The following is a 215655-nucleotide window of genomic DNA, read 5'->3' as shown; positions in this document are numbered from 1 at the left end:
TATAATATCAGACCCAGAAACGCAGATACAGATCAGGGGATGAGGTCCCAGGTGACATTTGGTACCAGTGGATGTAGCTGAACTGTGACCTCCAGTTACTTTGCACATAAATCTGACAGTGTCTTCTGGGAGTGATTGGGCTGTGTGATGGAGGCTGCTCCTGAGCAGGTAAAGGGCCTAGAGCACACCTGGAGTGAGAGCAGGGAGAATGTACCAGGGATGAGATTGAGATTGCATTAAGAAATCCTCAGTCCTGGTTTCATGGGGACATCCTCAAATCACAGGGACCCATCCATGAGGAAGAGTGCCTGAGCTTTACTTCCTGCTTCTTCTGGTAAAGGCACAGAGTGCTGCACAATGTGAGGAGGAAGAGAAATGCAAAACCTTTTCTCCACTTTGTGGGTTATATTGCACACATTTCTCAACGATCACATAGGGTAATCAAGATATTTTCCATAAGTTCTGTGCCAAGCATCATTTGAGTTTGGGACTTGGGTAATAGGACATTGCAGATATTAAAATGCACGAGTGGGCCAGGGGACAAATGGAAGTGTGATATAAAACCAAAAAGAAATATACTCTGACATCATTAAAATTGACTAATAAATACAAGGCAAGAGACAAGCTTTGAAGGTTTTCAAGATGTCTATAATTTTTTCTAGTTCTCCTGTGGTTCTTCAGTAAAGGAAATTCAGAGGTGCTGGGATCAGGATCTCAGGGTTCAACCCTAACGACACAAAAAACTCCCAAACATATACCTTGCCCCTAAAAAAGCAAATGAATTGGTGAAGAGACAAGTGATTTACCATGGCGGCTTAATTTCTTGTTAAAAAAGAGGAAGAGAGGAGTGTGTTGATGTCAAAACTTGGTGATGCCATTCACAAGTGCTGCTTGTACCTGGAAGACTCCAACCAGACCATGCCACTGTGCTCTTGTCCTGCCCATCAGGCACCTTCATCTTTCTCTGCTTTGGATAATCACAGGCAAGTGACTGAGGGACAGGTTTTTGAGAGCTGGGGAGTACCAACGCAGGTCTCTCTGGGAAGAGATGTGCTCTATTCTCTTGTATCCAGCCATCAAACCTTCCCAAACCAAACCCAGCTACACGCATCTTTGTACGAGCACCATCCTCCTCCCTGTCCTCCAGCCTTTGTCTGTTGTGCTGCCTGAGACTGATTGCTCAGACATACAGACAGCTAGCCTAGGCATTTATTAACATACTTAACACACTTGCAGATCACTCTGATACCAAGTGTGACAACATAACAGCAATAAGACATTCTCTGTATCACAATTTGAGTAGAAGAACATAAAAATAGGAACTACGTCCTTATACCAAGTGAGAAATGTTTTGTGCCCAGGATCTTCTCTTTTTCCACAATACCATTTCACCTCTTCCTGTGAAGATACTGCCTTATCATGGGCAGGGAGGACACAGCTCCAGGTGGCTAATATTCCTCCCATCTTATCAAATAAATCATAGCACAATAAGCAGGCATGGCTTCCCCCAACCCAAGTAAAACTCCTGGACGACCCAGTGTCTGGGACATCAACAGTGAAGACATAAGTGGTGTTTTATTGAGCAGTAAAACAGCTTTAACAGATCGGGGGGTGGGTGGGTGGGTGGGTGTATTTTTACAGTAAAAAAAAGGGGGGAAAGATTCACACACACTGTGTAATTGAGGTCTCCATGTGTTGTGTAGGAATGGTTCTCCAGACAACTTTCTCCTCCCAAGGAATGGCTCCATGTTCTGGCTGCTTCCTCCCTGCTAGCACAGGCATGTCTGTGAACAGCCTGGTGAAAGAGCGCTGCTGGAGCCTGACCTCAGACCCCTCTCCCCATGCCTAGTCTTAGGCTAGTTGCTGAAGCTTGGACTTGCTGTGGTGGAGAACGCCCAGTGAGCTCAGCCAGCATGTAAATGCTTGATGATACCCAGCCAGAAACCACTCTGTGTTGAAGTGCCTGACTTGAAAAAAAAGAGTAATTCTTCACCCTTTCCCTAGTTTTCATCTGTTTCACTTACTGACTGGGAGCATAACTCCCCAGTGATATTGTTTCACAGAGATGACTTCTGAAGCATCTAACACAGCCATGGGTAACTCACAAAGAGACATAAACATGACAGCAATCACAATAAATGAATTAATTTCTTGCTAAATGTTCATTTTACTAATATGTGGGATATTGATCAAGAGAGTGGTCCTGTGTTTTGTTTGGAGAGCAATGTGGTTCCTGCCTGGAGTACTGCTAATCAGATTGTATCTAACAGGCTACTGAGAAAGGGTCAGATTGAACATAAAGAAAATCTTGTGTTCATTGATTGAAAAAAAATGTTTAGTAAAGCAAAGTTTGGACGTTTTTAGGACTAAAGCAAAATATCTGATCAGTGCATGTGCTACTTACTCCCTCTGATATAGGAAAAATTTCATTACACCTTAAAGCATGTAAAAGGGTGTAACAAAAGCTTATGCACATATTTCCAGTCACATTCAGGGAAAAGACAGTAGCATCCTGCGCTAATCTGGGTTCATGAACAGTCATGAGCAATCATGACTATAACATCACTGCCAGCTTCTCCATCAGCACTGAAAGCAAAGATATTTAACTCTGCCCTCTTCAAACCTCTGCAGCCTTCAAGCATTCAAACTGGATGAAAGGAAACAATGATTTTGGAAATCTGTCATGTTAATAAAAACTACCACAGCATTCCATAAGGTGCCCCCTCCACCTGAATCTACCTCCATTTGGTGGTCACTTGGTAATGGACTCAAAGCAACTGACCACACAAATAAAACTTTCAGTACTTTGAAAGGGCATGAGGGTTTGCTGAAAAGGTAATTTCTAAAGAGTAAAATATTTGATTGAATAGCCAAAGAAATGTTATGTAAAACAGATGTTGTTTTTATCTGCTCATTCATGATGTGAACATAACTAGATTAAACTTCACTCATTCCCCTTTCTTTCTTTATTAGGTTGAGTTTGAAATCTGTCAAAAAATAGTACCAAGTTGCAAACCTGCTAAGTTCTGCCAAGAGTGTCTAACCCAGAAACCAAGTTACTTTATCAGACTGTCCTTTCCTGTGCTGATAAAACTTGCTGCCCACTGTCTACCAGTGTTCTCAGGCTGATGCAGAACAAAGAGGACTGATGCCAGGCCCCATCTAAGAGCCTGACACTCCTAAGGGGAGCCAGTTGGAAATGTTTTTACTATTCCATCTTCCAGTCTCTGCACCACTGCTTTTCCTAGCCTGCAGAGGCCAGGATGGCTGTCAGGACAGAAGCACTGATCTCTCCCTTTGGCCCCACCACAGAGAGCTAGGAGAAAAGGGAGCTGTGGAGCTGCCACAAGAAGGCTAAGGGAGATGATAGGCTTTGCTGAGCAGAAGGAGACTTGCACAGGTGGCCAGAGAGGCATCCCTTTGGGAACCGGCCCGAAGGATATGTTTGGGGGGGGTCTCTGATGTGTCTCTGATGTGTCCATGGTTGCTTTTTCTGTCTTTTGTATAAAATGCAGAGCAATGCAGGCATTGGGTACTTTAGCATATTTAAATATTTGCAGGATCTTTTGCAGGGGCAGGGCATATTACAGAATCTTGAAGGATAATTGTTTTATTTGCTGTTTTAAAATATTTTCCCACAGTTAATAATTTAGCTATTTACTTAACCACAGGTAGACTATAAAATTATTTCAAGCAGAAGTAGCATATAAAATTAGTTTTTCCTCAAACCAACACTGTCACTTCAAACTGAATGAGCTGAATAACTTATTATTTGGTGCAGATTTACCATGTTTAGTATACAGCATGAGTTTTAACATGTATGAGATGCAAGGATATGTTGATGTAATAGTTTACAATGCAGCTTGACAATATAGTTTTCTGTCTCTGTTTGCCTGCAGGTTGAAGTAGCCAGTTACAAATTGCTTTTGCTTCTGTTATTGCACTGAATTTTCTCTGTGTGTCTGCAGGTATGAGACAAGTTCAGATAATGAGAGATATTAGTGAAACAAACTCATAGCTGAGGATGGATCCAAATGACAGTTAATTTGGCAAATGCAAATTTTAGCATCTACCACCATCTGCTGGGTATAAAGGAGTAAACCCCTCAGAAGCTCTTTCTGAGCAGCCATGTGATCTGTATAGCATCCATAGGCATGGATGGATGCTAAGAATTCCTACAATATTCTGAAATTTTTAAGCAAAACAGTTGAACATGGGTCATTTTAATTTTCATGAGTTGTTTTTAGGTGGACAGTAGTGTGATATTCTTTCTTGGGCTGGGAGATACACCAAGATCCTCAGCATTTACACCGCCTCTCCTGTGAAACATATTATAGGCTTAAAATGAAGGGTTCTAAATCTCTACCAATGACTATGGACAATTTCCACTTTCATGTGTATGTCTAAGACACCTTGGGAATCACAGCACCATGCTAGGTATGGAGTCTTTCAGATTTCAGCCACTCAGAGAATTCTGCGTGACCCTGTCAGTTGGCAATTGTGTGTTAATCTGTAAAGCTTATTCTCAAGATTACGTTTGTTTTTTGTTTTTTTTTTCATTCACTGACACACAGCTAGATTCTTTCTTCTATTCCAACTCAATGTCTTTAAATTTAAATACTTTAATATAGAGATTTTGGCTTTCCTATGAATTAAACAAAATATAGGAAATCTGGAGTACATTCACTTTCTCCATTATAGCATGTACCTTGGAAATGTAATAATTTAAGTACATAACTACTCACCTTTCTGGTGCTTTGATGTTCTTGGTCCAATTACACCTTGTACTATAAGCAGTCTGTCTAGGAAAATATAGAGACACTATGATCTGGGGTTAGCCTGGCTCTGATAGCACCAAAAGAAACCCCCGCCTCTTTTTTCCTCTGAAACCGGGTTGAGGACATAGAGGACTTTGCACTTGTTGACTCTCTTCAGCAGATGTGGTCTCACTGACTCCTGAAGACTCAAGTTTTGATGGCTACACTGTAGTCCTCTGGACTTTGTAGTCCTCTGCATTGCATTTAGTGACTGTGACTGGACAGAAATCCAGTGGTATTTTTACTACTGTCTGGGTATTTTCTTTCACTAAAGTTTTCTTTAACTGCTGTTAAGCATCTGAATATGGAGCACAATTCTCTTTGGGATAATTTCAGCTTTTCCAATTGATGCTAATTACATGTTTCTGCTGGTTACAGGAGATATCATTCGGAAAATGCTGTAGTTTTCCCCATATGATGCTTCTGTGCTGATTAAACAGGTCAGAGTGAAAGAAAAACACAGATGTAATCAAAACACTGGCAGAGACATGGTGCACAAAGATAGCATTAGAGTTGAAACCATATAGATGAACACTTTTGGGAGTAAAGGGTTAAAAGTAGAAGAATGATGAGGAGGATGGTAGATTCACTCAAGTGACCTTGCAGCTAGGAATGCCAAGGCCTGGAGAGTAACAGTATGGAAAATCAAACATATTATGCCTACTGCTGCTTGTCTTTTGCCTGAGAAGTAGAATACCTGTGTAGAGATAACACAGGTGTTTTGAGAGACCTGGAGACACTCTCACAGACATGCTTGAGCTCTATGAGAATAGAGAGAGAAGATCAAAGTTCAGAGATCATAAAAAGCACAGAGGAGATCAGAGCATGGTGGTAAAATATGCATGCATGAGCCCTTGATTAATTGGTGCAAACAGCAGGCTCACCACCTGCTAGGATGGACTGAGCCTGACGGTGTCTGAGTTCCCACTTTTGTGTCTCTGTCTGGGTCTTGCTTTGGGATCCTTTGGTTAGCAAGGTAATGAAATAAATTTACTCTGCATTTCAGCTGAGGTTTTGTGGTTGTGGCTGCCTGCCTGTGTCAACTCACACAAACAACTAAGGAAGGAATCTTTGAAAAGTGACTATCTATTACAGATCTATACATCTACATATTTAGTGAGATGCCGTGTCCAAAACCATAGTCCACTTCATATTCTCCAATTCTGAACCTAGACAGAGAATGTGCCATTTCCTAAAATTCTTCTTCCCAATTAAACAGGACTTCTTTACTTCAAAAACGACTGGGGTTTAAAGCAGAAGCAAAGGGGCTGCCATGTCGTTTCACAGGCTTGCTTGCACCAAGTCCATTGTAGTTCTCTTATCTGCAACAAATGTCTTGCCTCCAGAAAATACAGAACTCACAGTAACACTGCTTGTTACAGCCAGCTGCAAAAACACCTTCATGCTCTTTTGCACTGCTTTCCCAAATGTGATCTTGCTTAATTAATTGAACTACACTCTGCACTCGAGGATTGGCTTATCAGGTGGTGTTTCATCAACTGTCATCTTCGTGCCTTAGCTTCCTAAGTACAAAAAGATAGATCTTTTAAATCTGTTGGAAAAACTAACAAAAAACCCCTGATTTTGTACTTCAAGATGCAAACTGGTGTTTTTGAGCTACTGTGGTACTTATGGCTGCTACAGCTTCAATACTTGTTCATGCTCTGCCTGCACAGGGGTGTGCAAGAGGGGACAGCCTTCTAAAGGGTCCTACAGCAAGTGGCTGCTCTTTCCCAACGCCATCCATCCAACCTACCCAGCACAGGGTAGGTGTTGGGTAGGTTGATGCTTTTTTCCTTGAGACAGTAAGACACTAAGTAGTTTTCATTAAGCGTGACCTTAATGAGACTTTGATTTATTTCAATCAGAGCATCCTGGAATCAAATGCCATGCCATCTGAGTAGGACTGTACTCCCCAGTCTCCCTTTCCTCTTCTTGTGGCAGGGACAATTGCACCTAGTAGAAGAGATGAAGCGAGGTAGGGAGGAGAGGAGGAGGTGGAGGACGAGGTGAGAAGGGACAGAAGTGTCGTTCAGCTTATGCATTTTTCATTATTGACGTGAGGTTGTAAACCAGACAGATGAGCTGCAAATACACAATTTATTTGTTCACTCACATGAGATGTTCCTCCATCTTGAGTTATTTTGTCTTTCTTTCAAGGCCACACCATGCATAATCAGTCTGCTGGATCAGGAGATTGGATCCCTAAATCTTTCGAGGGTGTATTTTATGTAGAATTAGAAATTACACCTGCTCTACAAGGTTAGTACTATGTGCTCTCTTAGGCATAAATAAATCTTTAGAGAAACAAAAAGATACAATGAACTATTGTTTCACAATCATTCCAAAAGCAAAAAATTCAGTAATTTGCAAAGTCCAATATAGTGTATTAATCAAAAAATCCAAGAAAAGGGAGAAATAATTCTGGGCTAATATAATTTCAGAGGGAAAGGGTATCACTGGTATGTAACAGCAGTACATACTAGAAAGTATTTCCCTTGTTTGTCGTAGATTAAAGTTCTATAGATCACAGAGAAATACACTTACTGTGTTCATCTCAGGAGATGCAGACATAAAAGTGTCTGAGAGATAAGTCTGACTACCTAACAAAATTAGAGTAAGAAAAAAATTTTATACAAGAAAAAGATGTCAATCCAAAATGAGAAATACATTTCTATTCATGAGCTCCTTCTGCTAGAAGGGAAAATTAGGAAAATTAACATTCATGGCTAACTTATCAATGCCCTTCCTTTGACATCTATCATCTTAGTATATGGAATTTTGCAAAGAATTTTAAAGATACAACATTAATAATTTTCCTTATCCTTTCTGCAAGACACTTGTTTTGTGGCTCGGGGTGCATGTGTGAGATGTGAAAACACACTCGATGTCAGATGTATGGTATGCCATACACACAGTCACCTGCAGCACTTAAATGACACAGACATCATGGGCAATAGCATGGCTTTTGGGACATTATCAGTGTGTCCTGTTGCCAACAAATAATGACAGTCCTTGCAGTAAGATGTGGACATTTCGTAGTTCTTGAATTTATGTTTTTCTTTATACAGAGGTGGAAATAAAAAATGGAGAGTCAAGAGATATTTCTGAAAAGCATGGCAGAAGAAACCATGAAAGGTCTTTGCTGTAGACCAGAGACCTTTCCTGTCTATGTAAAATCTCAAGTGTGCTGCAAACACCTCTGTGGATTTGGCCCACTGTGCTGTATCAAGAACATTAGAAGAATCAAGGCCAAGGGTGTTGTCTTTGATGTGGATACTTCTAAAACATAATAATGTTAACTGCACACAATTGACACTGGTTAAAGGAATGCTTTAGTTTGATCATAGTGTCCTTAGGGTTAGGACTGCCACACATGATGGTCTCACTTGACTGTAGGTCCCTTTCAAAGAAGTGGTGACATGGTGTCCACAGGGAAACTGAGGTTCCATTGCCCAGTGTTGGTCTCTTGCACTGATCTGAAGAGCACTCATTACTGAAATGCAAGTGTTGAGATGCAGTTAAACAGGAAACTGACCTGAAGGTCATCAGAGTATCACTGTAAACCAGGTGAAATAGGTTGTTATTATAACCACCTCAAAATGGTGCACTGGAGTCAGGAATTGTAACACGATAGCCAAAGCAAGTTGTGTCTCTGTAGAGATTCTTGGCCCTAAATCAAACCTGTTGAAGGCATCAACAGAAAATCAGAGAGCTTTCCTGTAATCTCCTTAGACTCATGGTGACATTTCAAAGCCAAAATCTCAGCTATCACAGTTGAGCCATTCAGCTTTTTCACAAAACACAGCTATCATTAGACTTGCTTTTGAAAGCTATTGTATCCTGAGAAATGGAGAAAAATCAACTTCCTCCTCTTCGAGAGACACAACCCCTCATTTCTTCAAGTGAAATCTAACAGATGGAGTTGGAGTGGAAACAGATATTGTTTGCATACAAACCAAGCACCCAACGAAAATATAATGAAAAATAACTAAATTCCAAGGAAAATATAGAAGTTCCTAAATATTTGCAGCTTCCATTCCTCAGCAAACACAACAGAACAGATTCCAGATTCATGGAGAACTTACTTTCCACATAAAATAAATGGAAAAGTGAAAAAACTAAGAGGTAGAGATCTTCAGCTGAGTGATGGTCAAGCATGGACAAACTCCCTTCCTTTGTGGACAGATATTAGTTGGCGGTCAGAGTCTGGAACAGGAGCAGCAGCAGCTTTTGGAATTCTGGCCACAACTAGGGTTGAGAGCAGGAATTTAGATAGTGCACCTGTTATGCTGTATTTCTTTGGAAAAAGAAGTATTAAATTAAGATTAGATCATATAATACAATGTATAAACAATATGGACTTCAGTGTTAAAAAACTTCGAAAGCACCACAGATGAAACAGGTTCTTTGGACCAAAGGTTTATTTTTAATGACACAGCACTGGAAAACATAAGTTACAGATGACTTTTTGATACAGGATACATTATATATCTTACTTTAAAAGGTAAGCTGCATAAATACATATAATGAAAATATATTGTGTTTATTTCTTCTCAGAGATTAGTTCTGTTTCTTTTTTTAAAATGTATTCAGCCAATTAAATAAAAAAGTATCGATTAGCATCATAAGAGCTCCTCCTCCAGATTTATCTCATTGTAACTACTGCAGTGAAAGAGGAGACTGAGCCATGCCTTCTCAAAGGTTAGCAGCTTTGAACATGATGTTATTCATTATCTAAGAATGAAAATTTCACATTAGAAACACAGATACTGTAATATGTTTTGGCAATGGAGCAGCTAGTTATGCTTTGAAACAAAACCTTTTCCTGTTATGCCAGACAGTGAAAGAGCAATGCATGTACTGGATGATACTACACAGCCAAAGAACTACCATGAAGTTGTGCAAATGCATATATAGCCATATGCACTTATATATACACACATAAGTTCTTGTGTATATATACTATGTATGTCCAAAAATAACACTGAAAAATGTTGCAGTAGTTAATTATTTTTTTTAAACACATGAAATTTATAATAGTTTGACCTCATAACTACAGGATAATTAATTAAATCTTCTGCAGTGCAACTCAATACAATACACTTAGTGCAGAGAAGTTAAGGTTTTGGTATTCAGGAAGCTAATTTCAGATTTCATGGAAAAGGACCAAATACAGGATCACCATAGCTCTGACAAAGCACAAACAAACCTGTCGTCACATACTTATTAACAAATAAGGACATTTTTATTTGATTTTTTTCCCATGTACTGCTTCAGAAATTGCTAGCTTAACTGTTTGCATTCATGCTCATTTCAATATGTTCCAACAAGCTTTGTCTGACACCAGTCTGTAAACCATTAATAGCTTAAACTACAAAAAGACGGGCTCCTGTGTTTCAAAGAGGTTAAAAACCTACTGACTGAGCTTCATATCACGTTCATCTGCCTGGGAGAATTATTCCAGATGGCGTGTGAAGTTCTCTGGGAAAAGTCCTTTATAACTATTTGCATCTCTGTACTGAAGCCACTCAGATTCCTTAATGCCAGTCAACCAGCCAGCCTCCTGCAAAGAAAAAGACAGTCTTAAATTTCATGTCAACCCCATTCCTCACTACGAGTTTCAGACTTGAAGATGTTTCAGAGTGACACAGCTAAAAGATTTGGTGCTTATAATCGTTAGCACATGGCATGGCCTTTAGCCCCACCTAACGCCTACCTGAACTCAGTATCATAGATGGTGGAAAAATAGTTTTGAATTTTAATTTTTTCCTCCCAGATTTTTTTTTCTCTTACTCGTGTATTAGCAGTCAGAAGAAATAACAGCTCTTGCAAACTCTGGAGTTACTATCTCTAGAAAATATGTAATAATTTTTCCAAAAACTCCTGGAAACCCAAACCAGAAGTTGACAAGCAAAATTGTAAACAAATCACCAGCAGTCCAAGCAACCAAAACAGAGATTTTTTATTGGAAAGTACTGGGTTCTCTTAAGTGTGATAAATTCTACCTGGAATAAAATCAATTTGGTATTTTTAAAAATGATCAGCCTAACTCAGTAACTCTGTATCTTTTTCCTTTTAAGAACAGGAGCCAGAGCAAAGCTGTGACAAACAGAACTTGTAATGCAGCCATATTATTATTGCACAAACTGTACATCTGGACACAGAGTAGCTTGAACAGATCATCACATACACCATCAAGTCATTATTGCTTAGTGGCTGCATGTGCTGCAGTATACTGGCTGTCTGCCCCCAGATAAGCAGATCATTAAAGCAGATCCAGCTTTATATATGGCACTGGCTGGATACAATTAACTGGGGACATGTTTTTGAAGCACATGAAATATCTGAGAGATAGAGGAACTGCAGCTCTCTAGAATAGGCAGCATAGGTTGCATGAAGGAATATACAGTTTTACTGGATAATAACTTCAACTAAAGACTAGTGGAAAAAGCCACTGGATGGGACTGGCTTCCTTTAAATGGAGAACACAGGCCGATGTTACCAGCTGTATTAGAATTATGGCTTTAGATAGGTCAGTTTGGAAGAATAAAGACTAACAAAGAATAACAAAGATAAAACCCCTCTATATAGATCAACAATTTGTACCAGTACCTGGTAAAAGACAAAAATATTAAGTTTTATGGTGATGTTAAACATGAAGGGCAAAGATGTACTAAGTAATAAAGATATGAACAGAATGGTTTCAGAAACATGAATACATACAGGTTTATTTTCTCCATCATTGCACACAATTTACTTCAATTAATTCTATTGGAATTATGATGCACACCAGAAGAAGAAAATACTTCATAGACTCACCAAGTGAAGATAAAGCATATTTAACACCTAATATCCTATGAAAAACAGTCTGAAGACAGAGAGCGTATTTTGCTATCCTAAGAGCAGTTTCCTATTCTGCGAATACTGATAATGAAATCAAGTAAACTACTGATGAGGCAACACATAGCATAATTTGAGTAAGGATAATAGACTGTATCCCTATAAAAAGAGCTAAGTACCTGCTGAATTAAAAGTATTTTGTTCTGAAATAAGAAAAAAAACCCCACCCACAAAAAACAATTAGTTGTCTCTTGAATTAAAAGAATGCTCATCTGAGATTATGAACATTGATTACTCTCTACCTTTGGACAGCATCAATAGCAAAACAATTTCAAACACAGTTCCCAGCACTCATATGTGCTTAGGGCATTAGTATTTAGGCCTATTTTAAGAAATATTCTTCATTCAGAGCAGTGCTATTAGCTACCTGATTAGGCAGAATCCAGTCCTCCACCTCTCAAACCCCAAATCAATGGAAAAATTTTCGCCAACACCACAGGCATTAACTGATGCCCATGGGGTTGCTGGTGCTAATAGTGTGCAGTACAGTATTCTCTTTTAAAGTAGTGGCCAAAATCAAGACACTTCACTGGAATTCAGTTTAACATATGGAATGCAACTGTTTAAATGTTCACCTGAAATGCATTGTTAAAACAAAATTAGATGCCTTAAATGATATCAAAGTGTTGTTTAATTCAGGTTCAGGCTTCCAGAGGGCAAAGTTATCTTTATCAGAGGCATAGCAGCATCACTATACCTTAAGGCTATAGGACAGCACAATCTGTGTATGTTCTCAGTGCTCTCTGTGGGTGAATTTGTATTATTTCTCCAAATCCACACATAAAAACTCTGAACATCTAGGGAGCATGTAATCAGTTCTACTGCAATGTTAGGACAAAATTATATAGAACAACATTATGCACAATTTGTAAGTCATCCTCTGCATTTGAGTACCTCCGTCTGTATAAAATCAATTACAATGTAGCATAAAAAAAGCCCTAGAAAATAAGCTGAGGTCACATCCTGCTAATAGCATATATCTGGGACTTCAAGTGTAGTCAACTTTGCCATTTAGTGTCAAATGACACCAAGTAAAAAGCCAAAATTAAAATCCTTGTGTTTTCTTACAGTAATGACATTTTGAATATGCAATCTTATTAACTATAATCTGTGAGAAAATAAAGTTGAGACAAAGAAAAATGTCAACAAAAGCAGGAACCACATGTTTTTACCTGATCAGCTGTGGTCTCAGAAGGAATTACTAGTACAATATCTCCTCGTTTTAAATTGAGTTCATCACTGTTAGCTGCCTCGAAATCATGTAGAACTTCAACCTGAAGAAAATAACACCAAACATATAGATGTGATCTAAGGGAGATATATTTTCTCAACAAAATTACCTGTTAGATCTTGACCAAAAATAAAAAAGAAGCCACCTTTATGCAAACATATGGCTATAGACAGGTACGTTCAAATTATCACAGAATCACAGAATGTTAAGGGGTTGGAATGGACCTTAATGATCCTCTAGTCCCAACCTCCCTGCCACAGGCAGGGGCACCTCCCACTAGACCAGGTTGCTCAAGGCCTTATCCAACCTGGTCTTGAACACTGCCAAGACTTGGGCATCCACTACCTCCCTGAGCAATCTGTTCCTGTGTCTCACCACCCTTACAGTAAAAAATTTCTTCCTAATATCCAATCTAAATTTCCCCTCTTTCAATTTGTACCCATTACTCCTCATCCTATCACTACAATTCCTGACAAAGAGTCCCTCTCCATCTTCCCTGCAGGCCACCTTCAGATACTGGAAGGTTGCTATGAGGTCTCCACACAACCTCCTCTTCTCCAGGCCTAACAGCCCCAACTCTCTCAGCCTGCCTTTGTAGGGCGGGTGCTCCAGTCCTCTTATCACCTTTGTGGCCATCTTCTAAGTTGCTCCAACAGTTTCACATCCTTCTTAAGTTGGGGACATCAGAACTGTACACAGTACTTCAGGTGGAGTCTCATGAGAGCAGAGTAGAGTAGAATCATCTGCTTTGACCTGGCATAAATTGTTCATGTTGTCATTAATTTATATCACAGTTTTCTATGCATTTCCTTGGAAGCAGGGACAGCTTAAGTCTTCCTAAGACCATCCAAGGAAAATTAAGGTCCTTTCCCAAGGTTACACGATCTCAAGGCCAGATGATACTGCAATATCTCACAAGTCCTGCCACTTGGACTAGTCCTGCCACCATCATTCCTCCTGTGTAAGGAATTTCCTTTCATTCCCCACTATCATTACGATATCTGAGAGAGAAATTTTGGCAGGATTTTGCAAATAAAATTCAGAAAGACTCCCAGGAACTAATGACTTCAGATTCTCTCACTGTCTTTTTGTGGTCACTGATTTTATTCTTCTTGTGAACATCTACGGAAATTTGAGTTGGTTGTACGGCACAGGTCATCAAAAAGGTGGGTAACAGGAACCCTACTTAATGCTTGATCTGGAAGGAGCTCCCACATACTGGTACATGGGTATGCCAAAAATATCTGCCTTTCAAAGGGGTGATCATTAAAACATTGGCATGATCAGCATGTCATTGTGAACAGACCATTTTAAGTAAATGCTATTGCTCCTTGAGAGAGAGCTAGTCTAATTTTCTCAAAGCACAGACAGTTCCATGTGAAATGAAAGAAAGTGGCATTGTGAACCAGATGACAAGCATATATTCAGCTTCTCCTTATTTACATCTGACCCAAGAGAGTGTGATGAAAAACAAAAGATGAACTATGTCAGCATGTCTGTCAGAGTTACATGATAATGTTCACCCTCACCTTAACATTATTCTCAAAAAAATACCTGAGCAATGAGAATAGACCAAGAAGAATGGCATACTTATGGAGTGCTATGGGACTAATTAGTCTGAACTATGCAAATTATAATAGGAAGTATGTAAAGTTCATCCATCCTCAAGGAGCTTTTCTGCTGCTCAGTGATTCTGAAGTGAGAAGAATTATCCAAGAACCTTGTGAACCAGGAAACCCTGGGGGTCTTGCCAGCCAAGGAAAGAATTTCTCTAATGCCTCATTAAATTTTTCTGTTTGATTATAATATTACTAAAGTTACAGAATGATATTTTGCCGTCATTACCATGAATTGTAAGTCCCATGGGTTTCAGTAGAACAGTACTTCCACTATAGATTTTCAGGCCAGAAAAATGCCATTTTTTAATGTTTATAGATTCATAGAATGGTTTGAGTTTGGAAGAGACCTTAGAGATCAAATATATTGTTAGCATATCAAATATATAATTAGCATATATCAACAATATTCCTGACTAACTCCGTGGTAGAGCAGCTTTTTTCAATATATTAATTTACAGCAGTTGATTGGTGAGATTAATGGTTTCTTGTACTTTGTGAGTCAAGGATATGCACAGCAACAACAGTGTGCAGAAAATGTATCTTCTCAGACTTCATTTATGAAGCAACATGTGCATGTGTCTTGTTGATAAATTAAGTATCCTTTGACCTCAAGAAATCACCACACTACCTCTGCAGACAGACATATCCACAGAAGTTAGATCTAAAGGGATATCTAAAAGAAGAATGAAGAAGCAGACCTTATAGAGAAAGCCAGGTGGCATCACAGAACCTGCATCTTCTTCTGGAACAGGCTGATCTTTAGGCAGTACAGATTGGATTTCTTCAGTAGGTTTCTGATCACTTCCAACTTGGGAAATTTCACTGGGAGAAGTGTCAGTGTCCTGAGTGCCCATCTCTGCTGTGGCATCTTTGGACTCATTCATGATGACTTCATGTTCTTCTCCCTCCCCTTCGTTGTTTGATGCTGGCTCTATTACTACTGAAGGGATGTTGCTGACCTTTTCCTGGGGAAAAACAAACAAACAAATGACCCACTCCCCCCGCAAAGAAATGCAAGACTATTTAGTACTTTATTTCAAGCAGGAAATCACTATTGTTGGTATATTGCATGTGGCACATATTGGGATGGGAATTTCTTTTTTCTCCACAGTGGATTCTTAAGACAGAAAACAGTATTTGTGCAAGAACGTAAAGGAGTAATCCCTTCCCCGTTTTCACTGTTCCCCTTAGTTCTCTTAAGTCTACTTTCTATTACCAAAAATTATTGCAATAAATAATAAAAGTGCTCTGCGGGTAGTTTGGGTTTCATTTTCAGTGTGCCTGGAAATTAACAGACCTTTCTCCTCCACTGTGCTCTTAATTTTGGGCAGGTTTGGGTAAAGGCACTAGTTCCAGTAGTCACTGTCCTGTATTTCTCTGGATATTCAAGTCAGCAGGATAATAGTGATATAAAGGTGATGAAAGGAGGAAACATGACCTATTTCTTTGACTGATTGAGGGGATTTCTCCTGATTTACAGCCATGTAACTGGGAGCAGAGAAAGCAAAAAGGCTAAATAGGTAGCATCTCACCAGTAATGAAACCTAGTACAAAAAGCATTTAATAAGTGTTATTGGAGCATCCAACCTGAAAAAAACATGTTCACTGATCCCCTGCCAGACCATCTTATTCTGGAGCACAGAAGAAATACAACATGCAATGACAAAAGGTGGCAGCTGGTGCCCAGCTGTAGGGTCTGCTCTAGTAGATGTTCACCAGCTCCTCAGAGACTGCAGAACAAAAGGCAGCAGGGCAGATACAGATGGATGGCTTGACCACCACGACTTACATAAAACAAAGTAATGCTATTAATATGACATGGTGCCAGGACACAAGAAAAATCCAATCCTTTTTCTGTCTATTTCTCACAAAAGCCCTGTTATGTTATGTGATAAATCTCATCTCCACAGAGGGGCACAGAGAGACAACAGCAGGAGGGGGAGCTCAAACAATACACTGTCCATACTGCTCCTGTGCCTCACACAGGAGCCATCAGCCCATCAAGTCCCATCTCCACAAGCCCAGGGAAACACAGGGGTACAAAGGCAGGTACAACCCAAATTAAGGACTCAGAAGAAGGGATACCCTGTGTGGGCCCCCCCCAGGGCTATCCCAGGAGAACATCAGCCTTGCCACTGGTCAGACCTGGGGGCACAGACATTCAGGAGCCTTGCCTCCCTAAGGCTGCTGACTCTGTCCCAATTGCCCTAACACTCTCTTCCATGCACTGACATGAGTTACCTGAGACACATTAGATTCCTTTTCTTCTCCCTGAGGTTTGTCACCTTCAGCAACATTCTCCCGCTCAGTGGCAGCAGTGCCATCACCAGCTCCTGCTGCCATGGCCACACTGTTTTCTGATGCCGCAGCCCCCTCAGGTACCACCTACAAAGAACAGGAGGGAGGGACTTTTCAGGATATGAGTTACAATGTTTGCTGGAGAGACCATGGACCAGTCTCTGCTCCGTGACCTCCCTGGGTGATGCTGACCTATGGTCTTCACTGGTGTTCCTCCTGATTTATATCAGTGCTGGGGGCAAGTTTGTGCAGAGAAGCCGAGTAACAGGCAGGAGAAAGAAATTTATGAAACCTCACTAGGCAACACTTAAAAGAGTCCCCAGGTGGACTAGTTACTAGTGGAGTAACTGTTTGCCAAGGTTGTAGTATTTTTTCCTTCTCTTGTCATCCAGCTGTATTGTGGAAGAAATTTACCACTGGTTTCTGCTGAGGAGGAGGAGCTTGCAAGCTGTCCAAGGGGTCCATAGGACCCTGCTAATGGAAATGTGTTTTTGGTAAGAGGTTCCAAGCCTTCTCCGCTAGTCAGCTACCTCTGGATCTGGGTTGGCTTCAAAAATCTTGTAATATTAATTACACACTCCTTTCTAACAGAGAGGCTAATAAATCAGGCTATGTCAGGAAAAGTAAATATATTCCGCAGCTGGATAAAGATCAGGAAAAATGTAACTGCAAAGATCTATTGTTATGTCAGTATAAAAAGATACAAAAAAGCCCATTCAGTCTGGATATGACTGAACCATTTCTGATCAATCCATGTTGAAAAGATCATGCATGATTTCTTCCAGTTCTTGAAAGATGGATGGAAAAATACCTGCCTATTACTAGATCTATGTTGAATCCTTCATCCAGCAGAAATTGTTACTATAATTTATGTATCACCCTAACATTTGTATTGCTATATACTGCTTACAGTAGCATATTGGGTATATACTTACAATGGATTGGTCTTAAGGTTCAAAGGGTGGGAAGTAAATGAAAAACTTGTTCTTTTAATCTAATTAATTTCTAGATGGAATTTTTAACTTACAGTACATAGTTTCAGGAAAAACACTCAAGGAAAACCGTTTTAGAGGTACCGATGTCAAGCCACAGTTAGCTTGATCTCTTTGATCTCCAGTTAACAGTCTGATGCTCTTTGTTTCCTCAGTTTGATCTCTCCCCATGGATGACACTAACTCTGCTACCTGAACTCAGCAACTGTTCATGGGCACTCTTCAGGCATTGTTTTTTAGCAACATTTAATATTCAGCACTACTCCTATTCACTGTTATTAATTGATGTGATAAAGAAATTCTCCTAGAGTCCTTGAAGGCAGAAAATACTATACGGATTTGTAGAAATTACTGGGGAACTTTAATTTAAATTGAAAATGCTGCTGCTGAAGGATGCTCTGTTCTAAAAAGAAGTAACATCAAAAGACATGGGCAGATGTTGACATCTTCTCCTATAAGGCATGCAAGTCTGACACTTACAGTATTAACAATTTTAGTGGCCTTGACTCAAGAAGATATACAAATAAATGATGAGTGTAAAAATCCTGGAAGAGGCTAGTAGGAAAGGGTGGGAATAGAGTGTACATCAGATTGATTTTATACTATGCATCTCTAACAGCGTGCTGCAAAAATTGATCTTGCTATCTGTTGTGATTAGGATCAACCATTTCTTTTCTTTTTCTAATTATTAGATTTGTATAGCCCATTTTATTTCATGAAGGAGGAGAATACTAATTTACATGAATCAGCTCACAAATGTCCTGCAGTAATGCTCTCACAGTGTGTAGCTGTGAGTCACTAAATGCATACCACAGCTTACAATTGCATAATCATTTGTTCTTGTGTCTTAGAGTGCAAAACCAATGCAAGCTAGAAGACTAAACACATCTTTTACAAAAAGGCATGTGAGATAGCACAGGATGAACCTTACATCCAGCCTCAAATATATTTGATTAGTACAGAGGAGAAAAGAAAAAAAAAGAAGGAGGTTGAATTCATTTCCAGCTATGCTGAACCACATACGTGCAGATACAAGTATATTACCTTACTTCGTACTGAAAATCAGTCCTACAAATGCCTTTTATATAGGTCATAAATAAAATTAGACATTCTAAGATTATTCCAAATCAGCTACCTCTAGCAGTATTACTGAAAGTTGGACAGTTGTCTCATTATATCAACCACAGAGGGGCAAAGAACAGATTATCCAGGATAACGAGGGTTATGATAGAACCACTTGACTATTTAATTGCACAGATGTGAATTCTTCTTTAGACAGGATGCAATCAATTCGCACTGTTGTACTCCCATTAACATTGCTCAGTACAATGCCACAGATTCAGCAGCAGCAAGAACAAGCCTAGGGTGAGGAGAAGGAGGGGTACCAAACCTGCCACTGGGGTCTACCAGAGGAGCTTCCTGAGCTATGCTGGTCTTCCAGAGCTGAAGTTCTTGCCCCAAGGCTGCATTTAGAACAGGAACAGGTAATTTTTATGACAGTTGGTTATAATCACAGCTAAGCTAGCTAACGTCAAGAGGAACCAATCATCACGCTTTAGGGAATGCATCAATTACAAAGTCTTGGAAGATTCTGGGGTAGTACCGCAGAATTTGTAGGCAACTTAGAGTACCAAAGGGACCACCCTCCACTGGCAGTCAGATATCAGCTTAGCAAATAGCTTGATTGCTTATGCCAGCTCTTCTGCATACAGTAATACAGTTTTAAACAGCTATTTTAAACAGAACACAGGGTCAAATTCACTCTCAGATAAGAGACCTCAACTTTATAAGAACAAGTAGTATTAGAATAAAGGAAAAAGATTTCAAAGACTTAGCCATGCTGCTCACAGAACAGTGAGGCATTTCTTGCATGTTTCTTCTTGGACCAGACTTCTTGGGAGTGGCAAGCCAATGCTAGAAGAGCAACACAACACTCTATTGCACTGAGTCAACACAAAGTTGGGCTTGATCTACCACCCTGGACTTTCTTGCTATGCAATTCCACTGTTTTCCACATGGATGTGACAGCGCTGCTGAGGAGCATGGCACCACTGAGTCCCAAATTCACTTCCCAGTGACACTGGCATACTCTAGAGCCACAGATACATCCTCGACTCTAGGAGAGTTAGTGCTATTTTACAGCAGGATAACAAACCCAAGCTTGGACAGCTGAATTTAGTATGTTCTAAAACCAGTGAACAGAGACCAGTTCATGATCTTTTTGTATATACCGTGGCACCAAAACAAATAACAACAAAAATAGGAGGCTGCCAGCACCTTGCCATACAAATCCCGAATGATTAGTAACTAGGAGTTATAATCTTTTTCCCAGTCCTTACTTCTACTGTTTACTATGTTTAATATCCCGTGCACATTTGAACACATCATAGTTTCACTTTAGTATACGAAGATTCAGGGTAAGTACTTTTATCACTCCTGAAGAAATATAAGCAAAATGCAATCATTCAAGTCCACACATGCACAGCTTAAAGTATGTCACTGAGCTTTTCATTTGCTTTGTAATTTGATTTTAACTGTATCTAATGATGCCAGATTGCGCTTTAGCAAACCAACTCATAACATGATTATTTTAAAGTATCTGTTTTAGCTTAGGGCATATTGTGGTAGGAAAAAGAAACGATTAATCAAAGGGTTTTTTACTTTTTATAAAGAAGTTTTCAGGAAGGCGAGGCAAAAAAATTTATGGAAACTGCAAAAGCTACTAGGAATCTATGCAGTGTATTTCCAAATGTCAAGAGAAACAATTCCTTCTGCCATGGAACTGCTTTGTTTGCTGCCCTGAAATATTCATCACTCTATACTGCTGCAACAGGCAAATCCTGCACTGAATGAGAAGTGATCTCTTAGAACATATGCCATGGATATAGATATATATGTGCAGTGCTAGACCAGATACCACAGCTAGGTCGCAGTTGTATTGTACTGGCCTGCCTATTGATGACATGCAAATGACAAATCAATTTTTTTGACATGATTCTCTTGAAGACATTAAAGCACAATCACAGTCTTGAGACTATTCATATGTACCTCATTTTCTTTCTCAGCAACTCCTGTAGTCTCTTTATTCCCCGCCTCGACACTCTCCTGCACAGAGGAAATATGGTCATCACTTTGGTCATGCTGAGGCAATGGCTGCAGAGGAATTGGTATTAATCAAGCTAATGGAAGCATGCTAGGTATGGGATGCAATGAAATGATCTAAATAGGGTAGTATATAGCAAGCAGGAAGATTCTTTCTCTCACATATAATCTGAAATAGAAGTAGTTACATGCTAAACAAATAAAACCTTTAAGTATGTCGTCATCATCATCACACTCCAAGAGCTAAGGACAATTTTATTTTCTTTTATTACAGGTATTTTCATAATAGCACCAGCTTTGAAGAAATGTTTATTAAACAACCTTGCAGTTTCCATCAAGCTCAAATTTTTCCCACCATGACTCAATCTGTTTCCATTATGACCTGCTGCTGCTCTTGCAACTCACCAGAGCTTCAACGTAAACTTTGTAAAACACTTACTTCTTCTATTGATGGTGCACTGCAACTCATGTAAAGGGGCTGTTCAAAACAGGTAGGTCACAAAGTTCAGAATTTTTTTTGCCCAGTCACCTTTCTTTAGGCCCTTATTCAGCAGTATATGCAGCTGGTGCCTGACATTAAAAAAATTAGACACCTAGTGGTTTTCCAAAACTGACACCCATTTAGGTGTTCAAAAGATTGAATGCACTGAATGCTAACAAACAGTACTTGTTACTACACAGATGCCATCCAGCACTAGGTCCTTTTCTATAGAAGGTCAACAGTCAAAATCACTAAAATTAAGGCTTTGTTTGGAAAAGCTGGAAGTGTTTTTTTTGCTGTTCAGGTTTGACTCTCTGCAGACACAGGCTATTTCTAAAGATGCACTGCTAAGCGAAAACAAGTCAAAGATATGTTATGGAAACCCACTTTGCTAATAAATTTTGAAGTTGCTTTGCAAACATAGCTAGGTCAGATTTTTCTAAAGAGCTGTAAGGGTGAAAAGAAGTTATGCAAACATATGTGAGGGGCATGGTAGACTGGACCACCTGCTTTAGCAATCAGAAATTAGGAGATCTCAAATACTAAGGCTCCAGTCACCTGCCTTCACACCCCCACACCTGTCACTCCAAAATTTCTTAAAGTTTCAGCTGAAATGGTTGCATGTCTCTTTTTTAATAAAAGAATGCTGAGTTCTATGCAAACTTCATATCACTCATTTTTTTTCTACTCTAATCTTCTAGTATTACTTGTGGTCACCTCATAAGCCCCAAACACGCCTGGATGCCAGGGAAAGGCAGCTGCTGACAGTGGTGTTGCCATAGAAACCTCTTACAGCCTTATCACCATTAAAATTGGAGTGTTATATAACTTTCTTTTAAAAGTTTTAATTCCAATTGTTTTGAAGATGCCAAGCCTCTGCCATGGGGTCTTCAATTTTATAGTAAGTTTGAGGAGACTGTAGAGAGTCTTAAATAGAACAAAACAAATATCAACAAAAGCAATATAAATATTTCATACTCTGTAGTGATGTATGCATGCACACAGCCATCCAGAGAAACTTTTTTCTTTTGTACATGTATGCATGCACACAGCCATCCAGAGAAACTTTTTTCTTTTGTACAGCAGAAATATACTGTTGCCCATAAAGGCTTTATATCCAACTGCAAGTCAGTAGACAGATGCCTTCCCTACTTATACCATTAAAAAGTGCTGAATTTCTGCCATCAGCTGTATTTACAATTTACATTCAGAAATTATCATAATCTTACACTTTAAAGTCAGGAATTTTGACATTTTCTTAAAAATTCCCTGGCAATATTCTCTAGTAAGAATCCTATCAGTCCAGCTTTGGGTATCTTTGCAGAAGAATCTAATATATACACATACATATTTTGACTAGTCAAATTAGTAGCATTTTGTTTTTCTGATTAGCTGGAAGTTGGGATTCTGTGGATAGTGAAGTTTGAGAAGAGAGGCATGGTAGCATAAACTGTATAATTTTTAGAGCATGAAAGCCTACTAAAATGGATGACTAAATAACGTTAGTAAACTAACACCCTGGTTCCAGAGAGAAATATCTTCTTCTGCTGACTTCAACAGAATGCTATATCAGTTCTCTCCTGTATACAAGAGCTATATATTTTTAATAGCCTTATGCTGCAGTTATGCACCTGCACTTAGTTTCACCCCCAGAATCTGGACACAGTTGACTGCTCTTCTGTATCTAACCATTATACTGCACTCTGAAACAATACATGCTCCACTATTTGGGCACTGTGAATTGCACCTACAGTGGGATTCAACTGTAATTAGATACTCTTGAAGTTGCAGGCTGTTTCCTGGCCTCTGTTGTACTTGCTCAGTGTCTGCAAAGAGCTTATCAGAAGGTATGCTTATACACAGCTTTGGCAGTATTTAGCTGTGTGTCTGACTGCTTTAATGGGAGAACTTCAGAGTCCAGGCAGGTATCAGACCCAAAGTACTAAGAGGCCCTTTCCAAACTAATGGAAGTAATGGAAGTAGAAAAGTTGATCTCTAAACAGTGCTCTGAACTCCAAGCACTATGTCTCATGTGTAGTTGAAGAAGAACGGGAAATAACATGTCATAAGTTTTCACTTTATTATGATGTCCTCACATCATCTTCACTTGAATGTGAAAAACTGATGTGTTGAGAGGGGTAGTATTATTTGAAAAAGCAATAAATCAGTGGTTAATGCATTATATCCTTTAGACTATCCTTTGGATGTTACAGCTGCCTTTGGGGATGCTATGGGAACAAGGAAACAACTGTTTCTGTGTGTAGAATTCCATGTACGAATGTTTTACCATGGTCAACTTTTTTCTGTCGACACACACGGTCATCCTGTGCCTTTAATTACCAAACATTTTATCCCCTCCCCAAAAAAGATCAACTGCTGACAGATACTAATAAAAACTTTATTTGTTCTATGGCATTTGAGACCTGAAGAATCAAGACAAAAATATACAATGAGATCACAGGCAGTAGTTCTGACAAGCTCTTCTAATGGCATTTTGACAACCTTGATCAGGCAGACTATGAAACAGCACGTAACTGAATTCAAAATACCCTGACAGGCAAGTGGTACTCTATCCCCTGGACCATTTTCTCCATAACTTAAATGAACATCCTACCAGAAAATTTACCGTGAAGTTCCTACAATGAAGAATATATGTCATAAATTTCCTGGATTAATAGGATGTGACAGGAAACTTACCATAGAAAAGTGAAACTGAGTAGCGGCTGTCACTCCAAACTGGAAGTAACTAAACTTGATAAAAGATTCCCCATGAGGCAGCATCTATCAGTATTTTACAACTTCCCTTTTAAAGTAAATTGTCATTCATAAAGCAAACAAACACAGAACATTGAGAGATTATGTTTTAATCTTTTGCAACTCAGTGTACTTTTCCTTAGCTTTGATCATATTTGTCATTAATCCTAATCTTCAAAATTCTTCTTCGCAAGTCCTGGAAAGCCCTTCCTGAAATAACAACCTTTCAGAGCCAAATGCAGAATGACTCAATTTTAGGCATTTTTAAAATCAGCACTTCTAGCTTATTTTCCTAAATTAGCAAGGACAACTTTACTTTTAATAAGCAACAAAAAACCAAGAACAAACCTAATCAAAACTCTTTAACTTCTATTTAATGCCTATGTTATTTCTTCTGGGTTGCTCTTAAATTGCCTGTCTCTTGCACTGTGTTTCTTTCTGCCTCTCTCATAACAGCTCTGCAGTCCTGCAACTCAGCCAGAGCAGGTGATGACAGACCATGGACCCAGAACTCCTCAGCAGCAAAATGGATCACCTGAAAAGGTCATGCCAATCAAAGAGCAAATGCATAGTGCTGCAGTCACAGTCTGTTTAATTAGTGCTTAAGATGTGCAACAGGCTTCAGAGCATTGCTTTGTCTTTACTGTAAGACAAAAAGGAGCTGCTTTCCTCTTAGAAAAATGGGGAACTTCTTTTACATTTTTTTCCTCCTTAAATCCTTAGAATAATAAAAATAAAACCACCTTTTCACCTTCATTAATATCTGTTCTTCCACATTATTCCCTGACATTCACTCACAGGAAGAGAAGAAATCAGTGACTGATCTCCTATTCCTTCCCTCTCCACCTTCCCTCCCTCTTTCTTTATTCCAAACTATCAAATTTACATGGGGCACTCTGCACAACAGTTTGACAAAAACAATGTGCTTCACATAGAAAATTTCATTCTTTGCCTTACTACGGAGTTAACAAGCTACTATCGTGATTTATATCAAGTAAAAAGGAAACACACAGGAGGCGAGAGCCTGGTCTCCATAGACCACTAAGTTATGCTACTAGAAGGGGATGATCCTGAAGTAATTTGCTCCAGCGTGTACCATGGAATCAAGCAAAAGTGAATTAAAAATATGAAACAAATACTCAAAGTTCATGCAAATGTAATCAGAATTAAACCCTAAACATAGTTTTAGGGAACATACTGGGACTGCTTCCCTCCATACCTGCATTGTTGCTAGGTGTCCACAGAGAAAGGGTAGGGTTGGACAGAGACAGGTATTATCTGCCTTTTCCCCCAAAGTCCTGCAGAACAGCACACGTAGCACTGCCCACCTTTCCTCACACAATAAATTATTTTTCCTCCATTAGAAAGATAGGACCAAGGGAAGAATGAATTAGGCAGGTGCAACAGCTAAAGTTTTACCTCTCTCTTTGTATCATTTGTGCTGGATACCATTTTTTAATCCTGTGATACAGATAGTTGAAACCACTCAGGCAAACTCATCAATTCATCTTTAAGAAAGTCTTTAATAAACTACTTCTGCACTCCACAGCCTTGCAACCAATGCTAGTACCTAATTCCTTCTGCTGAAGACTGTGGTAGTAAATCTGCAGTATACGAGAAACTCTGGTTTAAACATGCTTCAAAATGGCCTTTTGTAGTCTCTTTGCTGGCTCGTGCTTTCTTCTTCCCAAGACCCCCCACGGTAGTGTTATCTCAGGAGTGTCCTGAGAAGATGTCCTGAGGTGTTCTCATTGGCCTTTGTTAACCCCTTCCTATTGGTTGTTAACCCCTTCCTGCGACCTGTAATTGGTTACCCTGTGAATCCTCCTAACCCTATAAATGTAACCCCCCAACAACAAATTCTCTCTCTCGCCTCCTCTCCAAGTCCCATGTGCTGTCTCTCTGGCTGCCAGGGAGCCACGTGGGTGGGGGGAGGGGAGAGCACCTCTCCCCTCCAGACTCAGGACCTGAAGAAACCCCTGGTGCTGGAGTCTCCCCTCCCTATCCACATTCAGCCGTCGGAAATGGTTCCTCAGATGGAAATGGAACTAGAACTGGGCCGCCCCACACCATGTGGGGAAAGGGATCCAGAGAAAACATTTTCCATAATACCACCTGTGGCTTTTGTGCAGGTCTAACGCTGCCAGCAGACAGCCAGCCTGTCCTTAGCAGGTAGAGCTAGTGGGCTTAATGCTATCCTCCTAAGTCAACAACACTACCCAACCTGAAGTCATCAATAAATGTCACCATAAGCCTCGTGGTGTTGAAGCCATTGCCATTAATAAAAATGAGCTCCAGAGATGTTCCAAGAAATGCTACAGTAGCTTCATATCTGATAAGTGGATATCTATCCATGCTCTCTGCTGCCACATCTGTATGTGCATCTATAGTTACTTCCACTTTCTTCAGCTAATTTGCATCTACATTAGCTTAATATTGCTTTCCATGAGGCAATGTATCAAGGGCTTACTGAAAACCACCTAATTTTACGGTGAATTGGGTATCATCATCCCTGCTTCACAGTTGAAGACACATACAGACTTTCTCAAGGCCAAGTGCAGCTGAGCAAGCTTAAACCTTGTTCTTCTGAGAACACTTACGGCACCAAACTGTGCTCAATAGTCAAAAAAGCACAGCTATTCATCTTCCACCAGCTTCTGTAGCAGAAGAACTCACAAAACCCAATCTCTTTTTTTCATCCAGTAATCTGCATATTCTACCAGCAGCAAGCACTCATTAGAGCCTTTGAACATGTTATTGTCTTGAGGAAAGCATGAAAGCTGTCAGACTACAAAAACAGATGCATTTTTCCTCCAGGGTTTCTTAGCCTGTGGGTATATCCACCAAGACCTTCTGACAACAGTATGTAGAAGAGGAACCTCAGACAAAAAGGACATTCACTGAGATACCTGTATAAAAAGGGATGGTAGTTAGCAGTAAAACCCCATGCCTACTGCCTCAGACCACCTCTTAATTTGTAGTGATATTGTGTGACCTGCTTCGTTCTTCATGCAGACCTGTAATTTCTTCTCCTCTCATCATTTCCTGAATGCTGGCATGTAAAAAATCTCCAAATTGGTGTTTGGAGTTCCCTCTTTGATTCACAACTGGTTTCTAAAACCATGAGTCTTGTAGACATTTATATTACAATCACTTTTTTCTCTGGAATTTTCATGCTCTAGTAAGGACCATACAAGACATACATTGGCTTAGAGCTTGAAATGAAATGAGAAAACTGTTAATAAGGTAGTTTAAAAATGGCATCAGTTCTTTCCCCTTCTGAAGTTCATCTAGAATCAAACAACCTGTGAAACTAAATCACTCAGCTGAACTTCAGTCTAAAATGCGAAACATAAGAGGAATGACATTTTAGGGCTGAAAGGAGGATGAGTGCTGGAGAGGCATGCTGTGACACAATCAGGCACTGGGGAAACCAGCCAAGGAGGGTGACAATGGAAAGGATGGCTAAAATGCAGCAGGCACATTCACCATGATGAAAGGTGTCTCAGATGAGGGCCGAGAGGTGGCATCAGGAGAGATTACTCACCACAGCCTGCTCTGCTGGTTCGGCAAGCTCACCAGGGACAGCCTCCTTTTCCATAACAGCAGCAGGAGCAGGGGTTTCCTCGACCTTAAGTTCCCCAGGTGGTGCTTCTTCAGCCTCGGCCTTTTGTTATTGATTTTTAAGCAGACAGTGGAAAAATTGTTGAGGAGCACATGATAGTGGGAATGGAGGAGGGGAAAGGGAACTGTGCCTGGCACAATACTGCTTCAGGCTCAATCTTACCGAGCTTTGCCCCTGGCAAAGGCCAGCATCTAAAGGACATTTTCATTCTCCATGTTCTATACGTAAAATGTGCCAGTTTTACATCCCTCCCTCACAACTAAAGAAAGCATAGCTTTCTGAGCTAAAGTAAGAGGTCGTGGAAGGGGGGGAAGGCACCCAGAGTTTGCTCCAAAATGCTCCAGAAACTGACAGCAAGGCCAGAAGTTGAAATTGGCACCCATGTGTACCAACCCTGGTTTTCAAATATGAGTTTTCAAAATTATCTTCTACTCCCTAGTTCTGTCTGCTCTTGGAAAATACAGTCCCTCCTCCAGTGAAGGTAAGAAGCAATTAGCAGACACTCAAACAGTTTTTATATGCACAAGGGCAAACACTAACTGACTAAATTCTAGCAGTGTGAAAATCATCCCTGGTTTTTTATTAAAATGCATTTTCTCTTGAACTCTCAATCGCCTAGAAGGCATGCATTTATCAACCCACTATTGGGATTTCAACCCTTTTAGATTCTGGCCTCAGCTTGTTTTTGAGCAAGAGGATCTATCAAATATCACCAGCCCTGAAACAAGTTCAGTTTTGTGGCAAAATAGCTCACAGCAGAAGTGCAATGTCCAATGGAAACATCACCTTGCGAAACATCACATGCACATACACAAGGAGAGCTCCAAGCAGTGCTCAGCATATTCCATTTATAAAGATGGCTGACTCAACCAGATAAAATAACCTCAATAGATTAATTTGCCATGAACAAATTGCTCAGCATAATATGGAGCTCAAAAGCAATTGCTTCGCAGTTGATAACAGGCAGCTGGCTAGAATGTGATGTCTCCTGTGAGACATGAAGGGATAGCTTTCATGAAATTCTTTAAAATACTAAAATCTCTTGCTGATATTTTTCAGAAAAAACCCATAACATCTCAATTCTTTACTCACATATACCTTAAGCAGACTAATTTTTAATGAGGTACAGAGAAGTTTGCCTATGCAAGACCTTCAGGATTTGGCGTAGCATAAAGAAGCATTCACTATATTGCGTCAAGCTGTGCAAAAATCCCTCTGTGCAGTGTATAATTACAGCTCTAGAAAATTTCACAAAGAAGAAACAGGACTGAAATAAGAAACACAAAGTAGATTTATCCCAAGTAAGGTGACTAATGAGTTTCCTGAGATTTAATGTTGGAAGATTCTTTCAGGCTTAAAATCACAGGTAATGTTATAAAGCAGATTGCATTGATGTACTTCAAGTCATTTGTTGACAAGCAGACTTCAGACGAAGTACCACATTTCAGCTACAAGTAAAAATACTCTCACCATATTTAGTAACCATCATGAACACAAACACCACCAGAGGCATTATACAAAAGCCACATTAAATAATATTGAATATCACTCTGCTGCTATTAAGTAACTATAGCACTCACCCAGCAATGCTGCTATTCACATCCTTACTTCAGGCTAACCAAAGATTGTAACAGGAGCTAAGAAACAGCCCAGGTGTGATGACTTTCAAAAAGACTGTCCAGTCCTTAGAAGTAAATAATTTCTACTATTTATATGTGGTGAGTGGGTAAAACTACAGCAATATTGTAGATATTTAAACAGTCATCACGCACTATCACCTGCTTGCTCTACACTGGACCACAGTATTTATTCTAGTAATTTCTCAGATGCAATAAATGAACAAACGGTTTAATTACATCTTTTTAAAGTAAATATATCTTAGAATATTCTGGTTTTCTTTTCTTTTGCTCTGTGCTATCCTTGTAAAAGATTGGTTCAGTCAGTATGGATTTACAAACTACAATCATATCACTCACCAGCTCTTTCAGGTAGAAGAGTTGTATAAGCTTTTGTGATTTAAAGGATGGAAAGCACACAAAACCAAGAAAATCTCTTTGCCCAAAGGAAGAATAAAAAATGCCTTTTCTTACAAGGCATTTAAAAAGTAACCAAAAGACACCACTTACCAAAGGTTCTGTCACATTCTCACTTGATTGCACTGTAAATACAGACACATCCTAGATATGGAAATGAAAAACAAATGAAAAAAGTATTTGAGACAGGATATTTGCAGATGTCTATCAAAGTACATTCACACAGAATAAGATGATAAATACAACCTAACTAATAATTATTTTTAATACTTACTTAGATTATCTAAGTGCTATTAATATTAAAGACATTCTCTTTTCAATTATATTCAATTATATTCAAACCTTCTAAACCAAGAAGTTTTTCACCTCACTAGAGGCAGTGAAAAACCTTTCATTAAATATATGTGATTTGCAAGGACTTCGTTTCAGGTACAATGCAATTCCCAGTTGTGAAACTTTTTGCAGACAACACATGGCTATGCTTGGAGATTACACTAGCTCTAAGCTACTTTCCTATGTTCTTGATCCTGGGCTTTTATTTGAATAATAACTAGAGTAATTACAGATACAAAATTTTACCTGCATTAAGGAAGTAGAAATATAGAGGTGTTTTCCAACACCTCGCTCATTCAGAACCAATTAATTTGCAAAGTATTGCTGGGCCAAATTATTTTCCTACTGCAGTGGGGGCAGCAGATATTTATTTCCTCCAGACCAACATTTTGCCTTAATTACTAGAGGTTGTGCTTCGTGGTTTCCCCCTTCCTTCCAGATCCTTTACTAAACTAAATGTCCTGGAGCAGACTGTTAAGCACTGTAAGACTCATTTCTGTCCTTGTATAAGCTGAGTCTTTTTGGGTGCTTTTAAAATGTGGTGTACAGTGTGTGCTGTGGATGAGCCGGTCTCTGAAGGGATGCTGGAAAACAATGAGGTCCCAGGTTATCCACCTGAAATTTGGGATCTTGACACAGCCCTGAAATTTGAAAGCATAAACATGGTGTCTTCATGTGCTGTATCTCTGTGATGGGTAACACAGTCTCACTATCAGCACAGCAGCAAACAAATACTTTACATTTAACTTTGAGAGTAAAATATATCCTAACTGAAAGTAAAGATGGAGGAAAAAACCCCCTCATCATATATATACATACAGAATCACTGAAACTATGTGAAACTGGGGAAACCGTTCTTTACAGGATTTGGGGATTGTGAGAAAAATTCAAAAAAGAGCACAATAAAAACACTAAATCAGTCCTTTTAGGAGGAAAAAAATCCATCCCAGAAAGGTAGTCAGATTTTTTGCTATTAAATTCAGTGAGTCCAAGAGTCCTAAGAGTATTAGAATCATTCTAGTAACACCTAAGTAGAATTTCCGAGAACAGACAAAGTCTGGATTTGAGACAGTATAACACTGCTATGCAGCTTGTCTGTAGAACAGACTTCCTGAAACTGTATAGCCAGTTCTAATCCCCTCCTAATAGCACGGAAAAAAAATTATATTAACACCTTTTTATTTCTTACCTGTGCAAATCCATTAAATGCTGTGGTGGATGCCTAAGTAGAAGCGAAGATCGGAACAAATTATCGTTTGTTTATTAGATCAGAACATGAGTCAAAACATTTTTATTTGCAAAATAAAAATGTAGGCCAAACATAAAAAGAAAAAAAGGGTATAGCAGCAAGAAATTTGTCAACCGTGCTATTTTACACCAGGCATCACAGGTTTAAATAAAACAACAAAAATAAAGAGAAAAAGCAGAGTAACTTAAGCATTTTTACAAAACAATAATAAAAAAAGACTAGGTGCATTTAAAGATATACAGATAAAACAGAAAAGCTGCGAGACACAATGTGCCTTCACAGTTCAAAGCTTCATTCACCATTTTGAAATGCATTTTTGTCAGCCTGCTTCATTACATGGCTGAAGGGTACCACACTATGAACAGCTGCATGGCAATTTTTCAAAAAAAGAATAGCACAGGCTTAGGAAGGGCAGTGGGAAACACACAAATGGAATGTTTTTAAACGACACGGTTATGCATGGCCTAAGGAACTCTTTGTCTAGACTAGGCTACACACTGGGGTAGGTACCTCTTCTTTATCAGCCTCAATTTCCTGGTACAACAATCCATATCTCCGGTTAGCAATTTCATCTTCAGATAAATCTGAGTTGTTGGTCTCATTGTCTTTAGGACTAGTTGAACTCTCGGTGCTAGCATTTCTGGAATTTCCCATTTGAAACAGAGCCAAGGGTCTAGCTATCTCCTTGCTCAGTCCAGGATTGTTAATGCCTGCCTGCTCCCCAGGATGACCTTGTTTTACTGGTGTCTCCTGAATTTTATTGCCTGTGCTTGCACCTATTTCTCCCCAGCTGTTATCAATACCTCCTAAGTCTTGTGTAGACCATTTATTACTAATGCCCAACCAAATATTTTCCATTTTACCTTCCTCTGAGTCTTGCTGTTTGGGGAAAAAGGGCCAATTATCCAGTCCATTGGCTTGGCTATCTGACAGATCAGGAAAACCCCAGGAATCATTAGTAACTGTTGGATCCCAGTTTGCCTGCCAGGGATCTGTTTCCAAGGCTTCAGGAACACCACTGCTACTAGGATGCTCTTCAGTGACTGCTGCTGCTGCCCTACCTGTCACTTGGTCTTCTGCATTATCTAGGTAAGGATTACCACAGCCTGTGCTAGCAGCGTCGGCTGTCTTGGGCTGCAGTGCCCAAGACATTTGGGCATGTTCAGCATCAGCTTGACCTTCAGTACCAGTACTACCATTTGGGAGGTGGATGATGCTATCGTCTTCAGTTCCTTTACCAGACTCTTCTGCATTGAATAATTCAGCATGACACAGATTGGTCACAGTATCTGTAGAGTACTTTCCTGTGTCCTCAGTTATCTGTAGGTCAACACATGTCCTCATGTTTATACACTCTATGGATGTATTCTCTCCAGCACCACTGTCAGTTGGGTCTAAGGCATCCTCAGGTGTTCTTTCATGGTCCTGATCCCAGATACCAAGGATTCTCTCAGGTTCAGTGCCAGTGCTTTCTATAGTTTTACAGTTGTACACTACTATTTTGTCCCCGCTTTCCAGCCCTGTGCTCAACAATGGTATTTCTCCATCTGCCTCCTCAGTGACATTGACCTGTTTGAATTTGTCTTCTCTAGGGTTTTCTAGGTTAGCACCACTAGCTCTCCCAGTATCCCCGTCATTATCTTCAAGCGCATGTAAATTTTCTACCTCTGCGCTGACTAAAATTTCAAGATCTGATTTTGCTAAACCCTTATAAAGTTCTGCCTCCCTGTTTCCTTTGGTTTCACAACCCTGCTCTTCCAGTTCCTCTGTACCTTCTACCTCCTTGTAGTTAGCTCCGGTCTCTACCTTTTCACTTGGCTTGACACCTGCCCACTCGTCTTCCTCATGCTCTTCCTCTGCCTTTTGCACATCACATGGGAGGGGTTCATCCAACAAGCTATCAGTTCCCAGGACGGGTGTCTCAAAACTGGTTATGTTCTCTAAAGGCTGATTGGTCACCACATCTTCCCACAGGACATTTTTGGCATCCAACTGGTCCTCCAGTGAAGTCCTCTGGTTTTCGTTTACAGAAGCTGACCCTGGTGCAGCATCCTCCTGCTCACCTACTGCAGGCCAAACACTAGCAGGCAGAGTACCCATGGATTCGCTTGAGGTTTGCTCTGCCTCACGGAAAAGCAAAGAACCGCCTGCAGTAATTTCCTGGCTGACACTGGGTGTGCTAACATCTAGGCCCCAGCTGAGTGAACCTAGATTAGTTTGAGATCTGTTAATATCTTCTGACGACCCACTGTTTGGGATTTCCTCCATGACCAGGTTACACAGGGAAAGACTTTTTGAAGAGTCAGGCTTTAAGCAGACAGAAAAGCAAAGAAAAAACACAAGATGAAAAAGATAAAGGCGGACTTGATGAGAAAACACAAAATTTATATTTTACATGAGCAAATTTAATTTAAAGAATGAAGTGACTAAATTAAGCCATTTAAGGAAAAGCTATGCGGTTTGCAACATTTAGAGGTAATAGTTTATAATGCAAAAGAGCGGCACTGATAGACAAAACCAGAAAACTATATATTACACCACACTGATTAAGCATGTCTCTAGAGTGGTTGCAGTTTTGGGGGGAGGTTTGCTTACCGGCTGCACCAATTCACTGCTTGTCTGTATAGAATAAAGTCATACAAATAAAGTCATGAATATAAAGATATACATATAAATATATACATATACAGAAAAGAAGACCATAATGTACTTTGTTACAGCAGCAGTTCATTAATTAGCAGTTCCCTAACCAGGAGCTACCGGTGTGGAGAAGGAGCAACAGGTTCTTTTCTGCCACTCCACAAAAGACTAATCCCAGGCCCTTGAATTTTAACCCTCTGCATTACACTATTAAAAAAGTCACATCTTGCTTTCCTCTGTGAGCCACTGACATTTTTATTGCAGGAATCCTATTACATCTCTATTGAAAAGAGAAGTTGCTCTGTGAGACAGTGACAAGAAAGGAAGAAATGCAAGTAGTAGTGGGGCTTGTATTTACACTCAGGTATCACTGTATCACTCAGGCAATAGAGACCACCCTGAGCATGCAGCTCTGATTCTCCATTATCTTGTAGAGGCACTTATGTCCACACAGAGTAAGGCATTGAGTCACAAACCTGCTATCTACATTGCCACTTTTGAACAGATACAAATGTTCCCAGGAAGTTCAACAACTACTATGCACTCAACTTATTAAGAGAAACTTTGTAATGAGTATCCTTAATTTCAAACATTTAGCTGTGAAGTCCACTACTTTTTTTTTCAGGTTTTATTTAACCTGACTAGATAGAAAGAGACGAACATTTAATATACATCGCATATGGTATTTGTTCACAAAACAGTGCTGCAAATCTTAATATATGACAAGCATTCACAGATTTCTGTGTTGACTGAAGCTACAAAAGGTCAAAAATGAATGTAGCAGGCTCCATGTCAAGTCAACCCAGCTAACTCCATGACATAAAGTCAAAAGAAAGCTCACAAAAATGAGTTGTTTCCTTCCTGCAGATCATTGTATCTGATTTGGCATGAGGAGGAAGAAGGAAGGATTCATACAATTTTCTACAGCAGTAGGTTTTTTTGTGAATAAGTCCAGTTCACTGTATGCCCACAAACAAAATTCTCACTTCCTTCATGAATTTTGAGAAAATGGTTGTCCATTGGGTTAAAGTCCTGAGGAACTACACCTTCAGGTAATAAAAACAAGTGATTAACATTCATTATTACACTCTAATACCTCTAATTAAGGCATAGTAAAAGCAACACAGTTATAATGATTGAGAATTTTATTAGCCTAGATTACTGACATCACTTAGGTTTTGTAGGCCAAGCAACAGTGGCTTCATAGACTTGAAAGTATCATCCTCCATAAATTCTTTATCTTGTCTTTTGGTAAAAGCATTGTAAATCTGACTTCAGGTTGTTACAAAATCTGAGGCACAGAAATATATACGTCAGGCTTACCGTCCATAGATCCCATGGCAATGTCTGAAAAAAGGAGTGGATAAAAGAGGCTGTGAGAAAAATATCATTCATACACTGTATATCCAAACACTGTGCATTAACTAAGAAGATAATACTTATTTATATGCATATTTACAATACATACATATTTTACATATTAGCACATGCGTGCACATGTGTGTGCATGTATCTGCATAATACTCCTCTTGGTTATACAGGATGAGCAGTATGCAATGCATTGTGTTATTTCCTATTTCAAAGTAGTTGTTGCTTTCCAGCAAATTCACATTATCACGTGCACGAGTAATGGTCAGATTCTGAGCCGGTGACTGAATGACTTTCAACATGTACAGGAGCATCTGCAAGGTGTCAGCTTTAACAAGCTTACATAGGTCAGGTTTTCTACCCAGTAAAAAAATTATTCAACTATCCACTGGTGTTTTTTCTCACTACTCTGGCACCAGAAAGGAAAACAGTATACTTTTGGGGAAAGAAAACAAGAAAGTTAACCAATATTTTCTTTTTGTCCAGGAGGTTAATTAATGTTAGTGACCTTTTAACAGAAGAGCTAAATAGACAGATGAAAGAAAAGCAGCAGACTTCATGCCAAGTATTTATATCCCACGGCATAAGAAGGAGCTCTGCTGGTTGGCCCCAAAAGCTGCCTGAGATGCTTCAAATTGTATCTACTATATTCACACATAGGTTAAAGCCCACAAAACCTCTAAACCTAAAGATATTCATAAAGTAAAATGTGAAACTGAAACATTTTCAAATGTTGAATGTGACATCTAACATTTGCGTGAGAGAAAGGATTGGTGCATTTAGCTTCTTTTCTCACCTGCTTCATATTTTATAAGGACAGAATGGTTCTCTGAACAACTTCTGCTTTGATGAGCAAAAGGCACAGTAATAATTCACTACTCAGATTTACAGCATATTAACATCAAGAGCCATTTCACATTCATTTTAAATTGGTTTAAGTCCAGGTATGTGCTGCTTCTGCAGATGTAATTCAAAAGTGCGTGTTCTTACTTTGCTGTAACATTATTAGCTGAGCATTCCAGCTTTAAGGAAAAATGACAGGTCTGTTCTTAAAGTGCTAAATGGTACAAATCCTAAATGTCTAACTAACTTTTATGAAAAGAGAGATTGCTCATTTTCCATTTTTTCATTTTCCTTTCAACTTTGAGCACGAGGGGGAAGCAATACACTGAGAAAAGGTGAGACAGAGCACAGCTAGAAAACAGAGAAGAGGGCCAGGCAGGTTTAGAAAGGTCACTTCTGAAGCAGCCATAGAAACAGAAAAGCAAACGAGGAAGGGCATGCCAGGGCTCAGTTACTGTGGTTTGATCACCCTGGCAGAGCAGTGGAGGGAGGTAATTAATTAAATTATTAATAGAGAAGTCACACCAGGCCTCCCAAGGCATCATGCACAAATGACTACTTGTGTCTTCACATCACTTCTTCAGCAGTTTGCTGAATGGAAAATATCCATGACTGAGGCAAAAGCTACACACACACAAAATATATACACACCACTTAATCTCTTCTTAATCTCTCTACAAGCACAGGCTCTCCAAAGTCTGCAAACACAGGTTTCATTCTGTCTATGCTGCCACAGTGCTGACCCTGTCAAATACAGTGAGACCAACACCCAGACACAGGGTCCCTTCTAAAAACATGGTGCTCTGACTCATTCATATGCTCTTGTGGATGCAGACCATCCTTTCTCATATACATACGTTATGGGAAAAGGTGAAAGAAGAGGAGAGACTGAAGGGGCTCAGTGAATGCTTCTTATGTACCTAGATGAAAACTTACAATGTACTTTTCTATACAGAATTATATGGTACAGTTGAATCTAAAATAACTGTTTTTCACTAAACCAATAAACTCTTCTACAATCTGTACAATATGATGTCAGAACAAATGTGTTCTGTCACAAAAGTTAAATATCTTTCGTTTAACAATCCCACTGCTCAAATAAGTGTTATTACAAAACATGTTGAAAGGGTAGTTAGCAAAGCTACACCTAAAGTTTTTTTGTCACCAGTAAATGCCAAGGAATTGCATTCTCCTTCCCCATACTCTTCCCTGTTTAGAGGGAGAAAAAAAAATCAAGTAAAATGCACAAAGCTTCTGCTAGAATGAAACACTTCTAGCAAATCTCAGTGAGAAATTTCAGATAGCATTTGGAATGCTGAAAATGCATCATTTTTCTGATAGTGCATATCCCATGAGAGATCACTACAGACCTCATTATATAACTAGCACTGCATGCCAAGTAAGAAATTAATTAACTGAGGAAGAGATCAGCAGAGAATCAGGACTATCTCAACACTAAACCTGCTTGTCTTCTCACTCCTTTCCCAATGCTGCACTCCTGAACATCTGATTAGTCCTCTCACATCTCACAGAACAAGCCTTAGTGATAGCCACAGGGATAATGGGTCTTGCTAATGATGTATTAATATTGTTTCTTTGAGTACAAGACAGGGATACAGAGATGCCGGCCAGGAGATCTTCCCCACTTTACTATCTGCCCTCTGGGCAGTGAGGGTGAATTCTGGACTTTAAAACAGCAGGTCCTGTAGGGTAAGCCAATGAATACCAGCAACTTAATATATCAGCCTTTTTTATTAATTTTCATCTTTTTTTCTTTTTTTTTTTTTTAATATTGCTGCAAGAAACTACCATGGCAAATATTACTACTAAATGCAGAATTTCTATAACACAACATTCTACAAGGAAACACTCTATTCCATACCCTCAATTTCCTTGAGGTTAGGTCTAAAATAGATTTATAGTAAAACCACTCAGATCATTCCACTGCCTGGTACAGAAACTCCATCACAGCAAAGCAATTGCGTGCTGACTCCACAAGACCTAGGTCCCCCGAGGCATCTCTTCAGACATGAAGAATCAAGGCCAGGTCAGAGAAGTTGTCAGAAAAACAAGCACTGGAGAATTATAATGTTTGCACTAAGAGTTATTCTATAGATGGAAAATAACAGCATGCCAAAGTCCAGGCCAAGGTACCAGCAACCATTCTCATCAGCAGACATCTCATTTTACCACCTGACAATTTACTCTCATTCCAGTACATCATCAAGTACAAGGTTACTGAGGGGGAAATATAGATGGTTGAATAGAGCCTCTCAGGAAGATAAAGTTTTTCAGACACTGCAGATACACTGTTAATACACAAGGCAAATCTTTGCTACCAAACACAGCATGTTGCATTCATGTGCTTTGCCTACCTCCAGGCAAAGAGATACCTGAGACATGGGTGAATGACTAACTCCTGTTGGTACAACTTCTGGCTTGAAAGGGTCAAAGTCCAAATCTAGCAAAGATTCCTCTTTCTTAGCTTCAGGTACTTCGTTCTGTTAGAAGAGAAACATAATTCTTGAAAAACTTATCTTTCAAAAGCTTCCCTGGGCAGTAAAATATTAAGAGGCACAAGAAGAAAATAATTATATCACAGACTTACTAGCTGTTGTGCATGGCAGGAGGGGAGGAGCTCTGAAGATTATCCTGAGCTTTAGTATAAGTTTTAATTTTAGGAGATTCACTCTTATGATGCCTTTGATTTCTCTGCAGTACATCTTTGCCTTTCCAGCCTAAACAATCACAATCCTTTCAAAAAAGTGCTGAGTGTACACTATCTGACTGTGCTTTTAAAGTGCTTTGAGACAGACACCAAAACTAAAGACTACATAAATGGCACGCAGTGTTCGTATATTCTAATAAGTGAATCTCCCCCCAAACACAAACATTTATAAAAAGCCAATACAGAAGGACATAAATGCCTTTGAATTAAATTTCAATTCTGAACATGAACACCTACTTACATTTAATGTTGCCCTTAGCTCTAAACTTTAGGAAATATTTCTTTAGGACAGTGAGGCACTGGAACAATGTTGCCCAAAGAAGTGTGGGTGACCCATCCCTGGAAGTGTTCAAGGCCAGGTTGGATGCGGCTCTGAGCAACCTGGATAAGTGAAAGGTGTCCTTGCCCACAGCAGTGGGTTGAAACTAGAGGATTTTTAAGGTCCTTTCCAATCCCTTCCAACCCAAACCATTCTATGATTCTATGATATGTTCTCACTAAACTGGATTACATGGTAGAGTCTTTTTTGTTAGCAATTAATAAATTAGCCAAGGCCTCTGAGGTCAACAGAAATATATATATTTTGTTTCAATGGGATACAGGTCTTTCCTGTAAAGTAACCTGAACAAACAATTAGTGTGCTTCGACGTAAAATATTAATTAGCTTGAAACTGTAGCTGAGACACAATAATCACTAATTAAAAATATTCTAGGTAAGCAGTTTGGTCTTGGTAAGGAGGCTGGTACTGCCTACTGCTAGTTGTTCAGTGTTCATTAAATAGTGAGAGAAGCTTGTACAACAGGGCAAGTCTGCAACAACAGGGCAGTAAACCAGTAAAATTAGGAGATAATAATAATGATGATGATGACAATGATAGTAAAATAAATGAACAAAGCCTTTCTATTATTAAAATACTTAAGAATATAAACTTTCTAAATTAGTTTTACTATTGGTAAATAGATGTTCAAAGTTAGGTGGCTTCCATTATGTCACAAAACACCCAATCTCTCTGTGTCACCTACAAACATGGTCAAAATAGCTCCTCAGCCCCCATGTTAGGAAAGACAGAGTAACATGGAACTCTTCAGTCTGGAAGAGGTGTGCTAGGGATGATATGAGCAGGGTCTATACAAGCGTGAGAGGTACAGAGGTTTGGCTGCTCCCTGATTCTTCCAAAGCAGGAAGGTTGATGGCAGCAAAGTTGATGGGGACAGATGCAGAATAAAGAAAAGGTGGTGGTGCTTTGTGTGGCACAGAGTTCAGCTGGGGATCTCCTTGTCTTCAGGCAGTGTGAATGCGAAAAATGTACACATGCTGAAAGACTGAATAAATTTGTGGCAAAGTAGTCTGTTGAGGCTTACTAAATACGTAAAAATCATGTTGAAGAAGCCCCTGAATTGCAAATGACCAGAGGCTGGGAGAATACAGTAGAAGGGCGGGTCAATAGTACCAACTTTGCTTGCTTTTTTTTATCTTCTTCCCTCGGCCTCTGCTTTTGGCCACAAGTGATGAGGGATAACTGCTCTGACAAACTGAAGCCAGTGTGATAGTGTAGCACTTCAAAAAGTCAAACCCACCATTCCCACCAGTAACCCTCATTATATTCATTCTGACACGCCTTCCATCCAGTGCATTTAGACTTCATCACATACGCCCTTGGGGCACTAACGCTCATATGATCATACACTCTGATGAAACAACACAGCATTTGCTGACATATAGTCAGAAATGGATGGAGACAGAAATGTTAATTATCTTTCAATGAGGTCTGAGAAAGAAGTTGCTACTTTTGAGGACTGAATCCGATGAATAGGAGTCTTACTTAGGCCATGTGTGATGACAGGTAAGATATCTGTAGTGACAGGGTACTGACTGCAAAAATTATCATCACCCATAACCCTCAGAACAAAATGAAGAAAACACTTCTCTTAACTTTAGTGACAAAGGCCCAAATAAACATATAGAGTACCTAAGATATCACATTACATGGAGATGTAGGAGAAACAGGAACCTTGAGAAATTCCTCAATAAGGGAAAAAGCTGTGTCAGGGAGGTCTGTGAAACATCCTGTATTTATTCCACCATAGCATGACAAAGTATGAATAAATGAAACATTTGAAAGAGGTGGCTGTGGCAGAAGCAAAGTTGTACACCTGAGAGGTATGTGCAAGGAATGGAGAAGGCACAAGAAACCTGCAGGAAGTACCAGAACTGCTACCCCCTCTCTGCACACAGTCTGTAAAAGCTTTAAAATAGCCTTAGCAGTTCCCTTCAGAGGTATCTGACACACTCAGACATGTTAAGTAGGGCATATAGAGGCCTACAGTGTCCAAGCTAGTAACTGGACACTACGGAGAAATGTGAAGAAAATGAAAGAAAAACAAGGAACACTCATTTCCAAATGACTCTTTCATCCAGTCAACCAGATAGCTCATCTTCTCACCTCTTTCTTTTATTTAGCAGTAATTAAATCCATTCTTGACAATGAATAACCTGGACATGTGAGTTTCTTTGTTGAATCAGTGCAAAAATATTCAACAGCATCAAGCAGAACTGTCTTTCAGCATCTTGCACAACAGTGAATGCATTAGTACTGCTTGGTAAAGAAGGAGGAACAACAACAATTACAGAATATTTATGTTCCAGAGAAGAAAAGTGTTCTGCCTGTTTGTAATCTGCTCTGAAACATTGGATTAAAGCAGTAAAGCTCTATTCTTCAGCCTGTTGGGTTTGTGTCTCTGCATGAGCAGTGTCTGGGACACCAATAGTGGTCCTTTGGGAAGTCCTGCACCATTAGCGGGCTCTGCAGGCTTAAGTGCTTCTTCCATACTGCCCAACAAGGGCTTTGGGAGTATAGGAGAAGCCATAAGCACCAAGAGGAATCAGTCCATGTTTCCTGTGGATTTCATGCTATATATTTTCAATAACTGGTTCTCTTACAGAAGGATACAAAATCTATACATCATTTTATTTGGGTATGTCTGTACATACTCAGGGACCTCAGATACACTAAGGATGCTTTAGTGACGGAGGTGGGTTCTGTGGGGAAAGATATGCAGATGATTCACGAGAAGGTGGCCAGGGAATGAATAGCTTAGGTCATTCCCAAGTCATGGACTGCAGAGCAGGGAAGGACATAAATTACTCACTGAAGGGAGATCCATTTTTCCTTGAGAGACAAGGAAAAGATTTCAGTTCTCAGAAGCATGCCCCACCTTTACCATCCCATTCCATTTTTATGCCAATCTCTTATAGAAAGGATGTAAATATTCTGGAAATGTGACTTACACTCATTTAAAGCCCTGTTCCAGTGTCATCTCTTAATGGAAAAGAAAACCAGTTCCATTTCTGCTTCCCCAGCTGGCCTGACATATGAATGCTAGTTGGATACAGTATTTAATGCAGGGAGACACATTTAGCACAGGTTACACCAACTCTTTACCACTGATGTCTAGGCTCATGTGAACAGAGTAGTTAACTCAGGGTACAATGACGCAACAGAGCTGCCATCTCCCTTCAGAAGGAATGCCTAGCAGCAGCTGCATTCTGGGAGCTGCCTTTAATTCTTTAATTGCATGGGGACTTCACTATAAATAACTTTTTTCTCTTCCAAATAGATCCCTACAGACAGCAATGCCTGTTTCTCCCCTCCACAAGAAAATAAAACAGCATATAGTCAATTTGTATAAAATAACTTGTTCATTGCTGTGCCTACATTCTCCTGTGTTGTCAAACAAATTTGTACAAAACCAATTATTCACATGAGAACAAAAATTCATAAACATTCTGAATAAGCTTCAGATCTACATATTTCTCCACAGTCTATCAGACACAGGTTCAGATTTCAGAGTTGCAATTACCATAACAGAAAGGGTCCATTATTGAACAACCAGCAATTAACCATAACTATGTAAAAGCTGAACAGCTGAAAACAAATTTTACAGACTTATTTGACACAACTCTGGCTTTTCTGTTTGTTATACGCAACTTTTACAAATTTCGGAATAATGAGATAAAACTAATTTTGATTACTTCTCGTCTGTGTAATGTTTCAATGAGCAAAACTAAGTGAATGAATAAGCCAGCTGAAGCAGCCTTTTATACCTGTAAAAACCAGCCAAGTTCCATTTTTAAAAAAACACTCAAAAGAAAAAAGGAATACTTTTAATGATTTTGATGAAGGAAACAGAAATAAAGAAGGATCACTGTAAAATTCCATTGAGATGCTTAGGATTAGAAAAAAGCATTTTAGATAAACTCTCAGCTTATAATGCAACCTGGATGTATTTAAATCTCAAACACAACTGGTTTTCAGTATTTTTAGTCAAGTCTCTCAGGAGATGTCTCATTTTTTTCAGTATGCTAGCAGTGTTAGCCCTTTTGAGTGATAATGTGTGACTTGTTCAAAGATAAAACACCATATGGTAAAACACCCTTTCAAGAATACAGAAAATGATAATTATGCCTCTGCCTTCTACTTGCACCCTCGTCCTCTCTTCTCCTGAAGATCAGCCCCAAGGGCACTACCTTGGAGAACTTAGGGTGATTACAAGGTTGGACCTGTAAACCATTCACTGAAGCTTACCTGTGATGGGGTTGTAACATTGATTTCTGGGACAAAATTGTCATCAAATAAATTAATGATGTTCTCCTGCTGCATCTCCTTTGTGGGTGTGAGCTTAGGCAGTGGTGGGACTGGCGGACCTTTCCTCAGCTAGGCAGACAGTAAAAATGTCACAGATTAGTTCAGGGATAAAAGCTGTAAGATAGGCCTAAACAAAGTTTTTTAGGTTTTTATCTCCACTGCTTCACCCTAAATAAGCCATGGGAATAAGCCATATGTTGAAAGGAACTGTTTAGTTGTTCACCACCAAGTGAAATAAACATTGAAATAAACATTGTGGAAAGAGCAAAACAACTCTATATTTCAAACCCCTTCAGACTCAAAGTATCAGAGTTCATATAAAAGCAATTCTTGGCTTTTTTTTCTGCTGCAATAGGGCACACAGTGCAAGACACTTGCTCTCCTATGTAGCCCACAGTTGGAAGGACGATACTGCACAGAACCAAGCCTCTGCAGCTTTTCAGCTTCTTAAGTTCATTTGTGTTTAGCTTTGGTATTTTGTCCCTGCCCACCTGTTGCTACCTTTAAAGCACACTTAATGCTAAGACCATATAATTTCTGGGAACCAAAGGTGCTTAATTTACTAATTCTCCCTGTTCTCCAGAGATTCGCATAACTGTGACAAACTAATTGCTTGGAATAATACCAAATAGTATTGGATAATTTTTAAATCTATCAAAATATCAAGAAAATAAATCCACGAAATAATCCTCAGGTGGTATGGTGATATAACACCACTGGCACCAATGAGACTGAGTCCTACCAGATGAATATTCAGTCAGTCTCTTTTGGGAGACCAGAGAAAATAAGCATGCTCACTGAATGCAACATTAAAGTTCTTCTGATGTGTGCCCAGCATAGAAATAGCACTCATCACAGAAGCTATCCCAATTCCAAAAACATCTGTAACAACAAAACAAGTCTTTGATACGCTCACGAAGTATCACATTTACACTAGAGATGAAACTGATGCATGAAACTGATTATTCTTTTACCAGTACTGGTGAGAACAGTGATTCCAACAGTGTCAAACTTCTCAATCCAGTTAATAACAACAAGTATGACTTTAATTATCAGTAATTAGCACAGTAGTATTTAAGCTAGCTTTATTATTTACTGTTTTAGAGGCTGGCCAGACCAGTGATATCACTGGCTAATTTTTCACAGGGTAAGCATAAATTTGAAGATGAGTGAAGAGTAGAAATATATAATGGACAGAAATTCACAAGGAGGTTTTAGAAACAGGCTTTTCCAACTGTCACTGCTGGGATATTGGTCCTTAGAGACAATGCAACTTTTAATGAAGTATTTTGCTTTGTCACCGCAAGTCCCACCAATTCACCAGGCACCTTAAAAATTCTTCATTCCCCCTTACATAAAAACCATTTTCCATTCATGTCATGACACAGGCATGAACAACTAATGAACAGAACAGACTGCAACAGAACCAGTGGCCTCCCTGTCATTACTCAGTCACAGTCTAGATAAAAAATCCACCATCTCAGCTATCTTTCACTGCACAACAGGCCAGCTTCTCCCGCTAGGTATTCGCTTACCTGTGTGGGTGACTTAGGTCGGGCTGGGGCCGGAGATGCTGGTGCCAGCATATGATTAGGACTAGCAGTAGGGCTAGGCAGGGGAGAGACCTCCTCTGGCGGTGACGGTGTTTTTGCAAAGCGGAGTGGACCTGAATCACTAGACAGAAGCAAAGTAATATATATCTTGCTGATTTATCCTTGACAATTTGATGCAACAGTTGAACTGCATCCCTGATGTAATGCCAGTGACCACAAGAGGCACTGGAGATGAACTAAGTAATTTTATAATGATCAAAACTAAAATTGCAATTAAATGCAATTAAAAATCAGTTATCTACAGTGTCAAAGGAAGCTTTAATTTTGAATCATCTTGATTTTTGGAACATCTGTTTACTTGATCATTATAACTTGAAGGAAAAAGCATACCTGCATTTTTTCAGATTCCGTACTTGAAATACCATTTCATTTATAAGTTTATAACTATCATAAAATGTGAGATAGATTTATTGTCTTCATTTCACACGGTTCTCAGAATAAAAGACTCTAAAGATAAAAAAGCCCATAGGAAGGCATAACAATAAATAATGCAAATAATTTTAAAAGCTCAGCAACTTCAGAAAGGTTTCAATAAAACACAGTCAAGATTATTATAAACATATCACAATTTAGAAGGACAACTCACCACAACTATAAACAAGCAGCAGTCAAGTGACTTCAACAGAGCTCTGCTGATACTAAGAAAAGATCTGATGAAGTCCTAAGAACACATCTGCTCCTTCTAATGAAAGAACCTGGTGCAAACACTGAGATAATGTTGAGCTACTTAGAAATGCTGAAAGCTTATACTCAGGGAGGCTATAAACTACAGCACTCAATGTGTACTTGGTAAGAGCAACTCCTACACATCTTCAGGGGAAGCAGAAGCACTTCCTGACTGAGACCACAGCATAAGCATTATCCTAAATCTAACACAAAAAATTTATTCTTTGAAAGGACAAGTTTAGCTCACACTCACCACCTCTTTCTGTGGAAATATTAAAAGAGAAAAAATAATCAGTCATTAAGAAATTTCTTTCCCAGATACAATATTTACCTTCAGGACATTCAGTAGCATACAAGTTTTTAGGATCTTTCTTTTTATACAGTTCTTTAAAGGAACTATTAGATATTGTACTTGTCTAGTATCCAATTCTCATGCATCTAAAAAGGAAAGCTGTTTTATCTTATGAAGACCCACTCCATAATAGTCTTTTAGAGCGTCATCACTAATAATGGAAGTCAAAATCTATCCAGAGTTTCACATAAGGCTCTGTGAATGGTACAGCAAAAGAGAGTAACATAGATACTGAAAAAATAATGCATTTTTAAAAAGCATTTTTAAAGTAAGTTGAGATAACACTGTATTAATGTATGGCTAGTCATTTGCAGCAAAAATTATCTTCACATCAATGGAATGAGTAATTCAGTGGGAACAAGCATGTGCATGTTGGACGTGGTCTAGGAGACAGGTGGACAAAATATCTGTTTTTTTACAAAAACTGCTTGAAATCTCTCAACACTACATTATTTTACATCTCACAAAAGCATTTTACAAATCCTTTATGGAAACATAGTCCAGTTTGTGAATCCATCCTAAAGGGGCTGGAAGTGTTGATGCATGAGCTAACAGCTCTGGACGCACTATGTAAACACATATTATCATGGATTACCACTGAAATAATCCAAAACACAATTTTTTGTCATGTGCTTATAAAGCAGTTCTAAATTTTGCATTAGGGAGGAAGGTTCAATATTGCATTCTTTGTTCTTCTAAAGTGAGATTAAAACAAATGTAGGAATAACTGCCATATGTTTGAGGCAGATGTTATGTTGTTTGGTCAGTCTTAATTGTTGCTAATTTAAGTCCAGTTTGAGAGCAAATTAGCAGTAGCTATAACACTGTTCTGGTTGCTTCTGATTAGCTGGGATTGAATGGAAATTCAGGCCCTATGTATTAACTCCAAATACCATTGCGTCTTCGTAAGTCTCACTGTTTTACAATTTTAACCTTTTCTGCATATCACTATTAGAGTACTGCAAGATCAAATTATGGCAGAAAGGCTATTTGTCAAAAGCAAAAAATCAAAATAGTGTACTGGCATCCACTGACGTCAAGAAAGCACCATCTTATTTTAAACTCTTTTTGGTCATGTGCTTTAAGATAAGATTTCTCTTGAAAGCCTTTAAAAATATGGTATTTTGTGACATTCTCTTTACTTCAGCTTTTCTGCACCCTCAGATCTTGACTTTCCCCATGAGCAGAAGAGATAAAAGCTGACTTTCAAAGTTGGGATTCTCATCTAATAATAGGAGCTATAAACACATCTTAATATTTCAAGGTTTTAAAAAACTGTAAGAGTTAGCAACATTGCTGTAAACCAAGTATCTGAGAATAAATAAACTGCACACTTGGTTGCTGCAAATTGGTGTAACAGTCTACAATGAATTAGGCTAAATTGAAACAGCTTTCATTCTTTTTTTTTTTTGGTGAAAGGACTTTTTCGAAAAAAAGTTGGTGAGAAAGTGTGCTTTGCATTTTTACTCCTGTTGATAAGAACTTCATCCAAGGTACCTTCATCTATCATCCTGAACAAACAACACTCATCACCACATTGTGCAGCAATCGCTACACATGGTGTAGGTGATTGCTACCTATGCTGAAACCCACAAAGCCTACTGCAATGTAATTCATTAAAAAAAAGCAGTAAATTCACCTTGGTGCCCCTTGAATGGTGAAGGCCTTGTCTGCATGCTGATCCCCCAGCTTTGTCATCACTTCATATAGTTTGTGACATAGCTGTGAAAACAAAACACTTGCCTGAGTTTATGTGAATGACTACAGTCATGATTAAAAACACAGGTGATAAATCTGGTCTGATAACTCATAACCTGGTAATATATAATCTGATGGTTTTACACTACAGTATAAATCCTTTCAAAAATTCTCAGTGCCATGCACAGCAAAAGCCTAAATGGAAACCTAGCAAAATCCATAGAATCAAAGATAATAGCAGTTCTTCAAAAACATAAGCTGTTTTTCAGCAAACAAGTTCATAAGTGTGACTGACTGCTATGTGAAGTCTGATGAAGGAGGTCACTCGAAATTTAGAGCAACATGGGTAGCCAAGAAGATTCACGTTTTCCGCTCAAAAACCTAATCCCAATTTACACAGGACTTCAGTAAAGCCAGTTTTCAAAAAAAATTTTTGTTCCAATTAGTAGGTTACTATAGATAATACACTGCCACTTAGCCAGGCTCATTCAAAAGATCCTCACTGAAACCACCTGATTTGCCTAACAGTCACAGATATAATGCTGCATTGCTGACAATATATATAGCAGACTTGAAGGGAATGCTTGACATGTTTTTCTTGTACTGATTAAAGCAAAGAGGTGATTAGAAATTGGACATGGTAAAAATACTGAAGGCAACAATAAATTAGCAAAGTAGAAAGTGAATTTAGTGCTACAAGTGATAATGCACTGTAATCCAAAATTGTAGGGGCTGCTCTTCCCTTAAGGAGAGAACAAATATGGCACATAGAAATTAATACAATGGTTATACTACAAATCTGTACTTACGGCAAATTCGCACGGGTGCCTCTGCTAGATTTTTACTACAAGACATCTGTTTGCTGTCATGCATATCTATCATAATCCATTATACATGAGATAGTAATTTTTACTCACTAAAGCTATTTCCTTGTGAAACTTGGCTTCAAGGCTGGATACATTTTTGAAGGTGTTCACATAGAAGCCAATTCGTCTATAAAGGATAGCACAAAGAAAGGAAAAAGAGAATAAAAGATATGGGTGGGAGGCCCACAAAGGTAAATTAATTAATTGTTGTCCAGATTACAAGCAACATTCTTGACTGTTACTCTCAGCAAAGTAAATAACTGGATGAAATGTCAAAATTTCAGACTAGTTTGTTCATGATTATTTCTGTTCATGGTGAGAAACATCATATTTCACACCAAACAGTAAACCAAGTTGATACTACTCCAGACTGGGGGGTCTTCAGCGTGTTTTAGAGAAGGGAAGAGTGGAAAAGGATGGTCACAAGTGCAGTACGAGCACATGTGAGGCAAGGTGCTCTGGGCAGTCCATCTCCCACCAGACAGCACACTAGATGCTATTGCAGCACCAAGGTGATGCAGTTGCTTCTGGGGTCAGCTTTAATGTATACAGCTCAGTATAGCCCAGGGCTGGGTGTCCCATGCTCAGTCCTCCTTAAAGAAATCAGCCCTGAAACACATGCACATGTGTGAAAGAGAAAATACTTTAATACAGACTAGACATTTTTGCACATATAGTCAAAAATCTTCTACCTTTCAGAAGCAGAAGGTGTTTTCTTAGGTTTTGTATTATTCTTTTTCCTATTTGAAACTTTCATGTGTGATTTCCCCCAACTTTTATTAAAAAAGTAATCTTTGGAACAAAAATAAGCCTGAAAAATGTCAACTCGATTTTCTTCCTGAAGAATTGTAATAACGAAAATAAAGGACTCCGAAAGCAACTGGTTTCTAAATTATGCCTAATGCTCAAATTAAATTGTACCTTTCCCTGAGACTAGTTAGTGGGCAACACATATTGAAATAAAAGGGTCCTTACTCTAAATCATTCATATGCAGTTTTACTTTTAGTAGGTCTATAAAACAAATATCTTGAAGTGTTAAGAAGATTTTCAACTGAAATAGGCAGCAACACAGCAGGAAAACACTCTATTGATCTGAAATTTAACAGGATTTCATTTAGAAGGCATAAAAGACAAAGTATACTTCGGTGACTCACAACACATTTCCATTCCAGATTGTCAACTGTTAAAGAACACAGGACACTAATGAGATGCTTCTTTTTCTACCAATTTTGTTCTCCCATTCATATTGTCTGCACTTTCTGAATAAACACAATTCATGACTAAACATCTTAAACAAATGATCTATGCCATCAAATCCTTTTACATCACAGACATAATCAGTGCAAAAGTATGACGTGTATTCTGATGTAGTTATAACAAAAAGTGACCTGTAAGTAGACTCAAATCACCATAGACTACTCTGTGCTCTATCATAGTTATTTACTCATAAAACATAGACCTTTTTGCACCTCAGAATTAAGATACGGTAATGAATGTGAAGTGATGATGAATCTGGAATGTGAATTCAGTGATACACTGAAAAAAATCAGCACTTACAGTAAGGATATTTTGGAGCACTTGCATACAGTTTTCCTTTTATTATTTCAAAAAGACAATGGATGCAATCTTTAAGAATCCAGCAATGCATTTTCTATCAGCTCATTAAAATCCCCCCATTCCCTTTCCTTAGTCCCCGTTTAGGCCTTGCAGACAATATCTGTCTAGGCTTACCGTGACCACAGAGATGGTAACTCTTCTTGTAAGTCAGTGTTAAAGTCTTCAAACACTTTCTGTGCTTTTTGAAATTCTTCTTCTGCCTAAACCAAAATGAAAAGTGTTACTTCTGCAATCACAAAAACATAGCAAAACCTGCCAAAATTATTTTTGTCTGTTTTTTTTGGTGGGTCTTTTAAAATTTTTATTAAAAAAGGATGTGATTCAGTCTCATGCCATAGAGGTCAACACAGGATTTGCTGTGCCCTCAGTCTCATCAAGAGAGAAAGTTAAGGCTCAAACAGGACTCATTTGTAGAAGACGCTGAGTGTGTCCACAACATGCACTGAAGTATTCAATATACATTTACGCTTCAAGATATCATTATTTCCATTTCTAAGAGAGCAAATTGTTCTGTCTCTGCACAGACAAAAAAAGCCACCGAAGTTCCCTAAGTCTTTTGCCAGCATGTTTCTGTTTGTGCTACCTTGGTAATTCTGCCTTCGTCTTTTCTTTTTGAGCTCTGTAGGGCTTCTAGATGATGCCTTGCACTGTCATAGTCCACTAGTTTTCTGCTTCGTTTTGCAATGCGAGTCTGTACAGGGATAGAAATGAAAGTAAGGATGAAGCGCACTTTTTTAAAAGCTATTTTACTTACGTTGTCAATTAAATTTTAGACTTACTTTTATTCTCCCTTATCTGCTGTTCACATCAGAATTATTATCACAGAATATGCCCAGTTGGAAGGGACCACAAGGATCATTGAGCCCAACTCTTACCCCACAGAGGACCATCCCCAAAGTCACACCAATGCTTCCTGAACTCTGTCAGGTTTGGTGCTGTGACCACTTTCCTGGAGAGCCTGTTCCAGCACCCAGTCACCCTCTGAGTGAAGAACCATTTTCTAATATCCAACCTAAACCTCCCCCGACACAACTTCAGGCCATTCCCTCAGGTCCTGTCACTGGTCACCAGAGAAGAGATCAGTTCCTGCCCCTCTGTTACCCTCATGAAGAAGTTGTAGACTGTGATGAAGTCTCCCCTCAGTCTCCTTTCTCCAGGCTGAACGGATCAAGTGACCTCAGCCACTCCTCATAAAGCTTTCCCTCAAGGCCCTTCACCATTCCTTGCCCTCCTTTGGACACTCTCAAACAGCTTAATATCTTTCCTATATTGAGGTGCCCCAACTGCACACAATATTCAAGGTGAGGCCACACCAGAGCAGAGTAGGACAATCCTGTCCCTGGACCAGCTGGTGATGCTTTGTCTGATGGCCCCAGGACATAGTTGGCCCTCCTGACTGCCAGGGCACTGCTGACTCATATTCAACTGGTCACTGACCAGGACCCCTAGGTCCCTTTCTGTGGCACTGCTTTCCAGCATCTCATTCCCCAGTCTGTATGGACATCTAAGATTGCCCCATCCCAGGTGCAGAATCCAGCACTTTCCCTTGTTGAACTTCATATGGTTGGTGATTGTCCAGTCCTCTCATCTGTCAAGGTGTCACTGTGGGGCATCCCTGCCTTCAAGGGAGCCAACAGCTCCTCCCAGTTTTGTGTCATCCGCAAACTTGCTCAGTATCCCTTCCAGTCCTGCATCCAAGTCATTTATGAAGATGTTGAGGAGCACAGGACTCAAGATGGAGCTCTGTGGAACCTCACTAGTGACCGGTCACCAGTCTGATGTCACCCCATTCACTATCACCATCTGTGCTTGACCCGTGAGCCAACTGCTCACCCACCACATGATGTGTTTATCCAGCTGTGTACTGGACATTTTGTCCAGAAGGATACTGTGAGAGACAGTATCAAAAGCTTTACTGAAATATAAAAAGATGACATCAACTGGCTTCCCTTGTTCATCTAGGTGGGTTACCTTGTCATAGAAGGAAATAAGGTTCCTTTCATGAAGCCATGCTGGCTGTAACCAATGACTGCATTGTCCCCCAGGTGTTTTTTCAATACCTCCCAGAATAATCTTCTCCATAACTTTACCAGGCACTGAAGTGAGACTGACAGGCCTGTAGTTTCCAGAGTCCTGCTTCTTGCCCCTCTTGAAAATTGGGACAACATTTGCCAGCTTCTACACAAGCTGGGACCTCTCTATATTGCCAAAACTGCTCAAAGGTCATCAATAGAGGTTTTGTGATGACATCAGGTAGCTCTTTTAGGATTCTTGGATGAATCCCATCAGGGCCCAAAGGGGTCCAGCAGGAGCAGGAGATCCTGCACAATTTTAACATCGATCGTTCTTGCAGTCATGGTGCTCCAGCTCAGGGCACTGAGACCCTGTTGGTCTGTCACCCACGTTGAAGACAAAACGTTAAACACCTCTGCCTTGTCTTTGTCCCGGTTTGTGAGGTGACCATCTTCATCCTGTAATGGGCCAATGATATTTCTGTACTGCCTATTGACATTAATATATTTGAAAAAACTCTTTTTAGTGTCACCAACATTTCTGTCCAGCTTCAACTCCAGTTGAGCTTTGGCCACATGAACTTTCTTCCCATGTCACTTGACTTTGCTACCTTTTTGCCTTATTTCCAGGAGAAGATTCCTGTTCAGCCAAGCCGGCCTTCTGCCACACCTGCCTGGCTTTCAACATTTGGGAATTGCCTGCTCCTGTGCCCTTAGGAGGCGATGTTTGAAAAGAGCCAGCGCTGATGAACCTCAGCATCTGCAAAAACATTTTCCAGGGGACCTTACTAATTTCCTGAGCAGTCTGAATCATGGAGGAACATGGAAACAGTAAAAGAGACAAACTAATCACCTTATTTTAAATAATCAATTTATAGACAGTTTGGAATGGGGGTTTTGTGGGTGTAGGGCTTATAGGCCTTAGAACTAAGATTCCAATGTTATGTAAGACTTTTCATTCTCCAGAATAAGTGAACCTGGTAAACTCATGGTAATACAATCTTTTTCCCTTATATATAGTGTAAAAAATTAGTAATTAATGCATTTTTTCTAGAGTTGGAAAAATGCTAAAATATTATCCCAGAATATTCTGAATTGGAAGAGATCCACAAGGATCATCAAGTCCAACTTCTGAGTGAATGACTCATACAGGGATTGAACCCACAACCCTGGCATTATTAGCACCATGCTCTAACCAACTGAGCTAATCTCAGGGTATACTTCTAACTTTAGTTGTTTTGACACATAACTAAGACAACTGGAGTTTATTGTATATATATACTTTGATATAGACTTTACAAAGCTATATATTATATGCAAATTTCACATGCTGAGAGGGCATAAGCACAGTTGGATTTTAAAGTGAGTTTAGGACTGTACATCAGTAATATTAGTATTTTTTAATTAATTAATTTTTTATTAGTCTCTGATGTACAAGACAAAGGGGATGACTGTGTGATACCTACTCAATCACAAACCATCGTAAAAAATTTCCAGATATGTCCATACAGTCATATTCAAATATAAAAGTATCTAACTGTCACCTGTAATGATTCTTTATCCCCACACATTTAATTTACAAGTCATTTAGCTGGACTGTACGCCAGACAGGCATCTGGGAGAGGCTAGAATCTGCATAACATTCTCTACTGATGTGTATTACAAAATCTTTTGATCACTAATTAGAAGAGAGAAACCATGGCTTAGATACGTGAAAGATACTCGCAGGTGCATCTAGCCAATAACAAAAAGCCTGTTTGCCATATAATTTGTCTGGCATTTTAACAGCTGAACAGCTTAATGTGTCCCTATTGAAGTCAGTAAAAATTATCTCACACCAAAGAAACAGGAGCAGGAAAAAACATAAAAGTTTCCTCTACAAAGGTTAATTTACTTCCAGGTACTAATGCATGAAAAATATTTTTGTTCACTTGAAAAATCAGCATGGCCTAATATCAGAGATTTACTTACAGAACAACATCTTGTACATTACAGGAGAGAATGATTTTCATCTTCCCCCCTTTCTCATTTTTCTTTTCTTGTAATCTCATTTTCTATTTATTTTGCAACTCAACAGTAATTTTAGAAATTGCCTTTATAGAAAATCATTACTCTACTTTGATATCAGGAAATTGTCCTAGATATGTATCCAAGGTTAACAGCGACCCATCCACCAGTTTTTGATGGAAGTCTTCCCAAAGTTCATCGCATTTCTGAAAAGGCAGAAAAGAGAAAAATGTACTTAGTAGTTTAATGTCACTTTAATCCCGGGAGAAATAAAAAACGTAATTGGCAAAGATAAATATTTCTGAAGTTTTAGAATCTTCTTTATGGCAATAAATCAGAGCACACTCATAAGATGAATGAAAAGGAATACCTTGACATTGAAAATGTAATGCACAACAAAGTAAGATTTAGCTTAATAATTAGTTCGTGTTTTCATTACTTCAAATAGTAACTGCTATGTGAAAATAAGGATATCATGGGTTCAAGGTGTTCCTCAGGGTTTCCTGAGGATTCCTGAGGGTCAGCGGCGCAGAATCTGAACCTGCCATAGTTCTTGCATCTAAGTATATTTGCTGATCGTGAACCTTCCTTACAGAGAAAGGAAGTACAACTAAAAATAGAAGAGTAAATAAAATAAAGGGAAAGGTCTTTCCAGTTCTTACTTTCTTGGCCATTATGGTTCATATGATGAAATGGCTGATGCATAGACAAGAACTCTACTTCGCACTACTGGAGAACTGGGATGACAGATATGAAATATCCCAACATCAGCAGGCAAAAGAAACAAAATCCACACCCTGCCCAGCACTCTCCACATCCCTGCCTCCCCCAGGCCCTGAAGGTATTGCTCTTTTCCCCAGTCCCCAGCCCCCTTTGGAGCTCTGGGGTAGTCACCAAGAGAAATCCCTTGTAGTTTTCTAGTTTTTAAGAGCATGTTAATGCAGCTCATGCAACAAGGACTCATTCCTTACTAGAAGCAAATTCTGTTACATGGACATAGTGCTTGGGTTCTCAGTTGAACAAGTCATTAGCACACATGAAACATCCTGATTCCCCCTTTCTTTGCACATTTCTGAAATCACTCAACATCCTCCTTTGATGGGAGGAAGGCTAAAGGGTGTGAGCACTGCTCTGCAGGGCTGTTATCCTCACTGAGGAGTCTAGGAAGCTATTCCCTAGTGTTCATTTTATCATAAGTTACTATAGGGCATATTTTAAATACTGTGTGATGCCAGTCTTCAGTTCATTTATCTCCTACTCTAAAGGAGTCCCTAATGAATTATTACAATCTATTAAACATGCTTAAAAGAAATACCTAATTTATTAACACAATATTTAATCAAAGTGGTCTACAGAGCAGCACAGCATTAGATTATAGCAAGCAACTGCCAGTTTTGAGCACTTGCCTTTGTACCTTGCTGATACATATTTTGGACAAATTAAAGAAATGAAGGTTTTCTGAAAGCTAATGGACTCAAACAACATTGCTGAAGGGTCCTTTAAGTCATCATCTTTCTTACCATACAGAATAAGGTCAATTATGTGGATCCCTTTTGGAATGATCATTTATATCCTAGACTGAACAGATACATAATTCTTTTGTACTCTAGGTTGAAGGATGCATAAATTTGCATTTGTGATTATGTAGGTAAAAAAATCAGGAGATTTTGTAATATTGCTCATGAGTTTCTTATTAAGAAGACATATCTAACATTTATCTTTACATCTAATAGAGCTTAAGATCCAAATTATGGTCCTTTCACACACAGCTACAAATTTCTCAGTGCAAAATCTCATAGTCTCCAGTCACAGGATGAGGTGCTACAGCAAGATGCAGCATGAAATTTTCCAGCTGTTTAATCTAAAAAAATATAAATGGTATGGGATCTAAAATTATACAGTTTAGAAGTTGTGTGCTTTTCAAATCAAAAACACATCATGCCTTCAGCAGCAGGGAAAGGTAGGAGATGGCAGCCATAGAGAAGCAAAGCTTACAGATAAGCAGATTTGGTAAGACTGTAAGTTCTGTATTGCAGTTTCTTGTTAACTATATTATCAAGGAGGCCTTGCAAACTGAATGCCAGTTGGCTAAAAGCTTCACTGACAACCGTTTCAACTTCCTTGTCACCACCAGCACATTTGCTGACAGGTTTCCTCCAGAATTAAGGCTGTTTAAGCAAGCAATTCAGAGCACCTCAAGTCAAATTCCTGCAGTGTTGTCTAGAAAAGCCTCTCCTTCTCTAATCACTGGAGGAAGTTACAAAGGTGAAAATGAATAGTGTCCTGCAGCCCAATTTACTCTTTAATTCCATAGTCTTTTCAGAGACAAGTGAGTGTCTCATCAGATATCCTGTTTAGTGCCACTAGCTCAAAAGTTGTTACACAGCACACAAGGATAAGCAGATCTGATTATTTTAAACATTCACTTGAATTGAGAATCCTGATTGTAAAACTGCACATAAGATACTTCTGTCAATCAGATGCTATCAGGACCAACCCTGCGCACACTGACGTTGACCTCAGTGGGAGTTTATATCAGCTAGTTTGTAAAACAGACACTTCAAGTGCTGCTTCTGGTCAGCAGGAGCTGCATTTCACAAGACCAACAATTTATATGCTGAGAAAACAGGATTTAACATGCAACAAAGAATTAAGGTGACTTTCAGATACACACTTCTCCTCAACAGCTCAGATAATCCATTTGCAGCTGAAGCACCTTTTCCCTCTTTTCATGCATCTTACCTCTCCAATCATTTTCACATCTTCACGCCCGTACCAGTCTGGCTCATAAACTTCATGGAGAGACTCTGTAAGCTTCTTTGAGGCATCTTGCATCCCTGCAATTAGACAGCAGGAGGAACACATAACTGCAAACTACAAGAAACAATTACTAAATATCTTTATTTTCACCCACATGTACCACTATTCTATTCCCTCTGGCAAATTAAGAAAGAAATGCCTGAAGTTGGGGAGAGTACTGTAATGGACCAGATTTTATGAAGAATCTTGTATGCTCACCCAGTAGCTTTACAAGTTTTTGGAGCCCAGCGCTTATTTAGTCTTGCAGTGAGGTGGTGCTTGCAGAGAAGCACCATGTGCTAAGCCAAACTGATCAGTCACTTTCGGAGCTGTTGCTACCACAGGTGGAAAAGGGACAGGACTATTGATGATTATCACTCTGTAATACACAGAGGAGCTGGCTTAAATACGAAATGGTTTCAATGATATTATGAGAAAGAGCCTAAGTCTATCTTCAGTGAGATCCATTTGACCCCAGTGAATATAAAAAACACCCTCAGTAAAGGCACTGCCTTTCTATTTTCAAGGAGCACCAATCCATCAGATGCTGAATATGTTTCTGAACCCAGTGAAACCAAACGGATCTCACCTAACATGATAAGAATTCAGAATCAGTAATTTTAAAATGATGACTTTTATTTCAACTTCTTTGCAAAATCTGAACAATGCTGTTAAATTTTTTACTTAGCATTAACTTTTTTTTAAAAAGCACATTTTTTATCTAACCAAAAAGGATTCCTGAATAAAGGGGATTTTTTTTTCCTTAACAGATGCCAAATTACAGTAAAATACAGATGATCATATATTTCCAGGCAGAACTCATTTAAAATCTTTAATGACACTGCAAATTAATCAACTCAAGAAGTAAGACAAAACCAGCACAGTATCACCATGTTTAAAAAGGCTGTTTCTCTCCACTCAGGGTGAACGCATAGACCAGGAGGGTTCACTCATCCCTGCTTGCACTCAATCTTTTATGATACCTGAACTTCTGCCCTTCAGCACTGTGTGATAAACCTGCCATGTATTGTGGCAGGCAGGTTGGCACAGCTGCTAGATAATCCCTCCTGCAGCTTCCACTCAGCTCAGTCACAGACCAGGCTGGCACAGAGCACCTTTCCTCTGCACACTTTCTTTTTTAAGTACTACAGGGCTTGGCCATATATGTGCTTAAGAGAATAAGTAAAAGACACTTAATATCCCGTGCTTGAGTCATATCAAAACTGCACCAACTTTTACACTTTTTTCAGTTCTGAGAATCAGGTAATCCTCCAGTCTGCTACATTCCCGTAAAAAACATCAGTCAAATCCAGCTGCAGTTTAAGGCAAGCGGGCATTACAGTACTTGGCTTCTTCAGTCAGAGGCTTCAGTCTGAAATTTCCAGGCCAAGATCATCCATTGCACTCCTCTCCAACTGCACCCATATCAGGTTTACTGCAATACCCCAAATGAGTGCAAAGATAAATACCAATCCAATAAATTCCCGTTCTTTTTCATGTCTGTGGGCATAAACTTATAATGTCCAATGATATTTTTATCTGGCTTTTTTTCATATAGAATTATTTCTTATAAACTGATATGCATTATTCAGCACTAAAATTAAGAGGATTAGTGCCTCAGTCATAGACTGCAGGCTGTTTTTGCTGTTTTTAACTGCTATAATTGAGAAAGATAAATTGTTACAAGCAAGTCATTAAAGTACTAAGAAATGTGAGAAGAATTTTTACTGCTGATGAACAGTTAGAAATTTATACTTAATATCAATTGTTTCATTCAGTACTGCTTCTTGGTAATTGGATCATTTATTCAATAACTAAAAATGCCAAAATATTTTAATTGTTTAGGAAAAATTGCTAAATAACCCAATTACTGAAGTCTGAGCCTCTTGGATTAAATCACCCTCTTTCTCTGGCAAAGAGTCCCTGTTTCCAGAATCCCAAAAAACTTCTAGAGGCCCCCATGTGATAGGGGGTGGCAGTGCAGAGACATCCCCACTAAACACTCTAGGGGTAGCAGAGGGTAGGCAACTCTTTACCATCACAATTCCAATGTACTCAAGCTCCCGTTGAGACTGGCCTGGGACAGTATGTGGCTGTAGAACCTATATACTGTGGGGTCTCCTTACTCACCCTCAGGGTAATCTAGGCTGAATCACGGAGAAACTCCCATTTTCCTGAGGGGGTGAGGCATCTTGGACCGGCTCTTAATATTTAATTACTTATGTGGTTCTCCAGGAAAATTACCTATCCTGCCATAAGGGATTATTTTAACAATAATTTGTTATTGTTACTAACCCATTAGAGTTTCCACTGGAACAATTCAATCATTTCATAATTCATGAATAAATTCTGCAGAAAGATGATAGTTTTATTGCTTTCAAGAAATTACATGAGTGACTTTAAGATTCATGTGTCTGGAGGATACATGTAGTTCTGTCAGCCACAGACTGACACAACTAGGCAGGAAAACTGCTTAAAGACTTGCAAAACCTACCCTCTCCTTCCTGTAGACTAGTTACTACATTAAGCTACCTGAAAGGTATGGTTTTTCTTTTTAATCATGTAGGATTCCTTTTAATCTTTGTCACCTCGCCACATGCATGAAGATCAAGGTTTATATCTCCCCATCTGCACTGGTACTTACAAAGAGCTTGGGGTAGAGGACGGGAGATTGATTTAGGGTTTCTATAACAACTGGTTCATAAAACCATTCAAGTCACTTACAACTCTCAATAGATTAAAAATGAATCAAGAAGTAGAGAACCCAGATACATATTGCCAAGGAGACTGGGAAATACAGAAGACTGAGGCATGAGATGACTAAAGCTATGGGGGATAGTATACAATCTTGTCAGTACAAACAGCATATATTAAACTATCATGCAGACGAAATAAAACATCGCATAAAAACCATTCACAAGTTCAACAGCTTTATGACATGGTTCCTCCAAGTCCTTGAATAACCAACAGGAAAGATCGATGTCCAGTTAAAACTAAGAAGCACCAGTGAACAAAAGAAAGAGTCTGAATACAGCAAAAATTCTTTTAAAGATATGTGATACTAAACCTTAAATTGTCAAGTTTATTAAAATGAAGGGACAGAGAGTCATAATAAGGCTCAACTGACCATTATTTGCTTAAATCCCCACCTGTCAAGTGGGGATTTAAGCACTCAGCACAAGAAAGACATGGATCTGTTAGAGCAGGTCTAGAGGAGGCCACAATGATGCTCAGAGGAATGGAGAACCTCTTCTGTGAAGACAGGCTGAGACAGCTGGGGTTGTTCAGTCTGGTGAAAAGAAGGCTCTGGGGACACCTCACTGTGGCCTGATAGTACTTAAAGGGAGCTTCTGAGAAAGAGAGAAAGCAACTTAGAAGTCATGCAGCAAAATGAAGCTTGTTACTGGAGTTCAATTCCTGAACCCCCTTAAAATGAACTGCTTCTCCCATACCTCTAAGAGTATAAGGATGTCAAGTGTATTATTTTCCAGTAATTCCAATATATGCAATTATATCATTGTCCTTTTTTCCTGCAAAATGAGCCCCTGATGACAGCATGATTCCAAGGCTCTGATGTCCTTGGCACAAAAATATCACTCCAGTGCCTAAATATGGGGGTTCCCATGCTTTTGTGCATAGACACCCCAAAATCTTCTAATGATGGCAGTCCTTCAAAGAATATCAACAAAGAGACTGTAGCAGCTGCTTCTGTCATCCAAAATCTGGAAAGGCCTTTAGCATTGCTGACCTAGTCAGCTTTGAGGAAGCCCCAACCAGAGCTGTGTATTGTGGTCTACTGTCTCAGGTTGTGTGCTCTCTCCACAGCACCAACATGTGTGCCAAGGATGCCCACTGGTGGCTTGTTGACTTTGAAGAATAACGTTTTAAGGCTCTTGTGAGTTGCTTATGACTGGATCTTTTCAAAGACATGTAGATAATATGGTGTTAGCAAACACTTTTCATTCTCAGTAAGAAGGTCAGTCTGAATTACTTACAGGCTGAACAAGAGAAAGGTGGTGAACAGAAAAGCATGGCTAAAAAGGCAAAACCTGAACAATGAAATACTTCACACAGAGATAAAAACAAAACTTGATGCAAAGAGTAGCCCAATAAAGAGAAAATGAGCAAAAGGATCATGAGAGCAGAACACTAGGAAGAGAAAGACAGAGAAAGAAAATGAAACTGAGAGGAGTGTTGTTGTCACCTACATGGAAATCAAAGCATCATGTAAACAGTCAGCCTACACGACAGATAAGCCATCCAGCCAACAAACAGCCTCATCATGCTGATGTAACCATCATATAATGTGTGTGGGGAAGAGTGAAAAATAAGAGAACAAAATAAGCATTCAGTGGGTCCCCAAAAATGACTGATGTTAAAATTTCCTCTAAGAACAAAAGACATTGCTCAAATTTGTCTGGTATGGGATTTTCTTTGGCCAGTCCATCCAGAAAATAATACACGGTCAAAGACATTAAGCTACTGCTTTGCTCCCCATTTTACATTTCCTATCAGAAAGAGCTTTCTTACCTGCCTGTGAACAGCTGCTGAAGCCTTATTATGACAGTGATTTCCAGGGATGTTAGCACTCATTTGCAACATTTTCCCTACTGGACTGGAGCCAGGTTAAAAATACATACACACATATATATCTATCATATATATATATATAAATATATAAAAAAATATATATATATTTATCTCAAGAAGCCACTGTCTCTCTATCATTCACCAATTCCTATTCCCTTCCCTTAGCACCTCCAACTCCTCTAGAGAGAGGTGGCATGAGAAAGAGAACACTTTGCATACAGTGTGCAGTTGAGCGTGCTGGATTTACAAATATATAGTAGGATTTAAACGCTGTTTACTTATATCTAATATTTAAGCTCTGACCAGTGAAATTCTGCTACTTGGATTTTCAACGTAGTATCAAAAGACATCATATTTGAGTTTTAAACTTAAAAAAAATGCATTAAGCAGTCAGAAATATATGAGAAATCACATCATTGCAGGGAGCATGGTTCTGGAGGAAGATCATCATCCAACTAGTAATACATGGCAACATTACAGTTGTGGAGATCAAGCAATCCCTTGATTGGGATGCCTTGCATGGAGTATTTAACATTATAGCATTTGCAAAGATGAATAACAAGATGTGTAGATTTTGTGGGTGCTGAAAATGCATGCAACATGAGAATCTGAGCAGCGCTCCTGCACACAAAGGACAGTCAAGGATAACCTGTACATGCAAGACTGTACCCACGAGTTGATGCTGAAGGTGCAGAATACCTAGCAACAGGCTAAAGAGAATCTTATGTGTATTTATCTTTGTATAACTTAAACAAGCCTACTTGACTCAACTTTTAAAAAAACTTGCTTTATGAAAGCATGATGTAAAACTTAAAAATCACCTTTAATGGCTGCTAAATATCCTCTCAGTTCTCTCTGGAGTCTGGAACCCTCTGCCTGGAAAAGAAAAAGAAAAAGCAAGGAAGTGAAAACACATTTCAGTTATGTTTAATGCCTTGAAACATGCATACAGGATGACAAACATAACGACAAAAAGCAATTTCAGAAGCTGTCTCATAAATAGTGTCACATGTTGCAAGCATGCACAGATTCATACAGAAAAGGGGTCCTGGCAAAGATGCTATGCATAGTGTACTGTCTAGGCTAGAATTTCTGGGTTTATTTTATCAGTCATCTGCACAGGAAGAATTCCACTCAAAGAAAACCCGGTATATTTTACAGCCAAGGTCCAGTTCAAGTCAGCCTGGCCAATGGCCTAACCTGAAACACAAGGAGAAAGGTGCACCTCCACTGGAAACCACTCAAATGAGGCCACTCTAGACTTGCAGAAAATCTATGGTCTTATATAAATTGCTTACTATCTTTGTAAACAGTTTACCAAGAACTTTAACATTTTAACATTTTGTAAGTAAATAACTCCTAAAATATAATAATTTTAGTTACTTGTTTTGTTTAGCTAGTGCATGTTGCAATTTATTGTGGAATTTCAACTGTTTCTTTGGCAAATACATCAAAATTGTCTTTCTTTCTCTTATATAAATGGCCTTTGAAAAACTCAGAACAGACAAAGCACTTATCTTTGACTGTATCACAAGTTGGACTTCATAGCTCCTAGGATTTGCAAAGAAACCTGTGCTACACACACACTTTATTGCTAAAAAGCTGCTGTCCAGGTCACCTTCAATAGCCTGAAGATTTTTGAAACACTCTACATTTACCAGTTCTCAATATTTTTCATATTATTTATTTAAGCAATTGCAAACTACAGGAATTTCAGCTTGCAGTCACATTTTCTCTCTTACAGCTACACCATATGGAAAAATCAGCTGCGAAATATGACTGACTGCTTTGGAGTTTATCTTGTATTTCCATGTGAAAGTCAGAACATGAAGGTTGCATGTGAATAGTGTGAATACTTGAGAAGGCAGAAGGTGTAAAATGTTATAATCCCACTTAAATCTACTTAATCCCACTACCGACTTCTGATGTCAGTAAAGGATTTGCCATCAGCGACTGCAATGTTCAGAGCATTCAGACAGAGGATCATAAGAAATTCAGGTTGAAAGGGGTTATCTGGCACTTAGAATCCACCTACCAGCAGCCACTTGAAAGTCCAAGTTATGGTTCTGAAAAAGACTTGCCTCACCAGTACACACACTGCAATGCAGAAAATATCCACCAAACTCACTTGCTTCTCCCAGCTTCCTGAAGGGAACTGAAGGTTTTTAGAATGGGATCAACACCATTCTTTACCCCTCTCCCTCAAATTGTATTGATGATGAGAGCAACTGTTCAAGGTCCTGGAAATAGTAAGGAATTTGGAAGGTAAAAATGCCTGAGTGGGTCTAGAAAGCAGACTGAATTCACTTTTCAAATTCAACAAAGAGAAGAGAGTTTTTACACTAATTTGATCTGGAGCAAGTCACCCACAGCTCTCAAAGTCATTAATCGACTAAATTCTAAGCACAGGCATAGACCACCTGAGAAGCTGCTGAGTAACAGCAAGTGCACAGGAGCAGCCAGTCCACCAACCTCTCTCTGGTTTGGGACCATATTCGATGCTCCAAAGAAAGGCAACCCATTCCCTTGCTTTGGGATCAACGCTGCATATCAAAACAAGGGCCAGACAGGTGCAGGTTGAGTATCAGTGGATTAAACCTCAGGCTTAATTACCTATAAAGCAACTGAAAGTTCTGAAGTAGTAGCTTGATGTTGTGTCCTTTGAGAAAATATACATGCGTACATCTTAATACTGCTTAGCGAAAAGTACTACCCTAATGCATCATTACAACACATTGTATCATCTCACATAACACAGTAGTTACTGACCTCTTTCTACTTCATTCTGTGCCAGAAGGGGAGGAAAGGATATGACTGCTTTTCATGGACCAAGGCATTAAGTCATCAATATTGCTACAGACAAAAGAAGATTGGACCCAGGAGCAAATTTCTCAATCTCATGTCTGAAGAAGAGTATCAGCAAACTTTAGGCAGAAAGAGAAGTTTCCTTTTTATGCATGTCAGTCTCCTCCTGGAAGGATCCCTTATACTCTGAGAAGTCACATGAAGGTACAGAAATTATCTTTCCAGTTCATACCTTCTTTAACCTGAGCACTTCTGGTGAAAACAGAAGATACAGCAACTTTGTTCTTCATCATGCTCAAGCTGAATAAAAATTTTTAGTTATTAAAAAATTTCTGGTGCTTCAGGAGCAGAAAACTGCAGCTGGAAGGCTGAGAACCTTCTTAGCTGACCTCATGTCCAGTAAGAGGTCTACATTTACTCATACAAATGTGGTTTTGTCTCTAGGACTAACTAGCACACCACAAATGGCATGTCTGGGAAACACTGTTGGATCACTATGCTTAACACAGCATAAACTGTTGTGCAGTTTTATGACTGGTACCCTAACCCACTATGAGATCTATTGTGCTTGGTTAGCATCATTCATCACTAGCAACCGCTGCTCAGGAAAACATGTAAGAAAAAGTCAAAGTAGTAAAACATGATGCAAATATCTTGCCATATGTACTGTTATGAGTTCTGACACTTCATTCAAAAGAATAATTTTAACATGCATCTCTTTCAGTCTAGGTTATTAACAGGCCACAAAACACTGAAATATCCAAGCACGATAGAGCCATAAAAATTTTTCCTTGTTAGCAAATGTTGTGTGACGTGACATTAAAGCACCCACGAACAAGGGCCAGCTCCCACTGAATTTGAGAGATAATCTTTCAGTTTCAATGGCAACAGAACTAGACCTTTCTAAAAATACCAGAAATAAAAATTAGCATCAAAAGTCCTCAGCCCTGTGAATTCTGCAAAATGTGCTTCTGGTCTACACACTTTCTATAGTAAACTCACTATTAGAGAAGACAGATATACTTTACCACCTAAATTAATATTCACAGGATGAAAATACTGCACTGTTGGCTTTGCACATCATGCAAACTGTGATATAAAGGTTTTAAAAAGTACTATTTTAAGATTGTCACATATTTAATGTTGCCTCTTTGTGGTGTTTACTGGTACATTCTTTCTACTTTCTGGTCTATCAGATGAAAGCATCTGGTGGCTCTGAAACCACTGCTCCAAGTATTTTCATTAAAGTCATGAATTTTGTTAAATGAGATGCAGCTTCTTGAGGGAGAATGAAAAGTAGGTGTCATTTCACCAATGTCATGTTCCTTTGAAATGGAATTTCCCAAGACAGCACCGATGCTTTGTTCTATGTGAGGAAGCAAAATGAGTTAGAGTTTCATAATATCTAAGAAAGTCCAGAGAGAAATCTCAATAGCATACTCAATAGCAAACTTTTCACAATCAGGTTGTTTGATAACAATATGCAAGTTCCAGCAGACTCCAGCACCAAAAATCAGTGTTCTTACCTCACCTGGTCAAATTCAATACACAAATTTCCAAAAATCTACTACGTAACCCTGTTAAACTGCACATACGAGCAAGGGAAGCATGCTAACAACCTAAAACAAGATCCACCTTTAGGAAAGTCGACACAGCTCTTCACAGCAATGTCCCAAACAACAGTTTGTTGCTTTGAACATGGTAGCATATCACCTTTCTACTCTCTAGTCTCATTACATGGTCAGTATTACATAGCTGTTAAAGACACATGCACTCAGTGAGATAAGGAGGTTTGGTGTTTCAGAATCTTGTCCTCTACAGCCATAGGTCTTACGTACCCTTACAGCAGCACTAAGCCTTTTCAGCACTACTGATTCTTGTGTATGTTTGGTTTTGGTTTTCTTTTCAAATAATAGCATTTGGATCAGCTCTAATATGTCACAGAATATTCTGAGTTGGAAGGGACCCACAAGGATCACTGAGTCCAACTCTTAAGTGAATGGTCCATACAGGGATCAAACCCACAACCTTGGCATTATTATTTAAGCATATCTTAGCACTGGAATTAAGACACAGAGAGCCATATCACTGTTGGTTGTGAGACTGATGAGATCTAAAAAAAAGTTAATGACTAAAACCATAAAAACCATGGTTTCTGTCTATCACCTTTTGCCTCCTGATGCATTATAAAAATTGTTGCATCCACTCAGAAATTAAAGGCCACCTTGCCTCCACAAAAGTTGGAATGGATGACCTATTTGGCAGGAATCCTTTATTTATTGCTTTCCAGTCAGAACAGAAGAGTTTGGTTTTTCTATCATGTCACATACAGGATGTAAATACAATACATCTTTACAGGAAAGGTCAGTACAGTATGTGCTTGATACAAAAATCAAATATATCACTCTAATTTAGTGAGAGTCAAGAACATTAAAAATGTTGAACCTGAAGTATAGGCTAATTAATTACCTGGTCCATAGAAAAATGATCATTATTAATGCATCTGTAATACTGGAATTTTTCCATTCCATTATGAAGACATCAGGGAAATAGATAAAAAGAAATCATTTTCTGTATCACCTGGAAGACATGTTATACTGTAATGGGCTGTTGCCACAATGTAAAGCAGTGCTGCCTCTGTGTTCATAAACACTTCAGGTACTATTTATTGGTAGGTCTTTTAGAGAACTCTGATGTAGGAATGAAAAGGACTATTGCATTAAGAGAAGCTTAACAAAATAAGAGGCTATTTGGACAAATCTTTCAGTAATTCAGTACGAAATCTATCTGCTTACCAGATTACCCTATTTTACCATTTATCAGGTTCCTTATAGTTCCTAGAACCATCTCCCAAATTTTGGAATCTTTTTCTTAAAGAAATGGATTTTTTTTTTCTTTTCTCTTGCTACAGTCTGTAAGAGATTTGGGGTTTGAAATATTTCTCTAGAGCATCACTTGAAAAAAGTTGTGTTTGCAACCTTCTGTGGAAACACAGAGGTTTTAGGCATGCCAGTATCTTCCAGGATAGCACCAAATTTGTGGCCCAGCCAACTAAAAAGGCTCAAAAGTAAGAATTTCATCGTTCTAGTTACTAAGTAACACAATTAATTGAAGTAAACTGCATCAAACTGGCTTCTCAGATGATTTGGACGAATCTAAAAACAATTAACTCTAAAGGTAAGAAATAGGGAGCTCTGTCTTGTGTTAGGAATGACTCCCAGTAGGCAGGGGAGAACGCTCTGTGCCTGCAGGGACACTAAACTAACTAACCCATTCACTGAACCATTGGTCTCTGTTTCATATGAAGACTGAACAGAAAATACCTGGTACTCACTGTAAATGAAATGCCAACCTCGCCTCACAGCTAAACCTCCCCCTCCCCTAAACTGGGATTCTATATTCACACCTATTGCATCCTCCTACAAGCATACTCATGTCCTCAAATTAGGGTCCAAACTAATGGTTTCAACGAAAATTTCGGATCTGCAAAGGCAGCAAGTGTAGTCTACAGGTCCTATGGCTAAAAGTAATCTATGCACACTTAATGTTAAGCTAAACTTCCTGAACTTTTTTGGGTCTCTGTTTATGCCTATAGTTGCATATCCATACCAAGATTTGTAAATAACATACATAAGCTATGTATTAATAGATCTAGTATAAAACTGTCCAGAACTGTTGTGAACTGCATCATGCTCAGTCCATACTTTAAATCCCAGATCTGGGCTATGTCAACTCTCCCCAGGGTCAGTTATCCCAAAGGGCTCCTGAAGAAACTTATACCAGTCTCCTTTAAATATAGTCAGAAACAACTTGAACATTCAACTTCACTGCCTGGAAGAAAACAACCAGCACAGTTACTAAAGCTCTAGAGGCATAATAGTTTATGTCCAAGGGGCAATCAAAACCAGCACAGTGTGACAATCGTTTAGACTTTGGATTTGGAGCAATTAATAGGCAGAATCAAAAAGGCAAAACATCAGATCACCTGCTCTCTCCTTTGAAGTGAGGAATTAGTTGGAATGGATCTAGGCTGTCCCTGCAGAGATAATTTTGTAGCATAAAACAGAGAGACTCACCTTCCTGCATATCCTGCCTGATCAGAAATTAATGAGGTTGAGATGAGATCTAATGGTACACTATTTTTGTTTTGGGAAAAATGGTTCTTCATACATAAGATAATTATTAAACACATATTTCAGGATGGAATGGTAATGAGCAGAGAAATTCCTCCCACAGCCCCAAAATACTTTGCACATTGTATAGCTTATGTTTGGTTTAGTGATCATCCAGTATCTGAAGGACACTTTTGAATTGCCCCAAACGGCTCTGTCAGATTCAGTCTCCCTGAATGCAAACACTCGTTGGTTTGCAGAAAAAAAGCTCCATTCCACTAACCTAGACTGTGTTTTCCTGTGTCTGTTTTACTTCGGAATATCTACCAGGGACAACACTTGACATCATCTTTATTTAGCAAAGGAGTCTCCTATGGACAGAACTATATTGAACACATAATATGTTGCAGCTTAACAAGTACCAAGAATCCCCTGCAGTTTAATATGAGATTCTACAGACAATCAAGAAAATCTGAGTATCAGCTAAGTAGTAATGGAGTCTCCTATTCAGAGTAATTTTAAAGTTCACACTTTTTGTTTAATTGCCTGGATTCTTTTATCTGTCTCAAGACCACACACAAGACAGTAAAATGAGGGGAGTCTAAGAGGAGGACGTAAGGTAGGTTTAAAGATGTTCAAACAGATACACAAGATACCTAATAATTCCCAGAGAAAATAAGATTTTGCAGAATACAGATTTAATTTCACATTATTATTTGTAATACATATTGAAGCTCCCTTTCTTCATCATGTCTTTCATTCAGCTCTAGATTAAGACACCTATTACTGTCTACATGAGTTGGGTGTCTCTCCTTGTCATAGAGCCAATGAATATCTCTTCAGTGCAACCTGTGGAGTCAGGAGAGCAATTAAGAACATCCAATAGTTAAAACCATTCACTTAGCATAGCCATCTACAAATGACAAAAGCAACTGTCCTTAGGGACCTGACAGCTTTGGTGAGCAACATTTGGAAGCCAAGAAGGACACAGTACGGCCTTGCAAATGGCAACGAATGCCAACTTTAAGACTCACAACCCTCACAGTAGTTGGTGGGGCTGTACCAGGAGCCACAGGTTACCCCAGTGCAGGCTATGCCCTCACTGATGAGTGCCATCCTGTGGGGTCTGGGACAGATTGGCAGAGACAGGGACTGGTAAGAGGCTTCACTGACAGCCCCCAACATAGCAAGGGTTTGAATCAGATCCAGAGTCTGTTTGAGAGATCCAAAAGGAGTAGCAGGAGATGCAGCTGAAACATGGGTCTCCTAGGCATGGGGATCAGCCTATGATGTAAATTTTGCCAAGGGCTGAGCTTATTTAGGACTCCGGGGTCCATGTGCAGGATTAGGGGACCCAGTTAGGGCCGATTAGAGATATTAAGGCCTACAGATGCCCCCAGGAAACTTATGGGTTTCTGACCTGCACTCCAGATCCCACTGCCCAGTTCTGCACAAGTACTGGGAAACCTCCAACTCCTGGAAACAAAGACTATCTGAAACTGGATCTTTCTCCAGGCACGGGGTTCAGCAGCCAAAATACATGCCTATTGCAGCTGGAGATCATAGACTCACAGAATCACACAATACGCCCAGTTGGAAGGGACCCGCAAGGATCATTGAGTTCAACTTCTGGTCCTGCATAGGACCATCAACAAGAGTCACACCACGTGCCCAACAGTATTGTCCAAAGACTTCCTGAACTCTGTCAAAGGCTTGGTGCTGTGACCACCTTCCTGGGGAGCCTGTTCCAGCACCCAACCACTCTCTGAGTGAAAAACCTTTTTCTAATATCCAACCCAGACCCCCCCGCCACAACTTCGGGTCATTCCCTTGGATCCTGTCACTGGTCACCACAGAGAAAGATCAGTTCCTGCCCCTCTTCTTTCCCTTATGAGGAACTTGTAGACTGTAGTGAGGTCTCCTTTCAGTCTCCTCTTTCTCCAGGCTGAACAGACCAAGTGATCTCAGCCACTCCTCATACAGCTTCCCCTCAAGGCCCTTCACCATCTTTGTTGCCCTCCTTTGGATGCCACAAGGTGCTCAAGAGAATCACTGAGCCAGTATGTATGATACAGGACTGTGGTCAAAGCCATGTGTCTCTGTCTGAGCAACAGCTGGGGGCCAGGTGGGATACTGTGAGGCACATCTGCTGCCTATGTGTAGGTGGTGAATCTCATCTTGGGTATCTTAATTCATGAATCAGTTTTAAAAAACCATTGTCACAGCTGATGCAAAAAGAGCACTTCAATACATGTTAACTATGTCAGAGACCAACTTTTACACAATGTCATGACAGAGCTGTAAGGCAGCTGAGCATGGTTGTGTGAAATGAAGATCTGGCCAGGATCAATCTTTTCAGGACCTCTAAGAATTACACCCAAGGAGCAGCTCTTACTACGAGGTACACATTAAATAAAGCAGTTCACAGAAGTAGGTTCTGCTCACTCAACAACAGCAAAAAAGGGCTCTTCATTTTCACCTAATTCTATAAACTAGCAACAACAGCACTTGACATTTTGCTTTTTTCTAACAACATGCCATAGGCAGCTGCTTTTGTAGCAGCAACCACTGTATCTCTTGTGTGTACATACAATACATAAAGTTATTTGGTTTAAACACTAAAATATATTTTAACTGCAGTCTGTAAAGTAGAAGAAGTCTCATAACTACATATATAAAAATAAGAGGAAAATATGGATATACATGAAACAGAATATTGCTCTCTTACAAAAATAAAGCCAGTACTGTGAGTCATTAAAATATACATGGGCATAAAGGAAATTGCTGCTTTCTGTCAAAAAAAGAACGTGTAAGATGCTTAAGCCTCAAGAAATTTCTTGCAATACACTGAAAACCTGTGTCATACTGTCATATATGAGTTTATACATTTTGTTTGTTCCACAAGCTTTGATTTAGAGTGGCAATTTTCAGTTTTCAACTTAAGTGGAAGGTAAAAACAGCTGTATTCACTGCTTAAAATCTAAATGTTTTTATTGTTGGCGTCAGCTGCAGTAGCTTATTGCTTCTGATAGAGAAAGTCCTGAGGCTCTGCAAAGCAACCGTGCTCTGTTCTCTCTGGACATGGGATGACTCAATTTCTCCATGGTGATTCATCTGGGTAAATCAACTCTGAGTTGTCAAGTCCAGAAGGGGTTCTTATCCAACTGTATTCAGAAAGAGATGGGAATGGATCACTGGGGAATCTAAATGAGCTTTTTATCCAGATAGATCTGCTGCATGCATCCTTACACGTAGCCTTCTGCTGAATTCGGTACATACCCACCAACCGATCTGCTATTCAGGCATCATGTTAAGATTTAAAGTTTTCAACTATCATCTATTTCCTGGATAATGAGCACTTTCCTTTCTCTATCCTTTCCCCAGCTGAAGTGAGAGTCCCAATTTATTATCTTTGGAGAGTATTAATAAAAACATCATTCTATACTTAAGATCAGCTGACCTCCCAAGTGTTGCAGGCTCAATATGGCAGAGGAACAAGAGAAACAGACCATTTTCACATCTTCCAGCTCACCAAGATGCCCAGAGCACACAGGGCACCAGTTGCAACAAAGAACTTGCAAAGAGACACAGAACTGAAGTGATAGTGTTTCTGAAAATGAACCGTGGGTAGGTGAGATGGTCAGGGAACAGATAAATCACTGCTAAGTAAGATTGCAAGAAAAAAGGAAAGTTTGGATGTCCTCTCAAACTGCCTCTGCCATGGCCTTGTTTGTCAGTGACCACCACGGAGACAAATAATCCTAGAGGGAAGTGAAATAAATGGGAAGCCTCTACCAGGGGTGGTTCTGCTTGCAAGCTTCCTGATTGGCCACATCAACAGTTTGGTGAACCTCAGCTCAAGGATCACTCAACCAGACAGCCTTTTTACTCTTCAATATCTAGAATTTAACTTTTCTTTTTCCAAAGGCTCTAGAGTATCAAAACCAACCTTGAAAGCAGAACTGAATGTAAAGCAAGAAGAGATGGCTGCCTGAGTTCACAGAAGACAGCAGTTCTGCAAGTCATTCATTAGTAAAGTAATAATTCAGATGTACATTGTAATGCTTCATATCTTTGCATTGCTAATTAGTTGTAAATCAAAGCATGGACTAAACGTAGAAAATTTAAGCTATTTATCTGCTTCCTATTGGTGACCGTGGCAGAAAGAGTACTGTTGCAGCATTTCCCCCCCTTGTATTGGAAGAGCTGAGCACAACTGAACTCTTTGAAAGCACAGTAAGCATGTGCAACTAGTTCAGTAAATACAGAAACAGTCTCTCTCATTTTGTGCCAGTGGAACTAGCCTAATCTGCAAGTGCCCCTCCCAAGAGTTGTAGTGGTTCCCTCTGCGCTCCCTACACAATTGTCTCTCTGGTCCCAAGTCACATTTGCATCTAGATTAGCATCATACGGTTCCTGCAGAGTCCTTGACTGTTTATTACTGTCTCTCTGTACATCAAAGGAGGAAGAAATAAAATAAAAGTAATACTAAGATCCTCCTTAGCCCTAGGCAAGACTTTCAGCTGAAAATCACCATTACAGAAAATTCTCTTTAAAGGATGGAAAAAACCCAATACTTGAGACACAATTTTGCTTAAAAAAGATGTGTTTTCTCTTTCACTTCTTTTTTTCTAAATTTCTCTCAGAATTTTGAACTAAAAAAAAAAAAAAAATCCCACAAACTCTGTTTCTTCATGGAGATGCTCAAGTTGATCCTTCTACACCCAAAATACCCTTACAGATGTACCTTTCTAAAAACACAGCTACTAGCTGTGCAAAGAGCTGAGATACCAACAGCAAGGATAAGCAACAACATAAGGACAATCAAGAAGTCAAGAAGACTTGGAAAAGTGGAAGGGGAAGAAAAGGGAAAATATAATATCTCTGCAGAGTTTCAAAGTTTCTTCAGATCTATTAATTCCCACTATCTTCCTGACCTCAAGAAATTTGAGGGAGGAAAAATAGATTCTTTTACTCTCAGAAAAATAGATTCTTTACTTCCCAGCATTTTCCTCTTTGCTGAAGAGGAAAGATTGAGACAACAGCTCAGTGGCAGCTGAAACTTCCCTCTCTTCTACACTGAGAGAGGAAAATAAAGGCTAAGTGACCATAAGATGCAAAAGAGTTAATAATAGCAGTCAGGATGCACGGTTTGTGTTTACATGAAAAGGAGAAAAGTGCACGTGATGGATAGGACTGATTCAGAGGAGACATTGCAAAAAGTGACATCAGTCAACTTTTACATTGTGTAAAATATGTGGGAGTAGTTCTCACCCTCCAGTGCCTTTCTACAGGAGCTCTAAATGACAGCTCACAAAGACGACAAATACAACAGTTCATACTTACATAAAAAGACTATTTTCTTGGTGGTATTACCGCAGTTCGGGGTAGGTATTAATTTGTACTAGAAAGGCACTATATGATTAGTTGCAATTTATCACCTCGAAGCCAAAAAGTCTGTCCAACAAAGCAATAAGTAATTGGGGTTAGAATTTAGGATTGCATTGGGAGTAGATTATGAACTCTTTGGGGCACCTTTGTTTTCCTGTATTGTGTTTACAACACTAAGAGGAACTGAGCACTGCTCCCTTGTAATGCTTCATCAGCACTGCCACTACAGACCCCAGCACCCACAGGGAATGTTACAACACATATGCATACTGAAACTACTAAACTATTCACTTCTTATAAAAACAGTATTATGATGTAGCACTGATGAAACTAATCCACAAAACGAAACCAAGGAAATACTTCTCTTCTTTGTAAGAAGGCAAACACTAGGTTGCATTTAGTTGGGACTGGGTTCTGTTCTCAATTATATTGGTGAAAATCTGCTGTCACTCTGTTAATCTCAAGTAGTTCAAGAATGATGCTGTTACAAGTGATTACAACACGTCCTTTTAGCCCTCTGCATGCACAAATCCAACCATTATTTCTGTTTGAAAACAGCAGAATGAAATCTTCTACCCACCAAAAAAAAATCCTACTTGTTACCCTATAATACCTTCAAAATCATCAATTCTTAAGACACAATTAAAGAAACTGAAAAAGTAACTGACCTCTTGCCGTTTGAAATTTTGAACATATTCTTCAAATTGTTCATCTTTAGTTTCATCTGCTTTTCCTAGTTTTTGAAGTACCTATATTGAAAGGAAAAAGGAATAATTTAATATTTATGTCACAGAACAAAAATTCTGCTACTTTCAACACTTCTGTTCTTGCAGTTAGGCTTAAATAGCATTTTATTTTTGGGTGTGTTCCTGCACTACAGTTTCTAAAGTTCACACAAGAAACTATTTTGTCAAAATAAAAAAAGACAAAAGCAGGAGTATGGGGTGTGTGTGTAAATATACTTCAAAGTATAGAGTCCTTGGTGGGATGTGGTTTTTCGTAGTGAAGCAACTTTTCTTTTAGCAAAGAATTCCATGGTTTCAAAGCAAGGAAGAATGAGAGAATTTTGCTGGCACTGCAAGTTTTTCTTCAATTCAGACAAAGAAAGAACAAAAATCATTAGGTTTTTCTTCTGTTTATGGTTCATTACATCGAACAGTATTAACATTATTCTTATCTGCATGATTTTCAACACAAAGTCATAGAAAATAAAGAAGTGTAAGGCTGCATGAGAAATTGTTACAGCTGATGCTCATTTAAAACTTGGTGTTCATTTTTTCTCACCTCATTAATTCAGAAGTGGATTGTAATCCACTAGATAATAAATATACTATAAGAGATAGTCAATCAGCAATCTCAAATGTAATTTGACACAGCTACACTTTACACTGTATTTAACTATAATAAATGCATTCTATTATTAAATCCCATCGCTATCCTCTCATTTTAATACTAAAGACTTACACACAGCTGCAAATAGGCTTCACCCTGCTTATTAAGCAACCCCTTAATCTTTACAGAGTACATGTATGTGAGACTGAACCACATTACAGAGTGATGTTCAGATTGCTCTTCTATGACAAGTTGACCAAAATTTCAATTTTCACAGGAAAAACCAAACCCAAACAAATGCAAACAAAACAAAACCCACCAACCCCAGGAAATTGAAACAGTAGCAATTAACAGATACTATGAATAAACATATAAGCATCACATCATCTGTTCTTCTCAAAACAAAGAACATGCAGCTCCAGTACTGCTACATTCTCTCTCTGACCACCTTCCTCTCCCAAGACCAGCCAGCCCCACACCACAAAATCAGCCTGCACAAAGGTGTGGTGAGCATTGCTACAGCGGAAACCCAGGGTCAGGGTGATCGTGAAGGTGATACAATGTCACCTTGTAAGACCCTAGGACTGGAGCTACGAGCTCACCCAGGGAGTTTTACCTTAAAAATATATAAGGTTCCAAAAATTCGCCCACCAAATCTTCAGAAGAGCCCTCAGCTCTTTAACCATGTTAAGACAGAGTGCAAAGGAGAAAAGCTCCACATTTTCTCAGAGGGTGCTTTTACTGGTAAACTTTAGAAAAGAAGAGGTCTTGGTAAAAGTTTAAAGGGTAACAGGTAACCGAAACAAACCATTCCACAAAGCATTGATTTAGCACATGCTAACCCATACAACTTAGCAAAATCCAAGTTACCCAAAATATTAAGAAAGTAGTAAAGAAAGAGTAGAAGTAAGAAGAAAGAAGAAAAGAGTTACCACCAGGAGTCCTGTGTAAGTCCAGTTTCCACAAGGTCAGGTCGTAGGTCTCAAGCCAAAATGGAGACCAGGTTGCTGCTGTTTTTATATGCTCTGGTCCCCTTTGGCCACCCCTCCCAGGTGGGACTCCCAGCCCACCGGCCACTCTGGGGCTCCGGGGTGGGGTAAGGAGCGGTGTTCTCACTGTGCCAGCCAATCCTGGGCTGGGTCAGGGGCTCCGAGGTGGGATGCGGGCAGTGCTCCTGGGCATTTGACTGACAAGTGCTCGGGGGTTGCCCACTGACTGCAGGGGCTGGGACAGGGCATCACCTCACTTCTGTGAAATTCTGTCCTTCCTCCCCTACATACACACACTTGAGTTGGTCCGAGCCAATAATTAATATAATAATCCAGTCTCTCACATACCTGTGGACATGGCAGGTGAAACATCGAGGAAGTTTTGACATATTTACAGCAGAAAGATAGAAAGAATGATATCAGAGAAGAAAAAAAGGCAAAGACCAGCCTTTTGCTGCCAATAGAGATGTTCATTTTCTGGCATATATGGGCATTTTGAGTTGCTTTTACAACTGCTGACTAGTCCCAGAAACTTCATGCACTATCATGACCAACCTCTTCATAAAATATTAATAAGTATCACAGATAGTTCTACAGAGGAATCATTTAATTTAATATTTTGGGGCTAAAATAAACTATTCCTCACACGTCCGCCCCATCCATATAACTCCATGCACCACTGAATGCATAGCTCAGCCTTTTACAACCAACCCAATTGCAACCACAACTTTATCACTCGTAGTCTAAACAGAGAAGTTGCCAGGTTGAAGATAAGTCTTAGAAACTGACTCACCTTCCAGCAGTTGTTTGTGCACTTCTGTCTCAAAGTGGAAGTCTCTTGTCAAGAGAAGTCTATAGTTAGTTTATTTTTGTTTAGTTAGGTGAGCATCTATATGGTGTCTTTGGAGTAGAGTTAAGGCCAAGTGAAGGCTTGTCTGGCCTACATATGGGTTCCTCTAACTGAAGGGGTTAATAGCAGGTCTATAACTCCAACTCCACCCATCGTAGACAGGCTGAAATAAATTTTAAACACATTCATTTTGTTACATAGAGTACCTCGGTTAGAGTCAAGGTTTGGTCTAGGACAAGGATTAGGAAAAGGCAAGTAGACAGCCTACTAGCACTAAGTTTAGAACTAGAGAAAACAGACTTAAAACACCCAAGTTATTGGAAACCAATGGTAAAAGGAAGACTGTGCTCAGGAGCAGCACATGCCTAACCTCCCCCTTAAGCCTCAGTTCAACCACCCTTATAGATAAGCATTAGCTTTAGTAACAGGAATAGCTCAGTTTATTGTGGTCCATGAGGACAGGAGAAGGGTAGACAGACTGTGTTTCACAAAAGCCTTAGAGGGCTCTATGACATGCCAAAGAAAGGGGATCTGTACTGATAAGTGGTAAATATTTTATTTTAGGCTCACGTGGTAGGTAACCCATATTATGGATTTCTATGCAAGTATTGGAAAAAAAAAGAGCAGAGGAACCAAAGATGTTGCTAAACATTCCATGGCCTGTAGGGTTTGAATGAGGCCAGAACTTAGTGAAGGCAGGTGGCTAGCATTTTTTTTTCTTAGCATGCCCCTACATAGAAACAACATTTGATTTAGGTTTGAGAACATCTATCAATGTGTAGGAACAGCCTGTACCATTTACAATAAAATAAATTTTAAAAATTAAAGAAACAGACATGAACGGAATCTCAATAGTCAAGTTTTCTTTAGTCTTATGAAGACCGTTTAAAAAGCCGATCACTCTATCAAAAAAAAAAAATCCAGTTGCCTCATTTAATATAATTAAACTAAATCAGCTACCAGTAAGTTTTCCCTTAAAATAACATAAAAAAATTTAAAAAAACAAAAGTATCTACAATGGGTATCAGTGTTGACCCAGGTATATATTATATATATTGCTAAGAATATAGTTAAGTCCAATTAGCATTGAGAATGAAGTAAAAGCTAAATTTGATATGATGATAAACCTAGATGCTGTCAGGTAAATACATGTAGAGAGAAATTGTCAGACAATGTGGTACTGACACAACATATGGCAGATTCCACACTAACACATAACATTTGAGTAAGAACATCAAGCATGTCTGATATCATTTATAAATGTCATCAAGAGTACGCTTCTAGATACAAAATGCAAGAATCCCCATTTGGGGATGCTGCATCTTCAACAAACTTTCAGAAGATAAAAGACTACAGAGTTTCCCTTTAGTCTTTTAAGTGCTTTTATTTAATCAAATAATACATTCAGTTCTATGAGGAACTTGAATTCAAATGATCAGCTTCAGAGTGATTGTAATGTAAATGTTGATAAGTGTCAATAACGTACCAAAATAAGAAGACATGACTGCTCAGACATGGCTATCAAGGAGAAGACTTCATCAGAAATTCCCAGGACTGTTAAAATACTGAAAAAATTAAGCTAATCTAACTTGCCACAAGTAGCACTATTTAAGGGAATTTAATGGAATAACGCCAGTATGAAAAGCAAAACAAACACTCACAACAGTCCAAAAACATTGTCATGGACTCCCTGTCCAAAATCTTTCGAAAACAGCAAAGTGCTCTGGATCTCAACAGATGCAAACTCATGCATCTACAACACTATTCTGCAGTACTTTTACAACACCATTCCACAACATATGTTTTTTCCTAGTACTTGACTCTTCTACAGCCTGTAAAAGAAATACTAGGGCTGCACGACTAACATGTGCAGTTTTCCAGGGACACCCATGATTAAAAAGACAATTTTTTTTCATGCGATGGGATGTTATACAAAGCATCCAATACCACAAAACCATAAAAAAAAGTGTCAAAATAGAAAAATTACGCATGATCCATGATACTCAGCTGGTATTTGAGAAGTGTAGGAGCAAAGTTTAAGAAACCTTGTTTATTCCAGAAATAAAAGCTAGCTAGGAGGACAACATACTGAAGTATGAAGCCTGATGCAGAACTAATTTCAAAACTTATCTACTGACTCTCACCCCAGCATGACAGCAGGGTGTTAAGCACAAGAAATAGAATACTCAAGACTTACTGAAGTCACATAAGATTCCCACCTCCTCATTGTTAGCACATGGGTAGCTGAAGTGAAACCAGAGAGAGAATCATTACAAGGATGCTACTTGGTTGTTCCACTGCAAAGAGGGACAGGAGGAGACAGTGGAGTGGATTAAAGATATGTAAGTATAGAGCTTATCAAACTATTTGTTTAGTCCAGTTAATACAAAGTCTCCTCTCCAAAGAGGTAACATTCATATCTAACTATTCAAGATCTACTTGGGTGGCATTTAATAACAAAACAAATCATTTTTTTGTCATGATGTCACCTTCATTTCACTTCAGCACTGAAATTTCAAAATATGGTCTGCAATAAAAGATGGGCAACGAGATATTTTTCAGTATTGTTACATGGTAGGATTAAAAATTAGCTGGAATTTCATAATTAGAAAAATAATAACATAGGATTTTTATAAAAACTGCTTATTTTTTCTCAAGTGCTGAACACACCCAATAAGTATAAATTAGCATTATATAGTGGAATTAAGATGCCTGCATCTGAGATAGGGTAGTGTATTGCTCAGTTTCAATTCTGTTATGAATATTTCAATCCCAGCATAGCTCTGGTGCAACAGACTCAATTGCTTCTCTTTTCCAAGTGGTTGACTAAATTTCATACTTTCCATGCTATACAGCCATATACTTCCAAGAACTCAGCCTTACACTTGTACTGCTGTTGCTATTCCACCCTTGTGTTCCTGCAGAAACAACAGCTGAAGGTGACAAATGTTTGCCTGAGCCTCTATTCTCATTAATATCTGTTGCAGGGTTGTGAAAAAAAAAAAAAATCCTTTTGTCATTGACAGACTCGAAAAAGCCCGAAAACCTGATTAATACAGAACACTGAGCATTTTACTAAGAGATTTTTACTACAGAAAATGCAGAAAGACACTGTAATAAAGGTCATGACTGATAAGCAATTGCTTTGTGTGGTGCTGGTTTCTGTTACTGATCTTATAAAATGACTAAACTTAGCTGAGGTTTCCAGATCAGCTTTAGGTCATCTGTAGTTACCACTCCTTTTTTCTGTCCACACTTGCATTACTAATGCCATATAGAACAACTGATCATTCATCAAATTATAGGTAATCTTCACTGTCACGTAATGTATTTTATATCTTTATTATTGTACTGGTAATTGTGCCCCAGCCTCCTTCAAAGTCTTCTCTTACATTGGGCACAATAATGCTAATCTGCCTGTCATTTAGAGTTGAATTTCATTGCTCAAGTTTGACACAGTGGATCACATACTAGAAGAAAGGCCATCACAGTAAACTGCAGTTGGGAGTGTAGAGGACTGAACTCCACAATTGCTATCGTAATATATAACATAGCCAATTTCTGTAGTACAGTGTCACAAAGCCAAAGAGAAATCATATCCTGAACTGCATGAATGCATGAAATATGGCCCAAGCAATAGAAGAGGGCAGCTGCTAGGTACCAGGCACTTTCCAGTACAGAAGAGCATAGAGATGGCTCTACAGGCCAGACCAATTGTCCATGTAATATACTAACCTCTCTCCAAACCCCCTCAAAAGGAGATTCCTAGGGAAGATACATGACAAGCGCGCAGTGATGCTCCTCCAGAACCCTCTCTCAACCACTAACAAACTGCATTTCAATGAATTCCTGATGTTGCCTCTTTACATTTTATAGATCTGATGGATTTTTCTTATTGATGGATTGTCCCGGTTTCTGTCCTGGGGAAGCTCTGATAAGGTATTTGCTGTTTAAAGAAGCATGAAGGTGCACTTCTCTTACAAATGTTTTTCTTTTGTTAAGTTTTTGTAAGCTTTCGCTTGCTGATGCTTTGAGTATTGTAAAATACCGTGACACATGGGAACAGTTTGCTTAACAAATAAGAAGAGTATTGAATAACATCCAGACAAGCATAAAACACTATGATAAGCTACACTCTCTTAATCCAAATTGAAAGAGGGAAATGTGGTCTTTCTAATGCAGCCTAAATGACAGATGTGAACACTATGCCCATGAGAGATGATTATAGTAACCTTTCCACGAATTACAGAATCTAATTGTACATCATTGCCCAGATAATGTAAAAATGCTCTAAAGTGAGCGGCAAAATAAACAAGATTATGACTGCTTTCAGAATGAAGCCACAGAATTCTACATTAGTCCTTGGTCATTTGGTTAAAACCAGAAAGTACTTTACAGAGTACACTGACTTGCACATTGCAGTGTGCCACAGTGTGTAGGCAGACCTTTGCTCACCCTTTTCTTTGCAACATCCAGCAAATTTGGTCTACTAGAAGTATGCATCCTTGCAAAATTTAACACAGTAGTAGGTGGCTACTGTTCTGCATTAAGTGTGATCCTAAGAAGTCCAGAGTAAAACTTAGCTGGGCAGTAAAAATTTAAGGAGACTGAAGGATGAGCTTTCAAGTTTGCAAAGGCCTCATTTCACTTATGAGAAGGGAAGGAATACTAACAGCTACAACAATGTACTGCTAGGGACTTCTGCTTGTGTCTTAGGAACTTCACATGGCTTAATGCTATGGGGCTCTCCCACATGATAAGGTGGCTCATCAGACACTCTCTGCACATATTCTGAAAGGTGCTTATCCCCAGTGGATGTGAAAACCTGGCAGAGCTTCAAAGAACTGCCATGTACTTCAAAAAATTAACAAGCTGTTCCCTAGACTATATAACAGAGGACCAGTCAATATAACATAGGACAGAATCAAAGTAGAGATGTTGGAATGATGCTTTTCATGGAAAGTAGTTTAAATAGGAAAACAGAACAGAAAGAAACAATAAACAACACAGACCAAGGTGTAGAGAGAAAAAAAGAGTGAGAAATCAAAGGAAGAACTAAGAGGGAGTCAAACCATTATGAGAGAATAGGGACCAAGCTAAAACCAAAGAATCAACTTTGAGAAAACATGGGTTTGATTCATTTGTCTTCCCGTAGGCATCTCAGATGGCACAGGATGTCTCAAACATGTCTGTGCAGATGGAAAACATGACATAGGACCTGTGAAAGTGTCTTCTGGAATAGTAGCTTGAAGCAAGACAGGATACAACTCAAGTAACCTACAACTCAGGTTGCTGAATTGAACTACGCTATTAGCATAGCAACATCTATGATCCTCAAACTTTTGAATGTTCTTTTTCCTCACAAAATTGTTTAAGGGTTCATTCTTTGCTCACTCTACCATCGGGCAAAAAAAGGTACAGGAAAGGTTAGTAACTTCTACACCAAGTTCAGAGGATATTAATTGTAAACCAAAATCTGATTATTATAGACTAGCATCTTAACTTCTGGGCTGTCCTTCTCTGAATAGGAGTTTTGTAGTACAAAAATTTGCTGTACTCAGAACATTTGCACTAGAGCTAGACAGAAGAGCTAGACAAAAAGGCTGCTTAAAGAACTGGAAAGACAATCTTTTTGCCCTTCTCTGCTCTCACACTTCTTGGAAACATTGATTAGTTCTTTTGGTTGAACAAGATCTAAATTTAACTGCCTGAACAAAACTTTGGCTGAATTTCTGTGAACTTTACTGCATCCCAAAGAAATCAAAACACCACTCTGCTGAATTTAAAAAAATAATCCTGCCGGTTGTTATTTCTACCTATACTTTACTCGTCTAGCTGAAAAGTACGTGAATAACTTTCTAGTAGTGACCAGCATGTCTCAGCCTTCTGGAAACAAGCTGTGCACTGAGGCTTACTTACATTTTCCTCATTATGTTTTATTTCCCTCTCTCTTACCAGTTCCTTCGCTTTCTTACTTCCCTTTGGTTTGCCCTATATACTTACTGTAAAGCAGACACTTTCCTTCATACTGTTCCCTCCAAAAAACATCAACAATCAAAGAAATATTTGATTTACTGCCTTGATAGCATTTCACTTCATGTGACAACTTCATTTACCCAGTCTTCTACTTTGGGCCCCATCTGGGCTGCCAGTTTTTCAAAGCAAGAGACTATTTGACCCTCTGCCCTCCAAAGCACTGAAGACAAGGGGACGATCGTCTTGAGTTGTTTGAAGATCCTACCAAAAAGCCGTGATTAATAATTTAACCTCTGATACCTATATTCACCTGGTCACCAGCTAGTTCTTTCACTGTCTATTTACTTGATAGTCCTGGTCCCTAAGAACTAGGGAAAAAAGGCTAAAGCAGCCACTTGAAAAAATTTTTTCACCATATTCCCAAGAAAAAAACCCCACAGAATCAAATATAAAACAATTGCATTAACAAAACTTCAATTTGAAAGTATTCAAACGAGATGTGGAACATTATCTAAAAATGGAGTAGATTGCCTATAGAACTTTTTAAAAATTAACTTTTGAGATCTCATCAATAGAACATTAAAATCAACTACAAAAACATTTAGCACAAAAATCTTTTTAAGCTGGAAGCAGTCACAACACAATAAACAATTTTTCTCCTGTACAGAAAGGCCACTAAAGCTCCTTCTTCTACAAGGAAACTAATATGATTTATGGTATCAAAATCCTCAGCAGTGATCCCTGACAGGCAATCTGTTATCTCAAAATTAATCAAATTTTTCCTGGGCCAAGAAGAGAGATATCAAATATAAATTTGTAATTTATTTGTTGCTACCACAGTTTCATTTCTTAATCAAACATTTAAATTCTACATGGAAAAAGACAACTTTGTCTTTTACACACTGTCTCTCTGGATTTTTCACAGCAATTATATGATGTTCTTCCTGGCTGCTGGCAGTCAAAAAAAACAAAAAAGACAAAAAGTTTTCAAGTCGCATGGTCAAATATAAAGATCACATTCATTATAAAAGACCTTGAATTCAAAAGTGCACATGCATTTCCCCACTGTCTAGTTCTATGGGTTATATATAGCAGAGTCTTGTTTATTTAGCTCTGATGATATGATTTCATTGGATCAGAGAATTTAAGTAAATTAGACTTTAAGTAGTTATGTTTTTCAAGCTATTTCCCCTTATATTCCCACTGCTGCATCTGATTTTCTCAGTTCCAAGATCCAGTGACAATATTTCCTGTTGGTCTTGATTAAAATCAAATGGAACCAATTTGTAATAAAATATATGGATTTTGGTACTAAATAGATAAAGAGCATTAGTGGCAAAATATAATGTCCCCTCAAGTAGGATGATATGAAGATGGTAGGTCTCATTTGATAGCTTTATAGGTATCTCTAGGCTACTTCTCATCACAGAAGGCAGACAAAGATAATTTATAAATTAAAATGATTTCTTCAATGTGGAGGAAAAGCAGATAAAAGCTTAAAGTATTTATCAGAGTTGCTGGGAAGAAAGAAAAAACCCTGATAAAAGAGATAGTTTTATTTGGTATGTTTTTCTAATGATTGCCTGTGAGATTGTAATCCACATCCTTAAACACAAAATTTCATTTATATCAGGAATTGTGCAGATGTGATGACAAACAGAGACAAGGGTACAACCATCCATGACATGGCTAATTAACAGAGTTCACTTATTTCTTACCTCACAGTGTCAGAGAGTTAACAGGTGAATATACTTTCCTTCCACTTACACCACTATATCTACAAGACAGGCTACTAGTGTTTTTGTGTCTTCTCAGTTTGGCTTCTAAATTAGTCCATATGCTCTAAGTAGCAATACAGATGCCTAATCTTGACTGCCTCCTCCAGTCTGAGCTGTGACATTTTCACAGATACTTCTTGGAAAGGAATTGTCAGAGGCTAGAAAGAGACACCCACATTTGATCCAGCACGCACTGAGGTGCAGATGCTGCCCACCCTGAGGCTTCTTCATGTTCGGCAGGGATAGGATTTCTCTCTGCAAACTCAGGTCAACCTTCATTACAGGACTGATATAATGGAGCCCTGGGGAAACAAAACCAAAAGTTTCCAGCATGGTTTGGTGGCTTGCCAACAGAATATTTCACCACCTGTTAAGACAGTCTCATGTCCTGCCACTCATAGCAACACAGTACATGAAGATAACTTTGTCTAGCACTTTGTAAAACATTTTCCAGATTGATGCTCATCTGTGGAGGATGAATTTTACTGTTTTTTCACAGATAAAGAGTATACTGCACACTAAATATCAGCGATGTGCCTGACATAGCAACGGTTGCTGATGAGATACTTTTCACCTTTGGGATGCTTCAAATCTCTCTCATCTCTCCTCATCTGAAGGAAGACAGTGACACTGACATAACACTTCCACATAAATTCACTCTTCTCTAGATGGAAGGATAAATAAGTTTGTTTCAAAAAATTGAATTCCCAAAAGCAAGAAAATTTAGATAGAGCATATAAACTTGGTTCAACAAATCTAATTTAGGAAAACTTTGAAGCCACCCAGGTCTTTCTTTTTAAAAAATAGCTTTGTCAGAAATTTAGTGATCCAAAAGAGATATATTTCAGACTTATTGGAAGAACTGGTGAACACATAACCTCCTAACAATCACAAGTTTCGCAAGGCCATCTCTATAAAGAAATAATTAAACCAGCATAATATGGCTACTATTATGTGCTAGTCAGATATTTCTGAAGAAAGTTATCATGTTTCCTTCTCATTGCTATTCAGAATTATTCATAATTTCTGCGTTACTGAAGGTCAAACATTATCTCATAACACTAAAGTATTCTAAGGCTGCTCAGCTAACACACTGTATTTCTACTTTTGTTCTGAAGTGCTACTAAGGATAAGTCTGACTGTTCTCAGAACTTTATATGCATCATTTCTTCATGCTTGCCACAGGTCATGGTCTTTTAGTTATTGAAAAGGAAAAAAGTTCTTAACTGAAGCTGAGGTCATCAAGGACTACCAGCAGTGGTTGTGCCAGTGCTCCAACTTTGACACCTGAGACACCCTAAACAAACAGGGTTTCATCCTCTCTCACAGGGCTTGGGAAATGAAACTCCAAAATTAGCCCTCAGAGCTGCTGAACATGGAAATAGATGTCTTGCCCCCAAGCACATGTAAGGTTCCTCTTTCCAGGGAAGTATTTTTTTTGCTGAGCCAACATCAATCCCCTTCCACTCAATGTGCTGCTACGAAAACAACCCATTTAAGAGCTCTGTAACAGTCACACTTTCCAGGCAAAAAGATGTCCAGAAAAGGAGCCTGTCTGCCAATGCTGGAAAATAAATGGCAGGTGAGTACTGTTTTAATGCAAGACAAGCCATGTTCTTCTGAAGATACTATTCATCTGAAGTAAGATTCTAACGCCTTTCAATGGTCCTCATTAAGATAAACACCAAATCAGGGAAATGTATCACTGTGAGAGGAAGACTGACAAGGAGCAAAATTCAGCATCTGGACAAAGAACAGTTTCAATACGGAAAGAGCATTAGAACAGGTAGGAAAAAATATCACAAACTCTGTTAAGTGTAAGAAGATTTAGAAAACAGCACTTCCAGAACTGAGAGAAAATAACAGTGGGATGCTGTGGTCATACAATCTGTTAGTGTAGTCACGAAGGCATGCTGGAGAAACAGCAGCAGCAAAGACAAGCTGGAGGGACCTTCATCAGCAAGTCCAGTGCTGTGAGGCCTGTCATACTCTTCAGTAGCAAACTGTTTCCACTGAGGCTGAAGCCATACTTCAACAGAAATCTCTCATTGCGCATAACATGGAAGGAAGGCCTTCCACAGGAAACCGGCACACGTTACAGACTATGAAAATCACTGGGATACAGCACATAGCAGAATTCAGCTGAAACAAAGTGAATGCTAACTTGACAGTCTTTCACACATTAAGTGTCACGGAACAGCATGGCAAACAATTCTAGTCTTTCTCTTGAAGATCAGCTGTTCTGGCATCCAGTGACAAAAATGGAAAAATATCACCATTCTCTTTTAATACGTGTTATCATTCCCACCTTCAGTCTACTCCTTTCTACACTGGCCAAACACCATGACTTCAATATTTCCTTATGGTCAAATTTTCTAATGTTCAGTTATTCTCTTTGCTTTTCTCTAGACACTTTCCAGCTTCTCTTATAATATATCTAAAAACACTTGATATATTTTAAAATCGGTGGTAGAAAGAAATGTTTTAAGCACTGAAAATCAGCTTACATGTGGAAATGGATCTGAAAACGTTGCTGGACATGAAAAAGCAGCAAAGGAGATTAAACTGCAACAATTTGGTACCCAGGACTTAATCATATGAAAAAAACTCTTAGCACATCTCCCATCAAAAAGTTACACATTCCTCAGTGTCTTGCTACATTTGGAGCTCAAATGTACAGTCAGCCTAAATACTCCTATCCGCCATGATCACAGTAAATAGCTATCTTCCAAGCACCTCTTAAAATCACTTCAGGATTGGATTATAACACCTCCATTTCTATGGGGAGAAAACTGAGGCACAGGAATTGATTAAGCAGCTGTGCCAGCCTTTAATTAATCGTGCAGTATGCCAAAAGGACAGCTTTAATCTGAATATATAGATGTTGTGCCTTAACACTGTGCCTAAACAACTACTGAGCAACACAAAGAAGTAAAAAAGTACATATAACAGAGTACAAGTATATAAAAAGGTCCAAATCTCATTTATTTCCCTCAGGTAATTAGATTTGTGGATCTGAATGTGTGAGAAAGATGAGCAGGATTAGTTTCTCTACCATTTCCAAAAATAAACTGATACATATGGCAACTATTACTTAAAATTGTCTATCATAGCTACTCAAGCTGTCATATTTCTTGTAGCAAAAGTTAAAATCTAAAGACACCGGTGCAAAAATAAGTAAATCAAAACTTACTGGGAATAGTTCCTTAAGTGTAAAGATTGATTTTTTTTTTCCTTTGTGTCAAATGCAGTCCCTGAAACTTCCAGCTGTGTAAAATACCTTCTGCAGCAATTTCAGAACAAAGACATGTTTTAAGTGATTTTTATTATATGATTTCATAAAAGAGGCTTTTCAGATAATGAACCATATTGACTTTAAAAGGCAAGTAGAACTGTAGGCATTAATAAATTTAACTTCTGGCAGTTACTAACAGATTAGAAAGGCACCACAGTCGTAACATTTTGTTCATTTATGTGAATATAAATGAGATCTTCTAGGAATACAGAAGTATTTGACACTCACAGGTACCGAAGGATGTTAGACAGGAGTACTTTAGGAAACTTGTGATGTTCTTAGGTGTCTTTAAAAACATATTGTTTTTGTTATTTAAATGTACAGAGACACTGTTTCTGACAAACAAAGATCATTCCGTGCATTTTAATAGCACAAAAGCTTGTTTAATGAAATAACTGAAGTTGCAGGGATAAATTGTCTGTCCAGAGATGTTAGGTAGCTTCAGGATTCCCTTGATCGAGCAAGATCATAGCTTTAATAATGTAAATCTCTTCAAAGTCAACCAGATTTGTCATGTAGGGGGAAGTATACTGTGGTATTTAGGCCTTGGTCCATGTGCAGCAGAATCATAGCCTGCTAGTCTTGTTGGAGGGCTTTTGGAAAATCCAGTCTGCCACCAAAGACTTTCTAGCATTTACACTCAGAGTGAATATTCTGATTATCAGATGCCTTATGCTGTTGCAAGTTAACAGAAAAACAAACAACAACTCTATATGAAAGGAAGGAAACTTCCTCCTAAAACTCACAAAACACAAACTGAAACCAGATCAGAGATGTGTGGCATAAGTCGACAGTAGCATTGTAGAGTGATCCACGTTATGACTGTCCCCCTTTTGCCTGCCTGTACGGTGCAGAAAGCTCTTCAGTTTGCACTCTAAAATGTATTTGGATTCTCTCTCTAGAGATCTCTTTCAGCTTCGATGGAAACATCACCCTCTATAACCAAATATAATTTCTGTCTTTATCTGCTATTTCACTCTGTTAATCAGGTGCTATGAAGCATACTATGAAGAGGACTTGTGAGAGGTTTGATGAACTGTTTTTAAATGCCAAGGTGAAGATGGCTTTCAAGTTAGTCTTGATTTATCTACCATATCTGGATGATACCAAACTTCAGGCAACACACTATATACTACAGTCAAACATCAGATCTGTCCTTAGAAAGCCAGTTTTTCAGTCAAAAGCAGAAAGTATTGATGGCTGGCTGCTGAAATATGCAGAAGAAGGGATGGCTACGCAAAGCCTGAAAAGGAAGGAGATGTACCCCGCTCCATGCTGTGCAAACTCATATGTATCTACACATGATGCCAGAATTTGATAATACAGGCGAGGAACATTATGGACCCCTTCTTGATACAAAAATAAAGAAGTACTTCAGTCAGTCTCAGCACATCCCTGTTACTGAATTCCATACAAACAAGGTGGTTAGGATGGTACTTGTGGGCAGTAGCTCCAAGAAAGACTATGGTTTCCAGGAAAATAGATGATTGTTTTCAGAATCCTCTTATCTACCATAACATTAACAAAATACCACATTTCACAGCAGCAGATCCTATAATAGCTGACATCTAGAAGTTGTGGAAGTTGGTCAATAGTTCACTTCTTTTACAATTTATCTCTTAGATTACACATTATAAAATGCAGTTTACTAAATTATCCCAATGCATAGTGAGATTGCTGATAAAGTTAAAATAACTGCGGGTGTTCTCTGTGGGGACTATGGGAGAGGAAAAAAAGAAGAATTGTACCTACATCTATGACTTTTTAGAAACAAAAGTCTTTAAAGGCCTCCCCAATCCATTGATCAACTGGATCATGGCATATTCTTTGCTCAATCCTGTTTATGGAGGGAAAAAAGGCCCTCCAATATTTGCAGTGATCCAGTTGTTTACTCTGAAGGCAATTTACACCCTTAAGACCATGGATCAGAGATCTCAAAAAGTTGTTAGGCCAGGAAAAGGTGCAAAGGCATTAAATTGGACTTTCTCATACTAACTAACCTGTGCCTTGCTCACGAAATGTAACTATTGCAGCAATACTCTGGGACTCTGGTACCCTCTAAACAAGCAGCACTTGCTGCCTTTCTGCAAAGACCGTGTCTTTTCTTCTCAGCAAATCAACATGTACTTTAGACAGCTAAGTGTTTTTAAATTTTAGAATGGGGCCATTACACTGATTTCATAAACTGCCAAATATAAGAGCAGTTTAACATTTAACAGTCAAGTTTTACACTTTACTGCAAGTCCTTGTTCTAGATCAGCCTCCTAGTATCACCACTGCTCTGACCTTGCATGTGGGATGCCCACTGTAATCACAAGGCTATAAACTGGTAAGGACTGGAGTGTTGCCATGGATGGTTAGAAGCGCTTCAGAAAGGACAGGCGAAGAAGGAGAGGTGGTTGGCTCTGCCTGTTAGGGAGTGTTTTGACTGTTATAGAGCTCAAAGATAGTGAGGATAAGGTTCAGTGACCTATGGGTAAGAATCAGGAGGAAGGCTAACAAGGCCGACATCCTGGTGGGAGACCACCCAGCCAAGATAAGGAGGCAGACAAACTATTCTATAAGTGACTGGCTGATGCTTCACTATCATTAGCCCTTGTTCTTGTGGGAGGTTGCAGGAGGTTCCTGGAGTGTGTGGTAAGCAACCATAGCAGGACTGCTGCTCTGCTAGACCAGAGAAGAGCTGGTGACAGATGTGGTGGTTGGAGGCCATCTTGGGCATAGCGACCACAAAATTATAGTTTTCAATCCCTGGTAAAGTAAGGAAGAGGGTCAATAAAATGTCTTCCTTGGTCTTTCAGAGGGTGGACTTCAGCCTGTTCAGGACACTGGTTTGGAGAGTACCTCGGAAAACAGCTCTTAAAAACAAAGGGATCCAGGAAGGCTGGACATACTTGAAGAAGGAAATCTTAAAGGCGCAGGAGCGGGCCATCCCTATGTGCCAAAAGATGAGCTGTTGGGGCAGTCCAGCTTGGCTGAACAGAGAGCTTTCGCTGGAACTCAGAGAAAAAAACAGTTTATCACAGGAAAGGGTAGGCAATTCAGAAAGAGTACAAGCATGTCATTAGGTCATGTAGAGAGAAAACTAGAAAGGTAAAAGCTCAGCTAGAATTCAATCTGACCACTACTGTGAAAGATAATAAAAAATGTTTTTATAAATACATTAACAACAATAAGAGAGCAAAGGAAAATCTCCAACCTTTATTGGATGTGAAGAGGAACATTGGAACCAAGGCTGAGGAAAGGGCTGTGGTACTTAATGCCTTTTTTGCCTCAATCTGTAACAGAAAGACCAGTTATCTACCTGAGCTGGTAGACAGGGACAGGAAGCAGAATAGACCCCCTGCAATCCATGAGGAATTACTTAAGTGACCTGCTGTGACACTTAGACACTCATAGTTCATGGGGCTGGATGGGTCTCACCCAAGGGTACTGAGGGAGGTTCCAGATGAGGAGACTGGAGGTCAACCAGTGTGATGCCGACCTACAAGAAGGGACAGAAGAATGGTCCAGGGAACTACATGCTTGTCAGTCTGACCTCGGTGCCCAGGAAAGTTATGGAACAGATTATCTTGAGTGCGATTACACTGCATGTACAGGACAAACAGGGGATCAGGCCCAGTTAGCATGGGTTTAGGACAGGCAGGTCCTGCTTTACCAATCTGATCTCCATTTATGATCAGGTGACCTGCCTAGTGGATGAGAGAAAGGGTGTCGTTGGATCTGGACTTCAGTAAAGCCTTTAATAGTGAAAGGAGTATCTTTCTCATTGGAGAAGCTGGAAGTCAACGGCTTGGACAGGTGCACTCTTTACTGAGTTAAAAACTGGCTGGATGGTCAGGTCTTGAGAATGGTGGTGAATGGAACTAAATCCAGCTGGTGTCTGGCCACTAGTGGTGTCCCCCAGGGATCAGTATTGGGGCCAGTCCTGTTTAATATTTTTATCAATGATTTGGATGAGCGGATTGAGGGCACCCTTAGTTAGTTTGCAGATGACACTAAGTTGGGTAGGAGTGTTGATCTGCTGCACTGCAGAGGGACCTGGACAGGCTGGATTGATGGGTTGAGACCAACAGTACGAGGTTCAACAAAGCCAAGTGCCAGGTCCTGCAACTGGGTCACAATAACCTCATGCAATGCTACAGGCTGGGGGAAAGGTGGCTGGAAAGCTGCCCAGCGGAAAAGGACCTGTAAGTGCTGGTTGGCAGCAGCTGAACATAAACCAGCAGTGTGTCCAGGTGGCCAAGAAGGCCAGTGGTACTCTAGTCTGCATCAAAAATAGTGTGGACAGCAGGACCAGGGAAGTGATTGTTCCTCTGTCTTGGCACTGGTGAGGTCGCACCTTGAGTACTGTGCTTATTTCTGGGCCCCTCAATTCAAGAAAGACATTGAGGTGCTAGAGTGTGTCCAGAGAAGGGCAACAGAGCTGGTGAAGGGTCTGGAGTGTAAGTCATATGAAGACCAGCTGAGGGAGCTGCAGTTGTTTAGCCTGGAGAAAAGGAGGCTGACACTTCCTTTTACAATGCTAAGAACTCCCTATATACTGAAATCTGATCCATTACATTAAGGAAATGTAACTTCATCAGGTACCACACAAAAGCCTCTTCTAACTCCATTAATAAATTAGAATGTGGTAAAAACTTCATTTAATATACATTATAAACTCAAGGAATCAGCTGTAAGTGTAATTTTACAGATGTAATTTCCCAATTCTTAATAATAATCTCAGAGACAGAAACCTTACATTGACTTATAACCAAACCTGTTATGATATAAACTACAAACACACGTTACAATCTGATGCTTCTTCTAGACTTCACGTTGATGAGTGATAAGGACAAGACTTTTATATCAGTACTCCTGATCTATTTCTGCCCCCTCCACTGTAATTTCAATGTGACTCATGCTAATTTAATCCTTACAATGCTCTTGACTGATAGTATTGCCATAGGCCTGTGGGCAAATCAATGAAAATAAGGGTAGGTGATTATGTGCAGTATTCCTAAACTGTCACAGTATTAAGGCAACTAAAGCCGACAACATGTATCCTAAAGGAAAGGTTGCCTGAATAATGATGCTACTCCTTCAAGGGTAGTCCTTATCAAGTTATCCACATGCTCCCCTTTATAAAAACCTAGGGCTCTACATCAAAAGCTCATAATATGCAAAGGAATAACAGGACAGAGTTATTACTCTTAGCTTTGTGTCTTTTTATAACTTTTAGCCATTTATTTTCCTTGGGAGATGAATTTTATGAACTAGACCAATAGTCACAATGGAAATTCTGGATACTACAAGAAATCATATTAGCTCTTCAGTAGATGCAATTGTTTCCCCAGATTTAAAGTGAGGCCATTAGAGATGCTACATTTCCATAAAAGTAGCAAAGCGAAATCTTATTAGTCCCAGGTATTGGTCGCAGTGTATTTTTCACAGCAGGAAGAATAAAACCATTCAAGTAGTTCTGTTCTACCTTTTTTAACTTTGTCCTTTCTCCTCTTCCAGCCCTTGGCCGTTGTCAGCACTGCTATGGACTATGATACATTTGCCACATCCTTCAAAAGGAAGCTGCATTTCAGTAGTGCCTGAAATGATTTATGCATAAAACACTGTAGTCCACGCAGATGAAAAAGCAATATAAATTCAATGCTGGTGACTAATGTAAAACTGTGTGATTAAGTGCAAGCCAGTGAGAATAACAGGGCTACAAATACGAGTCCTATGCTTTCTCTTCCTGTAACTACCTTAACTGTTTCTAAATCTGCTCTGAAATTAAGACAAGATGACATTATTTAAAGTGAGTTTTTCAGATAGAAAGTACCATGTCGGCACAGAATTTATCATTTTAATCCTCAACTATTCATACTTTTGTTTCAGAATAACTATGCATCCATGAATGCTTGAAGATCTCTCTCGGTGTCATAGTGGCAGATTTCTGGGGAAATCACTGTGCATGGATTACAATACTGGTCTAAATATAAACATTTCAGAGATTTCAGGGTCATATTTGGGTGAGAAGAAAATAGACAGTTTTACCACAGTGATACTGTGATAATACTCCTTATGAATATGGACAAGGAAGGTTTTTCATTATGAGCTATGAAAGCAGCATCTGAAAGCATATAAAATCTATTAAAAAAAACAGACCAGAGCAAGAATTTCTCAGCCTCTGGAGAAAGACAGAGAAGAATCCAACTTGAGCATTCAGAAATCAAGTTAATGGACAGACATATACTACTTGAAGCAGTATTCTTCTAAAAACCAGTTATACTTAACAGGAGTCAAGCTTGGTCAACCAAAAAGATTTTTTTTTTCCTTACAACCACTTTCTCTCCACCAGGTTCTCCACACAGAGGGAAAACACTGGTAGTTTCACTAAAAGGTTACTCTGCTGCAGGCAGCACCGGGCACTACTCTGGGCTCCTCCTTCACATGACGTAAGTCAGAGGCAGCTTTGCTGAACCCAAATCACTGCGGACTCAGAGCCTTAGTTAATGGCATCAAGAGACCTTCCCATCCCTACCTGCTCACCCTCACCCTTCTGAACAGGACCTCTCATCACAGCACCCACAGTCAAGTATTAACAGCCCAAATCAATAGAAAGAATCAGTAGAATGCAGACTAGAAATATAAAAGAGATCCCAAGAGGGGCTGCCTTTCCTTCCCCTCCCCTGTTTTTCCCTTCTTTTTTCTTTTTTTCTCCTTTCTTTTTCTTTTTTCACCCTTTTTTTTTACTTCCCCACTCCCTCTTTTTTCTTTTCCCCCCTTCTTTTTTCTTTTTTCCCTTTTTTCCTTTTGTTATAGGTTATAAATCCAATAGGGGAATTTTTCTTCCCCTGCTCCACTGTAAAAAACGGAGTGAGTGGGGGGAAGGGGGTCAATTAACCTTACAAAAGAATCTAGCTGGCCAGACCGCATTCCTAACGGATGGCCCGTCAGAGGCTGGGGGGAGAGGGGAGGAGTTTTGGGAGGGGGTGGCTGGCTCTTTTCAGAGGGGAGAGATCAGACTGCGGAGTTCTCACTCTGGGACAGAGACAGGGTCTGTGTCCGGGCATTTTTGGAGAAAAGGCCTGGAAGCTGGTCTTTCTGGTTTTTTGTCCTGGTGAGGTCTGACCACCGGCCTCGATCAGCTTGCACATGCTGCCTCGTGACTCCAGCCGGGACCTACTGGGTTTTTTCATCGGAGAGTTGTGTGCTCGCTGGGAGAGAAGGGTGGAGCCCTGAAACACCATCATCTGAGAACAACAGTGAGTCCCATGGGGGTGGACTGTTTTTTTCCTTCTGCCCTTCTTCCACTGGGGGAAGGGTCTTCGTTTTTCTTTTTGCTTCTCCCGTGATCCGAGACCACCCCCCAGACCCCCCTCATGCACAGTGACCGCCAGAGCCCGACAGCGCCCCCTGCAGGCCAACACAGAGCACTGCAGGCTCTGCACCTCCAGCGATCCAACAGCACCCCCTGCCAACCGTGATTAGAACTACACTAAAGACAGAGAAGTATTCAGACTGTTTCTTTTGTTTGAAGGGGACTTTTGGGTACAGGACTATTGTCTAGGTTTTTTTTTTTGTGTTCTGTTACTGTTCTTGCCAACATACACATATCTCTTAATAAAGGGTTGTTATTTCTTCTGTTTTTTTCCACACTTCCTCGATTAAAGCCCCCTTAATTTTGAATTTACAATTACTGAGAGAGGAGTTTGGTCTACCTCATAACTCATCCTCTTTAGCAAACATTCCAGTCTCTTCAAACGGAGACACCTTTTTTTTTCTTATTTTCCTTCCCTGCGCTTTTCTTCCCTTCCCTTTCCTTCAATGCGGAACTTAAGACACATGAATAAATCATGACTATGCAACTGCATAAAAATCAGTGCAAGTAAACCACATTTATTGAGAAACAGTATGAAAAAAGAAGTGTGGAGATAAGAACAATTTACTGTAGAATGCAGGACCCTGCATCCTAGATAGCATTAAGCATTTGCAATACCACAAGAATTTGCACTTCAAATGCAATACGTAGGATCAGTGCAAAGATTTTAATACATGAAGATAGATCCTGGTCTTTGCACTGTATTTTGGTTACAAAATCAAGCACTCTGCATCCAGAGTACCTAGACTACATTACCTGTCTCAGATTCAGTCCCCCAGAAGGGCTTTTTCTGGAGAGAAATGGCTCTTGTGCTGTCCTACCATCTCGCTCATACTGCTCAGGAGCAGTTGGGAAGTGCTGGGCATATTCAATGATATGATGAATAACTCCTAGGAAATCTGTTAGTCTCTGGTCAGAGTAGATTTTTTCTAACATTCCCACACTGCCCCTTGCTAGTATGCAGCGCATGCTCAACACTATTTTATACTTTCAGAAGCAAAAAAGTAGTTAAGAATATCTGGGTATTTTTCACAGCGGTGAGTCTGTCCATTCTGATAAGGAATTAAAAAAAAAATTGAGAAAACAAATCTCTGAGGGATATTATTTAAATTTAAAAGAAAACACAAAAAACCCTCAGTAAATCCATTTTTAGCATAGAGGGGACTCTGCAAAACTTTCCCTCCAAATCAGGACAACTTGGAAAGCTATCACTATTACACTTAAGGGATATCAGAAGGGAATCAATCAAGTAATCAAAGAGAATAAGAATATGAATGCGACTCTGCCATCACGACAATTTAGAGAAGAATTTGAAGTAGCTACAGGGGAGTTTACCCTGTTACCTTGTACAGGGCAGAAAGCATGGGAAGTAGTCAAAAGATTATTGCACAAGTGAAAGAACAAAGTGTTTTTTCCACAACATGCCATAAAATCTAGGGGTTTAACTTTACAGCACTTTACCCTACCTACTTTCTGCCCAAACAACCATGCAATCACTGTCAGTTACTTTGAATGCAATTATTTCTCCCGTGAGTAGATTTTACATTACAAAAATGCCAATAAAGATACCAACAAAAAGAGATGAGGACTGAAACATAATTAGATGCAGTTTTATAATTAGGTCACAGTTCAATAACCCTAAATTTGAGCTGCATTAGAAATATTTAGACATTAAACTGCAAGGTACCTTAATGTCATTATGGACAGAAAAACCTCATCTTCACATAAACTGGAATCTTTTAGTCTGTCCAAAAGCTATAACATCTTTTGCCAGTTTTCTGTGTCATAAGGTAAATTATACTCAAAAGGATTTTTCTATCAGTTTCATTTCAGAACATACTGCAGCAGAACTTAATGTAGATAACCAGCCATGAAGAAAGTTAATAGTCTGTGAACAGAGATTTTTAACAAGGGTTAATCTGAACCAACAGGGCCATTTTAAACATTTCCTTCAAAAAACCTATTATTTGAGGAACTTTCTTTCCTCTTCTCCATATCATTCCAAATCACAAAGCTGGAAGCTCATACACAGCTTTCAAATAGTTGAAGAACCTTAACAATAGCTGTGATATGAAAAGTAATGAGTATTTAAGTTTTCAGAGTTGTCACTTTGTACCTTGCTTAACTCAAAGGAAATAGATATTCCTGAAGAGAGTCAGGAGATGTCCACATCAGGAGAATACATTGCATACTACTCATAGCAAGGGACAGGGCAGGAAAAACTCTAGCTTGCTCCTTGTACACCAACGGTAGTGACATTTCTTCCAAGCTTGCAGGACCTAGATCTCCTTTTGTAGCCAGAGTTCCTCCTTTCTTTTTTTGGGAAGTATTACAGTGTACCATAGAACAAATATAAATACGCGGTCACATCCCATACACATCACAGTCTAAAAAAAAAATGCTCCCTTTGCCTCTAAAACACAAGGATAGAACAATTTTCATTAAATAAAAGAGACATGATGGATATGGTACTGTTCTGAAGTATCAACTCACACTGCTTCATTGCTGTGTGTTTTAATTTTTTTCTGTGGGATCCAGAAAGCCTGATCTTTCTATGCTGCACAAAGAGGCCATTACATTGACATCTCCAAATTTTAACTACAATTTGAGGTGAGAGCTGAGTTATTCATGGATGAAATTCTTTTGAGAACAACTAATCTGCTCAGTTAACTGATTTCATACAGCTTAATAATCTACGCAAGAAACTGACCAAGAACTAAGAAGAACCAAAATTCCCCTATTCAATGATGGAAAATGTTTTTTTCTTGCCTGTCTCCTAGGTTTGCACTTTTGAAGTCCACTTTTGCTTAAATTGACCTTTTATTCAGTAAGTGCAGCTTCTGTGTAGTTAAAAACCTATTATATAAAAATACTTCCTTACTTAGCAGAATAATTTCCAATGACTTTTAAGGAGTATGTCTACTATTGGCCTTTAAAGTACAATTACTACACCTCATTTTGTTAGAATTGCTGTGCCAATAGGGAACTGGATTTTATTTACATTAAAATTCCCCACAGAGAGATGAATTCTGGTTGAAAAGTCCTTGATCAAGTATGACAGCAAGAACTAATTTGATTCCTACATTTTGGGTTGTGTATGCCAAGATATCAGACCAGAAAAATTTTTGTGGTTTTTACTTTTTTGAAATTGTAAATTGAAACACTTCACCCTTGAGAAGTATAGTGAAAGACTTTGCCATTTCTAGAATTTATTTCTTATCCAGATTACTTCAGATTTACAAGCTTTTCACATGTAGAGGGGAAAAAAATAGATACAGGAGAATGTTACTGGAAAACTGAAAACGTATCTGGGCATACAATGAAACTTCTATTGTGTTCTCACCATTTACTGGGTAATTTACAGGACCTTGCTTGCAGCCAGATCCTCTGATATTTCTGTAGTGTTTGAGCTGGTATAAGAACAGTGTATCTTAATTTTCTTTATCTTTTCCTTAGAGATCAGAGAAATGCTTCCCAGATAATAATATAGACTCCGATAGGAAGATGCGGTCGCTTCTGTAAGTCAAATGTACTCTTGGAAAAGAAATTTTGTTGGACTGAAGTATCTGTTTAGTTGGTTTTCCTCTTGAAAAATAAAAGGGCTTTTTGTAAATAAACATTTTTTCCCAACCATGCGCACCCAGGATCTGCTGCTCTGCACTGAGCTGTTCTGCTGACTCACAGCGTCCCTGGGCAAGGTGAGTCCCCTTACTGCCAGCTCAGGAAAAGGCTGAGCATGGAAACAGAAATACACGCTCACTATCACTGCTTGAGAAAGTGGTGGGAAGGAGGATGCTGCCAGAAAGAAAATTTATGAGCAGCTGAGCTTAGCTGGAAGCCCTTGCTGAAGGTTACCTGTGTCTTATGTGTATTTAATATAGCACAGGGGAGCACAAAGACACATACTGAGAACCTCCGTGCACCTAGGCATACCAGTGACCCACAGGATGGACTATTTACACTGACTTTTGGCAAGAACAGGGAGTATTTTCGTCCTGAAAAAACGTACTGGCTGTACTGTTAACAATATGTAGGGTTCAATTTATAGTCATCCATTAAGTATATATAGTTATATTACTATATATAGCTAATGCACTATATTTAAAAAAATGCCCCAAACCATTTCAGCTATTGGAAAGACCAGATTGCTGCAGAAAATTACAATCCAAAAGATATAAAATTTTTAAAAAATTTCTTATAATTTGATATTTTAATTATCCTGCTGTCAAATGTCTGAAGTTATTGCTTAACTTACAGGATTGGAAGCTGTTGCAGTAAAGCAAGGAGGCAGATACGACAGCTAAATGAATACCAGATGCCTGATCAAAAAGTGTAAGTGTAGGGATGTGCAGAGACATCAGACCTGGGTGGATTTGTGTGGTTTTGCTGGAGCAGGAGCTCCATCCTGACTAATGAAACCCCTCTTCAGCACTAGTGGGCATCCTAACATGGCTATATAGCTATTGCAGACATAATTTTGGTATCGCTCAATTGAGTTTATTTTACCACACAGGCACACTTGGCTTCAAATTTGGTTGAGTGTTAGCAATAGAAGCACTTCCAAAAAGGACTGGCAATTGTAAAAAGCAAAGGCAACCTTAACCAGATAGAAAAACACCCTCGGGAAATTAATATTGTCATTCCCTGTTTTGTAACAGGCTTTAAAGGAAATTATGAGGACTGGGGTTTTTGCAAAGTAACCTTTGCTAACTCAGAAAATTATATTTCAAGGAGCCCTTAACAATACAGCACACAAATTGTTCTTGTGAATCATGGCTTTATTTGTTAGAAGTCTCACTGACAACAAACAGTGTACAAGGTTACATCAGGATTTTTTATCCTTTTATAAATACTCCTATGCAAGAGTGAAAGACTGCATGAAGCCCCTAAATTATATCACGTGAGAAAACAGCAAAACTAGTCAGCATTTCTCAGAGAAAAAACCTGTTATTCTCCCAAATTAAACATGTGTACAGACATTAATCAGTGATGTGCAAGTGATGTACAGCTCTGCTTTCTGCCCCTTTCTGTGTACCTGCAGCTCCATTATCACTGTCACTTTCCTTTGAAACATTCCCTTTGGGTTTTCACTCTTATTCTTTGGTTTACCCTTTTATTCTGTACCAGCATTTCTAAGATTTCTGGTTTCATGCTCTGTCCTTAGTCCAACTCATTCCTTTCTCTCTGAAGAAGTTGTCTCCTCAACTTCTTTTCCCTCCATCAACTTGTAATCACCTCTTCTTTTATGACAAGTGCTCTTGACCTCCAACAAAAACCTCTACTGCACAATCTACTTTGGCAGTAGATTAATTGATCCACTGTCTCAATTAAACAGAAGCTTTGGTCATGACCAGAGACATAATTTTTTAGCTCTTAATTACACACACAGCTCAATGAACTTCTCTTTCCAGTTTAAATCCAGGATATTTTTGTTTCCTACTGAAAATTTATTCAAGTTACCTGATAAACAAATGACAATTAAAAAAGTTGTATGACCACTTAAATTACTTTTTTAATTGATTTTTTAAAAAATATAGTCTGTGTATAGACCAGGCAGAGTGACAACGGAATACAACAAAAGAGAGAAATTCAATCTGGAGGTTAGCAAATCTGAAATAAAAATAACTGAAGAGCTATTTAAAAAGTGCACTAGAGCAACAACTAACTTTAAGAAACTACAATCTGTTCTAAAACATGCAAGAATAAGATAGATTAAATTTAGAAATAAATATTATTTCCACATGAATAATTCCTTCAGCGGTAACTAGACACCTGCTCATGCTTTGGTATCATCATCTCCAGCTACACAGAGACTTCCTTATGCAGTCACAGCAACCCTATCCAGCCTCTCATGACTCAGAATCACTCCCATATTGATGCAAGAGTTAAACAGTTTCATATTCTTAAGGACTCTCTTGGGAATAAGTCACAGGAGGCTCGTATTTTTTCAGGAAAAGCCTGCTAGTGTTTGATCTGATTAACTTTCAGGAGGAAACCCTGCTTTAGTGCTTTTCTTTCTGTGTATCTCTTACAAGAGATACTTGGGCAGGACAGTGAAGACAACACTAAAAAGAAGAGTTTCAGCATCAATCCCTCCCAGTAACAATCAGTACTAATAGCATCAAATAATAAAAACTACCTGATCTGGAAATTGCATTACAAACCGTGGTGAAAACTTTAATCAAAGAATTGATTTGCATTATTTTTTATCTCCTGCACCATTCCTTTTTTTTTTTTCCCTCCTCTGAATATGAGGTTATGAATAAATAAAATCAGGGCTTGAGGCTCTTCATCTTGAACTTAGCAGACCTCAGAATGATCAAGGCTGGCTGTTCATAATGCTTTCAAATCCCTGGTAGCGATATTCAGCTTCTACTCTTCATTACGTTACAAAGCACTAATAACTAGTTCATCACATGAAATGTTTATTACCAGTGTATAAATCAGTAAAGAGTGGCTTGGAAAAAGTAACCATAATAAATAAAAAATAAATGTTCCAATTAACTTATCTCAGTTTTCCTTGTTTATCTCAACATTTTACTATCTTACTGTTAAAAAGCCTATATTGCTTCTCAAAAAGCATTTATTTCTTTAAATATAACCTCAACCTAAAGTAAACACAGAGGAGTATCTAAACCTATTTAAAACAGAATTTCAAAATACTGCTGTTTGTTGGTAATGTAACCAACATTTGTTTGTTTGTCTATGCATTAGCCTTTCACATACTATATTTTTATAAATATTTTTCATGTAATTACATCTAGGTATAAGTGATCAGTCCTTTCTGAGGAATGCATATATGGTTTCTTGGCAAGTTTTCTTCCTTCATGTAAATTAAAATTTAACAAAAAAACCAACAGGAACACATCAATGTGAGCAGAATGTCTCACAGGGCAATGAACATCAGAGTCCAAGGCTTTGAGGAACATGGAAGAGCGGGTAGGGAAGACAGTCAGACCTGTGACTCAAATTTATATACTTTCAGACAACAGTTTTGCTTTTGAGGAATTGACAAAGGACATGAGCCAATACTATAAAGGTGTAAGCCTTTTGCCATCAATGAGGGATTATACTAACCAGAATATATGGGCAGCTGTGTAACGCCACTCTGATATTTCAGCCATGAATTGTAAGAATTGTTCAAAAATATGAATTTGAGTTTTCTTCTGTGCCTAACAGTGTGTTTCTCCTGCTTACAGAAAGGGTGCATTTACCAAGCATATTGCAGAGCTGTACAGAAGGACTTCAGCAAACCTAGAGAACCAGAAGCACGGGGACTCATCCCTACAGTTCATGCAATGCTCAAGAGCACAGAACAGATATGCCTAAATGGCCTAGTTCACCCAATCTCCCAGTGCAGATGCTTCCTCCAGAGAAACCTGCAGCTAAAATCACTCCTTTATATTAAAACTCACTAAACAATGTGTTAAAGGCCTTAAAAAAACCAATCCCAATCAGGTATTAGGAACACACTCCTGAAATACCAAGCTTGGACTCCTGTGTTTGGTACACACATATCTGCAAGCACAACCTTGGACCACCTGCTCTGGAAGCTAGTAAGTGTGAAGATATTGAAGAAAGACTTCAATATCCTTCATCTGAATACAGTTTAAAAAATACCATTTCCAGCCATAAGCTTACTAGAGATGCTTTGATACATGCAGAACCTTGGATGTTTCTAAGCTCCTGGAAAAACACTGATGACAAGGTGCGAGATAATTCAACTTTGTGATGCCAGGTGGAGAGAGAGCTTGATATGAGGAGATTGTAGAAGGTGACACTCTCCTCTTCCGTTTATCTCCACCAGCTCTAGTCTTTGTGTTTTACACCTCTGATTTCAGGCACAAGAGAACCACAGTACTCCAGGCAGAGCCATACAGCCCAGTCAGCACATACTGGAGGTCTCAGTACTGGTTCAAGAGTGTGTATCTGAACTCCAAATGCATTCCACGAATGAACTGTTACTCCTCCTTATTTTCTATTGGATTCTGAATATTTTTGGTTAAAAACAGAAAGAAAACTCAGATAAATAAAATCGATGAAGACCTGGGTATTTGAAGAAAAGTATACAAAATCCTTCAAACTACTGGCAAATGAATCATCATTTCAAAATATTCATACAGATAGCTGTTTCAAGATTATCAGATTCAAGATTTTATTCAGATGAACTCTCAGTTTGACTCACTTTGCTTTGATGTTTAAAAGGGGAAGAAAGTGGCAAGTACTGTAAATTACAGTGTAAAAATTAACACTTCTGATTCTATTTCACTTCAGTAAATATATACAGTAACATAAGACTCACAGAGTTTCTCCACAAACCATTGCTCAAAGCATAATTGTTCCATTATGTTTACTATTTCCACCTGATTTCTACCATGGTATTTTTACTCAATCTCTTTTTCCATTCAGGAGGAGATCATCTAGGGATGCTAGAAAAATATCTTATGAGTAACAGGGAGCTGTGAAATAAACCTCATTTGGAGGGGACCTGAGTTAGCAAGACCATACTGCAGTCAGGAAGCAAGCATGCCTAGTCCTTAAGCAAGCTGGTACTGGGAAAACATGTTAGTTTAGTGCCTGGAGCATGTTTGCTAGCTAAGATCACAGCCATTCAGCAACCTTCAGCATGGGGTCATCAGCTGGACCCTCATAACTACATCACTCCACTGTGCTTTAGTGAAGCAGCATACGTACATCTGAGCAAAGCGAGACTCATTACAGGCATGTATTTAGTAATCTATCACACACTTTTCCTCAGCTTATCCCACGGTCTTTACAACAAAAGGAGTATTTGTTCAATAAATATCTCAGCTGGTTGTGTCTACAGCTTACGCATTTAGGTGCATCCTGTTCCTGATGTCCACACACTGCTCTCTGGGAGTTACACATTCATTGAAATTAAAGTATGTTCCCTGGATTCAGACATCACAATCGAAGCTTGAGAGCAAAACTGTGAGAAGTCAACACATAAATTCATTCCAGCCTTGGCAGAAGACAATAGACTTCAAGTCAAGAAATAATTCATATTCAAAATAAATAATTAAGGGTTGTATTGTGCTTTGAGGTAGAGTCCTATCCTAGGAGTAACTCACAGATACACCACCAAGCCCGGTGTCTTCTGTGGCCTCCAAGGGCTGTCAGAGCATGGCAAGCTGATACCAGGCTTGAATAAGTCCTTTTCTCCTCGTAATTTCCTTCCAGAAAGCTAGAATCTTACCCACAGTCCAGATGCTGCAAACAACCACCCATTAGCAGTGCTACACTCTGTTCTGTGATAGGAAACCAAGTGTATGCCACCTGCAAACTACACAGGTTGGTTGTAAGTGAAGATAGCACTTACAGTAAATGACACCTTGAGCTTGGAAATTTCTATTTGGATCCTCCCAGTGGTCCCCTGAAGAGGTCCAAAAGTCAAATCTTGACATCATGACTATGCCACGTCACAACAGATCAAGTTCAGTGACATTTCTCTAGCTTTGCATAGCAACAAGTAGTGAGAGACATTAATATTGCCTAACAGAACAAAATTTAGGGAGCAATAAGTGTTATTACAGTCTGTCTCTAAATGACAAAAATGTCATAAATGACAGGGTATTTTACGTTATTGTTCTATTCCTCTCCCCTCTACAGGAGCAAGGGAAGCTACAGCCTCCCTGGGGATGCTCAAAAGTCTGGTCTAGCAGGAAAGAGCATTGCATCCAAGGAAGGAAAGAGTTCAGAAAAAGTCAAAGAACTTGAAAAATATTTAAAAGTGTTTCTCTGCAGGCATTAATGATTCCAATGGTTCATATTTTGCCTAAAAGCAGCAAAAATTTAATTTTGTTCATAAACAAGTTTATGCTGGGATTCAGATTCAGGACTGAGCAAGATAAATATTTATAAACTGGCTTTTGCAACTTGTCATATTCTAGAACAGACCTTCATTAGCAAACCACGTCAGTGGTTTAGGGAACAAAGAATCCAGAGTTTCAGAAGATACAGCAATCCCCCTTCCATTAATATGGGAGTTGCTCTATTTTGCATTTTAAATCCATCAAATGCACACAACTGTTCATGCTATGGGATGAAATCCAGTCTTATTTCAGTCTCAAATTGGTGAGATTTAAGTCCTTCCCATTTAAATCACTTCAGTGAATTCACAGGCCTTATGTAAATATCCTTAAGTCATGACACAACTTATGGACCAAAATTTTAACATGTGATGATTAAACTTTGCATATATGCTCTTAAATAAATGATAATCTAGAAGAGAGTTTCTATGAGTTGAATGGACACTGAGCTCTCTCCAGACATACCAAGTAGCCTGTAAAAATGTACAATAAAGGTGCCAAATTTTAGGGAGGATAGGTTTTTAATTTCTATTCTGGTTTAAAAATTGCTACCAGAAGAAAACCAGAAAACTTCTCAGAAAGCACAATAAGCAGAGATACTACTTATAAAATGAAAATATTCCCAAATTCATTATGACAGAAGACACAAACTTTACAATGCTCCTAAGGGACTAAAGAGCATATGCAGTTGTGCCTCTTAGAAACAGACAGTAAAGAATTAATACTAACATAGAAAAGCATTTTTCTCCCTGAACCTCTGTGTACATCTTCTATGTATTTTCAAAGAATTGTTGCCAAAAGCTATACAAGGGACAACAGCTGAGATCTCAATATCTGTGGCTTGAGCAATTTATTTCCTACATTTCCATAAAAATTTCTCCACTAGCTCTTGGACATGTGACATGTGTTGGTCAGGCCTGTTGTATAAAACACAAGTAAATAAAACACAGTCTACGAAATTCCATACTCAGTAGCCCATTTCAGTGCTTTGTTATCATTAAAGGTAACATTTTTCTGAATAAACATCCCAAATTTTTCTTTCTTCTCATTAAGCTGTTTGCACCTTGTCCTACGGCCAGATGTTCATCACCACCATCTTTAAAAGTAAGCAAAAGCAAGTAGTCTCACACATGAGACTTATCATATCTGCACTTAGTATTTTCTGTTCTAGACTAAGAAAACTCAATTTCCCCAATTTCTTATTAAGTATCATTTTTCTTCCTGAACTTCTGCGTACATCTTCTACATATTTTCAAATAATTGTTGCCAAAAGCTATACGAAGAACAACAGCTGAGATCTCAATATCTCTGGCTTGAGTAATTTATTTCCTACATTTCCATAAAAGTTTCTCCACTAGCTCTTGGGCACAAAAAAGTGGAGGTCTTCCTTGGACTGGCCTTTTACTGTTGCTTTGGTTAATTTTTACCTAATTTGACCTTGTTGGTTCTGTTTGCAAGATTACTTTGGCTTATCATCCCATCCTCCATTCTGCCCTGGGAAACCCAGACCAGTCTGAAGTCAGTCAAACACATTGTCTATTCCATTAAGGACTGATAGCTGCAGGGCCAAGTTAGCATGATGTTGGAGATATTTGCCAGAGCCTTTCTTCTGTATTTGCATTTTATCAGAAGTGAATGTCTGCACCAAACTTCTCTTCATACAGATATGCTCTTTGATTCGACTCGCTCTTCCTTAAAACCACAATTTTCTGATATCCCTACTCCCTGTAACACAGTTACATCTTCTTTAGAGTTCAGTAACCAATACACTTTCATCTATCCTTTTAGGGCTGCATTTCATAGGTACAGGATGTCAATGTAGTTCGTTTCTCTTGTTTCTCTCATTGAGTTGTTGTATTCCAAACAAATCCAACTTCTCTGTCAGTCATTTTCAGTACAACTATACATAGGTGGATTTCAAAAATATTGGCGTGATATTCAGACTCTGTTCCCCTACACTACCTTTCCACCTATTCCCCGTAACTCATAGATTGAAGCAATTTAAAGTCATCTTCTGAGTATTCATAGCGAAAGTGCTCTAGAAGCAGCATGTGTATTTGCCCAAGATTCTGCATACATTAGGACATTTGTTTGATTCGTTATGTTGCAACTCAGCATTTGATTAATCTTTTTTTTTTCTGCTTGAAACTCCCTTATCATATCTACACTTTTTTTTATGAACTTCCCTTGAAGTTGCAGCTGGATTCCTCTGTGGAACAGCTGTGATGGGCAAGCCTCCTGACTGAACACTACTCAGAACCGTCTCCTAAGCCAAGCACTTCAAAGTTTCATTGGAAGTGTTAGAAAACAGTAAAGATCAAGGAGTTGAGCATGTTGCAAAAGAAACATAGAAATGTTGTTTTTAAAAATGTAAGACAAAAAATCAATAGGGGCAGAATGGCAGACCTTGTTTCACAATATTACGTAAGATAGCAGAAAAGAGAGAGCTACTTATATTTTGAAGTAGGCATTTGTTGAGTTTCTACTACTTACCTAAAAATGTCTTATTTGAAAAAATCAGCAGTTTTTCTCCAAAACTTTCTAACTTAAAAGGAGGAAATAATATTTTTGTTAGTTTTGATAATTAATGTTATTCTGCTTTATGAAGTATTTTGTTTAAAGCATAGAAGTTAAATGGAAAATTAACTTCCAGTAGAAATGTTTAATAAAAGTTACAAAAATGAAATGCTCTGACTTTATGCTGGAGACTCAGACTTTTTAAATAAGAGGTTCACTAAATAGTAAGAAGTAAATTTAGTTTTGTTGATTTTGGTGGTAATTCAAAGTACAATGAAAATAATTTCAGGACAGGATGAAAGTAATCGACAAACAAATTATTCTCAATGCTTTATTCATTAAGGGGAACATTGCAGTAGAAACTTCATTTTGTTCTCAACTTAGAAAGGAGTATCAATGGGAAAATTTCTACCACCCATAATACTTTTATTTGTGTTCCTTACAATTTATACCAGAGGAATTACTTGTAGAATATTCAAATTACTTTGTCACTGTGCTGTGTGATTGGAAAATGCAATTAAAAAGATTTGCACATCCCAAAAGATGACCTACAGAACATTACAAAAAGAGGGCTCACAGCTAGGGGGAAAAAAAAGTGACAAAGATGTAAGTCTTTTTAAAGTTGGTGAGATCTAAAGATTTCGCCACATCCCTGCACTGTAAGGGCAGAATTGCTGACACTAGCTTTTTATCATCTGGGCTGTGTAAGGTTAACAGATTTCTGTTGCCTCTTTTGTTCTGCCCATAGAGAAAAACATTGAACCATAATGAAAAATGGTTGCAAGCACACAACACCAGCGGTATTTTTGGATTGTCACTGGACTCAGCCTGAGCTTTCCATATGAAACTTCAGAGAAGGATTGATGGCATTCCTTAACAGAGGAGATAAAAGAAGTTTCAAACATTGTTTTCTGTGCTACCCTAGTCTTAAGGGTCTTGTGCCCACTCTTTCCCATTCTCATATACTTTGAGAGTGGAGAAAAAATAGAAGATAGATATGACCTACCCAGGAAAAAGAAATTAAATGCTATGTTCTGTTTTATGCTTTCATCAAAGGGGCAAAAATATGTATGGTATGCACTTAATATTTCAAAATACTCCAGTAGTTTTAACAAATCTTTGGAACAGTTTCAGAGATGACATATAGACATTTTTATTTGTAAACATCCTAAAGGTGAAAGTATACCACAGACTACTTAAATGCAGATCTATCCTACAGCAGAAGAGAGTTTTACCAGTGGATTTACAGTTGGTCTTTATTTTGCCATTTAATATGCTAACTGCATATTTAACACCAGAAAGACCAGAAACTGCAAAGTACATGCTGCCTGTGAAGTCAGTTAGTAAAAAATTATTAGATAAAGAACATATGGAGTCTATCATATTCTTTAGAATATCTGTTTGGTCAGGAAAATAAAATAAAATAAATCAAAAGAAAAGGAACATAGAAGTGAGAGAAAAATATGCTGCAAAAGTATGAATATATTAAAAATCTAAACATATAGTTAAAACCACATAGTTAAAAGTCTATCAAGGTCTATCAAACATGAGGTTATACTATCTGTCACAGGGGAATGGTGGAGGGGGAATTACAAGCATTCTAATACCCTTCGCATATGTTTGCTCAGGCACCTGTTAAAGACATAAGTACTGTGAGCCATAAAGTCTTGGTACAGAAAAACCCTTCAGTTTGTGCTTAGCTTTAAACGAATCAGATGAGCATAGACTAATTTTTGTTTTGTGGTTCTTTTGTTTGTTTTTGGTTGGTTGTTTTTTTAGTATTTTGAGTTATTATTCCTAAGCTGAAGGTAAAGCACATCTTACTAAGGCTATGCTTAGGGCCCATATAAGAAACCAGAGGAATATGAATTTTTGCTGTCTCAGGTTCACCCTTAATCATGGTCTGGAGTCCTTCCTGGGATTGGCACCTTCCAGAGAAGACTTCTCCGTAAGAGGCTACAGGTATATCAATAGCAGCTCTGTATGACAATTGCAGGTAACACTCCCTCCCTGGATGGCTGAAGTAACATGCAATCCACTGCCATATTGTAAAGTATAATCAGTCACATATCAAGTACCACTGCAACTGCATTAAATATTGTAAATCCCTTGTCAATAAAGAAGCCAAAGAAGAGATGGCCCAGATCCTACATGTGTAAGATGAAAATAATACAAGTAGCAGTAGACACACATAAAAGATGGATAAAAATGTTTTCAAAGCCTTTACTCAGATTTTGTTTCTGCCCAGGCGGTGCTCCCACCTCTAAGGGAGTTTGGTGGTGTCAGGGCAAACAGGGGACGCCACGAAGAGGCCTGGGCATGCACAGAAGCAGGCTGGGTAAGGACTGTAAGGTCCCCCCAGGTCCCTGACAGTGTGAATTACACTGAAACAGCAACTAAAATTTTAGTTTGGATGCCTACTTTTTGAATTTCCCTTTTTTTTTTTCCCAATGCTTTTGGAATCAGGAACATCTCTTGCCTCAAATGGAATGTCTTTGTCTACCTCTCAAGGCAGCATAGTCCTTAGAAAGCAGGCAAGCAGGTCATATGTAAAATGATACATGTTGTATTTGCAAATGGGATGCTTAAATACATTTTCAGCAAGGCTCCACATGTACATGGAACTCTGCCAGGGCACATGAGCTTACAGTAGCTGAGAATAAATCCTTGTATTTCCACTTCACTTGCACCACATTACCTTCAAATTACTAGTTTTGATACACAGGAAAAGTTTCCACAGCATAAACTTGGCATCACAGTAGGTAAGGGCAAGATCTAAAGAAACACTTGATCTTTCCAGGTCCAGAGTTCCAAGGCAAGAAGGCACGTGCTCCTGAGTTGAACACATCAATACAGCTTACATTTATCAATCAGCCATACAGTACACATGGAAAAAAAGTCTAGCCTGAAATTACTCCCACACAGTAAATGCTTCCAGGAAATTTCAAATAAAATGTAAAAAATCTACATTCTCCATATAAAATATGTCTCTATGGAAAAAGAAGGGTGTCTGGGGAGAGCCCTTCCTCCCAGCTATGGGAAACAATAACATTTCTACCAGGTATATCACATGTGCAAGGATGTTACTTCTTGTTATTGGACTCTCCAGAAACCTTATGAGAGCATAAGACACCAGAAAGTTGATAGGAGCTGCAAACATGTTTAAGTAATTCCTAAGTTTGCCTAGTCAGTGTACAAAGCAGGGTTCTGGTATTTACTGAGTCACTCCATATAGTCTGTCCACTTAGAAATTTGACCACACAGTGGAGTGTGGGTCTGAATCCTGATCTTTTCGACACAGGCATTGCTATTGCTTTGCTTCTCAATAGAACTGTTTATGAGGTCACTAAAAAAGAAGGACCAACTCAGGCTTTTAAGCAAAAGCTGTTGTGGAGATCAATCAACATGAAAAAAAAAAACAAACCAAAACCCAAAACCAAAACAACAACACAGAAAAAATAAAACCAAACCACCCCACCCCCCCAAACCCACAAACACTATCAGCTAAACTGTTGTCCCGAACTGTGTCCAGAGAACTGGTATACCTAGGCCAAAAGCTTGGCCAAGGGGCAGCACAGCACTTGAATTTCACTTAGGCATTTCAGGGACCTATCTTAGGAAGTCAGCCCTAAAACCATGAATGACAAAGAGGTACTGAGGTACCCAGTAGCTTTTGCCCTTCTCCATGTTTGTGTCTCCTTACTCCCAGTTCTTCCAACCAAGGAAAACTGCTGCTGTTCTCCACTGCTGTGGATCACATCCCAAGAGTCATGTGCTCCCTTGCAGGGACAAAAGTCAGAACTAGACTCTAGACATGGGTCAAGGGCAATGATTCTCCTATCTGGAGTTCATGAGCCTGCATTGGGAGTGCTGTCACTTCCACTTCTGGGCTACCCAGTGAAAGAAAGACATGGGAAAACTAGAAGGAAACCAGCAGAAGACCACTGAAATGCTCAGCAGGCTGGACCAGTGGGCATGAGAAGGGAGCTTGGCTTCTTCAGCCAGGAAATGACGAAGATAAGGGAATGAACCCTGGTTTCTATTTCCAAACACCTAACTAGTCATTACAGAGAAGACCAAGCCAAGCCCTACTCAGAGGCTCATAAGAGGAAGGGACAGAGCAGCAGTCATAAGCTGCAACAAGCAAATACGGGGTACGAAACAAATCACCACGAAACGGTGAAATGCTACAACAGGCTGCTCAGAGAGGCTGGGCAATCTCCAGCCTTGGAGGTATTTGAGACACAACTGGACACAGCCTTTAGCAACCTGACCTAGCTTTGACATTGTCCCAGCTCTGAGTTGGAGGTGGATGAGTCAGCATCCACAAGCCTCTTCCAACATATATTATTCTACATTCTACTCTATTCTTAAATGAAGGATCAGTTGCTGATCTGAATGGAAGAGAGAGGAAGGGGTAGGAATGGGAATGGGGACTGTACAAGCTGCATATGTGATTGAGGAATGCATTGAGAAACGCTCATGAAAGGGAAAGGAGGGGAAAACATTTGCTCTTATTTTTATTAAACCAACGTTTGGTCTTTTTATTTTGTAAGATAAAACAATTCCAACCTCACCTTTTTTTTTTGAAAATATGAAAAAACCAGCCTGCTACACTGTCCTTTTCTGATTTGTATAACAATCATGGGAAGTTATGTGGGTTTTCTATTATTTTTAATTGAACAAATCAACATGAACAGTTTGCATTTATTCTTAAAAAAAAAATATCAAAGCAAGGGAAGAAGGACTGTCTTTTAGGTTGATAACTGGGTCTGGCATACATATTACACACCTTTAGCCAGGCCTCAAATGAAGGGGAACAGATAAAATAAGGTACTGATGTACAGAGAAAGAAAAGGGAACAATCAAACTGCATTGACATTCCAACTGATTGGTACAAATAGGCAAGTAAAAATTAGCAAGATTAAAAACAGTGACAGACAGTCCCAGACTGATCTATTAACACCTCTGTATGTGTACATAGGTGTTTGTTGCAAAGGGAGCAAGAAAACAGCTTGAGCAAGTGAACTCTTGCAAAACATTGGCACAAGTCAGTGTCAGGCATTTCCCCCAGCTGGATGCAGTAGCTGTGTAGGTTCCCTCAAATTTGCTGGAAGAGTTATAATTAGCCACAAAACTCATAGTATCAGTAACTTAGAAGTATCGATTCATGCAGGTCAGGGAAGGTCAACCAAGAAGTTTATGATTCCACAATAGACTTGCTGCTGGCATAGCCAGGAAAACTCTCTCAAAGCAAGGAGAAACCCCAGCTTATAACTGCCTAAGATGTCAAAATGTGGCTTCACAACATTTACTTCTTCAAAGTAAAAATTCCTCTTGCCTCAGAATATATGTATGCACATTATTAGACCTATAAGCACAGGTGTAATTTGCAGAAAGCTATGCAACCAGCTACAATTTAAATCCAGTCCAATGTAGAGCCAGTACAGAGAGTAATGTAGTATTAAATTCTGTTAACACAGTAAACTGGATCATATTTAATCTGCAGAGCCTCATCCTGATGCAAATAAAATCAACATGAGTAGAATCAGATCTTTAAAAGATAGTTACTATAATGATTTGATATTGAATTCATCACCATTTGCAAGAGGCACAAATACTAAATACTATGATGGATGTAATTGGCGTTTCTTAAGGAGAGTCTCTGATCTGAATTCTTTTTTAAAAGAAGTGTTTTGTATTAAAACAACTTAAAACATTAAAAAAAGGCAAAGGGAATAAATGGAGCCTTAATGGAAAGCTAGTTGATATTGTATTTTTGCACATTTCTTCATGCTATATGTACATGGGAGTAATCTGCATAGTTCCATATATTTCCATCAGATTATTGACAGAGTAAAATACCTCTTGGTACAAGTGTGAATCACAGAAAGACTCATGTCAATGAAGGATCATTCCCCTGATTTATCCAATGCAAATCAACCACAGTCTTTTCTTTTGAGGAGGTGAGGAAGGAAAAATATCATTCCTGTGCTCATCAGAGACCAAAGGATCAGTCAGATCCCAGATGGGATAAAATTAGCTATTGCATATGTTAGGAACCAAGCAACAATACACACTCACATACCCAGATTTAGAAAAAAAATACTGCTTTGAAATTATTATGCTCTTTCCTATAGCTCAGGTTTACATAACACAAACAATAACTGGATTTTATATTCTACAACAGATATGCTCTTATGAAAAAGATGAGATATTAATCATAAATTTTTAAAATTTTGTCATCTTTTTCTAATACAGTTATAAAACATTTTACGTCAGACACATCAGTGTTGATTTTTGACCAGATTTGAATGACCAGTCCTCTCTTTTCTTATTTTTTAGCACGTGGAAAGATAGTAAGAAGCTACCAATTTTCCCTTTAATTTTAAATAGGTAGCCCCACTAAAACTTAAATTCTCACATCGAGGTACTGGCCTTTGTTAACCATTAGTCCTGTTTCAGCACAAACTTGTGGTATCATACCCAGCTTCTTTACTGTTTACTAGAATAACAATGCTTTAATGTTGAGTTCTTTAATTCTCATAGCATCACACAGTTACCCAGCCATCTGTCTAGGTTCATTTTATATGATTATATGATAGACATTTATCATGTTTACATGAGTGTGCTTACTCTCCATACTGGAATAAAGTTATGACAAAATTCTCTTAGGACTGCAAATATGAAAGACAATTTTTTTAATCTTAATACCTAAGTAATATGAAAAAGGTAATTGTACAGAATGTGTAATGTTCTCCTAAAACTTTAGATAGAAGTTACACTTTGTTGTGGAAGAAGATCTATGAAGAAAATCTTTGTGTATCCTTTTCAGGATAGGCAGACCCTCAGAGCAAATGTGGTAAAGCACAAACAGACCAGCGTTCAGTTAAGTTTCCCAATGATTATTCTCTTTCACTACAATGGATGCCCAGCCTGACCATGTGTCAGTGTCAAGTGTATGGCTTTTACACGTCTCCAGTTTGTAACTGTTCAGCAACTTTATTGTTCATGCATCAAAACAGTCTGGCCCTAAAGTCTCTGTGCACAAAAGCATTAGGTTAGGGATAGAAAACAATGTGCTCTCAGTTTACTTTGCTAATACTGTAAGGACCAGGCTGTGTTTAAGATGCAGATCTGGGGGAATACAAATGCAATCCCTCTCTCCTGCAATGCAGAGCGATACATCCTGCTCAGGCATGGCACTTTACATTCTTCAGGTGAGACCTCACCTCATGCTACACCAAATGAAGGCTTGGAGAGCTTCTGCTTTGGTAGAGGAGACACTGGACGGAGATGAGAATGCAAAGAACACAGCATGTTTTGCCAAAGTAACCTAAAACTGTACTCTTTGAGTCTCCCCAGAGTCATAATTTCTAGATAACTGAGGGGTACAAGGTGGAAACCCTTCACACCTCAATTAAACAGGTGCTAGCAGTGCAGAAAGGTATGTTTGTAAATGAGGAACTGAGTTGCCAACAACTTGAAATTAAATGAGGAAGCCAGTGAGAACTGAGTTCTTTTGGAAGTCTTAGAGCTAAAAACCTTGGGTGAAACTTACTCTATTTTTAACATGTTTTAGTAGTTCAACAAGTAATTTTGTTGTATAGCTAAAGCTGGTTTAGATGTAGACATAACCTGTAGGTATACATATCTTAGAGTGGAAATGAGTTTGTGACACTTCTAGAAAGCCTTCCCCCACCCTTCTCCTATTTCCACTTTTTTTTTAATAAGACTAAAAAAAACCCAAAAAAATGGGAATCCAGCACAATTCTCCAGAAGTGTTTGGGTATTTTTTTTTCAACATGTAATGATAGCACCTTCTATGAAGAAAATCTGAAAATACCCTGAGTTTCAGAAAGACAGAAGTGCTTTACATTTGAGAATGACTTCACATTGTCTTTTTTTTTAGATCCATTAAATGTGCAAAAAATTCTAAGATGCATTAATGCATAATCAAATTTGCTTGATCTTTGACTGCTTTCATGCAAGTAAGGAATCTTTCTGTATAAGAGAGTGTAAAAAATATCCTTCTTTGAGTCAGAGAAGAGTTTATATGACTACTTCAATCCCACCAACACTTCTGATAACAGATGCTACTGAGCATCACTATTAATCAGCATACTTCATGATAAGCCTTTGGTAGGATGGGGACCAGTCTTTTTACTTCTTTTCCAGATAAACACTGCCTATAGAAACCAGCCCTCACTATAGAAACCAGAACTGAACAGCACAATCCGAGTTGAAACACTAAGAAAACAGACTGTACTCAAGTTTGTATTCATCCTGCAGTCTGTAAACATGTGTTCTTGATCCACAATATTTTTCAGTCCATATTTGAACCATATTTGACAAAGCTGGTTCCTCCCCATCGTCCCATGTTGCCAGTCATGACTCTGGGAGGAGTGACTCATTTAGGAGTTAAGATGCCCTTCAAATAGCACGCGTTTGTCATCTAAGGGTTGCCTAAATTTCTTCCTGATTTGCTTCTCAGCTTGGCTGTCAAATCAACCTAGATTCTCAGCCACCTTCTGAATTACTATTTATTTTTACCCTACTATGAAACTTTGCATAAAAGATGTTGGCACTATGCTTGCAACGAATATGTTCTTCGACTATGCTACAGAAAAACATGATGCCAGGGTGGTGTTAAGAATAAAACCCTCTTCAGCTCTTCAAAACATCAGTGAGGTTTGCCTTCTCTGAGACAGGCTTTTCAGACCCTGGAAGCACAAATTCCATAGGAGGGTTTTTTTTAGTACAAGAACAGAGAGTAGGAGTAAGTTCAAGCAATCCCAAGCCCTGGGATACATACAGCACCTTGACTTCACTGAATCTGGAGTGATAGAACTGCAGGACTAAACCCTAAGGCTACCATTTGGGTGAAGTTCCTGTGGACTCAGTTGAATCTCCTAGTAGAAACATAGCTAATGAACGCATCCCATTGCAGGCTCCTTCAGCTTTTACATTTGCACTTCTCGCACTGTTGTCTTAATTACGAGGCAATTTTGCTCTCCGTTTCTCCTTTCCTGTCTTTCAGTTTTTCTACAGGTACTTAGCACTGACTATGTGGGGTGCTGTCACTTTATTCCCAGCTTTCCCGTACACAGGGAGGACCTTGGTCAGCCCTGCAGACCCTGAGGGAATAGAGCCCTCTTCCAGCAATACCATCTGTCCCTCCTCTCATGCAAAACAGGAGACAAATAAAACAAAACAAACATTCAGTATTCTTTGATAGCCTACAACGTTTGGGGTCCGAGTACTGATTTTTAAACCTCTGATGTGTGCAGCTAGGTTCACCTATGAAGTAACAGAAGTCAAATAATTTTCTAAATGTCTTTCCTGATTATGTCTGCAACAACTTGTTTGGTTTGACATACAAGAGAGGAAGGGAAAGAATAAGCATCAAGTAATGTGTTGTGTGCATCTAACACAGGCCTAAATTGTACCATACTCTCTGCTTAAGATTAGTAAACTCCAACTAGCAGAGACTCAAACCAACAAAATGACACAATTGCTTTTCCAAGCTGGTCACTGTTTTATGATTCTGGCATTAACTAACTAGCTACTCATTAAATCTGGAATAAATAATTTTGCATTTGAGAACAGCAAAGATTCAGTGATGCACAGCAGTGATGCTGACGCTGTAGAACATTTAGGGAGGAGTGACACAGCATTGGAAACACTTTGGATTGTAGACTATCATAGAATGATAGAATCAACTGGGTTGGAAAAGACCTCCAAGATCCAACACTGCTGTGGTTACTAGACCATGGCACTAAGTGCCACATCCAGTCTCATCTTGAAAACATCCAGGGATGGTGAATCCACCACCTCCCTGGGCAGCCCATTCCAATGCCTGATTAATCTCTCGGTAAAAAATGTCTTCCTAATATTCCACCTAAACCTCCCCTGGCACAGCTTAAGACCATGCCCTCTTGTAGGCTCCAAATAGCTGAGTTTGCAGCAGAGTCCAATGAACTAAAGCAAATGACAGTTCCCTAGGGAAAATGCCCTCCATGGTGAAGCAGCAGAGCCATCTGTTACTCCTTCTCACCACACTCTGCAGTCCTCGAGGTAAATAAGTGGACTGGCACAGCGGGTAGTGACTTTTGCCTGATCAGAGGTTTTGGTAGGGGTGCATCCCTCTATTTTAGGCAGGTGAAAAAATCCCTCTGACATCTTCAGGCGAGTTCAAGGAGCTATGATCCTCTTCATGTAGGCAAAAAAACTGTTAAAGGGTATCTTTCACTCTTTATTTTCATTTTCTCCCAAACTCAGTATACTGTCTGCAATCCCACACCTGCTTTTACTACTCGGCAAGCCAGTAAGAGAGGCTCCCCACAGCCTGGACAACCGTGCTGCAGGAAGGGTGGGCACAGGCATGCTGATCTCCCCTCCATGCTCACCCCCACCTCATACTTACCCTGCTTTTCTCTGCCATTTATCCCCACTGAAATATTCTGATACGACAGATGGGCAGTTTTCTTCACAGTTTCTCCTAGCCAGTGCATAAAACTTGGGCCACTGAGGTGAAAGTCACTATGTATTCTCCTTTCCTGCCCTAATTCACTGCTCTCTTACCCTCACTGCCTACAAAGCTGGTTGCACCAGGGTCCAGCAGTACATCCTAATCGAGGAGGCAGGCATTGGTGATCAGTCCAGACCACGAATTCCTGTATTTTCCAGACACACAGGTTATCACCACCCCAACATCTCTCCACTATAAAGTCACAGTCTTAACTGTGCCACAACAGGAAGGTGGCATTCACTGTGGAGTGGCTGCAGACCACTGATGACAGCCAGCATGGGGCAGTCCTTGAGTCAGAAACATTAGGGCTTAGAAAATATGACAATGCAAAACAGATGATCTACTAAAGGGGCAAGATGTAGTGAAGAAAGCAGTCCAGACCCAAACCTAACAAATTAACAGTAGATTTTTTAAAGAATTATTTTATTTTAAAGAGAAAGTCTAAATGAAGCGTAAAGAGAAGAGCAGAGGAAGGGACGTGTGTTCAAGAACTAAAAAGGAAATAGGAAAGAATAAAAAAGATAAAATTGTCAAGCAGGCACAGAGGAGGAGGCCACTTTGATACTAATAATGCTTTGATAAGTAAACACAGAGTTGGTTCCCCATAAAACTTAAGAAACAGCACTTTCTTGACCTGTGGAAGCTAAGTGACAATGAGGAAGAGTGTATTACATAGTAACTTACAGGATCATGGTTAATATTGCATATGGGGGAGGGGGGAACTGGAACAGGAGAAACAGATGATCCTTCTTTATGAAGCAGGGAAAATACCATAGAAAAACGTAAAAGGAAGGAGCCCTGGGGCTTTTCTCTCCCCTTTTTTCCCCACACTTCGCACCCAGACAACCAGAATCTACCTTTATCTTTTAAGGTATACATTAAAAACTAAAATAATTAAAAGCAATCAATATTTTAATAAGAGCTACTTTTTACTGAGAGTTTGGCCAAATTGGGAGGGTCATGTAAGAACTCCAGTTAGATCACAGGGAATGCTGACAAAAGAGGAAAACCACTTATAAATTTTGAGGCAAGAAGAAAGAAAACATTCCTCAACAACAAGGAAAGCTAGAAAACGGAACAAGGGACTTGAACTGCAAAAAAAAATAAAAATTATATTCAATGAGAAGAGAACTTTCTGACTGGAGATGCCTAAGCAAAGGCATAGATCAATTTAGGGAAGCTGCAAAATCTCCACCATTATAAACTTAAAAAGGTTGGCTAGAAAAATCACTCCTAACATATAATTTTAAGTACAGTTGATTCCCCTTTCATTTGGTAAAATGGGCCAGACGGCCACTTGCACTCCTTTTCTACAGTTTCTATTAAAAAAAAAAAAAATTAAAAAACAAAATTCAAGTTTTCATTACACTGACACCTGAAGCTAGAAAATTCTGATCTGCATAGTTTAGACCATACCATTCACATGAGAAATTATTGTCTTGTAATTGGTTTTGTTTGTAAACTCAGAGATTAAGAATTAGCTCTTCAGAGATGAAGTTGCCACATCATTGTGTGTGCTTGTGCCAGCAGGGCCTCAAATGTTGAGGTCTGTTATAATACTGTAATGACTTCAGCGTAATGGAATTTGTAATATCTGTGGGGTCAGTTTTAAATCATTAGACAGTAATTTGCTTTTATGAACCTGAGGTTGCTAGAACCATATCATCACATTGCAAACAGGTCAGCACAGGCGTAATGTATGTAACATGCCTTTCATAAGTATATTCTTGCAGATACCTATCTCCTACCTCAGAGCAGACACCATCAGTTACAGAACATGACCTGTATAGAATCACAAAATTCCCTCCCAGACAGAAGTTTACCTTTTCCCTTTAGGGAATCTCCTCCTTCACAACATTTTAAACCCTAGTTATGTCTCCAAAGTTCTCATAAATTGGAGTACTTACAGTTTAACTTTCAGATGAAACCAAATATACTGCTGACTTAGAAGTTAAACATAAAAAAATGCATTAGTTGGATTTTCAAGAGCTACACAAGAAAGGCCCAGGAATAAGCCTTACTGGAACAGAGTTTCAGAAGCATTGTGACAGCAGCAGCTGGGTTTATTATGAGAGAGTGGTCAAACCCTGCAACAGACCTACCAGAGAGGTGGTCAATGACCCATGTCTGTCATCTGTCAGTGTTGAAGAGGCACTTGGACAGTGCCCTTAAAGCCATGCTTTAACTTTTGGTCATCCCTGACGTGGTCAGGCAGTGGGACCAGATCATTGTAGGTCTCTTTTAGCTGAACTATTCTACTCAAATATATTATTCTTCCTACCTGCTTCTTTCTCTTCTAGTACATGCTGAGGAAATCTCTGATGACTTTTCTTTCCAGCCCTGCACTAGCAGAAGGCAGTGAATACCCATAACCATCTCCCAGGCTAGGCATTGGCTCTGTCACCTTGTGGGAATGAGGCATGGGTCTTCTGAGGGAGGTGGGAGCTCTGGATCACCTCAAGACAATGGGACCATCTGCACAAATTTGCAAAATCCAAGCGCGACGTGGTTTTCGAAAGTCTTCTGAGTTCATCCAGCTGAGATGAGTTTTCACAGGATGGCAAAACCCACCATTCCTGACATTAGCAAGGCTCAAAGATCAAAACCTCTGATGCGTGATATGTTTCTCAATTAAATGCAAATTGTCTTACAGTTGAGCAATACCTGTTCATTTTCCCATGGATTGTTTTTCCTCTCTTTGTGCTCATTTTTTGAGATACCTGAGCTGTTTCCCTTGGAAAAACATACTAAAACAAAATAGTCTACGAACAACAGTACTCCATCAGTGAAAAGGTCCCTGTGGCCCAATACTCCATCTTCAAAGTGGCCAACCATCAATATCTAAAGGAGAGTACATAAGCAGTGCAAGTCTTTCTCTGTCAGGGTCCTGGGAGTGCTCACAGGCCTCAGTGGCTGCCACCAGACTCCCCTGGGATGCCCACCCCCACCAGCTCCTGCCAAGGGGCCAGTGGACATATTCCAGCTCAGCATGGGGCCTTCGGTGCCTGCCTGAGCCATACTGGCAGTGTGCCCCTTCCTATCCCTGTCTCCTGGATTGGTCTGGGAACTGTACTGCAGAGAGCAGCTCTCTGGGATGGAGCCCTCAGACCTGGGTCATAGCTTGTTGTGCAGAACTCTGGGTGTAACATAGCATAACTGTTCTATTTCCTGTACTTAGCATGAGTGAAATAACAATGAGTCTGTCATTTGTCTGACACAACAGAGGGTTTTCAGCTGCAAAAACATTTACAAGGACACATAACACACAGGTTACAGCTGGAAACATGATATTTTAATTTTTGTTTTTCTCCATCTGTTTCAGAGTTGATGCTCACAAGCACTAACACAACATGCATGTGTAGCCAGAAGCAGGTTGATGCATTTCTTAGTTTAGCTTGAAAATACATCCTCTGCAGTCTGGCAAACACAAGAGACACAAAAAGCAGCAGCAGGAATATAGGTCAGAAGAAGAGTATGTAGTACTGTGAGGTATTTTCCAGTGTATGACACGTATCAATGACAGGTACAATTTTGCCTTCCAAAACTTGCTTTGCTGCTGTGCTTCCTGGTTAGGGATGCATGAAAAACATTCTTGTGCCTGCCCTGTGCTTGTGTTGCAGGCAGGGAGAGCTGAAAAGTGGCAGCTCTGGATGGGGCAGCAAGCCTGGAGTCCTTTCAAGCACAGGCTGTTTTGCACAGGCAAGAACCCCTGGGGAAATGGAGCCAAGGGAAAAGCAGAACTCGCTCCCACTCCAAGCTTACAATGGGCAAGAGGCCAGAGAGAGACAGGGTACGAGTGGTGCCTTGGAGGTGTGAGGGCAGCAGGCAAGAAGAACCAAGCTGCAGGGGCCCAGAGGAGCCCTGACAAGGGGCTGTGCTCAGTGCTACAAAGAACAAGAAGCAACATCCAGGGACCACACTCGGGGCCCACCCTGGGAGTCTAGAAAGCTTCCTCCCTCTGGATGAGGGGCACGAGGGCCATCTTCACAGTGCAGGAATAGCCAGCACCTGGCCAAAATGGCCCAAAGGAGCCCTGGCAATAGGCTGTGCTCCATGCTGCAGAGAAAGGTAAAAAACTCCCTAAGACACTTGCAGCCCACCATGGCAGGGAAAAAAAGCCTTCCTCCCCTCATCTACAGGGCACAACAGGTCATCTTTGTGGTGCATGAGCAGCAGGCAGCAACCCACCCAAAAGGGACTGGAGAGCCCTGAGAAGTGGTCATGCTCAATGCTGCAGAGGAAGGTAAAAAAACCTTGGAGACCAGCATCAATCTGCCTGGGGGAAAACTCCTTCCTGATCACAGTGTCAGCAATCAGCTGCCCTGAGCATATCAGCAAGACCCGTCTCCTGTCCCACAGACTGGTCACACCTTCCAGGATATCACAGAATCAACTAGGTTGGAAAAGACCTCTGAGATCATTGAGTCCAACCTTAAGCCTAAGCCCTATCTCCCTCAACCTGAAGTCATCTCAGGGGTTTCTGAGAGTGGCCAAATGTCCTCAGCCTGATCAACCTGAGGGTCTAGAATCCTTTCTGCACCTAGCAGGGCACCAGTGAGTGCTACAAAGCCCTAGGACAGCTGGCAACATCTCTGTATACCCCTACTGCAGTGCTCCTCAAGAAGGTATTCACTTGAACTTACTACAGCTATGCATCTGAAGAGGCCTGACAGCCTCAGACACCTCCAGGGGTTGGTGATTCTTCTCCTTATCTGAGGGGCCTATATCTGTTTCCCAGAGGCTCTGCCACTTGGTTTCCAAGAACAAACATCATGCTGTTACTTTTCTCTCAGGCCATGGAGGAAACCAACCCGGTAGCCCAGAAAACACCCATAATAGCTGTCCCCTCTGTGTGACGGAGCTAATGTCCATGATGCTACCTTGGGTTTTCAGAGGACCATGACTGCAGGAACACTAACTTTCCATTTGTGGGCATTGAAATTGTAAGGGACCAGTTGTATCAACTGAATGTTACTAAGTCCATTGGGCCTGATGGGATTTATCCCAGAGTATTGAAGGAGTTAGCAGATGTTACAGCAGGACCACTCAGTCATCTACCAAAGGTCTTGGGAGGCCCCACCAACTGGAAGTTAGCCAACGTTACATCCATTTACAAAAAGGGCATGAGAGAAGACCAAGGAAACTACATACCTGTTAGTCTAACGGTTCCTGGAAAAAAATATGGAGAAAATCATACCAGATTCTACTGAAAGACATTTAAAGAACAATGTAGTCATGAGGCATGGTTAACATGGGTTCACAAAAGAAAGGCCTGTTTAATTTAATAACCATCTACAATAAGGTCACCTGCCTGGATGAAGGGAAGATGGTAGATGTAGTTTTTCTGGGTTTTAGAAAGGTTTTTGTTACTGTTCTTCCCAGCATCCTTCCGGATAAGTTGTCCAACAGTGGAATGAGCAGTACACAGTGCACTGGGTGAAGAATTGGCTGAAGGGCAAGGCTCAAAGAGTTGTAGTGAACAGGGAAGTATCTGTCAGGCTCAATTCTAGAGCCAGTTCTGTTCAATCTTTCTATCAGTGATCTGGAGGATGCAGTTGAATGCACAGGTAGTAAGTTTGCTGATGATACTAAACTGGGAGGTGCTACTGACTCTCCCATGGGACATGAAGCCTTGCAAAGGGATCTGGATAGCATTGGGAAATCACCAATGACATGAAACTGAATAAGAACAAATGCCAGGTTCTGTACTTGGGATGGAATAATGCTGGACGTGAGGCTAAACTGGGAGAGGAGTGGCAGGAGAGCAGCCCTGCAGAGGAGCCTCTGGGAGTGCTGGTTGGCAGGAGGCTCAGCAGGAGTCAGCAGTGTGTGCCCTGACAGCCAAGGGGACAAATCACATCCTGGGGTGCATCAAACACAGCATCACCAGCCAACCAAGAGAGGTGGTTGTCCCCCTGTACTTAGTGCTGGTGCAGTCTCACCTTGAGTACTGTGGGCAGTTCTGGGCCCCATCATTTAAAAAGGGTGTGAAGGTGCTTGAACGTGTCCCGAGAAGGGCACCAGAGCTGGGGAAGGGGCTGGCAGGAATGGGTTCTGAGGAGAGGCTGAGGGTACTGGGTTTGTCTGGTTTGGACAGGAGGAAGGCTGAGGGGCGACCTCACTGCTCCCTACAGCTTCCTGAGGAGGGGAACTGGAAAGCTGCTGAGCGCTTCTCCCTGGTACCCAGTGCCAGGACACATGGGAATGGCTTAAAGTTGCATCCATCAGGGGAAGTTCAGACTTGACATGAGGAAACATTTCTTTACTCAGAGGGTGGTCAAACCCTGGAACAGACTTCCTAGAGAGGTGGCCGATGCACCACCCCCAATGCCTGTCAGTGTTGAAGAAACATTTGGACAGCGCCCTTAAAGCCGTGCTTTAACTTTTGGTTGGTCCTGAAATGGTCAGGCAGTGGGACGAGATGATCACTGTAGGCCTCTTCCAGCTGAACTATTCTATTCTATTAGAGTTGTTGGGATATAGAAGAGAGCACAAGGGTTATCAGCTTAAACTGAAATTTGCAGAGAAACCTAGGGATACAAACTCAGCCTTTTCATCCAAGTAATCTTGTTTTCAGAATCAACTTGGTCAGCCTTGGTTACCAATACATCTTTTCTGGTTTCATTTTAAACAGCCCTTTAAACACATTGGCATTTCATTTACTTTTATGGCTGGGATGTAGGCTCCTAAATTGATCTGGAGCTTTTAAAACTTTAATCCAGATTCTTCAGATGACTGTTGGCAGCTTCCAGCAGATGCTGCAAGCTCAGTATGTCCACATTTCCTGAATTTTGGAGGACAAGTCATTGAAGAAATGCAGTGAAAACTAGTGGGACACTCACTGATTTAAAATTAGGGTGCCAGGGCACGTGCTACCACAAAAAGCAACACCTGAATGATGTATGGAAATAATTTTGCACAACTCTCTGATTTAACACTTCTAAGACAAAACAGACAGATTTGTTCAGTATTTTCCAGTTATTTAGTTTTTGTCATATAAAGAGTGACTAGGCACACTATGGGCACATGCAATCTACACCATGTAACTAGAATTTCTTCTGGACTGTAAGGAACTGGAAGTAATGATAGCATCACTAGAAAAATAGTTTCCATAAATAAAGATCCATGTTTTAGAGCCACTCCGTGTTTTTAAAACATACATTGCATCAATAACAAATAGAAAGTTATGGATAAATGCTTAATAAAAACATTGCACTATAAGGATACATTAAGGAAACTGAAAGTGCCCAAAGCCAATATAAACAACAAGATAAAACAACTCAGAATGTATTAAAAAAAAAAATCTCTTTAAGCCAGTGTGATATTACACACCTGTCATGATACCATCCTATTCATACCACCTGGAATCATAGATTTTCAACTCCTAGATACAATTTACTTGCCATCAAGTACCCAAAACAAACAAACCCCAATCATTCTGTATCATTCCCATTTGTTTGTTGGGTTTTTTTTTAAAGTAAAGTTTTAGCAAAAATAATGAAGGATTTTATGTTGTATAACCATAAAGGAACTCAAACCTAACCAGAAATGTAGGTATGAGAGAGCAAGATGTGCACAGCTCATGGCAATAATTACACGTGCATGCCAGGATGAAGGAGCCAAGGATACAGAGCTACATAGTACTGTGACCTATTCAGTATCAGGCCACTGGTACTGTGACCTACTCTGTGTCAAGCCTCTAGCAGCTTGTAAATAACCCTGTAAAAAAGGAACTTTTAGACCACTGACATAAGAAATTACCACCACGGATGCCAAATGAGGCCAAAATTGCCAGATGTCTGACTGCAACACATGCAGATCAAACCAGACAAGTTCTCCCCTTGTTACCATGGCTGATCATCAACATGAAGGTAGAGCAGCCCATCTGTCAGAGCCTACCAGCATCCCCGGTTTGCACCCAAGGCACCTGTTGGGTTGAGGCAGCTACCCTGGGGCTGGTGCACCAGCAGTCTTTGCCACGTACCAGGTACCTCAGGTACTCAGATTAAGGTCTTCTCTTTGGTATGCCCATCTATTTCTGTGATCAGGACCTCCTACATTTGAACAGTCACAGCTGGAACCAGTACATATGATTATCAAGACTTGCACCAGTGCTTTTCCAGATGGTTAATCACAGCAACACCGACAAAGACACAAGGAAATTATCAGCATTTTTAGGCTTCAACTACAAACCCAGATCAACTCACACCATAAAGTCATCGGATCTTTCCAAACTACTAAGGAGTGTATTATGTGTTTTACTCAAAAACAGTTGTAGTCAAAACCTGCAAGAATGGAAATGCATCATGCCTTTGGTATTGAAAAGTCCTCATGAATTAGACAGGAGTAATTCAAACAGAAAATTAATCACTAGCCTGCAACAGCCTAAACTACTGGATTCTTAAAGACTAAATTATTATGTATAAGACTTTTCTACATATTAATTGTTGCAAATTTTATGCCATTAGAGCTCCACAAAATTCAACGTGTGGCAAAAAGGTGAGGATTTATAGGCAGAGAAGCAGAAGAAATAGGGTCATAAAATAGCTTCTCTTAATTCTCCAGAGCCCTATTACCTAGGGTGTATTACAATACAGGACATATGCTAGAGGGGTTTTATTAGCCCTCAAAAGAGATGACTTGCAATGCTTGCTGACAACCATGTCTCCAAAATTCATGCTGGGAACAGCTTTATTGCAAACTGTACTCACAGCAGACACAGCTGCTATATATAGCATACAGAAATGCTTTTCTGCTATGTTTAATATCTGCATCTGTGGTCTTGTTTTGAGACACCCAACAGCTACACAGGAGCTATTCGTGTAGAACATCAGTACCTATCGGCTTTCATTAATGAAAATGAACAAAACAAACAGTGGCCGGTAAGGCCCGCATCTTTGATCAGGAGTTTCTGCAAATTCTCCCCGACTTCGCCCGTTGTTCATTTCCAGGCTACAGCAACACCAGAACCGGCACCGTCTTCCTAAGCAATACACATCATCAGCCGCAGAACATTTCGACCAGCCCCGTGACATCCCGAGAAGCTCCCCAAAACCGCGGCCGCCGCTGAGGAAGGCGCGGGCCGTGCCAGCCCCCCCGGGCTCCTGTCACACAGCGGTGCCTGTCACCCCGGGCGGCCGCTGGCGGGGCTGCTGGGCGGAATCGCCGCAGCTGGGGATGAACCGGCGTGGATATTAAAGGAAAAGCAATCCTCTTAGGAGGGCGGGCGGCGGGCGGTGAGGCGAGGCGAGCCCGCGTTTCGCGGCGCGGGCCGAGGAGGCAGCGCGGCCACCCCGCCGCGGTGCGGTGCGATGCGCAGCCACTCCTGCGGGCAGCCCCGCGCCTCCTGAAGGGCAAGGGAGCGGCGACTGCTTCGGGCCTGCGGCAAGTGGCCACCGGCAGCGCCCGCAGCGCCGCGTCCCGGCGGGAAGCGACCGGCCGGCGGGGCCGGGGACAGCGGCCGGGCGGTGAAATGGGCCGGTTACATAATAGCGCCAGCGCACCCGTGCCCGGCCCCAGCGGCAGCTCGGGCCCCGGAGGGCGCGGGCACGGGGAGCCGCAGCGGCGGGCGCTGGGGGCGAGCGGGGCTGCATGCCTTCGCGGACCCCCGGCACTGCCGCCGCTCCCTTTTTCCCTCTGCGCCCCTCTCCAGCAGTTCCCCCGCCCCGGAACCCACCTTCTCCTGAGCGCGGTTGAGGCGTTTCTGGACGTTCTTGGCGAAGATGCCAGTCTTCATGTCGGCCATGGCTGGCTGCGGGGATGGGGAGGGTGGGGAGGGGAGGCGGGCGAGGCAGAGCCCGGCGGCTGCGAGCGGCAAAGGCGAGACAGAGATGGAGGGATGAAGGGAGGGCGAGGAGAAGGAGGAGGGCTTTAAAGACACGGCGGGGAGAGGCGGGGCCGCCGCCGCCGCCTCAGGTGAGCCGCGGGCCCCCCCGCCACCGCCCGCCCCCGGACCCCGGAGAGGCGGCTCCTGGGACCCTGCAGGGCCGGCAGCGTCGTCTCCTGGAGATGAAACACATCAAGAGAGAACGGCGATGATGATTTCTAGAAGCCACCAGCGCTGTGGCAGCTGACGCAGCTGCGTCCACTACCGGCACAAGCCCCACTGCACAGCCAGAGACCCTATTTATTCCCCTAGAAGTTTCCACCAGGTCAGTGTCTCCCAGCGTCCAAGCTCCTTTGACACCTTTCACTCTGTTTTTGGGGCTGCAGCATCACAGACCTTCAGTGCAGTAGATGGGTGCTGCAGTTTAGGACCTGCACCCCAGCTGGGCCCGAGCTGGGCTTGCCCAGCACAACCATCAGCCGTGCTGGGCTCACCGTGCCCGTGCTGCTAAATGTGGTACACGCTGAACTTGCCATTTGTGCTGTTCTCAACATCCTCCTCCCATCCATTGCTCACTCCTGTCTCAGTGTAACAGCCAACAGCAGTAAACTGGCTCCAGACTGGTTTCAGGCTTTTGATCTTATTTCTGAAATTACAGCTTTAAATCAGAACTGGAGAGCAGTCACGACAAAACTTTCTGTCCTCCCTTGACACTCAAAATCTGCCAAATACAGAATCTCTCAGCACCAGTCACTCAAGACTGGCAAAGTCATCCTTCCTAGATATGATGCCCCCAAATTAACTCCTGCCATTTTTTTCTACTGTTTGGCCAAGCATGGAGTTCCCTGATATGGAGAGTAGAAATCCAGTGACCTTGTATTTCTGTCATCTACCCAGTCCCAGACCTGCATGACACATTGTCCTGTACTATTAAGAAGTGGATTTAACATACCAACTGCAGCAGTAACAATGTTTATTAAGAAATTGTGACCTATTTTAAGGTTTGAAGGTATGTGCTTACTCAATTCTCACATAAACATCATTAAAAAAAACCCCAAACCAAACAAAAAAACCCCAACCAAACCCCAGAAAACCAAAACCAAACCCAAAACAAAAGCAGAAAACCAAAGTAAACATATCATAGCAACCAAGGAAATTATTTTGTCTAAAAGATTACAGGCAGTCTCTTATAATGCTGTTAGGCTGGTGAAAGTTCAAAACAAAATCTTTTGCACAGGGCTCCCAAATTCTTTGCAGTAATTTTTCACATCTTCAGAGCTTCTCTTTCTGGCCAGTTCGGTATCTGACTTCACCACTTTATAAATGACTAAAAAAATCATGAAAAGAGGTGGTCTTAACTTTGATTATTTATGCATTTTCTTCACCAAAGTATAACAAAAGTAGCAGGTATCAGCAGTGCAGGGTGCATTTGGTTGCATTTGGTTGCCTTTGGTTGCCCTTGGGCTAGTAGAGGGAGGGAGAACACTCTCCTGTGCCTTTTTGTCTCCTGTTGTCTGATATAATAGTAGATCCTGTGTCACCAAGACCAAAAATGCTTTTCCATGCTGGTGGATGAGGAGCATGAAGATGTGTACTGTCAGACAGCTGGTCTTTTCCTCCTCAGTTGTTTGACTTGCACTGGCTTTGCCCTATTTAATTACCTTGGACAACAGCCAAGGCTTTTTCACTGGATGGTTTATCAATGGGTGCGTTGCTCTCTATTAGCTAGATTTTGGAAAGTAATTATCAGAAAACAATCAGGCTGGTTTCTCCATACTCTGTTGCATATAACATTTATTGTAATTCTTCCGAGAAAATCTTCCCATTAACATGTGTTTCAAAGCATATTTTTCTCTGGTTTGCTCATACTTTATTCTGAAATAGTTGTTGTTTAAAAGTTAATAATCCCGTAGTACAATTTACCCTGCTTATTTTCTCCTTATTTTTGTTGTTACTGTTTATTTGGTGTTATTTTCAAATGAGATTTCACTTCAGTTTCACTCTTGAATAACAGTCATTCATAGAAAAATGCTCCTAAGAGAGTGGTGATTTTTGAAAATAAAGTCTCTAAAGGGAAGGGAGAAGGTAAGTATTAGCACAACTGTTATATCACCAGTTTTGCCAGGTGATGATCCCTGTTCACTTGAAATGTTCATCAGAAAAAGAAGAAATTTACATAATTTCTGACTCTTCAACAACATGGTTTCTCATCACTCATTTCTGCATTCTGATCACTATTCATGTAAAGCAATACAATTAGAAGACACTGGTCCATAGGAGTAAATTTTACAATAATGACGATAGAAAAAATTGGCAGGTGTCTTTTAGCCATCTCCATTGCAACGATAATTTAAATATAGTTATCAACTGCCATGGAGTAATAAGCGACTTGCACCTCACAGAGCTCTACAAATCACAACATATGGACACTCACAATTCACACTCCAGCATAGCAGATAAAAGACATCCCCATCATAAGCACATCAGTATAATATTCAGTGTAGTGGCAAATCGGAGTGGGAAATGAAGCTGCAGGACAGCCCAGGAGTTGAAATTGCTCTGTAATGTGGATTTAGGGAGGCAGAATGTATGGACATAAATACAATGCCAGTTGAGACAAACAGATTAGCAAACACGGGAAAGCAATATGAGAAATTGAATGGTTTCAGGAGTACAAGAACTGAATTCTAAATCTCCTTTTGCAAGTGACAGCTTGGTACTATACTTGCAGTTCAGGTCAGCATATAATGGGCAGTAAAAGACTGTCTAAATTATCTGAGCAGTTTCTGGAGGTCTTGCTGCCTTTTGGATGTGAGTCACAGAGAGGAGAGCTGTCTGTCTCACATGACAAGGAAAGTAAGGAACACTATGGAAAATACACACCAAAAGAAAAATGTTTTAATAAAATAAGTGTAGCTCTAAACCCTGTAAAAATCTAGTCCAGAGGAAAATTTTAACAAATATCTGAAATTAAAAAACCCATGTATTCTATATTTAATACTTAGGCACTTATTTTTAATTAAAATTATTCTTATTAAAGACAAATACAGGTTTTTTATTTTTATTTTTATTTTTATTTTTTTTTACTTTTTCCTATATTGCCATAGCTTCATATTAACACCTCTGTCCCAGCCATTAAAGTGCTAACATATGTTGGACTGATACTTACATTCTGGCACAGAACACCAGTTCCCCCACTGGGAAGTATTTTATCTAAAAGGTGTCCTTTGATTTCAGCTTCATTATTTGAACCTATCCAGCTTCACAGAGCTACGTACAGGTAGGGAGTGTTTGACACTGGCCTTGCTTGTTACCATGTATGTCTGTCCTGTGACTGACTTCAATCAGCAAATTTCGGGGTTGACAACCTGGGCTCTGAAACTCCACAAAATGCGATTTACATGGGAAAGCATCACTAATGAAGGGCTACAGAGGTTGCTCGCAGAATAAGCACCACTGATGTTTCTGTAGGAAATTCTTTCCTGGGTAGCACCCACAGGACACAAATGTCCATGCTGGACTTCTGCAGGGGAGAGTTACATTTCTTCCATCCTCCAAGTCCTCTTCCCTGGAAAAACAGGAATTAGAGAAATGAGCTTCAAATAAAGGGGGAAAAAACGCTAGAGAGAATTCCTGGAATTACTGTTGCATTTGGGTGAATCTTTTCAGGTTTGAGGCAGTGCAAGTAGATAAGAAGACATGACTGGAGATCCAAAATCCTTTAGGGTTTGCAGGTGGGGATAGGAGTAAATAATGAAGTATCACTTAGTTAATACCAGGTTTTTTCACTTTTTACACAGTCGGTGTGTCAATAACATACAAACTTGAGGAAAAGACTAGGGTGATAAGAAAGACAAGCTTCCCTGAGATCCAAGAATGAGTTTCAGCATGGCCAGAGCTACAGGGATGCACAGCTCCCTCCCTCCTTCAGTGTGCATATCTGCCAACCTGGACCTGCACAAAGAAATCGCCTTTAAGTTGTAACATTTAGATGGCAACAGTGTCTTGATAGGCTGTGTATACAGTACCTATTCGAGCATTAGGAATGAATGCTGAAGAAGATACTTGTGCTCTGGTTGGCCTCCTGATATATCAGGTTTGTAATTAAAAGCACAATGAAGTGTACAGAAGATGAATTTTGAAGAATCATGCTGACAACATATGAGCTTTCCCACCTAAGTAGGAAGAACTCCGACCACACAAAAAGTACCAACCACACTTAGCCAAAATTCAGGTTCCCTTAATTCAGCAATAAAGGTCATTGAATATGGCTTTTGAAGAATCTGAACCTAAATGTTCTTGACACTTCTCAGTCAGAAGGACATTGACCAGAACCAGAAATATCTGCCTTTTTAAGTGACAGGTAAAAAGGACAGAAAGACTTTCTGTAGGACATCATTTGGATCTTTCCTGAAAGAAAAGTCAATCTCTGCTTAAAATGTTTATTTCTCTACACACAATTTTCCATACCCTTCCTCTTCTCTTTCCTATCAGATATATTTACAATATTCCTAGTATTGACAGTGAGTATCTAGAAAAGCACACCTTTTGTTTGCATAACAATAAAAATCACTATTGTGACTCTTAGTCTCTCTCTTTTTTAATGTTTCTTTAAAGCCATTCCAGCACATTCCCCATTCTCTTCGGATAATGCCTCACCAGTGGTGAGTTCTCTTTCAAGTTAGGTACTTGCGAAGGGGACACAGCATGCATGGCACCAGTTTGATTTCATACATTGCACTTTGCTCATGAATTGGCTGTTAATGGCGTTATGAACACATCATAGCATCATCTAGCCTCCCTGCTTTTATTCCTAGTGCAAATGTACATTTCTACAGTGATGTTGCTTCTACCACTCAGGTGAGCTAGAAGGAGGGATGTAGCAAAAAGATGTGTAATCCTAATCCTGAAATGTTTAAAATTTGGAGAAAAATGACTAGCCATAACTATTCTGATTGCATTTGCACGTAATTTAGAAAGACCATGAAATGCAAGATAATATGTACATGCAAAATAATGAACACTTTTATGCCAGTTTAAAGGTCATAGGATTTGTTTTTCTTCAAGAAGACAGATGTATGTAAACCATTGTGAACTGATTGTGCTAGTTTAGTGTCTGACACATCATTTTCTAAATATCAGGAAATTTTTCTTCCTAGTCACCTGAAGCTTGACTGTGGAGGTTGGAAGCCTCCTGCAGCAGCTCTTCTTGTCTTGACACTCACTGCTTTCAAGGAAGCAATAACAATTTCGAGCAGCCAGGGATCTGCTTGCAGAGATACAGAAGATGGTCTGCAAGAGCAACACCACCCAACTGTTGCTACTAGTCCTAGATGCACCAGGCATGTCCTAAAAAACCATGGTCTGCAGGTGCTAATGTGACCTCTGGCCACAGGAGAGGCACTTTCATTATGAAAACTGTATACCATAGCAAAGGATTAATCCAAACTTCAAAAAGGCAACCCCTCTGGAAACTCTCAGATTGTAGCTTCTGCTCCTTTAAATTGTGTAGTTGAAAGTCAGCTTTTAAATCTATGGAATCTCTGAAAATAACCACAGCTTTTGGTTGTCAAGGATCCTTATTCAAATATCTCTACTCTTCTCTCTCAGTATATGGTTTGTTCTTAACTGAGCTATATTTGTCCTGACTTGACTTGCCATAATCCATAAATTGTTTCAAGGAATCCCAAACTGAATTTGATGACTGTGCTCTGCATCAGAGCTTTGGGAATGCCAGCACTTCCCTCATTAAAATTAGGAAGAGCAGCACTCTGAAAGGTTGCAACATAAATTTCTCTTTGCAGGACGAGAATCTTACATTTCCCATTACCTCCAGATATGTTATTATTCATCCTAGAGGTACCCTGGACAGATGCTGTGGGAAGCAGTCTCTGGGGTCAGTTAGAACAGTTCTATCTGTAAATGGCCTGACAGGCTTAAGAGATTGTTGTTTAGCTGCCACTAGTGTATTCTTCAGCATATTTGAAAAATTGCGTCATTTGGGGTTTTTTTGTTGTTTGGTTTGGTTTTGTTCCATTTCCCCAGAAAGGTATCTCTGCAGCATTTAAAAGAGTGACAAACAAACAGCAGGGATTGGAGGCAAAATAGCCTTTGCATCCAGATCACAGCAAAACTTTTCTTTGGTCCTTCCTCGGTCTCCATTTCTGATCTGTTTCACCTTGTTGTATGCATGACAATAAATAGTCTACTCATCCCTAAACTGTCTCTGGAAGGAAATGTTTCCAAACTATTTCTATCATTAGATAAAAAGACACTTTGGATGCCAACAGTTGCTGTAACAGTCACTATAGGAACCAAACTCTTTAACTGTTGCAGGCTTCCTAGTCCTTGGCATACGAGACTGATTTTTTTCACACTGTGGGGAAAAAAACCTGTCCTTAGCTAATAATGGTATGCTAGTCTTATTTTAGAGACATCTTTTTGCAGCTTCTTGCAGCTTTTATCAGAAGCAGCTTTGGGAAAAATGAAAGTTAAATTTTAACACCTTCTCCCTTCCCTTTCCCCTCTTCAAAACAGTACTGAGAAATGTTCACTTGTTGCTACTCATCTCCTGGTTGTATGTCAGAAATGGCAGACAGCAAGATGAGAGAGCTAACTACACGATAATGATATCTCAAAAATGTTCTTCCAGGAGGAAAATCTTTAGTAAATCTTAATTGATTAATCAATGACCATGACATATCAATTAAATTTTTAAAAACTGCAAACACCTTTAAATGAATACATCTTGTTTAATCAATAATGAATGCATTGCTGTGTAGGAAGAGGTCACAGACTTCATATACCTCCTCTGTATTCCCTGAACACCTGTAAAACAGGGAGATAAAATAAAATCTGTCATACTAAGGAAAATGAGGAACAGGGTCAGAGAGCAGACTGAAAGCTCAGGCATCTTGGTGCTGTACTTCAATAAGGATTTTCAGTGGATGGGACAAGGATTTGCAGAAAACACATGAGCAGAATCTGGTGGAATATTTTCCACTCCATCTTGCTTGCAGCAGGGAGAACTGAGGTGAGACATCTGGGGCTCCATCTCGCGGGTCTGTGTCTGAATCTGCCATGAGACCCATGTTGAGGTGCTCGTGGGAACAGACCCACATCACAGCACATGGCTTCTGCCCCTTCAATTTAACCCCTGGGGCAGGAATAGGATGAAAAACTCAGAGGAAATGTTAACCATGTCTCAAGAATTCATGGGGAGGTTAGGGATACCAATTTGCTTCATGACAACCTCAGCTATTAACCATTCATATCGAGTTTTTTCCCAGACAATCTCTCCACCCCTTGTCAAATAGACAGTATTCTCAGATTTCTGAGGCAAACTGTAAAACTCAAGAAATCCCAGCCTGACTGAACTTTTTTGGTCTATTTACAGGATTTTAGTGGAACTCTAGGGAAGTGAGGTCCACCTAATGCCAGGACACTCCCTTGTAGTCTCCACTGCAGCCCTGTAGAGAACCATGTTGGGATATGGGCTGCTGCAAAGCCATTCCTGACCTCTGTTAGGGCAGCCCTATGTGGGCAGGTGCCTGCTGGAAAGCCAGGAATGGCTGCTGCCACAGACTGCAGACTAACTGCCCTCTAGCGTGATGTAAGCTACAGCGCTCTCAGGGGATTTGAGAGATGAGGCTTTAAGAGAATGCCAAACCCCATGTCACTCTTTGCAGAATAGATGCTCCAAATGCTAGACTATTACTAGACAAGTGGGTGGTAACAATCTCACCTCCTACTCTTCCCACTCAGAGAAGAAAAATCATTATTTAAGGCATCAGGTGCTGAGTCTGGTTTCACAAAGATGCCTAACTACACCCACGTTCTTATGAGAAAAACATCTCTGTCTTCAGCATTCCATAGCAACCGGCAGAAGTGTGTCCACAGTCAGAGTTGCTTCAAGGAGCCTGTTTACAGTCCATATTCCCAGGTTGTGGCCATGTGTGTGCTGAAACCTGGTTTTGATAAAGTCCAGCTGCACGACCTGGGCTCACGCTCCTGAGATGTGGGGAGACACTCTGAGAAAGCACATTGGATAGAGATGTGCAAAGTGCGGAAAAGAAAAAGACAGGCAAAGACAAGTTTGTTGAGACTGGGATAAACAGAAAAGTGAGGAAATTTCACTGGAAAAACTGTGACATGAAACAGTATTAAAATATAAGGGAAAAACAGTCACTCGGAAGAGCCCGTCCCGGTGAGGAACAGGATCAGAAAGCTGACTGAAAGCTCAGGCATCTTGGTGCTGTACTTCAATAAGGATTTTCAGTGGATGGGACAAGGATTTGCAGAAAACACATGAGCAGAATCTGATGGAATATTTTCCACTGTTCACTGAATTCACCTCAGTGTAGCATTGTTCAAAACCAGTATTTTCAAATACCATCCTACTTTTCCTCTGAAGCAGAAGATTTAGTCATGACCCCTTCAACGTCAAGGGAAGAATTTTTGATCAAGGTTAGTGGAACAGTATATGAGTAATAAATAAATTTAAGAGCATTAGTAGTGTGAGTGCAGGTGTCAATAGTGTCACTATGTCAGAGCTGATGTGCACCAGTTGACACACACCTTAAAGAGGACCTCAAAGGCACTGCTGAGAAATGCAGCAGAGGTATGGGGCAGAGCCCTGATACACACAGATAAGAGTCTACCAAGACACATCCAGGGCCTTACTGGCGTGGTGGCACATTAGCTCAGCCAGTCACCGGTCATAGTAATTAGACAATAGTGAACTTCTGTGCGATTTGTCCTATGTATGTGTGATATACTGCGTAAACCCTGCTATTAGTTTCCATCTGCTCATGGCAAAAGCTGCCTGAACAAATTGAGGGAGTCTGGGCTGCATAGTTAATGAGTCTTTTCTCCCTTTACCACTCGTCAGAGCTCAGGAAAGTTTGGAAACTCTCACAGTGCCTCTAAACTCAACTTTGCAATGCAGTGCAGGCTTTGCAAGACTGAACTGCTGAGCTTTTTATTTGCATCTGGGCCTAATGAAAGGTACCAAGTGCAACATATGGAGACACAGGAGCTTGCAGGGAGCAATGGGACATGATGAAGATAAGCAGAAGCAGACTGAACTAGATTAGTGCAGTGTACATGTGGAAAGATATTTTAAGTCATACTTTATATTACATGACTCATCAAAATATTGCTTAATATGTAGAAGTTACATGACACACATCCACATGCTTTGAGAAATAACTCAAAACCTTGATCCAAAAGTGCTGTGAATTCCTGGGATCTAAAATAAGCCTTCAGATGTCAGAAGGGCAATAAGATGGGATCATTTAACAGCACGAACCAACAAGACCCCTCTGTTGACATCATCTTTTGCATCATTCATTACTCTGAGAAACTCTGCTATGTAAAGAGTTCAGAGAAGGTGAACATCACTCAACGAGAGAGGGAGAAGTTGTGTATGCTCTTATTGAAGCATATCATACAATTGAACAGGATCTGCTTTCTATATTGATTATTATCCTTATAACTTTATAACTCAGATATAATACATTTAGCTTTGGTACAGTATGAAAATTGTTTTAGAAGAAATTAAAAAGATAACTTTCACAAAAGCTTTCAGTTATAGGGAGTAAAAATGAAAGGACCACATAACTGAGTGTTAACAGTGTCAAACCTACTGTCTGGTTCCCAAAAACAAATCAATGCTCAGTTAGTGTTGGTCTCTCATAATCTGATATGATCAAGAAAGAGCTCATGGTAGAGGACCAGGTGGAATTGCTTACATTTTTCATAGATTTTAAATTACAGTCAGAGAACTACAAAGCTCCTTTGAAGGTCTGGGGCTTTGAAGCCTGTCCCAGCTGCTATCAAAGTAAATGAAAACTTCTGTTTTTCTTGAATAAGCCTTGGTTTAGGATCTCATACTCTGAGGCAGAGGATGCATCTATCTGTGTGTTTTGGCTCTGTGCAACACAAATCAACTTTCATTATAACATAGGCTTTGGTACTACCCAACCTTAATGTTCAGCTGCCTATGGAAACACGGTGAACAGATTTGCTCTGAAATTTCTCTGCAGCTGTTACTTTTAATTTGCTTTTAATGTGAATTTCAAGGCACACATTCTTCTTAGTGAACCAGTGTGATTAGGTAAAAGTGAAACATGCCTCCTTTTGAAATGGGAAAAGTACAGACCTAATTCCTCTAATTGTATCGCATCCTAGAGGGAACAAAATTAAAGCACAAGGCCAGGTTTTAAGATTGGTGAGGAAATCAAATTATTTTGTAAGCCCTTACAGTGATTGTTAGGAGTGGGTTTCGTCTCCCCTTCCTGCAGTCCACTGAGTAGAAATTAGGCTCTATTTATACAAATGGATGGGAACACACTCCTAAAGCAAATGAGAGCTATTGCCTATGGCCCATGTGCCATGAACTTTAAAGCTAACATTTTTTAAAATGGTGAATCAAAGTCATCACTAAGAAAAGCCACCAAGAAGACTAAAGTAAAACTCTAGGCAGGTAGATGCTGCTGAGTGCTTGAAAGGCCAGACGTTGAAAGAGAAGAAGGGGAAGAAGTTTGGATGCATATCAAATGATGGTATGGTATCTAGTTCAGTCAGCATGGTTTAGGCAGATGGCCACAATGAATATTTAAAGATATGTGGCAGGTAAATTGTAATGGAAGCAGAAGTAAAACATGAAAACCATACAAATATTGCACAAGACCACCAGTTTAGAAGTTTAAAATTTTGAAAACATTATTCATTGTTCCAGGATCTCAACATAGTTTTGATGCCATAATTTTTACATTGGTGATCCACTGCACGTGTTACACCACTGCATTTATAAATTACAGATGTACATCCCTTGTGGGATATTCATAGAAGCAGCCTCAATATATCATTGTAATATCTTAATAAATCAGGTCATGTACTTTATGACTATACTGGAATATCAGGCACAAGAGGAGCATACTAGGAACAGCCATTATTAATCCTAAAATGATGCTGCACATAACTCACCACAAGGAAAGGCAGCTGACAGAGAACTGATACAATTTCAGAATAGACAAGACAACAAAAGGCAGCGAGAAGATCACCAGTGTTATTTTCCTACACCTACAGAGATCCTTCTAAAGTGCATAATAAACTTCATTAGGAAAATCTTCTTTCCAGTCTTTGCTAATTCATCTGCCTATGGAGAAACTGAAAAGTTGAATGATCGGAAAGATTACATTAGCTAGCCCAAATTTTGTGAATTTGATCTGAGGTTTATTGAAGTCAATGAGACTCTTTCAACTATCTTGTCAATAATCCTGTGATTTTTCTGAGAGTCATGCAGATGAGGACACAGGGCATGTGCTGACAAGAACTACTGATATAGTGCATTGTAGCACTCGTCAGCAGGTAACAGAGGAGGGACTGCTAGGGAGGGACAGAATAAGCTAGAGAAAGCAAGTACACTTTGGAACAAACCATTTGCTCTAAAAAGAGCGTGTTAGATATTCTTTAGCGCTAGTAGCTAAAACTGCAGAAGTTGGAAAAATCAATTCAGGGAAGATCTCCAAGTTTGGACATTTGGTTTCAACCTGAATTTTACTGAGCATTGAGAAATACAAAATAAAATAACAAAATTAAAAAACCAGCTCTGGAAGCAATGATGATGCCTGTACTATGATTTGTTTTCTCACCCATTTCTGCTTTATTTATGAAGCTAAAAAGCGACTAAATGAAAAATAGATTTATATGCAAATAAAAACATATCATATGAAAGATGTGTCACCAGAACATTTTTACTCCTTTTTTTTTTCTTCTTCTCTTTTTTTTTTTCCCCCTCAAAGATGCTCTCTAAAATATTCAAGTGAAACTGTTTTAGTTTGCAAGGCAGTGCTATTTCCGCTCTCTGGCAGAATACTTACCAGCAGCTTGAGGTGTTAAGTATATTGCAGACACAAAGAGGCAATCTTATAAACAGATTAGCAAAACATTAAGAGGAGGTGCTGTAGCTGGTTGCACACCATCCTTTTGCTTCTTAAAATACATACCTGAGAACAAACAATTAGAATATATGTTGAATAAGATAGTACCATTTTTCTGTTGCTTTTCATAGTTAAATTAGGCATAAATGTTGTATTGAAAAGAAGGATGAATACTTATAATTAAAATTACTGCAGTGATTTTAATGATCACCATACTGAGCTCCTGCTTTCATAGTTTTCTCTTTACACAGTTCATTGAAATGGAGTCCAGAATAACAAAAAACTTCAGACATAAAACTGAATACATCTGAGGGATAGCATCTGTAAAAACAGAGTTGATAATATTTTGGTCCAGTTGCCTGCAGGTACACAGCCCACAGGACAAAACTAGACTAATTCTAAAGCAAGACAGGTAAAGCATCTGTAAGGTGAACACTGAATCCTCGGCGCTACTTGCTTTGCTCCACTCAGATCATACTGCTCACAGATGCCAACATAGCTGGAGATTACTGTTCTCTGTTTTTCAGTATCAATAAATTACTCCAGAATATGGATTTCTGCCACCTCACTCTGGTATAGTTGCACCAAGGTCAGAGTGCGAGAGAGAGATTTTGCTTTTATTACAGTAATATTCTGTGTTACATATTTTTACCTGTGTTTTTACTCATTGCTTTCTTTTTTTATTATTATTTTTAGTTGTTTCCTGTTTTTATGTTACCAGTTCAATCACATGATGGAAAGAGACCCAACATATAAACAAGGTTGCAAGAGTTATGTTTACTTCTTTGTGAAAACCACATGAAGAAGACCTAAAGGAAGCCTATGCACTGACTGGACCCTGTGCACATTTTCATGCATTTATTTTAACCCAAACAGCAAGCCATCTCACTCTCATTTATGAGACCATCTTGACCTTATGTGTGTATCAAGCCATTGCGGTGTCCAGGATTCTCAGAACAGCATCAGCTATTAATTTTCTCCTTTCCCCATGCTTCTATCATTTAGCGAGGTTTATTGGCCATTTGAAGTGAAGCAGGAGTTGAACTGTTGCCTTCTCAGGATTGCAGCTACATTGGGTATGGGCTTGTGTTGTACCACCCAGTATCCTGAAGAGCTGGAAGTGTTACAGTGTGACATTCTCAATGAGAGATTTTGGCTGAATAAAGTAATTGATTCTATTTGCTCCCATACCAATGACTCTTCAGAAAGATTAATAACAGCAGAGGAACAATGGCTGTCTCAGAAGGACTGCAATGCTCCCTTCTAGTTCATCACCTCCACTCCCCATGCCTAAACCCAAACAGCAGGAGCCAGAAATCTGCTACAGTGTAGATGTTGTGGGGGGAAACATTTTTTTCCCCCTGCAGTTATAAAATGGTAAAACCCCAGGGGGTGGTGACCCTTGAAGTTTTGAAGTTTTAGCCAGTGAGTGCTTCTGCAAAATATAAACATATCACAACCAAACGGAAGAGAAGTTGTAGTAGTTTTGTGTTGAAGAAGACGTAGCCATGTTGTAGGAGCCCCAAGGAGAGGGCAAGAGCCTTCTGGAGGGTTTCTCCCCCCCCCCCCCCCCCCCAGCCCCAGCCCCAGTTGGGAGCTGCAGAGACTTGGAACAGTGTTAGACTGGGCTAAGTGTCTGTAGTTGAGCTGGGAGATGTTTCTCCACTGTGAGCAGCAACAAGAGATCCCGAAAGCAGCAGCAGACCAGCACTGACCAGAGAAGTGGCGGCACAGAGCCAAAAGATAAGAGAGCAGGAAACAAACATGCAGCAAAGCAGACAGAACTCCTGGAAGGAGAACCAAGAGAAAGAACAGCAGCAGAGAGCAGAACTAAGTTCTACAGAGAGAAAGTTCGGGGGTAAGAACTGCAAAACTCCCCTAAACTTTCTTTGAGATCCCTCAAAATGGAGGGGGTGGACTCTTACTGATTAGAAGTCCTAAATGGAGTAAAGGAGCTAAGAAGCTCGGTTGTCCTGAGAGCTCAGCCAGGATGGTGTGTAGGAGGTTGACCTTGAGGCCCTCCCTTGCTGCAAGCTACAAAGAAGCTCGCAGCCATCTTTGAGGCAGGGCACAGAGGCCCTGCAAGGGGCTTGAGTCCCCTGAAGATACCAGACTGTCACAAAGACCCCCTGTGCTTCGTGGTATGACCGTGGTGGAACAACCTTTGTCTGGGGTGAACGCAGCCCATGGAAGACCCCTTTGCCTGCGTCGAGGGGCCGAGAGGGGCTTGGAGGCCTCCCTCGTGTGTGCTGGCAGAAATCGAGCTCCAACTGCTGCATGGAAGACACAGAGAACCTGCTGCCTTAGAAGATACTGCTGCTCAGAGACTAGAGGGTTTTTTTTTTTCTTCTCCCCTCCTGGACTTTTATTTGGAAGGGAGAAGAGATTTGATCCATTGTCAGTGCTTATGTCATGGTAGAGATAGCTAAGGTTGTATATAATGTATTGTAGTATTTATTTGTACAGTCATTGTAATATATTCCCTTTCCCCCATTTTGAGTCTGGTGTGTTTGTCTGGAAAAAACCATCTCACATTGAGTTGAGAGGTGGGAGGGGGGCTTGGACTAGGGAATTGGATTTTGGGAATCTCAAACCATGACAGTAGAAAAGAGACAAACCCAGAGACAATCCTGGCTTGAGAGAAAGAAGGATCCAAATTTTCTACATTGAGTAAATGAAACAAGGTATCCTGTGCCAAATGAAGAAGGTCAAATGGCCTAAGGTAGAGGACCTTGTACACAGAAAAGGCTGGCACATGTCCCTTAAGCGAGCTGCACTGCAGTACATGGGGCAGCATCTGACATCAGGGGGAGGGAAGAGGATTGTGCTACAGCGAGCTCATGCAGAGTCTGTCAAAGACTCACACAAATACAGGTTTTCTGCTGACACACCAACATGCCACCAGTCACTACCACAGATCGTACCCTGTGGACTTCATTCCTGGACACAGGACACTCACCCCTACACCAGAAATTGCTGAGGTTTCACAGAGGAGTTATTTCAAATCACCTTTCTGCCTCTTCAAAACATTTTAACTGACTTTAAGTCAGCGTCAAAATAGATCTGCTACCTTAGACCAGATTTGAATGGGAAAACATTTACTTTGATTCATTAATCCAAAAACCTCTTTCTCCCATTGCAGGGATCATGGGAAAAGTGACTGTATATCTGATGAATGAACATCAGAGGAGGACAGTCACGAATGAAACTTTGCATAGAGCCATTATATTTCCAGCATAATTTATCTTTTGGTTGTGAGGTTTGTCTTCAAGTTAGCTGCAAAATTCTTGTGTGAAGAAGTGGTGGAGATAGAGACTGGTGTAAAAAAGAGGCTACGTTTTGAGGAACTAAATGCTGTAGCTATCTCCTGTACAGAGCAATTCCAGCCGCACAGCTCAAACCTTTCTGGACCAACCATCTTTGTATCATATGAGAGGCATAACAAGATAAAAGCATAAGATAAAGAAGATAAAAGACATGCACATGCTCAGTGTGTGATCTATTGGATCTTGCATGTAGTCCTTCAAGAGACCTGTAGGATGCAACTTGGAAATACCTAAAAAGAGATTCTAGGCCTCTAGTCAACACACTAGCCCTGTTATCAGATAATCCCAGAATACACCCAGTTGGAAGGGACCCACCAGTATCATTGAGTCCAACTCCTGGTCCTGCACAGGACCATCACCAAGAGTCACACCATGTGCCCAAGAATATTGTCCAAATGCTTTTTGAACTCTGTCAGGCTTGGTGCTGTGACCACTTTCCTGGGGAGCCTGTTCCAGCACCCAACTACCCTCTGGCGGGAGAACCTAATATCCAACCTAAACCTCCCCTGACACAACTTCAGGCCTCAGGTCCTGTCACTGGTCACCACAGAGAACAGATCAGTTCCTGTCCCCTTCTTCCCCTCACGAGGAAGTTGTAGACTGCAATGAGTCTCCCCTCGGTCTCCTCCAGGCTGAACAGACCAAGTGACCTCAGCCACTTCTCATACAGCTTCCCCTCAAGGCCCTTCACCATCTTTGCTGCCCTCCTTTGGACACTCTCTAAGAGCTTAATATCTTTCCTATATTGCGGCACCCAAAACTGCACACAATATTCAAGGTGAGGCCACACCAGTGCAGAGCAGAGCACGAAAATCCCCTCCCTCGACCAGCTGGTGATGCTTTGCCTGATGCACCCCAGGACAGAGTTGGCCCTCCTGGCTGCCTGGGCACTGCTGACTCATATTCACCTGGCCATTGACCAGGATCCCCAGGTCCCTTTCTGTGGCACTGCTTTCCAGCATTTAATTCCCCAGTCTGTACGAACATGTGTCATTTCCAGTGTTTTTGGAGCTGAAAATCCCTAGCATCTCAGGCCAATAACAGTCTCATCGTTATTTAACTGATGGTGACCACAGGGAACAGAATAGAATAGAATAGTTCAGCTGGAAGAGATCTACAATGATCATCTTGTCCCACTGCCTGACCACTTCAGGGCCAACCAAAGGCGGTGCCTCTTCAACACAGACGAACATGGGACATTGAACACCTCTCCAGAATGCCTGTTCCTGGTTTAGACCACCCTCTGAGTAAAGAAATGCTTCCTCATGGCAAATCCAAACCTCCCTGACAGATGCAGCTTTGATCCACTCCCATGTGTTCTGGTACTGGGTACCAGGGAGAAGAGCTCAGCACCTCCCTCTCCACTTCCCCTCCTCAGGAAGCTGTAGGGAGCAGTGAGGTCGCCCCTCAGCCTTCCTCCTGTCCAAACCAGACAAACCCAGTACCCTCAGCCTCTCCTCAGAGCCCATTCCTGCCAGCCCCTTCCCCAGCTCTGGTGCCCTTCTCGGGACACGTTCAAGCACCTTCACACCCTTTTTAAATGATGGGGCCCAGAACTGCCCACAGTACTCAAGGTGAGACTGCACCAGCACTAAGTACAGGGGGACAACCACCTCTCTTGGTTGGCTGGTGATGCTGTGTTTGATGCACTCCAGGATGTGGTTTGTCCCCTTGGCTGTCAGGGCACACACTGCTGACTCCTGCTGAGTCTCCTGCCAACCAGCACTCCCAGAGGTTCTTCTGCAGGGCTGCTCTCCTGCCACTCCTCTCCCAGTTTACACTCGTGTCTGGAATTATTCCATCCCTGGTGCAGAATCTGACATTTGATCTTGTTCGTTTTCACATCACTGGTGATTGCCCAAAGTTCCAATCTATCCAGATCCCTCTGCAAAGCTTCTCGTCCTTCCAGTTTACCTTCCAACTCGTCCTTCCAACTCTTGCCTCCAGGTAATTGAGAAAAAATAAAAAAGTTCTCAGTGGGCTTTCAGTTTTGGCTGTATCTATTTTTATATTGTTAGTAAATATTTTTCTTTTTGCTATCCAGTCCTTTTCCAGATAATCGCTGATTTTGCTGAACACCTGGAACCACAACACTTACCCTCATGGAACTTTACCAGCAATCACTCCTTCCTTGTGAAAGCTGATCATACATCAAGTCTCATTTTAAACAGATTTAAATCTATTAGAACCCTTTGCTTCTTACTTCATGGCTGATTTTTTTTAATCCTATTGAAGGATTTTAGCATGAGCTTCTAGGTTTTTTCTGAGTGTAAAAACACTACACCATCTGAATCAGTTATTGACAGATTCATCAAGACCTTCTAGAATCTCATATGAATGGGAGACATAACTTCCTCGTCCATAATCCATGTTCACTTTTTCCCAATGTGAGATACAAAATAGATATATCTATGTGTCCTTTTTTCAAATAGAACTTCTATGGATTTATCTAGTAAAGAAGTGAGTACTTCTGAATACTGGTCTGTATTTTTATGGATTAATAATGGAGCCTTTCAGAAAATGTTAGTGTCATATTTACTACTTTCATTCTTCTAGTATTAGGACTTACTTTAAAGACAATTTACACATCAGAGTTAATAATACAGCAAATCCTGTTTTGAGATCCACCAGTTTTAGGTCAATACCTACTGATGTGTGTAGTTTGATTCTATTGCTTTTTTTCCCTATGTTCTCTAAAAATAGTTTAATTTCAGAAGTTTCTGTGTTAAGAAAGGCTCCACTCCAGGCTTTCCATTAACATTTTCATAATAAATAGTTTTTCAATACTTAAGCCAAAGAACCGATTTATTTTTCCTACTGAGGTTTCTCTTTGTTGAAACCCTTTTTTCTTCCATTTTCTACAGGTGGTCTTATACAGAGATAGCTGATGGGATTTTTATTGTAAGTTTTAGGATATTGCTTCTCTTTGAATCTCTTAGCCTACTTTATTTTGGCTTGATATTAACTTGCCAGAATGTAATGTTCTTTTCTGTTTTCCTTCTCTAGACACCATGTGCATGGTTTGGAGCCCTGATTATGTCTAAACAGTCTATTTCCTTTGATGTCTATCAAGGCTTGCTTTGTAAAAAATCCACTTGTGTTAATTTAGCATTTTTCATATGACTTGTAAACACCTTACTGCTTTTAATTGGTTCTTTCATTTTTATATAGTTATTTTTCATTGTTGTTGGTTTTTTTAACCATTAAGCTTACTTTGACAGATTACTTTCTTGCTTCCACATCCTACAAGGACATTGAATTCGATCACATTAAGGACTCCTTACTAAGTGCCTTTCAGATGCAGCATTCAGGTTCTGTGCAGTTCCTAGGGCAAAAATCAAGGACTGCTTCTCCTTTTGTGCTCCCTGATGAAGTGCTTTGAGGGATAGTTTTTGTAGCACTGAAAATGGGGTTTTCCCATGATGCTTCATTGTGATTTACACAGGCATGGTTGAAGTCTGCAACTGTTAATGCTCTTTCTGTCTCCAGCTCCTTGCACTCTGTGCTACCGTATTGGTCAAGTGGCTCACAAAATAACCCTACTATTATTATGCTTTATATGCAGGCATAATATTTCAGGTCATTACTGATTCTCTATTGCCTTTCAATAGTATTCATTTATTTACCTCCTTTAATTCTAATTTTCCCTAAATGTACAGTGTCTGCCTTTTGCTCACAAGGTTTTCTCTGACATTTCCACATAATTTTAACGTTGGTACCATGATGTCTTAGTGATACCTTCTTCTCAGCAAAGCCTCAAGCCTGAACTAGATGACCTCCAAAAGTCCCGTCTAAACAGCACTTCTCTGAACACATTACATATTTCTCTAAATCTTTTGTTACTGAAATTACAGGTTTTCTTTGGGTGGTTTATTTTTTTCATTGTTTGCTTTTTTGTTTTATTTTGTTTTGGGTTTTTTATGTTGTTTTTTTTTTTAATACCTGAACATATCAAAATCTGCCTCTTTGCTTTACAGGGTTTTTTCAGCTTCACCCTTGGAGTCCTCTGGGTAAAGATTAACAAAATTCCTTGTTTGTGTTTGGTTGAAAACATCTCCAACTTATTTCAGTGCCAGAAACTTAATTCTATACCAGCTGAGGTGGAACCCACCTCCTTATAATCACAGAATTCCTTTTCACCATGCTGTTTTCTCAAGTATCTTTCTAATTTTCATGCTTCAGCTACTAGGAATATTCAGAGGTGTTAGACCTAAGTGTTTTATATTTCAAACTTCTTTTAGGTTATTTCTCATACATGATCACGTCCTGGCAACAGTTACTACGAATACTCTTTAGATAATAAAGCCACCATCATAATAGACAGGAAAGGAAATAGGAATGGTTTTTTATTTGGGGTATGGGTTTTCCTTCCCCCCAAAATATACAGAATTTTGCATTAGACCAAAATCAAATGACAAGCATGACATCATACTAGAAATAAGTAATCAGTTTTAGATGTCATTTGCTGGGATTCACCCCCAACAAAATATACAAAATGATCTCATCGACTGCCACTTCATGAACTGTAAGATAGTAGCTGAATGAACAGTAACGTAGTTTGATTCAATTCAGCATAAAGGCTGGATGCAGTCACAAAACAAAAGGTTGGGGTGAGGCATACAAGGAGAGAAGGATTCAATATCTGGAAAAAACTCTTTAAGAAATGCTGATAATTTAATTTCTTTACCTAATCTCACTGTGCAACATTATTTTCATTCTTCAGATCCAGTAGCATGAGCCTTTCTAGTATGACACTGCAATGCAGCACATGGGAAGAAGCAATTAAAAACAACTATCAACACACCCATATTTAACAGGAGCAGCATAAAGTACAATGTCTTTAAATGCCCTTACAAGTTTGTTTTAATACTGTTTTGGAAGTAAACATTACTAATTAAAATGCTTTTCACTGTTTCCTAGAATGATAAATAGAAGTCACAAACCTCTTCAGCTGTGAATCCTATGGATGACCACCAAGTCCCACCATTAAAGTAATTTTGTACTACTTGCATCATTGCAACAGTTACAGACTATCTCATCCATCTCAGAAGGAAAAATTCCTCATCTATTTGATTTGATAGTATTTATTCATAACGCAATCTACTATCTAAGGAGGGTAAAATGCTGTTCCTCATCTAAGTTGAGGCAAATCTGCCATCAGTTTCAGCAGGAACAAAATCTGTCTCATGTTTCCAAAGTTCCAGCACAGACTCCTGACATCAGTTTGCAACCTTGGAGCCTGTGACTGCTGAGCTGTCTGTATCTATAGTTAAATGTGGCTGTTGAGCACGGAGTAGGTGCACATCCAGGCTACCTGCTCGTCAGGCTGTTAACGATGAGTCCTATCGTGAAAAGTAAACCCAAGGGAATGGCAGGAAATACTACACACTCTATAAAAGCAGAACTTTCACTGAGCTGTAAAATAGCTGCAGATGATTTTGTATGTGCTTGACTTAAGCCTATCACCTCTGATCTCTGCCATCTAGCATAGGCATCACAAGCCTGCTTCATGCATAATTTACAAAAAACCCAAAAACTCTTTTTCATGTAAATGAAATCCTCTATACTGATCATTCTTAAGAAATAAAATTTTTCCCACCCTTCCCCCCCAAAAGGGCTTGCCATTTTTATCTCTTCCTACTGCATGCAATGCATTTTCATTTATTCTTCCTTGGTACTTAGAGACAAATAAGTGTCCAGCTTCATCCTTCATTATCAGTAATGAAAAGGCATTACATCTGCTCGTTTTGCTGCTGCAAGATTAACAGCTTTAAAGCACCTTGACATAGCTCTAAGTACAGACAATGGGGGAACAGAGGATTTCCACTGCAATTCTTGGGCAGTGAGGGCGATTGTTGGCTATGTGGACAAGCAAGAGAAGAGAAGTAGTTATTTGAGAAAGAAAGAGGCAGCAAAGGAAAAATTGTGTGCCAGAAACATGCTCAAATACAGCTGCATTTTTACCACACCTGAGGAAGTCTGTGCTGTTTCTGTGAATGACTACTGTAAAGACTGATTAACACTTCTGCCAAGCTAGAAACTTAAGAATATCTGCTTCTTTGCTGGAGATCATGATCTAACCCCACAGCAGTTTATATTGGCTTCTTCTCTGGACTAGACTGCAACATTTCAAAATAGCCATGCACAAAGCCTTCAGCATGAAGACAATGTTCTTTTTTGTCTTTAAAAGGTTTCTGAAGACTGGAAGTAAGTAAATCTCACTCTTCAAGGCTCTAGTTATTATTTTAACCAATCCTCTGGCATATTATCAACTTTTAAGAAGGGCAAGAAGTAGGACTGGGGAAACCACAGGCTTGTCAGACTTAATCCTTGGGAAGGTGATGGAGCAACCAGTGCTGGAGCAGGGGATTGGACTAGATGATCTTGAGAGGTCACTTTCTACCTCAGTGATTCTCTTCGCATCATTGAAAATTTTGTTCTGGAAAGTTTGTCTCTGAAGGAAAATATTTTCCTTAGCTTGATACCAGGTAATGAACTCCCTCAGGAACTGAGGATGAACAAAGACCTAGCTACCTTCTACAGCACGTACAAAGCATGCACTTCTGATTTTTCTCCACTTTAACATATACACAGTGTCGCGTGGGGTCTTTATATGATAAAGAAATGGAGTCCACTCCCTGATCAGATGGTAATCCAAGAGACTTTATTCAAACCCAGTGCTTTTTTTCTCCCTTAAAACCATGTGACCTTGTGACCAATGAGGTTACCTATTTTCGTGCATGTCCCCTGGGCTTCCCTGCCCTTGGTGCTTCCCCTGCACCCCTGGACACGCCTCCTACAACACAGCGCAGTTTTGTTTGCAGAAAATGGCTAAAAATCACTACACAATTCAAAAAAAGGCACTCAATCCAATGCAATTTGGAGGGGGTGAGCAGAGAAGGGAAGGAGAGAAAGAGAATGAATATAGTCCCCTTAGCATGTCACTGGAAAGTTTTTTCATACTGCAGAGAGAATGAAAATCTGCATAGCATAGAACTAAATTATGCCAGAAATATATTCTTGGCTCAGTTTTACAGATTACACAGGGAAATTCTTCCCAACTCTAACTTTGCTTAGCTAAAGATCTTCATTACTCTGCAGAAATTCCAGATGAAGACTTAATAGTTGGATACACCAAAAAGTGCTTCAGTGATTCTTCTGCCAGCACCTGCTACTGAATGGGTCCTACAGATCAAAAACTTATTGTCATCTGCACCTTTCAGTGTTACTACTTTATTGTGAGCAAGACATGATAAAATGTGAGAAAACAGCTCATTTTTAAGAACATTTCATTAAGCTGATTTTTAAAAAATCCACAACTTAACAACTTATTTATTGTGACTTCCATCCCTCACTGTGACCAGAGACTGATAAATCTGCATCCTATGTGAACACTATTTGGAACACGTCATCCAGCTGACATCTTGCTAAATGTGATTTTACAGCCACTGGACACCAAGATACCATTACCTTGTCAACTAATTGACTTAAATCCTACTGGGATCAGACTAAAAGCAAGGGGATTAAAACACAACGAATAACTCAACTGCCCTCTGCAGTTCTTGCCACTTTCCAGCTCTTAATTCTGCTACTACAGCTCCAGCTCTGGCAGCTCTTCCAGGCTGGAGGGGTACCAGCCTCCACTCAGCACATTTCTGACTCCTGCACCACAACTGATCCTAAGCACAACCCAGGAGCAGCAGCCACTGGTAGCCTTGTCCATTCAGATTACAGACTCCTGGGAGAATGTCAGAGCCTGAACACAGCAGAACCTCTAAGACCTGCTCTATTGCAAAAGCTTATTATGATCCCCATTTATGGAAGCCTTTTAAGACTAAATGTAGGTCATTCCCACTATGACTCATTGACTTCTTTTAGAACTCACACGCTCTATTCTCTTCCACATTTGATGCCTCAGATACTTCAGATGTCCTGTTTTCTGCATAATTTAATATTTGATTACTGTAAAAGAAAGCACACATTGTCTTGAAGAACAGAAAAAGCATCATCTAGGGATATTTCTAATGCCAAGGAAAAATTAATCTTTCATGGCACAGTAGAATAAGAACACAGTCCCAAAAGTATATAATTAAAGAGTTATTCTCCAAATGTGATTTCTTACAAGTCTTGTTTAAATTGTTTTGGGAGTACAGCAGTTGATTCATAGCTAGTACTTGGCAAAGATCCACTGGAGGGGAAAGCTATTCTGGAGAAGAAGAGCCCCTAATGTTACATCTAGCATTTATAAACAGGAGAAAAAGTTGTGCTGCCTCAATATGATGTCAGAAGTGTACAACAGGAGAGAGAAAACTGGCATCTCAGAGAGATTTTCCTCTTTCAGGTAACCGTCCATCTTCAGCATTAGGTAGGAATTTTCCTGCAAGTATTTTTTCAAACTGCTATCAAATAACACAGGCAGGGACTGGTCCAACCAACCTGCAGAGATGACACTGTATTTTCCAAGGTGACTGGAGACATACAATACTTGAATGCTAAGTCACAACACTTCAGTAGCAGGAAATCCAACGTGAGGTTTTCATTTAAGAGATTATTTGTAATTCCAGTTCCCTTGGATTGCAGACAGTAACTCTACTCACCAAGTAGAAAAACCTCAGTGGTATTGTACTCAACAGCAAAGAATAAAGTAGTGCCTGCTTAAAAGACTCTAGCTGAATAAACACTAAGCCTAAGATAGAAAGTGATTGAATTTCTTAAGATGAAAACTTGCTAAGTCAACCTATGCAGTCTATACACAATATTGACAGCCTCTACCCAACTATCAGCCAAAATTTAGAATAAGATGTTGCAGCAGAGTCTCCCGCTAAAAACATATTACAAAACAGAGCAGACACTGGGTATTTCTTGTTAGTTGCTTTACAGTAGTGCTTGACAAATCTGCTGTCAAACCCTTGGCAGTAACTGTTCATGAAAACATTTATTTCAAATAGGAATATGATGTGGATCCAAAACTGGGAAAGCAACTAATTTTGTTTTTGCTCTTGCTCTGTAACACAAAATTGGTGCCAGATACTGAACTCACTTGTGTTCCAACACACAGTACCCAAACCTGCAGGTTTCCTGCAGGTCAGTGCAGCTGTAGAAAGAGGATTTATCTTTGTATATAGAACAGCTCCTTGAAGTATTAACCGAATTATGTTACACTGAATCATGTAATGGTAGGCAGCAGACTCTTGCCCAAGCATCACGCACAGCTGATTCAATACATCGCTGATCTGGTAGAGCAGCTGCCTCAAGCCCACAGAGACACAGCTACCAGCCAGTAAATTCATGAGATTCAGCTGTAGCAGGAGACAGCAAAAGCCAATCATGCATTTCTTAACTTCAAGGAGATCCAAATATCTGCCTGTCCCAGTCCTTTTCAGGCATTGTTTGTCAGCCACAAAAAAATCACCCGATAAATAATTCATTTATTACAAGAGCAACAGACACCTCCTACTTGCTACACAAACTGCTGGCTAGAGGTTTACTTCTGGCAGGTCCCTCCCAGACCCACTTTTTGCAGAAGTCAACCTATATCCTGATGCTGTCACTTTAACTGAGCTCTCAGCAGGACTAAATAGCCTCATGCTCACCAAGCACCTCAAGCAGTCTTTTGGGCCCACAAAATCTTCAAGTGTAGCCCAACATTGTCACCAAGCCTATCATACAGTGTTGTGGGTTCAAAATAATAAAAACAAACATAGATGAGAAAAATCATCCAAGGACTCATTTTAGTCAAAACAATTTTGTCTCTTTTGATACAACAGACCAATGTGTGCTTACTTCATCCACCACAAATCCTTTCAGTTAGGCTTATTGGTCAAGAACTCACACAGAACTGGATGTATCAGAGAAAAAATAGTATTTATCTTAAGTTTACCTTAGAAGCACAAGAACTTTGATAAATGGATTGACATTTTAAATAAGCACTGGCGAAACCGCGTGTTACTCTGTACTTTTCTGAAGGGCTCTGCAACTTTAAGGCTACTTCTTAGGCAGAACTCTTCTCCAGAAGAAAAGCTCTTGGGTAGCTGAATATTTTAGACCCTAACCTCAGACATTTTCTGTGATGTGAAGGCTTCTTAGGAGGAAAAGTGAATCAAAGTCAGGTCTGTACACTTCGTGCTGAATCTTAATGAGCAGATTTAGAATTCAGGAACATGAAAAGGGGTAGTCCCTGAAGCCCAAATGAAAGAAGCTTTGGATTTAGAGAAGATTTTGATTAGATTTTCATACAGTGATTTAAAATTACTTGCATAATGTAAAGAATATGCCAGGGTACAATGCAATATGATTGCTGGTGATGGAGGACTAGCAAATTGAGTCACAGAACACTCAAATGCTTTAGGGAATTTAAGGCCAAGCTGAAGTAAAAAATATACCTGCTTGAAATTATCATATAACTCTAAACTACAGAACACTGTGACATAAATGTATAGGAGTAATTTGACTTTTTCCTCCTGTAAGCTGACAACTGATGGCATTCTTAGGGTATAATATAGAAAAGCTGCTTTTAGCTACTGAAGAACAGGGTTTTCAAAATTTTTAAAACTTGTCTACAGTCGTGGCATGCAACAACTCAAATATCATGGTGCAACAACCCTTGAGCTCACTGGAACATTTTGCTTACTAGGAATCAAGGCAGCTTTCCTGATCAGTGTAGTAAAGAATGGATAAATGAACAATATACCTGAGAATGTATACTAGCTGCTGAAAATGAACTGCTACAAAGCCAGGCACTAATTCTTAAGGGTGAAGCTTGACATACACAGACTATGCTCTGCACTACAAACCTCCCATCCTTCTGTTATTCCACCTACTTCATGTCCACAAATAATTTGCACCATATTTTATTTTTTTCTCAGCTGTCTGTATTATCACAACAGAATATGATTACTATGTTTTTGAGATATCTATCCTTTAATGATAATTTTGTCTGTGTAACTATGCAGACTAAATCCTTGAATTCCTAAACACATAAAATTTTATTCTACAGATTTGCACACTGGACAGCAAAAATCATACTTCAGATTGCTAGACCAGCTCAGCCAACTGCCCAGAGGATCATGAATTTATATAAATTAGAAATCCAAGTTTCCAAAATAGAAATTATTTTAAGGTGTATCTACATGGGAGTAAGGTACAGAAGAACTTAGACGCATTGTATTTTCCAGTTTTACAGACAGACTGCAGTATCACTATAACATTGTTTCAGAACTTACTATGTTAACTACTTGTTTAAACCTTACAATTTGATGGTAAAACACTGTATTTTTACTTTCAAAATCAAGTTATTAAAAAGCAGAAAAATATCTTGGGAATTCTGGAAAATTACTTTTCTTAGTGAAAAGATGCTTATATTGAATTTAATCATCAAATATTATAAACAAATTACATTATTGTGAAGACATTCTGAAAGATCAACAAAACAGAACACTGTTGAAATTAAAAATATGGTTTTGTTAATATTCAATTGAGTTATTTAACTTAGCTGCAAAATTGCTAAGGCCAAAAGAAACTCCTAGAGATCTTATCTTTGAAAGGTTATATATATTTTTTCCCCTCTATACTTAAATGAAATCATACACTTCAATCATACTTACAGAATAAGTGTAAAGACTTACTGCTGACATATAAAAATAAAGTTTCTGAATGAGTTGAACATGATGTAATAAACGAAAAGAATGATTCGTGTAAAAAAACATTCCAATTAAAAAGAAAACAAGTAAGGTCAGTATAACCTGGAGAAGAAAAACAAATCACAAAACTTAATTGGGCCCCTATAAAGACATAAAACAAATTACCTCCCTTTTACCTTGTACATGAGTTATGGTGGAAACTCTGTTAACAGGAGAGTTAACAGAGTTAACAGGATGATAACACTTTCTTATCGAAGCTATGAGAATTTACGACTTTTTGTAGATAACAGATTAGTCTAAGAAAACATCTGTTGAATTCCTGACATAACGATGTATAATGTTTATGCTTGTGTATAATGAATATGCATGAAGTAGTTGAAATAAATGTCGAACCTATGCCTGCTTTCACAGGCCTTCGGAGTTGCTAAAACTCCACCTGTTCACCCAGCGCTGTTTGCTTTTATCATATAATAAGTTCTAACTGGAAAATTATTCAACCTTGAGACTGTTTCTCACAATGAGAAAAGTCCACTTTAAACTATTGCATTGTGAAGATCAGTTGAGAAATTCACCAGTTTATAACAAACTATGAACATGTAACCAAGGTAAATTGCCAATGTGTGGAATTAACAGTTAACAAGTTTGTTAAGTGAAGGTAGGAGTCAGCACACAGACAGCTTCCACTGAAAGCAGTCAGACTCCTAGGGGTCTCAAGGTAAATAGGTCACTAGCAGACTAAATCAGGACTAAGGAGTTTGGTGAGCTGAACTCATGACAATACATCTTTCTTTACAATATCTAACCATGAGTGTGATGTGGCTCCAAAGTGTAAAGTCCATTAGCTGATAGCAAACACAAATCTCCAAACTGTTTTCTTTCCTTCCAATTTTATTTCTTTTTGTTTTCTGTTCAGAGTAAAGTAACAAGCTGAGTAAAGGAACCATAACATATGAACTGCATTACAAAGACTTACTAGGGAAAGATTTTTACATTTTCTCTTTCCCGGAAATGCTCAATAAACTGGATAAATTACAGAAACCAATTTTTAGTCACAATCAAAATTATATACAGAAATGATGTCTAACAGAAAAATACAGTGGCTCTGCACGGTCCTAACAGATTTTGTGTCACAGACTGACATGATGAACTAGGGGACTGCTATTTCTTCATCTCCAGGATTGCACTTCCGGGGCCTCGGTGTTTGGCACTGCATATGTTGCAGAACTGGACAGGAGATACCTAAAAATCAAAAAAGAAAGCAAGAATCTCTTAGGGAAATGTAGCCATGTTAGAACATTTGAAGATGAATGAAAAGTGCTAATGCCCTTCTCAACATTACTGCTCACAGTCAGGCTGTTCCCTATGAACATAGTCAAGGATAGGTGAGGGAAGACAATATAGATGAACATTGTAAGGCAGTCTGTTCTGGAGTCAGAGGGCAGTACAACTCACCACTCACTCCAAGAACACTACCAACACCCACCAGGAGAGTAAGGTCAAACTTCCTTCACATCAAAAATGGAAAAGTGCATAGTCAAAAGCATCACTGATTATCTTCATAGATAAAGCGAGTAAGTCACTTGGTCGGCTCCAGTAGGACCACTGGATGCCTTAGTTACAGCACTGCCTTTGGATAGTATTCCACAGATTTCCAACAACTGAGAACAGGGCCCAAAACCTGTAATTTGATATCAAATATGTGCTTATTGTTACTCTGTGTTTTGCTCCGTGTGCTGTTTTGTGCAGACATTACTCTTCTTTCAGTATATCACCAATAACCAAATATCAGTAACACAAGTGATCACCTAAGACCAGGAAATAAATACTATAGCAGGGGAAAATTTGGCTTAGTCATATGCATAATACCTGTGTATTCATACACACTGTGAATATATATCGTGTAACATCCACGTCACATTTAAAAATTCTGTCTAACAAGTCAACTGTCCCAGAAAATTGAGAATGCTAGATAAGTTTTAGATTATTTCTCACCATAAAATTAGTGGTAAATATTGTTTGAATAAATATTTACTTGGGCTTTCTCATGCAAATGTTCTAATACATTAGGATTTTCATGACATATTAAGTATTCATGCTGTACCATATGGCTACAAGCACTTTGGTTCCTTACAGATTAAAGTGATTCGCTGAAGTTATTTTTCAGTAGACGTTACTTTTCAGAGACAGATACATAATCAGAAAAGCTTAAATTTAGCTTTCTATGCAATTTTGTTACCATTCTAACGCTTTCCTTCCTAAAGTCAAAACTGGTCATATTCTGCTGTGATAGAAGTTACTTTTTTGGTTTGTGTTAATGAAAGAAGAAAAAAAAAAAGACTTATAAAGAAAAACATGTTCTGACCACAAAGATTATTACAAAGATATTTAAATATTCACTCTGAAATGAGTGATTTTTGTCCTCTGGATCAGAATCATTTAATATTGTTCACTTGAGAAAATACCTTTATTCTTGCCCTTAAGTATGTTGAATTAAAGGGAAAGATGCAATGGAAAAGAATTAATTAAAAAAATTAGACAGGTTGTATTCCCTGTATGTCTCAGAGCTGCATTACATATTCAGATTGCAGAAAATAATAAAATACTGCTCGAACAGCAATGATTTCTTTCTACACTGGATGAACTTTAGTTGCAGTGTCCCTAAACCCCCTTTCCTTAGTCACATACTACTATGTGGTATCATCACAAGTTATTACTGTAATCATATAATTCCTGATACAGCCACTTCTTCTCCACAGTTGACATAAGGAAAGGTGTCATTTTATCTTTGGTAAAGGTGTCAGAGAGATTAAGCTAGTTCCTTACTGTGTTAGATACGGGTAGGCACTCTTTGTGAAACATATGTCTGCAGTGGAACACTACCACGTTGAAGGATTTGGATGCATCTGGGAAAGAGAAACATAAATTCATTTCAAAGGGCAATGAAACAAACAATTCAGTGGCTACTGCACTATATGCCCACATTCTATTATACATAGAGAAACTTCAAATAACATTTCTCAAATTAATTTCCACATTATTTGGGCTTACTTACAGAAATCATGGAGAGTGATGATTTCAGGTAAGTGTCCCAGTGACGGAGTTACAAAACAATTGTATTCTGTGGCTTAAATGCTGTATACTTTTTCACCATGAATTTTTCATGTCAGTACAATATATGCTACATGCTAAATTTGGGCAGAGAGGAGAGTAAACTAGCACCAAATAATTCAGCTTCTTTGAAGAGAAGTTAGCAGAAAAATTCTTGCCGTAGTGCGATGAGAACCAGAACACTGAGCAGTTCTAGTGCTTACATGGCACATCATGATCTTGAAATTTGGCAAGAAGCTGCCTAAGTGCATGATGTGGGTTTTGATTCCGATATGAATATTTAGCCAAATTAGAACCCTACATACAACATCCACATATCCAAAGAATAAGCATCTCACCCATGAGCATCATCCACTTTCTACTCTTTGGCTCCCATTTCCTCAACACATACCTCAAGGCACTAGCACAATCAGTTCTGCCAGATTTTCCTGGTCTGTATGTGGGTGCACGTGATTATAGTATAGTTTTTTATTTATTTATTTAAGTGAAAAATGGTAGAAAACATTAAAAAACTATAAATGATTTAATTTGGCTATCAACATTTAGCAAACAAACAAAAAACCCCAAACGTCCATACATATGCTTCATCTTACATATTCTTGCTTGAAGATGCCATGACAGATATTCTCCTAGTAAAATTACTTCTTCTTAAGATGTTCAGTAACTATATTGATATTTCTGAACTATAGTTGCCTTGCAGAATGTACATCTCCAAAACAACATCCTGAATTTCTAGTTTCAAAATTAACTTTAGAAGATGTTTTAAAACTACAGCCTGTTATAAAGTTGTTTCAAATATGGCAGTAGTGACTGAAGCCAAGAACTCTCCACCACTCAGAAAAAAAATTATATTCCATAAAACTTTATGATCTACAAGTTCAGTCTAAATTGTTCAACAGAGCTGGACAAGATTTGGTGGCAGCAGTTAGTTTTGTGGTTTAATAATCTTTGAGAAGACATATGTTGATGGAACTAAAAGCTGCCCTGAATTCCATATATTCAAAACAGAAAATAAGGAAGTCAAAGTTGAATAAGAAAGAATACTGAGTTTACTACAACAAAAGACCTCCATTTAGACTCCGTTCCCCTGTCAGAATTCAAAAGCAAGCCTTGCATAGGAGATTGAAATTTATACAGCGATCACCAAGGGAGACTACCACACATTTTTATGAATAAAAGCAAACAATAGTTCCTCTTACAATAATAATAAAAAAAATTGACAACCTCTTTTTTCTAGAAAAGCATCCTACCTGAAGGAAGTATTGGAGACAGACATGATTCACAGATATTCTCCTCTGGGAAAAAAAAACAAACAAAAAGTTAGAACAGCTTTGTTAACAAACTCCATGCTTACTTTTTTTATAAAGCAGGTATGAACATACTGCTGTTACAGATATGGAGCTTAGTCTTAAAGCATTTACTTAAGATGCCTAACAGAATCTATTAAAAATTGAAGAGCAATACTGAAGTAGCATTTCTAATAACAGCATGACAAATATTCAGATCTTCTGATTCTGATGATGGTAGAACTGCAGGAGCTAGTCTGTTTAGGAGCAGCGCTGTGGAGGCAAAAGGCAAACTGACAAAAAGGAGCAAGTGGCTGTTAATGCTGCAGCATTTTGTAGCAGAAGCTCTGATCTTCTGTCCTGTCAGCTTCTGTCTCTTGCTATTAACACTCAGCTGGTGTGAATTACAGCACTGCTGATATGCATCATGAGCATCTTGCAAAATATTTTCCATTGTTTCTGACAACCATCTCATGGCTTTTGCTTCGGTGGCATCTGACTATCTGTGTTAGCACTAAATAGCATTTTTCACCTTTACAAACTGCAGGACACAATACATTTGCCGGCTATGCAGAGACTGACCAAGAGAAAAAGTTGCATGCTTGGTCTTGTAGATTTTGACATACAAGTAGTTCCTTTGCAAAGGGGGAAAGCAGCTAGTATCCTACTACACTCTACAGATAAGGTACAATACTCAGCCTTTTGGGCAACTTCCAAAGCAGACCGTCAAGTAGTGTATAAACCAAGCAAAAGCCTTCAAAATCTTGAAAGTCATCATATTTCCTCTGTACCCACCATCTACTAGAACACCCTTCATCTGAGTTCGATGCATTTTCTTCAATAAAGAAAGAGAATCGGCAACAAGTATCTTTTTGCAACCTTCTCGCAGCAAGATCTGTTGGTGCAAAGAACACAAAACACAGCAGTTGTTGAATAGATGGGCACATCAACTATCTTGACAAGTCTCCACTGTGTTTATGCTGCCAAAGAGAGTACAGGGAATGTTTAAGTTTTTTCAAGGATAAAGGAGGGAAAGGAGGAACCTCTTGTTAACATCACCTCTACCTAACTGAAAAAACGACAATATAAAAAAATGCCTCAAAAACAAAAACAAACCTCAAGAAATGAAATCCTTTCCAAATATACTATTATCATAAATTATGATCTTCCTCCTATGAGATGATGTTAACAAATTACAATGGGGAGGAATTTTTACAGTGCCCCTCAGAATTGTTTTCCAAACCATTTCAAAACTTCTACCCATATCTCTCGTGTCTTCTTCAGAAAAGACATTTGATAATCAGATAATCCAGAGTTAATTCCTCTTAAGCAAAACTCACAGCTTCCTTTCAACTTATTTGGTATTTTTCATCAGATTTCATCAGATTGACATGTCATTGCCTGACACTGTCCTGAAACATAGAGAATTCAAGGGCATAAAAATTATACAGAGCTTATTATTCCACTGAAAAGTGCTTTCCAAAGAAACTCACAGCCAACTCCAAGGTGAACAATGCTACCAAAAAGGTGATACAAAGAGGCAATGTCCATTCCTTTCTCCTCATCATTTGCGTTACAGGAGACACTGAGCATTCTAAGATAGTGCAAGATACAGCTAACACAAATACCTAAGAAGAAATACAATAATAGAATTTACAGCCAAGTGGACAATGTCTGAAAGCCTATCTTTTCACATACACATTGTGAAGTAATAAAGACACACTGCCAAGAATGATATGCAGATAAGACTGCAAATATGACATACATTAAAAAAAATAAATTTCAGTGTCACTTTAAGCATTTCAAATTGGGCATATCAGTGGGTGAGTAACACTTTCCAGTATTAGAGACATTGAGCTATAAAACATTTCAGAGCACCAGTAACTGAATGCAGCTCTACAAGACAAACACTTAGAAAATTAGTAATTTTTATCTGTTGATAATTTCAGGAACTAGCTATGTCTTTCCCCTTCCAATTTTATCCAAGGGCAACAGAGAATGTTAAATTTTGTTTTAATACAGAAAAATGCTGCTAGTTTGAAAAAAATACTAGAAATTTTTTGCAAGGATAATTGAATGAGGCTATCTTTCAGAAACAGTGCTTGCCTCGTTGAAAATATTCTCAATCAACACATTACATCCCAAAGATAGGTAAATAACTTGGAGGGGATCTTGGCTATATACTTGAGCCTTTGCTAGCTGCACTCAGCATAGGCAGATGAAAAAACCCCATGTTTAAGTAAAAGGAGTAAAGCAAGCATAGAATCATAGAATATCTTGAGCTGGAAGGGACCCACAAGAATCATGAAGTCCAACTCCTGGGCCTGCACAGGACAGCCCCAAGAATCATGTGCCTGAGAGTGTTGTCCAAACACTTTCTGAACTCTAACAGCCTTGGTGCTGTGACCATGTTAAATAAAAGGAGCAGAACAAGCATACAATTGGAAGATGGGACTGTGACTTAGCATTTTCTAATTAAAATATAGTATGTCAATAGGAAATATTAATTAAAAAGAAAGCAAAATAAAGAGGGAAACAATAGACATCATTCGGTCACTGGAAAACCTCGATACTATTTGATGGCTTAAAACCCAGAAGTAATAAAAATACCTCATAAAACATATAAGACACATGCACTATCTTTCTCCAATTATTTAAACACCACTAAGATTTTTCCATACCACATTCAATGACTATCAGACCTTATTTTGCTAGAATTGGAATGCAGTAGGCAGCTGTTATTATATAAAAGGAAAAGTTACAATGAAGAATGTAAAATGTCAATTCTCAAGGTAATAAATCCCAACACTTCTGCAGAAAGAAAGAATTTTGAAGACCTCAAAGATGGAGTGGATAATTGAAGAGTTACAAAAAGAGAAGCAGGAGAGGGAATTTGGAGGCAAGAGAGGAACTTCATTAAAAGGGGGGAGAAGTATGTAACTGTGCACCCTAAGATTATGTTGAACTAATTAAAACTGACATTGTGCATAAATCTGTAATGAAACAACTTTCCAAGCAGAAACAGAACTCAGATTTGTTTTTTTACCCTTTAAAAGCACATAATTGTGAACACAAGCAGGACAGCACAAGTTTTGTGCAGAAATAATGCCTTTCACAAAATTATTAAAAACTGTTGAAACCAAAACATGTATTGCAAAAAGGAATCATAGTTCATTTTCTGGCTATATTAGGGAAGATACTACTGCATAATTAAAACCAGAAGGCATAAACCTTTCTATTTAATTAAAACAGTCTTGATTTAAAAATGCCTAACGCTATCTTTAAAGGAAAATACTGTTGTAGCAGTTAACTTGAAAGGGCATACTCAAAGCTCTGGGAGTAAATCTGGGGCTTGATTCAGCTTAGCACTCGAACAAGTCCAAGTTTCACAAGGCCATTTAACCAAATTCTTCCAAATGGCATCGCTACCACAATTAAAAGCACATTATTTTTAGTCTTTACAACCAAAAGGCATATGTCCCCCGTGCAAACTGCCACCTGTCCTCTAGTGCCTCCAAGGTGTCTGAACAGCATTTTAATCATGTTCAGGAGCACAACCTAATAATTTTTCCAGGTGCTGTTTCAAGCAGCATTCATCGGATTATCATTGGGTTCTACTAGTTCATAAACTCCATTATGAAAGGATAGATGTGAACTTTATGAATGGATGAATCAGAGTTACTGTAGGTTCAATCAAAGTGCAAACTAGTAAGTCAATGTTTGAGTAAAATGGCTAATTCACAAAATCTAAAAGCATCTAAACAAATTGCTTTTGTATTTTAAAACTAGGGGAAAGAGAGTCCTAGAATACCAACATCTTTTGAAGTTTTCCTCTAATGAACAGCATACAAAGGGTGACAAATAAAATTCATGGCAGAATTGCATTTCCTGAAGTTGGAAAATAAAAATGGGTATTCTGGAAGAATTATAAGGCAGTTTAATAGATCCCTACTTGTAAAGCAGAGCTGTAATGCCAGAGCAAAAGGCAAATTAGTTAGTACTTAGTTGAAGTTGTAGCCGAAGAAAAAAGTCTCACATGATCTATGTTTATTTTTACCCAAAAGAATATCTAATTCTGCCTTAGTCCCATGCTTAGTTGGTTGTTAGTAGTCCCATGCTTAGTTGGTTGTCAGATTTCAAAGGTTAACCACACTGCTTTAGAGCTGAGGTGAGCTTAGAGTAGCACACAGAACAGTTGCAGTGGTTAATCTAGTGGGTGGTAATTTGTTAAAGTGAAGCAGTCAGCCTGCAATCTGCCAATATTAATAAAACTTATTCAAGGAAGAGCCCAGATTAAAAAAAAAATTACAATAAAAAATTACATTAGTAGACTTCCTTGTTGGATTCTCTAATGCACACTGAAAGTCACATACAGCATGCTTTTACAGCCACTCAATTTACTTGGTTTTGCTGGGATGTAAACGATTGTTTTCAAAAAGACTAAGTCTGTCAAAGGCACTGCTTTTAGTTCCTACCCATATTTCAAATCGCATCTAATGTAAAGTTTACTGGTATGGAAATTGAGGAGTATAATATGAAATTTGCATCTGCATACTTACATAAGCATAAAACAATCTTATCAGGGCTTGCAAAAGGAGCCCACAATTAAATAATGAAATGGTACAGCTGTAATATCTTTTGGGAAGCCAACGCTATGAAAAGACCAGCACAGCTTTTGCGTTAGGCAGTGACTTGCAAGTCAAGCAGCAGGTTCTCACTTCACCTGCGCTCCTCCTTTGTGGATCTTGGCACAAGACTCTTTTTGCCTTTGAAAAGGAGAACAATAAAACTTAAGTCCATGCAGAGCTTGAGGTCCAGAGAGCTGAAGTGATAGAAAGTCCTAGCCAATTAAATTTTTATTTCTGTATGAGTTCCAAATGTATGGTATATTATCAGGAGGTATACTATCAGGAGGTTTTTACAAGTGAAAGAGTTACGTCAGGCCAGAATAAAGGTCATGGACTTCTCACCATGAACTTACACAACATCATGCAGAGGTGTGACCAGGCACCATACAAAACCACCAAAGACTAACTTTAAAACAGCTAACTAGGCAGCAATAACAATGATGCCAGGGCAGAACTGTCCTCAGCAATGAGAGGGTGCTTAGATATTTACCTGAAGTCCCACCCATGTCCTGAAGCACGTGCTGAATGCAGAAACAGTCCTTCTATAAAATTTGACTTGCCAATTGGCTACTTTGTCACTGTGCAAGAGCCGTGCTAACATTTCTAAATTTCAATGTAGATATACCATCTGTTCATAAATGGTGCACTTTACACTGCCAGTAACACTTAAGAAAGAGTTTTATTTTAAGCTATAGTTTACATTTCTCTAAAGAAATATAGCCTCTTTTTTTGGCTATATGGTTTTCTATTGTACAAGCAAGCCAAGCACAAATTACATTAAACTTACCTGATTTCTATTATTGCTACGAAATCTAAATTTTAGCCCTAGAGCTATCCATCTCCACTTCAAAATGAATTAATTTGAAATCCATGAATCATTTCAATGCTAACAGTAAATAATTTTAGACATCACTCTGAAGGTTAAATAGAACATTTTAATACAAAAATAATTTTGTTAAAAGATATTTGAAGATAAAATTATTCTTCCCTCCCCAAAATATGACCAAGTGATATCAGTTTTGTCTGAAGCCACACAATGCATTCTGCATATGTGTAAAGCTGCAACTATGCTTACAGCGCTTCCTCAGGTTGCCTGCAGACACAACAAAAATTACATTTTGATTTAATGAGAATGCAGGAACAGGAGGATCAATTGTGGTACTGACAGCAGGAAGATTAACATGTAACTGTTGAAATGCAGCATGGTATTTAGCTAGTATAATTTTGGAAGGATATTAGTATCTCATAAAGTAAATTAAAAATTAGAAGTAATGTTACAACATGCATTATATGCAAACATGTATCCGTTTGTCTGTGGAGGTTCCTTGCACATAACAAGTGTCAGGAGAAGAAGAAATATAAAATGCTACTTCGAAATGGTTAAAGTCATAATCTAAAGTTCATATAAAAATAAAATTATGAAAAGCCTTGAAAAGGCTTAAACACTGCCCTGAAGGAAGATGTAGGCTTTATTTGGCCTGACAGAATACCAATCGTGACCTTACTGTAACCGTAAAGGCCATCTATTTGCTTGAAATGTTAAAAGACTAATAGCAGATGGAGAACAAATGTTTGAGGCTCAGAAAATTGGAGTTTCAGCTACCTACTGGGTTATGTTTTCTTGGACTCTACACAGCCACCATGGAGGCATTCAAACTGCTCTATATCTTTCTGTCTCTCAGTGGAGAGATGCAGAGCAGCATCACAGAGAGCTCAAGTTTGGGACTCCTTTTGTAGCAGGGAGATTTAAAGTATGCAATGCAACACGCTCTGTTGCTACTTTCAGGAAACACTGAAAGGTATGCTTCTTACAAGCATGCATCAGAACCAATCATGTAGGGAACTGCACATATCTGTGCAATTATGCTGGGATAAGAACTCCCATAATCCAATGAGCAGTCCTTTTTTTTAAATGCATAGGCATCAACACATTCTGCAAAACAGATATGAATTTGATTTTAAAAGTACATCTTTCTTCAGTTAGCATGACATTTAACATATACAGGCTCTATTACCTGGTGAATGTTTCAGAATGCATGTTGCATGTTGCATTCTGCCTTCTCACATGCGAAACAGTGAAAAGCACTTGTCATGAGGCTTTCCAATATTGGACAGTTGGGCAGTGTAAAATAGTCTGAATCAACGAAGATGATTCCAGTTCTACTTACCAGGCTTATAACAGCATGAGAAACATTTGGAAGAGCTAGAAGCCATCAACAGATCTTGACAAATTTCTACTATTTCTGTCATAGTTTTGTACCAACTCTCAGTGTCCATGACAGATGGATGAACAAATTATGATAGTAATTTCACAGTGACAAAGAGGTTTTGCTGTCTCTCTTAAAATGGGTATCACATGAAGAATAAAACATTTACCTGCAAGTTGTAGTCCTGAAGAATTTTCACTAGCGAGTCTCTCAAATTAGGAATCTCCATGCCTTCCTTAATGCGGTGAATCAAAAGAATAGGATCAACATGGGTTCCAATATTGTTCAACAAACCAGTAATAAAAGCTGTGAAAACCAAGAGACAAAGAAATTAAGAAAACCAATCCAGCAAAATACCTGATCAAAGGATGCTTTGGTGACAAGCTACATGTTTTGGCTGATTCCATAACAGTTTTCTACTAAGCGATAAGACTTATCTAGGACTCTTTTAGTCTTGCTATGTTTCTTGGGGCTGTATTTTCTTGAATACAAACCTTTGGGGAAGAGAGGAAGATACGGTTTGGCAATTCACAGAACTTCCAGTGTATTCAGAAAAGGGGTAACTGAGTCTCCAGCACAAATCCACAAGTAAATAATGCATTTAGATTTAATAATGAGGGCATTCAAGCAAACAGAGTGAGAAAATTATCTACATTATGTGACTATTCTATTCCCAGTTCCATGGTTTAAAAACAATTTTTCAAGCAACTAATCTAATTTCAGCATGTTTCTTAACATTGGTGAGAGTGACACAATAGAAGTCTTTTGCTTTTTGAAGAGCGTCTGGCTAAACAAAACACTAGAAGGATGAACCTCAAGGCTATGTTTTTTCTTCAACCCCCCAAACTGAGGAATATCACTGCAGTTGCTCTGTATATAGGCAGATAGAACTGCAAGAATTCTATATGCTTTGAATCCCTTTTGCTCTAAAAATGTCACTGACTGTAGCATCACTTTTAGATACGGAGTGCATTTAAATATGGGTAATTTGAGAATGCCATTCTTCGAAAGGAATAACAGATTCTGGTCACTTCTTCCTGTCAGGAATAACAGCCAAGGGATGAAAATGTACATATTCTTACACTAATTCTACAAGACTTTCAGTCCCCCAGAAAAGAGATCCCAAGAGAGACTTTAAAGTCTTGATTTAGAGCTTCAGAAGAGGTTGCAAAAACTAATGGAGTACATAATTAAAAAAATTATTTTCTCAGTCTTTTGAACTTCTCTGAGTCTGCCTCCTGAGCAACACTGATGTTGCTTATGTTTTGATTCCATCTAAACTTTTAACTTGGAGTAGTTACTCATATAATGGATGAATGGCAAAATGCACTCATTATTACAGATCTTACCTTTGTAACAGAAACAAAATAAATTAGTTATTTTACTGAGGGGTAGAAAGGTGTAGGTTCTTCATTTTCAGAATTTGAAAGGGAAGCAGTTGCAATAAACACACTACACAACATCCTCATTAAGCTGCAGACTGTGTTTTGAGGCTGTCTAAAAGTAAAAAGCACTGCTCTCCCCTTGACTGTCATTAAGGACACAAGTATGCAGAGCTTAGTCAAACACTAAACCTCTAAGTACTTGTTCTTATGCTGCCTTACTGCAAGTTTTTATGCACAGTAGACATCTGTGTTGTGCTTCACAAACCAGAACACCTCCCTGGCCATACATAAACATCTTCTCTAACATACACATGAGTAATTAAATCCTTTAATTGCAACAGAATTCCACAAAAAAATACATATGCAAGGCTTCCCCACTTACGTGGTTTGTCAATAGAATATAAAATGAGGTCTTCCCAAAGTTCTCCATCATCTTGTTCCTTGGCAAATTCAATAGCTTTATCTACATCTTGCAGTTCTTCCATTATCATCTTCAAGGCACTGCGGCTATTACCCATTCTGCCTAGAAGGAAAAATAAGTAAAGAGATTATAAACACTAAGTGCTTATCAATGCTCAGTGCTTTAAGAAGCTCTTTCAGTTGTGAATTTTATAAGTGTGAAGTTGACTCAAACTAATTCAACTAAGATCAAACCTAATCTAATCAGATGTAGGAAGGCAAATCCCAGGGCAATCAGTATAATCTGAACAAGTGCTTGGAGTACTTTGCTGGACTGGGACCTGGAGGCTTTCTCAAGGATGTTTTGGATCATATTACAGGTTCTGAACTGCAGCAACATCTAAAATGAGGGGGAGTGTGTATATCTGCATACATGTAAACTATGACATGAAATACCCCCTTCAAGAGCCCACATGGGCACTTTTAATTTACGGTAAGTATAGCGCAGCTTATACCCATGAAAAATAAGAGGAGGAAACAGGAAGAAGTAGTAGAAATGACGAACTATTCTTTAAATAAATTCATGAGTAAATCCTACTCTTCTCCCAAATGGTCCACAAAATATTCTTCTTACTAAACCAGAGATTGTTTAAAAAAATGCTTTCTATTCTGTTCATGACTACTACATAAAGATACATAGAAATCTTAGTCTTACAATGCCTCTCATTCAGAGGTAGAATCCTTGGTCAGCTGGAAGATTTAATTTACAATTAATTTTATGTGAAAAAAAAAAAAAGACAGAAGGCAACATAAGCAAATCTTCCATCTCAGCAATAGATAATATTAAGCTTCTGAGAAGTATTCAGAATAAAAGCTTTGTTTTATTTCTCCTCTCACTTCAAAACTCACAGTATTACTCTTCTCCTGGAGATCGTATAAAAAATACCTCCCCTCCCAACCTGTTCCCCATAGCCTACCCAATTCTTCCAAAACCCCAGAAAAACACCAAGTCAGAAACACAGTAACACAATACATGCAGTTAAGACATCATATTAATCATCCAGTGCTTTGTTTTATTTTCTAAATAATGTTATTTGGATGTACTGACTGCATATCAACTTTGTCTCAGGAAGAACGTTAAACAATATTACACAATACATTTTCACAGCATAAACTTTATTACAAGATTAGAAGTGTGTTGTCATTTATCACACTGAGCACTACTTACTCAGAAGATAGACTGTCTCTTCTACAAAGTTCCTTTGTTGGCAGATCTCAAGAGCCTTGAATTTAAGGGAAGAGAGGAGGGAAGAGAACACAGGAAACCATGTAACATGAAATGTTATTGATCTCAAATGCTGCAGGAGGCTTAAAGTTACATTACTCATTTTGACAGAAACACAGCTCCCTTAATAAGCACTGTCACGCATTAATTAAGAAGAGAAACTCCATGACACTTTTTAAAATTCTTCTCTGAGACTGGGTAAATCTGGGGACAGGACTGGTACAAACCAGCACAATTATCAAAACTACCAAACTGATTACCAGAAAGTTTTTAGTAACAGGAAATTGGCAGAGCTGGTATGCCATTAATGATGCCATGCCTTTTCCAAACTGGAAACAGAATTGGAAACAGAAAGCAAACTCAAGATTCATAGCATTCCTGTGAAGATAACTGTTCACCAATAAAGACTTTTACACTTGGAAATCAAAACTATAAATGCATAGAATACAGCTACAACTAAAGATGTGGATAGGAATTAACTTTTCCTCCACTCTCATTATTTAACATGGGTTACTATGAAGATTAGACATATGGACAATGAATTTTGGGTTAGGGGTAAGTGAACTACTAACGAGATACTTCAGGTGAATGAAGCTATGAATAATACTAATAAGTTATAAACACAGCTGACAGCTTTTTTTCCTCTCCACTTATAAGTTAAAACTACAAAGTACAAGGTATTCAATAGTTCTAGATGCTGCACATTTCCTGACTGTCATGCTCCCTCTAGAGGAAAACAGGGAACATTCCTACTTCTCTTTCAGCTCATTTTATTTGCTAATTTGCACTTGAATAAAAGTGCCTTACTTCTAAAGAACAAGAATTACTTCTTCCTGCTGGGTTTATAACTTCCTTAGAGCAATACTAAGAGTGATTTTTTCAAATAGAAATTGCTTTTAGCAATTTATATGCTGCAATGGAACCTGCTTAACAGGAACTGAAAATATTGGTAACTTGGAAATTTTTAGTCCCATTTTTATTTCCTTAGAACAAAGACTTGTACGTGGCAAAAAGCATTACTATATGCAAGTGTGGTAAGCAGTATAATTACTGAATTAGTATTTCAGTAAATTTAACTAAGTTTTACATAGTGTTGTGTTGCCGTGGGATTTATGGTACCGAAAAAATCTCCGGAGCAGTTAATTAGGGGTGAGATAAGAAAGGGTTTATTTTGCCAAGGCAGTAGATGTTACAAGACGCGCACAGGCCGTGCCTGAGATGTCACGTTTTACAATACCATCCATCCAATCCCAGATGTGTCCGCCCTGTGGCCTTTACTCTGGACTGCCCCAGGTCCACCCCCTGAGAAATGGGTCTGGGGTGCATTTCGGGACCCCCTGTTCATCCCATCTTCATCATCATCATCATCAGAGCACAAAGGGTACATAGTTACCCAGTTTTTGACTTCATTTTGTTGTTCAGGCCCTGATATGCTGTTCTGCCAACAATCTAGGCCTTGCCTTGACAAAAGACTAAACATTTCTGCTGTGTTCAGGAGTAGGATTGATATAGGGAGCATAGAAGGGGGTAAGAGGGTTAAGGAATGTGTAAACAAGGGTGCTAGAGGGAAAGGGACAAGGGACAAGGGATGCTGCTTTTAGAGTCTACCTATAAAACTTACAAGACTTACCAATATTAGAAAAATAAAAAACCATTAGGGGCTTAAGGCATCAGTTGGTATCTTTTCTCTCTTCCTTAGGTTCTTACATATTAATATTTTAACATTAAGGTTAGAATTACACTTTTTTTTCTAACATCCTTTTCTTTCACTCTGGTGATTACTGCACCACACCTTCCAGAAGTTCCTGGGTCTCTGACCTATTCTTGCTTAGCAGCCCACAACTTCAGCAAAGCAGTGCCAGCAATGAGCTTGCATCAGTTTCACATAACACTTTTTTGCACCCTGCACCACTGAAGATGGGAGGCTGAATCTGCAGTAACTAAAACTAATTTGCATCAAAAGAAAAAAAATGCAGGTAAGGTTTTATATATAAAACCATGGTCACACAAATAATACATAAGGCAAAAACTAAGAGAATCAAAAAGTTAAAAACAAGTAAGTCAATAATGCAGACAAAAGTCTCTGGCTGGAAACCTTGTAGGCTCACTGCCTAAAAAAAGATCATGGGTCAATCTCATTTCAGATAAAGAAAGTTTCAACAAAGACCAAGTCTACAATCCCAAGAAAGTATGTTCCATTGTTTCCTGCAGTTGCACAGAAAGTTGACAGAAGCATTCAAAACAAGAGAGGTGTCAGGAACAGTACAGTTCTCTTTGGAATGTTAACCATGTAAAATGCAATACACAATATTACACTTAAAAACTACTCCACTGGTGTCATCATTATAGTTGCATACAGATAGGCATCCTATCACAAGATCAGGTTTGCTCAACCATTTATTCACAGCAACAAATACATATAACAAAATACTGACCCACCTAAAGAGGAAAACTTAGAATTTCCATTTTTTTCACTTTAATTCAAGCAGGGTAAAAAACCTCGAGACTTACCTCCATGTATTTTTTAATTTGTCAAAAAAGAGCATGGAAGGAAAATACAAAAAAAGTATGAAAAAATAAGAAGGTGGAAACCTGGCACTCTGAAAAAGCCCAAGTCTATTGGTCAAAGTACAAAGACAAAATACTTTTAGCTCTTTTAGTTCAGTGACTGTTACATTGTGTATATTATTCAAAAGAAACTTATGACCTTAGAATATAAAGGTAGAAAAACTCCAGTTACAGCTACTGATTTTTCAAGATCTAACACTGACAGCTCCTAGATTTGGCAAAATGACTGTTGATTTCTTACAACCACAACCTGCTGTTCAATCAGGCCAGGCACTGATGAGTAGATATGCTACAGGTATGCATTCAATTGGAATTCAGAACTTGTTCATTAAAAATACCCACTAATTCCTGCACTGAGAGCTGAGAGAGGAAAGTCTCAGCTGTCATCAGCTATGCAAACCAAACTTCTGCAGGTGATTGTCACAAACTCAAATGATCCCTCATTTTGGCAGTAGAGGGCAGTGTCAGACACAGTTAGAAATTCACAACACTACAAGCTACAGACAAGACATAAAAATCGAGGACCTGTGTTTAGATTCTGGGGGCTTACCTTCTCCAGTGGACAGTGTGTGCTGTCTCTGAGAAATGGTAGTAAGTTTGGTCGATCGTATTCAGCATAAAGGCCGATCTGTTTCTCATGATATCGTTGACCTTTATGGTGGTCTCTTTTGAAAAGCTTGTGCAAATACTAGGAATCAAAAAAGAATCAGAACTCAAACCCACTTCTATAATATTATTAATAGAATCATAGAAGGAAGTTGGAAGGAGATCATCAAAGTCCACCTCCTGGCCCTGCACGTGACAGCCCCAAGAGTCACACCATGTGCCTGAGAGCATTGTTCAAATGTGTCCTGAACTCTGTCAGCTTGGTGTGTGTGACCACTTCCCTGGGGAGCCTGTTCCAGTGCCCAACCACTCTATTGGCGAAGACACTTTTACCACATGAAATATTTTAACCAAAGCATCTTGAAGTCTAGATACTGTGACAAAGCTCCTTCCTCTCTCTATGAGTACAGAAACCCCCTGAAAATAATTATGAGGGTCACTTTTATTCCAATGGAAGTAGGCTTCACACTTTCAAACCAATGCATCCCTTCCATAACTGACAGACAGTCAGTTGCCTTTGTAAAGCTCCTGGGCAGTGGGCTGCATACTTCATAGATCTGCTTCCCATAATCAGCTCCCTACCACATAAATCAGCTTTCCACCAAATCGATACCCTGAAGCCTATCTGTACACAGCAGCAAGTTAAATTTCCCTCCCTAATAGAGCCCAAGCCCATGGTTACACGTTATGTATTCCACTGACAGCATGTTCAAAGCAAGGAGGTGCTTCTGGAATAGCAATGTGGAGCCACAGTCTTATAGTGATATAGTAATTCTGTAGAAACAAGAACAATCTTGCAGCTTATGGAAGTTACAATTCTAAAAAGACAAGTGGTTTGCTGTCTCTATAGATCACAAAACATATTTCAGAGCTGCACCCACCAAGCAACTCCATTTTTGTGCAGGGAAAAAGGAGGAATACAAGCAAGAAGTAACTGAGCATAGAATACAAGTACCTGCAATGCGGTAAGAAGGACTTCATGGTATATTAACAAGCAAGTAGTATGTTATCAAATTCTCACAAGTACACATTTTAAAGGCATTTTACTATTGTAAAGATGTTATGACCATGTTATAGAGTGAATGTGCAGAAGTAGTCACTTTGACTGATGATTTATGACATTTCAGTGTCAGGTGCACTCCGACAAGATAAACACACCTGTAAAAGATATGTCCAGCAAAGAGTTTATTCAGCTCAACTTCAAATAACAGAATATAGAAATACTTACAACGTGCTGTAACTCAGGCCTGTTCTCTAATTCTTCAACGACTCTGTCAATCTGAAAGAAAACAAACCTGTGATAAACAACACACAGGACTGAAAGAAGGATAGGCAATCCAAGGTAGCATTGGACTGCCATGCCATGAACTTGTTATACTCACGGAAATTTTATCTTCGTTATCCAAAAGCATGTCTACCGCTTTCTACAATAAAAAAAGAGAATTCAGTTAAGAAACAGGTATGCATATTGTCTCACATTCTATACAGTATTATGCTTATTCACTGATCACAGAATCAGCTGAGTTGGAGGAGATCCATAAGGATCATCGAGTCCAACTCCTGGCCCTGCACAGGACCATCACCAAGAGTCACACCATGTGCCATGAACTCTGTCAGGCTTAGTGCTGTGACCACTGCCCTGGGGAGCCTGTTCCAGCACCCAGTCACCCTCTGGGTGAAGAACCTTTTTCTAATATCCAACCTAAACCTCCTCTGACACAACTTCAGGCCATTCACCACAGAGATCAGTGTCTGCCCCTCTTCTTCCCCTCATGAAGAAGACTCATTGTAGACTGCAATGAGGTCTCCCCTCACTCTCTTCTTCCCCAGGTTGAACAGACCAAGTGCCCTCAGCTACTCCTCATATGGCTTCCCCTCAAGGCCCTTCATCATCTTCACTGCCCTCCTCTGGACACTCTCTAATAGGTTAATATCTTTCCTATATTGCAGTGCCCAAAACTGCACACAATATTCAAGGTGAAGTTGTCCCAGTGCAGAGCAGAGCAGGACAATCCCCTTCCCTGACCAGCTGGCGATGCTTTGCCTGATGCCCCCCAGGACAGAGTTGGCCCTCCTGGCTGCCTGGGCACTGCTGACTTGTATTCAATTGGCCATCAACCAGGACCCCAGCTCTCATGGCAACCTGTGACTTGGAGAGCTGCATCTACCATTGGCAGGTCTGGCTGGCTGGAGGCCTCTGACACGGTTGGTACAGTGACTCCATGAGCTACAAGGCACTGAGCTTTACAGTGCATCAACACCATAACTGAGGAAGCTTAAACTAATACACTAATAAGACTGGGGCTGAAAGGATCTCTTTGCTCTTCCGTACCAGCTACTGAGTCTGTTTTCTGCCTATATTGGCTGCCCTGGATGGTCAGAGACAAGCCCTTCCTGCTCACCCTGCTTGTGCGACTTGCCATGTCACCCTCCCTGGTTACCCGCTCTCGCTCCCTGAGCCAATTGCTAAATCTGCCCCAATTGCTCTTGGCACTGCTTTCTGCTCACCAAGTTGGCTTCCAAGGGCTTCTGACTCCTCTTAGCTCATTTATTTTTAATCTGTTAAAATATCTCCAGTGGTAAGCAAATATAAAATCATTAAGATCACCATACCTCTGAATCAAAATCCACAAGTGTCAGATGGATATTGCAGACCTACTCTTTCCAGCAACAGTAATTCAGAGAGCAGTTTGTATAGCATCAGCATTCCCTCACAGCACAGCATTACAGGAGAACACATCATGTATTCTTCCAGAATACTTCTCCTAAGTTTCCTCACTAATAGCAATCAATGATGTGTACTTATATTGCAGGTGATGTATGCCCGTCGAGTCACTGGTCACAGAAAGCCACTGCCAAATGATGTTGAAATACTCTTTGTCCCACTGCAGAAGTGAACTGAAGTATGATAGCTATAGAAGAAACACACAACTCAACCTGCCTTACAACTGGATTCCTTGAAACTACCTGTACCCCAATACTGTAACATAAGCAAACGAAGACCACATAAGCCAAGTGGCCACCAGGATTCTGGTTCTGCTTCCTCTTACAAGAGCAAACTTCTGCTTCACATTCAAAAAATACAAACCTAAGATTCCTGATATGATTTATTCTATTTAATTGAAAAGAGTTATAGTTTGTTTCCCCTCATATAGTTTAGAATGGGCACACTAATTATAGTGGTACAGATGGCTCTGTATTTTAGCTACAGTGCTTAAACACCTACTACACTTAAAAAAGAGCAGATCTACGTGGTTGTCTTCCCCAGGGATCATACCAAAACTCATTTGCTCGGATTTTATAGTCAGTTGGAAAGAAAGAAGACAGAATTCAGCACAAAATAAACACTTCCTGATTTTTTGAATTTAGGTTAACAACCTTGCAAACTTTCAAAAGCAGATTGACTGTAGTGAAAGAAAAGTGGGAAGTACATTAAATATTTCCTGTCTATTTTCTTGGCTTATCAAAAGCATTATTTGGTTAGAAATACGGAAAGAATATCATGGTGAAATGACACTCTGCGTGAAATGATATTCAGTGTTGGGACTTGAGAATCACAACAATGACCTTGGATCTGGCACTCTTCTCACTGTGAGTGACAAATGGAAATGGAAAGGAAATACAAATGGAAATACAAAAGAAAAAATAATCCTTGGGTCAATTATTCTGCAGTCTAGGTAAACGTAATCTTCCTTACCTCAGAATGTATCCAGACGTACCAAACACACTCTCTGCCTCAACACTACCTTTAACTCATTAATTTTTAATCTGCTAAAATATCTCTAGTGGAAAGCGAATATAAAATCATTAAGATCACCATACCTCTGAATCAAAATCCATGAGCAGAACAATTTTGTCTCTGATAGAACTGAAGAGATTGTGCTTGTGGATCAACTGGAAGACGTCTTTGTGCCTCAGAGTCAGGTAGATTTCTAGGGCTCTGCCATAGCGCTGGTCGTAAGTATACCTGATAAAACCAGGGTTATAATACCACGTGATTTCACATACCTAAGTGTAGGAAAATCACCTATGAGGGAAAATATAAACATACTCTAGTATGTAAAGCTTGCTAGGATAGAGTCCCTGTAACTCATTTTTATTAGAGGGAAATAAACACCAGGCAACATTAATTTCACCTCCATTTATATTGGCCACCGCATTTGTGTTCTGACCTATGGTTTTCTGCATTTTCATTTTCTGTTTTCAAATCACAGGAGAAGCCACAAAAACTCTAGCTTTTCAATTTTTGGAAACCAATTGGAAATCTCTTCAGAGCTAAAACCCACTGTTCTCTAAATACTTTAGTAACATAGTAATAGAGAGTAGTTCTGCTTTCTTCAAAGACGCAGTACAAAAAGAACTTAACATGGTGATCAGGCTGAGAAAATCAAAGAGCTTTACCCTGTAAAAAGTGGCCTAGAACCAGATCACTTTTGGTACATTTTGCAGTCACATATTTCCAGCCATGCAGTAACTACTTCTTAAATAGTGGGCAATAACTCCACCTTTTTACTTTCCTGTAGGTAATTCCGAAATGCACACTTCACAAAAGAGGTTTCCCTCTGACAGCATAAAGAGGAATGCTAGCTATTTACTTTGGAAAAAAGAGTAAGGAAATCCAATCTCATGCTTAACAATTTACTTTCATACACAATGTGAACTTCATAAGAAAGGGTAAAGAATTGCTAAGCTGTGCAATCAGCAGAGTGAAGCCAATACTCTGTAGACTACAGCAAAGAAGATTTCTGTTAAGAGAGTTAAGCAAATATTGATAAACTACAGTACACTCTTTTAAGTGTACTTTTTGTAACAGGAATTGAAAATTGTACTCACAATTCTGCAAGTGTTCGTAGCAAAGTCCTGTTCTGTGGATCTTTCTTCAGGTGATCCACTACAGCTTGAACTATGATTGTGTTGTTGTACAGATCTCCAGGCCACTCTTTTATAAGGGTTGCAAACCCCTAAAAGTATAAGAGATTGTAACAGAAATAGAAAGAATGGCCTAAGGAACATTTCAAAACATCAAAGTTTCAGCTGAGCCTCTGAGATGATATCTGCTCTGCTTCACCTTTAAGCAAATTTTACGTGTTCACAGATGTGCACAATGCAGAACACAGATTTTTCCTTCTTAGAGCAATGTTATTAAGATTCATGAAGCTGAGTTTCTTTCAGGTGCTGTAGGCTTTGTGCATCACCTCAGCCACTTACGCTAAATTCAAAAAACTAAAAATAACAATATCTATAATAAATAATTAATCTCACAGTATTTACATGCTCTGAAGAACATTCTATTTAATCTCTTAAAAACAAAATCAAAATTCAACTTTTTAATATTTTCATTATTATGGAACTGTTCATTGATAATCTGTTTGAATACAACAGAGAATTTGCTGTCAGAATTCTACATTCCTGAGGGTGTTTGGCTAGCAATAACTTAAATGTAGACACATCAGGCTGCAGTACCTCGTAGTCACTCTCCAAAAACTCATGTAGGACCATTTCATAGATCAGAGGTTTCAAAACTGGATCCCGTCTTGGCAAGTAAGGACTAATTGCCTATAGGAACAAAGAAAAGAAAGTATCAGAAAGGGAATGACATGTAACATCCCAGTACACTGATAACAGAACAAAAAGAATTGTTGTTAAACAAAAATAACAAAGTTATGCACAAAACATGGCCCTTGGTATTCACTGGAAGCCTACATATCGTATTTGTAAGCAGTACCCTTCAGTTATTTACTTTAGGATTACACACATTGGAATTGTGTGTAATTACACACATTTGAATGTGTGAGATTACATACATTTGAAAGAATTTTCATTTGAAAGACAGGTGGCAAGATACTAGTTATGATGGGAGAATCAGCCATTGCCCTTAGAGAAGTCTGAATATTTACCACTAGTCAGAAAATAAAACCCATAAAAGACCTCAGAAGAAGAATGTTTTCAAAATCCATTTTGTCAAGTCTTGGCCTTGTTAAAAGGTATAAGGATGCATTAGCTGAAAAATGCGTACTTCTGATTTATGACCTACTGTGGGATCACTACATTTTATGAAGAGTTATGTTTTGCCAGCTATTTTTACATACACAAATGAAAATTAATTTAAGAATATATCTCTCCATGAAAAGAGTGAAGGCATGTGATCTGTTACTCTATAGGAGGTGATAAAGAGTTGCATTCTGGCAGGCAGGAGATGAGAACCTGCCAGAATAAATCAGTTCATACCCTGGAATTTCAGCACATCATCTTATTAGCACTATTACTCCATGCAACTAGAGGCCAAGATTATTACCACATTCCAAAATAAATCCTACTGCTACCAGCAGTGTGGGAACTTTGGGGTTTGTAGCTAAAGGATCAACACTGATGAAATTACTCCAAATACTCAGAGATGTTGCCTGTTGCCCACTATTGGCACATACTACAGTAACATTTTGTTACTGAAGTTGCTTGAACAAAGCAGGAGAAATAACATTTCACTACAGTTTTTTTTCAGTTTTACAGACAGCAGTGACTATTCACAACAAATTCTAGTATTTAAATCAAAATAATAGCCTAAGTTACATATTTCACTCAAGTCTTCCATTTGTAGGTGAGAAAGGAAGTACAAGTAAAAGATCAATAAAAAATGACTTTGTAGAAATTAACAGTTCATTGCTTGCAGGAGACCTCTTCTCTCCATGTGCTGTTTGAGCTTGGCCAGTCTTTGAAATGTAGTGCTGCCAATATCAGCTCCCACCATCTGTCACAGAATTAAACAGTTAACTCACAGCACAGCCTTGCCAGCTGCCCTGGGGAATCATATTCCTGACTGCCTCAGAAAAAGTCTCTTCCGACCATAAAGAAAGCAAGTTGGACATCAGCTGGAGACTCAAAGGCAGAGTACAATCTCCAATGGCTGTTTTCATTCCTACTTTCTACCTTCCTGTCACCTCCTAAATGAACAATCTCCCCCAACAGACTTGCAACACTTGGCTGTGGAGAGGTGCAGTTGCCTTGCTGTGTGGGGTCCAGGTTGCCTCAGGAAGGAAATCTCTCCTGTCCCAAGTCCCAGTGCTTTGAAGGAAAACCACAGCCACCTCCTGCAGTTTGGCCACCAGGCTCAACAAAGACTAAGAAAAGCATACAAGGTATTTTTAAGCCTTGGTACAAAGGTGAACTAAGACCCAAGCTGGAGGTTACGAATTCTTCCTTTTTTTTTTTTTTTTTAAGCTGCAGTTAAGGAGCAAGATCAGACAAAAAAGCTGTGCAATCAGAATGCCCTTGTACCAATTCTTGAACCACGTGCTGAAAGTCACTTTAAATAAAAAAGGGATATTATACACAGAAATATTTTCTTCCTTTGTTTCTTCTTAGGAGCTGCTTACAGACTTTACATCAATAGGTATGAGTTATACAAGAAAGCCATGTAAAAGTGGACATGAAATAGCCTAAACCAGCTCACCAACAAACCCAAACCACAATTATTGATTCCTCAAAGGATATCTATGAGATGAAAGGGACTGTCTGGATAGTGCTGCTCTCTGCTATGCCCACTAGAGTCAGGTGAAGTCTTTCAAGTGCCCTCTAGCCAATGTTTTGGTCGTGAAAGCAGTGCTGTTGCTAGCTGATCATCCTGAACTCCTGCTGAAAGTTACCGCTGTCACAGTGTCAACAGAATGGAGCATATCCCTCATGCCACAAAAGCCAACAGTCACAGTCACATCTTCTTTGAATCCATTCACCTTCCTCAGCTGTTTGAGCTGAGACGTATTTTATACTGAAGTGACTTGAGCACAAGCTCCCTCAAGCTACCACAGCTGGAGGAGAGGAACAGATCATTGCAAGGCTCTAAAATCTTGAAACTGCCATAACAAGGTTTGTTAGAGGATATTCACTAAAGACATGAGAGATGTCAAAATACCAAAATGCAACCTTTAGCAGCCAAACAGGACCGTTTAGTACAGAACACTCAAAAATGCCCTAAAGCCACATGCAAACAAACCAGACACCCCACAGGCTTTGACACTGGGGTATCACTAATCCCTCTGCAGGAAGGAAAGTTTAAACCTTTAGTTTTACTATCACCTTAGCTATTGGCAAATCACACTAGATTGGAAATGCCATATTTCAGGCAACTGCATATTTTAATATGCAGTGCAAATTCTTTTAAGAAAATTCCATTTTGAAATAAACTCTGTCTCCAAATCTCCAACAGTCTTCTCATCAGGGCTTAAAGCCATTATAGGCCAGCTACAATATGGTGTGTAATACCTGCTGGTTAGGTAAATAGCTAAAAATTCCAAGAAACACACAAGTAATCCCAAGCATTACAAGAACCCCTTCATTTAGATCTGGCTTAAGTTAGTTCATAGTTTATCCTTTATGATACTCATATATCTTTAGGATTTTGGGAAAAGTTATATGAGATTGAAATAGTACAATAACACAGGCATTTTCTAGAACTGCAACTTGATGCTGAATAATGTAATAGTTTCTTTTTCTAAGTTTGAGAATTCTTGGGCCTAAGCCCTAAAAAGGAAAAGAAGAAATTCAGAAGGTTGAAAACAATCAACTGTTTAGAAAGTCAGTAACTGAGCAGAGATGTTTTTCAGCAAACCTGCAAATATTTTTATATTTTGCAGTCAGCTGGATGACATAAGGAGTGACAAGACAAACATCTCTTCCAGACACTTGCATCTAAAAAAACCCCAAAAGGACAAAGAAGCAGTGTATCAAAATTTCACCTGTACCTGAACTCCGCTCCTTTATTGGACTGAAATAAAGAAACAGAAACATGGGATTTCATCTTCCAAGGTGGCAAAGAATGCACCAAACCACTAATAAGTCATACAGAAGGCAAGGCTGTTCTTGCACTGGAGTGGCTCTAAAACAGAAGTCAGACATTTCTGAAATTCATAATGCTGAAACACTTTTGGTCTTTGAACAGAATTAAATAGCTCAAAGCCAGCAAGGGACTGCGTGCTGTGAGATCTTAATAATATGTCCTTTTTGGCTCATTGAGTTTGAATAGGAAGACATAAAATTCAGAAGTAAATGTACACGTGCTACCAAAGGGAATGTGCATAATGTTTTCTACTGGTTTAGCAGTGACAGTACTAAAGCCTTATGTCCTGGGCAATTTATTAACTGAGAATCTCACATTAGATGTGTACTGTTACAGTAGCTGGCTTGTGACCAGGGAAAACACACAACAGGGCAGACTGCTCCTCATTTCTTGCCACCATTTCTAGCACACAGCATAGGTCTTTGCTGTTGCTTTGCAATTCTTTGGCATTTATAGTTGTGTATCTGTTGTAAGAGAACTGGATTTTCCAGAATGACTGGCACCCATAGAGACAATTTTTCTTAAGAGTTGGGGTAGGATTTTCAGGACATACCAGAAAGGAATGAAAAGTAAATGGGAAAGATGTATTTAACTGTGAGCATCTTTGTAAGTAAAGGCCTTGGGGTGGGTCTTCTACTTGGAGACTGTCAACAAGTGAAAATACGTAGCTGAGTATATAGATATGCTATGCCTCCAATCCTGTTTCAAAGTATGTTAACACATACACATCAATCTGAAAGACAACTGTCTAGAAACAACTAAAGATCTGGGGCAGAAATACCACAATAGGGCATTAAATGTGATGCTTTAGATACTTAGTCAAAACATGCAGTAAGCACAGCATGCAAATTACTTGAGTACAGACTCAGAAATTAACTTACCTTAAGCTGACCTATTTCTTTAAACTTATAAACTTCAAATTCCCAGAGTTCTGTGTTTTTGCCAAGAATTTTCTGGCACTTTCTGGAAGGAAGATGAAAGGAGAGAGAACAAAAATAGGTACAGAGAATAATACAAATGTGACAGCATTACTGCAAGGATTCCTTTATTCTTCTTCTTATCATGACATTTACTCAAGTGACTTATTTTGGCAACCATTGCTTTCAGCAGAGTACGCCAGATTCTCCTCCTTTCAGATCTTAAAATTTTGTTGCATCCAAGATGACTAACTGCTTATTATTCATTCACCCTTAGTGATTAGGGCCATATTAGCTCTCACAGAATCATTGAATAGTTTGGGTTGGAAGGGAGATCAAATATCATCTAGTTCCAACCCCCACGCCATAGGTAGGAATGCCACCCTCTCGATCAGCTTTATGAATGATTTTTTCAAATCTCAGTTGAGAAAAATTGAGCATTTAGAAAGAAAAGCTTATGCTTACACATACATGAAAACACAAATCTTGGGTAATTTCTGATCCTTACGTTAGATACCCATATTTGACAGTTTTGTTTATACCCACATAAAACCAACTTATTTTCTGATGATCTTACACATAATAACACACTAATATACTTAGTTTATCAAAATCCAAAGAAAACCTCAGTTTTGAAAATCTAGTGTGACTGAAAAATCAAGGCTGACTTTCAAAAATATGTATGTCTCAATTCCAGTTAAAGTTTACAATAACTTTTAGGTCACTACAGACAAGAAAATACAGGGCACAGAAAAATACATCTGTATGCTTTGAAACTTCAGAAACTCCAGAACAAACAGAAAATCAACATCACCAAATACTTCAGAATCAATAATTGATTTTGCTTTTTCCCCATACGCAGACACACTTTATCCAGCAAAGAAGATCTTTAATACTAGGTTACCGAGCAGCCAGGTCATACTCTCCTTTCTCCACTAGGTGATTTACATAGGCTAAGCCGATGTCCTAAAGGGAATAAAAATAAAGAATTAACTATAAAAGTTTGGGAGTGAACTATTTGACAACCACAATAACTACCATAACAGCAATGCATATAGCTGGAAAGTCAAACACAGGGCTCTAAGTGGATCCCCTGATTCTCCTTTACAAGTAGGGCCCACAGAACAGTCAACACATAATACCTGCGTAGGCCATTCACAGGTTCAAACTGAGGTGCTCCTTTAAATAATTCTCATAAACTCATTCATGCTGAGAACACTCTGCCACCTTTCCTTACTAAGGATTGTTCAAAACACATAGCTGATCTGTCAGTGCTTGGATTAGTTAGTTCAAAAAGAAAACCACCAGCCATTGTATAAGGCATGCTCTTTGTCAAAACAAAGTTTGCAGAGAGGGGCAAAAAGTTGGTTGACAATATAAATTCTAGTGCTGCTCAGTAAAGTGCAGGAATTACTGAGAACTTAGCAAGATTATTAGGTATTATTACATACTAAATTTCTCTTCTCAAGAGTTCATCACACAGGTCAGTTGTAAAATTTTTCTGGTAGGAATCTAATATATATTAAAATTTTGGCATGGGCCTTCTGCTGTAATCTCAACATTCATGTCCATGTTGACACAACCCAGTGTACTCACTGCATAATTTAAGAATCATATCAGTAAAAGCACATTGTTTCTAGGAAAAAAAAATGGAGAAAAAATGAAAAAAGAAAAAACAAAGCTGAACAATGAAAAAGAAGTCCTTGTTTCTTACAAAAATAAACATTTGGGTCTTCTGAAGCACAATACTTTTTTGATCAACATGAAGGACAGTACTGACTGGAGCAGAGTATGAACAGAGGTATGCAACAACTTCAACTGGTCAGTCTACTAAAAATGTCAGAAAAGGCTTTTCATTCCACTACAGGAACAACCTTTGTATTTTCAACTTCACCATTCTCAAGAATGAAGATTTCTGCCAGCCTCTTTCTCCTGTGTACCAGCTCCCCAGCGAGCAGAGAAGACTATAGTAAAGGAGCTGTAGATCTGGTTGTTCAGGACCTTTGCATTCTGCTCAAGAGGTGCAGAGGAGCAGTGATAATTACTGCAATCCAAAAAATGCCCAAGGCCACCAGACTTGTCAGGTGGTTCAGGTGGTGTGAATGTGGTGTTACCTGGCAGTGAGAGCATGAGTTGTTTTAAATCACTATACCACTAATCCTTCACTTAGGGCTTAATGCCAACATTTTATTCCCTCAACACATTCCATTGGCTTTTGTATTAGAGACCAAACTCTCAAAAACTGCTTGTATTTCACTGAATTTCATTGTATTTTGTAGAGCAAACTTCTGCAAACCAAAAGAAAAGCTGTGGGGTTTTTTGGTTTGGTTTGGTTTTTGGGGTTTTTTGGGTTTGGTTTCTTTCCCCTCCTAATGTATTGCTTGGACCCCCTTTAACAAGTCTTTATATCTTTCACAAGGGTCACAGAGCAGCTGTGATGAGTGCAAACTCTGTGATAGGTGATGACATACCATTACATCTTGATTCAACTTCTGGACTATACAAGAATAAAAGTTTTTTTAAGACATACTGATATACAGCATGCATATCAGTAATTTGGCCCAAAATTAAAAATTAAACACATCTTCTAACACTTTGTACAGATTTAAATTTAAAGCAGCAGCAGTACTAACAAAATACCAATATGTTCACACTGAGGTCAATTTAAACAAAAACAAACAAGCAAAAACTAAAATTAGTGATGCTTTTGTGGCTATTACACTATCCTTCCTTTTGTCTTAAACATAGATACCCTTTGTTGCTCTGTTAAAGGGACTATAAACATGGGAAATAACTATACATGAGAAAAGGAGCTTAACTATGTAAAATAATGAGAATTGGAAAGCAGAATGAGAGAGTTAGAGATGAAACTGCAACTGAATTTCAATAGCATTTACCAGGTAAAAGTTTAAGAGAAATGTGTCACTCCCCCCACAATCTCTAATAGTGCAATACTGTCTGTTACTTGAAACAACAGTAATTTAATATGAAAGTAAATGTAAACAAAAACCCCATCAGAAATGCAAATCTCTTCTTTTTAATGTCAATAGCACCTTTATAAAATCCAGATCTTTCCATGCTTCACAGACCAACATTCCTGTTCTGTAGCTGAAACCCTAGGAATCGAATGCTAGTTGGAGTATGCCTAACAGTTATTGCCTGGTGTCATAGAGAACAGGGAATTTGTTTGTTGTATCTCACAGCATTCTAAAAGAAGGCAGATACTCTGTTTTAAATAGAAGTTTTGAGACTTACCAAAATCTTGTGCTTTTTTATGGTTTTCTGACTGATCTCAGCTGCCATCAAAGCTTCCTATATTCAAAAGGAAGTAAACAGAGATACTAGCCAAATACACAAACTTTCAATACAGAAAGCTCTAGAACTGTATAAATCAACTGTTTTTCAGAGCAGGGTGTTTGAAGCACTAGAATTTTTAATGCCACAGTTGGATGAACAGCTCTGAATTCATACTCAAACAAAAGCAGTCAACCAAAGAGAAAACTACTTTTGTTTCCATCTGGGTTCATTCCACATTACTATATTAGGATCAAATCGCAAGATTACAACAAAACAGACAATGCAATCACATTGGATCATTTTCAAATAAGACTCCTTCACTGCCAAAACCTGTGAAAAAAATGAACAGGAAAAGGGGTGAGAGAAGGCTACCTTCCAGTTCCAGAGCAAACGTCTTCTCTAGTCAGAATGATTTATGACTTAAACAGTGTCATTTTCTGCTCTTCTACTTCTTTTGAATGTACAGAAACAAAACTGCCACTCTTCCAAATAAAAATGAAACCTTTAAGATACATCATAACACACAACTATCTACTACCTTGAATGGCTTTCATAAAGGCACATGCACAGCTGTCACTTGCAAATTACTGGAGTCTTCAGGGACCAAATGCTGTGATTTACATAAACTGCAAAACTGCACTAATCATACAGGTTTGCTATTCAGATGCAAAAGCATCCACAGGGATTTAAACAAATCTGCATGAGAAATATCATGATTGTATTAACAAAAGGAATATGTACTGAATGGCTTCTCCACGTTTTTTTTTCTTATAATGGGCACCCAACAAATAACACATAAATAAGAATTTGCAAGTTACTTTAAGCACCATAGCAAGTGTTCTCAGTAAACAAACTGCAGGACATTAGAATTCAGAACACTGGGTGCATGTTGATATGGTATCTAAGAATTTATTATTATTGTTGTTTTAGGTGTTCAGATATACAAACTTAAGCACACCAATATTTACACAACCAAATACTGAGCTGGTTTTTTTTCCAAGGGAGCTGTATACCTTTGTCTTTTAATATTTGCTCTGCTTGTTTGTGAGCAACACCACTTTCAGCATGAATAGCTACAGTTCAAGCCCATAGTATTTTAGTTTTAAAAGCTTTAACAGCCTAGGTAAGTAACATGAAGCAACACCCAATACCCTAACACAACCACTTTGTTCTATAGTGGAAGCACCATGGAATAGGAAAAATCTCATATTGCCCAACAAGACCATTTCCCTCCCCTCTTTAGCTGGGATAGACCTAGAAAAATATCCACATAGCTCATTAGTTAACTGTTCTGCTGCTTTAAAGCCAAAACCCAGCTTTAATAATTTTCAGTGACAGCTAATACATTTCACATATGATGATGAGAGCAGCATTCACAGCATCTAATTCAGCTACCTCACTTGGCTGCAATTCTGACAAATTGTTTCAGAAGAAGACTAATTCTATAGAGAGATGGAAGGATGTATAGTTAACTCCCACTCTTTACAAGCATTTAGTCAATGACTGTAGGAACAGAAACTATCCAATCCAAATGACCTAAGAAAGTCCATCATCCTACTCCAATTTCCAAACCAGGAAAGTCGGAAGGAAAGAATTATGTTAAAATTACTTCATATTTCTTCTTTTCAAGAAGCCAGTCAATGTGGTCATCTTGGTCCCGCTCTTTAGCCACAACCACATCTCTTGGGCTGATGATATAAAACAGTGATTCACCTTCGGAATACTCTGCAAATGCATATACAGTTTTATTATTATTATATTTTCCTTAAGTAAAGCTCTGCTTTTTAGTACACCCTTGAGGAGAATTTAAAAAGAAGAGATGCAAGGAAGACAGCAAGGCTACTCCTGCAGAACATGCTTGTTTTGGAAGCTGTATTCTGCAATAAATTAGAACTGGTTTAAATGGCAAAATATCTTTCAAAAAATCACTACATCCACTATGTGTAAACTTTATGATGGTTTAGAACCCATTGTCATACTTTTAGAGGACTATTACTCTACATAGCCTCCAATAAACTTATCCTTCCCATCAAGGTCAAGGCCATCAAAAGCATAAATGATAGATGCCATAACCCCTGGGGACACAGCACATCATTACAGCAATGCATTTGCAATGCTGTAAGTTAAGGTTATATGTATAATGCATTTTCTTTTACCATAAGCCTTTATTTTTGAGTAAGCTCAAAGAAAAAGTACTAAAAGGTAAAATCAAACACAGAAGATAACTGTTCTTAAGAGTTGTTATTTCCACAGAACCCATGAAGAAACAGCAATATTTTGTAGGCACAGGAAAGAAAACTACCCCCCATCCTTCATCTGCATCTATACAAACATACAAACACACTCCTGAAGTGATAAGCAACTCACAAAATAATGCTTGTCTTAAAGCCATTCAAAACATTTAGACTTGTCAGATGAACTAGAATATTCATAAAGCATAGAAGTACAACTGTGGACATCAATGTTCTGCTTCGAGACAGGTATAAAGAAATCTCAACTCTGTTGATAGCAGCACAGATGTTTTTCAGGTCAGGAGGAGATATACTATATTTCTAGTGGCTTAAGGTCATAGATGTACACAAAGAGGTCTGCCAAGTCTATAATTTGAAGCATGCTGCCAAAGAAGATGCTTAAATTTCAGATTCATGGATTTTAAAAGCCAGAGGAATGTTTCTGTATAACACAGGCTATATAATCTTCATCAAAGAATTCCACATCAGCTTTACCATGCATTTTTCTGAGCTACAACACATAGACCAGAAAACTATCCCATCTTTAAAAGATGGCATACGTTGTGAGAGGGCTTCATCTCCCTGTCTGTTACATAATTAAACCTATCTTCTAGGTGGAATTTGCCAAAATCCAGATTCTATTCACTCTGGTTTACCATTCTGAGGTCTGTTACATAGTGACAGCTTCATCAGTACAGGGAAGCTAAATATCACTGTGCCCCTTTTAAGCTAATTCAGGTACATCTTACTACTGAAATGACATTTATTCAATCTTTCTCTCTAAAAAAGCTTTTTCAGACACTGTGCCACTCATTTCACTATTCTTGAAGCTCTCTATATAAAAAGAGCTTCTATGTATTGCATGTTGAATAGATCTCCATCAAAGATACTGCCTTCCCTGGTACTGGACGTTACATGAGACATACATTTCTGCCTTCCCCAGTATGTCTGACTTAATACATGGTATTAAAAATCATGATATTTAAATACACACATTTTCATGTGACCAGTTCTTTCGGATTTCCACTCTACATTTCAGCGCCATAAGCAGTTACAGTTATTCAAAGGAGATCACATAAAAATGAAAAATGAGGTTAAGTCCTCTCAAATCGAGTCTTTTTTAAACATGGTATGAAAATAAACCAAAACAATACTGAGAACACCTACCCAAATGATAATCTCGACATTCATTTTCCTGAAAGCCTCGTACTGTTAGTGCATCAGAAGAAATCTCCTCACAGGACTCAGGTAGGGGTTGTACAATATCCAGTCTAGGCCTTGCACAACACTCAACAGCCTAGAAAAACGACAACATCTTAGTTGCATCCCATATGATTTACTTTAGCAATGCCAACTGATGGTCATCTACAAACAAGGCTGAAATTCAACAGCTGCAAACATTCACAAAGATCCATTACTTTGCACTGGGTACTCAGCTGCAAATCATACAAGTTGCAAAGCTTAATTAAGTCAAGGTCCAAGACTACCTTATATTTTCTACTTCAGGCGGTGAATTATAACAAAATACAGAGTGAAAGAGCAAGGACACATAGAAAGAACACATAGAAAGTGGATTTACACAGCTCTAACCTACTCATTCAGCAGCAGCACCGCTTTGGTCTTTTCTCAATTTAACTGTTCCATGAAAAAAAACCCAAAAGTAAATAAACAAAACAAAAAAAACTTTCAAAGCAAATCATGAGTTCAATGCTGATCCAATTTGTAGGAAGCTGTTGTTTGAAAGCTGTGAAATCAAGTGTAGGAAGACCACTGTTTTTACAACAGAAGAGTATTTGTAGTAAGCAGCGCTTCTGCTGCAAGCTCAGGCAGCTCAGGCTCCACAGAGCCAAGACACTAACAAAGGAGTTCCCACCACAACAGGCACAACTGTTCCTTCCACAGCTACCCAGAGAACTGAGAAGTTACCAAAGTTCAGCTATTGGAGTTTGTTTAAAAGGCTAATTAAAAGCAAATACATGAAAAAACCTCTTTCCTATATTCTATTATCATTATATCACCTGAAATTCCCTTTCCATCTTTCTTTCCTGAAGCAATTAAAATGACTTTAACCCTTATTGGTCACTACCTCTTTTATACTAGCTCCTTTCCTGTGCTACTTTTTCACTAACAGTGGCTTCCCAATTTCCTTGCTCCCTGGCATTTCAGCCCACCTTTTCCTTCCCCTTCCTTATCCCATTTCTTTGCTTTCACCGACTCTCCCACACTGGAGGACTACTGTGTGGGAGGACTCTCTTGGGAAACGCTGCTGTGACATTATTTTTCTCCTTAATATAAATAAAGAAATAATAATCTGACATTCTGAAGCAGAGCTAGAAGCTAACCCTATTGATTTCAGCAGGCTTGAGCATTTGTTTGGACCTACAGCATTTCATTGCCTAGCAACTTGTGTGCCCAGTTGCTTAAGGTTACTATGGTGATGGTTGTCTAACGCAGACACACTTATCAAAGAGATGATCAAGAGCATCTGCCATTCTCTCACCGCAACTTCAAGGATTTCCTCCACTGTCTTGCCTTTTATTTGGCAATATGAAATAAATGTCGGAGACAGACACAGCACTCGCCCGCACACAGTAAAAACGACTGACATGAATTCTAATTTCTACCTATCTACACACAGATCTGGGTGTACACAACTAAAGATCTTAAAAGGAAGGGAGACAACGATGCCACTTGCTCACAGTCATGCATTCCACCCCACAAGGACTTATTGCTCAAGTGGATCAACTTCACTACTCTTATTTCTTCTGAGATGCAGTGTCAGCAAGCTCCTAAACAAGATTCTTCATTTCTTCTGGTGCAGAAACAGCAAGAAGAAAGAGAGAAAAGGAAAGAAAAAGGGGGTAGGGGGGAAAGAAGGAAAAAGGAGCAAGAAAGACTAGCTAGAGACCTTCTCTGCATTCTGTAAGACATAAGGGAACCCAAACATGATTTCTGAAAGGTAAGTACATTAGTCTTCAACATCACCTCCACTGACCTTGTTTTATAGGTCAGAGAAGTTTCAAGCACTGTTCACTACCAGCAGACTACAAATTTTTTCTCAGATAATCATATCTGAGTGACTAGTTTAAGGCCCAACTCACAGGTCAAATTAATGTTGTGAAGTCTGAGATAAAAAAAGATTACCGTTTTGTCTGAGATCTCTTTTACATATGAAAGTATAACAAGCTGGTCGCAGATAGGTGCAAGTCCACTGATGTAGAATTCGGTGTCGAATTGGAAAACTGAAATACAGAGAACAGACTTAAAAAAGTGAATGTATATGAACTACTACCTAAGAAAAACACACAACTGATTTTCAGTGACAATCAACAGCATGAAGCAGCACTTCAGAGAAATAAAGACTCAATACATATAAAAAACCCAGTCAGATCAGATAAAAATTACATTTAACAGATTAAATTACATTAAAGTTTGCAAGAAGAAATGTTTGTTCTCTGGGATATGCTAGAGATGAAAGATTTGAAATAAACGTTCAGCCTGATTTTCAGTAATTACATAGAAAAAGGAAACAAAAGCAAAACCAAACTCAATAAGATAGCCAATAAGTAGTACAACTTCATTGGTTTGCATATTCATAGTAAGTCCACGTGGCTATAAGAGAATCGCACCTGCTACATCTATTGGTATGATATATGAAAACACAAAGATCATTATTTATTTATCATCACTTTAAGCATCACAGAAAGATTTACAGATATCCTCATTACAAAGAAAACACACACTTGATAGTACCTTAGTACCTTTTCTTGTTCATAAAACTAAAAATATAATTTCCTAAAAGCGGTCTTGAAATCGAAACAGTTAAGTGATGACTATTTCAAGAAAGAAAAAGGGAATGTTGAACTGTATTTACAAAAAGGCTCCGTAAATGAGACACCCGCCACAGACCTCTGCTATTTAGTTTTATTCTGCTGGATTTACAGTGCGCCCCTTTTTGCAGGGTCCTCTCTGATGGGGCTCAAAACAGGAATTATCCAAGTGCTTATATTTGAAAACCTTGTAACTATATACTTCTACAAAAATATCAGATGCCTCATCATTTTCTCCCAAAACATAGCTTTAGGAGAATCTAAGCAGAAGTAGGAAAAAAAAAGTTTCCTTCCCTACTGCTTAGCATACTACATTACTAATATCTACTGTTTATTTAAAGTTACTAATTATTTTAGCAAGGCAAAAAGAAAATGCAGTGTAATGACACTAAAAATAAAGCTTATTTTCTTGAGCGAAGATAATAAGAAGGAACAGAAGAAATAATCATCCTCCTGGTAAAGGAGAAAAAAATACAGTCAAGTAAAGTACATATCTGACACCTGTCTTTCAATGAATAAGCAAATACTGTTTTTCTTTTAATGACTGCTGACACTTCAACATCATGTGGGGGACCAAAGTACAGCACAAGGACAGAGCACTCAACCCATTCTAGGAGAGAATAGGTTCACATTTGTAATCATGTACATAATTATTTCATTCTAGCCTGCAAGACTGATGAGATCACTTTCACTGTGTCACATGTTGCTCTCAGCGATGATTTTAAACAAACCGCATCAGAAACAACTACATATCTTATTCACAGTTTACAATTTAGTATTTGGCATTTTAAAATAATATGGAAGGCAGGAGGAAAAACATGGAAAAGAAAAAACAAAGTGAAATCCATAATACTATCGAAGAATCAGTATAGAAACTTCAGCTTCAAAGAAGGGCTAAGAGAAGGCTCTCAAAGGCATATAAAATATTGCAGTTTGTATTTGGAGAGGAAAACTCTCCAAATTTGTTCTGTGAAACAAAAAGAAACAAACAAATGAAAATCACCACTTCAAGTTTTGTTTTTAAATAGCGTTTAGTTTCCTTGGTTTCACTTTCAGCTTTCTTTCAGCTCATCCTTCTCAAGAGGCCTTGTTGAAACACAATGCTCTAGAGCACTGCTGCTTGAACAAAAAATAACTGGCATAGACAGTGCTTCTTGACCTGATAAAAACCTTTGATGCAACTAATCAAAAAAGTCTTACTGAAAAAAAAATTACAGAAGTTATAGCTGCACAAATAGTTTAATTTGACTTACTCTCTGGACATTGTGTTGTGATCAATTGGGGGAAAAAATCCAGCAGAAAGGCACTGCAGAAATGTTGGTAATTTGAAAAGGATCCAAAATAATTAAAACAAAGGTTGTATTGAAGTAAACAAGAATGACTGATATATGGCCACGTGTCATATACGTTTATGTCTGTCATAAGAGAAGATGGAAGATATGCTGACAGTAGATCTACTCCATGTTCAGCATCTGTGTAAGCTGTCAAACAAATTAACAGGAAGCAAAAAGAAGAAACCTGTAAATCTTTTTTGTTGCTCATTAAATGAAATGCATGAAATATACCAAACAACAGAAATAAAACAGTATGTGCTACATTTTTTACCCAGACTCTATAAAGCCACTTCCCCTGGGAATTAAAGACCCACACACATGCAGTGAACTGAAACTAAAAGGAGTCTGTTTAGTCAAACCTCAAAAAGCAGCTCCTGCTTTTCCACAGCAGATTTTATAAAGTACAATTCTGGTTACAGTCAGAGGGTTTTGCCTTTGATTTCAATGGACACAATGTTTCAACATTGCCTTTTGGAAAAGTAAGCAGGAAGCTGAACCAGCATGCAGATAATTAACATGAAAATTAATGTATGGAGAAAAAGGAGAACTTTTTTTTTTTTTTTAATTCCATATAATGCATGAAAGAAATAGAAAAGCCAACATGCAAGTTAATTTTTAGGTAGTCCACTTGTATGTGAACAGCAGTAAGACCACGAGACACCATCAACTGGCCCAGATTACCTAGAATTATGATGCATTGTTAGTTCCTGGGGTGATGCCACTGTGCATTCCCAAATTACCCTTTAACCAGCTACTTCAGGTAATACATCTGCAAAATCTGCAGTCTTTGCTATAGACCACAGTACAGTATACCCTTAAGTGTTCTCAAGATGGTATCTCCACCACCAGTGCTTTTACTGAGCTAGGTAATTCATGCAAAACAAAATACAATACAAAATGGGATGCTTTGATTAGCTATTATATTGTGGAGTTGCATTTGATATAAAATATAAAAACTTTTCTTGTTTTTTTTTTCAACAGTATGTGACTTCGGTTCCAAGTAGAGAACAAAAAAGACCTCACATAAGTATCACTTAAGCTTCAAAGCTGACTTTCTGAAAAGCTCTTTTTTCCACTGAACTGATAAAACTTCGTTAACCAACTGGGAAAATATTGAGACTTGAAGAATTCTGGGGCTCAGAAGTTCTTAGGTTTGAAGAAAACAAAGTCAAAATCTTGAAGAATTTTGACTCGTTTTATGAAGAAATTTATAAATTATAGGCTTGGCTTGTGGCAAAAGAGATGAACAACAGTATAAGTAGAATGAACTATATAACTAGGTTCAGTTTTTCCTTTTTTTTTTGTTTTGGCTTCTGAGAGTATAGAAGACCTGCTTCGATGAAATATTTGCATAAATCATCATATGAAGTTAATTTCCTGATCATTACACGAATCAATTAAGCTTTATGTTCTGTCTATATAAAGAGACATATGTTGGTGCAGTAGATCCCAGTATCTCACTTTACAAAAAACAAAATAAATATTCCCATGCTTTCTTTTCAGATTAAAATGTGCAATCTCAATGTGTGATGCTAACTTGCCATGCAGTTATGCAGCCATTTCCTCACAAAACATACAGATGTGCTGTTACAAGCATGGCCTTAAAACATGCAATTTTGAATCCAGAAATATGCCTTGTGGGGACTATGGTGGAATGCTATGGGAGACAAGTGCTCAAGAGACATTGCTGCCTGGTTGCTACCTGGAATTAAGATGATACTCCTCAGATAAAATTTGGGCAAAAATAAACTGAATAGGAAGTCTCCAGTCAACTTGAAGTCTTTTACAGACTTCCAGCGTTCACCTCTATTTCCTGCTATCACTAACCATCTGAGGCAGAGAGAAACTACTCCTCCATAGAAGTATACAAAATACAGACAAAGCAAGGAAGACTAGACAATCCATTTCCCTTTGAAGGCATTGTATTAACTCAAAAGTGCTAATTAGCTATTTAGCAACCAGTCTTCTCACAGGCTCCAGTTGAGGAAGGGTTCCCTGTTTGGACAGAAGTTGTGCAGCATTACAGCTTTTGTACTCACTTCAGGAGTGAGCACAAAGGTCAAGCACTCTTCAAGAAGGATCACAACAGCATTTAGTCCACATTAAGCCTGTAATTCAATACCAATACTTTCTAATCAATACACTACTTCACAGTGGTAGCTGACAGAGCTAAACTGATAGGATCTGCTCAGCTAACATACATTTAAAATAGCAACATTCACTGGAGTTTATCTTTGACAGTGAATGAAGACACACAGAGGTAATGAACTGTAGCAGAGACAATGGAAAAGATTACTGAAGAAAAGCACCATTAATATACTGAAAGATGTACATAAAATTAGCAATGCCACACAGATCTCAGTGCATGAGACCCATATAAGTAATCTATTTTCTCTTATAGATAATCACAGCATTATTTTCTTTAAAATAAAGCAGGTAGAATAGTTCAGTGGTGTAACTTTCCCACATTATGGGCTGTCTGGTTTGGCATCCCAATAGATACCGTAATTATTTGCATCCTTCGAATGAGTATAGCTATTTCTTAAGAAAGAAACGGAAGATCAGAGGGTACTTTGTTAAACAGGATCCTACACACCTAACTTGAAATGCAGGAAATACTCTGTTTCCTTATTCACTGGACTGCAAACTTCTGAAGAAACATTTATGATCTACCAATGCCATCGCAGTTAGCTATTATACCACTGTGAAAAAACCCCACACCGCTAAACACAACAAAAGTTATACTGTGTTAAGGGTTTCATTTTTCCTAAGTATGTTGACAAGATGTTATGAATCAAAATATCTGAAGGACATTCTTGCCTTCTGTAAATTCTTTACAAAAGTGTATCAACTTATGCATCCACTTAGGATATTTGCGGTCTTGCAAAAAAACTATACTAGTTGCTGCTCTGGTATAATACTAGACCTTCTAGCTATGCCTTTGAAAAATAAAGTTGAAATGAAATAGAAATAGATGTTATGTCATGACATACTGCTGTCAAGAAGACCTTCTATGTGACTATATCGAAGGTTATTTTAATCTATACTGAGACTTGAACAAATAATGTCTCTCTCTTTTCCCTCCCAATCTAATACCCAAGTTCCAATAAGTGCTCCTGACAGCATTTGGCAGAACCACTTCAGTGCTTTGACCTAAAACCAGAAAGAAAAATCTCAAGCTCATCATTAACAGCTTAAGTGATATAAAACACCAGTCCTCGAGAACACAGAGAAGACTGTAGAATAAAAATTTTAAGATAAAAAAGTTACTTTCATGAAAATCTCTATCCTTCATGTCTGCACCTAAATAGCCTGATAGCAGCCTTTTATATTTTTAAATGAAGTTCCAATAGACAGTAATGTAAGACTAGCACCCTCCACGTAAACACATTAAAGCTGGAGTAGAAGTTGCTTCTGTTCACTTGTGACTAAGAAAACAATTCCATTTAGTTATTTTCTAAAACCTACTCACAGGTACAGAAAACATTATATATATGATCTGAGATTCATGACTGAGTTTTTTCTTGATAAAATTCTATCAAATATCCTAGAATTCTACTATTAAATAATCTTTTTGGACTATGTAATCTTAAACAGGTCTCAGTTAACTGTCTGGCATGCTACCATCTCTCAGTATCGAGAGTCCTTACAGAAATTAACAAGTCTCTTAATTGATTTAGAAGCTATTTTAAAATGGTCCTTTCCTGAAATCAGAAACCAGAGTATACAAACACTCATGCCATGCACCATTCCAATCTGACACGAGTCAGATTCTTGCTTGAACACAATTATCTACAATCTCATGTTATTACAGTCAAGGGAGTACCAAAGTTTACAAACTGTTGCTCACTCTGATCTGCAGAGTCCCAGAGGGCCTGTTTATCTTCCCAGCAGTATCTGTTCATAGATACTTCAATTCCCCAATAGATGCTTCTTAGGACAGTTGTTATTTTTTATTTACATCTCCACTTCCCTTCCAAATTTGCCCTGAATTCCACTTTACACTTTACTTAACAAACATATTTTGTCAAGACCTTTTCCATTCATCAGCAATAATGAAATTTATTCACATCACATTAGCTAGAGACAAATAAGAAAGCAAAGGAGAATATTGAATTCAGAAGCCAAAAAAGGAAACAAAAAGAAATTTAAATTAATTTCTTAGAACTATACCAGAGATTTTAAGAAGAAGAAAAAAGAGAAAGAGTTACAAGTGTAGTCAAACAACACATAATCAAATCTCCTTACTACTATACCAACCATCAATCATTTAACCAAGACGAAAACCAAGCTCTCTGAAGGAATCTGTACGAAGGGAAAGTTAAGGCATCCACTGTTCACACAAGTATCTCTGATTTTAGATGATCACAGAACTTAAGGCTCTCTCTAAAAAAAACCCCAAACCTCACACCTATGCAAAAGGGCATATGACAACCTCATCACCTAAAAATGAGGTGACATTTATGTTACAACTACATGTTGCCTTCAAACTGTAACAGTTTTTTCAGGCTAGAATGTGAAAACAGACCTTTAAAGCTTATATAATTTTGAAAACGAGTGTTTTCATACAACCATACCTATTTCCACGTAGCGGTTTGGAAGGTCACGTATTTCACTGGCATGCCGTTCTTTTACTGAGCAGATCTAGGAAACAGAGATTCAGACCATTATGATGAATGAACTGTAACTCCTAAAATGATACTAATGCTGCCTCAATAAGAAAAGGAATTTCTGGGACTCCTTGAACATGCATTTCACTATTTTGAAAAACACAAGTTGTGAAACAGTGATCATGCACCACTGATAAAGAAAAACACATGGGAAAGTTGTGGCTGTAGTTCACAGCACTATAAATATTCTGGGGGAGGAGAAGGATGATGTACCATACAAGAGAAATCTGAAAATACCTGCCCACTATGATTTCTTCATAGAAGCATATATGTGAGTTTGATCTTGGTGTCTTCTCACACTTTGCATCTCATTACCTTACAATTTTAGTAAGAGTTTGCTATTGCTACTCTCAGTAATAGGAGAGTATGTACATATAAATGCAAATAATCAAAATGCTGTGAAGCACACACAAACACAAGCAGGATGACAGATGCCAAACTTAGGACAAACCTCCTCATTTGTAAAACTCTAAGTTTAATGCTCCAAAAGCTTTTTACACGTCACCTACCCCACTTTACCCTCCCTTTCCATCTATTCCTACCAAGCACTTTTAATTTCCCACTGTGCAGTGATGCAGCAGTCTGTTATTAGAAAAGAGCTAACAGGCTTGTAACAAACTCATGTCAGGTGTTGCTCAGAGAAAATCATAGTCTGCAGCACACAAGTTCAAAATGCCAGTGCCCTGCTGAAAGAGAACAAAACCCAAAGCAGCCTGTCCTCCCACTCCACCTTTTTTTTCCCATGGTTGACCAAAATCATGTGGCTGTTTTAGCAGCCACAACCTCCTCAGCCCCCAAAGCAATCCCCTCCAAAAGTATCTCATGCTAAGCTGTTCTTCCTTAATGCTAATCAAAAGAAATGAATTCAATAGCACACTACAAGCTTTTAAAAGAGGAAATCTCTTCAAGACACAGAGGAGCGAAATGTCCCTGACGATTACATTCACTGCATGCTCACACACAGAGATCTGTCTGACCGCTGGGCGTCTATCACTCCTCCTTCTCATAAGGGTCACTCCAATGACATTTCTAAGGCAGTAGGACTTCTGAACACTGTAGTCAAAACAAATTCTATTTTTTTCGATTGTCTTTGCTTTTCAGAAATAATCCTCTGTTTGTCTGTGATAACAGCAAGTATTTATTACAAAGACAGGTAATTGCACCTTTACTGAATTTCCCCATCCAATAATCAGCGTTAAATTATCCTTCCAGCAAAGGCTGCAGGGATACATATCTGGGCGAAGGCTTATGTCGTCTCGAGGCACATTGGTAATTCTTTGCTTGGAGATCATATCAAGTATCTTCACACCCTGAAAGTTTAAATGCAAGAGAACTTTATTATGTATGACAAACTCCTACTCACCACTTTGTACCTAAGGCAGCCAGAGCAGTTTACAGAGTGTAAATTTCAGGGTAGGGCCAAGTGTGCTAACAGAAAAAAGTGTTGATACAAAGACCCATGTAACCCAGAAGGTGACAAAAGGAGCAAAGGGATCAGAGTAATTTAGATATTTTAAACTTACATGTCAAATAAAAAGACATAATAAGTGAATGAGTGACAGATTAGCAACTTTAGTCATGAACCAGTTCATTTCATTGGGTTGGTGCTACTCCTGGAGAAACAAAAAAAAATCTCAGCTTTTTCACAAAAGCCCCTGTAGAGACACAGAAATTTCCACCTTGAAAAGAAAAGCAACAGCTCATTAAGACAAATGAATCCAATCTGTACTTCTCAGGAAATGCATTTCTACTCTTATATTAAAATAGAAAAGCAAGCATATTTAAACATTGCTTGGTTTTGTATGCTGTGTTTTTCAGTGCGTCCTCAGGGAATCTCCTAAACTAACAGAAAAAAAGTTTAAAAAAAGAAAGATTAAAGTCATTTGAGAGACAGAGAAAAAAAAAAGAGTCATTAATCAGATTTTTCCATGCCATTTAGACAAGGTGAAGCTATAACCTTTTCAATAGCAAAATGGAGATTAATTTCATGTTAAGTAATGACTTGTTCTTAGTAATTTAAAACAAAAATCTCCAAAATAAAATATTTCTTTTCTGCTTATAGGGCTTAAAGAACAACTCTCAAAACCACAGAAAAGGAAATGGAAAGGATCTTGAAAGGTCAGTGTCCAGGATGCCACCCTATGTTAGTACTTTTCTAGTGACAAAAGTGATTTAAAAGATTCCTCTGTCTGTTTCTGTTCCCTGCACCATGAGTTTCTGTGTCCCCAGCTGCACAGATACAACTGTTTGAAAGTCAGAATCAACACAAGGTGGTCATGGTCTAAGCCAGGTTTTGCTGCCTTTTTTTTTTTTTTTTTAATCACAAGGAACAGTAAGTGGTATGAGGGTGGTTGAAGGGTTTTTTTCAGTGATCTTTGTCACTGAAAAACTATGGGCACGGAAGACACTCCTATTGACTTCTCTTCAGTTAGCAGTCATCAAGGTTTCAAAACCAAAAGAACAACAACTAGCACATCGCATCTGCAAAGTACAGAGCCCAGATCTTTGGGTTAACATAAACAAGGAGCTTATGTTTTGTGTTTTCTACACTTATCTGATAAAATTTCTAATCTTGCTTGAACTGCATTTTAATAAAGTTGCCTTTTATAAATCGTTATAAATCCTAGTACTTTGTCTTCAAGGATCATTTTCAGGTAAAAGTGACCCCATATCACAACTTCTGTTTTTCTACAAGGAAGCAAATCTTACATGGGATAGGCTACCTTTAATGTTTAAAGTGCCTTCCCAATCAACAGTGTAGGATCCTCTATAGTTATAGGTTGCTTAATGTAATAAGTTTTAAATAAGAATAAGTTATTTAGAGTTATAATATTGTGATGTAGTATGCTGTTTGCTTACTTTTATTTACTTAGCATGAGTAGCTCGATTTTTTGAAGTCTTAGGCAGCAAACTGTGAACTTACACGTAGATATTCTTTTTGTTGGGAATTAATTATTTTCTTCTTACTAGCGGGTATACAGTGCTGTGTTTTGGATTTCGTATGAGAATAATGTTGATAATACACTGATGTTTTAGTTGTTGCTATGTATTGCTTACTCTAAATGAAGGACTTTCAATTTCCCATGCTCTGCCAGTGAGCAGGTGCACAAGAAGTGAGCAAAGGGTCAAAAGGGGCATCTGCTGCCTCTCTGGAGCTGCTTGCTGTGAAGGGACTTAACTTGCAGTTACAGTCTGAGGTGGTGTGTATGTGACTCCTTGAATGGTGTGAGAATGCTTGGGCAGCAGCTTCTCCTTAAACAGTAAGTATGCCATTTGCATAACGAACTGAAAGGACTTCCAAAGTCAACTTGATCAAATGGGAGTCAGGCAGCCAAATGCCTCTCAAGATTTGGTCCTCAGATATCTCAGTTTGTAAAACTTACACTCTTTGCCATGGAAGAAGGACAAGAGGGCACAGTAGCAAACAACACGGGTTACCTGAGCATCTGATAAGCACAATTACATTTTGCCTAAATAACCTCAGAATATCCAAAGTCTAAAAAGCTCTCACAGTGTGCCCCATCAACCAAAAGGGCTTAAGAAAATAAAAACTAGGTAGCCACACAAAGACAGTAAGAAGCAAGGCTACAAAAGATTTTGTCTGATTTTGAAAGAAAAAGGTGTAACACAAAACCTTGCTAGAGGATGGAGGAAATTTAAAAAAGGTAAAGGGGGTAAAGGGGAAGGGAAAGGCCAATAACCAAATATATTAATCTTTCGGAGGGCAAGTTTCATTTCATTTTTCCTTGAAAGATAGGCCCTGACCATGGCTTTTCATCTCTGACAGATGGCTCTCAACGTTTTATTAGTATTCTGTGTTCTGATGTGGCATATCATCTCTAGGGATAGCTCTCCTCAACTGTCCTATCCATCCCCAGCAGATTCACCTAGAATACATATTTTAATTGTATGGCTCTGAAAAGAACAAAACCTTCAAAAAAGCTAATGTTGTGTCAATCAAACCCTCAATGAAGTTTCCATTCAAATAGTTATTAAAGGCAAGCAAATAAACAAAAGTCCACCTGCAACAATTTTATATCAAAGTTATAAAAAACAACAATGGTTTTAAAATATTTTAATAAATGCTTCCCTTTAGGACGGAATAATAATAGAAGGAAAAAAAGTTAGTGTTTCAGAAGTACTTTCACCACATTTAAAAAAATACTTTGGAATTTAGACATGATACACACTTAAAAACATATCCCTCACTGCTGAGCTTTAAAACATGGATCGTGACCCATCAATTAGATATATAGTGATAGGTGAAATGCGACACTCAGAATGAATGCAAAGGTTTCCTTTAAAATACAAATTACACTTAGAAAAGTGTAATTACACTTAGAAAAGGCGCCTATTTTCTCCTAAGTCTAGCCTTTTCTAGTGGCCTAACACGATGAGAAATTATTACTATATTTTTAAATAATCTGCAACATTAAAAGTGCACATGATAATGTCACTTCAGTACAAATTACATAATCCAGATGGTTTTGGGTTTTTTTCCCCAGGGGTGGCAAGGAATGGAGATGTTCTATTGTTTATATAAAGAATAGCTACACTGACATTTCTTCCTCAGTTTGCTTCAATAAATTATACTGGTCAAAACTCTAATGTGCAACAGCATACAGTAATGACCATTCCCAACAGTGGTATGTAGAGTTACTTTTCCTAATTTCTTCAAAAGTGGCAATCATATTGGAGAACACTGACTAATCCAGCAGGAAATGCCTGAAGAAATTTCTACAAAGAAATGGCATCTAAACCACTATCCTTCAATGCCTTTTATACCTGATTCTTCAAATGTATCATTTTTCAATGGAATACATGGAAATAAACATAGAAAAATTTCAATAATCATTGTAAAACAGAGATATTTTTGTTCATTTAATGGAGGCGGCAAATACTTACCATATTATTGGCCCAAGCAATTAAGTGTCCTCTCCATTTTACATTTCTTATATTTCCTTCCCCTTCATGTAAAACCGAAGGCTTCCATCTATTCATCCAGCCTCTCTCATATAACAGCAACTATGAAGAAGTGCAACAATAAATATTTCTGTGACACAGTGCTGTATGCAAATGCGGAAGTATCTTTTCTTCATTATATCTTACTTTTTTTGGACATTTCAGAACTTATGCCTACAGCATTAGTGACAGCACTTCAGAAAGTTGGTAAGAAAAGCAGGCCTCCTCACACCTATCCACCAATCTCAACACAGGCTCCTTCTTCCCTCCAAAAAACAGGTAGTCAAAGAAAGTTATCAAAGATCCCCAAGCCTGTGACCTTTTGCTTGGCTCCATGTGGAACTACACAGCCTTTCATAAGGGTCTAGAGATGCTGTGTTGTAGTCCCACACATGCAAACTGCACTGTACCACAAGTGCTGCTGGTTGTAAAACTTGTGAGATTGGTAATCCCAGGTTCCGAAAATAAGGAAGGTATTTTAGAATATCTAAATGCATAGGAGATGTTACGAGATGTTTTGCATCAGCAAAGAAAAACCAAACTACAAACTACATGCAGACAGCCTGAAAATCCATACCGGTTCCTGTATGTCTCAGAAAGTTGTTTAATAGGATTACATGGAATCTACTTTACTTTGAGAGATGTAAAGTGCAGCACTTGGAGGGATATCTAAGTAACATGTTGAAGCAATTATAAAGATAATAATCTAAGGTACCAGTTCTGTCAACTTTTTCATGAGTACACCCTCATACAAACATATGCACAACTTGAACCCAAGCTAAAACCTTACACTGGAAAGTGTGAAATTGCTGCCTGCAAGGATTTCTACCATGCTAAAACCTAAATGGAGTACTCATGTTGCTAGTATTTCCTATCTAAGATCCAGCTGTAGATGTTTTTTTATACAAGGTTTCCTGCCACTTGTATTTGGATAAATATGTCAAATGCTAGGACACTGGTTATTTAAAATAAGATCTTTTAGCAAAACAGAGACTCTTAACGGCAATTACACAGACTGCCTCTCTCTCCTGAAGCCACGAGATGGCATCAGAAGACAAGAATTTTCTCCAACAGTTTAAAGTAGTTGCCAGGTAGGTTAGTCTGTTGAAAAACTTTTGTGTAAAGCATGCTGCAGACACCACACTTCTCACTCAAGCAAAACGACTTCATGTCCTTTACATAGCTCACATGAAGGCCCACCTTTTAGACAGCACAGATATTTTTTTCAATATACAAAAAGGCTACTCAGTTACTCTTAAAAAATATGCTATTTTACAGCAACCATGGCAAGCCACTGAAAGCAGAGGTAACATCTATGCTCATAAGGCAGTGACATGCAGAAGGATTCCTATTAGAAGGCTGGTAGGTAGATGAGACACGCAGGAGCTGTCAGCCCGTACTATCTCCACTCAGAAGCTAAGGATATCATTAAAGACTAAGAGATGTGCTGATCCAGACTTGAAAATTACTTTTTCCTAGTTTACGAACCCCTGAGGAAAAGCTCGACAGAAAAAGAACTGTTGCTTGGATGCCTCTTTCAATACCACCCAACAAAGACAGCAGCAAAATACACGGTATCTTTATTGAGACTTACCGAACAATGCTGCAAAAACTAACGTGGATTATGTGAAAGGTTAAAACTGGCTGATGTCAATTATATTAATTGAACTTTGAATCTTTTCTGCTTGCGAATGAATCAGGATTTAAGTATTTTTATTACATGCAAGATCCAGAACAAACTTGGTACGACAGTTTGCAATTTTTGTTACTGTTCATGGTTTGTGAACATTATGCGTTTTCATGACTGAGTAACAAACTGCAAAGAAAGTAAGTTTTCTGAGAAAGAACTGGTGAGGAGAAAAAATCTGAAAAATCCTGCTTCTGTCTATGCTCAATTCTAAGCACATGCTTAATCAAATTTTCAGACCAAGGCAGTAGAAGTCATCAGGTTGCTATTGCCTATAATAAAGACGGAAAGTGAATATGAATCACTACAACACCCTGAATTTCTGGTTTCACATCAGCAAGTGCAATGGGTCCAACACTGAGGCGAAAGGGCACTCAACATTGTGGCTTCAAAAAAACCCCATGTAATCTCAAAATGTGCTTTACTAATTTATCTTCAATGCAATTATCTGCATGCTATTGATACACATAATGTGATTTATTTTATTTATATTTACTTAATATGATAAATAAATCACATTTTGTGTATTTAGAGCAATGACACCTGGAAACTGAATTTGTGAACCCAGAACTTTCCTATGTGTTTTGGAACTGCTATCTACTGAATGCATCTCTCAAAATAAGCGGACTAATTTACTTCTTAGTCTTCCTTTCTGTCTCCACACTGAAATGTTTGTTGTACCAGAAAATAATTTAAAACCTCGAAAGAAGCTAGACACATAAAAAATCCACAGTTTCTGGAGGGGTTCCTCCTACCACCTCCCCCTCTTTTTGGTAGAGGAAAAATATTTTAAGGCTTTATTTCCCATAAATTCCATATTATGGCAGTCAGCATTTACAGTACTTATATTTCAACAGCAGCCCAAATCCCACTTTCTTGCATTCTCTGCAATAGAGTTTACGGTTTTCCCTTTTTTCATTTACTCTCATAAAACTTTCTAGTCCTTTGTTACATACAATACAGTAGTGCACTTCCAGTGTATCCTGCATGGATTGCAATTCCATAATACAGCTAAAATAAAATAACATTTGACTTCAAGGGTCCCCACCCACACTGCTTCATAGTACACTGCAATCTTTTGTTAGCTCACTAATTATTTTGTCAATCTTAACCGTATCTTTAAGAAAAGTGACACACTGAAATGTGTGAGACAAGAGGATAGAGCAGGACACTTTTTGGTTTTAAAAACAAGTGGATATATTTCTCTTGGATTAGTGATTACATCTCTGTGTTTTCCACTGACAGGAGATTAGCCTACCCCAAAAAGAGCTCAAAACTCTACTTTAGAGTGCAACTGCTAAAGAGAAGAGAGAGTGCTTGGATTTAATGGAGCCTATCATGCAATTAGCATTAATACTAATTACATGTAATCCCAGTCTTTAAACTATGTACAGGAATTCCCAATCCTCTGAACAAAGAGGCTTTGGTAGTATCAACACAGCGAAGTAATTCAATTCAATTTCATCTCACTACCACTTACTGCCTTCAAAATACTGAAATAAAAGATATCTGTTCTCACAGAAATTTCAAAGCAAACATACTTTTACTGAAGCACTATGCACAGCACCAGTACTTTGTTTTAACATAGCACCTTCTGTGTTAAGATCTGAAGGAGTTTTACAGAAGAAAAGGCTTGAAACTTCATTTTCATAGAATCTTAGAATCAACTAGGTTGGAAAAGACCTCTGAGATCAAGTCCAACCCTTGATCCAACACTGCCATGGTTACTAGACCATGGCACTAAATGCCACATCCAGTCTCATCTTAAAAACCTCCAGGGACGGAAGAATCCACCACCTTCCTGGGTAGCCCATTCCAATGGCTGATTACTCTCTCTGTAAAAAATTTTTTCCTAATATTCAACCTAAGCCACCCCTGGCATAGCTTAAGACCATGCCCTCTTGTCTTACTGAGAGCTGCCTGGGAGAAGAGACCAACCCCCACCTGGCTCCAACCTCCTCTCAGGTAGTTGTAGAGAGTGATGAGGTCTCCCCTGAGCCTCCTCTTCTCCAGGCTAAACAGCCCCAGCTCCCTCAGCCTCTCCTCATAGGACTTGGGCTCAAGTCCCTTCACCAGCCTCGTTGCTCTTCTCTGGACCTGCTCCAGCACCTCAATATCCTTCCTGAATTGAGGTGCCGAGAACTGGACACAGCACTCAAGCTGCAGCCTCACCAGCGCTGAGTACAGGGGAAGAATAGCTGCCCCGGTCCTGCTGGCCACACTGTTCCTGATCCAGGCCAGGATGCCATTGGCCTTCTTGGCCACCTGGGCACACTGCTGGCTCATGTTCAGCTTCCTGGCACACTGCTAGCTCATGTTCAGCTTCCTGTCAATCCAAACTCCCAAGTCCCTTTCTGCCTGGCTGCTCTCCTGCCACTCTGTCCCCAGCCTGTAGCACTGCAGGGGGTTGTTGTGGCCAAAGTGTGGGACCTGGCACTTGGCCTGGTTGAACCTCATCCCCTTGGAATCAGCCCAACTCTCCAGCTTGTCCAGGTCCCTCTGAATAGCCCTCCTGCCTTCCAGAAGATCAACATGTCCCCCCAACTTGCAAATTTACTAATGGTGGATTCAATCCCCTCATCCAGATCACCAATAAAGATATTAAACAGAACAGGGCCCAACACTGATCCCTGGGGAACACCACTAGTGACCGGCCGCCAACTGGATGCAACACCATTCAGCACCACTCCATTCACCATTTTGTAACTGAAAAAAGTCCCTGTAATTTCCTTGTCCTGTTCTTTGTCTGCCTAAGCAGAAAGATGAGCCTACCTGTGGCCTTTGTTCTGTGTTTTGGCACCTGTGTCATCAACTCTCACCTCAGCTAGGTAAGACCACAAAAACCTAAAATGCTACTTCCATGATTATAAGTGATCACTACAGCTATTTATTGTTTTCAGCATAAAACCAACATTTACAGGCACAGTCAAGATTAGCAGATACCACAGAGGAACACAGAACAGCATGCTGCATGAAGACTTACTGTTTACTAGTGCATCTCTAGGAAAACATATAGCAACAGTAAAAAATTATCATTTCTGCTTGGAACAGCTGATAGACTGGATGAGCTCAAACGAGGCAGAGAATAATATAAACCTCAAGTTTTCTATTGAAGATGAGCTTTTAAAATTTTGTCATAAAATGTTGTCTAAGGAGCTGGGGTGTGAACAGAGAGGAGGGCAGCAGGTGCAGTCAAGGGAAATCAAGCAAGGAGGCAGAGGCAGACAGCAGCATCAGGAGGTTTGCGATGGCAACGGTGATAGACGAAACAGGAGCCACTGCTGTAGTTCATGGACAGAGAAACTAGAAATTTTGAGATGTTTAATACAAACAAATGCCATAGGACTTTTATTAGGTTGTACTTTTAATAACTCAACTGCCAGATTCCAGCTGTCGCCTATTCACAAAGAGCTACAGAATTAACACCTTGGAAAGCAAATCCTGTAGTCTTGTAGGCAGACACATTTCATACATTTAGATCCTCTTTGCTTGCCACCTTGGGCAATGAAAAAAGTATTTTACACAGACATTTGCAAAACACACAACTATAGATCACATGCACATAGGACTATGATCTGTTCTCTTTACACAAACCAAATTTATTATAGCAAAAGGAGAATTTTTTTTTAGCAATAAAGAAGAAATGTACATCCAAATAATCATAAACAAGAAATGTAAGCAAAAAAAATGTTTATTATGTGAACAGCACATACTATATGTGCAAGGTCTCATCTGCTCAATAATATTGAATGCATCTGGGCACTATACATCGCACCAAGGAAATCACAGAGCAGTATTACTGTGGTTTGCTTGCTGCTACAGCTTGTTTCCTACTTATGGTAAATTACCTAATGCATGGACAGAAATTGCCATAGTATTTACTCTTTTTTCACTTAAATCAGACCTTTGAGTATTTACTGACTGACATTTTATAGCTTACAAAGCAATCTGCCTTTCTTGTCTGGTACTCTTCTACCCAACATAATGCCAAACAGCTGACTATCTGCTTTCTAAAAATGGACTGTGCTGCAAACAGCATCCTGACAATTTAATAATTTGTCAAAGTAGTCCAGTTATTATGAAGTACATATCATAGGGTTCAGAGGTAAAGGTCATCTACTTACTCACCAAGCAAAGTGCATCTGCTGACACTAAAAAGCAGACAATTAAAAAAAAATCTGAGACATTCCTTGGCAGACTTGACTTTAACATACAAATTCCACTACCCTAACAGCAGTCGCAGATCCCCAAGAATGCTATTTCTCTTCCCGTTTGTGCATTGTTCACAGTTACTATCCTTTCTCTACGTATGTTGTTGCTCTGCTTGTAGTGGAAAGGAATTTAGGTTATCTTGTTTTGCATCTCAGGCAGGAATCATCATTGGTCCAGGCCAGAATTCTGACATTGAAATAGTATTTTTAATTTTTTTTACAATGAGAAATTTGCCCCAGGTAACACAAAGTTCTCTCTGCTTTTATAACAAACAAAGAAAAAAGAGTCTAATGTTTAAGCTCAAACATCAATATGTTCAAATGTTAATTCTGGAAGGATAAAGGGCACAAACATGATCTGTATTTGTAAACCAGTTCTTATAGAGTATCTTCTTCAGCCAAAGAAACACAGACACTATAAAAATATGGTTTTATACATATTTCCACATACATATTAAAAAAAACCCCATAAATATATTATGTAGATATAGATACAGACAGTTTTAAAGATGAGATTGCTAACAGTCACAGAGTAAATCTGCAGTTTTGTCTTGGTTCTCTATCCCTTAAAATGTTTCAGATTAGATATGCAAATCAATAATTATTATACAAAATGCATGTCCTAGGCAAATGAGGAGACCCAATCCTTTAAGACACTGAATATACTACCCCCATAATGGCTTCAGAATTCATTTGCTTAATTTGTGGTGTGTCCCCACTACCATGCTGGGTAAAGAACCCCCAGAAAACCCCTTCATTAGTATACATTCAGTAGAGTGACTCAATCACTCCAGACGACTCACTTTCCTAGGAATTTTACTACAAAAATCTATTTGTCTAGTTATTGATGTTAATCAAAACATGAAATAGAGAGTCTCATTGAGGCCTCTGCTAAGAGGGGAACCTCAACTTGTCCTGCTTGACTAAGTTATCTTTATATAAGATGCAGTAATTTGATATGTTGACTTTGGAACTGAAATATTCCTCAGTCTTCTTTCTTAGTTCTGTCTCTTGACCCTCAGGACATAATCGATACCTGGAGTTTATAATAATGTTCATTTAGCTGACGTATTGGGAAAGACCAGCACTCTAACAGTTAAATCAAGAACACCTTGTTTTCAGCTTTAGCACCCTCATTTACTTGGCTTTTACCCTGTTATTTTCTGAGATTAGACCCTTTTTTAAAAGGTAGAAGGTTATGGCCTTCAATAGTACAGTATTTGTCTTTTCCTTTACTCTGGAGCTGTACTGTCCGCTCTGGACAGACATGCCCTGTTATTTACAATACACGATATTATTATTTCAGGGTTACTATCATCTGCCAAGTCAGCACAATGGTGCTGTGGTTAATTGCAGAGATGGGGAGGAGGGAAGCGCTTCTTTTTAGTGTGGTACCTACTGCTTCTCACTGTGACAGTGATTTCTAGGCAGAGGTAACATTCATTCATTAAAAAAGGGGGCAAAATAAGCTTTTCTAACCCAAAACAGAAGGCAATGATATTATCTCAAGCTTAATGGAAGTTCTTTACTTTTAAAAACTAGCACTTTAGTAAGCAAACAATTTATATTGGTTAATTAGTTCACAATACAATTTAGAGAAAAAATGCTGTTAAAGGGCTTGAGTACCTGCCTAGTTAAGCAACTGTACAAACATAGTAGAGTTAAGCTTACAACAATGATTTAAACAGTTATGCTAGAGAGTACCACTCTTAAGTCAGCTTTAGGTCAGGCTGAGCTTCTAAGATGTGGCAAATCTCTGTATTACACAACAATTCACCCAATTCACCCAAGTTCCAGATATCCGCCTGTGCTGGGAAGTGAGGACCTTCACTGTGCATCCCTGAAGCATGTCACTTACGGTTTTTTCCCTCTCTGTCTCTCTTGAATATTTTCAGGATGGCCTGCCACAGTGGGTCTTTGAACTGGAAAGTGTATTTTTCACACATTTTATATCATTATGAAGAATGGTATATTTCTCAAAAAATTAAGCAGGTGGTAATTTACAGCAGCTCTCCTCCAATCATTGCAGATTCTACTGAGGCAGATGCTAGCTATAAAATTAATAAATTTAATAAATTTAAGCACATCTTAATGTGGTTTTCTGAGATGAGACAAAACAGAGTGTTAAGGTCAGGGGGTCAAGTTCTTGTGCATGTGTGGTTTGGCTTCTTTGTTTTGTTTCACCGTAAGCCAAAATCTGTATGAAATTCAAGTAGGAAATCAAGAACATCCTACTTTTATTCTGAGACAACAATGATTATAACGGAACTAGAGGGGTTTGAGAAATTGATGAAATTGCTTTCTGGATACATTTATCTGCTCAAATTATCTTAGCAAACAACTAAAAAAAACCCACTCGGCTTTTAAAATGCTAATATACATTATGTCACCATCTCCCAGAACAACAAAACAAAGATAGAGACCCTGCAACCCTTAGGATGAAGAGTTCACACAACACACACTATATTTTTTTAGTGTACCTCAGAGGACTGGGCAATCACCAACCATATGAAGTTCAACAAGGGAAAGTGCTGGATTCTGCATCTGGGATGGGGCAACCCTGGATGTTCATACAGACTGGGGAATGAGATGCTGGAAAGCAGTGCCACAGAAAGGGACCTGGGGATCCTGGTCAATGGCCAGGTGAATATGAGTCAGCAGTGCCCTGGCAGCCAGGAGGGCCAACTGTGTCTGGGGGGCATCAGGCACAGCATCGCCAGCTGGTCCAGGGAGGGGATTTTCCTGCTCTGCTCTGCACTGGTGCAGCCTCACCTCGAACATTGTGTGCAGTTTTGGGCGCCACAATATAGGAAAGATTTTAAGCTGTTTGAGAGCGTCCAAAGGAAGGCAATGAAGATGGTGAAGGGCCTTGAGGGGAAGCTGTATGAGGAGCAGCTGAGGTCACTTGGTCTGTTCAGCCTGGAGAAGAGGAGACTGAGGGGAGACCTCATTGCAGTGTACAAATTCCTCGTGAGGGGAAGAGGAAGGGCAGACACTGATTCCTTCTCTGTGGTGACCAGTGACAGGAACCAAGGGAATAGCCGAAGTTGTGTTAGGGAAGGTTTAGGTTCTTCACCCACAGGGTGGCTGGGCATTGGAACAGGTTCTCCAGGGAAGTTCTTGCAAGAAGCATTTGGACAATACTCTCAGGCACATAGTGTGACTCTTTGGGATGGTCCTGCACAGGGCTAAGAGCTGGATTTGATGAGTCCAACTGAGCATATTCTGTGATAGCATAAGAGCTTTAAACAAAGCTTTTCTTTTAAGCTTGATCCAAAATGAGGATACCCTTACTGTTAACCCTGCCTTGGCATTTGTGGGGAAGACAGGTAGCATGCCTTTCACCACTGCCAGCTATCAGGGATGAAGTCACTGTGTTTGTGCAAAAGCTAAAAGAGCAGAGATGTGAGGAGCCATGGAGGTCCTGTTCCCCTCCCTGAAGGAGCTCACCCAGCTGCACAGTTTCCAGACACAGGGAGAGAGAGGTGAGGTACACAGCCTGAGGTTGTATGCTTCAGCCTCACCTTTGTGGACACTCCCTCTTGCCCCCCTACTACTCGTTGGCTTTACAGTTAAGGAAAAGTGTAAACATTCAGAAAAAGCAAATAGAAATAAATCATAGATATATTAGTAGGTGGAATTTTCAAAGAGCATTTTGTTATTTTATAAAGGCTCCTTTTGGAGGAGAGAAGGGGCAAGGTTTCTACCACAAGGCTAGAGTTTTTATTTGTTGGTTTTATGAACCAATAAAATCAAATTCCATGTGTCGAGGGACATTTATTTCAATGCTAAATATCTTATGTTAAGATGTCAATTAAAGTTTTTCTGAAGGGGAAAGTTCCTCAGCAAAAAATGAATGCATTAAGAATGAGTATACCATTCCCCAGAGGACAGAATATAAAACAACCTGTCAAGTAATCAAAGATAACCAAAGAGAATGTGTTAACTCCCTGATGTTTTTTTCTGTTCGGCATCAGGTGAATGTAAGCTCTCTTACCACCTGACAGAGCCCTGTTCTATTAATTTCTTGCTTCTCTCTTTCCGTGACCCTTTTATCAGCAAAAAAAAGCTTCACAAACTGGTGGCTGACACAGACATCCACTGACTGTGCATTATTTTAAGGACAACACCAACTTCTACCAGCCAGAAAACGCTGTCAAGCACATGCCACTTAAATAAATAAAGCACAGTTATGCTCTGAAACATAGTGAACTGTTAATTGAAAATTAAGTTGTATTCAGCACTAGGAGTCTGTATTTCTTACATGCTGGTAAGGGAGAACCATGGTTTTTGGTTTGATGCACCTTAAGTGAGGCTTGTTCATACTCAATTTATAAGAGAAGGTAACAGAAAATTCCATGAATTAAGAAACTGTTCTAAATAGAACTTTTTATATTTTGACTGAAAATATGCCATGTGATATAAGATACTTGTAGGACCTGGAAGCAACTGTAATCTGAAAGTCAGAATTGTACCATACACTAAGAAGAAACTTAACGCACATTTGAAATACCAGTTGATCCAAATGGAAGACTATGTACACAGATAAAAATGCTGAGAATGGTGCGAGGTCTACTCTACCAAAAGTTCTCCTTGATTCCTTTAAAAACAAACAAACAAACAACAAAATCCATACCATGAATAAGAACTGATGAAAATACTTGGGGTTTTTTGCCTTAAATCCCCAAACCAAACAAACAAAACTCTACCCCAAAAAATCTCCCACAGGTGAAGCAAAAGAAAAATCCCAAACACCAAGATCAACATGCCTTGTAAGGATCAATATTAAGGCACAAACTTCTGCTTCCACTTCAAGAAATTAAAATAGAGAAAATCTGGTCTAGGAAATATAAATGACTTTTTTTTCAGGCTATATACACAGAAGTATTTCTACTCTCAAGCTCGACTTGTTGCAATACGTTTTTAACATAAAAAGTGCACTTTCCCTTCCCCTGGAATTAGTCTTAATTAAATAAAATTAAATAAAATAAATTAAATAAGAATGGTTTGGAATACAATACATAATTAAAAGGAAAAAGCAGAAGTCTTTGCTCTAGGTTTTAAAAATCACATACATAGCCTTCTGAGCCATTTCAAAAAGCTATTTAAAGGTAGCCGAAGTTCATTACACTAGGACTGCTTACCTTTTTTCCTCCTGTCACAAATTGCTTGAAGTGGGATCTTACAAATTGAGGATGAACAGCAACAATCTGGGGATGAGCAGGAAAGAGAGAATTGTGGATTAAATAAGAGTTTACATGAAGCACCACATCACTTTTTAAACTAGATAACCCTTTGCCAACCATCAAGTATTACAGGTGGATTCTTTCTCTGAAGTAAAACCTAGTTGTTTCAACATCTCTGTTTTTCCTAGAAGATAAGAAAATTCTTCTAATTATATGGTTTATGACAAGTCTGACACTGAGAACCACATTACACCGAATCTACTTTTCTGTATAGCAAGCAGCAGAATTAGGACCAAACATAACCCTTGCTGTGTGCAAGGGTTACCCCAATTAAATCTTGTCTGGGACCTGCTAGAGGGCACACACACTTCAGCCCTGTCACAGGACAACACTGTGTACGTCTTAACAACACGTCTTACACAGTTTCTTTGCCTTACATGTTCCATGTCAAGTGCAGCAGATCCAGCTGTAAGAGCCGCAGAGGCCCTAGGAGGCAAGTCACATCTGGCATGTGTGAAAACTTAATGACCTCGTTCCTTTCCCCCCGCCCTCAAGAGCAGCTGCAACATGGGAGACACCAAGCAGCAAAACACAATCATTTGCCCACACCACCTTTCCTCGTGCAAGAAATGTTTCTTGCTAAAAACCACTAGATATTCCCTTTTTCAACAGCCAGGCAGACACACATCTCTAAAGTAGAGTAAAACTCAAGTTTTCTCTTCAGACAAGGTACATCAGCATCCCTACCCATTTGCCTGGTTGCAAAATATTACCCTCACATTTAGCAGAACCCTCAGAATTTGTATCACAAATCTACAAAGAAGGAATTATGCTGAGACTGGCGACAGCTGAAATAGGACAATTTCACTTTACCTTTTGTATTTGAAAAATTCAGTAATACTCCTTACAAAACCAAGATGGGCTTTCTGACTACCTAACCAGATCAAAAGCTTTTATACTGAGATAGAAAACTATTTTCTAGTGACTTTAATAACATTGCAAGGAGGTGGTATTCCTCTCTCTCATTTAGACTGAATGCAACCTTTCTGTTATTAAAAGACAACACCACCACAATTACTAAAGATTAAAACAAGCACTTACTTTAATAGGACAGTCAAATGTTTCATGAAACTCTTCTGCTGAATACAATCCAAACACTTGCACCTGAAAAAGTACATTGAAAAGCCAAAAATGTTTACCTAATAACCACTTGACAATTAACATTGAATGTAAAAAACTAATAGCTAGAAGGTTAAGTTGAATGCTAGCAGTTATATCTTTTTTCCTAATGAAAAAGAAGTCAAAATTAACAATTCAGAGATAATTGATACAGCTTGATCTTCTACTGTGGCATCTCTCTAAATATTTGCAGCAGTACAAAAGTACTTTTTTGAATCTTTTTCCTCCTTGGTTTTTCGGATTTTGTTTTGGGTTTTGTTTGTTTGTTTTTATTGTGGGGGGTTTTGTGTTTGTTTTGTGTGTGTGTGTGTTTTGGTTTTGGGATTTTTCTGGTTTGGTTTTTTTACAAATACAGTAAAAACTGCAAGTTCCTTTTGCTTTAGGCTGAACAAATCTGTTTAACAGATACTAACCTAATGTCCTAGTTAGAACAGCTGGGACCGATTCATCATTGGATGGGT

General features: G+C 39.1%; 3 protein-coding genes across 6 annotated transcripts in view; all 3 read right to left on the bottom strand.

The window, feature by feature from the left end:
* Positions 1–9223: 9223 nt before the first annotated feature.
* Positions 9224–128515, bottom strand: LOC113953132 (amphiphysin). Its single transcript, XM_027655962.1, has 22 exons — positions 128329–128515; positions 74860–74940; positions 62705–62759; positions 57237–57331; positions 54605–54700; positions 51059–51166; positions 50590–50675; positions 48909–48984; positions 47933–48015; positions 45198–45336; positions 43603–43731; positions 38682–38789; positions 35401–35424; positions 34033–34056; positions 31378–31410; positions 29949–29999; positions 27745–27864; positions 20909–20965; positions 16812–16955; positions 15269–15535; positions 12893–12994; positions 9224–10383 (listed from the first exon to the last, which is right to left on the bottom strand). The coding sequence occupies exons 1-22, from the start codon at positions 128395–128397 to the stop codon at positions 10276–10278; spliced, it is 2055 nt and encodes a 684-aa protein (XP_027511763.1). The 5' UTR covers positions 128398–128515; the 3' UTR covers positions 9224–10275.
* LOC113953133 lies at positions 31467–33810 on the bottom strand. The gene is made up of 2 exons (XM_027655963.1): positions 32499–33810; positions 31467–32363 (listed from the first exon to the last, which is right to left on the bottom strand). Exons 1-2 carry the CDS (start codon positions 33703–33705, stop codon positions 31918–31920), a joined length of 1653 nt encoding a protein of 550 aa, XP_027511764.1. The 5' UTR covers positions 33706–33810; the 3' UTR covers positions 31467–31917.
* A 27741-nt stretch (positions 128516–156256) lies between the features above and the next one.
* Positions 156257–215655, bottom strand: part of VPS41 (VPS41, HOPS complex subunit) — a 109651-nt gene continuing 50252 nt past the window's right edge. For 2 of the 4 annotated variants that reach the window (XM_027655850.1, XM_027655851.1), the window contains 24 exons: positions 215117–215179; positions 213974–214039; positions 202875–202994; positions 199133–199279; positions 197877–197943; positions 191280–191377; positions 189303–189432; positions 187514–187629; positions 185863–185919; positions 183512–183573; positions 182572–182653; positions 178324–178416; positions 177694–177821; positions 176683–176827; positions 174243–174284; positions 174089–174139; positions 172805–172942; positions 169630–169684; positions 168385–168525; positions 166787–166923; positions 160578–160677; positions 159747–159791; positions 158212–158291; positions 156264–156627 (listed from right to left, as the gene is read on the bottom strand). In XM_027655850.1, the coding sequence (XP_027511651.1) occupies positions 156547–156627; positions 158212–158291; positions 159747–159791; positions 160578–160677; positions 166787–166923; positions 168385–168525; positions 169630–169684; positions 172805–172942; positions 174089–174139; positions 174243–174284; positions 176683–176827; positions 177694–177821; positions 178324–178416; positions 182572–182653; positions 183512–183573; positions 185863–185919; positions 187514–187629; positions 189303–189432; positions 191280–191377; positions 197877–197943; positions 199133–199279; positions 202875–202994; positions 213974–214039; positions 215117–215179 (2244 nt within the window). In that variant the 3' untranslated portion in view covers positions 156264–156546. Of the gene's footprint in view, positions 156628–158211; positions 158292–159746; positions 159792–160577; positions 160678–166786; positions 166924–168384; positions 168526–169629; positions 169685–172804; positions 172943–174088; positions 174140–174242; positions 174285–176682; positions 176828–177693; positions 177822–178323; positions 178417–182571; positions 182654–183511; positions 183574–185862; positions 185920–187513; positions 187630–189302; positions 189433–191279; positions 191378–197876; positions 197944–199132; positions 199280–202874; positions 202997–213973; positions 214040–215116; positions 215180–215655 lie in introns of those variants that run through there. The other 2 variants (XM_027655849.1, XM_027655852.1) reach the window with 2 other exon arrangements.

Source organism: Corapipo altera, unplaced genomic scaffold, assembly GCF_003945725.1.
Source record: "Corapipo altera isolate COAL_440 unplaced genomic scaffold, ASM394572v1 59, whole genome shotgun sequence".
NCBI classification, from domain to species: domain Eukaryota; kingdom Metazoa; phylum Chordata; class Aves; order Passeriformes; family Pipridae; genus Corapipo; species Corapipo altera.
This window is presented reverse-complemented; position numbering and strand designations above follow the sequence as displayed.

Coding starts and splice junctions, on each gene's coding strand:
- LOC113953133 (XM_027655963.1), bottom strand. CDS start 33,705: ATGGAGGAAATCCCAAACAGTGGGTCGTCAGAAGATATTAACAGATCT. Junction 32,364..32,498: donor TGCAGAAGACCAAGTGACAG/GTAGGGCAGCAG, acceptor CTGATCTGTCAG/ATAGCCAAGCCAATGGACTG.
- LOC113953132 (XM_027655962.1), bottom strand. CDS start 128,397: ATGGCCGACATGAAGACTGGCATCTTCGCCAAGAACGTCCAGAAACGC. Junction 50,676..51,058: donor ACGAAGGCAGAATTACCAAG/GTAGCACAAACA, acceptor ATTTTGGTTTAG/GCAGAAGAAGAATTTCAAAA. Junction 12,995..15,268: donor CACCTGGCTTTCTCTATAAG/GTCTGCTTCTTC, acceptor TATTTTCTTCAG/GTTGAAGTTCTACATGATTT.